The sequence below is a fragment of the Pteronotus mesoamericanus genome, unplaced genomic scaffold (genome assembly GCF_021234165.1).
Source record: "Pteronotus mesoamericanus isolate MK-2021 breed Mesoamerican mustached bat unplaced genomic scaffold, CSHL_Meso_final contig_26, whole genome shotgun sequence".
Taxonomy (NCBI): Eukaryota; Metazoa; Chordata; class Mammalia; order Chiroptera; family Mormoopidae; genus Pteronotus; species Pteronotus mesoamericanus.
In genome coordinates, this window is record NW_026555109.1 from 1,534,291 (window position 1) to 1,815,563 (window position 281,273).

The following is a 281,273-nucleotide window of genomic DNA, read 5'->3' on the forward strand; positions in this document are numbered from 1 at the left end:
CAAGGAAAGCTCTCGCGCCTGCATTCCAGAAGAATTTGTGGCTCGCGTGGATTCACCGGGTCGCAGGCGGAGCTGAGCACTAGTTTGCGGCCCGTAGGAGTTACACCTTTGCTCCTCCCACGCCGTCTCATTCCCTTTCCAGACGGCCCAGGGCCGTTGGTGAAACCCGGAGAGGCGGACATTTCCGCTTTCGACGCACTTCCCTTCCCAGGCAGGAAGGAAGGGAGGGGGAGGAGATTGAGGCGCGCCCATAGGATGCGCATGCGCTTTTCACATAAGTCCCCTGAAATGGGATCCAGTGCTGGAGTCACCGCCCGGCCGGTAGTGCGCCTGCGCGGTCGCTAGTTTCTCCACTTCTGCTTCCCCTCCCCCTTGTCGCCCCGCGGGGGCTCCGGGTCAGGCGGAACCATGTTCTGCAGCACCGGCTCCAGTGGGCTTTGTGAGTACCGGCCGCCGCCATCCTGGCTGTCCCCCGCACGGCACCTTGCACACCTCCTTGAGAAGGCTGGAGGCAGCAGGGGCCCTCGCGGTTGCTGGAGGTTTGGGGGCCGATCCTTCATCCTGGCGCCTGCACCTTGGTGGTGCCTGCCCTTTGCGGGCAGCGATTTAGTTTCGCCGCCAGCCCCGGCCCCCCACCAATGAGCCCCAGGTGTCCAAGGGCTGCTGCAAGTCGGTCGGGCAGTTAGGGTCAGCCTGGGTGCCTTGGTGGTCTTCGGCCCGGCTCCTTGCCCTCAGCAGTGCGCCGGTCAGGCTAAAAGAAGAGGCTGCCCGGTGGAGGCGATGCTGGAAGCCTGCCCCCTTGTCACCGTGCTTCATTCATGTAGGCGAAAGAGGGACCAACTGGCACTTCCCCAGATGTAAATTCCAACCTCTGGTTCAGGAGCTGACCTTTCGGTTTTTCGTAGTTTCTTTCTTAGTCTCACAGAAGAGATTTTAGATAAAAACTGATTAAAGAACTTTTAAAGGCAGTCATGTGGCAGGAGAGCGTGGACCTTATGACTGGATGTTGCTATAATATTTTTTTTTTTAACTTGAGTGTTAGAGGTGTTCAGCAGACGGGGCAGAGAAGTAGCTATAGCTTTTTAAACTTTTTCTCACTATAATTGACTTTTTGGTAAGGCGGACTGTATGTTAACTAAACAGCGCAGAGATTAGGCATTGATATAGCAACACTAAACTGTTTGAACAGGAATAATTTTTCAATTGCGTGTCACTGTTTGTACTTCCTGTCTTTATACATGTGAAGTTAATCTTACCAGAGTACCGAAGCAGTGGACATTTCCAAATATTAAGAGTCTGTTGTCAATGTTAAGAATATTTTTTTTGAGAATATATGTCTTAGTATTAGAGTTAGTATCAGAGCTACAGGCATAATTTTAAATCTTCCTCACATCTTCTCAGACTTTGAAGTGGGCTTAATATTTATGATTTTCCTTGTTTCATAATTTGATTTATGGCATCTTGCAAGCATTGGCCTCAGAGTTACATTACAACTAAGTATTAAATACAACCTAATTAATTTTCCCCAAACTACCCTTTGAATAAAGAACATTATGATTGTTGAAAGTGAGAGTCAAGAAAGGTAATACGATTTTCCTGGGATCAAACGAGGTAGATTCAAAATTAACAGTAGAATTCTTCAATTTTAGTTGTTCTTTCAGTATTTTGAGTTATCATTCCTTACTGACCAAAATGTATGTAGAAATTTAAAAAGGCAAGTAAAATCTGTCCTTGGTTACTATACTTTATTAGCTTTATATTGGCAAAGTATATGCATATTTGATCCATGGTGACTGTGGGAAACATAATACTTGATAACCTGTGGCACAAGGTGGATGAGTATTGAATTTTAGGAATCACACTGCTGCCCAGAGAGAAAGACCTAGGGTAAGGGCTCTGTAACTGTTTTTGCCCTGTTTCTAAAATAAGTGTTTTAACAGCAAAGGAGTTGATGGGATGGACATTCCTCAGAAGACCATGTCTTATGTGCTTATTTAACAAACATTCTGGGCATCTATTACTGGCCAAAAACTGGTAGGTCCTGGGAATCCTTGGTCTCGGTGTTTACAGTACTCAGAGTAGAGTTTAGGCACAATTTTTCCAGGTGGCAAATCTGGAGGTGAGCAATTACCCTGCTTTAACATTTTTCTTTGCAAGGTTACCCGCTAGGAGGAAAGTGATTTCCTTTAGGTTAGAAGTGTGACTCTTAAGTAAGTCAGAATTCTAATCCTGATTAAGTATCCTGAGAAAGAATAATCTGCCTACTTCTGCCCCCATGGGCGGTGAACAACATTCTGTTTTTGAGGGAAAAATCTCTGCCATTTTCTACCACCGGCATATTTCCCGCATTTTGTGGAGAGTAGATAGTTGTATTTTAGTGTTACATTTGCTCCCCTACTTCATTTATTTATTCATCAAGTGTCTGTTGAGTACCTATATGAGCCACACACTGTGTACAGAGGGTAGAACAGTTAGCAGGATAATGGAGACCAACATTAAATAGGTTAATAAATAATGTAATTTCACATAGTGTTAAGTGTCATGAAGAAAATAAGAGGGTAATGGCAGAGAGGGACAGGTTATGGTGGATGACTGCTTTAGCATTTGTGGCCAGGGAAGATAACTGGGAAGGTAACCCCAATGGTGGGAAGAAGCCAGCTATGTCAGTTTGTTGGAGACCATGCATATTGCAGAAAGGAACTGCAAGCACAAAGACTCTGAAATAGGCATAGAAGTCATTTTCAAGGTACTAAAGCAAGCAGGGACCACCATGACAATAAATTGAGGTAAGGACATTTTGATTTGCTTTCTCTTTTTTTTTTTAAATCCTCATCTGAGGACATACTGATTTTTAAAAAGAAAGGAAGGAAGGGAGAAACATTGACATGTGAGAGAAATATTGATCAGTTGTCTCTTGTACATGCCCTGACCAGGGACGGAACGTGCAAGTCAGGCATGTGCCCCGACTGGGAATCAAACCCGTGACCTTTCAGTTTACAGGGCAGTGCTCCAACCAACAGCCACAGCAGCCAGGGCTGATTTGCTGTCTTGTTACAAATAAACATCCCCAACTTCTTCACTGTCTTTCACAATGACTTTGGGTGCCAAACTCTTGATCCCCTCATTGTCTCCAATTTACAGTCCACTTCTGGTATCTTCCATATCCAGTCTGGAACCTATAGTTAATTCCATGAGTTGTGTTCTCATCAAGACACTCAGAGATGTGGTGCTCCTGTCCTGCACTTACCTACCAAAACTCCAACCTTGTTTTAATGGATAGTGTCTAATCGGAGCTGAGTCATTGGCATGACTGGTTAATTAATTTCTTGGATTTGATCATCTCCCTATGCTCTACCCCTTTCATCCCTGTCACGAAGACTATTCCCAGTCTCTACCCATCTCACTCTTAACCCATCCAAAAAATAAGGACTATCACCTGGGCACAGCCTCTCACTAACTTGTTTATTTCCATATTTTAACAGTTAAAAATGACTTCCTAATGTAGATGATACTTGTGTTGAGTTTTGAGGGAAAAGAGTTTGTTAGGCATATAAAGTTTGTTCCTTTCCCCCAACCTAAAAAAATGAAGCACGCTTCTCCTAACTGAGGCTCACCCCAACCTATTCTTATTCTTTGTTGTCTTTTCTAGTGTCACTCCTTTCTTCTTATTGAGCCTGACATCTGGTTAAAGCGGATGCTTTCTATTTAATTTGTTTTAGTGGGATCTTCAGAAACTTCCAGAGTACTTCAGATTCTTTATCTATGGAAAGGAGATAATATCTATTTTATTGGATTGTTATCTATTTTATTTGGTTGTTACAAAGATTAAAGGAGTTAATATTTGTAAAGCTCCTAATTAGAGTTAAAATTTTTTAATTGGATTTTTCTTCTGCATCTTAAAAATGCAGAAGCATAAAGCATTCATTGACCTGAACCTTCCTACTGTTGACCACTTTATTTCTTCTTCCAACCAAGCTTCTTTTTTTTTTTTTTTTTTAAGATTTTATATATTCATTTTTTAGAGAGGGGAAAGGAGGGAGAGAATCATCAATGTGTGGTTGCGTCCTGCACACTCCCCACTGGGGACCTGGACTGCAATCCAGGCATGTGCCCCGACTAGTAATCAAACCAGTGACTTTGGTTCGCAGGCTGGCACTCAATCCACTGAGCCACACCAGCCAGGACATGCTTCTTGAAAAATGATTCTCACTTTTCCCCCTTTTTCACTTTCTTTCTCTCTTTAGCCCTCTGCAGTCAACAAACTATTCTTTGGTGGTCACCCACTGTGGCATGGCCCTGTTCTTGGCTCATTTTTCAAGTTATTGGTTTAAAAGGTGTTTGATGAGCTCTCTTGTGAGCCAACCACTCTTCTATGTGCTTGGAATTCAGTAATAAATAAAAGACAAAAGGTACATTCAAGTAGCTGTTATCTTAGGTAATAGAAGTTAACAAAACATAGACTCATTTTAAAAATTAAAAGTATTCAGTTCAGTATTTTAATCAACATGTAAGTTTTCACTCAGAGGTAAGACTTTCTCCCACTTAAGACTGCCAGTTGGCAGCCACCTACTGTGAGAGAAGGGGGTGTGATTGGCTTCTGCTCTTTTTATATTCCCCTCTGTCTGTTAGGATTTCCTACTTCTGACTTAGTTGGCTTTCAGATTGGGTGGAGTGGGAAGAGAAAGAAATAGTGAAGAATTGAGATAGTTCTTGTGTGGTTCCCTGAGCCTGGCACATGATTTTTTAAAAATATTTTTATTATTTTTTGAGTAAAGAGAAGGAAGGGAAAAAGGGAGAGAAACTGATAGGTTGCCTCTTGCACCTGCCCCAACTGGGAACCGAACCCGCAATCCAGCCGTGTGCCCTGACCAGGAATTGAACTGGTGACCTTTTGCCTTGCGGGACAACACCCAACCAATAGCCACACTGGTCAGGGCCTGCCACATGATTAAAGCTGCCTCTGTCTTGTGGGCTTTTCAGAAACTTTTGAGAGACGTATCCTGACTGCTTCCCTGACCTGGAGGGGTGCATCTTTATGCTGTGGGCTTTTTTTGGTGACTCTTCCTTAGCCCCTGGGAATGTAGGTCCATCTACGTTTTCCTCCTCCAGGAATCCTTTGGTTTGCTAAAGGACACTGTTGGACTGAACCAAAAGTGATCCTTCCGTTGGCTCTTTCATGTGGTCCACCTCTTTTCTGATGAAATTGGTGATTTTTGCCTTGGTTGTGCATTTTGATCTCAGTGATCGACATGCCTTCTTCTGCTCTTTAGAGTTCCCAGGTTGGAAATCCACTATACCCCACCTCAAGGGTCACATATTTAGCTTACTGAATAGGTTCATTGAGCACCCCACTCAGCTTGCTGTGAGGGTGTGGTTATACTCACAACACTTGGATAGTTCACTCCACAATGTCCTCTTCATAATGTCTTCTCTTTACAGAAGAGAACTCTCACTGTTCCGTTCACTCGTTTTGTGTTTATAATCTGCCTCAGAGGAGTCTGAATCATGTGACTACTTTTGATTCATTTTCTTATAAATTCTGAATTTTGGTGTGGAACCCCCATTTGGTATACAATAATCCTTGGTACCTTAGTAGAAACTACCATTTTACTATCTTGTTTTACTGGGTTTCTGTTTTGGGGGCCAAGAATCATTTGGCTGGCCTCTTTAAAGGTGATTTTAGAATTTATCTATTTCTGCTCTCTAATTTCTTTGTAATAGTACGCCTGGATTGCCCAAGCACTGCACAGTTGCCTTTAATGCTTGCTTCTTAGAGATTAGCTATTTCTATCATTTCTGAAATTTTTGAGGAGTATATTTTTGAAAGTCTTAAGGAAATACTATTTATTCAAGAAATAAACCCACACATATATGGTCCATTAATTTATGACAAAGGAGCCAAGAATATACAATGAGGTAAGGATAGTCTCTTTGATAGTGGCATTGAGAAAACCAGACTGTCACATGCAAAGAATGAAACTGATCCACTATCTTACACTGTACACAAACATTAACTTAAACTGGATTAAAGACTTGAGCATAAAACTTGAAACCATAAAACTCTTAGAAGAAAACATAGATGGTAAACTCCTTTTCATAGGTCTTGGTAATGATTGTTTGAATCTGACACCAAATGCAAAGTGAACAAAAGCAAAAACATGTTAAACCAAAAACTTCTGCATAGCAAAGGAAACCGTTAGCAAAATAAAAAGACAACCTACTGAATGCAGAAAATATTTGCAAATCATATACTTGATAAGGGGTTAATATCCAAAATATATTAAGAACTCATACAACTTAATAGCAGAAGACACAATCTGATTAAAAATCGGTAGAAGATCTGAATAGACATTTAAAAAATTGTTTTATTATATTTTTTCTATTACCATTAACCCCCTTTATAGTCCCTTCTCCACTGCTGTCAGCACATTGTTGTCCATGTTCATGAGTCCTTTTTCCTTGATCCCTTCACCTCCTAACGTCACCCCTCCAGTAGTTGTCATCATGCTGTCTATGAGTCTGTCTCTATTTTGCTTGTTAGTTCAGTTTGTTCATTAGATTCCACATACGAGTGAGATCATATGGTATTTGTCTTTCTCTGACTGGCTTATTTCACTTAGCATAATGTTCTCCAGGTCATGCTGTTGCAAAGGGTGAAATATTCTACCAAAGAGGACATGCAGATGGCCAACAGGTACATGAAAAGATGCTCAACATCACTAATCATTAGGGAAATATAAATCAAATCCACAATGAGATATCACAGTATGCCTGTTAGAATGGCTGTTATCAAAAAGATAAGAAATAACAGTGTTGGCAAGGATGTGAAGAAAAGAGAACCCTTGCAGTTTTGGTTGGAATGTTCCCATTGGTGCATCCGCTATTGGAAACAGTATAGGTATTCCTCAGGAAAATTACAAATAGAATTACCATATGATTCAGCAGTTCCTCTCCTGGAAATTTATCTGAAGAAAACAAAAGCACTAACTCAAAAAGATATATGCACCTCTGTGTTCATTACAGCATTATTTACAATAGCCAAGGTATGGAAACAACTCAAGTGTTCATTGACAACAGGATGGACCTTGAGGGCATTATGCTAAGTGAAATAAGTCAAAGAGCCAAAGACAAATATTGTATGATTTCACGGGTATGTAGAATCATAAAAAAACAAAACAAAAAACAAGCCAGAGCAGAGATTGGAGGATGTCGGGAGTGGAAGAAATAGGTGAAGGGGATCAAAAGGTATACATTTCAAGTTATAGAATAAGTTATGAGAATATAATGTATAGTATGGTGACTATAGTTAATAATACTGTATTGTGAATTTGAAAGTTGCATAGAGAAATCTTAAAAGTTCCCATCACAAGAAAAAATTTTTTAACTATATAAGATGACAGATGTTAATTAGACTCATAGTGGTGATCATTTCACAATGTGTACAAATACAGCATTGCTTATATCTGAAACTAATATAATGCTATATGTCTATTATACCTTAAAAAAATTAAAAAGGATTTTAGGGGAGAAGTAAAGACAGTTAATAACTAGGGAAGGACAACCTTAAAGGAGGATACTTTTAAAAATGTTTCTTTTTAGTCTAAAGTTTGGAACAGAGAAAAACCAGTTACCATTTAGTTAATTTCATCCTCTTTTCCCTATACATTTAGGTTTTTGTTTTAAATGAACTGATTTTGTTTTTATAAAATAAACATGTTCATCAAAGAAAATTCTGAAATATGTAATAGTTGGAAGAAATAAAAATAGCATTTACTGACATCTTGATCTTTATCTTCCTACTTTTTCCAGTGCAAGATGAATATCCAAATAAAAAAAAAAAGTAAATCTGTCACACTTCAATACTGTTTTGTAACTTTTAGGTCACACAGCAGACTTTTAAAATGAGGAAGCTGAGGCATTTAAGATCATAGCTGTTAAGGAGCAATATAGAACTTGAACACAGACAGTTTAGCTCCCTATTCTGTGTTCTGAACTAATCTATGCTACTGCTTAGACTAACAGTTTTAAGTTTATTTACATTTATATCTCTTGTCCACTGGGATATTCAAAAGCTAATGATGAACGTAATAGCTCAGGTTTGCAGTGGAGCTTATTTCCCAATCATTGAAAACCGCTTTACTGTGTCTTGGCAGGTTGCTTTTCATTCCTCCTCTTGTGACTGCTGCAGCTATTTACTCATGTGTTCCACCACTTTCCCTCTTTTCTTCCTAAATCAGAGGCAAGTTTTGCTTTCAGTAGAGGGGGTGGGTGTTCCATTGAGGATCTTTTTGTAGTAATTAATGTGCTATAGTTGTTTTTGTTTGCATATTCTTTTCCTCTTCTCTTCCCTTCAACTTTTCCCAACTTGTCTCCATATCAGTTTTAATAATGAAGATGGAACCTACCTTAAACCAGGCTACTTTAAAAATGCATTCTATGTAATTTTAATAGATACAACCTGATAAAGAATGTCTTGTAAATAAGTTACTCTAACCTTTTTAAGGTGTGTTTTGGTGGAACACATACTGTGAGGGTCTCCTTAAGTTTTTTTTCCCTTTAAATTAAAAATTGTCTTAAGTTTATTTTTAAACCAACTGTACAGTTTATTTTACTTTATTAAGGTATAATTGAGAAATAAAAATTGAATATGAGGTCAGTCCAGAAAGTATCCAGCCACATAGAGCCATTTACTGAACATGTATTGAAATCTCTTTTTTTTGAAAGGTGATTTTAGTTTTGGGAAAAGCCCAGAAGTTGCAGAGCGCCAAATCTGGGCTGTAGAGGGGCTGAGTCATTTGGGTGATTTGATGTTTTACCAAAAATCTCTGCACAATGCATTAGTGGGCATATTGTCATGATGAAGCTGCCAATCACCAGTTGCCCATAGCTGCAGCCTTCTGAATCATCCAAATAGTTCCTGCAGAGGAATGTTCAAGTTTAACGTGAAATTTGATGCTGATTCATTACTCATTCAAGTCATTTTGAATGCAACAGCCACATACACACATGTTTACTCAACGGTGTCTACCATCCCCCATCCCCTCTGACTAGTACAGTGAAGTCGTCATTGTTCATGCATGCACATTCCAGTCCAGTCTTCTTGGCTGCCAGGTTACATCAATGTCATGCAAACCGTCTTGTATTAACAATGACCAGACTTTTTCCGGACAGATTTAATATGCTGTTATAGATGTTGCATTTTTTCTCCTTTGCCTCACTCCACCCAGCCCACCCCACCCCCACCCCCCACTTCCAAAGTCAGTCCCTGCAGCATTGGCCATGTTCATGGGTCCTTCATGTATGTTTTTTTGACTAATCATTTCACCTTCTTTCAGTAAGGATCCACCTCCCACCTCCCCTTTTATAGCTGTCAGTCTAGTTGCTGATTCCCTATTTTCTGGTTCTATTTTGCTCAATGATTTATTTTGTTCATTAGATTCCTCTTATAAGTGAGATCATATGATATTTGTCTTTCACCAACTGACGTATTTCACTTAGTGTAATAGTCTCCAGTTCCCTCCATACTGTCACAAAAGACAGTAATTCCTTCATTTTTTTCTGCTACATAGTATTTCATTGTGTAAATGTACCAGTTTTTTGATCCACTCATTTATTAATGGACACTTAGGCTGCTATGAACATAAGGATGCATCAGTTCTTTTGAATTGATGTTTCAGGATTCTTAGGTTAATTCCCAGTAGTGGAATCACTGGGTCAAAAGACAGTTCTATTTTTAATTTTTTGAGGAAACCCTGTATTGGAGTTTTCCACAGTTTCTGCACCAGTATCCATTTCCACCAACAGTACACTAGGGTTCCCTTTTCTCCACATCCTTGCCAGCACTTGTTTGTTGATTTATTAATGATATTTTGGCAGATGTGAGGTGATACCTCATTGTGGTCTTAATTTGCATCTCTGATGCCTAGTGTTGTTGAACATCTTTTCATATGTCTGTGGGCCATCTGTATGTCCTCCTTGGAGAAGTCTATTCAGGTCCTTTGCCCATTTTTTAATTGGATTGTTTGTCTTCCTGGTGTTGAATTGTATGAGTTCTTTATATATTTTGGAAATTAAACCCTTGTCTGATGTATCATTGGCAAATATGTTCTCCCATGCAGTCATTTCTCTTTTCATTTTGATGGTTTCTTCAGCCATGAAGAAGATGTTTAATTTGACGTAGTCCCATTTGTTTATTTTTTTCTTTGATTTCCCTTGCCTGAGGAGATATATCTGCAAAAATACTGCTATGTGAGATATCTCAAATTTTAGTGCTTATATTTTCCACTAGGATTTTATGGTGTCCCAACATATTTAAGTTTTTTAAATCCATTTTGAATTTATTCTGGTGTATAGTGTAAGTTTCATTTTTGCATGTACCAGTCTGGTTCCCCCAACTCTACTTATTGAAGAGGCTGTCTTTACTCCATTGAATGTTTGTGCCCTTTTGTCAAATATTAATTGACCATAAAAACATGGGTTTATTTCTGGGCTCTCTATTCTGTTTCATTGGTCTGTGTGTCTGTTCTTATGCCAGTACCAGACTGTTTTGATTACAGTGGCCTTGTATCACTTTAGTCCTTTGAATGTAGAATGACACAGTGGAAAGAGCATATAGTACAGTAGTTCCCTCTTATCCGCAGAGCTGATGTGTGAAGACCCCCCCAGTGGATGCCTTAAACCACAGGTAGCACTGAACCCTATATATACTGTTTCTTTTCCTATACATATATACCTATGATACAGTTTAATTTATAAATTACATGATTTCACAGATAGATTTTATTCTTACTGTAGATGACCTCAGCAAATAAATTTTTTTCTTTATTAAGTCTAGAACTTTCACCTTTTCACTTAAATGGAAGCGCTTTATGGCTTCTCTTTGGCATTTTTGAATTGCCAGCAGCACTACTGTGGTTTGGGATCATTATGAAGTAAAATACGGCCTACTTGAATACAAGCGCTGTGATACTGCCACAGTCGATGTGATAACCAAGATAGCAACTAAGTGTCTAATGTTTAGGTGAGTGTATACAGCGTGGAGCTGCTGGACAAAGGGAGGAGTCATGACTCTGACAGGAAGTAGCAGGACATGTGAGATGTCATCATGCTACTCAGAGTGGTGTACAAGTTAACACTTATTTACTTCTGAAATTTTCTATTTCATATTTTTGGATCATGATTGACCATGGGTAGCTGAAACCAAGGAAAGAGAAATTGCAGATAACATACTGTATTCATATTTGGGACGAGTTCTATAGCCAACAAAGTATGTCCTAATGTCAGCCATTTTAATTTTTAAAGATTGGCAGTATAAATTAGCAGTTCCAAGGCCCTTAGCGACCCTGCAACACAGTAATTTTAACTTTTTAAATTCTGTTTCTAAGACTTATTGGGGATGGTTTTCACTGTAGAAAATTTGAGAAATAAAAATAGAAAAAAATATAAAATTTTATTTCATTTTACTGCCCAGACTTCATCCCTGTTTACATATTTGTGTTGTGAAATTTTCCCCATGTGGATGTATGTAAACATTTTTAAAAGCAAAATTGGGCCTGTATACAATTTCATAGTAACCTTTTTTTCATTTAATCTTCTTAAATGAATTTCCCTTGTGTCATTAGTAATGTTCAAACTTGACTCTTAACATTGTTTTGTTTTTTCCTATTACAAAACTGAAATATGCTTGCTTCCAAAAAAGTCATAAATTATACAAATACATAACATAGAAAGGAGCATAATTCCATAAATAACTATCACTGACAGTGTTTTTTCTTTTTGACTTTTCCATGTAAGTGCTTATCTATGCATTCTTTCTCTTAGATACAAACATATGTACACATATGTACATATATGTGTAAGTGGTTTTACACAGATTGGCATTCAGATATACATTTTGTTGTGGTTCCCAACATTATCTTAGATACAATATCATGAGTTTGAAGGGTTTTAACATGTTTGTACTAAAAAATGTTTTTCCAGTATTTTCACATTTAAACAGTGTCATGGTGAGCATATTTCTATTGATCACATCTTTGACTAAATCCTAAGGAAATAATCACACATGTAGAATTATAAGGTCCAAGAAGGGGAACATTTTAAAGCCCTTCATCAGTATTGCCAAATCCTTTCCGGAAGGATGTATGTACATTTCTTGGCAGCTTGGAAGCATATCTTCCTCATCAAACTTATAACAGTTGAGCGTGATATTTAAAATACTTTTGGCCACTTGAGAAGTTTTAAAATGACATTACATGTTGTCTTCATCAGTATTTGTTTGAATACCTGGGGAAGTGAACTTCTTTCTGCTTTCATATTTATTGGCCATTTTAATATGTCTTTTAGGGGGGCAAGGGAAAGAGGTTGGGGGGGAGGCAGAGACAAATGTATTTAAAAAGTAAATAAATTTAAAAAAAAAAGAAAAATGTGAAAACAAAAGAAAGGAGAAATTCAGAGACTTATTTTGTGATTGCCATGTTTTAAAAGCCACGTATATTGTATTTCAAAGATTTTAAACTGTGTTTTACAGTGTATATTGTATTTCAAAGATTTTAAACTGTGTATTTTGTATTTTACTAAGACAGAGGTTCAAAGTTTGCCAAGCACGGCCTTTAAATTTCAGTTACTCCTAATATTAAAGAATATGTTTCAACTTTTCCAAAAAAAAAAAAATATGTCTTTTAAACTGATATGACCATTTACATCCTTTGCCATTATTTCTCTATTGGATTATTAGTGGTTTTTAAAAAAAATTTATTTGTAAAGGCCTGTTAAAGGTATCAGCTTTAGTCTTGGTGTATATTATGAATATTTTTGCCACATGTCTATTGTTTTTAATTTTACTTATGAAATTTTTTATATAAAGTTTTTCATAATTAAGTCATTAAAATAAAGGAATTTAGCTCATAAATTTTGTTTGGCCAATTTCATTCTTTATCAAGTCCTAGGCCTTCTGAGGTCTATTAAATATTTAACATTTTTGTATCACTTTTTGTAATTATGAAGATAATATATACTGCTGGTACAAACTAAAGTAACACAGAAGAGAAAGTGAAATGTGAAATTCTCTTTTCCTCAATCCCAGCAACAGTTTGGAGAATATTCTCAATGGATTTCCCTCCCAATGAGTGTGTGTGTGTGTGTGTGTGTGTGTGTGTGTGTAAAATATATGGGTAATACTTATACATACGATAAAAAACTTAACATGAAGATATAATGTGAATTCTCATTTGGATGAACCACTTTTCAGTTACTTTTTTCTTTGCTGCTTCTGCTATTAGAGCTTTTTTCTCAAGTTGCTGAAGAATCTTTATTCCTGTAGTCGAATCTCTAGGTCAATTCTTGCCAGCACCAACATTGGCCTTTGCAGTCCCCTGACTTTCTTCATTCTGTTTTTGTTTTCCCTTCGCTGTTTTCTTGAGGTCTTCTCATATAGGTTATGTCTTATAAGGCTATGTTTGGGTTTATTTTTCTTTGTGTAATCCAAGGAATCATAAATCACCACCACCAAAATAGGTTCTGAATCCAAACACAGGGATGAGGTCTGGTGCGGTTTTACATATTTTGGTTAGTTTTCCCCAAATTTCTGTCTCAGGTGCTGTTGCCTTCCCAAGGGGAAAGATGTCAATGATTATTTACTTGTTTATGCTGAAGTGGTCTGCTGGTCATAAACTTCCTGGTCCAGATAGTTACTGTGCTGTTCATGATGGTGGCCAATCTATAAGCAGCCAGGGAGGAAAAATACTATTATAAGTTTAAATGATGTATTTATGCCTCTGTTGATGTGTCGACTACAAGTTTTGTTTATAGATTAGATGAGGAATTTGCATATATGCAGTGGGTATTTATAGTCTTTTCTATAATAGTAATTATGCCTTCCATGCTTTGTCCATAGGTTGATTTTATATAGAAAATCAAAACAGTAGCTATATTTACATTATTATGATGGCATATTTATTGTAGAACCAAGATGTGTGATTGGAGCCCTAGAAGGAAATAGATCTCTATGTCATGAAACCTGTGCCGTTTCAGGTAGTCTCTCACTATCTTTTGATACTGCTTCTTCACTACTTGAAGTCACATTCAACTACTGCTCTTTCTTGAATCTTGCATCATTTTCTTTTTGGATTCTTTGTTTTTTTTCCACACATCTCTCTGGAGTAAACTTTTTCATGTAGAGGACATTGGTGGTGAACTTTCTGGACGCTTGCTTGGCCATTCTTGTGCGGAGTGAAAGAACGGATTTGCAAATAGTGGGTGTGGGTTTCCTTTTTATTTGTGGGTAGGTCTTTGTCCAAGAGGCCCATACCTTAAAAGGCAGGGCTGATTGTAGGTTCTTTTCAAGTTTGCAGAGCATATGAATAGCTTGTTTCCATATAGGATGCTGAGGCAGGAGAAAGGTGGTGGGTAAGGGACAGTGAAAATCCCCTGCAGTGGCAAAGTTACACAGGTTTGGCTCTTTTTGTGAATCTCACTCCAGATTAAAGCTGCCCTGTATATCCTCCTCCCTGTCCTTTCCAATTCCCTGTCATCCAGCCTGTCATCTTTGGAAGTTTACAAGTTGCCCCAAACTTTTTTATTTTTTCTTAGACCTCCAACACTCTTCATGTCCTCCGTAAGTAGATTATCCCCTTTAATTGAAGAGTATTTCTTGGATATTATTTTAGGGACCAAATCTTTTTTTTCTGCTGGGGTGGTTGAATGAATGGCTTTGTGAGAAAGAGTGAGATTTTGTCCTGAGTGGGTTTTTGTGGAAGGGCTGACTGGCCTGGCTGCTGGACCTGAGACACGCATACTACTGGGAGTGATTTAAACAGGACGTGGGCCAAACATTAAGTGCCAATGAAACAAAAGTAAGATAATGACTCCCTTTTCAGTTTTTTTTTTTCATTCTGAGTATATTAGAGAGAAAGTCTCAATTGGGTGCTAGTCTGAAGTACCTCCCTAATAGCAGCTATTTCCCTATTTAAGAAAGAACAGGAGGCAAGCCCAGATTTTTCTGTCAGCAACATTAGTTAGAATTCAATAAAGAGTGTTTATTTTTATAGTAACCACCTACTGATGACAAAGTGACACTCAAATTCCACTTATTGTATTGATATAAAGTTTCCTTTAAAATGTGTGTATTTAACTAAATCATAGTAAGGCGATTCAAGGAAAACTTCTAAATAATAGGATAGGTAATACTGGAACATAGAAAAACTTGTGGTGCTATAATGGGAATGACTGTAGTTTGAGTAGTGCTCTAAATTATTCTGATGAATAATTAAGATTATTCTGATGAGTAATTCTGATTGCTTATGTTCCTCCCTAGGCCTTGGTATTTATTGATTAGTTCACTGGACTCATTTGGCAGGAGACCTTCCCCTGGTGTTTTCAGAGTTCTTTTATTTCAGTATGACTTTGGAAGGGAGGAGAAGGGATATGAGTCTGTTGTCTTGAACTGGAATTTTATCTAGCTTTCTTTTTTATTTCATTGCTTTTACTTGATTCTTTAATCCTTTCAGAATTATTTTTAGCACTGGCTGGTGTGCTTTAGTGGATTGAGTGCTGTTCTGTGAAGCAAGGGGTCACTGGTTCAATTCCCATTCAGGGCACATGCCTGGGTTACAGGCCAGGTCCCCAGTAGGGAGTGTGTGAGAGGCAGCCACACACTGTTTCTCTCCCTCTCTTTCTCCTTTCCTGCCCCTCTAAAAATAAATAAATGAAATCTTTTTTTTTTTTTTTTTAAGAATTTTAGTGTTTAGAGTTTGAGACTTTTTTCTTCCTGTTGGCTAGGCAATCTCAGCACCAGTGGCTGGAGATGTTTAGTAGCATCTCTACTCAAAAACAGGTTATGTGCTGAAAGGCCCTGTGCAAGTTCAGAGGATTTTAAGTTCAGTTTTCTCCTGCTTTTCCACCAGACAGAAGTGCAAGATGTTCCTTAGTTAATCAGAGCTTTAAAATCTGACTAGGATTTCTACATTACATCTGCTGAACTGATAACTCCCTTTTCTGTCTGTTTTCTCAGATGTTCTAGTGGATGTCTTTGTAGCTATAGTATCCTTACTTGTCAAACTACTTGGGTTGACTCAAGATTCATTGGGCCTTTGATCATATAGAACCATTCCTGGCTTCTCATGAAGCTGTTACCAACCACACTTCATTACACTTGACCTTATAACTCTTAGCCTTGTCTTAAATAAGCATTGCTCTAATGGATAGTCACCTCCGTGATGATTCCCTAGACTTTGAAAACTGACAGGTCATACACAGATGTGTTTTGATTGATTTTTGTGTTGGTGGTGAGTGTTGCGGGGCAGGAAGAAAGTTACCTTACAACATTTTAAACTTGGAGTATTTCAGACAGAAATTCAGATTTCTCTTTATCTGTTGAGGTGACTATCTGGCAACACCAGGGCTGAATTTTTATGTGACAAAAAAAAAAAATCTACTGGTCATGCACTTTTTGCCATCTATTCTCCCTGTTTCACTGATATCTGCCTGGCCCATTTAGGCCCTTGAATTTACAGCAGATTTTCTTGTTAATAACCACACATTTTCCCTTTTTAAAATTTTTTTTCTCTTTTATAGTTTATCACATGTGTCCAGACTTACCCAGAAGTTTCCTGATTCATCTTTTCAGACTTGTTTCTACTGTTGAATAGTTAACCCTGTATTTATGTGTATCATTCATAATTTTCTTCGTTTGGCTTTTAAAATTATTATTTCATTATAATTATATTCCTTGTAATTAGCACGTTTAACACTTTGGTTTTTACACTAAATGAAAGGCTTAATATTTATATAAAATCTTTCTAAGAAGGATAACTGAAGTCCAGCATAGTGGCAGGACCAAAATAAAAGTATAGGTACCTAAGCAATATTGATAATTTGCAAATTTGACACACTTTTCTCTGGCACTCAAGCCTTTGTGTTAGGCTCTGTTTTAGAACTTATTTTACAGTTTTAAATTGCTCCTTCATTACCCCCCCAACAGCCTAAATTCACATTGTCTAAATATTATGTGTACAGTACATTTTTTGTATCTAGAGGGCAAGTCTTTCTCCGTCATGCCTTTTTGTTCTTTTCTAGAAACGTCTTAGCCTTTTCTTTTGTTCATTTCCCTGATAAATTTTACAAGCATTGATCTAGTAACTATTGTTTATTGGCTGGCCTCACAAGGCAGGCACTCTGCTCAGTTTTGTGACTTGTGTGAGGAGCCGTCAGTGTTGTAGTTGCCTAGTGTCATTGAACTCTCCCCAGTGCATTAGGAACAGGAGTGGATTCATGGATGGCTTAGAGCATTTTCCTTCTAAATATCGTAGGGAAATGAGTATAACAAAAACAAACTTGGGACCTTTTAATTCCTGGGCAGTTTTATGAAAGTCTTTGTTGAGATGACCCTCTCCCTTACTTGGTCAACGAGGATAAGTTTTATTAACTTTTCTTCTAGGAGTTTAATAGGCCTGAAGAATAAATCATGGTGGAAACAGAAGGTATCTTTTGCAAATGCATGGGTCATTGCACTTTTGTGGACTTCCACTCTTATTTTTGGTTTAGCCCCTTTCTGATGAAAAACTTTAGGAAAGTTACTTCATGAGACACCAAATCATCCTATTTTTGTGGGAACTCTGAGAAGTTTACCAAATAATTTAGTAGCCATAAATAGGAAAACCAATATGGTAGGATATGATGGCTCATCTTCTCAGTGGTGTGAACCACACTGGGGTTTTTGACGAGTGTATGTTTACATGGTTGACTTGTGAGGACAGGAAGAGTTGCAGGGTTTGCTGCCTTTTTCTTCCCCCATGCCCACCTCCTACTTCTATCTTCAGCTGTCATGCTTCTGTAACAGCCCACAGGCCAAAGCTTTGCAAGGCCTGTGGTTAGTGTCTTCATTACATAAAAGATGCATATTTTTATTCAAGTGTAAAATTCATGTAACATAAAATTTACCACTTTATCCATTTTTAAATTGTACAGTTACTGACTTCCAGTACATTCACATTGTTGGGCAATCACCACTAACCACTATGTACTTCTGGAACATTTTTATTGCTCAGAAACAAACCTAGAACTCATTAAGCTGTAACTGGCCTTTCACTCCTCCTGACAACCACTAATTTGGATGTTTCATGTAAATAGAATCATGCAATATGTGGCTTTTTGTGTCTAGTTTCTTTCACTTTGCATAATGTTTTTAAAGTTCATCTATATTGCAGCATGTATTGCTACTTCATTCTTTTTATGGCTTAATATATTTTATTGTGTGGATATATCATGTTTTGTTTATTCATCTTTTGGATATTTGTGTTGTTTCTACCTTTTGGCTATTATGATAATGCTGCTGTGAATATTCAGGTTTTTGTTTGAACATCTGTTTTACAGTTCTTTTGGGTATATAACTAGGAATGGATTTGCTGGGTCATGTGGTAATTCTGTCTTTGGTTTTGAGGAACCAAAAAAGATATATGTGAAGTACTAAAAAATAATAGTGAAAATCTCTTTAGATGGACCATGATATAAAGATATCATATTTCCTTGTTATATATTATAAAAACTTTTTGCTTTAGAGTGGGGCAGAATTGGGTTCAGATATCAGCCCTCCTACTAACTGGCTGTGACCTTGGGTAAGTTATTTAACCTTTCTTAGCCTTTCTTTCTTTTTCTACATAGAACACGCAGATAATTGCTGCTTCACAGGTCCTGTAAGTATTCACTGAAATGATATTACACAGAAAGTGCTTTTTTAGCACAGGGCCTGGCATAAAGTAATAAACAAATACTGTAATACTTATTTTATGATAATACCCAGTCACCAAAGCCTTTCTGCTGTTCATTGCCACAGAGATGGTTGTATGCTTCTGTCATACCCAAGAGGAGAATGACCCAAAAGGAAATATCTTAAATTTTGATGTTATCTTTGCCATGATGTTTTGCATTTTTACTTTTAGATTAATGTATGGTCTGTCATTGTCAAAAATTGTAATATTCCTATTTTCTAAGGTAGAAAGACCTGTTTAAAACAAATGACTTTTTCTTAACCTTTCATTTGATCTCTGCTTGGGCACTACCTGTATGAACCACTTCCTGGTTTCGCTCACAGAGAGGCCAGAAGATTGCTAGTAACTTGCCTTATTTCAGTACATAAGGATTTAGTGAAACTTTTTACTGAGTTAGTAACTAGTTAATCAAAAATTATTTTTTAAAAAAAGATTTTTAGAAAAAATTAAAATCTTCCACAAACAGATCATTCAGAAATTATCAGTTAATATTTTGATATATGCTTAAAGAAAACCCCAAGAATTTATGTACTATTTTGTAAAAAGTATTATATAACACTCTATTTATTTACTACAGCAGTTTTCAACTGGTTTGCTGCAACAATTTTTAAAACATGCTATATCTGACTATTTAGTCAGGGCACCTTAGATTGTCAAATAAAAAAATGACAACAGCCAACGTAACAGTAGCCATCAAAATTATACCTACATTTTGTCAGACCAGCAAAAACTAGATTTTTTGGTGTGCTACAAAATTTTAGTAATTAGCCCTGGCTGGTGTGGCTCAGTGGATTGAGCCCTGGCCTGCAAACCAAAAGGTCACTGGTTCATTTTGCAGTGAGGGTTGCAGGCCAGATCACCATCGGGGAGGATGCAAGAGGGAACTGATAGATATATCTCTTGCACATTGATTTCGCTCCCTCTCTTTCTCCTTCCCTTCCCCTCTCTCTAAAAGTAAATAAATTAAATCTTTAGAAGAAATCAGTTATTAGTTTATGTGTGCCATGAGATGGATAAGGTTGAAAATCACTGATTTACTAGAATACTTATATACTAGAAATATTTTGCACTTAATTTTTAGGAACATCTTTCAAAGGCATGAAATATATTTCTACAACCTGCTTCTTAAAATTGCATATTATTTTATTTTACGGTTTGAACATAATTTGCCCATTTTCCTATTGGACATTCATGTTTTTTCTAATCTTTTCATGATCATAAGCGATGCTGTGATGAGTGTCTTTGTGACAAAAATTTTATGCGTATCCATGATAATTACTTTGGGCTAAATTCCTAGATGTAGATATTTTTTGAGCAGAGAGTTTATGTGTTTTAAAAAAATTTTTGATTAGTTCAGCACTTAACAAATACCCACTACTCTGTGTTGTACCCTCCCAAGACCACACTCACAATTGCATTTATTCTTATATCCCCACTCACAATGGCTTTTTTAAAAAAAATTTTTTTTAAGATTTTATTTATTATTTTTAGAAAGGGGAAGGGAGGGAGAAAGACAGGGAGAGAAACATCAACATGTGGCTGCCTCCCACAAGCCCGCCACTGGGGACCTGGTCCGCAACTGGGAATTGAACCAGCGACCTCTTGGTTCACAGGCCGGTGCTCAATCCACTGAGCCATGCCAGCCAGGGCACCACTCACAATTGCTTTTATTTTTGTTGCACAGAGCACCACTTTGATTTCTATATTGCTGTTTGTGATTATATATGTCTTTCACTCAAAACCCACCGTTCAGATGAAAACCCCTTTGTACCATGGAGTTCTATGAAAATGCAGCATAAGAAGCAGTTAGGGAACCCTAGTACACTGTTGGTGGGAATGCAGACTGTGCAGCCACTATGGAAAGCAGTGTGGAATTTCCTCAGAAAGCTGAAAATGGAACTGCCTTTTGATCCAGCGATTCCCCTGCTGGGACTATACCCTGAGAACACCAAAACGCCAATACAAAAGAACCTATGCACCCCAATGTTCATAGCAGCACAATTTACAATAGCCAAGTCTTGGAAGCAACCTAAATGCCCATTAGTAGATGATTGGATCAAAAAATTATGGTACATATACACAATGGAGTACTACGCAGCAGAAAGAAAAAAGAAGTACTAAACTTTGCAACAGCATGGATGGAACTGGAGAGCATCATGCTAAGCGAAATAAGCCAGGGGGCGAAAGACAAATACCATATGATCTCACCTATAAGCGGAACCTAACCAACAATGCAAAGATGCAAGGAAAATATGACCAGCAACACTGAAAGGAAAAGAAATCAACAGAGACAAGAGAGAAGGGGGGGCAGGGAAAGGGAAGGGAAGGGGAAAGTCAGGGAACATATAGCAAGGACTCATGGACAAAACCAAAGGGGAAGAGCTGAGGGAGGGAAGGGGGGAGGGGGCAAGGGAAAGAGGTGGGGGGGAGGCAGAGACAAATGTATTTAAAAAGTAAATAAATAAATAAAAAAATAAAATAAAATAAAATAAAATAAAATAAAAAAAAGAAGCAGTTTAATTGGTAGTGAGAGTTTCAGGGTTTGAACTTGGTCCCGCCATTTCCTTACCATTATTTCAGATAGCATTTTGGTGTGCTCAGCCTCACCTCTTATTCCATCTATTTCTCCAGTCTTGTTTGGTGTAAACTGGTCTGTTTGGTAAAACTTATATCTCTGTTCCTCCCATGGGGCTTCTTTTCTGTGGCCACTCTAGATTATTGAAGGATGATGGATAAAATTGCTTTCCTGTTTCTTACCTGGGTGGTAGTTCTGAGAATACATTCACAAGCCTCAGAAAATCCTGTGAAATCAAGCACTTGTCAGAAACCTCTACCATTCATAGCAGTGGCCAACTGATAATGAATCCTTGTATTTACTCTCCCTCCCTGTTTCACTCCCTGTGTCCTTCACTTCTGCTCCCTGGGATCACATTCAAAAATAAACTACCTATCTCCAAGGCTATGTTTTACCTTTTCATTTCAGTGGAACCCATGACTGACCATAATTCAGTGGAATTTTACAAAAAATTAAAATCTTCCACAGATCATTCAGAAATTATCAGTTGATGTTTTGATATATGCTTCAGTGGAATCATGGACAGTCAACTTGCTCTTTGATTTGCAGTTTTTTCCTATGTATAACTTTGGAGAGGGTAGTGTCTACCTCATGTACTTTATTTGTTCACCAAACACTTATTAAAACACTACCATGTGCTAGGTGCTGTTCTGGATATGGGAACATAGCAGTGAGCAAGACAAAGAAGGACCTTATCTTCAGAGGGTTTACATTATGATGAGGGAGATAGATAAAAAAGTAAACAGCATAATTTGAAGTAGTGAAAAATGCTTTGAAATAAACAGAATAATATACTCTAGAGCAACAGGAGTAAAGCCACTCTCAGATGCTATTAGAAATGCAGGCTGATTCAATCAGGATAAGCTGGATGCAGGAAGAACATGTTGGGTAGAGGGAATAGCAGGTGTAAAGGCCCTGAGGTATGTCAGGAGCAAGGTAGTACATTTAAAGTGCTGTGTATGATATTTTGCATTTGGAAAGTAAATGTTGGTTGCTATTAATAAAAGTAAATCAAAGGAGTAGCCTATCATTGAGTAAACAGTAAGTGGCCAGTTTTGCCTCATGAATTAACAAAAACCGGCTTCATAGAATAAGCAGATAATTATGCAGGGTTTGAATAGGGTTATACAGTACACTTTTCTTTTTAAAAATTTTTTTATTTTTAAATCATGTTTATTCTATTATAGCTGTCTCAGTTTTTCACCCTTTGCCCTCTTCCACCTGTTCCATCCCACCCCCTGCTCCCACAGTCAATTCCCACTCTGTTGTCCATGTCTATGGATCATTCATACATGTTCTTTGTCTAGTCCCTTCTCCCTCTTTCCACCATTGCCCTCCTTCCCCATGCCCTCTGGCCAGCTACTCTCTCAGTTCTCTCCCAAAAGCCTCCATCTCCAGTCTCTCAGGTGTCTCTAGACCACTCTGCGCCCCCCTTAGCCAGGGAACCACTAACTGTGGCTGCCACTCTGTACTCAGCAGTCAGGATTTAGCACTACCTGTCCAGTGCCGAGTCCTTCCTTGGGGTTGGGCTATTGTTTCCTCTCATGCTGCTGCTGCTCTGGGGAGTGGTCTGCCTGAGCAAGATGGCTGCTGCCGTACGAGGATTAGTCAGCTCCGGGATCTTGCCAGCTACTTTCTTCTCTACCCAAAGCCTCCTTCCCCACTGTCTCCTTAGGCATCTCTAGCCCGCTCTGCCCCCGCCTTTGCCAAATATCAGGGTAAGTGGACACAAATAAAAATTTATGTGTTGGCCCTTTAAAAGGCTCTTTGGGTCTCCAGCTGCCTGTCTCTGGCAAAGAGCAACCTTGCAGCTTTTTGCAGCTGGCTGTTATCTGTGTACTTTTTGGGCTCTGGTGCTGTATGCTGGAGATCCCTGCTTATGGTTTAGACCCCTCTCTTCTCAGCAGGATCCAACTGGCTGTTTTAGTATCTTTCTGGTGCTGCCGCCCATGGGTGCCCCACCCACCTTCTCAAGTTTCTACCACACTCCTTACCAGTTAGGTTGCGCTAAAGCTGATTCTTCTGTCCATCCGAGGTCATAAGGCTCCTCCCTCTTTGACTGTTGTTCAGTTGTTTGTTCTAGGTGGTTTTTCCACAATGTAGTTGTAATTCCAGATTGGTCCTGGGAGGAGGTCAGTGTGACTTCCACTCACTCCTCCGCCATCTTGATCAGTACATTTTTCATTATTGATATGGTGAATTACATTGATTGATTTGCTTTGCATTCCCAGTGTAAACTTTCCTTGGCCATGATGTATTATACTTTTTTTGTATAGCTCAATTCAACTTGCTAATTTGTGGAATTTGCAGAATTCATTTTGCTAATATTTTGAGGAATTTGTGTCTGTGTTCCGAAGAGATATTGGTGTGTTATTTTCATATAATGTCTTTGTCTGATTTTGGTATCAGTGTAATGTTGGCTTCATAAAATAAATTGGAAAGTGTTCTCTCCTTTTCTATGTGGTGAAAGAGTTTATATAGAATTGATATTCTTTTTCTGGTAAATCTTGTTAGAATTCTCCAGTGAAGCCATCAAGCCTGTAGTTTTCTTGTTGGAAAGAATTTTAACTGTGGGTTCAGTTTCTTTAGGACTATTCAAGTTAACTGTTTCTTTTTGGATGAGTTTTGGTAGGTTGTAGCTTTCAAGGAATTTGTCTATTTCATCTAAGTTGTCAAATTTATGGGCAAAATATTGTTTCCAGTATCTCCTTATTATCCTTTTAAAAGTTATTGGTGATAAAAACTACATACATAAATTTACCATCGTAACTATTTTTAAGTGTATAGTCCGGTTATATTCAGTACATTTCACATTACTGTGCAAACTCTAATAAACCCTTAATCCTATTAATAGATCTGTAGTGATGTCCCCTCCTTCATTCCTGTTACTGATAATTGTATCTTCTCTGTTTTTCCTGACCATCTACTAGAGGTGTATTAATATTGATCCCCTCAGAGAATCAGCTTTTAGTTTCATTGATATTTATTATTATACTTTACTTTTCTATTTCATTGATTTCTGCTCTGATCTTATTTCTTTTCATCTGCTTCCTTAGGGTTTAATTTGCTCTTCTCTTCCTTGCTTTTAAAAGCTCATAACCTATCTCATTATTTGAGGCCATTTCTTTTCCTATATAAGCATTTAATGCTATAAAGTTCCCTCTAAGCACTGCTTTATCACCCCCCCCCCCCCTCCCCCCCTTCTTTTTCCCTTTTTTCCTTCCCCCCTCCCCTTTCTCTTTCCCCCCCCCTCCCCCCCCCCTTTTTTTTTTTTTTTTTTTTTTTTTTTTTTTTTTTTTTTGCAGCCCACAAATTTTGATTGATTTTACTTTCGCTTGTGACTCCCGCTTTGACCTAGATATTATTTAGAAGTATGTTAAATTTTTAGGTATTTGGGGAATTTTTATTTTTTCTAAGTATATTGTATTGATTATTCTATTACAGTTGTCCCATTTTTTCCTCCCATATTTCTCCCTCTGCCCTGTACACAGCCTCCCACCATATTTCCCCCACTCCCTTAATTCATGTCCATAGGTCATACATATATGTTCTTTGACATCTCCATTTCCTATACTATTCTTAATTTCCCCCTATTTTATGCCTACCAATTATGCTTCTTATCTGTTACCTTTTCCCCCCATTCTCACCCCTCCCCAACCCCGCCGATAACCCTCTATGTGATCTCCATTTCTGTGATTCTGTTCCTGTTCTAGTTGTTTGCTTAGTTGGTTTTTGTTTTTGTTTTAGGTTCAGTTGTTGATAGTTGTGAGTTTGTTGTCATTTTACTGTTCATAGTTTTGATCTTTTTCTTAGGTAAGTCCCTTTAACATTTCATATAATAAGGGCTTGGTGATAATAACTCCTTTAACTTTACCTTATCTGGGAAGCCCTTAATCTGCCCCTCCATTCTAAATGATAACTTTGCTGGATAGAGTAGTCTAGATTGTAGGTCCTTGCCTTTCATGTCTTTGAATACTTCTTTCTAGCCCTTCCTTGCCTCTAAGGTTTCTTTAGAAGTCAGCTGGTAGTCTTACGAGAACTCCTTTGTAGGCCTCTCTCCTTTTGCTTCTTAGATTCTCTCCTTACCTTTAATCCTGAGTAATATAATTATGATGTTTCTTGGTGTGCTCCTTCTTGGGTCCAACCCTTTGGGACTCTCTGAGCCTCCTGGACTTCCTGGGAGTCTGTTTCTTTGACCAGATTAGGGAAGTTTTCCTTCATTATTTGTTAAAATAAGTTTTCAATTTCTTGCTCTTCCTCTTCTCCTTCTGGCACCCCTATGATTCGGATGTTGGAAGGTTTAAAGTTGTCCCAAAGGTTCCTAAGCCTCTCCTCACTTTTTTAGAATTCTTGTTTCTTCATTCTGTTCTGGTTGAATGTTTATTTCTTCCTTCTGTTCCAAATTGTCGGTTTGAGTTCCAGTTTCCTTCCCTTCACTGTTGGTACCCTGTATATTTTTTTCTTCATTTCACTTTGCATAGCCTTCACTTCTTCCTTTACTTTGCAATCATCCTCAGTCATTTCTGTGAGCATCCTGATTACCAGTGTTTTGAACTCCACCTGATAGGTTGGCTATCTCCTTGTCACTGAGTTCTTTTTCTGGAGTTGTTATCTGTTCTTTCGTTTGGGCCATATTTCTTTTTCTTAGCACACCTGTTACATTGTAAGGGGTGGAGCCTTAGGTATTTGCCAGGGTGGGGCAACCCACCTTGTTGCATTGTCGTGCTGTATGTTGGGGAAGGGTGGGGGAGTCGAGTGGGAACAATGTTGCTTGCTTGGCTCTTGCCCAGCTTTCGGTCACTTCCCTTGCTTCCCATGGGCAGATTGTGCCCTTTCAGGTGCTGAATCCTGTGTGGGTGGACTTGTGTGTGCTCTAGGATCCTGTGGGCCTCTCCAGTAGACTCTCCAGTGAGCCTGGGAGTTTCTCCCATCTCCTCAACCCACACGGGGTTTTAAGCCAGAGGTTTTGAGGCTTTAGTTTCCCCTCACTGGAATCCTGGGTTGTGTGGTCTCTCTTGCTCCCAAGTTGTTCCTCCCAGTTTATCCATATATGATTGTGGGATATCTTTGCCCACCAGCCACTACCTTGTCCACCCTGGTCTGCCAGCCACTGCAGTGTCACCTGTCCTTGCTGCCCCAGCTTCCCATCTCTGTCCCTCCTACCAGTGTGGGAGAATATTCCTTTAACTCCCTGGTTGTTTGACTTCCATACTGTTCAATTTTATGGCAGTTCTGCTTGTTTTTTGTTTTTCAATTTTTTTTTTTTAATTGGTTCTTTTGATTGTGCAAGGAAGCAAAGTATATCTACCTGCACCTCCATTTTGGCTGAAACTGTTTGGGGAATTTTTCATCCATCTTTTTGTTGTTGATTTCTAGTCTAATTTTGTTATAGTCAGGGACACTTTTGTATGATCTTAATTTTTTAAAATTTATTGAAGCATGTTTTGTGGCTCAGCATATAGACTACCATGGAGAATGTTCCTTAAGCACTTGGAAAAATGTGTAATTTGCTGTTCTTGGGTAGAGTGTTCTATAATGTCAATTGGGCATTTTCCTGTCTCAGAGCATTTGTATTTGCTATTTCCTCTACCAGGAATACTGTTCCCACAGATACCTGCCAGACATTCTTCCTTAGAGCTATACTCAAATCTCACCTTATTAGAAGGGCCTTCTAACCACCGTATGTAAAATAGCACTCCTCTTTCCTGCTAGCACTAAACCAGGATAAGCTATGTTGTGCTGCAGTAGTAAACAATTCCAAAATAGGAGGGGTTTAAAATGACAAGGTCTGTTTCTCACTGATGGTATCCCTCCAGTGCAAGTCACCTGGGGGGGTCTGCTTCACACTATTTTAACTCCAGGATCTGTCTGATAGCATGGCCACCATCTTGAGCATTGGCAGAAGGAAAGACCATTCACTGGCTCTTCAAGTATCTGCCTGGAAATAGTGTCTTTCACATTGACTTGGCCAAAGCGATATATGTTGCCATACCTAATTTCAGTTGGGATGGGGAATGGGTGTATGGCAGTCCTATCATGTGTCCTGAAAGAGATCAGGAAATCTATGATGAGTGACATACCCACACTCTTTATTCCTCTTAATTTTTCTATATTACTTATGTCCATCTGACATAATGCATATTTATCTTGCATTGTGTATTTTCTTTTCTTTCCTATCTAAACTGTGAGCACTACAAAAGAGGAGGGACTTTGTCCATCACTGCTGTACCCCACGGCCTAGGATAGTGCATGGTCAAAAATAGGTGCTCATTAATTTTAAAGAATGATTGAGAATACCCCAGCAAACCATTCATTTATTCATTTGGTGACATCTAAGCCAAGGTGAGAGTGTCGAGCAGGGAATTTTGAGGGGAGGGAATGAGATGGTATGAAATACGTTGGAGAGCAGACTTAGTAGAGAAAAGCAGTAGAACTGCTGGTTAGTGGAGACTGTTAATTTGAGATTGGAGACTTGTACCTACTGTGAAAGGTTGCAGCTCAGCTATGTGATTTTCTCCAGTAATGTTGAGTTACTCAAGAGCTGGCCTGGAAGAGGCAGCAGAGAATAATGGAGCCCATTTCACAGAGATAGGTGAAAGCCCAAATTGAAGAAGGAAGCATGACCCTAGCTGCTCCTACATCAACCCTGCTCCATTGTTGGTCCTGTTAAAATAGCATAGGAGCTTGCCTTTACAAGAAGCCCATTCTCCTGGAGTGGTGTGACTGTGGTGGTAGAAGCAGTTTTCCCTATAGTCATTCTTTATTTCATTTACCTCATAACATTTTTGAGGTACCTTTTCTTATCTTTATTTTACAGGCGAGAAAAACAGAGGCTTAAATTGTTCAAGGTAGAATTTAGATTGGTTAAGTATATAGCCATGGTGCTCTGCTATACTTTTGAGGTTCACTTATTGTTTCTCCTATAGTTACTGAGGCAGTGTGGAGCTTTGTTAACTTTTAGATTCTCTGGAGCCTTGATTGTGTCTCGGTCATGAAGACAGTTTACAACCACTTGTGGTGATAATTTAGATGTTGGGAGTCCTTACCAGAGAGGAAGCAGTTGAGCTATTTTCATATACTTAAGCTCAGTAACCACATTGCCAACTGCAATATGTAAATTCACTCTCAGGGAATTTCTTGTGACTACTATTAAAGGGGACCTAACATGAGCTGCGAATGTATTCGTCAGTGATACTTTTCTGAGGTCTTGCCTGTTGATGATCTGAATATTTCATAAGTGTGAGGGGTTGTGCTAGGCTTTATTGCCAATTCAGGAATCTTTAATGTAGTTGGGAGGTCAAAACAGGTACAAAACCCTGAATATTAAAGTAGTATCTGGAAACAAGGGTACAGAGTGGGGAAAAAGCCCCTCAGGCTAAAATGCTTCACTGAGACAGATTGAGGGAAGTAGAAATGTAGCTATAATTTGAAGGCTGCATAATATTCAGACAAGGCTCTAAATGGAAAACCGACTTGGACTCCAGTCATATTTATGGTGGAAAATCTCAGTAGGCCACTGCAGTCAGTAATGTTAGCACTTTTAACCACATTTTAATTTTTTTGTAAGTGTGTATGTATGTGAATTCCATGCATGCTCAAAAGCTAACTGGTCAGTTTGATAGAAAGCACACTTTTATTTATTTTATACTTTGATGACCATTTTCTGAAAGGTATTTTAGGAAGTTACTCTCTGTAAACTTGGTTTAGTCTCATATGAGAGTCAGCTGACAGTGAAGCCCCAGCCAGTAAATATCACTTATTTTTTAAGTGTAGATGTCTTGAAATAAATGTTAATGAGAACTAAATTCCAGAGTTTGTAAAGTTTGTCTTCATTTTAATTTTTGAAAAAATGAATTACCTTGCTTTTCACTCATGTAGGTTTTTAAATCTTAGGAGCAATCATTCTCAACGTGGTTTTCTTTTTCCCTCCAGACAAGGCACCTCTGTCTAAGAGTCTTTTACTGGTCCCCAGTGCCCTGTCTCTTTTGCTGGCACTTCTGCCGCACTGTCAGAGGTTCTTCGTGTATGACCTCCAAGCAGTCAAGGACGACTTCCAGGTGAGCTTTGCTTCATTGGCCTATGGGAAAAGAGAAGGCAGATTTCTCCCCTTGATTTGCCTTTTCTTTCTGCTACTCTTAGTCCCTCAAAGCCTATAAATTTGTAAGAAATACTATTTATCATTAATATTCTCTTAACAAGTAAGTTCTTGAGTTTTATTGGTATCTTCAGCAAAGCAGATCATAATGAAGTAATGGCAGTACTAGGCACTATCTCTCTTCAATTTCACTGTTTATGCTTGGAAATGTAATTTATAATTTAAGAGAATTAAAACAGTGTTAAATCTGTTTTTTAATGATTAGTATGCATACTTAACATTCTCAAAAGCCTACATCAATTAGAATGTTGATTGGATAATCTAAGTTCTTTTACTCTAACAGGTTGTGAATCTATGAATTATTTTTATAGTGATGGTTAATCCAAGGAGGAAATTTCTCTTTCCTCCTTGCTGCTGTTTTTTGCTGCTGGGAAGAGCAGAACTATGAGTTGGAGCATTAATGCAAATTTTGGTGTGTAAACCCATCACCTTTTCTTTGCTGAATACTTCATTATCCATTTTAAGCACAATAATCCACCTTTTCTTCATAATGATGTAATTAATAGTGTTCCGGTTGGCTTAACCAAGTTCCTGTGAAGGCCTTTCAGTTATTTATTTATACTACCATTTTCTGTCAGAATATAGTATAGCTCCTGTAGTATTTTAGTTGCTATAATGCAGTGGTTCTCAGTCTGGTGTACAATCTGGCTGAAAACCACTGCTGTAAGGGGCTTTAAGGGCCATCTGGCCCTGAGTTGGAACCTTCCTGATTTGGGTGGTTAATTTGGTTAATCTGGCGAAGCAGACAAGCATCCCCTTCCACTCTACCACTTTAAAGGAAGCTGTGCTCTGAAGATAAAGAGGACAACCATTCTTCTGTCCAGAAATGTGAGTGGCTACACCATTCTTCCAGAATCTCATTAGAAACTCTCACTTAGCTTTTATAAGAGCAGCTACAGATATATAAAGTTTCTGTTCTGCCATGGGAAATCTAAACATACACATACGTAATACACAAGTGTACGTTAATGATAATCAAAGTAGGGATAGGTATAGTGTAGCCCTGGAGAGCCATAACAATATGAATTTTCGATTTGATCTGAAGGAAGGGATGACAGTTTATTAGCAGTAGAGGGAGAAGGGCATTATACTCCCTGAAGCAGTATAAACTTCAACCCTTAAGTGTACTGTATAGGAGGCATGGTTGCAAACTAGTGCAAGGTTAGACTGGATGAGGACAGGAGGGACAGTTGGTGAAGGTCTTTATTTTGCAAGTGTGGAATCTCCCAAATTTTGGCATTTAAGGCAAAGATCCTGCTTCAGCTGTTTCAGGTTGAAATGTAGAAGTACTGCTTTGTTGAGGCAAGTCAGTGATCAGTCTTCATAGGGAACAATCAGCTTTTAGTGATACTCAGTGATTTATTCTTATACCAGGTCTCTAATTTTTGTGTCCTTGAGCGTAGGACAAATTATAAAACACGAATTATTTGAAAGTGTAGCTTCTAGTTTTATTTGTCATTAACTGAAAAAACAACAACAGATGGGGTTCTATAAACCCAATTTGTTATGTTTTAGTAATTGTAAAGTCTTAATTTCCTTTTTCCCTCAGCTTTTCTTAGTGGTTCTCAGGGCTTAGACCTCAGTAGAGTACTTTTTTTTTTTAGAGTTTTAAACATGGGGAAATAGAAGACTTGGTGCAATCTTTCATGGTTTCTGCATCTTTGTTCTGCAAAGGTGACAGTCGTCATCATCTTATATTCGTAAAGCACTAAATAGTTAGTTTACAAAAGGCTCATATGTATACTGTTTCATTTTATCATGTTGATGGTCATATATGCTGGCCTAAAGTTTCAGTATGACTCTGGTGCAGAGTCATGGAATTTCTGAGGGAGAAAAGAAATTTAGTTTAGAGATGTCACCTGTGTTCCATATGTCTGCCCATGATGGTCATTGCTAACTGAATATGGTTCTGTTTCTCCTTGAACCCAGCTATGACCTTCACACAGATTTATAGGCAGCCATCCCCATTTTGGTTAGATTGGCATGTGAAATGAATTCTAGTGGCCATTCCTAAACCAGTCCAATGTCCTCATATTTTGGAGTACAGTGATGACAAAGACTGCCTGGTGTCTTGCTTGGAGTTGAGACAGAAGTATAATGTTTTGACAGTTGGTATAGTCTGTATTTTCACTTGTATTACTGTTTTTATTTATGTTGGCAAGAAGACAGGTCATATGACCTTACACAAGTAAAATACTTTCCCTGTGTCTCTTCTCATTTAAGAGTTAATTTTACCAGTGTTCATAGCAGCATTGTACACAATAGCCAAAAGGTGGAAACAATCCAGATATCCATTAGCAGATGAATGGATTTTTAAAATGTAGTGTGGGTATACAGTTTTAGCCATTAACAATAATGAAGTTCTAATGTATGCTTTAGTGTGAACCTTGAAGACATTATGCTAATTGGAATAAATAAGCCAGACTCAAAAGGACAAACATTATGATTCCAATTACGTGAAGTACCTAGAACAGTCAAATTCTCAGAGACATAAAGTATAATAGTGATTAGCAGGGGATGAGGAGAGGGGGGAGTGGAGAGTTATTGTTCAGTGAGTATAGAGTTTCTGCTTGGGATCATTAAAAGTTCTGGAAATAATGGTGATGGGGGTACAATATTGTGAATGTTCTTTTTTTAAAATATAATCTTCCTTGTATTTTTTCCATTACCATTTAGTCCCCTTATATCCCCCTCCCCTAAGCAGTCACAACCTGTTGTCCATAATTTCTTTTTCCTTTCTGCTCAATCCTCTACCCTCTAACCTCCCTCCCACATTAGCTGTCATCTGTTCTCCATCTATGATTCTGTGTGTCTGCTTTGCATGTTCAGTTTGTTCATTAGATTCCACATATGAGTAAAATTATATGGTATTTGTTTTTCTCTGACTGGCTTATTTCACTTAGCATAATGTTTTCTAGGTCCATCCATACTGTTGCCAAGGGTAAAATTTTCTTCTTTTTTCTTAATACCACTGAATTGTACATTTAAAAATAGTTAAAATGATAATTTTAATATATGTTTTACCAAAATAAAAACTATACAAAAAAGAAAGAGTTAATATTTGTTTCAGCTATTTTACAAGGTAATTGTGAAGGGGAAACAGTATCATAATGTTTTGCAAATGTCATTGGGATTATCTTTAAAAATCTGGAAAATACTAAAGAAGTCTCAAAATAGGTCTTTGAGTGTCTCTTTCTTCTTTTTATATCCCCTTATATGTTTTTCAAACAAGGATAAATGGATTTAAATAAGCTAAAAGTTAAATTAGTAAAAAAAATTAGACCTAGTAATATTTAGCAACAGTTGCCATAAGTTGCCTTGTATGTGGTTGGTATGAAGTAGATTGATTATTAAAATGAAGCTCAGAAATGGATATTATTGAGTTTATCCCTAAATAGCTTCAGTTACACCTTTGTTTTATTTAGTAGAATAAAAATGAACATCAGGACTTCTGGTCAAGATGGAGGTGTAGGTAAATATGCTTCATCTCCTTGCGTAACTATAGCAAAAATTAGAACTAGACTACAAAACAAATACCACACAGATTTGACAGAAAATCGAGCTGTATGGAAGTCTGACAACCAAGGATTTAAAGAAGCCACAGTCATCCAGATGGGTAGGCGGGGCAGAGTCGTGGAGAGGTGGAGTGGTGTGGAGAGGTATGGAGATGTGGAAAGGGCGGTCCCACATTCATGTATGGTGGTTAAAAATCGGGAGGGATACCTAGGGAGCAAGGGATCCCTGCCCCAGACCAGACCACCCAGCCCAGGAACCCACTGCCAGGAAGATAAATCCCCACAACTTCTGGCTGTGAAAACCAGTAGGGGTTGGGACGGTGGAAGAAACTGCAGGATTCTCAGAAGACTCCTCCTAAAGGGCCTTCAGTGGTCTTAGGACTTACATAGGCCCACCCTCTCTGGGTTTCAGCACCAGGGCAAAAGCTGGAGCAAAAGCACCAGTGGCATATGGGGAGAAATTCAAGTGACTGGCAACAAGGTGAATGCTGGGAGACAGCTTCTTCCTGGGCAAAAATCCAGAGGCCAGGCAATGGCATTGTCCCCTCTCCGAGTTCTCCCCCACACAGAGCCCAGAGTGGTGATACAGGTTACCCTGCCCTGGCGATTACCTAAGGTTCTGCACATATAACTTATAGGTGCACTTTTCCACAATAGGCCACACTGCTAAGACAGGGAGTCAAAGCAGCTCTACCCAATACATAGAAACAAACACAGAGAGGCTGCCAAATTGAGGAGGCAAAGAAATATGGCCCAAATGAAAGAAAAAGACTCCAGAAAAAGAACTAGACAGAATGGAGATAAGCAGTCCATCAGATGCAGAGTTCAGGATGCTCAAAGAAATGATTGGGTACTGCAGCAGCATAAAAAAGGCCCAGGCAGAAATGAAGGTTATATTAAGTGAAATAAAGAAGAATCTACAAAGAGCCAACAGTGGAGAGGATGAAGCTGAGATTCAGATCATTGATTTGGAACATAAGGAAGAAATAAACATTCAACCAGAACAGCAAGAAGAAAAAAGAATTCAAAAATGAGGAGAGGATAAGGAGCCTCTGGGACATCTCCAAACTTACCAATATTTGAATTGTACAGATTCTGGAAGGAGAAGAGGAAGAGAAAGAAATTGAGAACTTATTTGAAAAAATAATAAACGAAAACTTCTGTAATTTGTTGAAGGAAATAGACATACAAGTCCAGGAAGCACAGAGAGTCCCAAACAACCTGGACCCAAAGAGGACCACACCAAGACACATCATAATTAAAATACCAGAGGTTAAAGATAGACAAAATCTTAAAAGCAACAAGAGAAAAGCAATAGTTACCTACAAAGAAGTTCCCATAAGACTGTCTGCTGATTTCTCAAAAGAAACTTTGCAGGCTAAATGAACTGGCAAGAAGTATTCAAAGTGATGAAAAGCAACGACCTGCAACCTAGATTACTCTGTCCAGCAAAGCTATCATGTAGAATTGAAGGACAGAGAAAGTGCTTCCCATAAAAGATAAAACTAAAGGAGTTCATCACCACCAAGCCCTTACTATATGAAATGTTAAAAGGAATTAATCTAAGAAAAAGATCAAAACTATGAACATTAAAATGGCGATAAATTCACTACTATCAGCAATTGAATCTAAAAAAACAAACTAAGCAAGCAAGCAGAACAGGAACAGGATCATAGGTATGCAATTCATTTGTAGGGTGGTTATCAGCTGGGAGGAAGGAGAGGGAGAATGGAAGAAAAGGTTCAGGGATTAAGAAGTACAAATTTGTAGGTATAAAACAGACGGGGATGTTAAGAACAATATAGGAAATGGAGTAGTCAAAGAACTTACAGGCATGACCCATGGACATGAACTAAGTGGGAGATTGCTGGAGGGAATGGGAGTCCTGGGTGGGGGGCAGGCAAAGGGGGAAAATTGGGACAACTGTAATAGCATAATCAAAAAACATATTTTAAAAAAATCAAACGTCTGCTAGCCTTTCATCCCAGCTCATGTATATAATATTTAATTGTACTAAACATAGTGTTAAAATTTTTACAGGAAATTTTCTGTTTTCTTAATGAGAATACATTATATGGAAATAATTTTTAGTATGAGAGAATTAAGATCATTTCTTAGGGAAAATACACATGTAGTTTTCCTTTTCATTATGCATCATTATTTTGCTTAAATTAGAGTATAAAAAATAAGCAGTATAAAGTAAATGTAATAACTTTGCTAAGGAAGCAACCTGAACAAATCTTCCTCTTCTTTATTGTTCTTTCTAAAATCCCCATCTAGATTTGGAGGCTGATATGTGGAAGAATAATTTGCCTTGATTTGAAAGATACTTTCTGCAGTAGTCTGCTTATTTATAATTTTAGGATATTTGAAAGAAGATTTGGAAGCAGAAAATTTGCAGTAAGTTTTTATATATTTTTCCCTTTGCTATTATGTTATTAAAAAACCATTTTTGTTTTTTATTATGTTTAAATAGTTTTATTTTGTTATTATTAACAATTATCTTTAAATTTTACGATCTTCTGTCTGAATTGGAACATAGACATTAACCAAAGAAAACTTTTAAATTTAAGCCACTGGCATAATAAAATGATGGTGATAGATAGTGTCAGGTATGAGTTGGTCATAACAATTTTAATTGGGATTTTGACTTTAATAAAACTCTAATCACTTATTTTGCTTTAATGGATTGTGTATTGTTAAAAATAGATTATGCTATAAATATATTTTCTTCAACATACTTAGAAATTATAGAAGTTGATGCATTTGATCAATGTAGTTTTACTCTCATTTTGAAAAGTCTATTCTAATCAAAACAAACATGCATACATATACACAAGAGGTCTGTCCAGAAAATATCCAGCCATGCACTATGAAAAATAGAGACATTTATTGAACAAAATATAAGATACAAGAAACATTTAACACAGGACAATGGCACCTCAGTCCCCTTCAAAGTAGGCACCTTGGGACTTCACACAGTTCTTCTAGTCACCATCAGCTGCCCCATCATATATTCCTGAATCTCCTTTCTGGTCTGAAATTCTTCCCTTTCAAAGATGATTTTAATTTTGGGAACAGCCAGAAGTCACAGAGCACCAAATCAGGGCTGTAGGGGGGGCCTGACTCACCTGTGACTTGATGTTTCGCCAAAAAACTCTGTAGAAGATGTGTTACAAGAGGGAGCGCGTTGTCATGATGAAGCTGCCAATCACCAGATGCCCGTAACTATGGCATTTTAAATCATCTGAGCGGTTTCCATGGAGGAATGTTCAAGCTTAATGCAAAATTTGATGCAGATTCGTTGCTGTACTCACTCAGTCATTTTGAATGCAATGGCCACATAGTTAGTACACATGCTCACTCAATGGCATCTACCGTCTCCACTGACTAGTCCAGTGAAGTCCTCACTGTTCATGCATGTGCATTCCAGTCCGCTCTCCTTGGCTGCCAGGTTACATTGATGTTAAGCAAACTGTTGTTAAAATTAAAAATGACAGGACTTTTTTCAGACAGACCTTGTGTGTGTGTGTGTGTGTGTGTGTGTGTGTGTGGTTTTAATTAAATAAATGTTGGTTTAGTTTTAGACACTCATCTGTATGATGTTTGTTTTATTTTTAGTCCTTTTTGCTGGGTTCCTGGGTTTTGTCAGCCTTGACTGACTTCATCCTTGTTGAAGCTGTGTGGTATTGCTTTGGTATTGCTGCATCCAGGAATTTACCTTCTGGATTGTAAGTAGCTCTCAAAGATGCTTAACGTATAACTAATATTAAATCTGATTTAAAGTGTTATTGTACATGAAAGTCAGTAAAAGGATATTTTAAACTTTTAGATACAGTGAAATTGATTTTATGTATAAAATTTTATTGTACACTTACATTTTCATTATGTTCTTGAAACAGAATGTATTTTATACTCACTCTTTTTTTCAGCTTTGAAGCCCCATATTTTAGAGAATTTTTAATGAATTTCCTGTCCTGGTTCTGGAGATAGAATTATTTTTACATGTTTAGTTTATAATGAAATTTTGTCTTTGTACTTTTGTGACTTACATGAAAAAATACAAAGTTGAATTAGATTATTTTAGGAAAAAATGTATTTGTCTGATGTTAAGTTTCAGAGGAATGATGATTTTAAAAATTGATATTGTTTCTTTACTTGCACCAAAGATAAAATGAAGTCAGTATATAGGTTACCACATTTTAGCCAACCTGCTATGGCCAACCTAACTCAGGGTATATATGCTTTCATATTGTATTGATCTTCTTTAAAACAAACAAACAAAAACACATACCATGTATTAGTTTATGAAATATCTAGTATCTAGGAGCAGAGTTATTAGCATGTATAAGTGACTCTAAAGTATTTCTGAATTGAGTATTGGAGACTGTGTTTGAGAGATACTTTGAAATTAAGATTCCCGATATGTAAAATTCTGTGTGTACTAATTTTATCTTTATTTTAATTTTGAATTTGTGTTTTTGAGAATTCTTAGACAATTGCATGTATCTTGATTCAAATTCACTTTGGTTATCTATATTAAAAATATTGTTAGTGGTCTAATAGTGTTCACACTTACATTGTCAATATTTACATTGTAGTGGTCCTTTATGAGATTTACTTCATTATAGTTGGCAAGAGTGTTGACCTTTAGCTGTTTTAATAATGTATGATTCTGAATAATATTTGAATAGAGACAAAGTTCTGTGTCATAATTATCATGCAGTTTTTGTTGAGTTCCTTGGGTTTTAATTATAGTGAGACTGAGGAGTTTAAGTTGTCTATTCTGCTACTGTGAAAAGTAATGTAGTTATCAGGAGTGATTTAGGAAAGCAGCGGCATTACTAAATCATTGGTTTTTCCCAAACATTTCTCATCCAGGTCAGTTCTTTTTAGTTCTCTATAAGGCCCACTGAGTTACATAGACCAGTATGTATGTTACATGTGAGTTTGAAATTTTGGGCGAAGGTAGTAACATAGCTTTTAATTCTTATTTACATTGCCCCCCTTTTTGATGACCTTTTTTCTATTGCACATAGAGTTGAATGGCAGTTATTTTCTTTTGGAATCCTATTAACTGGTACATATGAGGAGGATTGATTCAGTTTTGAAGCTGGGAATATTTTTACTTATTCTTAAAGCAGGAAGGCATTTACTTATTTGTCTTAATTCACAGCAAGTTGCAAGCTTGAGTAAATTGAAAACTTATAGGATCCCCTTTGAAAGACGATATAAATATTAATTCAGCCATTCCCTCAGTGAGAATATATTTCTCTTTCCTTTTCAAATTCTGAAACATGAGAGTATGGCTTTTTAGAATCTTGATGCTTTCTCAAACATAGATTTCTTGGAACATAAATCTTTACTTCAGTAAAGAAACTTTGCATTTTGTAAGTATATCTTTTATTTGATGATAGCAAAACTTCAAAAACTCAGGAGAGGAAACTACTTCGTCTTTTTTTGGCCAGCATGCTTTAAAATTTTCAGTGTTTTTCACATAACATCTGTTACTTTTTCTGTCCCATCAGTGACAAATTTATCTGCTCTAATTTATAATTCTTTCCTTCCTATTTAATTCTCTTCCTTTTTTTTTTTAAATCTCACCACTTTTAAAACTTCTCCTATAAATCTCACCTATATCCAACTAATTTCTAAAGCCACTGGCTTATTTTCTGTTGTCTTATTTGACCTTTCAGTAGTGCATTAAATACTTTTACCTTACATTATTATTTCATGAAATAACCTGCTCCCTTGAGTCCTAGCACACTACTCTCTCCTGGTCCTTTTTGATCCTATTTACTGTCTGCAGCTCTTCTCTCAAGCTTATTTCAGGTGTTTTCTCTGAATTTTCTTGTCATTTCCATGACTTCAACTACAGTTAACATCTGTTATTTCCCAACTTTCTATTCCCGGTCCATGTTTACTTTGCTGATATTTCTAGAGTTATGTTTCCTAGTGACTTCTAAGACTCAAAGAAAATTCGTCATGTTTAGAAGCTCTCATCCCTTCTGATCTCCATTTTTGCTGTATTCTCATCCTCTCCTCCTGTATTCATTGTAGTTAATGGCATTTCCATCTAATTCATCCCACTTGGAATCTCCCTATTCTCATCATTATAGTAGGGCATCAATCTTAATAATTCTAAGTCCTGTATAAATTATTTGTTTATCCCATCTTCTCTACTTCTGTCATTATTTCCGCCTGAACTCTAATCTTTAATTTACCTAGATTTTTACGTTAATTTTCTAACCAGTTTATCAATTCCAAAGTATTCCATGCAGTGTTATCACAAATTATCTTTCTAAAATACAAGTGTGACCAGGATAGTCTTCCATTTAAAATCCTTTAAATCCTCATTTTCTTTAGAATAAAAGTTAAGTTCCTCCAAGATGATACCCAGGCAGTATAGAATAGTGAAAATGGCATAGGCTTTGCCGTTAGATGGACCAGATTTGAGATTCCAGTTCTGCTGTGTATTATATATATGTGACCTTGAGCAAGTCACTTCTCTCAAGTTCTACTTCCTGAGCTCAATTTATAGATGACCTTCAAATGTTAATTAAGGATCATAGTCTATACTTCACAGGGCAGTGGAGAGAATTAAATAAGCTCACTTACGCAAACAAACATCGTAGCAGTAGTATACGTCCTATGTTTTGGTTTTCTTATTTCCCTTCAAAGCCCTCATAATCTGACCCCAATCCAGTGTTCCGCCACTCCCCTATCAGTCATTGACCTTTCTTTACATGCTATGTATTTGTATCCTTATGCTTACTTGGTTTTCTTTCCATACCCTGTCATCCTTTGGTAATATTGTCCTTTTACATGTATTTCAACAAATTTAAGACCTCTATTAGCTTTTATTAGATTGCATTTTCATTACCATTATCTGGATCTGCTATGCCACCCTACTATCTCTTTGAGAACTAGTTTGACTTAATGTACTCATTGCCTTAGTTTCAGTCAGATGGAAGGGATGGCCTTGATTACATTGTAGTCCCATAATGAATGTATGGTAAGGTCTTTGAACATAGACCTGTTTGTCTCTTTTTCTAGTGCTTTGCATGGAAATTATACCTGGCTTCTGATAGACTCTCATGACTGTCATTTGAAATTCAGAAAAAGTAACCATTATGTGTGTATATATATATGAGGTGCTTCCCGTAACCCATGCCTACCACATTATCTGTCCTTATATACCTATTATTTTTTAATTGTTACATGTGAATGTTACATTGTTTCCCATAATCAAACCCTTCCAGGGAAGTGGAATTTTGAGTTTTTACATATTATGTTTAATTATTTTATGCTGAATAAATTTATTTTTTAGTGAACTGTTTTAGATTATAATTTTATTGTGAGAACTATGACATATATTTTCACTTTGTTTACTTTGCATTCACAAAGCCTTTTATTGTGTTTTGTGCTTTCAAATTAAACTCTTCTTATCAAGAAAAGCCATTGCTGAGAACTTGACATTTAATAAATTGTATAAGAGCATATTAATCCATGTAGTTTGAGTCAGCTATGACTGTATATACATACCATAACCCTACATATATAGTAGTTATTTCCATTGATTTACAAATAATTATTTCTTTAAAGATATGTATGAAAATATCATGCTTACTTGACTATTTAAACTAAAACTTCAAGTTGTTTTCCCTTTGTTGAGAAACTACATCTCAGTATCAACTTAACTCCTTTATCTTACGTAGCCATGGGAATATTTACATTCTGTAAGTCTGATTATTTTTTATTATTAAATATTGGTGACTGACATGAAAAGATAATTGATTTTCATTTTTTTTACATTTATTTATTTATTTTTTCAAATACATTTGTCTCTGCCTTCCCCCCACCACTTTGAACACGCCCGATCTCGTCTGAATTTCATTTTTAATCCTGGTTCTTTAGCTGAGCAAGTGACATAACCTCTTTGGACCTTAGTTTCTTTATATTTAAAACAGCACATCATCTAAGGGATCTTCTAGTACTAAAATGCTGTTTTATGATTAGGCTCCTTTCTGTTTATTTTTTTAAAGATTCTGAATTTACCCATCTTAATTATAGAAATCAATTTATAGCCAATGCATTGATTTGATTCTGAGTCCCATTGGGAGGTGATCATGTTAAGAATAATAAAAGTGATTTAGCAGAGAAGAAGTTATAGTTTACTCATTTGTGTACTTTTGTAATATTTAGAATACAGGCTTTATAGGTTATAGTTCACTTCTTTTTCTTTTTTAAATGAAGTTACTTGGTTAGGGGAAATTAAATGGCAAGATCCCTGACTAGTACTGTGACATATGACCTGAAAAAAAATTGCTTTTGTAATGTGATGTTTAATTACATAAGAAGAGCACAATTTTTATATTAGATAAAGATATTTCACCATATAGCAGAAACATCATGTCACAGGAAGGAACTTGGATTTGGGGGCAGAAATAGGATCTTGGATTAGGTTTCCCCCTTTGGTCTTAAGTAGGGTCTGGTGCTTGTAGGCTCTCAGTAAGTGTTTATTGAGTGACTATAGCTTGTTTCCAAAAGAAAATGAATTCAGACTAGGGAATGGCTGATGGCCATGGTCTCTACTGGCTCCCCCAAGTGCTTACTCCCACTGATTTTGCTCTGCAGTAAATAACAGTGATGAGCTGAACATAGTTGTTTTTGTAAGGATCCTGGAAGTTTGGTTTAGAATACAAAATGTTGGGTTGACCACCAATCCTGAGTATACAGTAAACCAAAGGGAACTGCATCTAGATGGAAAATACTTTCATCAAATTATTTTGAACAGTAGCTTGATTTTTTTGCCACTAACTTGATTGACATCATGATTTACTTGCACATAGAATTAAATCCAAAAAACTAAGTCAACTGTATATTTAGGTAAGACTTGAATATGAAACACAAATTGCATGTTTTCTCCTAATAGCTCATAAAAATTTTCTATATGAGTTTTAAAAGTAAAAATAATGAATTTATTAGAATACTTCAGAATATTTAATTATGTTGCCACAATAAAATCCCACAAAAGAGTTTTTAAAGTTTTGTTGTTTTTTTTTCAGAAGAAAAGGGACTTGATAATATACAACATACCCACTGACTCTAGGGTAATTGGTAAAGTAAATTTAAGGAGATTGAAGACAAAAATTTTTTCATAACATTTCACTATTTATGTTGCTTAGTGACCGTAAACTACCCGATCGGAAGCTTTTTCTGCGCACACTTCGAAGGTAATTGCGGTATAGCATGACACTAATGACTCGAGCCTGAAATTGTTTTGAAACAATGTAGTATAGAATCACATCCAGACAGGTACTGAGGTTCATGAGGAAGGTGGTAAAGGCTCCCCAGGGATTGTAACTGTTCTCATCCCCATCCAACATCAGGACAGCAAAACAAATGTGGAAAGGCACAAAGCAGATGAGCACCTGCACCATGAGTGTGATGATGATCCTTATAGACTTCTCCTTGACTTTTGGTTTCAGTTTAGATGTCCTACCATGAAGGAGACTATGAATAATGACCAGGTAGCACCCAATCATGATGAACAGAGGAATTAAGAAAAAAAAAGTCAGTCGAGTGAAGTTCAGTATGTTAATAGCTTTTAAGTGGATGATGTCAGAAATCTTCAGGCAGGTGGCAGGGGTGGAGGCTTTATCCGGGTCTTCATAAAGCAGTAGGAGTGGGATGGTGGTTGTCAGGGTCATTATCCAGACTCCCACACATGCTAGCACGGCTTTGCATGTTTTTTTAAGTTCTTTGGCATATTTTGGCTGCACAATGGCCATGTATCTGTCAGCACTAATGAAAGCAAGAAGCCATAGAGCAATACTTGGATAAAACATTGTGAGTGCCCCAAGAATCTGGCAGAAGTACTCTCCAAATGGCCATTCACCTTTTACATAATAAAACATTTTAAAGGGTAAGCTCATTATAAATATTAGGTCAAGTAGTGCCACGTTCATCATATAGATGGTTACAGTGGTTCTCTTCTTGGTGGTACAACTGAAAACCCATAAGGCAGTGACATTAACAAATAATCCAATTATGAAGACACAGCTATAGAAGACAAGGGCTGCAATTTTGTATTCGTCCGGATATGAGCTGTTAGAAGAACGAGGTTGAGCTTGATTGTAAGATGTGGTCATCTTATAGTTTGTTGGTGGGCATGACACTTGGGAACTGTAAAATAGTTAAGATTAGGAGAAATAAAACTTTGCTGAAAAATAAATGTTTAGCATTCTCATAGTTGGCATGCAGTGGATTTTAATTTTGAAAGTATTTTATATTGTAAAGTCAATATATGTGTCTTAGGATTTATTAATAAGTTTCCTAGGTAGCATTACTAATCTGTGCTAATCTATTAAAGTGTGTCATAATGCATTGGCAAATTTATTCATTTTCTTTCTCCCTGCTCACCTCTTTTCTCCCCCAAAGAATGACTTTTATGATTTTTTTCCTATAGTATGAAATTGGGTAGCTATTATTCCTACAATAAGCATTCTTTGATTAGGACTAATTAGGGAAAGGCCATTCTGAATTTTGAATCTTGCAATATAGTTTGCCACTTTTTATCATCTTCATTCTGTTTAAATATTTTGTAATTGAGATTAGTAATATCAAATAATGAATTTTTACTCATCAAATACAATTTTAATGTATACTTTATGTATTAGAAAACTAATAAAAGAACCATATAACTGGCTAATTACTGAATAGTCACAGTAATTCTCATTTGAGATCAGGAACTTTCACTTTTCCCTGGTATATCGCCATTGCCTATTAAGTAAATTGTAGGTATTCATAAAGTAAATATTTACTGAATGATAGATGAGTGAAGGAACCTTTGGTGAGGTGACCATTAGAAACTACTCTCTAGTTTGTCCGTGAAGACTTGCTTAGTTGGCCATTAAACTTTTTTTTTAAGTAGTAAACACTTTTTCATAGTGTTCTATTCTCTAAATTATCATAGGTCTAAAAACATCAGTGCCTTGTGCCATGGTCTGCAGGTTAAGACAGTAACCAGAGGGGTTGGGGAAGTGGGATAATGGGGGAACATAGGGGAAGGGTCTTCAAGGAACATGTATAAAGGACACATGGACAAAGCCAAAGGGGGTAGGATTGAGAGTAGGAGGGGGCGGGTAATGGGGGAAAAATGGAGACAACTATATTTGAACAACAATTTAAAAAAACAAGGAACAGCACTCTTAGAACAATAGATGAACTGGATACTAATGCACAGCTGAGAGTGTCTAATGCTGAGTCTCCCAGGTGGTATTTACCAGTGTTTAAGAAGCAGATTTCACTGCTGCAATGGTGCACAGAAAGTAATGCCTTGAAAATATAATTGTTAGTATAGTAATTTTCATGCCCTCACTTTACCTAGATACAGAAGCTTAAGTATTATTTCTCAAATTAAATTTTAAAAAGGAGTATCAAACACAAGTAGTTAATATGATGTTACTCAATAATTTTATGTGTATGCAAACATTAATTCCCACTATCAAAAAAAGTTCATTTCTAATGTAAAGGAGTTTAGTGGTCGTATATATCATTGATCTCCCTCAGTGTGAAACTTCCATTACTCATGATGCAGTGCTAACCCCAGTTATTTTAAAAATAGAGTTACTACAAAGAGATGGAACCTTGTGGCGTCCCCGTGAAATATGGAGGTGTAAGAAGAGTTTCCTTCAAAAATGTCACTTTGCAGAGTGGGCTCTGTCTAATTCAGCCATGTAGGGGTGGTTAACAGTTAACAGTCTGGTCAGTGGCATCATCGGTTGTTGATAAGTTAAAAATAATTTGAGCAATTGCTGTGGACAAACACAAGATAGGAGTTTGTTTTTCCCTTTGTTCTCTCCTTTCCAACTTCCTTCCTTCCTTCCTGATTACAGCTAGTTTGCCAAATATTTAGATTAAATATGAGGTTGGAATAGATTTCTACATATTTGAAATTCTGTATTAATTAAAATTTCCAAATATTGATGTGACTGGAATATTTCTATCAAATGAGAAAAGTCCTACAAAGAAAAAGTAAGTCTTCAGTATTGTATGAAGGAGAATCATGTTAGAGGTTTGACTCTTTATTTTTAACTTTCAGTGAATTTTTAAATCGTAGCAGTCGTAATGTCAGTGAAAATTTGTATCCTTGTTTTTCTTTTAAAATTGCAATAGGACTCCTTTCACCCATCCTCACCCCAAAATTATGTCACATAAATTCTGTCCTTAAAAACCATTTCTGAGTAAATCCTTTTCCTACCTCACTGGGCTCAAACTGCTTGTATGTCACCAACACTTGTGTTCATTTGCTTAAGTTTGAAAAAAAATGCACGATGCATGTTTTCTAAAGACATTGTCAGTATATGTTGTGTTCTGCACAGAGAGATACATTTTCGGATAAATATTGAAAAGTAATTGGCTTTCAAGTCAGGTTTTAAAAGCTTTTGATTCCACGATTACCTATAGTTTTTATTTCCTTAAAAGCCTTAAGTACATTTTGTGAAATAATGTAATTGAAACTAAGTAATGACTCTTAAATATGCATATAACTTATCATATCAGCATTTTCCTGAGTTCAAAAAATTACATTTACCATTAATGTAAAACAATACTGAAAATAAATGAAAAAATCATATTCATAATGCAGAAGGGTGACAGCATAACTCATTTGAATGTTCTTCACCAACATGGTTTCAGTAATGTATTATTAAAATAAAACAATGATTTTGAAATTTAGTAAGTACATTACTTCTGATAATCTATAATGAAGTTAATTAAATGCGACTTACCTCCTGTCCATCAAAAGCCTGTTGTATTAGAGAGGAACATTTTTCCATATATCCAGTTCTGTAAAAGAGGTATCTGTTGAGTTTCTTCTCTTTTCGGAAATGGTATATTTAAGAAAAGGTATATTTGTTTCTTTTAGGCTCTTCTGTTGCTTTAAATAATTGTTTCAAATATAATTCTTGGTATAGCAGTTGGTACTAGCTGCTGCTTTGTCTCTTTCAGGAAGTACTCTCTGAAGGCTTTTTCAGCTTCTGACTGGATGTGGTTTTTCTCTTTCACAAATGATTTGTTTATGAAGTTATGCTCAGCATAAGCTTCGCTTGAAATGATGCCATGTATCTAAGAGAATCAGACAGAAAAGGGAAAATGTCTTCAATTTTTTCCTTTGGTGCTTCAAGTCTGCATTATCTATTGAAAGAGTATGAGATTTGATGTTGACTAGAATAGGACTCATAGTATAGCTTCTTTATTTTTTAGCTGTGTGATTTTTTTTCTAGTTACCTGCCCATTCTGAGCCTTTGTTCCTACTTTGTTTCTATACTGTTAGAATAGAGATAATATCCATGTGACAGGATTGTGAGGACTTGAAACCAAAAACATCCCAAGAGTTTAACATAATACCTGGCATTTAGGTACTCCTAAACAGAGTTAACCCTTTACTACAAAGTTCCTATAATCATAGAATATCTACTTTTTACTACTAAAGCATTTTTAAATGGTTAAAATTGGAATCCTTGGTTATTTGCTTCTGCTTTGCATATATATATATATATATATATATATATATATACACACACACACACTTTAGTTTGCTTTATTTTTTAAGTTCCCAGTGCTTTATATCCCTTTTCTGTCATGTAAAAGCCTGGAAATAATTCCTTTTGCATAAACATCTCTGCAAATTGCTAAGAAAGAACTCTGGCAGTCTTTAGTGAAATCATTTACATATTAGGAGTGTTTTAACTTAAGAAGGGAAGTGAAACCAACCAACAGAAAGGGAAGTGAACAACCCCAATCATTGCCTGCCTAGTTATGGTACATTTTTTACTTTCTCTTTTCTTAAAAAAAAAAAATCATCTGATTTGGTTCTCCTAAAATGTTAATTATCTTTATATTTGGTTATGCATGACTTACCAAGTTTTAAAAGATGCATGAACTGAAATGAACTGTTTTTTGAATCAAAGACAGTTTGAAAGTCCATAGTTTGTTTATTTTTCTCAGGCAAAACCCTAGTCTTTGATTTAAAAGTTATTTAAATCCTTGCCTTTGGTGATTAAGTACTTTTGATTGTGATAGCCTGCCAGAATAATGAGTTTTAGAAGTATTGGCAATAACCAAAGCAACTGTTCTTGTATAGATGAGGATTCGAGGCCCATGGAAGTCCATGGCTGGCCTAAGAACTCAGACCACCAAGCCCAGCTTCTTCAGGTGCTGAATTCCTCCCATTTTTGCCCTAGCTGCTGTAGTAACTTTTCATTAGGAAGTGATTATATTGATTTATTCACTAGACAGGATTTATTCATTGCTAAATTCCGTTAATGAATTTTTTTATATGTGGAGTTATATTTCATATGCAGTATAGGAGAGTTTGATATTTTAGCTGGTGATAGGAACCTCTACCTCTTTAATCTTTTCATTGCTTTAATTTCATACATCCTGTGACAACATTTCTGAAATTAAGTATTGATTAGTAACCCCTCTGCTGCTAATACCAAGAGATAGTGATGGCATAAATCTTGAGTCCTTTATCACACACAGCAAGATTGTTTTTTCTGACTTCCCAGGCTCTCAGAGAAGGGCAACAAGGAGCAAGTTAGGAAATCCCGATGGGCACAGCTTGAGGGTGGATCAGCTGTTACACCTTGCCCACCTTCTGCATTTGCTCTTTGACTTTCACATGCTGTTCCAACCAGTACAATTCCTTACCATTACACTGCCATCTCTTGGCTTGGCCAGCTGCTACTTATCCATAAGGTTTTTGTTTAAACGTTTGTTTAAACGGTTTTTGTTAAAAGTTTTGTTTAAACTTTTCCAGGAAGTTTCCTCTGATCTCAGAAGCTGAGTTGGTTATTCACCCTTGTAAGGTTCCTTAGTAGTTGGTACTTACCCTCATAGTGGCATGTGTTTGTATTATTATTGCATATTTGCTTGTCTTTTATCCTGCAGTAAATTGGAGTCCTTGAGGGTTGGCATGCATTGTATATTTGTGTGTATAACAGATTTTAATAAATATTGCTTGACCATATGACTGGAAAAGTAGGTGAAGAAATGGAGAGTTGAGGGAGTCATGGAGAATTACTACTGAGCCAGGTGTCACCATCAGGGATACTTTGATCAGCTTATGTGAGGGACCTGCCAGTCATCAGTCAGATGTGGAAACTTAGGCAAGGGGCTCAGGGGCAGGGACCTTTCTCTCCTTCTCTCCATAACATCATTCTCTATGTTCCTGGCTCTTCGCAATAATTTTTGGTTGAAAAAGTACAGTGAAAAAGGTCTGCTCCAAGCTGTTTAGCAGCAAATAAACAGTGGGTCAAGATTTAAACGTCTGTGGTATCTAGTTTGCTTCCTTAGTACTTGGACCTAATGAATTTTTATTCAAATAGGAGAACTTAACTCATTTGGAGACCATTCATGCAGTTTTAATTTCCTAATTTATTTTGGAATATGAGTGAAAGAGAAATTTTTCACTTTGCAAAAGATATTTTCCAAATATTTCTCTTAAATATTTCCAGGGGCTACAGAGTTCCCTTCGCTTTATGAAATAATGTTTCGACTCTATTTTGAATTTTGGTTTAGATATTAAAAGCCCTAAGGGACTTTTCATATTAGTACTTGAGCCCAGTTTGAGTGAATATAAAAATATAGTTTAGTTAAGGTAATTTTATAATTTTTAGAAAGAATGGAGTTAATAGGTTTACACAGTAAATCCCCATTATAAAACATGCTCCTATGTTAGATATTTACCTATACCACAGATTAAATTATATTTCCCATTCTTAATATATTTCTCTTTCACAGCAAGTGGAAGCGGGGGCATATCCCAGTTCCTCACTGGAATGTTGTGATGAGGGGACCACTGTAGTTATTGCTTTTGTTTCCCAGCATGGGCGGGTAGCCAGCAGAGCACAAGTTCAGAGTGGTTGGTAGACAGGCAGTCCCCAGGAAGAAGAGGCGAGGAGGGAAGTGAGGAATGCTTCAAACCAGGGTGAGATTCATATCATTCTGCCCTTAAGATTTTCCCATTCTGATGTTATGGAATCTTGCCCTGGGACCCTCTCTTTTTCAAACTTGTCTCTAAATTGACTGGGTTTTTTTTTTCCTTTTAAGGGGGGAAATGTATTGAATAGTGGTTTCTAGATAAAGAAGATTGAGATATACTTTGTCTAAATCTGTTTTCTTAAAAAGAGTCTCAACAATTTATAGCTATAATCTTACAGCCAAGTTAGTATGAACCTCCTGTGCACTTGACTTCCTAAATTGTATTATAAATTTAGCAATTTCCCAATTTTTTCCACTGGCAATTTTGTGCAGTTTTAAATTTTTACAGATGTGTAGATAATCAGACTGTTATTTACCTTACAGCAAACAATTTGAACACAGATAACCAAAGTGATAGATAATTTTAGTTAATCTATCTAAATCAGCAATGAAAATAAAGTTTCCTAAAGATATTAAAGATTCTCTCACTTACAGGATCTTAAGAAAAGCCTTCTACATGGCAGTGAAATCAGTCCTGGACTCACTGAAATCCTATAGGACCCCAGCCAAGGGTTTGCACTATGGCATTTCACAACCTGACTAGAGATCCAGAGTCTCCAGGAGAGCTGACTGAGTAGAACTCTCTGGGTATTGTGATATACATGGTCACCTCCTTAGGATTCTGGTCTCACAGTTAAAGTGTTACTATCCTGCCTCAAAAGGATATACCGTATATATGAATATATATGTGTGTGTGTGTATATGCACACACACACACACACACACACACACACACACACAGAGGAACGATGAGTGAATAGGGAAATACCTAGTACTGTGACAAGGTAGTTTACAAGAAAAAAGTATTCTGGAGAGTTAGGATTGATAAAGAAACAAGAGATGTGTTACTGAATTATTTAAATGCAAACCTGCGTACTAGTGTGATTGAGGATTTTAGAATACAGGCATCTGTAAACTAAAAAGTAACTACATGTCTATGTAGTTGAAGATTGTTGGTTTAAAAAGAGTTACTTAGGATTTTTTTTTACGGTATTGTCACTGCCATTACTCTTATCTGTATTTATCAGAGTTAATTAGAGGTGAATAGTCATCAGGCAGAGGTCTAAATGCTTTAAATGTGTCACTGAATTTAATCTTCATGCCAACAGCAAAGTAAGTTGAGGACACGATAGTAATGGATGGTGTAATCCAGAGCTATTTACTCATGATTCTCAGATTCTGTGTTATGTGTTCTTTCTATATTATGGTATTATACTTTGTTTTAGTAATACTCGTTGAAGTTGGGTGTACTTAATAGAGAGTCATCAGCGGAGTAATTTGATCTTTAGCAAAAAGTCTCCTGAGGGACTAAATCATCCTTTCCTTCCCCTGTTTCTCATTAATGAGTTGATATTCCCAAGGAAAGGTTTTTAGCTGCATTTTGTCAGCCTATAAAATTAATTTTAGTGCTTAGGAAGATCTCTGCCATTCAGTGGACCAAAGACTTTTAAGCATTTAAAAATTACTATATCCAGGTGGTTGGTAAGCATGTAAGTATGCTCATAAGTAATTAGGTTAACAAAAATTAAAACCATGGTAAGATACTGCTACCCACCGAAATGCCTACAATGATAAAGACTGACAGCATGAAGTGTTGGATATAGATCAATGAGGGAGCTCTTGTGCATTGCTAGTGGAATGTTTAAATTTCCAGAACAGTTGGATATTAAATACTAAAGTGAAGATATATGTCTTTTGACTCAGATTTCACTCCTAGAAGGAAATGCATATTCCTGTGTAGCAGGAGACATAGATTAGAATGTACGTAGTAGCATTATTTCCATAACTCCAAATTAGGGACAACTCAAATGTTCAGCAACTAAAGAATGGACAAATTAGTTGTGGTTCAGACACAAAATTAAATGCTTTTCCCAATCAAAATCATATAGAAGGTACGTGCAACATGAGTAAATCTCATGTATATAACGTTAAGTGAAAAAAGTCAGACATGAAGGAATTCATATTGTATTAATTCCATTTATATGAATTTCAGAAGCAGACCAAACAAACGAAATGTTTAAGGATTTATGCTTAGGTGATAAAACCTTTTGGTAGTTTAGGAGCATGTAAGGAGGGAACACCCAGGGAGAGTTTCCAGGATGCTGGCAAGTTCTATTATTCACCTAAGTGCTAATTACTGTAGTTCGTTCTATGATAATTGATTGAGCTATATATTTTTGTTTTGTCTTTGTAACGGTCTCAATAGAAAACAGATGGCATACTTAAATTAGAATAATTCAAGGAGGGCTTATCTATCAGGGTCTAATGACAAAAGGGAACATAATGACAAAAAAGGGATCTTTGGCAGGATTGTTAACTTCTTGCACCCATCACCATTAAGCCCAAAGAGAAGGAAAGGAGAGGTTATTAGAACTTAGAAGGAGGACGCTTGTAAAGTCAGCTGCCTTGAGTACGGTAGTGACTTTGTGTTGAGGGGCAGTAAACCTGAGGTAACCGTGCAGAAGGGGACTTGGGGAATAAATATCAATGTCCTGGCCTCAGACCCCTCCTCGCCTAAACCTCCACTGAGGCTCCCATTAGCAGAACTCAGTGGAAGCCAAGGGGTCCCTGAACCTCTGGACAGTCTGTACCCTCAGACTGTGAGACAGAGGAGGGTGGAAAAAGAAGATTGTCCAGCAAACTGCACTTTTCTGTATGTTTGTTACATTTCATATTCAAAAAGGTTTAAAAAAAACAAACAAAAACCTTTGTCTTGGACTTGGCAAAAACTGGGTTTGAGTACTTCTAAGCTGTTTCCATGAGTAATTTATAAAAATACCTTGAGTCTCATTTCTTATCTATGAATCAACTTGTTACTGGAAGGTGGCCTGGCCCTGAATGGGTGTACCTAGGGCCAGTTGGTAGTGTGTGCATTCTCAATTCATGTAGGAAAGATTTCATAACACAAGTCTAGGAGGATGTGTTTATTAAAGCTAGGGACAGTGAAACAAGAAGGGCCTAGCATAGAAGAAGCAACAGGAAAGCCCAGGCTGGGCTGCCTTAGCTCAACTGAGAAGAGAAAAGGGGACCTTGGAGATAGGTTCAGGGGGTTAGCCCAGGATGAGCTGCTGCTGCCCATCGCTTCCCTGGTTGCAAGTCTGGTCAGGTACGTAAGAGTGTAGGAGATATGTGCTTGTAGGGGAAAAAGAGAAGGAAGCAGAGGGGAAAGGGAATGGCATGGGCTGCTCCCCAGAGGGAGAGTGAGCTTCAGGTCCTCTATCTTGAGGCTTTTATCTCTCTCGAAAGTGGGAATCTTAGGGGAGGCCTCAGGGGAAGGTTTCAGCAGAATATTCATCTGTTCTCCAGGTGTGCTTTTTCAGGGTTGTGGTCTCCACTGATTGATCAAGGTGCCCCTAGTCATTGCAGCTGTTCCTTGACATTGGCCACCTGGTTTTGCTGCTTTTCTGAGCCTGGAGTTGAAATACAACTTAGATGACCTTACATATGTGGCTATAAATTGCTCGACCAGTTTGTTCAACTATCTGTCTCAGTTTCCCTATTCCACTTTTCCTGGCTTATTGACCTTTCTCATTCACAATCCTTATAGCTTGTGTAAAGTAAATGCTTTACACACCATATGTTATTTCTCTTTGTCTCTCCCCTGCCTGATATGTTCCCCCCTTTTTCTTTTGTAAAGTATTTAAATTTTTCCTGGGAATTTTCAGACTTAGAATGAGAATTCTGCCTATGCCACTAATTAATTATCTGAGTTATCTTTTTTGAAAAGTTAGTTCATTTCTTTGATTGTCACTATTCCCAACTGGAAAAAAATGGAAAGTTGAACGAGGCTTTCTCAAAGGGCTTCCCACCTTCAGTTATTGTGCAGATCTAAATAACTGTTCCCATTGCAGTGCATATTTCATCCTTGTCCCTCTTGGGATTTTTGTAGGACTGGAGATGAGAGAGAGATGATAGGAACTGGGGCTCTGTGCCCTCACATCTTTTGCATGGAAACCTAAACATATTCAGGAATCATTTAGTGAATGAAACTTCATCCCAGGGAGCCTAGAATGTACATGTTATATTTGGGGCTTATTCCAAACTCAGAGTATCCAGAGCCCTAAGGGGGTCACGTTAATTCCTGGTGTTTGTCCTCCTTTCATGTCTTTTTATTGTGCTGTTCTTTAGTGTGTATGTGTTTATCTGATTTTTAATTTATCTTTAAATCTGTGCATTCATCTTAACATATTTTAAGACTTTTATCCATTTCTAGTAGTGTTAGATTGTTACAGCTAATTTGCCTATCTACTTTTAACTCTTTTTCCTTTAACCACTACTTTGATATACAGCAAGCAGGAAGTGCAGCTGTGAGAATGGGCTGAGTTCAAGATTTCCCACTCTTAGACACTTGATCTCCCCCAACTCTCCCAAGAGAGCTGTCATTCTTGGTGGCAGAGACCCATCTTGGAGACATTATAATCAGCCTGCAGAAGATAAAAGTTGGGCAGGTTTTTTGTTTCCTTCGTAATAAAACTGCACTGAGTGGAGTTACTTAGAAGAGCTGTTTACCCAAACTCTCCCTCTTATGCTTAAAAATTAATTTTGCACCTGTGACAAATCACTTGAATTTTTGCAATGATCTTCTTGCTAAAACTTTTCTTATGGATATTCTTGATGAGAAGGTTATGACTTTCAGTTCATACTGGCTTTTAGCAGCAGCAAGTCACAAACACAGTCTAAATAGAATCTTAGCAGAAACAGGAAGGAAGTTTGGACAGAGGAATGTGTGCTTGGGCTCCTTAATCCTTCCTCTAGTGTAGGATTTATTCTTCTAACATTAATGTAATTTTTTATTTAGAATCAGTAATCATAGGTTTTTAGAACTGGGAGTTAGAGGTATCTGTAACATCTTCCTTTTACAGTTATACCATTATATGTCCTTTAATTATACCTCTCATATTATTTTTTGCATTTTGTGTGTCTTGTTAAGAAGACCCAGAGCATAGGTCTTCATGTATTTCAGCGCACCTAGTATAGTGCTTCACACACAGTAGGCCTCATTAAATAGGATTTGATTTGACTAGTGTCTGTGTGTTTCTTTTCCTATAAAAAAGGAAGCTATGCCATGTCCCAAAAAATGAATGCCTAATGTTTCTAGGTAGATATGATTGCAAAGACATATCAAGCAGAAGAAAGACAAAAAAGAGACAGGTTACAGCTGTCAAGTAGAGGCCCAGGGTGAAAGTGTTTGGGTCAGATAAACATTTTTGTTTTGTGTCAGAGAAATTAGTACAATTTATTTAATGTATGAGAGCTGCACAATTAATGGAGCATGAAAAAGTTTTAGATTGCTCATGTATGTTACCTAGTTTTCCCTTACAGATTGACATTGCAAGGCAGCTTCAACATGACACTGTGCTTTTACTGCCACCTCCAGGTGATTAGCCCATCTTGGAACTCTTCACCTTTACTAAATTGAAGTCTTGTTGAGATCGAAATAAAATAAAATAAAAAACTATTAAATTGGAAAGAAAATTTTTAATATTATTTTATAAATATTTCTATATTTTTTAGTATTATGTAATAGATATATCCTCATTCCTCTAAAACATTTTGGCAATAGACTATTTTTACCTTCACTGGAAACAGCACCCACCCACCCCATTTTTTAAAAACATTTTCCTCTATAGGACTATATATTCCTGGGATAAAATCTTGAAAAGATTCTACTTGAAACATTACTTGCACCTAATATTCTACTAAGAGTCAAACCTAAAGGTGACCTTGGAACAAATTTGATATGGTTTACATTTTTTAAAAAGTATGATAAAATACACAGCATAAAATTTACCATTTTTTAACCATTTTTAAGTATACAGTTCAGCAGTATATTCAAAAAGTACATTCACATTGTTGTGCATCCAATCTACAGAACTTTCCTCTTACCAAACTGAAACTCCATACTCATTAAACAACAACTCCTTATCACTGCTCTTCCTTCCAGCCCCTGGCAACCACATTCTGCTTTCTGTTTCTGTGAATTTGATTACTGTAGATACCTCATGTAATTGGAATCATAAGGATTTTTCCTTTGTGATTGGCTTCTTTCAGTTAGCATAATATCCTCAAGGTTTATCCTTGTTATAGCATGTCAGAATTTCCTTTTAAGGCTGATAGACACTTGGGTTATTTCTACTTTTTGACTAATGTGACTAATGCTTCTATGAACATCTATATATAAATATCTCTTTGAGACCCTGCTTTCAGTTCTTTTGGGTATATACCCAGAAGTGGAATTGCTGGATTATGTGGTAATTCTATGTTTAATTTATTGAAACACAAACATATGGTTTTCCATAGTGGCTAAATTCCCACCAGCAATGCGCAAGTGTTCCAATCCTTTATATTTTCTGGGAAATAATTCTTTTTTAAAGATTTATTTTTTTAATATTTAAATCATGTTTTTCTATTACAGTTGTCTCAGTTTTTCCCCTTTTGCCCCACCCTCCCCATCCACCCATCCCACCAAACCCCCTGCTCCCACAGTCAGTTTTCACTCTGTAGTCCATGTCCGTGGGTCATTCCTACATGTTCTTTGTCTAGTCCCTTCCCCTTCTTTCCGCCATTGTCCTCTTTCCCCATCCTGTCTGGTCACTTTCAGTTTGCTCCATGTCTCCGTGCCTGTGGTTTATTTTGTTCGTTAGTTTATTTTGTTGAATAGATTCCACTTATAGGTGAGATCATGTGGTTATTTGTCTTTCACCGACTGGCTTATTTAACTTAGCATAATATTCTCCAGTTCCATCCATGTTGTCGCAAACGGTAGGAGTTTCTTTCCTTCCTTCCTTCCTGCCTTTTATTTTTAAATGGAGATTGATTTTATTTATTTTCTTAAAATGTCAAAATCCATTATAAAATATTTAAAAATTTAAATCCATGATAAAGTCTCTGCAATGAAAACAACATGACACCAGCACAGAAATAATGAAGTAGATCAGTGAAATATAATGAGCATTCTAGAAACAAATGTATATATTGAACAATGTAATATATCATTAAATTGATATTTAAAATCAATGGGAAAAATAAGGCTTACTCAACAAATAAGGTGCAAGGACTACTATTACTTGAAATAAAACAAATATAGAGCCCTATATCACACATTATACAAAAAATATTCAGATGAGTTAGAAATCAATATATAAAATCTAAGGAGTTTTAGGAGGAAATATAAACTAATATTTTTCTTTCCCTGAAGTAAAATATTCAAACACAGAAGATATAAAGTAAAATGTTGACAATATGACTATATTAAACATTTAAGACTGCATAGTAATATGCATATTAAAAAAAGTTAAAGGACAAGTAATAGAATAGGAAAGTATTTGCAACACATCTAAAAAACAGTTAATAGTTGTTTTTTTACAGAAAAAAATTCTACAAATCTTTAATCAAAAAATGGATAAAGAATACCAAAAAGCCATTTAAAGCTTTTTAAAAAAATAATAGTAGACAAGAAATATAGACAAGAAATAGTAGACAAAAACAGGTGTAGTTTCAACAAATAATAAAGGAACAATTAACATTGTCATGATCAGATTAATAAGTACTAAAACTTGGTAATATCAAGTATTGGTGACTGTAAAAGGAACTGGTAGGCATAGACTCTTTTTCTTCATCTTTAAAGCAGTCGCTTTAGCATATTTTGCAATGCTGGTTGGTAGAGGTGTATTCTTTTAGCCTTCTTTTGTCTGGGAAACTCCTTATTTTGCCTTCCATTTTAATTGCGAGCCTTGCTGGGTAGAACAGTCTTGGTTGCATGCCTTTGCTTTTCATGACTTGGAATATTTCTTGCCATTCCCTTCTGGCTTGTAGTGTTTCTGTTGAGAACTCAGCTGCTAGCCATACCGGGGAGCCCTTATATGTTACTACTCTTTCTCCGTTGCTGCCATTAGGATTCTGTTTGTCTTTGATATTTGCCAATTTGATGATGATGTGTCTTGGAGTGGGCCACATTGGGTTCTGTCTTAGAGTGAGCCTCATTGGGTTCCTCTTGAATGGGATCCTCTGTGCTTCCTGGACTTCTGTGACTTTTTTTCTCCTCCAGTTAGGGAAGTTTTCCATCATTACTTTTTCAAACAGGTTCCCTTCCTCCTCCTCTTCTCCTTTTGATATCCCTATTATACGGATATTATTATGTTTCAGGTTGTCCTGCATTTCCCTCAATGCCTCTTCATTCTTTTGGAGTCTCTTTTCATGTTCTTACTCTTTCTGGGAGCTTTTTTCTACCTTATCCTCCAGCTCACTGATTCAGTTCTCTGCTTCATCTAGCCTGCTTTGGATTCCTTCCCTGTGTTCAATTCAGAAATTGTATTCTTCATTTTCTCGTCTCTTATTGATAGTTTCTATGTCCTTTTTCATGCTGATAGAGTTAGCAGTAAGTTTCTCATAGTTTCCATGTAGTTTTTTGTGATTCTCTTTGAGCTCACTGAGCTCATTCAGCTTCCTTAGAACCGTTTTTGTTTTTTTTTAACTCAATATCTGACAGTTTACTTTCCTGTATTTCATTTAATTCTCTTTGTGGCGATTCCTCTTTCCCTTCAACTGGGAGGTGTTTCTTTGTCTTCCCATTATTTGTGAAACTCTTTTTTGCTTCTGCTTCTTAAGTGGATCAGTCTTGATTTCCTGACTTTGTGGTGTGAGCTTCTATGGTAGAAGACCGCTGTTTTTTTCTTTCTGGAGCTGCCTCTGATTATGTCAGATGTTGACTGTGTGTGACCTTAGGCAGTCTGTTCGAGGCTTCCAGGAATCCACGGTCTGTGGCCATCTCCTTCAGCTGTTAGTCTATTCACTCTGCACTCAGCAGGCCAGCTTTGACAGTGCAGGGTGGGGTGGAGTCCCTCCTAAGGGTGGGGTTATTGGGTCCTCTCATGCTGCTGCTTCTGCTCAGGGGAGTGGTCTGCCTGAACCAGACGGCGCTGCTATATGGGGGATGAGTCAGCACCTGGATCCTGCCGGCTACTCTGTCAGTTCTCTCCCCAAAGCCTCCTTCCCCAGTCTCTCCTCGGGCGTCTCGAGCCTACTCTGCCCCCGCCTTTGCCAGAGACCAGGGTAAGTGGCCCCAAATAAAAATTTATGCGTTGACCGTTTAAACAGCTCTTTGCGTCTCTAGCTGCCTGTCTCTGGCAGAGAGCAACCCTGCTGCTTTTCACGGCTGGCTGTTATCTGTGTACTTTTTGGGCTCTGGTGCTGTAGGCTGGAGATCCCTGCTCTCCTCAGGGGGATCCAACTGGCCGTTTCAGTATCCTTGTGGTGCTGCCGCCCATGGGCACCCTGTCTGGCTTCTTGAGTTTCTACCACACTCCTTACCAGTTAGGTTGTGCTAAAGCTGATTCATCTGTCTATCCGAGGTAATAAAGCTCCTCTCTCACTGTTGTTCAGTTGTTTGTTCTAGGTGGTTTCTCCACAGTTTAGTTGTAATTCCAGATTGGTCCTGGGAGGAGGTCAGTGTGACTTCCACTCACCCTTCCACCATCTTGATTCCAATTTTCTGGGAAATAATTCTTTTAAGATTATGATTTGCAGATATTTTTTCCTATTCCATAGGTTGCTTTTTGACTCTTGATTATGTCAGACTCTGATAGCTGTAGAGAAGTTTTTTGGCAGGGTTTTAAGTTCATACATTTATCATATTTTCATGATAAGGTGAATTGAAAGCTTTACATTTTTATTTATTTTTATTTCTTTAATAGTTTATTGTATTTTTCCATTGATGTTTATCCCACTTATACCCTCTTCCACCTCCAACCATCCCCCTTCCCCCTGCAATCACCACATAGTTGTCCATGTCATGAGTTCTTTATCTTTTTGCTCAATCCCTTCACTCCCACACCACCCTTCCAGAGCTGTTTGCCTGCGCTCTTTCCATGAGTTTATCTCTATTTTGCTTGTTAGTTCAGTTTGTTCATTAGATTCCACATGTGAGTGAAATCATGTGGTATTTGTCTTTTTCTGACTGGCTTATTTCGCTTAGCATAATGTTTTCCAGGTCCATCCATGCTCTTGCAAAGGGTAAAAATTTGTTTTTTATGGTTGAGTGGTATTCCATTGTGTAAATGTCCCATAGTTGTTTTATCCACTCATCTATTGATGGACACTTGCTCGGCTTCCATATTTTAACGATTGTAAATAGTGCTGCAATGAACATAAAGGTGCTTATATTCTTTTGAATTAGTGTTTTGGGTCACTTTGGATATATACCCAGAAGTGGAATTGCTAAGTCAAAAGACAGATCTATTTTCAATTTTTTGACGTATCTCCAAACTGCTTTCCACAGTGGTAACACCAATCTGCATTCCCACCAACAGTGCAAAAGGATTCCCCTTTCTCCACATCCTCACTTGCACTTGTTGTTTATTGATGTATTTCATGATAGCCATTCTGATAAGTGTGAGGTGATATTTTAATTTGTGGCTTTAATTTTCATTTCTCTGATGATTAGTGATGATTGAGCACCTTTTCATATGTCTTTTGGCCATCTGTATGTTCTCTTTGGAGAAGTGTCTATTCAGGTCCTTTGCCCATTTTTTTATTGGATTGTTTTTTGTTTTTGTTTTGTTTTTTTTTTTGGTGTTGAGTTTACTGCCTATGTTTTGTTCTAGGATTTTTATGGTTTCGGTCTAACACTTAAGTCTTTAATCCATTTTGAATTTACTCGTGTGTTGCATAAGAAGGTGGTCTACTTTAATTTTTCTGCAAGTATCTGTCCAGTATTCCTAACCATTTATTGAATAAACTACTTTAGCCCATTATATGTATTTGCTTACTCTGTCAAATATTAATTGACTATAAAGTTGTGTATTTCTGGGATTGCTATTCTATTCCATTGATATGTGTCTGCTCTCACCCTAGTACCATGCTGTTTTGATTACTGTGGCCTGATAGTATAGGTTGACACTAGGTAGCGTGATTCCTCCAACTTTGGTTTTCTTTCTTAAAATTGCTGTTGTTATTTGGGGCCTTTTGTGTTTCCATTAAAATTTTGGAATATTAATTCTAATTGTATAAAATATGTCATTAGTATCTTGAGAGGAATTGTGTTGAATCTGTAGATTGCTTTGTGCAGTGTGGACAATTTAATGATGTTAATTTTTTTTTTTATCTGTAAGCATGGTATATGCTTCCATTTATTTGTGTCTTGTTCAGTTTTTTTCTTCAGTGTCTTAAAATTATCCACATACAAGTCTTTTATTCTTGGTTAAAATTATTCCTATGTATTTAATTCTTTTTTTTAAAGTGTATTTAATTGATTATGCTATTGCAGTTGCCCTACTTTTTTCTCCCTTTTTCTCCTTCACCCTGCACCCTTCCTCCCTCCAGCATCACCTCCCCCTTTGTTCATGTCCATGGGTTGTACATATAAGTTCTTTGGCTTCTCCATCTCCTATACTATTCTTAACCTCTCCCTGTCTGTTTTGTGCCTACCAATTATGCTTCTTATTCCGAGTACATTTTCCCCCATTACTCCCCTCCCCCTCCCTGCTGATAACCCTCCATGTGATCTCCATTTCTGTAATTCTATTCCTGTTCTAGTAGTTTGCTTAGTTTATTTTTGTTTTTTCGGTTCAGTTGTTGATAGTTGTGAATTTGTTGTCATTTTACCGTTCATAGTTTTGATCTTCATCTTTTTCTTAGATAAGTCCCTTTAACATTTCATTTAATAAGGGCTTGGTGATGCTGAACTTCTTTAACTTTACCTTATCTGGGAAGATTTAATCTGCCCTTCCATTCTAAATGATAGCTTTGCTGGATCAAAATCTTTGCTTGATAGAGTACTCTTGGATGGAGGTCCTTGCCTTTTATTACTTTTTATACTTATTTCAAAGAATAGAAGTATTCTTGGATAGAGTAATCTTGGACATAGGTCCTTGCCTTTCATGACTTTGAATACTTCTTCCCATCCCCTTCTTGCCTGTAGGGTTTCTTTTGAGAAATCAGCTGATAGTCTTATGGGAACTCTTTGGTAGGTAACTCTCTCCTTTTCTCTTGCTGCTTTTAAGCTTCTCTCCTTATCTTTGATCTTGGGTATTTAATTGTGATGTGTCTTGATGTGTTCCTCCTTGGGTCCAGCTTCTTTGGGACTCTCTGAGTTTCCTGGAGTTGTATGTCTAGTTCCTTCGCCATATTGAGGAAGTCCTCCTTTCATTACTTTTTCAAACAAGTTTTCAGTTTCTTACTCTTCTTCTCCTTCTGGCACTCCTATGATTCAAATGTTGGAACGTTTAAAGTTGTCCCAGAAGTTCCTAGGCCTCTCCTCATTTTTTTGAACTCTTTTTCTTCATTCTGTTCCAGTTGAACGTGTGTCTTCCTTCTGTTCTAAATTGTTGATTTGAGTCCCAGTTTCCTTTCCTTCACTGTTGGTTCCCTGTATATATTCATTTATTTCACTTTGTATAGCCTTCACTTCTTCCTCTATTTTGTGATCATACTCAGTCATTTCTGTGAGCATCCTGATTACCAGTGGTTTGAGCACTGCATCTGATAGGTTGGCTATCTCCTTGTCAGTGAGTACTTTTTCTGGAGTTTTGATTTGTTCTTTCATTTGGGCCATATTTCTTTGCTTCAGCACACCCGTTACATTGTAAGGGGCAGAGCCTTAGGTATCGGCCAGGGCAGGGAAACCCACATTGCTGTGTTGTGGTGTTATATGTGGGGGTGGGGTCAGAGAGAGAACAATGCTGCTTGCTCAGCTCTGGTCCCACTTTCAGTCCCTTCCCCATTACCCACAAGCAAGTTGGGCCTTTCTGTTGCTGATTCCTGCATGGGCGGACTTGTGTACATTCTAAGACTCTGTAGGTCTATCTAATGAACGCTCCTGTGAATCTGGGAGTTTCTCCCAGTGCCACAACCCCTGCAGGTTTTTACAGCCAGAGGTTTTAAGGCTATTTCCCTGTGCTGGAACCCTTGATTGCCCAGTCTGTCTCACTCCCTAGTTGTTTCTCCCAGTGTATCTGCATGTGAATATGGGTCTGCCCAGATCTGCCAACCACCACCTTGCCAGCCCAGTCTGCCAGCTGCTGCCTTGCTTCATGTCCTCTCTGTCCCAGCTGCTGGTCCGCCCCTCTTCCCAGTCTGGATGAATGCTTCTTCTTTAACTCCTTGGTTGTCAGACGTCCACACACTTTGATTTTCAGGTTGTTTCTTGTTTTTAAATTAGTTTTTGTCCTTCTTTTGGTTGTGCGAGGAAGCAAAGTATATCTACCTACACCTCTAGCTTTGCCAGAAGTGTTTTCCTGGGTGTTTAGTTCTTTTTGAAGCAATTGTGAATGGGATTTTCTGAATTTCCCTTTCTGATAGTTCATTATTGACATATAAAAATGCAACTGATTCCTGATAATAATTTTGTATCCTGCTACTATACTGAATGTATTGATCAGTTCTAGTAGATTTTTTTTGTGGAGTCTTTAGGGTTCTCTATGTACAGTATCATATCATCTGCAGATAAGGACAGTTTTACATCTTCCTTTCCAATTTGGATGTCTTTTATTTCTTCTTCTTGTCTGATTGTTGTGGCTAGGATTTTCAGTATTGTGTTGAACAAGAGAGGTAAATGCAGACATCACTGTGTTGTTCAAATAGATTCTCGATCTCTCGCTCACTGCATTCTCCTTCTGATATCCCTATGACATGGATGTTGTTATGCTTCATGTTGTCACAAAGTTCCCTTAAACTGTGTTCATTTTATTTCTTTTGTTAAGAGATTTTATTTATTTATTTTTAGAGAGGTGAAAGGAAGGAGAAAGAGAGGGAGAAAAACTATAATGTGTGGGTTGCCTCTCGTGTGCCCCCTACTGGGGACTTGGCTCACAATCCAGGCATGTGCCCTGACTGGGAATTGAACCAGCGACCCTTTGGTTCACAGGTCAGCTCTCAGTCCACTGAACCACACCAGCCAGGGCTTATTTTATTTCTTTTTTCTTTTTACTGCTCTGCGTGGGTGGTTTTTTCTACCTTGTCTTCCAAATCACAGATTTGATCCTCTGCTCATCTCACCTACTGTTTATTCCTTCCAGTGTATTATTTATTTCAGATATTGTATTTATTTCAGACTGGTTAACTTTTTATGGTTTCTGTGTCTTTTTTCATGCTGTTGAGCATCCTTATAATCATTACATCAAACTCTATATTTGATAAATTGCTTGCCTCCATTTCACTTAGTTCCTCTTCTGGAGAATTCTCTTGTTCTTTCATTTGTGGCCTGTTTCTTTATCTTCCCATGTTGCCTGCCTCTTTGTGTTTGTTTCTATGTACCAAGTACATCTGCAAACTCTGCTGCCGACCTATGTCAGGTGTTGACTGTGCCTGGCCCTGGACAACCTGTTTGGAGCTCTCAGTGATCCACAGCTTGTGGCTTCCTCAGCTGGGTCTGAGTGTGTGCAGAAAGAACCAGGCTGTGCACCAAGGCTGGCTTTTACCAGCACCGGGCCTGAGGGAGAGTCAGCTAAAGTCTCAAAGCTCCCAGAGATCTGCCTCCACCTGCAGGCTCTCAAGCTTAAACACTGAAAGAGCTTCCAGTTGTATTACTCTGCAACCTGGCTTAAGCTCAACAGGGTGGCATGAGAGGAATTCATGCACGTGGGCTATTGCTTTCTCCAGGCTGATGCTGCATGGAGCACAGTGCTCTGCCTGAGAAGAATGGCATATGCAGTAGGGGGGAAGGACTTAGCATAAGGATTCTGGTGGCTGACCCTTTAGCTATCTCCCCTAAGCCACCAACCCTCCTCCTCATGTTGCTCTCATCCAGGGTTAGTGGCTGAAAATGAAATTTTGTGAATTGGCTGTTTAAGGTGTTGTCTGAGTCTTTAGCTATCTCTCCCTGGTGGATAAAAACCCCACTGCTTTTCACAGCTGGATGTTAGGTAGGTACCTTCCTGGTTCTGTTGCTCCAGGCTGGGGTGCCTGGCTTGGGATTTAGACACCACACTTCTCAGGGGAAATCCCCACCCTAGCAGCTGAAATATCTTTCCAGAACTTCAGTGGCTTGTGGGAACCCAGCCAGCCCTCTCACACCTTCACACTTCCTCCCAGTCTCCATGTGATGTTTCTTCCATAAATCCTTGGTTTTAAGGCTTCTTCTCCCCAGCTAGTCTTCTGTTGATGTTACTGCCCATTAACACTGGTGCTTGTGGATGCCATAGGTAGTATTATAGGGCAACAAACATGGCTCTGGTGGACCTCACTGGCATCATGAAGGAACAAGGATGCAGACCTGCATGTGAGAAACAGCTGAGAGAGGCAGTGCTTATCCTAGAGAGGAAAAGATGGGACAGGAGAACAGTCTTGAACTATTGAAGCAGCTGCTCCATAAAAGAGGAGTTAAAAATGGGGGGTGGGGTATGGCCAGGGGTAGATTAGACTACAGAGAGGTGCTGCAGGAAGCTATTGGGTTTGGTTTGAATAACTTTGTGACACGCACTGTCTCAAGACAAAATGATTCCCTGGGGAAGTGCTGACTGGCTGGGAAAGCACCAGGCAGGGATGTTGTCTAGGAAGTCCACACATTGGGTAGTAGCAGGAATGAAGTCCTGATAAAAGCCCTGGGCATCTCTGGTTCTTTTTTACTCTGGCATTCACTTTCAGACTTAGAGAACTAGAGAAATTAATGAGTCCAGCAGATTTTCTCAGGAAGTTCTGTGTAGCTCAGTTCTAGTACAGCAGAACTTACTTTCCTGTTCTATAAAATAATAATGTGTCCATTGATGAATGAATGGACAAATGTGATATATATATAATACCCATATTCTATAGAATATGATATACATCGTATCATATTCATATTCAATGGAATGTTATTTTACCCATGAAAAGGAAGGAAGTCTTGCCATTTACAACAACACAGATGGATGGACCTTAAGAGCATTATGCTAAGTAAATTATACAGAGAAAGACAAATGCTTTGTGATCTCACTTGTATATGAAATCTTAAAAAACAACTACAAAATCAGGCTGGCAGATGCAGAGAACAGACTGGTGGCAATCAGAGGTGGAAAGGTGGACAAAAACAGGTGAAGGGGTCAAAAGATACAAACGTCCAGTTATAAAAATAAAAATAACTCCTGGGAATGTAATATACAGCATAGTAACTGTGGTTAATAATACTGTATTGCATATTTGAAAGATGCTGGGAGAATAGATCTTAAAAGTTCTCATCATAAAAAATTGTCTTTTTCTAAATATGTCTGGTGATGGTTGTTAACAAGACTTATTGTGGTGATCATTTTGCAGTATATACAAATACTGACTCATGTTGCACACCTGAAACTAATATAATATTTTATGCCAATTATACATCAATAAAAATAAAATAACTAGGACATAATTCACTGCAATGTAGTTATTATGCTAGCAAATTATTTGTAAAATGAAGGGATTTTATTTTTTCTACATAATATAAATGATTGATTTTGCTTTCTTATGAGCAAAGAATATTATAAAATCTTTGCTGTATGTATCTCCAGAAAATACTTAATAAATACTTAAAGAGGAACAGAATTTTTAAAAACTTATTTTAATGTATATTTTTTAATTTTTAAAAGAATTTTGTTTTATTTTTCAACTACAGTTTACATTCAATATTATTTTTATTAGTTTCAGGTATACAGCATAGTGGTTAAACAATCATATACTTTACAAAGTGCCCCACCCATATTTCCAGTACCCACCTGGCACCATACAGAATTATTACCATATTATTGAATATATACCCTATGCTGTACTTCACATTCCTGGGACTATTTTCTAACTACCAATTCTGCTTCTTAATCCATTCATCTCTTTCACTCAATCACCCAAACCCCCTTCCCTCTAGCAACCACCAGTCTGCTTTCTGTGTCTGTGTCTCTTTCAATTTTGTTTATTTGTTTACTTTCTTCTTTAGATTCCACATATAAGTGAAATATTATGGTGCTTGACTTTTTCTGACTGACTTATTTCATTAATCATAACACCCTCCAGGTACATTCATGCTGTCACAAATTGTAAGGTTTCATTCTTTTTTATGCCTGAATAATAATCCATTTTACACACACACACACACACACACACACTCTCTCTCTCTCTCTCTCTCTCTCTCTCTGTTCCTGTACATTCTTTGAAAGTGTTTAGAGTAGGTTCTTTCATTTTTTTAATGTATAAATCATGTTTATTCTATTACAGTTGTCTCAGTTTTTCCCACTTTACCCTCTTCCACCCATCCCACCCCCAATCTCCACTCCCACAGTCAATTCCCACTCTGTTGCCCATGTCCATGGGTCATTCATATGTGTTATTTGTCTAGTCCCTTCTCCTTTCCCCATCCCCTCTGGTCACTTACAGTCAGCTCCATGTTTCCATGTCTGTGGTTTATATTTTTTCATTAGTTTATTTTGTTGAATAGATTCCACTTATAGGTGAGATCATATGGTATTTGTCTTTCTCTGACTGGCTTATTTCGCTTAGTATAATATTCTCCAGTTCCATCCATCTTGTCACAAAAGGTAGGATCCTTCCCTTCCCTCCCCTTCCTTTCCCTTCCCTCCCTTTCCCTCCCCTCCCCTCCCCTCCTCTCCCCTCCTCTCCCCTCCCCGCTTTAGTTCTAATTGTAGGTTGGTCCTGGGAGGTGGTCCGTGTGACTTCCACTCACTCCTCTGCCATTGATTCTCTCCAAAAACTCTTGACAACTTTAAAATAAGGGTAATATAATAAGACCTAAATAATAAAATATTTATAAAGGAAAACATCCAAAATAATTTATATTTTTTATACATTACTAGCAATTCTTAAAGAACTATTTTAGCTTTTGTGTTAAAGATATTTTCCCCTTTCTGAATGGGCACTTGAGCTGTTCAGTAGGATTTGCCTGCAGTCACACTGTGAACCACGAGATGGCAGCATTAAGCAGAACCTGATGAAAGTGGTAACCTTACTTGGGTTGGCCAAAAGTTTTTTCCCTAAGGTGGCTCTTATAGAGCTTAGTTGTCTAACTTCATTTGAAACAATTTTGTTAGATTGTATTTGACAGCTGTCATAACAGCAGTGCATTTTTTAAAAAACCTTGTCACAATTGGTTAATTTTTTGTAGCCATTTTAATATTAAAGATGGAAGAAAAGAGGCAACATTTTTGGCACATTACGCTTTATTATTTCAAGAAAGGTAAAAATGCAACTGAAATGCAAAAAAAGATCTGTGCAGTGTATGGAGAAGGTGCTGTGACTGATGGAATGTGTCAGAAGTGGTTTGCAAAATTTCATTCTGGAGATTTCTCACTAGATGATGCTCCACATCGGGTAGACCAGTTGAAGTTGATAGCGATCAAATCAAGACATTAATTGAGAGCAATCAACATTATACCATGTGGGAGATAGCCGACATACTCAAAATGTCAAAACCAATGAAGTTATTGGTAAAAATGAAAAATGTTTATTTTATGGAAAAAAAACTGAACAAACTTTTCGGCCAACCCAATCCTACTCAAAGGATTGAGTTATTTATGGGTCTCAAACAGTAGAATAGTTTTGTAATTATGTGAATGAAAGAGAAGTATTATAGCTTATACAAACAGCTTGAACAATTTGGATACCTGGTGACTATTCTTGCAGTTTGTATACTATAGTCAGAATTTTAAACTGTATTGTGTATGTGTTTATTTTTACTAAACCACATGACAAAATATTTCAGGCATCATTAGTATAACAATTATGAAATTCCTATGATAGAAACCTAAGAATAATTTTAGGTTCTGATTATGAGTGGGCTCAATATAGTACAATTCCAAATTTATAATTATGCAAGGTGAGGCAACACCCTACTTCATCCCATCAGTAGCCTTAAGGGAAAAAAATACCATTATCTGAAAATTATTGGGCTAACCAAAGAAATTATAAGCAGAGATTTTTGTCAAAAGGATATAGTAATATTGTTTTAGGTCTTGTCTCTCTGACACCTTGTGTGAGGCACAAGCTGTATTTTTTACCAGAATGCACATGTTTGTTAATGTTAATAAGAAAAGTGGAATTTAGCAGAGGTAGCTATTATAATGCCATATTACAGTCATCAACTTTTGTTCCCAAGTAACATACCTTAGCTACTTCTAGGGTACAGATTGAGTGATAGATTTTAATATGTAGTTTTTGCATTTCTATATCAATAATATAAGGAATATGTATCAACAATAAGTAGAATATTCTCAAACCCCTTAAACTGAGTACATAGGAGACAAAAGTTTGTACTCAGGCACACAGTTACCTAGAAATTGATGGTTGATGGTAAGGGCATGCATACAAGTTCTAAAGAAAGATAAAAATAAGGAACAGGAAGCTGTACTGCGAAAGATGATTTTCATTATACTGTCTGTGTACTTTTAAGAACATAAAACGTACTAATGCTAGGGTCAGTTATTTTTTGAATAGTCAGTTTTAGTTATTTTTTAGGAAAAGAAGGAAGAATTTCCCCACTGAGGAAAAGAATATCTTGGCATTCCCTTATATAAGGTAACCACTTAGTAAATGTTTCAGTGTGTATATATGCATGAATGAATGAGAAAATTCTATCTCCTGTTTTACAAAAATGATCAGGTCCCTCTGAATTTCTTTATTATTGTTCAACAAATATTTATTGAGAACCTGCTTTATGGTAAGCACTGTTCTGTGCTCTAAGGGTCCTGCACTGATTAAAACAGACACAATCTTTCCTAATTGAATTTACATTATAATTGGGGGTAGAAGGCAGTAAACAGGAAATGTAATATATAGTATGGCGTGGCAATATATGGTGTGTAAAAATAAGCCAACCAATCAGCAAGCCAACCAGCCAGCCAGGGAAGGGAATATGAAGGTATGAGTGGGGTTTCAGTTTTAAGAAGTATGGTCAGGAAATGGCCTCAATAAGCAAGTGACATTTAAATAGAGACCTGGAGGAGTCAAGGAATGAGCCACGTGGTTATCTGGGGGAAGTATATTCCAGGCATAAGGAGCTGTTACTGCAAAGGCCCTAGTGCAACTGTATAACTGAAACAGGGTGAGCCAGGGAGGCATAGTAGATGAAGCCAGGAAGGTAAGAGAAGTCACAGAGCCTAAAGGGCAATGGAGAGCCATTGATGATTCTTTGGAAGATGGAGGTACATTGGTTTGCACTATTTTTTCATTATGGTTCCTATCCCTTTAAAAAAGTATATAATCATTTTACACATTTACATTGGTATACTACTACTACTAGTTCTCAGATTATCAAATTCTCCTTCAGAGCAGTCTGTTGCCTCTTGTGGTTTGTGATTTTTTTTTTATTGTGAACTAATTTGAAGTAGATTTTGTTTGCTGTTGAAGCCCTCATGTGTCCTAGCTCATGAAAATACACCTGTAGAGGTACTTTGTGTTTACTACTGCTGGGTCCTGGGGGATTTATGTTGTCTCAGACTAGTTTTTATGTTATCTTCTTAATGTTAGAGTTCCCATACCATTCAGGTGGGGTAAATCTTGACCACAAATTTAAAGATGATATAGGACTTGAATTTTAGTTATCTGGTGGGGCTGTTCTTTTCTTTCACAAAGCCCTTCATGTAAGCTAAATGTCTGAACTGCTTCAGCAGACTAATGGAATACTTTTAGCTTTCTCTGTAAAAGGTACAGGTCTTTGACCACCTGGTCTCAGTCCCAGCTCTTTCTCCTTGAACAGCTTGAGGCCATGCCTTCTATCTCTGAGTATGCCTAAAAATGAACCCTAGGAGATTGTAGCTAGGTCTAGTCATTGGGGAGGTGGGTGGATCACTGAAGGAGCACATGTTTTGATTTCTGTCTTTGTTCTATAAAAATTATTTTATTACTTTATTTTTAATTGCATTTATTGGGGTGACATTAGTTAACAAAATTATACAGGTTTCAGGTCCACAACTCTACAACACATTATGTCTTTATTCTGAAATTTAGGTTTACTATGGAAAATTTAGGTTTACTATATGGATTCATGTTTTTTTTTTTTTAATTGTTCAGTTACAGTTGTCCTGCCTTTTTCCCCATTGCTCTCTCCTGCCCCACCCCATTGTCTGTGACCCTGAGTCCTCTATTTGTGTTCCTTGGCTTGCCCCTTCCCCTTCTTTCCCCCATTATCTCCTTTACCTCCCCCCGACCCCCGCCACCCCCGGTCACTGTCAGTTCTTTATTTTTATGTCTCTGGTTCTACTTTGCTCATTTGTTTGTTTTGTTCATTAGGTTCCACTTATAGGTGAGATCATATATTTGTCTTTTACCATCTGGCTTACTTCACTTAGCATAAAACTCTCTGGTTCCATCCATGCTGTTGCCAAGGGCAGCAGCTCCTTCTTCCTTTCTGCTGCATAGTATTCCATTGTGTAAATGTACCATAGTTTTTTGATCCCCTCATTTACCGATGGGCGCTTAGGCTGTTTCCAGCACTTGACAATTGTAAATTTTGCTGCTGTGAACATTGGGGTGCATAGGTTCTTTTGAATTGGTGATTCAGTATTCTTAAGGTATAATCCCAGCAGTGGGATTGCTGGATCGAAAGGCAGTTCCATCTTTAGTTTTTTCAGGAAATTCCAAACTGTTTTCTATAGTGGCTGCACTAGTCTGCCTTCCCACCAACAGTGAACTGGGGTTCCCTTTTCTCCACAACCTTGTCAGCCCTTGTTGTTTGTTGATTTTTTTATGATGGCCATTCTGACTGGTGTAAAGTGGTATTTCATTGTGATTTTTTTAATATATATATTTTATTGATTATGCTATTACAGTTGTCCCATATTTTTCCTCCCCCTTATTCCCCTCTACCCTGCACTGCCCCTACCCCCGGCATTCCCCCCCTGCCCTTAGTTGATGTCCATGGGTCATACATATAAGTTCTTTGGTTTCTCCATTTCCTATACTATTCTTAACCTCCCCCTGTCTATTTTGTACCTACAATTTATGCTTCCCTGTAACTTTTCCCTCATTCTTCCACATCCCCCTCCCCTCTGATCTCCATTTCTGTGATTCTGTTCTTGTTCTAGTTGTTTGCTTAGTTTGTTTTTTGTTTTTGTTTTTTTAGGTTCAGTTAATAGTTGTAAGTTCTTTTTTATTTTACTGTACATTGTTTTTTATCTTCTTTTTTGTTGGATAAGTCCCTTTAACATTTCATATAATAAGGGCTTTAGTGATGATGAATTCCTTTAGCTTTACCTTATCTGGGAATCACTTTATCTGCCCTTCCATTCTGAATGATAGCTTTGCTGGATAGAGTAATTTTGGATGTAGCTCCTTGCCTTTCATTACTTTGAATACTTCTTTCCAGCCCCTTCTTGCCTGCAAGGTTTCTTTTGAGAAATCAGCTGGTAGCCTAATGGGAACTCCTCTGTAGGTAACTGTCTCCTTTTCTCTTGCTGCTTTTTAAGATTCTCTCCTTATCTTTAATCTTGGGAATGTAATTATGATGTGCCTTGGTGTGTGCTTCCTTGGGTCCAACTTCTTTGGGACTCTCCGAGCTTCCTGGACTTCCTGGAAGTCTATTTCCTTGGCCAAATTGGGGAAGTTCTTCTTCATTATTTTTTCAAATAAGTTTTCAATTACTTCTCTTCCTTTTCTCCTTCTGGCACCCCTATGATTCAGGTGTTGGAACATTTAAAGTTGTCCCAGAGGTTCCTAAACCTCTCCTCATTTTTTTTGGAATTCTTGCTTCTTCATTCTGTTCTGATTGAATGTTTATCTCTTCCTTCTGCTCCAAATCATTGATTTGAGTCCTGGTTTCCTTCTCTTTACTGTTGGTTCCCTGTATACTTTTCTTTATTTCACTTTGCATAGCCTTCACTTTTTCCTCCATTTTGCAAACATACTTACCCAATTCAGTGAGCATCTAGATTACCAGTGTTTTGAACTGTGCATCTGATAGGTTGGCTATCTGTTCATCACTTAGTTCTATTTTTGGAGCTTTGATCTGTTCTTTCATTTGGGTCATATTTCTTTGTCTCAACACTCCTGTTATATTGGGAGGGTCAGAACCTTAGGTATTGGCCAGGGCGTGGCAACCCAGGTCACTGGGTTGTGATGCCGTGTGGGGGGGAGGGGTCAGAGAGGGAACCATGCCACTTGCTTGACTCGGCTGGCTTTCAGTCACTTCCCCCATTGCCCACAAGCAAATTGGGCCCTTCTGATGCTGAGTCCTGGGTTCGTGGGTTTGTGTATGTTCTAGGACACCGTGGGTCTCTCCAGTGGACTCTCCTGCGAGGTCAGGAGTTTCTCCCGCTGCTGCAACACCCACAGGTTTTTACCTCCAGAGGTTTTGAGGCTTTCTTTTCCTGACTGGAACCCTGGATTGCACGGTCTGTCTTGCTCCCCAGCTGTTCCTCCAGTTTATCCACATGCAAATGTGGGACTGCAGGATCCACCAGCTGCCACCTTGCTGGGCATCCTCTCCACCCCTGCTGCCTGTTTCCTCCCTTCCTACCAACCTGCATGAATGTTTCTTCTTTAGCTCCTTGATGTTCATACTTCCATACAGTTTGATTTTTCTGGTAGTTCTGGTTTGTTTGGTTTTTTAAATTTGTTGTTGTGCTTCTTTTGGTTGTGCAAGGGGGCAAAGTGTATCTACCTACACCTCCATCTTGGCAGGAAGCCTCATTGTGGTTTTAATTTGCATCTCTCTAATGGCTGGTAACGTTGAGCATTTTTTCATTTGTCTATGGGCCCTCTGTATTTCCTCCATGGAGAAGTGTCTGGTCAGGTCTTTTGGCCATTTTTTAATTGGATTATTTGTTTTCCTGGCATGGAGTCATGTGAGTTCTTTATCTATTTCAGAAATCAAACCCTTGTCCAAGGTATCATTGACAAATATGTTTTCCCATATGGTTGGTTCCATTTCCATTTTGTGGATGTTTTCTTTAGCCGTACAGAAGCTTTTTAGTTTGATATAGTCCCATTTGTTTATTTTTTTTCTTTTATATCCCTTGCCCTAGGGAATATAGGTGAAACTATTGCTGCATGGGGTATCTAAAATTTTCCTGCCTATGTTTCCTCTAGGACTTTTATGGTGCCATGACTTATATTTAAGTCTTTTATCCATCTTGAGTTTATTTTGGTGTGTGTGTAAGTTGGTGGTCTAGTTTCTTTTTTTTTTTTTTTACATGTACTTGTCCAGATCACTCAGCAACATTTATTGAAGAGGCTATTTTTACTCCATTTTATGTTCCTGTCCCTTTGTCAAATATTAATTGACTATGTTGACATGGGTTTATTTCTGGGCTCTTTATTCTTCAACTCATGTTTCTATATCACCCAACTTCAGCAATGATCAACTCATGGCCGTCTTGTTTCATCTATAGCCTCACTCACACTTACGTGATTCTAATAGACTTGTGATAGAATCTCTTTTGCATATAAAGCCAGGAATAGAACTATAGGGTCATGGGGGGAAGGTATATGTAGGTGTGTATGTTTGTGTGTGTGTCTGCTTCTTTGATCTCTAATCTGTGTCATTAGTCTGCTTATCCCCATACTCTAACCTTTAAATTACTTGCTTTTTATTATAATTAATATCTAGTAGAAAAAGTCACTATTTTGTTCATATATTTGAAAATTAACCTCACTATTCATGTACTTTTACTCTTCCATGTACATGTACTATTACTCTTCCCTGTAAATTTTAATGTAAGTTAATCTGTTATCTTAAAAAATTCAACTGGAATTTGAGATGGTATTGAATTTATAGATTGATTTGAGGAAGAACTGGTCCTTTTGCTAAATTTTTCCATCCAAGTGCATGGACTATCTCTCCATTTACTTACAACATCTATGTTTATTAGATATAAAGTTTTTTTCTTGTACAGATCTTTTGTATTCCTAGATACCATATAGTTTTTGTTATGGTGAATGATACTGTATTTATTTATTATGTTTCTGAAGTGTTTTTATTTTATTGCTGAAGTAAGAAAATGTTATGGATTTTTTGTAAGTTGATCTTGCATTTGGCAACCATATTGAACTGTCCCGTTCACTTTCCTAGACATCATATGTATATGTCTTACTTTTTAAGAAACAGCCAAGCTTTCTTCAAAAGCATTTTTTACACTTGCACTGTGATCAGCCTCAGGTCACATTTTAGTATCAATTTTTCAGAAGAAATTTAGGCATTCTAATTGGTGTTGAGTGGTATCTGTCATTTTAATTTGTCCTCTTAACCATTTTAAGTGTGCAGTTAAGTATTGTTAAGCATATTTACGTTGTTGTCCAGAACGTTTTCATCTTTCAAAACTGAAACTGTACCCATTAAACAGTAGTTTCCCGTTTCCTACTCTCCCCAGCCTGCCATTTTGCTTTCTCATAGAGCTAATATAATAGCTTCCCCCCCTCATCCCTTTGGATTATCTACATAAATATACATGTTGTCTAAGAACAGAGACATTTTTGTTTCTTCCTTTCCAACCTGTTTGCCTTTTAGTCATTTTCTTGACTTACTAAACTGGCAGGGACATCAGTATGTCGAATTGGTGGAGAGAGTTGACATTCTTGTCTTGTTCGAGATTTAAAGGAGAAAACATTCAATCTATCATCATTAACCATATTAGAGATATTTCTTAGATACTCTTTATTGAGGAGGTCTCTTTTAATTTATAGTTTGCCTACTTTTTATCATGAATAGACTATGAATTTTGTCAAATAATTTCTTTTTGCATCTACTTATATGGTCTGCCGTTTTTCTTATTTAGGTTGCTTAGGTAATGAATTATGTTGATTTTTTAAAATGTAATTCAACCATATATCCCTGTAATAAACTCCACATAACATATTATCCCTTTTATATATTTCTATATTTGATTTGTTAATATTTTCAGGAAAAAAAATTTTATTTTATTTTTAAATTCTTTTTAGTATGTTTTATTGATTATGCTATTGTAGTTGTCCCATTCTTTTTTTCCTCCCCTTTCTCCCCCTCCACCCAGCACACCCAACAGCACCCTCCCCCACCAGTATTCCTCCCCTACCCCTTAGTTTATGTCCATGGGTCATACATATAAGTTCTTTGGCTTCTCCATTTCCTGTACTGTTCTTAACCCCTGCCTGTCTATTTTGTGCCTACAATTTATGCTTCTTGTCCCTGCACCTTTTCCCCTGTTCTTCCCCATCCCCCTCCCCTCTGATCTCCATTTCTGTGATTCTGTTCTTGTTCTAGTTGTTTGCTTAGTTTGTTTTTTAGGTTCAGTTTTTGATAGTTGTGAGTTTGTTGTCATTTTACTGTTCATAGTTTTAATCTTTTTCTTGAATAAGTCCCTTTAGCATTGCATATAATAAAGACTTGGTGATGATGAATTCCTTTAGCTTATCTGGAAAACACTTTATCTGCCCTTCCATTCTAAATGATAGCTGTGCTGGATAGAGTAATCTTGGATGTAGGTCCTTGCCTTTCATGAATATTTAGATAAATAATCCTTTCGATTTGCTAAAAATTTTTTGAGAATGTTTGTGTCTATATTCATGTGTGATATTGGCCCATAATTTTCTTTTCTTGTAATAACTTTGGTTTTGGTATGAAGGCAATCTGGCCTGATAGAATTAATTGGGACATGTTGCCTTCTTTAATATTTTCTTGATGTGTTTGTGCAAAATTTATATGATTTCTTGCTTAAATATTTAGTAGATTTTGCCAGTGATGCCATTCAGGCTTGGAGTTCTCTTTCTCAGTAGGGGTTTTTTTTTTTTCCTCTCTCTCTATTAATTCAACTTCTTTCACAAATGAACAACTATAAAGAACTATGTGTGTGTTTATATACATGCGGATGTCTGTATACATATGGGTTTTTATAGTAGCTTTACTTGGTGAATAGATAAAACAGTGATACATACAGGTAATAGAATATTATTCAGTGCTAAAAAGAAATTGGAAGGAAACTTGACTTGGGGGGTAAACACAATACAATATATAAATTATGTATTATAAAATTGTACCCCTAAAACACATGATTTTATCAATAAATGGCACCCCAATAAATTCAATTTTTAAAATTGCTAAAAAAAAAAAAAGAAATTAGCTTTCAAGCTATGAAAAGAAATAAACATTAAATGTGTATTACTGAATGAAAGTAGACGATCTGAAAAGGCTACATACTGTATGATTCCAACAATATAACATTGTGGAAAAAGCAAAACAATGGAAGCAGTAATATTATCAGTGGTTGGGAGGAGTTAAAGGGAAAGGAGAGATGAATAGGCAGAGCATAGAGGATTTTTAGATCAGTGGAAATAGTCTCTGTATGATCCCATAATGCTGGATATACGTCATTGTATATTTGTCCAACCCCATGGAGCATACAGCATCAAAAGGAATCAGTAATATGAACTATAGATTGAATGATGAAGCTATGTCTGTGTAGGTCCATCAGACTGAAACAAGTGTTCCTGTGGGGGATGCTGATGATGAGGGGAGGCTATGTATGTGTGGGGGATATTTTTGTACTTTCTTTCAATTTCATTGTGAACCTGAAACTGCTCTGGAATAAAGGACATCTTTCAAAGAAAAATAACAGTCACTTTCAGTGATTTTTCTCTTATTTTCTGTTTTCAGTGTCATTGATTTTTTGCTCCTATCATTTTTATTTCCTTCCTTCTACTTGCTTTGGAGTTAATTTTATTATCTTTCTTGACTTTCTTAAAGTAGAAGCCTAGACCATTCATTTGAGACCTTCTTTTTCTAATATAAATATCAATGCTATACATTTCTCATAAAGCAATGTTTTTAGCTGCATCCCACAAATTTTATGTTGTGTTTTATTTTCATTCAATTAAAAATATGTCCTGACAGTTCTTTGAATTCCTCTTTGATTCATGAATTATTCAAATGTGTGTTGTTTAACTTCCAATATTTCCTGAATATATTTCTATTACTGATTGCTAATTTAATTCTTGAGCATCAGAGAACCTATTTTGTATGATTCTAATTCTTTTAAATTTGTTAAAGTTTAGTCCATCTTATTGAGTATTCCATATGCACTTAAAAATAGTATGTATTCCCATGTTGTTGGGTAGTGTGTTCTCTGTATATCAAGTTAGGTCAAGTTGGCTGATGTGTTTTTTATCTTTTGTGTCCCTGCTGGTTTTCTATCTACTTGTTCTATTTATTACAGAATGAGGAATGTTGAATGCTTGAATTATGGATTTGTCTATTTTTCTTTCGCAATTATCCTTAAGTTCAACTTTCTGTCAATTTCTCATTTATTTTAATGAGTATTTTTCTCCACAGTCTTTTCAAAGTTAGTCTGTGTATGGCAAAGCTCTTATTCCTTGTATACATGAATATTTTTCTTCATTTTTTATCACTTTAAATAATAATTTGGATGGATAAAAATTCTAGGTTGAAGTATTTTTTCTTCAGTATTAATGGTATTACTGTATTTTCTTATTGAATCTCTGTGATTTTTGAAAATCTGAGGTTGACCCTGTTCCTTTATCATTTGTTTATTCTCTGCTTTCGAAGTTACTAGAATTTCCTCTTGTCTTTTAAAAATATCACAATGTGACTACATATAGGTCATCTTTATCTAGACTGGATGTCTAAGAGACCTTTAATTAAAATATTTTTGTGTTTTTTTAATTAATTAATTTATTTTCTCCAATACATTTGTCTCTGCCTACCCCCACCACTTTCCCCTGCCCCTGCTCCCCCACTCCCTCCCTCAGTCCTTCCCCACTTTGGCTTTGTCCGTGAGTCCTTGCTATATGTTCCTTGACTTGCCCCTTCCCTTTCTTTTCCCCCACCCACCCCTCCCTCCTTCCCTCTTGTCTCTCTTGGTTTCTTTTTTCTTTCAGTGTTGCTGGTCTTATTTTCCTTACATCTTTGTTTTGTTGGTTAGGTTCTGCTTATAGGTGAGATCATATAGTATTTGTCTTCACCCCCTGGCTTATTTTGCTTAGCATAATGCTCTTTAGTTCCATCCATGCTGTTGCGAAGTGTAGTAGTTCTTTTTTTCTTTCTGCTGCATAGTATTCCATTGTGTAAATGTACCCATAGTTTTTTGATCCAATCATCTACTAATGGGCATTTAGGTTGCTTCCAACACTTGGCTATTGTAAATTGTGCTGCTATGAACATTGGGGGGCATAGGTTCTTTTGAATTGGCATTTTGGGATTCTTAGGGTATAGTCCCAGCAGGGGAATCACTGGATCAAAAGGCAGTTCCATTTTCAGCTTTTTGAGGCAATTCCACACTGCTTTCCACAGTGGCTGCACCAGTCTGCATTCCCACCAACAGTGTACTAGTGTTCCCTTTTCTCCACAGCCTCGCCAGCACCTGTTGTTTGTTAATCTGTTTATGATGGCCATTCTAACCAGTGTGATGTGGTATCTCATTGTGGTTTTGATCTGCATTTCTCTGATGGCTAGTGATGCCGAGCAGCCTTTCAAATGCCTCTGGACCCTCTGTATCTCTTCCGTGGAAAAGCGTCTGCCCAGGTCCTTTGCCCATTTTCTGATTGGATCATTTGTCTTCTTGGAGTGGAGTTGTGTGAGTTCTTTTTATACTTTGGAGATCAAACCTCTATCTGCTGTATCGTTAGCAAATATATTTTCCTTTATGGTTGGCTCCATTTTCATTTTGCTGATGTTTTCTTTAGCTGTACAGAAGCTTCTTATTTGGATGAGGTCCCACTTGTTTATTCTTTCCTTTATGTCCCTTGCTTTAGGAGACATATCGGTGAAAAAATTGCTGCGTGGGATATCTGAGAGTTTCCTGCCAATGTTCTCCTCTAGGACTTTTGTGGTGTTGCGACTTATATTTAAGTCTTTTATCCATCTTGAGTTTATTTTTGTGTATGGTGTCAGCTGATGATCCAATTTCAATTTTTTGCATGTAGCCATCCAGCTCTCCCAACAGCATTTGTTGAAGAGGCTATTATTGCTCCATTTTATGCTTCTGCCCCCTTTGTCAAATATTAGTTGCCCATATAGACCTGAGCTTATTTCTGGGCTTTCTATTCTGTTCCACTGGTCTATGGGTCTGTTCTTGTGCCAGTACCAGATAGTTTTGAGTATAGTGGCTTTGTAATATAGTTTGATGTCCGGTATTGTGACCTCTCCTACTTTGTTTTTCTTTCTCAAAATTGCTATGGCTATTTGGGGTCGTTTATGGTTCCATATAAATTTTTGAAATGTCTGTTCTATTTCTGTGAAATACATCATTGGTATATTAATAGGGATCGCGTTGAATCTATAAATTGCTGTGGGTAGTATGTACATTTTGATGATATTAATTCTTCCAATCCATGAGCACGGTATATGCTTCCACTTATTTGTGTCTTCCTTAATTACTTTCTTCAATGTTGTGTAGTTTTCTGCATACAGGTCTTTTACTTCCTTGGTTAAATTTATTCCTACGTACTTTATTTTTCTTGTTGCTATATCAAATGTTTTTTTTTTTCTGATTTTGTTCTACTTCTATTTCATTGCTCGTGTACAAAAATGCCTTTGATTTCTGAATATTGACTTTGTATCTCACTGTTTTGCCAAATTCACTTATTAGGTTGAGTAGTTTTTTGGTGGAGCCTACAGGGTTCTCTATGTACACTATCATGTCATCTGCAAACAAGGATAGCTTTACTTCCTCCTTTCCTATGTGGATGCCTTTTATTTCTTTTTCTTGTCTGACCGCTGTTGCTAGGACTTCTAATACGATGTTGAAGAGAAGTGGTGAAAGCAGACAGCCTTGTCGTGTTCCTGATCTTAGTGGGAAAGCTTTTAGTTTTTCCCATTGAGTATAATGTTGGCTGTAGATTTTTCATATATGGCCTTTATTACATTGAGGAATGCCCCATTTATTCCCATTTTGCTGAGTCTTTTGATCATACATGGGTGCTGTACCTTATTGAATGCTTTTTCTGCATCTATCAAGATGATCATGTGGTTTTTGTCTTTCCTTTTGTTTATATGATGTATTACGTTTATTGACTTGTGTATATTGAACCATCCCTGCATCCCTGGGATGAATCCCACTTAATCATGGTGGATAATCTTTTTAAAGTATTGCTGGATGCGGTTTGCCATTATTTTGTTGAGGATTTTAGAGTGTATGTTCATCAGCGATGTTGGCCTGTAGGTTTCTTTCTTGGTTGTGTCTTTATCTGGTTTTGGGATCAGGGTGATGTTGGCCTCATAGAAAGAGTCTAGGAGTCTTCCCTCCTCTTGGATTTTTTGGAATAGTCTGAGAAGGACAGGGGTTAGCTCTTCCTTAAATGTTTTGTAAAATTCTCCTGTGAAACCATCCAGCCCAGGGCTTTTGTGTGCCGGGAGTTTCTTGATGACTGCTTCAGTTTCCCCAGCTGTTACCGGTCTGTTCAAGCTTTCTGTTTCACCCTCCTTCAGTGTTGGAAGATTATACTTTTCTAGAAATTTGTCCATTTCATCGAGGTTTTCCAATTTCTTGGCATATAATTGTTCATAGTAGTTTCTTACAATCTTTTGTATTTCTGTGGTATCAGTTGTTATTTCTCCCCTTTCATTTCTGATATTATTTGTTTGGTTCCTCTCCCTTTTTGTCTTAATGAGTCTGCTTAAAGGCTTGTCGATTTTACTTATCTTTTCATAAAGCCAGCTCCTGTATTGGTTGATCCTTTGAATTGTTCTTTTCATCTCTGTGTCTTTCAGTTCTGCTCTGATCTTGATTATTTCCTTCCTTCTACTTGCTCTGTGATTTATTTGTTATTGTTTCTCCAGTTTTTGAAGTTGTAGGGTTAAGTCATTTATTTGAAATGTTTCTATCATTTTTAAATACTTAAATCTTTGAATATATTCTCTCCACCTCCTCCCCCTATTCAGACTTTTATGCTGACTTCTGGGAGACTTTCTTAGTTTATTTTTCTAGCTTGGTAATTTATTTTTCAACAGTGTTTTTCCTATCTGTTACATTTTTAATACTTAATGTTTCCAGATAGTCTGATTTTATAGGTTTAATAGTTTCTCTAGTCTCTTATACTGGTATAGATATTAATAAACAGACCAGCAGAACTAAGGTCTGCTTGAGTGTGGTTGGTAGGGTAATAATATGGGTGTAATAATTTAGTTTTAATTTGAACATTTCAACTAAAATGTCATATCATGTGCTTGAGTGTGATATTGTTATGTTACAGAATTACATGCTTATGATTTTGTAATAAAAAGGGGGTGTTATTTGTGCCAGACCCTGTATATTATAACTTGGAGCTCATCTCTTCTAAACATTCCACTTTCATTAATAACATTGTTCAGTTTATTGTTTCTTTTTGGTTATAATTGAAGTCTAAGGATGTTTAGTTATTTTGGCCTCTGAACTCATGTTCCCCTGTGGCATATAAAGCTATTTTGGCAATGTTTGATCAGATAAAGAGGGAGAATGATCTTCCTAGGTTAGAAAACCCACAGACACCACTCCTGTTAGATGATGTTCCATCAGGCTTGTAGGCTAGTTGGGGATTCACCTTCAGGAAGTAGTTTCTTCATGTGGTAATTTGCCTGGGGTGGAGAGAGGAAGGATATAGAGGAAGAGATAATGGAGGAATGCTATCTCTTGTCATCAGTACCAACTTCTCTGTGTTGCTGTTGACAAATTTAGTGGAGATCTGATCACTAATACGTTTGTGACAGTCTGTGATGAGGAGCATTGGAGTGATTCTGTTTTTATGTTGTACACTTGGTGGACCCTGTCAATCAGGAAATTCATGTATTTCTTTTCATTGTATTTTTCCTAAATTATTTTACTCATCTACCCTTTCATTTTCTTGGTTCTCTCTTTTTGAGAAATCCTGTTATCTGAATATTCAGCCTCTTTGACAGGTATAGTTTTAATATTTTTTTGTCCTCCTTTTTTGTATGTTCTCTTTGCTGGGATATTTCTTAAGCTCCTTTAACTCTTCTAATTAGTAACTTTAAATTAACTTTTTTGAAACAAAACATGTACATTGAAAATTGTACATTTTCTAAGATTAGAGCTCATTGAATTTTTACAAAGTGGCACCCTTTTAAATACTATCCTGATGAAAAAATAGAACATCACCTGTACCATAGAAGACCCACTTTTGCTGCCTCCTAGTCACTACTTCCTCCTCAATGTCTGTCCTGACTTTTAATACCCTGGGTTGTTTTTTGTTTTTTTTTTTTTACTTGGAACTTTCTGTAAGTGGAAATGTAGAGTTCTGTGTGTAGTGTCTTTTAGTATCATGTTAAGTTTTATTTATGTTGCTGCATGTTGCAGTAGTTCATGGTTTCTCATTACTGTGATGTAGTTTGTTTTATGAATTACTATAATTTATCCATTGAGCTGTTGATGGACATTGGGATTATTTCTTATTTGGGACCATTACAAATACTATTGTTGTGAACATCCTTCAATACATCCTTTGTTGTATACATGTACATATTTCTGTTGGGTATATCCCTAGGACTTGAGAGCTGAAGCATGTGGTATCCATATATTTAGCTTTAGAAGATATTGCCAGTTTTCCCATGGATCAGGAATTTGGGTGCAGATTAGCTGGGTGATGCTGACCCAGAGTCTTTTGCGTGAGTGAAGTCAGAATGCCAGTAAAGACCACAGTCATTTGAAGGCCTGACTTTATTGAAAGATCCTCTTCCAAAATGTCTCACTCAATATCATTACTGTTGGCAGGAGGCCTGAGTTCCCCACTGTGAAGCTTCTTGATTATGTATGTGACCGCTAACTTGCCCTAGAGGGAATGATCCAAGAGAGTTAGCAGTCCTTTTAATTTTAGTCATTCCGGTGGATTTGCAGTGATCTGTTGTGGTTTTAGTTTTCATTTTCTTGATGACTAATGAGATTAAATACCTTTTCCTTTATTGAGTACCTTTTAAATGTTTTTGCTATTCTAGTTTTCATTTCCAGTATTTCTTTTTTATTTTCTGAATATTCACATTTCTGGAATCATGTTTTTGTTTTATGGATGCAGTATTTTTTTTCTTATCTCTTATGTGATAGAAGGGACAGTGCCCCATTTCCCTCTAATGGTTTTTATTTCTCTGCACAGTTTCTGTTTCTTTTGAGTTTTTTTTTCCTTGTTCTCTGCTTTTGATGTTAGAGTCTTTCCTTAAATATCTCTGAACCTTTGGCTATTATTTAAGAGCCAGCTTTTTAAAAAGCTGACCAAAGGTGTGGGAAGATAGAAGACAGCATAGAGGGGATAAAGGGTGATGGAAGGAGTCTTGACTTGGGATGGTAAACACACAGTACGGTATACAGATGATGCATTGAATTTTACACCTGAAACTTATATAATTTTATTAACCAGTATCACTCCAATAAATTCAGTAAATAAAATAAAAATAAATAAAATGCTGATTGAAGAAATAGATTGTGTGCAAATGGCGATATGACCATGCACTTCATTGTAAGGTCCCTGGGTTGGGATGTTTTACTAGGAACTCCCAATGTCAGGATCTATAAATTTATGTCTTTTTTTCCCTTGTGAATTGTCAGATTCCCCAGAGCATACTCTCCAGTGTACTACCTGTAGACTATAAGTCTGGGAGTCTCAACATTTCACATATGAACTTTCATTTAGTATATAACTTTGATTTTTAGTATTGTGGTTGCACTCTCAACTATGCATGGTTGTTTCCCAGTCCCAAGACACTCCTCGTTTCCACTTCTCAATAGTGAATCCCCAGACTTCTGTGAGGGAATGAAGAGGAGCAGTCAATAGGCAGGCAGAGTAGAGGGAGGGCATCAGTGCTCTGACTGTCCCTTAGTAGTTCCAGCAAAACATGGTACTGCTAACCCTGTAGCTCTTGGGGAGTTTCAGGATTAGTTTGCCTCTCAGATTTCACCATTGCTGGTTTAGTATTTAGTTTTCTCAGGTTTTCCGGGTTAGTTACCACTATACTCCTGTTTTCTATCTTAGAAACAAATTTATAATTGTCAACTCATCTTTATCTGTCTGGGTTTATATCTTTAAAAAGATCTTTTAATGCCATTCTTACAAGATTTTAGGCAAGAACAGAGGAGGTAAGCACACGTGCTTAATCCATCATCTTTGACTGGCAGTATTGCTTTTTAAAACGTGTGCGTTTTAAGAATAGTGACAATTGTGAAGTCAGGTTATTTTCTGTTCATTGATTGTATCATGTTACCTCTTTAAGCATTCAAAATTTATTAAGGTCGTGTATTTGTCATCCTCAAACAGTATTTTTTTAGTTAAAATAAAACAGACTTTGTAGTAACTGTACTACACTGTCTTCTATGAGCCTATTTCCTGGGTCTGAGTATATCAGTTAGTTGTGTCTCATCGCACTTCTCAACTAATCCCATCAACCATGACCATCTCTTCAAAACTTATTCTTTATTTCTGTGTAAATTGTGTTTTAGGCATCTATGTACTGTTCTCTGTAATCTGCCTGGGTAGTGGTGGTCAGGGGAGCAAGGAGGAATGTGGTTGGTCTCAGGATCTGTCTACAGGAATTTAATGTTCTAACTTCTTCACACACCCAATTTCCAGCAGGATAAGTTTCCTATAAGACCCAGCATAGAGGGACCTTTCCTATTGTTCTTAATATTATGGTGCCACCATAATTATTTGGTAAACTAATTTGGTTATTTAGATAAAGAATCAGTCACAGATAGGTAATGTAATTCTTTCTTAATTTTGTAGCCCTATGTTAGACTTTCATTTGGACTACAGTGGTTCTCTGGTGGTAACACAGTTGGTACTAAGAGGTAGTATAACTTTTAATCTTGAAAGTGCTAAGGGATTAGGTTCTCTAGAGCTGAGTGCCAGTTAGAGACTAGCACCTATAATCACTTGTGGTCATCTCAAATATCAACCGTTGGGATATTTTAAGGGAAGTGGGTATTGTGGGCAAAGTTAACATTATGTGTCAGTTAGTTTTCTAAATTATTTGTCCCTTTGGTTTGAACTTGGGCTAAATATTCAACATATATATTATCATCACAGCCAGAATGATGATCAGTGCCTTTAGAAATAAAGCAATTTTTCTCAAAACAAAGATAGAGCCACCAGGGCCCCCAATTTTGAAGTGATCGCATTTATAATGTGTTTAGAAAAATAGATAAATTGAACTACTAAATATTTTAACTATATTTTATCCTTTGATTTCTATTTTAAAAATATACTCTGTAAATTTGTTATGGTTTTTATCTAGTTTATTGGTATGAGAAGTGATTTTCAGAGACTAAGAAATCTGCTCAGGAGCATATAACTCAGTTGACGGAGATGGAATTTTGACCTAGATTACTTCTGTAAACAGAAGGTGCCTCCCAGTCAAGAAAAAGTAGAAATTGACAGGTTGATGGTTCCTGTATTTATCAGTTTGCAGAGGATTATGTTTCTCAGTATGATCGCAATAAATGTGTAGACTTTCTTTCCTTAATGAGTTGCTCTTTATAAAGTCCTCTGTTGTGTATCTAAAGACTTTATTGAGCTCTATTCTTTTCTTCTTCTTTCCCACTCCCTGCCTTATTTTCTACTCCCCCCTCTCCTTTTTTCCCCCTCCTTATCCTTTAACTTCTTCCTACCCTTCTGTGCATACCCCAATCCTATTTTTTTCCTCCCAGCAATACCTACTAGTTTAGTTACACCTATCAGAGATTTAACAAATAGGTAATTAAATGTGATTGCACAAAGTACAGTTGACTAATGAAAAAGGAGTTTCTCAAAATGTTTATTTAGAATCAGAGGTGTAAGTAAGATAATAAATAGAATAAATAGCCCTGGCTCAAGAGCTGCAGGAAAAGCTTAAAGGTCACTTCTTGCAGAAGTTTTCTCTGACCATTCCCACCCCCTGACCAGATCACAGTGATTTCTTAGAACTTTCTCATAGTACTTATTACCATAAAAATTAGATAACTGGCTGTACAATGAATGGTTTCATATCTTTCTCCTCTACTAGAATATAAGCCCTATAAAAGCAACAGTATGTCAGTCTTACTGACTGATCATGCCTCAGTTAGCATAGTGGCTCCCACATAGTGGCCACGTTTTGATGGATCCGTGAATGGAGGGTGGATGAATGGGTAGAGTAAATTAATGAGTGAAAAGTTATTAGTTTCATTTCATTTCCTCTTGTTTGAACTATTTCAGTAACCTCCTGACTATTCTTCGTATCACCATCTCAAAGCTATGGGTCTACATTGTCCCAATCCCTTATTTTATCTCCAAAGATTTCTTTATCTCTTCAGAAACCAGTGATTTCTTAGTGCTAATTTATGAAGTTTGACTTGTTAATGAGGCGTCTCTGCATTGAGTCCCAACCAAATATTTTAGTCTCATTTTCTCTCATTTCCCCCCTTGTATTGTACACATCAGCTAAATTGCATTATTCGCCACTACCTGTCACTCTTGTGTCATTGTACTTTCTCATTTTCTTCAAGCAGATAATTCTGATTACAACATCCTTTCTCCTTTTCTTGGCTAACTTCTGCTTATTCTTCAAGACTCACCACGAATATCTCTGTTATATAAAATGCTACCCCAGCTAGAATTCATCACTTCCTTTGTGCTCACAGATCACTTTATGTTTAAAAGTTACATATAACACTTATTATTTGGTTTGGTAATTTTTATCTAATTGATCTTTCTCTAAACTTGATGCTTTTTAAAGGGAGGATCTCTTTTTTAGCTCCCTCAGCATGGAGCATCTGGGAGACAGCACAGAGTAGTGAAAAGAGTATTTTTTAATACCAAAGAGATCTGGTTATGGTTGATTTTTTTTCTGCCACATGCTAGTTACTTTAATTATTCTTTTGTGCTAATGCTCTTTCTTTTTCTTTCCTTTTTTTCTTTTCTTTTTTTTTTTTTGATAAGTGACCTAAAATCTGTTATTCATGAGAAAAATATAAACATTAAATTTTAAATTTTAGTCCAATGATATTTTTAAAGGATTGAAGTGTTACGGATTTTAGAAATCATTTCCAGGATCATACCTAGAGAGAAATATATGATCCATTCATTTTTATATTCTCAGAGTACCTCTTTTCCCAACTAAAAAGTTCTTAAGCTTCCCGTCAGTTCAGTATTTGTGTGTATAATGCTGTGTGTCTAACATTATCCATTGGGAATTACTGAGCACACTTACTACTCACACCCCAGGCACTCTGGATACATATTTGATGTCGCTTTAATCCTCAGAATAAGCCTGTACAGTGTGAATTGTCACCTCCTTTGAGGAAATAGGCTCAGAAACCTTGAGCAACATTATCTGTAAAGTGGTAAAAGAAGAATTATGGTATGAAAAGATATTTAAGGAGAAGAGACTCCTGTTGCCTCACTTATGCACTTGAGACTGAGGAATGATTTTTTAAAAAAAAACAACAACCAGATTGCTTCTTGTATAATCAAGATATTACTAATGTTTGAAGGCCAGTGTCTTGAGAATCAAATAAAGTATCTTACAGAGTTTCTTGCCCTTATAGATCGTTGATTAATTGTGAAAGGTGACTCAGGCTTTTCACACTGCAGGGATTTCAGTGACAGTTGTAGTGGCCAGAGTGTTTTTCCAGGGGGGTGGGGTGGAGATTTAATATATCCTGTTTGAAAGGGTCTGTAAACTATCACCAAAGGACATGCAAAGCCACACGATTAGTAATTTTATATTTGAATGTGAAGGGCAGTAGCACATTTGACCTGACCCAGTTTTCTCACCCTTGGTGAGCACTTTTGGCTATTTAGTTCTTTGCCATGGGAAGCTATGCTGTGTATTGTAGGATATGTAGCCATATCCCTGGCCCCTGCCCACTAGATGCCAGCAACAATCCCTCCCTGGCTCCACCCAGTCAGGACAACAAAACGTTGCCAGATGACAGCTGAGAGACAAAATTGCCCCTGATGGAGGGCCAGTGATGTAAACAAAGCTTTTGCAGAGTTTATTACCTATGTTTTGAAATCCCTTAATAGACAATGTACACGGACTTGGTGCTGGGTGACCTTGAAATAGAACCTTGAAAAAAGCCCACACCCTTGTGGAGCTGATGACCCATGAGACTTGTTGAGATCTTTTGGCAGAGTAGAATATTTCTAGCAGTTGACTGAAATAGCTTTGGTTGAGGCTGTTAGCAAAAATTTGTTTCAAAGAAGTTTAACATCTGTTTTCATTTCTGCTTTTGTAAGTTGCTTTGCTACTCAATTCCTTTATTTTAAGCTGTCTTCCTCATAGAACTTAAAATATTTGAGTATATGTCAAAATTTCCATTTTAATAGGAAATATGTTTTATTCAAACAGAAATCAAAAATAATAATTTTAAATTAGGGTAGAATAAGTTTAATGTTGTGAAGTCAGGCTCAGATAATAGCAGAATACATAATAGTGAAGGGAACTAGATGTCTGGTTGTAGTTGAGATTCACTTCCTGTTCTTGTTTATCATGGAAAGTTGCACCTTATGAAAGATTTTAGATTCAGATCATTGTATTATTCTAAGAAAAAAATTTCAAAATGCTAACCACGTCTTTGGTAACCATAGCAAAATATACAACACATAAAAATAATCTCTTCCCTATCTTAAGGTTGAATTTTTTTGTATATGATAGATGTTGAGTTCTTAAGTATCTAATGTGCTTTTATTATCTGACGTCAAAGGAAAAAAGTCTTTCTCAGTTGTAAGAGCACAGGCATGCCTCTTAGTTGAAGTAATAAAACCAACTCTGCCTTATTTAGCAGAAAGAGAGTTTATTATTACAGTAATGCACAGAATATTTGGGAGGACACAGAACCTGTCTTGGATACAACAAAACCAGACTAACACTTACATTACCCCCCTCCCCTGAACTGGTATTATTTGTTTACTTAATGTTGAATGTTGGCTTATAGAACCTAAGAGTAATAAGGATAGTTTGGTCTCTAGTATTTTCAGCTCTCACCCTGGTGCCTAGAGCAATGCCTGACTTGTAGTAGTCCCTTAATAAATGTTTGTGTATAGATAAATTGTTTGACCCAAAATATGTTAATGTTATCAACAACATGGAAAAACAATGCAGAGTGGAATTATGAACTGTTAATGTTATACATTCTACTTGGAGATTTTTTTGGTAGCAGATTTTGCACTTTCTTTTAAGGAATCTTGATAAATACATTTTGAATGACTATTTTGTACCATAGAACTTTGCCTTTCATATGTTCATATTTTAAATGAATATCCATGACAGTCTTGCAAAAGTAGATCATGATATTGTTGTGTCTCTTGTGTGAAAGCAGAGATTCTGAGAACTGAGTCACTAGAAACGTGTCTATTTAAGTGGAAGAGCCTAGATTAAGTCACCCCTGTCTGACGCTTAGCTCAGACATTTTCCTTTGTGCCACACAGCCTAGTGTTACTTTCCTCTTTTTTTTTAGGTGAAAAATCTAGTTTTCCTGTTCAGTATACTAGAAAATAATTTGATGCTATAAACTTATCAAACCAAGGCATCCTATACACATTTTCAAGTGCAGTATTGCAAATGTTTATAAAAATAAATGTTAACATATAAAGATAATATATATGACTGTATTCAAATTTTGCTTCTAAAATGAGAAGTACAAAATAAGCACATGCTGAAAACAATTTTTTAGATTGGGATATAATAGCCTATATAATGGTGTTTGAAAAAGTACTATCTATAACACTCTGTAGTTATTTAGTTATTAATTTAATAGACAGAAGAAACTGTGCTGTTTCTTTTCAAGGGTTCCAAATGCTGCCACTATGTTTTATACTTTTTAAAAAGTAAATAAATTAATTAAAAAAAATAAAAATAAAAAAAAAGTTTTGAAATAATGCAGGATCTAGAAAAATTACAAGAACAGAGCAAAGAACTCTTATACCCTAAACCCAGATGCCCTAATTATTAATATTTGTTTACATTTGCTTTATTATTCTCTATCCATATACACATATATTTATATATTTATATATTTTTATATATGTATATTTTCTGAATCATTGAGAGCAAGCTGTAGATGTAACACTGCTTTACCTATAAATACATCAGTATGCCGAGTCTGTCCAGAAAGTACCCAGCCATGTACTATAAAATATAAAGACATTTATTGGAGAAGATATAAGAAACAAGAAACATTGTACATAGGACAATGACTCCTCAGTCCCCTTCGAAATAAGCACCTTGGGACCTCAAAGAGTTCTCTCAATCACCATTAACAGCCCTGTCGTCTTTTCCTGAATCTCATTGACTGTCTGAAATATCCTCCCTTTCAAAGGTGGTTTTAGTTTTGGGAAAAGCCAGAAGTTGCATGGCACCAAATCAGGGCTGTAAGGGAGGCTGAGTCATTGGGTGATTTGATGCTTCACCAAAAAACTCTGCATGAGATGTGATGCACAAGCAGGTGTGTTGTTGTAATGAAGCTGCCGATCACCAGTTAGTTGCCCATAGCTACAGACTTCTGAGTCATCTGTATAGTTTCCATGGAGGAATGTTCAAGCTCAGCACAAAAATTTGATGCATATTTGTGGCTCTACTTGCTCAGTCATTTTGGATGTGATGGCCACGCAGTACACATGCTCACTCAGTGGCGTCTACCACCCCCACTGACTAGTGAAGTAAAGTCGTCGTTGTTCACACATGCACATTCCAGTCCATTCTCCTTGGCTGCCAGGTTACATCAGTGTCACGCAAAGCATTCTCATTATGTTAACAATGAATGGTTGGACTTTTTCTGAACAGACCTTATATATTACTTTATTCATATTTGTCAGTTGTCCAAATGTCCTATTTTATAGCAAAAAGAAAAAACATACATGGTCTATTCCATAATTATGTCCTATGTTCAGTTGTTATGTCCCTTTACTCTTCAATCTGGAACAATCCTCATTTTTTCTTTCTCTTTTATGATCTTGACATTTTAAATGGTAAAAACCAGTTATTTTATAGAAGATGAACCTTATTTTAATAATATGGTAGAATTAAAGTTTTTGAAAATGAAGCATTAGGTAAAAATAATTTGTACTTCCCATGTTTTTGTTGGCATGACTTGTTAAAGCTTTTTATTATGAAAAATGTCAATCACAAAAACAGCCCTATTACCCAGATATAATAATTAACATTATTGCCATCCTTTCTTCTATTCTCCTAAAAACCAAATACTTTCACTTTAAGTATTTTGAAACATTTTCACCATCATATTGTTTTATTTCATATTTAAGTAAGTTGTAAAAAATGACATTTCTTATATAATCATAAAGTTATTTTTCCTAACAAAATTATTTTTAATTCCTTACTGTTATGTACTACCAAAACATTATTCAGAGTTATCCTATTATTTTAAAAAGAGCCCATTTACATTTAGTTGTGCATTTGATTTTGATGCCTGTTAAGTTTCTTCTTTATCTTTTTAAAATTAGATATTTCTTCCTCCCTTTTGGTAGAATATTTTAATGTTTTCTGTGGTATGATGGAAACACATGAGTTTGGCTTGCTCATTATCTGTTCCATGGTCCCCCTTGTGCCTCCACATAAATCAGAGGTTGGAAAACTGAATGCTCTATTTCTTAACTCTTCTTCCATCCAGAATTCTGGATATGATATAGGCCACCAATCAGAAGTACTTGTACGGTGCTTGAGTTCAGTGTGAGCCAAGGCAGTAGCATATGAGATACCATTTCTCTGGTCGACCTGCAGACCCAACAGGGTTCTGAGGGTTACTCTTCAGACAACTTCCTGATCCCTAGGCTCTGCTGAAATGATCTAATGACTTCCTAATTTTCTAGAGTCTTGAATGCAGCAGAGTAGGCAGTCTTCCGGGTAGATCAGTGTGTGTGGGGTTGGGGGGGTGTAAGTAATGTGGTTTTTCAGGAGTCTTTCTGGAGGCACAGCCTGGATCTGCCCTTCTAGCCCTTCCAGCAATTTTATAAAGCAATCAATTCTGTGTAAAATATTTTTCTGCCAAAAAAAACTTGAGAGGGTTCTATAATCTATAAATAAATCTTAGCTGACAGAACTGGTAATCAAAATAATGTAACATTTATATTTAACCTTAAATGTATATATTACAAAGCAGTATACCTAAATCTGAGATTCTTAGATTTGAACTGGGACATAGTTTAAGGAAAAGGAAGTAGCTCTTTGTATTAGGAGATCAAGTTAATCAAGGAACAGTGTGTGTGTGGGGGGGGGGGGGTGTGTGTGTGTGTGTGTGTGTGTGTGTGTGTGTGTGTTAGGAGATCAAGTTAATCAAGGAACAGTGGTGTGTGTGTGTGTACGTGTGTGTGTGTGTGTTTATGAAAAACTCTGACAATCTATTTCTGTGGATTTCTGGTATGTGTTCTTTACTGGTGATTTTGTCACCAAAACCATTTCTTACTAGGACTTCTTGAAGTTTTATTGAGACTACTCTTCCATGTGATCATAGAATATGAATGTGGCCATGCGTTTCCCATTCCTGTCTTCTCATATGGTTTGGGTGGCTGCAGCTAACTGATTAGAGACAGAGACTTCCAGCTATGTGATATCCTCTCCCACCTTTCTCTCAGTCCTTTGTAAATATATCCCTAAATTTCTGCTTCCATCCCTGATGTAACAAGAGTATGGGAATGTGTTAGAGACTACACTCACCTGCTTTTAAAATGTATTGCACAAATTTTGAGACATCCACAAATGCAGAGAGAATAGTATAATGACTACAGGTACCTATCACCTTTTCAGCACCTTGTCAAACACAAACTTCAAATAATTTGACAACTGGATCCCTAACGGGGCACTTTTTTCCTTTGCGTTTTACTACTTGCTTCCTAAGTTCTACATGACCAAGATCTAAAGTAACCCTCAGCCCTATGCCTGACTCTGACTGACCATTCTCTTCCATGGGTCTTCTCTTCAGAGGGTCTCTTCAGAGACCGCATATGTGGGTGGAAGCACTGTCATAGGGCATGTCTCAGGTAGCGCCCATACCAGGTTGTTGGGACAAAAAAGAGAAACTGCTTTGCTTTCTTGTCATGTGGGTGTTGTGGCTCTGGGTCTGTTTTTGATGATGCCTTCCTCTTAACAGCTGTTCTTTAAGTAAAACACATAACACTCAAATTCATGACCTTTTCTTTGTTCTTCTTCCCTTAATGGGGAAAAATAGACAATAGTACATGAGATAGCACTTGGAATATTTTCATTACTCTCTCAAATTATAATATATGATAGACCAATACATGATAATATGCTTTGTATTTATTTTTTAAACCCTAATACAGGCAGTAACCCCCATATATTTTCACTATGTATATTTTTAAAAAGCAGATGTTTTGCTATAGGACTTAAAGGAAAATTAATGGAACTACTGCCCTCAAGCATTAAGAACACATCAAAGCATTACTTTTTTTTAGAGTAGGATTAAAAACTTTTGTTGCCTCTTTGTAGTTTCATTCTGACACACTTTTTTCTCCTCAAACCTGCATGGGAAAAGTCATTCTTACAAGATATAGAAACTAAAAATAAATGTTCTCACACTCTGAGAAAGCTGATAAAGGCCAATCAAAATTTATCTGAGTTCTTGGTTTGGTCAGTTGTGGTAGGTACCATATGGAACATAAGAGTAATGTGGTTCCTGTCTGTGAGTGCTTGCAATTTACTTGAGTAGACAAGACATCTAAAAAGCGTTATTGGGGCAAAAGGCAGATCCATTTTTAATTTTTTGAGGTTATCTCCATACTGTTTTTGACAGTGGCTATGCCAGCCTGCATTCCCACCAACAGTATGAAAGGATTCCCCTCTCTCCACATCCTCACCAGCACTCGTTTGTCAATGTATTGATAGCCATTCTTACAGGTATGAGATCGTATCTCAGTGTGGTTTTAATTTGCATTTTTCCGGAGATTAGGGACATTGAGCATCTTTTTGTGTGTCTATTGGCCATCTGTATGTTGTCTTTGGAGAAGAGTCTGTACAGGTCCTTTGTCCATGTTCTAATTGGGTTGTTTGTTTCCTTTTGGTATTGGCTGAACTAACAAGCAAAACAGAGAGAGACTCACAGATGGAGAGCAGACAGCAGCTAGCGTGGCGGGGAGCAGGTTAGGGGGTGGAGAGATTGAGCAAAAAGAAAAAAAGACTCATGGACATGGACAGCAGTGTGGTGATTGCTGGGGGGGAGGAGGATAGGTATAAGGGGACTAAATGGTAATGGAAAAAATACAATAAAGATTAAATAAAAAAACATTTTTAACAATGAGAAGCTGTATAGTAAGTGTGCAAATAATGCAGAAGAGGTCTTTAAATTTTTTGAGGAGAGTAAGCTGTTGAAAAATAAAGTAAAATCATGAATTGTGTTTATTTTTTATACAGTTTCTTCTTACAATACAGTGATGCAGAGATTTTTCTAAATTTGAACAGTCTGGACATTCATTATCAGGGATAAATGAAATAAATGTATTGTACTTATATGTTGCTTCTTTGTATATGGAAGGAAGAGGAAAAGCTAGTGGCACTCTTATACTTTCAACAGAAAACATCCTCTCTGGAAAATAAGTCTTTACTGATTTAAATGTCATTCCAGTTTCCAATTTAATATATTTTTCATGATTAATATTTTAGTGTTAAACATGTATTACTGCTGCCTAACAAACTATGACATGCAGTAATAAAACCTCTCATCTGTCATACTTTAATAACACAAATCCTATAGTATCTTCAGCTAATATTTGCTGATTTACAGTCAAGAAATATTTTTTGAGTATTATCTATATGTAAAGTGCTGTGCTCGGAACTACCCAGAATAAGAAATAATAGTCAAGGTTTCTGCCCCAGTGCAGCTTCTGTTTCAGTTGAGGGGTAAGAGTAATGCACATGAAATAATGGACCATAGGCTGTATGATAGTTGGCAGAGAGCTTGCATATTATAAAACACTGTTATTTCTTTGATAAAAAACAAATCTAGAAAGGCTAAAAGGCTGGACAAAGGTGATGTAGCTGAGCACTCCCCAACCTTTTTGGCACCAGGGACCAGTTTTGTGGAAGACAGTTTTTCCACGGAGCTGGTGGTTGGGAAGAGAGAGAGGAGACAGGAGGCAGAGTTCATGTGGTAATGCAAGTAAAGCTTTGCTCTTCCTTGCCCGCTGTTCTCACCACCCGCTGTGCGGCCTGGTTCCTAAGAGTCCATGGACCAGTACCAGTACATTGTAGCTGATTAGCCCTCAAACCAAAACCAGACCACAGGTTTTTATGGCAGTATGTCTTTTCTCCTCCTTTGTTGTAAGATAATATAGTTGTAAAGATAAAACTGTATAAAAGCTAAATAAGCTGAGGAAAGAAAGATGAGCGGCTTTGAGTAGTGAAAAAAGAATTAAAGAAGGAGGTGTAATTGGGATGTGAGTGTAAAGAATAAATGGAGGAAGCGGAATAATGCAGCCAGTGAGAACCAAATATTTGTTATATTCATGGGACAGAGACAAAACCAACTAGGCTAACTTAAATGACACATATTGAGCAATGGAGGGAAATTAGGTTTGCAAGGGCTTGAAAGTCTACGAAAGGAACCTGGATTTCATGTGGTAGATCATGGAGAACTATTCTCAGTTCTTGAGCATGAAATGACACACTGAAAGTGGGATTAAGGAAGATATGTTTGTTTGTCACAAGAACTGATTAGTGTCTGCATTTTTTTCTTTTCTTACACTGTGTGTATTGACCTCTTTAATGCTAAGTAGGTTAAACATTTTATTAATCAGAAGGCTAGCTTATGTTGTGTCCACAAATTTAACCCTGGAATCTCAGAGGCTGAATACATAAGTGCAGCGATTTTCAATCTTTTTTTATCTCATGGCACACACAAACTAATTAGTAAAATTCCGTGGCACACTAAGAAATCCTTTTTTTTCCAGTCTGACCAAAAGAAAAAAAAAAGGTAAAATTTTGATTCATTCACATCAGACATCTGTTTTTGGGTTGGCTGTTATTTTTTTATTTGACATTTCTAAGGGAAAAGAGGTCAGTGCCCCTGATTAAATAGTCACATGGTTGAAAATAGCTGCATAAATATATTTCTTCTCTGCACTACTTGGCTAGCACAGGTGGATGGGATACGGGGGTGGGGAATTCTCCATTTACTCATTTAAGGACCCATGCTGACAGAGGTCCCATCATCTACAACATCACTGGTCGCTGCGGTAGGAGAGAAGAGTGGGATGAAATATTCTTCACTGCTCTCTAACACTTCAACCTAAAAGTGACAAATGTCACTTTTGTTCCCACTAATTGGCCAGAAGTAGTCACATGTGCCCCTCTAGTGCACTTAAGGATATTCAGTGAGCAGTAAGTGGCTCTCCCAAGCCTCTCTGAGGATCTGGGGCATACAGTTCTACTGGTTTAAGAGAGATATTTAATGATCAAGAGTGCAGACCCTGGAAATGGACTGCCTAGCCCTCCCTCTTACTAGCTGTGTGACCTTGCCTAGTTGGGGAAGTTACTCAACTTCGCTGGGGCATAATTTCCTTGTCTATAAAACAGGGATAGTAATTAGAAAAGCCTCACAGAATTATTGTGAGTTGTGAGACTTGAATGAGAAAACACACACACATATATATGTGTGTTAGAGCACTGTACCATTTAATTTTTAGTATGTAATTTTATTATTATTATTAACCTGTTGGTTTCTCATAGAGCAGTTGAGGGGACCGGTGGGAAAGAAGTTATAGTAATATGTCTATGATGCTAGCTTCTGGACTAGGATGATGATGTTGAGCAGAGAAAAGATGGGCAAGAGAGATGGGCAAGAGGGTAAAACCCAAGCAAGATTCACTGGCTAAATACCATGGATGAGAGGAGGATGATCAGGTGTGGGTGACTGAGAGAAAGAAGCTTGAGTTTGCAGAGAAATTAAGGGTCCTTTCAGGGAAAGAAAATTAGCTTAAAGTCCCAATGTGGTGATGGGAGATGTCCAAGGCACAGGAGGCCACAGGAAGTAGAAGAATAGAGCCATCTTTTAATGGACATGTTTCTAGAAGTGGGGACATCCTCATGCTCTAAGTCAAGCAACAGTCACTGATGTCAGATGGTTCAGATTTAATTACTGGCTCCACTTCTCCATGTGGCCTGGCACTCTAGTTTCCTCATCAGCAAAATGGAGATAATATTTGTACCCATCACTTAAAGTAGTGAGGATTAAGTGAGATAATGCTTATCAAGCACTCTGAAAAATGGCACGTAGTAAACAGTTAATAAGTGTTCCTTCTCAACGAACAGAGCTGTTGAAATGAAATTTGGGAATTATCTTTAAAGTGATCAGTTTTTCGGAGCTGAATGTAAAACAGACTTGTGTTGGCAGAAGTTCTCATGGTTGTATTTAGTCTTGCCTGGATTCAGAAAAATGGGCTGTATTGTCAACAGACTAGCTTTTCATTCTTACCTGAATAGTCAATGAGCAAATATTTTTAGGTTTGCAAAGAATAGTAAATTAGAGTGGGCTTAAAATGACCAAAATATATCATTTTAAGGACTTATTTGAGATCAATGCTTCCCCTTTTAAAATTGCCTGGCACTCTTTTTTATTCATTGGTAGGTGTCACTGCCCTTTGCCTCTTGAAATACAAAATTATTTCCAAGCAGAACATATTTCTGTATCTACATTTAAATTGGCTTATTGGGCAGTTACCTTTATCTTTTTTTTTTTTTAATCCTCACCCAAGGATATGTTCAGAGAGAAAGGAAGAGAGAGAGAGAGGAAGAAGGAGGGAGGAAAAGAGAGAGAAAGATACATGTATGTGAGAGAGAAACATCGATCACTGTATGCATCCCTGGCTGTATCTTTTTATAGATCTGGTTTATATTACAGGGCCTTACAGGGTAATGATCTTTAGTTACACCTATGGTCTAACATGTAAATAAGCATTTAGGGTGTTCCTTTTCACTTCATTGAGAAATTAAGAACTTCAGATATTTCAGTAGGACTTTAGAATGTTGTTACTAATAGTACAAAACAGGTGCTATTTGATTAGATGGATATTTGAGAACCTTCTGTGTACCAGGCTCTGTACCAGGTGCTGTGTCAATAATGGACAACATCCTCATCCACATACATTGACAGCCTGGCTGAGTTTATAATCTACCTACTGTTGGTTATTTCTACTATTTAAGGATGGATTGTCAGCTGGTATATAATGAAACAATTAAGCCCTCTATTACATTTTTGGTCTGATTGAGTTCTGTATTCTTTATGGAGTTAGAGTTACATTCCTCATGCTGCCTCTGATTTACCAGGTGCTTTTTCTTAACTTAGATTTATTTGTAAAGTGTAGCTGATACTATCTGCTCCATCCTGTTTCACAGAATTGTGTGAAGGAAAACATTACATACTCTATGGACTATTTTGTAAGTTATTGAGCTCTTCATATATTGCTGATGTCATTTCTAACATCTAACATTTACTATTCTATTCTATTCTGTGATATCACTGAAGAATCAATGCATTTATACTGATTTCAACTAAATCCCTTTGAGTGTTTTTTTTTTAATTAACCAAATGATCCTTTTAGAAATACACATAAAATTATGGAGGAAGTAAATATAGTTAACTTCACAGTAGATGAAAGAGTCTTCTCAGTACTGTGAAGCAGGATGTTGATTCATACATAGAATAGTTTATGATCAAATGTGATAGAGCTAGTATACCATAAAGATACTCTGAAATAAAGGAAACTTTGTTTCTGGTTTACCTTTAGTAGCTTTCACAGTGGTTTCTCATTTGGGACCCAACTCAAATGACATGCAGCCCTAGTTGGTGTGGCTCGGTTGGGCATCATCCTGCACAGTGAAAGGTTGCAGTTTCAATTCCTGGACAGGGCACATACCTAGATTGCAGGTTCCATCTCTGGTTGGGGCAAAAGCCAACCAACCTATGTTTCTCTCCCTTCCCCCTTCACTTAAAAAATTGACTACATGCATGAAATTTGATGTTTTGCCCTTTATTCTTCGTCATTTGGGAAGGTTTATAGACGAAAGAAAAGCCGAAAGATTCTGACTTCCATCCATATGGTCTTACCTGTCTCCATAAAGCAGGGGTGTCCAACCTGTGGCCCAGAGGCCACATGCGGAGCAGGATGGCTATGAATATGGCCCTACACAATTATAAATTTACTTTTAAGAAATTTTTTTTTCTGATTACGTGTTGCAGTGTACTTAATGTGTGGCCCAAGACAACTCTTCTTCCGGTGTGACCCAGAGATTCCAAAAGGTTGGACACCCCTGCAAGTGTTTCAAAGGTCACTACCTCTTTTTTGTCAGTGGCTTTAGGTTTAGCAGCTTTTTATGAAGTTAATGCAATCCAAATCGGAAAGTACTCAGTAAATGGCACTGAATCAACCATTAAGATAATTTTCTTACAGGGTAAAAGTTGAAAATGAGTAAGAATTTCAAACAAAATATTTCCAGGATATAGAACCTAATAAAAATTTAAAGGATGACTCATGGTACTGCATTTCATTTCTTTATGTTCCATTGTCAAAATTGCTATCATTGCTAACATAGATTTTTGTATTGGGGTATTTTGGGATTGAGTAAAACATATTTGAGCTGGTAGACAGGGCAACTATACTTGCAAATGTCATACTACTCATATTAAGGTACTCATTTGAGCAAATGTATAATGTTGTAAAGAATCCTGGGAACTCTTAAGTTTATAATTTTGCATTTTACTCTCTTTTTTAGGCAAGCAGCAACTATACCACCTGCTGCTCATCCTTCCTACCCTTTCTGGTAACCCAAACCATTGAAAGATACAGGATACTACTACCTACCAGGGAATTTAATAAAAGAAAGAAAGGGGGAAAAAAGAAATCCCCTAGAGACCCAAGAAAAAACAAATATATTTGTATATTTTTTTATTCACGAGAAGCATTTAGCAAGTGGCCCCTCTTCCTCATGGGCACCTCCACACAGAACCCTTGTTATTCCTAAGCAGTGGCCCTTACTGTGCTGGTGGCCTGGAGGAAGAGCTCAATGCTTTCATTGCCTCTGTCACCATCATCATGTACTGTAATGTTGCCTTCCAAATCTATGTACCACTCAATTATAATCTCCTTATAACTTTTGCTGATAGTTGACAGTGAGTATTGAAGGACATACTCAATTTTGTAGAATCCTGTTCTTTATTCCAAGAGAGGTCTTTGAAACAAAATTTTATGACTCAGATCAAAACAAAACAAAAACTTGAGTTATTGAATAAATGAAGTCTAAGAGTAAAAAAAAATGGATTGAAGAAATATGTTATCAAAAAATACGTTAGGATATTAACATTTTTACACTGGCTATATACAATCTTAACAGTCTTTTTTCTTTTGACAGATTGTTGGCAGGAAATGTTAATGATGAAGTTTTTCATTGACACAAAACTATTCTTTTTACACTGAGAGCTATTAATATAGTCTCCCTTTTGGTATAATATTTCATTTACAAATTAGAACTTTGCTTTATATTTTTACCTAGAGTGTAAAAAATAATGTATTTATCAGTTTACTTCCAACTTGGAGGTGGGAGATAGTGCCCAATGAAAGAAATGTAAAAGCGCTCTAATTGGAAGTTGAAGAATCATTTTGCTTTATAAGGAAAGTCCTGCAAAGTTTGTCATATAGTTTACTTTCCTATGAATCCAAGATTTTTCTTCTTATTTTCCATTTAAAGACTTGGAATGTAACATTATTTGAGTTTCTGTCATTTCACGTGAATTTTCTTCAGGGGCCGACTTCACAGCACTGGAAATTGATACACTGACTTGACGTTTCAGCATCTTCATAACCTTTCTCTTGTACCCTTTACATGCAAAGAAATATATAAAAGGGTCCATGCAGCAATTAAAGTTCATCAAGCATACTGTGAAGTGCAGAGAAATCTGGAATGAATGTCTTTGGCTACATTCCAGGAGATTAGGAAAACGAAGCTTCTTAATCATGTGCTGAATAATTGCTACATGGTAAGGTGTGAAACAGAGAATAAACACAACAATTATGAAAATAATTGTATTGAGAGCCTTTTTGTTTACACCAGATTTCTCAGCTAGTGGATTTTGTTTTGCAGTTTTAAAGAGTTTGCAACAGATTTGAGAATAGCAGATGAGAATAATCATGAGTGGAAGCACATATCCTATGAAACATGCACCGAGCAGAATCCAGGGAAGAGACTTTGTTTCTTCAAAGTTTGGATATTCCATGCATGTAATCCTTTCATTCTCCTGCTTTGACATAGATTTTATGAGTAATGGGAGTGTTTGAGCAAATACTAGAATCCAGACAAATATGCAAATGCCTTTTGCATGTTCAATTCTTTTCATCTTGTTGTATCGCAGAGGGTGCACCACAGCAAAGAACCGATCTATGCTCAGGCAGGTCATGAAATTCACGCCTGCATATGTATTGATGTAAAACACGAGAGCAGTTACCCTGCACAAGGCCTCACCGATCCTCCAGTCAAAGCCTAGTGCATAGTAGGCTATCCGTGTAGGCAGAGCGGTGGTAAAAAGTATATCAGAAATTACCAGATTTGTTGAATATAGTGTAGTAGAGTTGATTTTCTTCCTGTTTTGAACAATGACAACCAAGGCTAACAAGTTTCCCACAAGCCCAATTAGGAAGACAATGCTGTAATGCAGAGGCATTAATATCCTGGCTGTGTTGCGGTGTGCATAGAGATCACAGTCACTTTCCTGAGGAGCTGTAGAGGGTGTGGTAAAATTGTTGTCCATTTTTATATCCATCAGTGGTGTTCACGTGTCTCTAAAAAAAGCAAGAAAGGTTAAGCCTAGTTAAAAGCAGATTTAAATCAGTATAAACTACCTTTTATAGATCTAATTTCAAAAATTTTAAGATTTATATACTTATATATATTTTTTTTATTGATTATGCTATTACAGTTGTCCCATTTTTTTTCTCCCCTTTATTCTTCTCTGCCCTGCACCCTTCCTCCCACCAGCATTCCCCACGCCCCCACCCCCAGTTCATGTCCATGGGTCGTACATATAACTTCTTTGGCTTCTCCATTTTCTGTACTATTCTTAACCTCCCCCTGTCTATTTTGTACCTACTATTTATGCTTCTTATTCCCTGTACCTTTTCCCCCATTATCCCCCCTCCCCTCCAATCTCCATTTCTGTGACTTATATAATTTTAAAAATCCATGGTATGTAATGTGTAATACATATATAGCAACAGGAAGAACAGAAAAAAAAATTATGTTTTTACTCTCACAATTTGGCAGTTTTGGCAAAGCCCTGACAAAAGAGCTACAACCAAAGGAGCTAGAGCAAATATTTTTGTGTGTGACAAGAGGGAATGCACTAACTTTTTAGGCAGAACTTTGGCCTTCATATTTTGAATCATTGTCTAGTTAAGAATAAAATCATGTGAAGTATCCCACATTTCAGATGAACATAAAACTTTGCTTTTAAATTGAATTTCAGTTGGACTTTATTTTTTCCAAATGCGTATCACTGCCCGGAAATGTAATAAGTCACACATGTATGTAATGAAATGTGAACTTATTAGCACAGTGAACTGATTTGTGTTAACCTAAAAAGTATAAGATACAAGCCAAGGCCTTGTTAGGAACTGAAAGTTAGGTTTTCTTAAAAGAAAAATAAAAGATGATGATGAGGGATGACCACTATAACCTTGAGAAAAATGACAAAAAAGAAAAGAGGAAAAAAACTTACTCCAAGGAAAAATTTTCAAATTAATTTTAAACTGTCATTTCTCTGATACCACACCGATGCATACAGTATATACATTATTTCATTCACACATAATAGTAAGCATTACACGTGGTATTTTGTGTTCTGCTTTACTCAGTGAACATGTTCATGGATCAGTGCATTATATACATATATCCGTCAAACATGTAAATCTTACATAGATATTTGATAGGTATTCTGTAGTGCAATTGGCTTAGCTATTCCCTTGATGAACGTTTGGATTATTTCCAACTCTTTCCTTGTTATAAATAATGGTACAGTGAAATTTCAAGTCCTAAGTGGAAAAGTAGAAAACTCCTACAATAAACTTTCATATATAAAACTGAACTTTGATAAAACTACACAAGAGAAAAGCAATAAATCCTCTGAAGTTATTTTTGATTAAAAAATAATTTTCTGATGGGACTATAGATGTGCACATATCTCATCTGAATGTCACCAAAGTTAGGGAAATTTTCTATATATCTAGTGTGGATGGTTCTATATGTAAGAGGAAAAAGACTATCCCTAGACATATCAAGGCATCAACTGCAAATCTGTTTCTCTGACAGCTGTATTAAATGAATTAGATCTCTGTTAACTCTGTGTTAACGATCTTAAAACAGTGATGCTAAGAGACAACAAGGGTTATCAGAGGATTGCACTAATGTTATAGGTATGCATACATACAGTATTGATAAGTTAAGCATTAAAATATGGAAATACAACCTAAACTAAAAGGGAACAAAAATGGAAGTAGAACGCCTTATTAATCAAGAGAAGACAGGAAAGGAGATTATAGGGGGGGAAAGGATAGAATGAGGATGGTAAATAGAAAACACAAAGTAAGAGGATAGAAATGTGTCACAGCAAATTTAAATGGCCTTACCTATTGAAAGACAGAGACTATCAGTTTGGGTTTTTTAAAAATACAGTTCTGTGCTACTTAAAAGAAATATAACTCAAAGTGATTCTGAAAGGTTGAAAATAAAGACTTGGGAGAATAGATACCATATAAATCCCAAGCTGAGGAAAGCTAGAGTGGCAATATTAACATCAGAAAAAAATAGAATTTAAGGCACATTCAATATGAGTAGGGATAAAGAATGTCATTATAAAAGTTAAAAGAATAGTTTACAAGGAACATAAAAATCACAATTGTGCATATAGGAACAAAATTTGACAGAATTTAAAGGAGCAATTGGCAAATCCACAACCATAATGGGAGATTTTAACACATTTTTATTGGAATATGCCAGTTAATAAAGAGATTAAGGACTTAGATTTACCCACATGACTTAAAAGCTAATAGAATTTGTGTTGAAGGCACATGACCTTATTTGCAAATTTGACTGTTACAAGGTCATCAGAGATATTTCAGAACTTTCAGAAAATCATCTAGTAGTTCACACTTACTTTTGACTATAGTACAACTAAATTATAAATCAACCCTAAAAAGATAAAAGATAAATTTGGAATATAAAAAATGTATTTTAAGGAATGCATGGATTAAGAAATCACAATGTTGTTTTTTCAAGATGGCAGCAGAGTAGATGGATCAGAACCAAACTGGAAATTCAACTAAATTGGAGTAAAATTAGCCTGAATGACCAACTCACAACTGGCCAAAGAGTAGATTTAGAACCAAGGAGCTGTAAAAGAAGCCAAGTCAAGACTGGTAGGAAGGGCAGAGTACAGAAAGGGACTGGCCCACTCCCTCAGGAGCTGTGGGAGGTTCCCCCTGAGGGAGACAAAGCCTAAACCACAGCATAGGCTCCCCAGCCCAGAGCACCAGAGCCAGAAAGAGATGCCCACACAGCATTGCAGTAAAAAGAGGGATGGGAGGTTGTTCTGTCCACCAAGGAGAGGCAGAGTCTGCTGGAAGCACAGGCAACCCTCTTAAAGGGACAACGTACAAAACTGCATTTGCAGCTACTCACCCTGGTGGCTATCAGAGGGGATGTGGTCTACACTGGAGTTTCCTTAGGAGAGTCTGGGATTTTTGATTCTGAGGAGAGATGTGGGAGTATAATCACCATTATCCTGGTGCTGAATCATTCTCAGACACCTGCAGCCGACATCTTTTCTGGGTGGAGCAACCCCCTTCCCATTGGAACAGCCTGGAGGAAGGCAGTTACCCCACCCTTAGGAATTTCTCACACCCTACCCTTAAGAATTTATCTTGCCTCACTGGAGAAGCTAGTGGCAGAGGCATAGGCTAGAGCAGGCATAGTAGTCTTGGGCAGATGGGAGTCGCAGGGGATGGGGAGGGCAGGGCCAGGGGGTGGTTAGGGTGGGATTAGTGACTGGCTGTAGGGATGCGTTCTCCCCATTCTCCATAAACCTGACTTTTGCTACACCCCTCATGGGAGATCCCATAGAAACACCCTTCCGGCTTCTGGCAGATCTAACCTGTGGGCTCCAGAGGCTCCACCCACCTGAATACTAGGGACTCTGCCTGCCAAAGTCAGGGCAAAACCTAGGACAGACTCAGTGACCCCCATCACCTTCCGTGAAGCTTGAACATCTCTCCCTCATCAGAGACCTCTCCTTTCTGCAAGAGCCTCTCTCAGTGACTAAGCCTAAAAGCCTGGCAGACAGGACAGAACCCACGGTGCCTTAGAAGGTTTGCTGTCCCACCCTTGGGCCCAGTGTTGATGAAATCCAGCCTTAGAGATTAGCCTGGTCTTTCCCAGGGGCAGCCAAGTCCAACAGAGGCAGCCACAAACTGTGGATCAGTGGTAGCTTCAAGCAGGTTGCAGACAGCAAGGCATGGACAGGACAGCACATCTGACATTGGCCTAAACCAGAGTCCCTCCCTAGGAGCCCAGAACAAACACACCAAGAGGCCAGCACCAGAAAATAATGGAGCAGAATCCAACAAACTTCAAAAATAATATATCCAAAAGGATATCACAGAAGGTACCAAACTATGCAGAGAAGAATTCCATTTTTCTCTTTATTTTATTTTTTGCTTCTCTTTCTATATATTTATTTTCTTCTTTTCCATTTTCTATTTTATTCTTTTCTTCTTTCCTTATTTTTTATTTGCTTTTGCTTTTTCTTGTTTTTTGTCTTTCCTTTCTGCTTTTTCTTTTTTCAGTTTTTAATTTTCTTTTATTATTTCTTTTTTAGATTTTTTAATGTTATTTTTATTTTTTACTTATATATGTTTTTATATATACTATTATTTATTATATGTATTTTTCCTATCTTTTTCTCTTTTTCCTTTTCTTCTTTTTCTTTTTTGGATCAGCACACACACAGCAGCTGCATGTGGTAATCTCACCATCATCCAACCTGAGGGGTGATCACAAGTACAAGTGGGCCAACAGCAATGAAGACTCGATTACAATAGGAGGGCCCACAAAACCCATACAAGGGATGTTCTTAGAGCACTGAGCTCAGGAGGTCAAAGAGACTGCACCACTGGATCCCACAGGACACCTACTGCATAAAGCCACTCCATGAAGACTGGGAGTCCTAGAAGATCTATCTAATACATAGAAACAAGCACAAAGAGACAACAGAAGTGGGGAGACAAAGAAATAAGCCCCAAATGAAAGAACAGGAGGAATCTCCAGGAAAAAAAGCTAAATGAAATGGAGGCTAACAATTTAGCAGACATAGAGTTCAGAGTAATGGTTATCAGGATGCTCAAAGAACTTAATAAGAACTGTAACAACATGAAAGAGGACATAGAAACCATGAAAAAGGACCAGTTGGAAATGAAGAATAGCATATCTGACAAGAATACAATGGAAGGAATAAAAAGAAGGCTGGATAAAGCAGAAGATCATATCAACAATTTGGAAGACAAAACAAAAAAAACCCACCCAATCAGAGCAGAAAAGGAAAAAAAGACTTAAAATGAATGAAAATAGTTTAAGGGAACTTTGGGACAACATGAAATGTAACAACATCTACATCATGGGGGTACCAGAAGGAGAAGAAAGTGAACAAGGGATAGAGAATCTGTTTGAAGAAATAATGGCAGAAAACTTCCCTAACCTGGTGAAGGAAAAAGTCACAAATGTTTAGAAAGAGCAGAGAGTCCCAATCAAGATGAACCCAAAGCAACCCACACCAAGACACATCATAATTAAATGTCAATGTTTAAAGAAAAAGAGAGACTCATAAAGGCAGCAAGAGAGAGACAGTTACCTACAAAGTAGTTCTTATAAGTCTGTCACCTGATTTCTCAACAGAAGCACTTCAGGCCAAAAAAGAATGGCATGATGTATCCAAAGTAATGAAAAGCAAGAACATGCAACCAAGACTACTCTACCCAGCAAGGTTATTTAATATTGAGAGCTAAATAAAAGAGCTTCCTAGACAAGAAATCACAATGCAAATTTTGAAGTGCTTAGAATTAATGACAAAAATGGTACCTGCCAAAACTAAGGAATGTGGCTAAAGAGTTAATTAATTGAAGATAGGTGCAAAGCCTTGAGTGCGCTTATTTTTAAAAAGATTGAAATGGATAAGTTAAGTATATAACCTAAAAAGCTAGAAAAGAACTGAGTTTAGCACCTACAGCCAGCAGTGACTCTGAAAGACATTTGCCATGGCTAGTGTGGCTCAATGGACTGAGGGCTGGCCTGCTAACCAAAGGTTAACTGGTTCAATTCCCAGTCTAGGGCACATGCCTGGGTTGCAGGCGAAGTCCCCAGTAGGGGGCACACAAGAGGCAACCTCACACTGATGTTTCTCTCCCTCTCTTTCTCCCTTCCCCTCTCTAAAAATAAATAAATAAAATATTTTTTAAAGGAAAAGAAAACTCAGTTTGGCCAAAGAAGATAATACAAAAATAATTGTAGATTAATGAAATAGAAAAATAAAACAAAAAATAAACAATAAATATGGACTTTGTACAGAAAAAACGAAGTGATTTTGAAAGGAGATCATGGGAATTGCAATTATGGAATAAATGTAGGAAAAAAACTTTATCCAGTTCATATGAAAAGTAACTTTTTAATAACTGAGACTAGACATGAGAGAGAGATAAATTCCAGGCAAAGGCTGCATTTTAGGAATAACGTCAAGGCCTTCTTTTATTTTTTTACTTTCTATGATAAATTTTTCTGAAAATCTCAACAGATATAATTTATTTTGAGAAGTATTTCCAAGCAGTTTCATGGAAAATGCCTTTAAAATACATAATGTGGAAAAATACACTTTGGTATCTAATAATCCTCCATGTGAATAATTATTATTGTAGAGATTAAGAAAGCTACCACTAATGCAAGAATCAGAGAAGAGTGTGCCATTGCTTGCCAGGTTGTAAATGTGTGTCCATCCTCTTTCCTGAATGAAATTAGCATCCAGTAGAGCCAGAAATGGCAGTAGTTTCAGAACTTTTTAAGTTAAAGTATGTTTGATACCATGTTAATTATTAAGGTGAAAATCTGCAATCATATTAAATGCCTATCATTATGCACCAGTGAAAATGGTAATGTATTGCAGTTGCCTATTTCTTGACACAGAATAATGATAAGTAAAGAAACATCATATAACATTACCACTTTTGGGATAGGAAGAGCAACTCTACACACACACATACACATTTACATGGACATATATGACAAAACATGATTTTGTACAAGTAGTTCTTGTTTTATTTATATAGTCTAAATTTTTATCTTTGAATATGAATTGACTGTGAAACAAGTAAATATGTAAATATATTTTTTAACCTGAGGAAAATGTTTAACTCTTTATGCATTAGTTTTTACTAGATGCCTACCTTTAAGTCATGTCTCAAAGAACCCTCATAACAACCCTGCAAGCTAAGTATTGCTGTCACCTACCTACATGTCACGTGAGGAAACTGAGTGTCAGAAAGGTTTAAGGTCATGTTGAATCCTTCTCACTGATGACCTGGCTTCTAATCTCCTGCTCTTTCCAGTCCTTGGCAGGAGCAGCTAATTCATACTGCCCTTGAAATGCTGAGAGTTTGTGCTTTCAGAGTGGCCTAGGCTTTCATGCTATCTTTACCTGTAAATAAATAGCCTGGGCGCAGTTTTGCCCACCTTCTTCAGAGCTGAGGGATGATTCTTCCTAAGGACAACAGGGTTCCCACTTATACCTGAGGTGCTTTCTCAAATGGGAAACCAGACCTGTGGATACCCTGTTATAGAACCCGGAAGAAAAGACCATTGAGGGGCCTTTTAGGGCTTAGCTACACTAGTCCTGTGTCAGTCAAAGAAAGGCACTTGCACAAATTGGTCACATAAATATCATGGCTCAGAAATGATTTTAGGTAAAGAAGACACTAGGCTGTTTTGAAATATGTTCATTTGGATATTTAGTAAACTGTCAAAGATTCATTCCATTTGTTAACAACTCCAGTGTATTCCTTTAGTTCTTAATAATATCTATCTCTATTATTAATGCTACAGTTTTAGTCAATTTCATATTTTCCAAATTGACAGAAAAATCCTTTCATGTACTTGACTGTTGTCATTCCACTCTTACATCAGTCCCAACTTATTATTACCTTTTCTCAGAGATATTATTTTATAACATCTTTTAATCATCTTAGAATTCAGGATTACTTTCCTGAACCTTGGCTTACTCCATTCTCTTATTCACCAATAATTTTTTTCAGTGCCTCCATATGCTAGGTCCTAGAAACACAGAAATGATATCTTTTAATACCTGAAGGCCTGAAACATAAGGCTGAATGTATGATATTCGGAATGTGCTATTATCTGTGTGAGGTGTATCTCAATATTCTCTGCTGTGGTTTCTTCTCATATGTACCAGGGTTCTGCCTGCTCTTTTCATCACAATGCTCCTTTATCAACCTTTGGATTGTAAGTTCCTCTTTCAGTCATTCCCCTTTTAATTGTATCTAATTTGCTTCTGTTTCTCTAACTTACTTACTTTTGAATATATATGTTTAAATATTTACTTATTTATGAATTTATTTATTTGAGAGAGGGAAAGGAGAAGAGCAAGAGAGAAAGAGAAACATCGATGTGAGAGGGAAAATTGATTGGTTGCCTTTCATACAAGCCCCAACCAGGAACCAAACCCAAAACTCTGACATGTGCTGCAACCCAAAATTGAACTAGCTACCTTTTGCTTTTTAGGACTACACTCAACCAGCTGAGCCACACTAGTCAGGGCTGAATATATGCATATTTTAAGTATTTCATATTTTCATAATTATTAGACAACAGCTTCTGACATGTTACAGGATTGATATGCTGAGTTGTACTTGAAAGTACTATGGCTTATTTTATTGCATAGAGAAAATCACAAATTGTTCTAAATATTTTTTCCTTAGAATACTTGTATGTATTAAAATTACGATTTCCTCATAATGCTTTCTAATAAAAATATGCATGATCCCTAAGGTATCCTTAATCCCCCACAATTGAGGGAGGTAACAAGGACTGCAGCCTTTGCCCTGAAGGCACAGATAGTAACGGGGCTGCATGAAGTGTGGGGTCCTTCCTTATTCAGGTTCCACCAGAGGACCACCTTTTCCTCCTGAAATTAACTACCTGGAAGCTACTCTTGCAACCATCTATGCCAGTTATCTTACCATTTTTATTAATAAGCACAGGAGACTATCTCAGTGTTGTCTCGGTAATGCAATATTAATCCTTTCAAATTTATTATTATCTTAACATGCGTAAAACAGCAAGTTATTCCACAGTGAAGTATCCACTAGAGTATTTTTACTTACGTTTTTATAAGTAGGCCTGTGTATTTTTTCTCTCTAAAATTGAGTTCATGACTAACAGAGTAGCTAATGTTTCTTAAGGCACTATCATCTCTCATTTTTGCACAACTGGACATGTTGACATGAACTGAAGTTTTTTTCTAGCCACAGAAAGGAAAAATAAAAGGCACCCCCAAACTTATTTATTAGTAGTTAAGAAAATTGTTTAAGCTCTCATGTAATTGGTACTCTGGGACTATTTATCCTGATACCAGGTTGGAGCCATTTTGTAATTTTGAACAGGGTGCACATACGAACCTTCTGCAACCCCAATTTACTTCCTTGTAAATTATTTTCTTAGCTTTTACTTGTGGCAGACATAAAGTAAATCTTAATTACATTCAAAGATTTAGTAAGTGCTAGAACACCAGCTTTTAGTTTTTGCTTTAAGATTCCTGAAAAGTCACCTCTACCCCAATACTATTTTCTTAGTAATCATCAACCTTAAATGAAAAATGGTTAAACTTCTAGTGATTTTTGTTTAAATTCAGTTCTTAGTAATGAATTGAATGTTTCAAGTCAATGCTGAAATGATAATTAATAGGAAGTGACTTCTCTAAAAGATGAAGTCTGCTCAAGACCATGTTTGCACATCATGATGATCTGACTCAGGGTCCACAGTAGCATGTACCAAAGAGGAAGTTCAGGAGCACATTTTGAAAAACAACCATAAGAGCCACAGAAATTTGGACTTATATGAATTATATTTGAATGTTGTTAAATGATGAGTGTTTGATCCATTTCTTTTTTTGATTTGTGTTGATAAACTGTCCTTTGGCTATTTTAGAGATAAGATTGAGGGAAATTTTCTGGAGTGAGGAAAGACTAGATCACTAGGGAAGAGGGAGGAGGTGCAGACAAAGGCTGGGGGTTAATTGGAATAACAAGGATTTTGTTTACTGAGGAAATAGACCAGCACAGATGTATCAGGATAGCAGGCTGAGGCTGTTTAGTGCTCTTGAGGACAAACATACTTCCTGGAAGAAAGAAATCATCCCCCCCCCCCCCACCTAGTTTTTATAAATATCTGTCAATTATTTGAAAGAGCCTCCTTGTTCTTGAAGCTGAGCAACCAGAGACATTGGAGTTTGGTCCAGTGTCACACTTGCTGAGGTCTAGCACTCAACCAATGATTTTTTTTTTATCATCCTCTTTGTAATTGACTAACTATCACACGAGTGGTTGGTTATGCCATTTGCCTGTAAAATAGGCAGGTGGGAAACATTAATTCCCGATTGTGGGAAAGAATCCCAAAGCACAGACACGCTGTGACCAGCACAGGCATGGCTTATCACTCACTTCATTGGCAAAGTCAGATCATCAATTTCAACTTGATTTAATAGTAAACATCCCAGTTAACTCAGAAAAATAAATCCTTCTGCACTATTAGATGATTTTTTTTTTCTAACCGGTTTTGAGTCCTAAATAAATACTATGAGTGCCCAAGATTTATTTTTTGGAAGGATGTAGAGGATATTGTCCAGAAAGGTGACACATTGACAGCTGCCTATACTTTCTCAGAATGGAACCTCACACATGCCAGAGTGTTTATATTCAGAGTACGGTTGTCCCTGGTCAGTTTGTCTGAGGGGATCTTGCTTCCCTGCTTCACTGGGGAGCTCACTTTCTCTGGCTTGTGGAAGTGTGACTCTGCTGCCACTCCATGACATAGTCTGGCTCTCACTACCTCTCAGTAGGTCTGCAGAGAGTCATTTATAGGACAATGCATGGGAAACTTTTTCAAGACAGAAAACCAGTGTTTGCCAGTCTGCAGTTTCTTCGTGCCTCTACTCATAGGACACTCAGTGAAGACCAACTTCAGCTTCTGTAAAGATGTACATTGAAATTGATGGGAAAGTGAAAGGCACCGGCTGTTTAAATTATTTGGTGAAGCATCCACCTGTACATTGAGGGTTCTACATAGTCCATCTATTTTTCTTTCACCTTTCACTGATTACTTATTCCTTGTGGCTTTTGGTAACTTTAGTACTGACTAGAATGCTATGAAAGTTGTCAAAGATGAATACAAAGGAGGTTGTAACACTAAGGAATTTGGAAGTCTATAACATAATGAACTGTAAGAAACTGTAAGAAAAAAGGAATCCCACTATAATACTCATTTCAGTGTAAGGAAAACAAATATTGTGTTTCCTTGTGTCATGATTTGACCTATATGCAAGATAACTAACTGCACGATATAAAAATGTTCTTTGTAATGAAGGCCTGAGTCTATGTCTTTACCTTCTGAATCCAAAATATTTCTAGAAATAATACGTACCTTTTCTCCTTAAAGTTGTAGGGAATTTGAAGTTTTGGGTTTTGTCTCTGTTATCTCAGAAATTGGAAGCATTAAATATCCTTGTTTTATGGATAAACAGAATTAGGTCATTTGTTCATAGTCCTCCCTCAGTACAGGTGCTAGGACACTGCAACCTCCCTCACCTACTACCTCCCGTCAGTCGGCATTTCCTGTGCCTTCAATCTCCTGACCCTCCTCTGCACCCATCCTCTCCCTCTGCACCACGCATTTGTGTCTGTCATCTGCCTCATTGTGTGCTACTCCCATCGCCTCTGCCTGCCTTCAGGCCACCTTCATTTCTCTCTGGAGCCACTACAGCAGTTCTTGCATGTACTTCAAATGGTACCCCTTGAACCCCAGGCAAACTGAAAACTCTCTATTGTGACATACACTTCCCTTCATGATTTGGCTCTGCTTCCCTCTTTAGTGGGATCTCTGGCCATCTTACCTCTTAAAATGTCCTGGCTCCAGTCATACTAAATTACTTGCAGTCTTTTGCTGCCCTGTATTCTCTCACAGCTCTGTGCATTTCTGATGCTCTTCCTTCTGTTTTGATGCCTGCCTCCTCTCCTGTCATGTATTCTTATCTTCTACTTCCAGACTTAGATCAAAATCAGGTGCTCCTGGAAGCTTCTTTGATTTTTTTTCTCTTGCTCACTCACCAGCACCCACAGAAATGCAGTATAGGGTGCCCTTGTTAGTGCACTATGCTTTGTAATACCATCAGTATTGTTGATTTTTGTTGTTGGGTTTTTTCCCTGTTTCCCACTCTTCAGTGAAGTCTTTTGAGTGGTAACTGTATTGTTAATATTGTGTATCTCCAGCTGACCTGTGAATGATGCTCAATAAATACCCATTAAAGAATAGCAAAGTCCTTGTTTTCTTGATCCTCAAGCAAAAGTTCTTCATTAGACTGTGAGCTCTTGATTAATAGTAGTAAACAGTAGTAAACAGTAAGCACAGACTGTCCCAGGCACTCCCCTGGGCACTCTGTATATATTCACCCTCACAAAATGTTTACAAATCAATTTAAATGATGAAACTTTTGTGACTGTTAAGTCTCAGAATTCATTCCAGGCACTCTGGCTCCAGTAATCACATTCAGTGCAATACTTTTTCTTCCTTGCTCCTATTTCTAGCATGATCTGATGTTATTAGTAGAAAACAAGTAAAATACAAAGACATCTGAAAACGTTAACACATACCAACTCATACCTCTCTGCATGAGAGAGAAAGGGAGGGCTAGGGAGACCAGAAGGGAAATGTGTTGATTAAATAAAGGAATTCATTGATTTGTAGCATATTTTAAAGTAAGTAAAGGGTTTTTTAAAAAGATTTTATTTATTTACTTTTAGAGAGGAAGGGAGGGAGAAAGTGAGGGGGAGAGACATTGATGTGTGAGAATACATTGATTGGTTGTCTCTCGCATGCCCCCAACTGGGGACCTGGCCTGCAACCCAGGCAAGTGCCCTGACTGGGAATAGAACTGGTGACCTTTTGGTTTGTAGGCAGGCACTCAGTCCACTGAGCCACACCAGCCATGGCTAAAGTAAGTAAAGGTTTTATAAGTGATTTTAGATCTTATTTTAGCAATATTTCTATAAAGTTATTTGAACTGAAATTTCCATTGGAAGGAAATGGTGAATACCCAAGATAGCTTTTATGCTATTAATTCATTTTTTATAGTACTATTTTTTAGTATTTGTAGATACTTAACAAAATATTTTTATTCTTCATTTTGGGCTTTTAAGACACCACAAGGATCTTTGTTAGCTCTACAGTTTTAACAATTCCAGCAGGCCCTTAACCATAGCAGGGAAAAAAGTGTCATTTATAAACTCCTTTACTGGGTGGTGAACTTTTTTTTTTAAATGCAAACTTCTTAAGGATGATGGCTTTATTTTATAATTTTTATTCCATAGAGTGTTTTAGAACTGTCTTATAATAAGTACCTAGTAAATGCTTACGGAAATAGATAAATGAATGAAAGTCGTATAATGACCTGAGTTAATATTTATTCCATTAAGTGACTGATCATGTTACAACATCACTAATAAATTTTTGGAAGCCGGCTGAAAGTAATTTGTAAAAGGAACTACCACCACTTGATAAGTGAGTGTGTGAGTGAGGATGCTTTCTAGGGTTGTGTGCTCTCTGAATTGTTGTGTCCAAAAAGTGCAATTAAACCGCAGAGAGAAAACATGCCCTTAAACAATACTAGAAAATGCAGTCCAGATGGTAAATACAGTCAGGTTTATAACCATGTGTAGATTCAGTCTATATGTAAAATATTCCACAAAGATCTGAAAATAAGTTCAAAAAATAATTCTTACAGAAATGATAGGGCAAGGAAACTTTGCCTGTTGGATTGATCCTTTGGCAGTTTAATGTGTAGAGGGTAGGGGAGAATAGTGATAGCAGGCAATTTCCTAGCAGTTAGTATGAGAGCCATTGTTATAGGGACTTGGCAGTACTATTACTCCCCATCTTACAAATGAAACAACCGATGGCAAAGATGTTAGATAACTTGCCCCAAGGCCACACAGCCCAGGTTTGAGCCTGACTCCAGAACTCAGGCTCTTAACCACTATACTATATAGCACTTAGAGTGACACCCCCTAGAAGACTCAAAAACCACACCCTCCTTTAGAGGAAGTTTCCTCACAGCTTACATTTTGCCTAAAGTTTCTGTTACCGTCATTCCCAGTGTGGACATAAATATTGGCAACACACCACAAATAATTCATTGTTTTGTAAATTATTTTTAGGCACATTGAAGTTCAAAAAAAATATGGAGACATATTTAGCCTGACTGATCACCAAATGGATATAAAACAGAGATACTTTTTTTTTGTACTTATCAAATTGATAGTTTATATTTAGAGTTGAAATATTCAGGTTGACTGAGAAACAGTGAAGCCCAAATTGTCACTGATCAGTAGGTAAGTTGGTAAAAAACATCAGTTTACATCAAAAGCTTTATTTAAAAAGTATAGAAATAATAGAGGTATAGAAAAGATTTTTGTACATAGATGTGTGGTCAAATAGTAAAATGTTACAACTCTTCTCTTTTAACGTGTTATATATAAAATACATCTAAATACAGGAAAAGCCTATCTTAAAATGACTGTTCCTTTCCCTTCATATTAAAGTATCCTGAAGTATTGGAATTATTTGCTAATATATACTTGATACTGTTTTTTGTAACTGTGAGTTCACACAGGAATGCAAAGTAAGCCTACTTTTTGACAAAGATGTTTCTGGCATGTTCCATTGCTTTCACCTAGCTTAATACTAGCTGATTAGAACTGTCAGGTGCTAGAGAGCCTAAACTATATTAATAATATAATTTTTGTTAGGAATATTTAGCTTGTTATTGAATATCTTCTTTCATTTTACCTTATATCTTAAGTAGACTTTCAAAGTTTTTCTTAACTCAAAAGACTGTTGAAAAAGCAAAATATCTAGGACTTACCTCTCAGTGACTTGTTCAGGCCTCTGTGTAGTAGCAGTCAGGATTTGACCAAATTGAAGTAGGTTAACCTTAGCATGTTGTTCTAAGAAAGATTATACAGACATCCTTTTATGGTGGTGACTTTTTTCCTGTCACCCTGTGACTGGGCATAATAATGATCAGTTAGTCTTCCTTGTTAAAAAAAAAAGGAAGTGAAATTTTTGTTAGTAGATTTTTTGAATAGTTATCTGAAAACCCCTTGGAACTTATGAATTGCTGAAATCTATGAAACTTTATAAATTTATCTATAAAAATTTAATTATTAAAAAAATTATGTGAAAGAGACTGAAATAGTAGACTTTAACTGGAAAAAAGTGAATCATAGTTACTGATAATTTTGTATCTAAAGGATGAGTTTTTAAGTGTTTTAAGGGGGAAAAATGGCAAATTTGATAGTTTTGTCTACCTGGAAACTTGATACAGTGGGTAGTTTGCACAACAGCTTATGAGAAAGAAATCAAAGTTTCTGTGGTGAGTGGGAGAAAGATGCCCTTTTGCATATATATAGGGATTAGTTGATGTTTTTAGGTGGGAGGCTAACTTGACTGCATCAGTGACTGCACGGACACTTGAATGACAGGGGAAAAGTTGAAGGAGGCATGTTGTAGCTTAAATTGAGCCTCTTTACATAGGATGAAGGAGACCTGTGCCGTTCACCTTAGTTTTAGTTGACCTTTTAAATCAAGAATGTAACATGACTATCAAAATACAATTTACTTGTAGGCTGAATTAATAGAAATATAATGCTCAAAACAAATAAGATGATATTTACACTTATCCAGGACTAATCTAGGCATTCCCAGTCAGTTCTGGGTGCTGCATTTTACAAAAGGCAGAGATGACTTAGAGCATGCCTGGGATGGTGAGGGATCTGGTTCCTAGGTCTTAGGTGAAATGATTGAATAAATTGAGAATGTTTAGGCTTGGCAGGGATATGATCACTGTTTTCATGCATTTAGAGGATGTCTTGTAAAAAGGGTTTAGGCTGGGTATGTCAATCTTCCTAACTCCAGAGAATAGAAAGAAAGCCAATAAAAGGAAGCTACTGAAGTCAGCTTTCAAATCAAAATACGAGTTTAGTTCCCAAAAGTTAGGACCATAAAAATGTGCAGTAGGCTGTCTCTTATTTATATGCTTGCATAGACTGAATGACTATTTCGAAATGTAGTGTAGAGACTGTTGAATCATCTGGTAGGAATCTGTAGCTGTGTGACCTCAGAGGCTCTTTAATTTTAAGGGTCTTTCAGAAACGATTAAGTGAGCCCTGGTCAGTGTGGGTGTAGCTCAGTTAGTTCGACCCTAGTCCCATAACTGAAATGTTGCAGGTTCGATTCCTGGTTGGGGCACATGCCTGGGTTGCAGGGTCAATCCCCGGGCTGGCTTTGGTCTCGGCATGTATGGGAGACAACCAGTCGATATTTCTCTTTCACATTGATGTTTCTCCCACCCTTCCTCTTTCTCTAAAAGCAATGAAAAAAATGTCCTCTGGCAATGATTAAAACAACTACAACAACAAATAAAAACAATGGCCAAGTGATTTTAGCCTCTCAGTGGCATTATTCCATTTAGAAGCTTATTAGGTTCTTCCTAACTCTAAAATGCTGAAGAATGTGGAGAAACTTTGTCAAATAGAAGAGTAATTCTTTGGCCTTCCACCCCACAGTCTATAAAATAAAGTCATTGAACTAAATAATTCCCGGTGCCAAAAGTTTTATCAGGGGGAAATAGAGATTTTATGATCCAATGGATAAATATGGTAACATATTCTAGATCTAGTTTCTTTAAAATTTAGATTGAAGAATACTTAAAGAAGACACTGTTGAAATTGTTCAATTTGTTGGAAGGCCATCTTGGTGGGATGTTTTGGTTTTTAATATTTGAAATAGTTCTTATTAAGTAAAACATTGTTATACAATGAAAAAACTCAACTAGGTAAATATGCTAGCAAACTGGCTCTACTGCTTTTTGGTACTATAGTAGTCAAGTATATAAAGAAGAGGTGATGAAGCAATTGTCCTGCAAGGTGTCGTTGAAGTTTAAAGTAAAGTAATTTCATGAGTTCACAAAACTTATTTTAATTGTTGCTGACAGTTACCAGGATTTTTTTTTTTTTAAGTTGTACGATAAAAGTGGAGTCAACGTCATTTTCTGTATAAGAGGTAAGATACATTCTGGCCGCTGTGGCTCAGTGGATTGAGCACTGGCCTGTGAACCAAAGGGTTGCCAGTTCAATTCCCAGAGCAGGGCACATGCCTAGGTTGCAGGCCAGGTCCCCGGTGGGGGGTGTGTGAGAGGCAGCCACACATTGATGCTTCTCTCCCTCTCTTTCTCCCTCCCTTTCCCTCTCTAAACATAAATTAATGAAAAATTTTTTATAAAAAAAAAAGAGGTAAGAGAGACGTTTGTGACCTGAACTGAGCGTTTCTGTCATTTTGTTTGTTCTATTGAGTACCGTCATGAGTGTATAGTAGATAATAAATATTAGTGGAAGAATGAATGGATTCTTTATAACGGTTTTCCTCTATTCTATACTTCAATCTCATATACTTATGCCAGAGAGGGCTTCCAGAAGTTAGTTATTCACAATATAAAAAAGGTCAAATTAAATTCATTGTTGACAGAATAAAGAACAGATGTTATAAGGAAAAGAGAAGAACTGGTCAGTGACTAATAACATGATGTTTTGTGAAATCTCTGTCTATAGAAATAGCAATGGAAAATTTCTACAACACAAACTATATAACCGTGGTCTGAAATGTGTGCTTTTGTATTATGGGTATATGTGGTCTAGTATTTAGTCATCATTTAAAACTACACAGTGATTAATAACTTCTAAGGAATTTTAAAACTTCTATTGGTATATAAGACATGAACTGTGGTCATTAAAGTTCCTATCAATATTTTTTTTAATTGAAATATAATTTCAAACAAAAATTCTGCTTCAGATTTTTTATCTTAATATCATTACTTACACTTTATTGCTAAATGTAAACAGAAGAATTTCTATAATTTAACTACCTTAAAGAACATGTTCTGCGGTAAGCGATCTCAAGTGCAACCAAAATAGAGTTATTTTATTATTACCAAGAGACCAACAGGCCATTTTCTGAATGTATATATATATATATATGAAACCGTGTATTCTAATCCTACTAAAAATAGTGAGAGACTCAAGATGGCGGAGGAGTGAGTGGAAGTCACACTGACCTCCTCCCAGGACCAACCTGGAATTACAACTAAATTGTGGAGAAATCACCTGCAAAAAACAATTGAATAGCGAGAGAGGAGCCTTGTAACCTCGGAAACAAAAGAATTTGCTTTAGCGCAATCTAACTGGTAAGGAGTGCGGTACAGACTTGAGGTGGGCGGGGCGCCCACTGGCGGCAGCACCAGAAGGATACTGAAATGGCCAGTTGGATCCCCCGGAGAAGAGCGGGGTCGAATCCAAAAGCGGGGATCTCTAGCCCACAGTACCAGAGCCCAAAAAATACACAGAAAACAGCCAGCTGCGAAAAGTGGCAGGGTTGCTCTCTGCCAGAGACAGGCAGCTGGGGATGCAAAGAACTGTTTAAAGGGCCAATGTATAAATTTTTATTTGCAGCCACTTACCCTAGTCTCTGGCAAAGGCGGGGACAGAGTGGGTTAGAGACGCCCAAGGAGAGACTGGGGAAGGAGGCTTTGGGGAGAGAACTGAGAGAGTAGCCAGTGGGATCCAGGTGCTGACTCATCCCCCATATGGCAGCAGCCATCTGGTTCAGGCAGACCACTCCCCTGAGCAGAAGCAGCATGAGAGGACCCAATAACCCCACCCTTAGGAGGGACTCCACCCCGCCCTGCACTGTCAAAGCTGGCCTGCTGAGTGCAGAGTGAATAGACTAACAGCTGAAGGAGACGGCCACAGACCGTGGATTCCTGGAAGCCTCGAAGAGACTGCCTAAGGTCACACATGGTCAGCATCTGACATCATCAGAGGCAGATCCGGAAAGTAAAAGCAGTGGTCTCCAACTATAGAGGTGCACACCACAAAGTTAGGAAATCAAGACAGATCAACTTAAGAATCAGAAGCAAAAGAGAAGAGTCTCACAAATAATGGGAAGACAAAGAAATACGCCCCACTCGAAGGGAAAGAAAGAATCCCCAGAAAGAGAGCTAAATGAAAGAGAGGCAAGTAAACTATCAGATACTGAGTTCCAAACAACAGTTCTCAGGAAGCTCAATGAGCTCAGTGAGCTCAGAAAGAATTACAAAAAATCTATAGGGAAACTATTAGGAATGTACTGCAAACTATGTTAGCATGAAAAAGGACATAGAAACTATCAATAAGTCACAAGAGGAAATAAAGAATACAATTTCTGGGTTGAAGAAAACAGTAGAAGGAATCAAAAGCAGGCTTGATGAAGCTGAGGACCAAATCAGCAAGCTGGAGGACAAGGTAGAAAAAAACTCCCAGAAAGAGCAAGGAAATGAAAAAAGACTTCAAAAGAATGAAGAGGCATTGAGGGAAATGCAAGACAACCTGAAATGTAGTAATATCCATATAATAGGGATACCAGAAGAAGAGGAGGAGCAAGGGATAGAACCTGTTTGAAAAAGTAATGATGGAAAACTTCCCTCATTGGAGGAGAGAAAAAGTCACACAAGTCCAGGAAGCACAGAGGGTCCCATTCAGGAGGAGCCCAATGAGGCCCACTCCAAGACACATCATCATTAAAATGGCAGATATCAAAGATAAACAGAGAATCCTAAAGCAAGCAAGAGAGAAAGAGGTAGTAACATATAAGGGAGCCCCAATATGGCTAGCATCTGACTTCTCAGCAGAAACACTGCAAGCCAGAAGGGACTGGCAAGAAATATTCCAAGTCATGAAAAGCAAAGGCTTGCAACCAAGACTGCTCTATCCAGCAAGACTCTCAATGAAAACGGAAGGCAAAATAAGGAGTTTCCCATACAAAAGAAGGCTAAAAGAATACCCCTCCACCAAAGCAGCACTGTGAAATATGCTAAAGGGACTGCTTTAAGATGAAGAAAAAGTTTCTATGAATACCCTGTGTCTTTCAGAGTTGCCAATACTTGATATTACCAATGTTTGTATTGTACTCATTAATCTGATTGTGACAATGATGTTATTTTAATTGTTCCTTTACTATTTGTTGAAACTAAACCTGTTTTAGTATATTTCTTGCCTATCTTTTTTTTTTTAAAGCTTTAAATGACTTTTTGGTATTCTTTATCCATTTATTGATTAAAAGTTTATAGAACTTTTTTCCCTTGAAAAACCCCCAAAAAACCTATTAACCGTGGTTTAGATGTGTTGCCAATACTTTTCTATTCTGTTCCTTGTCCTTTAACTTTTTTTATATTTATATTACTGTATAGTTAAATGTTTAATATATTCATGTTGTCCATATTTACTTTGTAGCTTCTGGGTTTGAATATTTTATTTCAGGTCATGAAAAATATTAGTTCTATTTTCTTCAAAAACTCCTTAGATTCTACATATTGATTTTTAACTCACCTGAATATTTCTTGTTTAATGTGTGAAATAGGGCTCTCTATTTGTTTTATTTCAAGTAATAGTGGTCCATGCACCTTATTTGTTGTCTTCTTTTACCCATTGATTTGAATTATCAACTTAATCTTCTATTGTTTTGTTAGATATATACAGTTGTCTCTAGAATGCTCATTATATTTCATTGATCTACTTGATTATTTCTGTGCTGGTGTCATGTTGGTTTAATTGCTGAGACTTTATAATGGTTTTAAATTTTTTTAATATTTTATAATTAACTTTGACATTTAAAAAAATTAATAAAATCAATCCTCATTTAAGAAAGAAAGAGAGAGGAGGAACTCCTACATTTTCCGACAACATGGATGGAAGTGGAGAATATTAAGCTAAGTGAAATAAGCCAGTTGATGAAAGACAAATACCATATGATCTCACCTATAAGTGGAATCTATTCAACGAAATAAACTAACGAACGAAATAAACCACAGGCACGGAAACTTGGAGCAGGCTGAAAGTGACCAGAGGGGATGAGGAAAGAGTACAATAGTGGACAGAAGGGGAAGAGACTAGACAAATAACATGTATGAATGACCGATGGACATGGACAACGGAGTGGGAATTGACTGTGGGAGTGGGGGTTGGGGGTGGGGTGGGTGGAGGGGGTTAAAGGGGTAAAATTTGAGACAACTAATAGAATAAACATGGTTTATAAGTTAAAAATATAAATAAAAATAAAATTAAAAAAATAAAAATAATAAAACAAGGAAAGGGATAAAAATAATAAAACAAGGAAAGGGACTTTTTAAAGCAAAAGAGAAATTTATTCAGCTATGTTTATTGAGCAACCACTCTGTGCCAGCCACAGTTCTAAATAGTGGGGATAAAGCAGCAAACAAAAACTGACAGAAATCCCTTCCATTCTAGTCAGTGAGACAGATGACAAACAAGTTATGTAGCAGAGTAGCCCGTTGTAGGTACTATGGAGAAAGGGAAATACAGCATGCCTAGTGGAGATGGGGCTATGAGGTGTGATAGGGGCTGCAGTATGGAAGAGTTTCTCTGAGAAGGTGCTATTTGAGAAAAGACCTAAATGGTTGAAGGGAATAAGTGACGCACATGTCTGTGTGAAGACGGTCAGAAGTGGGGAAGGAACAGATACACACGCCCTGGGCACCATATACAAGAGGGAACCCAAAAACTGAAATCATCTTCTAGAAAGTGGGCCTGTTGTAGTACAGGCTTCCCCTACTAGGTGAGTGTTCTAGGAACCTATCTGTATCAGTGTACCAGCTGGTGGTAGTGTGAGAGGTTGTGTTTGGCTTCAGTGAGTTTTTGAGGACTCTTCCAACACATTTGCCAGTTTCTTGATGGGTGATTGATGAGCACACTTGCTCACACTGCACTGAATGTTCAGCAGTTTTTTTACCAAAAATGGCATGACCCCCTTGCCCCACCCTCCCTATTCACCTAGTCTCACACTGAGTGACTTTTTGTTCGTTTCTCTGGATGAAAAAAAAAAATCATTAAAGGGACATGTTTTGCTTATGTGGAAGAGGTGAAACAAAAAACAGCAGAAGCACTAAAAGGCACCAAAATCAACCAGTTCAAAAACTGTTCTGAGCAGCATAAAACATGTCTCGATAGGTGTATCATAGTTTGAGAGTGGCTGAAGTTTAAACATGTAAGAATATATACACAATTTTTTATAAATAAATTCTGTTTTTTGGGGGTCCCCCCTTGTACCTAGTCCTGCTTGAGTAAGACACTCATTGGTCCAGTGTGGCTGGATCAACCAGAGCCAGGGGTAGAGAGACTGAATAGTAGAAGAAGAGGTTTGAGGTGAAAATGCAGGCCTTGTACTTCTTTGTAATGACTTTGGCTCATACTGGAGGGTGGGAAATTACTGGAGGATTTTAAGCCCAGGAGTAGCCAACTTGTACTTTTGAATGAAAAGAATGCATAACTGCTTAATCAGCTGTGTTGAGATTTAGATGATTTGAATTAGGGGGGAAACGGTTCTCTCGTGTAGTATTAAGAATGACAGTTTAAATAAGCCTCTGTTCATTAAAATTGCTTTCCTAAATTTTTTTAATCCAACAAATAATGAGGGTCTGTTATGTGTTAGGATCTGTATTAGGTACTGGGGGATTCAGCCCTAAGTAGAACATGGCTCTTTCTCACAGAATTAATAATCTAATGGTAGATTTTTAAAATCCCTATACAGTTAAAGTGTTCGAGAATAAGGTTTATTTCATTGCCCCTAATTTAATGAGCTCTTATGCCATGTCAAGCACTGTGCCAGATGCTGGGAGTACCGAAAAGATGCATTTCTTTCCCTGCCACAGACTATGCTCAGACTAAAGAGGAGGACCGTATGAGTGAGGCATCCATGCCTGATTGGCTATGCTGTCTACATACCTCTGCTGCCGTGTCCCTGTCATCCTTCTTACAAGACTGTGAGAGGCCGCATCTTAATGCATCTTTAGACCTGACCCAGTGTCTGTCATTTGGGTGTTTACTGGTTGGGATTTCCCCTATTCTAGCATTTGCTATTTGTTGTAGATGGCCTGGTGATCCTGCTGCCATTAGTCACATTTGTAGTGTACATTTGCTTTTGTTTTATTTTTAATATTAGAATTAAAAGCACAGTGAATTTTTTTAATTTATTTACTTTTTAAATACATCTGTCTCCGCCTCCCCCCCCCACCTCTTTCCCTTGCCCCCTCCCACCTTCCCTCCCTCAGCTCTTCCCCTTTGGTTTTGTCCATGAGTCCTTGCTATTAATAACATGATCTCTGTCAACTATGGAAAATACACAAGAGGCCAAGAGAGTCCTGTGTTTCTACAGAAAAAAGGGTAGTGAGGACATTTCTTTGTGGAAGTGAAGAATTTTTCTTGTATTTTCTTATGATAAAGAAATAGTTCTTTGTACTGATGCCACTCACCCCAAAAAATGGGAAAAATAAAAATAGACTGAGTTATTAAGCCAAGTGTGTTTAATGGAGAATGGGACAAGTCTGTGTCCAAACTGTTCTACTCATTCATGTTGTCTGCCTAGCCCTTGTGAGTTTTTGATCCTGGAGCTAATTCTTTGAGGTTAGCAACTATTTTTACTCATAAATATAAATGGAGCTCCTGTACCTGGCCTATTGACTCTCACAGAGTGCCCAGGTGATTCACTGAAACAGTGAAACTGATATAGCTTTGAGGGCAAAAAAGAGAGCTACCAACCACCAAGAGAGTTGGAGAAATCACTGAAAAGAGTTGAGCTCTGTCATACACCATAAGTTTCCTCAACAGGAAAGTGGAAATAACATTTAGGTTGAAAGAATAACCTGTGTCAGTGAATAGTCAAAAGGACCTAATGTGGCCAGGGAGCATCTTTGGGTGTTGGGGGTGAGAGGGAAGGGAACGTAGAGGACCGCAGTTGTGTTAACTACACTAATAAGAACAATTTGAGGGCTTTGCTATTTCTTGCTGATATTTAAGTTTCTTCTTTGGATACTGGGAGCTATGAAAGGAAAGGTTTTAATCAGGGTTGTGACATGATCAAGGTTTTGTTCTGGGGAGAGAATACTGTTAACAATGTTAAGAGATGGATTAGAGAGAAGACTTTGTCTTATGGCTTGTAACTTTTGAATATGTCCAGTTGAGGGTATCAAATTGAGTTTCATAACCCAGGTAAGGGGACAGGCAGACAGTTTGGGACTGACTTCATTTTCTTAATTGAAGCCAAAGATGGCTTGCGATGATACAGGGAGAGACTGAAGCAAGAAGAAAAGACTATAATGAAACCCTGGAGAGAGTAGAAGAGTGGTAAGAGAAAACAGAGAGAGTCCAGCAAGAAGCAGGGTTTAAGGCAAACTGAGGAAGGAATTTGTGGAATGGAGGGCTGGAGTGGCATATGGTATCATGTGCTATGGTGATATGTGGACAAAGTCTGAGATGACACTTTTGGACTTGATCATGATGTATTATAATATTTGTTGCTTTTGGTTTGTCTAGTCTCCTTCATTAGATTTTAAGTCATTCATTGGGAGAATTATAGCACCAAATTTAAATTTTCTCACAGTGTCTGAAAATTAACTAGTAGATGCTAGCCTACTTCTTTGCAATAGGTTTGGAATAGTTGACAAGAATTAAATAAGTACAAATTATTTCAGACATGATGCACATATAGAAAGCAAATTGTATATTTAAGACCATGCTTTCAGACTGAAGTAAAATTATAAGCAGTGTTACATCAAATACACCTTTGCCATATTTTTTTAATTGAGTATTAAACTGTAGTGATTTTTCTTTATTTGTTTGCATAGCCTGGCACCTGTGTTTGCTCTGTTTGTACCATTTTACTGCTCCATACCAAGAGTCCAAGTGGCACATATTCTGGGCCCGTTGTCCATCACAAACAAGACATTGATTTATATATTGGGACTACAGGTATAGTATGCATTTTTATGTTCACATTTCTTTAACTAGATCTTTCTTCTTTTGGTTTTTTTCTTATTTGATCTCCTTGAAAACAATGTTTTTTACCCATAAGTTTGGCTTCATGATCTATATCAAATGTTCAAAGGAAGTGTTACAGAATGAGAACATCAAAGTATAAAGGTACCAGAATACTTTCATAGACTTTAGAATCTGATAAGAGTTTTCACTGTAATTTGTATCGGTGGAAAATATTTTAATTTCATTGTACAATTGCGTATAAGTACCTTTTAAAAAAAATGATAGGATGAAGTGGAAACATGAGAAGAGTCAAAAGATAGAAAGTGGAAAATCACTGTCAAAATTAATTTATTGAATAAGATGTCACAAATAAAGCTCTGAACACTAAATTAAATATGCTTTACCAGCCTGAGCTTTGGATTTTGCTAGAAGCATTATCAACTTTGTAACTTCCGTGTTACATAGGCATGATAGCACTGTCACCATGTGCTAAATAGTTTAATGTGAAGACCATTGATGTGCTTATTATTTGACTTAAACTGAAAAAGGTTATTTTCACCAGTGTTGAATAAATATTGATCACTCTTCTGGGTTCCAGGCCCACTGGTAGATGATACATATGGTTTTTAGTTTTTTACCTATAATACTTGTCACTTACCTTTCATTCTCACAGCTTTTAATGTAAAACTTTTATTCTGCTATTTTCTGTGGTACAGTGTGTAGCTTGGCCTTTGATCCACTGTTAATACTCATAACATTCCTTATCCCGCATACATCAAACCGGATACTAGTGTCTCTGTAAAATGCCCTCCTCCCTCCCCTTTTAACCTTTAGCATTTCCGCTAACTTCTCTAGTCTCCTGTCATGTGTTATCAATGGCTCATCTGGGGTAGATTTTTTTTCTTTTTACTTTTACAACCATTTCTCATGAACTATGTGTATTCTTCATCTCTCAATCTACACAGTATTACAGCCTCCCTGTCCTTCCTAATATTCACATAACCTAATAGCCCATTTCTACAGTTTACTCTTATTACTAGGATTTGTTATCACATGTTTTGTTTTTTTTTTCTTTCTTTTTTTAAGATGTTATAACAGAAGACAGAAAGCAGTGGTAGAAGAGAACCCTGGACCTGGGGTGGGAAACCCAAAGTCTAATTCTAACATGGCACTCACTAGCTTGTGACTTGGGTCAAATTATAGAAGTCTTGTGAGCCTCCTGTTGACTCTATAGTTCCATCCAACTCTAATGTTATATACCATCTTTGAGAGTGAAAAATGTTGTTTTATTAATCACAGAGTAGGAATTCAATGGAGCATTGGATGAAGTCTTTGGAACCAAGTGGACTTGGTTTAATTACTTGCTCTGATAATTATTTACCTTTTATGAGCCCCCGTTTTTCCAGGTCATTTGAAACATTAGAGATTAGGCATTTAGGGTAATCTGAACAGATAATAAGAACTAAGTCCATTGGTTCTTATAATTAATTAATAATTTATATCTCTAGAGCTACCACCATAGGCGTTCTGAGAGTGTGAATGTTTTTTGTTTGTTGGTGAGGTAGAAGTTGGTATCAGAAAGTGCAAGTGGAGATGCCTTAATTGGTCTTTTGATAAACTCTAAAGTCCTTAGCATGAATGGTATCCAAAGTTCTTCTTGCCTATCCAGTATCAACTCCCAACCCTCCCCACCTCAAAGTGAGTATCAACCCCTTATTCTCAAAGTTTTTATTTCCTCTCTTCCTTCCTCCCCCACCCCCGTCTAAACCTTTGCACATGTTTCTGTTCCTTACTGTCTTTCCACACAGCAGCTTCTTAAAGCCACAGACATTTGATAAATGAATGAATTAATGATTTTAAACATTATCAGAAGAACAAAAATACTTGAGAGCCAGTCATGAAATGCCATATGCTAGGGACAGTAGAAGATAAAATGGAGTTGTGATACCTGTTGTCAAGGAGCCCAGCAGTGAGAAAAAACATACACACTGTCAAAACATAAGCAGACACAATTGGAACCAAACTTACAATTAGATAAGGGGCTTAAGAATCCAAAGGAAATAATTTTTTACAGATAAAATTGATATGCTTATCTTTGTCATGTATGAGACATAGTTGCATGGAGCGGTCATGACACAAGGCTATAGAGCCAGACCACTTGGGTGTACACACAGAGCTCCACCGCCCACCAGCTCTTTGACGTCGAGCAAATTACTTAATAGCTCCATTTTCTCATGGGTAAAGTAGTGACAATAATAAAACTTACAACATAGAGAGATTAGGAGGATCTGATCCAGTAAGTTTAATATATGAAAAGCATTAAAATCACAGCTTGGCACATAATAAGTGCTGTGAAAGTGTTAGCTATTTTATTATTATTTATATTTTTAGAAAAAAGCTACAGAAAACTATATTCTTTTAAATATAATAATTCTCATCCTTGTTATTGTCAGTTATTTACACTGAAGAGGGATCCATACATACCAGATCAAAGAATTGAATTTAGATCAAGGGATTAAATTTAAAGTTGCAACAAACATTCATTTTTACTTAAGCTAGCACTAGAGCAAAGCTTGTCAGCCACGTTTTACCTGTGCTTTGTCATCTCTTACCTTTGTATCTGTCTTCTTTCTATGTATCTTTTTTTCTATGTATCCTATATAAATGTACAGAACTTCGAGGTTTTCATCTAGCATATCAGCAACGAACTTGGGTATCTTGCTTCTTTCTGTATGGACAGAAGTCCTTAAATTCCTGATCTAAAGATCTGATAAATGTCAGCAAATGTTAGGCTGCAAATCTTTACTTTCTTGCAGGAACATGACATACATGTCTTACGACTTTTTAAAAACCCTGAGCAAAATACTTGAATACAAATTATTTGGAAAATAAATGGAGAGATCTCATAAGACTTAATTCTAATTACTTTTGCCATTTAACTTTGATACCATTTAGTTCACTCTACCATGGAGGAATTGGAATGAGAATATCAACAGTTAAACAGAGTAGCATTGAACATGGACCTATATGCTAGCACAGAGGTCTTCCCATCTAACCTTAGAGTAGCAGTGATGAGAAATTAAAATGAAAGAATTATGTAACATGTTATTACCTAACAAGAAGCTTTGGATGGTGAATACATATTTATGTTGTTAATTCTAGTAATTCCTTTATATGTGGTATTTTACTTTGTTTAACTCAACTAATGTACATTTGTAAATATGAGTATATATGAAACTTCTTTATTTTTCTTTGCATGGTAGTGGGCCAAGTTCAACCTATCTGTTTTAGGCTATGAAAGGTGAAAGTCTTGGTTTAATAAAATAATAATAATAATAATAATATATTACTTTCTATTAAATAACATAATTGATATTTATTAATTTCTCTTTGTTTATATTATATACAAGCAGTCCTTAATATAAATGGTTATGATTATAGTTTTGTAAAAATAAGTAAGCTGTAACTGGTAGTTGAATTTAATTTTTAGTTGCCTTTCTTTTCTTTTTTAGCTTTTCACCTCTGGTTCCTACATCTGGATTGTAGCCATAAGTGGACTTGTAAGTGCGATTCCCTTTTCTCCCTATTTCTTTTCTGAAGGAACTTTAGGAAAAATGTCATATTTATATTATGGGTCACATTCAGTTGTCTCCAACATTTTTTAAAGCCATGTTAGGTCCTGCCTCAGTGCTACTTCCTTAGTGATAAAAAAGGGCTAGTTACATGAATAATTAAGAGGCCCATTTTTCTTTGTTTTCAAGGTAATTTTAATAAACATTTTAGCTGAGTTTCTTGTCAGTATTATTTTTAAATTAGATTGTAGTATAACTCATAGTAGGGAAAAATGACAGAAAAAGAAAATGAAGAAGTTGGGTTTACTAAGAATAATGAGAGATGTTCTGCTTGTTTTGTAAACAGACATCATGCAATGGAAAAACATAAGGCCAAGTAGAAAGTCACATGGATTGGAACTGACAAAAGACTCATCAGGGTGTGTGGTCAGAGAAGGGAGAAGTGAATGAGCTGAGGATTTGGGTGGTGTCCTCATCCTTTGTGCTAGAATGTCTTTATCTCACCCATCCCCATGCTGCTCTATATAATTTTTTAAATTTTAATAAGTGTTTGTCTTAAACTCTACTTACGAGGTATTTAAAAAGACATCTAGAACACGAAATTGAACTTTATTTTTCATCCATGACTTAAATTTGAACTCTCAAATTTATATGAACATAAGTTTACAAATAAGGTATATGGAATATTTTACTTTCCTGGAAAAGACTAAGAAAATTACAGAATGGATTTATAGTAATATGTAAACATCAAAAAAACCTTTGGAAATAACTGTGCATTCTACTGTAGACAGTTTAATTTTAAGTAAGTTATCACTGTAACTTATTTCTGGGCTACTGTGTCATTACTATAAGTCTGCTCACTTTTCTCCTTTCTTTAAGATCTCTGTATTATTTCTTTTGTGTGTTTGTTTGTTTTTTTCATATACAGCTTAATCTTTCATTCTCCACAGCTTCCAGCCAAAATTCTAGAGATTGAAGTTACTTCATTTCCCCCTCCCTAAGTATTTTCCCAGATACCCAGATATCTGATTTACTTCAGGACCACGATGCTGAGCTCTGCTGTGAGGTCTTCAAACCATCTGAGCCACCTGATATTCTTAAGACTTGTGGTGACTTAGGCACAGCATGGTGTCAGACTGAGTCTATGCAGCACAGCTGCCAGGTTCTCTCCAGTCTAATCTCATTCCCCCTACCCCCCGCCCCCCGCTTGAACTATTAGCTTTTTTTCCCCTTGCAGTAGAATGTTTGTTTGTTTGTTTGTTTGTTTGTTTGTTTGTTTCATGAAACATTCAAAGTTTAGGTTAGTGGGAAATAATTTTAATCAAAGAATTGTATTTTTTTTTCCCTACACACCTTGTTTTCTATTAGAAAACAACATTGTGATCCATTTCACTACAGTATTACAAAATATTTATAAGAAAATATTAAACACAGAAGGCAAGATGGGGTGAAATAAACTATTCCCTCCGACCCCAAAATATATACTCCAGTGCCCACAACACACAAGAGAATCAGAACAAATAAGTAACAAAGATTTTCCTGATCAGGTTTCCAAAGAATTGGAGAAGAAAAGAAATGGGATGAAAATGGTGGCATGAAAGGGAATGGATGTCAGCAGAACTGTTTCAGTAACCGACCTATTCTGAGTGAAATACTCTCTCTTATAGGCAGTGAATTCCAAACAGGGTTAAACTTTAAGATATCCCTCCAACCGAAATTAGAAAATACTCTGACAGTGAAAGTGGCTCTTTTGCCTAGGTTTCCTAAGAGCTTCTTCCTCCATGAAGCAGTGATAGGAACAGAAGTGTGTCTGGGCATCAAAGTTGTCACAGCAGCCTTCCCATCTCCTTCATAAAGGCTTCATACATGTCATCCTTAGTTTGTGCTGAGATGGGAACAGATTTGGGGGCTGCTTTGGCAAAAGGCACAGCAGATTATCCTCTGACTTTCTTTGGGAAGCAGCATTAACCCTTTTATTCTCCCAATGGACCCTCAGTGTGGTGAACACAAATCAAATAATCTCTGCCTTGGAATTAATGATTTGTGGCTTGCCATTGATGGTTGCTGTGGCTTTCTTCTCAGTAGTGGCTCTGCTCGTATCATCTGCCTTGGGTCACTGAATCAAATTGGGTTGAACACCCAAAACTCCTGGGTTTGGCAAGGGAGCCAGTGGGAAAAGTCCAGGTGGGGCAGGTCCAGGTGGGGCAGGTATGAGTGGAGGCACCAAAGGTGGGTGCATCATGCCAGGACTAGGTGGAGGGGTACCTGAAGGTACAGGAGGAGGCAATCTGGAATCTGGAATCTGGAGGCAATCAAGGCAATCTGGAATGCCTTGGAGTCCTGGCATTCCAGATTGTCTCAGAAACAGAGAAGCTCTTGGAGGTGGTCCAAGAGGAAGGCCTGTAGGTGATTCAGGTGGTGGTAAAAGTGGAGCAGGACGTGGTCCAAGAGGAGGTGATCCTGGTATGGGAGGTGCTTGTATCTGAGAAGGGGGAACAGATTGTGTGGGAGCTTGTTGCTGTGAAGAAGCAGATGTGCCATCAGAGACTCATCTTTATGCTCTTTTTGTGATTGCTTTTCTGCTTCAGAATCATCAGGCTCACCTTCATTGTTGTCCTCTGAAAATTTCTCTACTTGCCCACCCTCCTCAGGGATTTCATGACCTTCCATTCAAAGCATCATGGCTTGAAGAAGAGTCAACTCCTTAATGTTCTTCTTTTTCTTCCTTGATTTCCCAGGCATATCTGCAAATCGTACTCTCAGACCTGAATTTTTTCCTTCATTGTTGTTTCTTTCATTATCATCACGGTGCACAAATACATCCCCTTTACTTTCTCCATCTGATCTGTTAACGTCACTGCCATCAGTACTGTCATCATGCGTATCTTGATCCATGTCCTCAGATAGCCATCATCTTCACTGGTACTGGAAACATCATCATCGTGACCCCATTGAGCCAGTTCAGGACTATATAACATGTCTTCATCTCACTGACGAGAGGGAAAATCTAAGGCAAAGCCCACTTTACAGCCATACATTTGCAAGACTTGAGGAGGAGGTGGACCAGGGGGTGGACCTGGAGGTGTTTTCTGCCAGGGGGCGAACGTGGAAAACCATTTCCAAGAAGAGGAAGAATAGAAACTGCCCAAGTTGGAGGTTCATAGGCTGATGTCTTCTTAAGGATGGAGGGAGGCTGGGCACCAGGAAGTGGAATGTTGGAAGGAACATGCAGCATATCTGGCAAAGGAATACTGTCCACTTCCACATGCTGAGCATTCTTGACAGTATCAAAATATTGGCTAAGTTGAGCCCTCTTCTTTTCATATTCTACTTCTGGCTTTCTCAGTTCTTTGTAAATATCTGGATTTTCTTTTTCATAGAGTCATAGAACATGTTCATGGACTTCACACAGCTTTTTATGTTTGTATTTCAACACTTTCTCATTTAACCATGGCTGTTTCACTGGGTTAACCCCCATTTCATGCAGTTTTTCCATGTCCCAGATAATCTGTTTGGGATCCTTCATCTTCAAAACTGCAGCTCTTACAATCATGTGCTGTTTTTTTATTCTTTTTTTAATTCTCTCTTCCAGGCTTCGGTTGGTGGGGTTCATCAAATTTCCATTCTTGGTGGATGATGTAGTTCTTAATCTCATGTTGATTTGTATGGTTCACTTGTTGATTTAAAAAAAAAAAAAAACCAGTATCACCATAAGAATGTTCAAACACTTTCACTGGACTATGGACAATGAGGAGCCAGGAAGGGATGATTCTCAGCCTCTTTTACTTTACAGAAGCCTTCACCTCTGCTCCCAAGTTGTCAGTTATCTGGCAACTGCCATCTTGAAACCTTGTGCCCCTCCACCATCCCTACAACACTTCCTTTGCCTGTGGGCCCAAGATCTCTAAACTTCTAGCTAGATTGATGGCTACTTAACCAAACGGCAAAAAAATAGATTGTTCATTGCTTTCATCATTTCAACAGCTTGAGAACTTGCTATTTTGTTAATGATACATTTTGTTTCTCTTAGTAATGGCCTGAAGTCCTTTTTCAGATATTTTCCTAAAACATTCAAGAATTTGCGAAGTACCTTATAGTAAGCTATTTCATTGTGTTAATTTACTACTGATTGATTTTTTTCTTATTATCCAAACACTGCTTTAATAACTCATTATGTGACTCACTGTTTTAGGACATCTCATTTTCTTTATTCTGCTTCCAGGCTCCTGGTTTTTAATTAAGAGCTTGCTATTACCTCAAATACTTTCATTTTGTGACATTCAATACTCTAGAATTGGCGGTTGCATTTTTCATCTCTTTGTAATCTTTTTGATCTTAAATATGCTTTTGTGGTCACAGTCTTTTTCAGTACACATGCTTAACGAGTAGTAAGGGGTTTTAATTTTTTTTTAAAGAATCAAAAGTTTAACAAATTTTTAACATAAAGTTGTCCTGTTTCAAAAGAGTAAATAGAATTACACAGTATTTGCAATCTAATTCCCACGTAAATTTAAAGTTTAAATAATTCCACTATTAGTAAACACTTCTGAGTGAATTGAATTTTCACATTTTTACAGTGATTAATTCAGCCAGTTATAAATCTTCACATCAGCCTTTTTTATTATTGTTCCACCATAATTAGATGATACTATGTTTACTTAAAATGCTTTATATCAGTGGAAATTATACCTAGCTTTACTTCATGATATACCATAAATATTGGTGCTTGTTTTGAACTTAATGAATATTTTATTTTTTACTTTTTCTAGGAAACCACATTTTTATAATGAAATATTTAATATAATATGCTATACTTTAGATAAAGATAATTATAAAAGAGAACATTAAAATGATTTGTGAATATTTGGTTTACACACCACTGATTATAGGTTCAGAGTCTGAGGTTCACATAGCCACAGCTTGTCCCAGATGTTTCTTGCTCAATGTGTCTTCTCCTCCCATCACATGTATCAAATGACTTCCCTTTTCTTTTGTTCTTATGCTAAATAAAATATTAAAAAGAAAATAAAATTCTTACCACTGAGAAGAAATGCACAGATGGTATTCAGAGTTTTGGGGGAATGTTAGAAAACATGTTGATGAAATTTCACTTTTTAATATTAAAACCAGTAGTTCTCCTAACATACTGTATGTGTTAAGGGAGTAATTTTATTTCATTCTGGCATTATGTGTTTTTTAAGAGAAAGAGCTTTTTATTAAAAAGGGTGGGGCATTTGTAAAACATAAGTCATAAGTTTTCTGCTGTCATAGAAACCAAAAACTTTACTTATGTTTCCTGGAAAGCTGCCAACTTTTAACTTAGCTTATTTGGTTTAGTTATTGGTGGATTAATCGGGTTAAGCTAGTTTTTCCTCTCTCCTTATGCCACTCATTCTTGCATGATTATACATGTTTCTGATTGCACATGTAATTTTAAAATAGCCCACTGATTAAAAGAAGAAGAGGTTGATAAATCACATCAGTAAAGTATTTTATTAGGTAGAATCCCACGCTGTCTTCAGTGGTATCATAGAAAGAAATGAGGACTAAATTGTTTTTCCTGGATTGAGGGGGAAATACCTGGAGCAATAACAAGTTAGTTTGCCTAGAACAGATGTTACTCTTCAATTTCGTTTTGTGATCCATCAGAGATTCATCATTTCAGCTGCTGTCTTTCTTTTCAGGAAAGGGTAAGGGGCATTCAGTTTTGCTCAAAGATTACTTTGAGGTTATTCACATATATCACTGATAACATGTTTTTATGTTGCATCCCTCCCTGGGCAATTCTGGTTTTTAAAGCCAACATTTAATATTTAAAATGTTACTGTGTTGCCCTAGTCATGGGTAGCTAATTTGGTTAGAGCATTGTCTCCGTGCACCAAGGTTGCAGGTTAGATTCCTGGTCCAGGCACATACAAGAATAAGCCAATGAACATGTAAATAAGTGGGACAACAAATCAATGTTTCTCTCTCTGTCTTCCTTCCTCTCTCTCTCTCTAAAATCAATAAATAAAATAAAATATAAATAAAATTAAAAGAAAAGAAGAAATATAAAATAAAAGTAAATTAAAATAAGTACTACTGTTTTCATGAAAGTTTGCCAAATTGTCATTGGAAAGCTTGGCTGTAGTAGCCAAGTGAAATATTTCAGTTTACCCAACAAATTAAAAAAAGTTACTTTACACCTATTTCCATCTTGTTCACACCATGGTGTTTAAGTGTTCCTCCTAATGTTAGTCTTTGGTGAGAGAACTTAAAAAATTGAGATATTCTTCATGTATTTCAATGTCACTAATCTTGTTACACATTAGTACTTTTTTTCCTTTCAGAAAATATTTCATACTTACTGAACTTTATATAAGTTCTTTTTGTGGTTCTGCAGTGAGACTTTGGGATATCTTTGCACTTCTTTATTTTCTACAGTTTTATGAATCATAGTAGTGAGTCATTACCACCAGGATGTACCCTAATTCTCAAAAGCTGAAGCCTGAGGTGATTCTAGCGTGATTAAAACAGACACTGCTTTTGCTAATTTTTCTGTTTTTACAGTTCACATATTTCTCATCATTTGGTCCTCTTTCAAGCCATTTGGGAGCAAATTAACAGACAGGCCTTTATTTCTCAGACTCCAGGCTTCTCCCCTTCAACATATCCCTTTATATTCTGCCCATTTCCTGTGTTAATACCTGTTTTAAACAGTATTTTAGACTTATTTTCTTGTCATCAAGCAACCTTAGTTTAAAAAAAAAATCTGACCTACCAAATAAGATTAGAAAAAGCAGATTATTTAGAACTTTGAACATGGTCTGAGTTTGTTTTTTGGTTGTTTTTTTGTTTTTGTTTTTTTTTCCTGTAGGCAGTCAGAATCTTTAAAGCTTTACAAAAAAAAAAAAATCTTAATGATGGTGCAAGATTATGGAAGTCTTACTCGAGTTCGTAAGTCATAGAAAAGGGGAAGGGAAAAATGAACAGTCTTGAAGCAGTCAGGATGGCTTGTTTGTGGGCTGTGATTTGCCTTTCTCTCTTCTCTCCACAAGAGTTTTAGAGACAAAAGTTGAAGCATTCTCTTGTGGTATCTGTTAAACAAAAAGCATAGTACAGAACCTTATGTTAATTGGCTTTACAAGGCATGGTACAGTATCAAAGGAAAAGTTTATACACTGGTATAATAAGCTACTGTGGAAAACTAAACTACTTTCGAGTAAGTTTTGGAGCTCTGACCTGATTCCTGGGTGAATGAGAATGGGATGTCAGGCCCTCTGTGCCTTCCCCGGCTTTTCCGTTCTTTCTCTTCTCTTCATGCTCTTTTCCTCTTACTTATTCTTTCTTACCTTAAATTTCTTTTCAGGATTGACCAGAGAAGGGTACTGTATAGTAGTTCAGATAATGCACCTGCTGCCCAAGGTTTTCAGTTGAATTTTAGAGACTGAGATTATTTTCTAGCAGTCCTTGAAAATGATGACAGAAGCTGCAGAAGAAAGTCAAGGCTGTTTAGAGTTGTGAGGTTGGTTGGGCTTGTGAAAGGACCAAGCATAACATTCAAGACGACACTGGAAGACGTTCGTATTTAGAGATTGCTTTCATCTTCGTATAATTAAAATGGTATTTATAATGCCAACACTGAATCAAGTACTTATCAACCCATTGTACCCTCTTCCTCATATTGATTTATTTATACCCGCTGTCTGCCCCCCTTTTCCATCCCTTCTTCTCTATGCCTTTCTCCCCGTTCTGACTTCAGATAGCCTGGACCTACCGAGAGAAACTTTGTCCTCTGCCTTGTTGAGGCAATTGCAACTCAGTCCAGGGCTGACAAGGAATGTCATATCAGACAGGGATTACAAAGGGTGGGAGTGACTAGTAGACTTCGATTTTTATTTCCTTATTTATTTTATCCTCATCAGAGGACATTTTTTCATTGCTTTTTGAGAGAGAGGAAGGGAGAAAGAAAGGGAGTGAAACACCAATGTGAGAAAAACATTGATTGGTTGCCTCTCATGTGTGCCTGAACCAAGGATCGTTTGTGCCCTGACTGAGGGGTTGAACTCATAATTTAGGTATGTGCCCTGACCAGGAATCAAACCCATGATTTTTCAGTTATGGGACAATGCTCCAACCAACTGAGCCACACTGGCCAGGGCTAGATTTTGGTTTTTAAATGTTAAATGCAGAATAAATGCAGTTATGCCACTGTCTTGATAAAACTGGCACAAAAGCCCTAGCAAGGTGGCTCAGTTGGTTGGAGCATTGTCCTGTAGACCAAAAAGTAGCAGATTCTGTTCCCAGTCAGGGCTCATACATGGCTTGCATGTTTACTCCCTCCAGTTGATGTTTCTCTCACTCTCTCTCCCTTTGTTTCTTTAAAAAAGAACAAAACAAAACAAACACAAAAGTGCCTTATAAAATAGAGCTATAAACACTTTTATCACTGCAACTTATCTTTTGCTTATAGGCAAAAACCTAGCCTCCTTTCAAAGTTCTTCAAAATTTGGCCGCCTCATGTACTTCTCTCACCCCTGTGTACCATATAATTCAGTGACGCTGAATGTTTTACTGTTCCTGAACATCTGTCTTACCCTATAACAGGATTCTGTGTCATTGTGCAATCACTTTCTTTAACAAACACATGGCACTTACTACATACCAGACACTTGTGGTAGATTATTTGTTCAAATATTTTTGTTTGTTCAAAATATTTGATGACCATCTCTACTGGGTCCCTCCCTACAGGTCTTCTGTTGTACATGCCCCACTAACATCAGGCTTTACTCTGTGACTTAAATTAGCCACTAAAATGTAAGCAGAAATGAATGCTTTACAAGCAGAAGTTTTAAGAGCCATTGCTTGGTTCCTCCATTGTTCTTTTCCCTTTGCCATGAAAAAAGCACACGCCAGATAGAAGCCCAGATCCCAGAGTGAAGAGGCCACATGGAGTAAGGCTGTGGTCAACATGTAAGATAAACAACAAATAAGTCTTTGTTATAAGCTACTGAAATTTGAGATCATTTGTTAGCAATATAACAAATACTATAACCTGGAGAAAGGAGACTAATATAGTTATTTTCTAAGCACTTTACAAATATTATCTTAATTAGTCCTCATAAAAGTCTGATTGTGTAAGGACTGTTATCCCCATTTTCTAGATGAAGGAACTGGGCACAGAGAACCTAAGTAATTTGCCAAGAATATAAGTTGAGACAGGATTCAAATGCAGATTCTCTAGCTTTGGTGTCTATGCTCTTAAGAGACAACTTTGCCTAACTACATACAGTTTCTTCCAAATATATTCCCTTTTTCACTAGTAGACCCCTTCTTTTCCTAGAAAAGTCAAACTCATTTAAGTCCTAACTCTGAAGTCCAGACTCTGATAGTCAGTCCTATCTTCCACTTTAGGTATTATACATTATTCTTTATAATCCCTACCGCCTGGCACAATGTCTGGCATTTTATCTATGTTCTATAAATAATTGTTGAATTTCAAAATTCAGTATTATCAAAATAATTTTTGTTCTATAAAACACTCTGATATTTTGTCAGGATGCTTTCAACGTATATTGCCTTACTAGGTTATTCACACAATCTCTACAGTGGTGGAAAACCTAGGCTCTCCTTTCCAAAGATGAGGAGGCTGGCTGGTGTGGCTCAATTGGTTGGATTTTGTCCTATGAGTCTGAAGGGTCATGGATTCGATTCCTTATTGGGGACATGCCTGGGTCACATGTGAGAGACAATCAATCAATGTTTCTCTCACATCAATATTTCTCTCCTCTCTCTTTTCCTCCCTTCCCTTTTCTTTAAAATCAATAAGCATGTCCTCAGATGAGGCTAAAATATATACATATTTAAAAAAAAAATGACACTGAAGTTCTGGTTCCACAACTGATGGGTGATAGGGATGGGACCAAAAGCCAAGTGTTCTCATCATGGTCCAGTGCCCTGCACTGCACTTTTCAATGCTCTCATCCTTGTCTTTTTCAACCACAAGACACTTATGTACAAAGTTATTCTTAGATCTTCCCTTGACTATACCATTGAGATGAGGCCCTGTTGCCATCAATGGAGACACAGTTCTGGAGGGAGATCCTGGACAGGAAGAAGTTTTAAAAGCATGCAGAGGTGCTGAAAAGACACATATGAACAACAGCTTTCTGCAGCCTTCACTATTAATTTTGTGGGCCAACCAGTATCCAAGAAAACTTTGTCCCATTGGCAGCCTCTACTTTCTTTCTGTTATGAAAAATCCAGCCGATAGCAATAGTTTCTCTTCTAAGATCATCAAGCTATTTAACTGGTCCTCCATCTGATGGGTTAAAGATGCAGCTCAAACCTCACCTTCAAAACAGTTATTTGTGTTTCTGGCATTGTCATGTATAAGAAAATGAAGTACAGAATGGCTTTGAGAAAGTTTAAAGGATAATTTAAAGTATATTTATCTGGTTCAATAGTACTGCTGGTCAAAGGAAAAAGAAATGGAGGTAAGGAAGTGGTTGTCAAGAAAACAGCCAGACTTTTAAGTTATAGATGATTACTGGTAGATTATCATATCAACTTCAGCACAGAGCATTTTCCCGCAGGGTCTTCACATTCTTTTCCTATCACGAGATGGAAAGTCTTGAATCAATTTTGATTATCTCTTTAAACTGATTTTTTAAAATGAAAGTGTCCAATGTTTTTTCTTCTTTGGGACTGATTGTGTTGATATTTCTCTTACATCTTAATAAAAACTTCTAGGAAAGGACTGTGGTAAAATCAATGCGTGTTATTTTAAATATATTCATTATTTATATTATAAACAACAGCACAGTTTATCAAAAAGTCTTCTCATAGCCCTGGCTGGGTAGCTAAGTAATTAGAGTGTAATCCCTATATGCCAAGGTTGCACGTTCGATCTCCAATCAAGGCACATGCAACAATCAACCAGTGAATGCATAACTAAGATGAACAACAAATCGTTGTTTCTCTCTCTCCCTCTTCCTTTCTCTCAAATAAATTTAAAAAGATTTTTTTGAAGTCTTTTCATGTTAGTTTATGTTAGCTGGGAATGTTTTCAAGCTATCAGATTTTTGTTGCTAAAGATTGTGGTTTACTAAACTCTTGTCTCTTTTATAAAATTTAAAAGATTTATGTATCTGGAAATTTCCAGATCTTTGTAGATCTTCACATTTACTTGTTATGAAAAAATTCTTTTTCTGTTTATGAAAGTGTTATTTACATGTAATAAAGTTCACCGATTTTAAGTGTACAGTTTGATTAATTTTGGTAATTGTAAAAAGTTGTGTAACTACCACCACAGTCAAGATAGAAAACTATTCCCTCACCCTGAACACTTTTTTCATTCCTTCTGCTCTCTGTCCTCTCACCCAACATGCCATCCCCGATCTTCATGTCATTATAATTTTGCCTTTTCCAGAATTTCATATGAAGTCTTCTGTGTTTCACTTCTTTTCACTTCTTTCACTTAACGTGATGTTTTTGAGATCAGTCTGCATGTTATTAATACTTTATTCCTTGTCATTATAAGCTGAATCTCTAGTTGGTTACACCACAGTTTGTTTATCCATTCACCAGTTAATGAACATTTGGGTTACTTCCAGGTTTGAGGTATTATAAGTCTGTTATGACATCTATACACAAATGTTTTTGTAGACACATGCTTTAACTTCTCTTGGGTAAATTCCTAGGAGTAGAATTGGTGGGTCATATGATAAATATATGTTTAGCATTATAAAGTACTACCATATTATTTTACAAAGTAGTTGTACCATTTTGCATTTCTACCATCAATGCATGAGAGTTCCAATGGCCCTGCATCCTTGCCAACACTTGGCATTATCAGTTGTTTTAACTTTAGTTGGTCTGTAATGGTATCTTGTGATTTTAATTTGCATTTCTCAAGTGATTAGTGAATTGAGTGTGTTTTCATGTGCCTACAGACCATTTGTATATCTCCTTTCGTGCAATGTTCAAATCTTCTGCCCATTTTTTCATTGGGTCTCATTTGTCTTCTAATAGAATTAAAAGAACCCTTTATATTCTGGATATAAGCCCTTTGTTGGATATATTTTATAAAAAATTTTATCTAGCATGCAGCTTGCCTATTTGTTTCCTTAGATATGTCTTTCAGTGAGCAAAGTTTTTAATTTTGATTAATTCGGCGTTCCAGTTTTTAAAATAGTTTGTGTTTTTCATATCTTATTTAAGAAATCTTTCTGAATCCCATGTCACAGAGATTTTATCTTTTATTTTCTTCTAGAATTTAATAGTTTTTGCTATTACACTTAGGTCTAAGATCCAGTTTGAGTGTACTTCTTGTGAGGTAAGGGTTGAGATTTAGTTTTTTCCATACTGATAGCCAATTGTTTTATCACCATTTGTTGAAAAGACCCTCTCTCCTTTGTATTACCTTGGCACCTTTGATGAAAATCAGTTTACCACCATGGATCTTTATATGTTTACACCTCCTTGTCTTATTCTTTGTCTTAGCCCTGAGTTTTTCACCACTGAATCTGTATCAATGAATGCATAAGTTCTTTTAGATCTTCACATTCATTTTTAGTTTATTATTTTTAGTCTAATGTAAGAAGCAAGTTTCAGCATAAGCCTGTTTGCCCCTTAAGTTTTAGTTTGCTGAATCAGCTTATGAAAGGGGCTACAATTTTAAAGGGGAAGGGTCTCCTTGTTAAAAGATATATTAAAAAATATTTACATTTAAGCACCAATTAAGGCTTTATCTATGTGCTAGAGATTCTGGTTGTCTCCCAGTGTATTTTTTCTTAGAAACAGAAACTTCATCTTATTTCCCAGTTTGGTTTTTTATGTTTTGTTTTTGGGGTTTTTTTTTTTTTGTTTGTTTGTTTGCATCTAGTTATAGCCATAACATTAAATCCTGGCATCTTGGCCAGTAAGCTATAAACTTACATTTTGGTGGGACTTTTGTCCTTCTTTATTTTCTTCTCCCTACTGCTTGGAATGCAGTTAAGATGGTTGGAGCTTTTTTAACATGAGGGAAAAATAAACTTCTGTTTTATTGAAGCCACTGTTATTTGCAGTTTTCTGCTTTACACAGTTAACCTAATTCTCATGATGAATGATTTTCTAAAAAGGAAAGTTTAGAGCAGCTTTCTAAGACAATTTGTTAGAAACAGATAGTCTGCGCTTAGTCTAATTAATTCTCTCCCTATTCCAACTCAGCTTCCCAAGAATCAGAAGGATATCCAGTGTTTTATTTGGATACTTCAAAATGATATTAAAAGAGATAACAGAGCTATAGGGAATTCATCTGAGTCATTTTTGAAATTGATGAAGAACTAGATAGCAAGACTCTTTCCATCAGTGCTAATGTGATGATTCTCTCTGCCATTATAGGAATTATTTCATGATTAATTGCAAATGGCAGAAATATGTTCAGGCATTACTGATTTTCATACATATTCTTTGGGTAATAAGTAATTTCCAAAGTTCCCTACTTCTTTAAGTTTTCCAATGAAGAGTGACTAAGAAAATATAAGATCCATAAGAGCAGAGATTTTCTTTGTTTTGCTTGTGCTGCATCCCAGTGTTTAAAATACAACCTGGCACATGGCAGATGTTCAGTAAATATGTGTTGAATAAACAAGTGAGGCTTCAGTGGGTCTGGGTTCCTCAGGACTTGAGTGCAAATGAAGTCTGTATAAAAGGGTCCAGGTGTATCCTGGCTGGGTGGCTCAGTTGGTTAGGGTGCTATCTCATATACCAAAAGGTTACGGGTTGGGATCCCATTCAGGGCACATACCTAGGTTACAAGGTTGACCCCTGGCCAGGGTGCCTACGGAAGGCATATATTTCTTCTCTCACATCATGTTTTCTTCTCTCTCTCTCTCTCTCTCTCTAATCAGTAAACATATTCTCAGGTGAGGATTTTTTTTTAAAAAAGGGCCCAGGAGTAAGGGGATGTTTATTCCCTTGGCCTGTCCCTGTCTTGCGAAGGCAGTACTTTGCCTCTTGGGAAAGCAGCCCCTTGTGTTTGTCCTAATGCCATTAGATGATAGGTTTCTTGAATGTTGGAACCATGGTTCACAAGGACCCTGGCAGTTCAATGTGCTGTGTGGGCTTTTGTTCAGCCACAACTGGCTGGAGAAAGAGATCAACAAACATCTGGTGTCATTGCCGGGTCATGGTTTCTCACCTTTGCTTGCTGTGGTTTCATGCTAATACTAAACAAGACAAGAGGACAGTGAAGTTTACTGTCTATAATCAAAAGTGTGGGATTGCCAGGCAAGATGGAGGTGTAGGTAGATATACTTTGCCTCCTCGCACAACCAAAAGAAGGACAACAACAAACTTAAAAATAAAAAGTAATCAGAACTGCCAGAAAATCAAACTGTATGGAAAACCAACAACCAAGGAGCTAAAGAAGAAACATTCATCCAGGCTGGTAGGAGGGGCGGAGATGGGCAACTGGTGTGGAGAGGATGCGCAGCCAGGTGGCAGCTGGCAGACCAGGCGGTCCCACATTTGCATGCGGATAACCAGGGAGGAACAGCTGGGCAGTGAGACAGACTGCGCAATCCAGGGTTCCAGTGCAGGAAAAGAAAGCCTTAAAACCTCAGGCCATAAAAAACTGCGGGTTGCAGCGGCCAGAGAAACTCCCAGCCTCACCGGAGAATTCATCAGAGAGACCTGCAGAGTCCTAGAACGTACAGAAACCCACCCACCAGAGAATTAGCCCTAGAAGGACCCAGTTTGCTTGTGGGTAGAGGAAGAAGTGACTGAAGCCAGCCAAGAGCCAAGCAAGAAACATTGTTCGCTCTCAAACCCCTCCCCCACCTGCAGCATCACAACTCAGTGACCTGGGTTGCCCCACCCTGGCCAATACCTAGGGCTCTGCCCCTCCCAACATAACAGGCATGCTGAGACAGAGAAATATGGCCCAAAAGAAAGAACAGATCAAAGCTCCAAAAATAGAACTAAGTGATGAACAGATAGCCAGCCTATCAGATGCACAGTTCAAAACACTGGTAATCAGGATGCTCACAGAAATGGTGGAGTATCATCGTAAAATGGAGGGAAAAGTGAAGGCTATGCAAAATGAAATAAAGAAAAATATACAGGGAACCAACAGTAAAGGGAAGGAAACTGGGACTCAAATCAACGATTTGGAACAGAAGGAAGAGAAAAAACATTCAACCAGAACAGAATGAAGAAACAAGAATTCAAAAAAATGAGGAGAGGCTTAGGAACCTCTCGGACAACTTAAACATTCCAACATCTGAATTATAGGGGTGCCAGAAGGAGAAAAGAAAGAGCAAGAAATTGAAAACTTATTTGAAAAAATAATGGAGAACTTCCCCAATCTGGCAAAGGAAACAGATTTCTAGGAAGCTCAGAGTGTCCCAAGGAAGTTGGACCCAAGGAAACACACACCAAGGCACATCATAATTAAATTACCCAAGATTAAAGATAAAGAGAGAATCTTACAAGCAGCAAGAGAAAAGGAGACAGTTACCTACAAAGGAGTTCCCATAAGACTATCAGCTGTTTCTCAAACCTTGCAGGCAAGAAGGGGCTGGAAAGCATAAGTCAGGAAAGGCAAGAACCTACATCCAAAATTACTCTATCCAGCAAAGTTATCATTTAGAATGGAAGGGCAGATAAAGTGCTTCCCAGATAAGGTCAAGTTAAAGGAGTTCATCAACACCAAGCCCTTACTTTTTGAAATGTTAAAGGGACTTAGCTAAGAAAAAGAAGAAGACCATAAACTATGAATAGTAAAATGACAACAAACAAAACTATCAACAACTGAACCTTTAAAAACAAAAAAACTAAGCAAAGAATCAAAACAGGAACAGAATCACAGAAGCTGGGATCAGAGGGGCGGGAGAGGGGAGAGAATGGGGGGAAAGGTACAGAGAATAAGAAGCAAAAGTAGTAGGTACAAAGTATACAGGGGGAGATTTAGAGTAGCATAGGAAATGGAGAAGCCAGAGAACTTATATGTACAAACCATGGACATGAACTAAGTGGGGGTGGGGGGGAGCTGCTGGTATGGGGGTACAGGGTGAAGGTGAATAAAGGGGAAGAAAAAAATGGGACAACTGTAATAGCATAATCAATAAAATAGATATAATTTTTTTAAGTGTTTCACATGATTTTTACCCAGCAAATTCTTTATTTGCCCAATGAGCATTATTTCATGGTTTCCTTTCTAAAAGGGCTAATAATCTGAAAAATTAGAACAGGTGTGTAATTGATACCCACATTTATTAGTGGCCCAAAAGAAAAAAATTCCTTTCGTTTTATTGTCTCAGTGAGATTTACAAAGTAATAACTTCTACTGTTGGCGTATGAGGAGCCCCTAGCACTAACCCAGAGTGTTGCCTGGCTCTTTGGCCCAGGCTTTTAACTCTATATGGCCCAGAACACTCTCTGGTTCTGGTTCTGGTTCTGGTTGCCTGATTCCAGGGTTAGCTGGCCTTCCCAGACACATGCTGCTTGTTCCTTTTCACTGTAACTCATCATCTGAACTTGACTCCTGGCCTGTCCAAGTCCACTGCTGCTGCTGCTTCCCTTGTCATTGGGCCTCTCAGCTGATCTTGGGCTTCTCGGCACTGAAGTCCTGCTAGAACCTTCTTTGTTAGAATTTCTCCTGGCGTGACATGCAAATCTGAGCAGATGGTCTATATTTAAAGCCTTTTTTTCACAAACTCTTTGGGTTTCAAGAAAACTCTCATTCAGAATGTCCACTGTGAAAAGAGTTTATGAGATAATGGAAGTTAAAGTTAAAAGTAATCTGTAAATGTAAGGTAGTATAATGGTAAGTGATACTCTCTCAAAGCTTTTGCTAGTATTGAGGTAAAATTTAATACATTTATTCTTATCCCATCTTCCCATAGACTAGGTTGGCGTGATTATTAAATATTTATAGAAAGCTAAACTCTTAAAGCTCTTCATAGTTTAATTCTTTATGGATACCTAAAACATTTTACAATAGCAGATTGTTTATTTGAAAACTTGAGGTCATGCTGGAGTACCAGAGGCATGGACAGATGAACTCTACCTTTTGGTCATATGGGAAAGTATAGACTTAGTATCAAAAAAAGTATATCTACTGGCAACTTTCCAATTTTGTTTAAAAAGTATGTAAGATAACATATTTAACTTGTGGAACATTTACTCATTTGCCATTCTCCCAGCAAATACAGGGGAGTTAATATGTGCCAGGTGTTGTTCTAGGCACTGAAGCTAAACAATGATCAAAACCAACCAAAAATATTCCCTTCCAGAGTATACATTCAAATAGGAAGCGGCATTTAGGATTGAAATTTAAGCAAATGAACATACAAGTGCTGTTTAATCCCTGCCAGATTTTGCAGTAGTATATTTGTTTATTACTGGGTAGGATATTCTAATTCTTCATAGGATAGTCTGACTAAAACTGAATATACATTTTGTGAGTATATACAGGATGGTAGGAAGGTGACAATCTTTAACCTTCATCAGTTTCTTAAGGGAATCTATAACCTATCTGCGCCCCCACAAAAAAATTAACCCCTACTGAATTGTGAACTCTTTGAATACAAGCAACAACTATGCCTTTTCATTAGTTTGTTCCTAATTGCATATAACACACAGACACAAATAACAGTGTAATGATGACAAGAGTGGGGCCAGGGGCTGAGTGGAGGTGAACAACAGGGGAGGAAAGAGGTACATCTGTAATAGTACCAACAATAAAAATAAAGTTAAAAAAGACATGATTGCCAAAAGCAAAAATAACACTGTATTAATGGATTTATTAGGTATATAGGTATAGTATATAAGGCAAAAAAGTAGCACAGTGGATGAAGGTGTTCCCAAATGGAACTAAGACTTTTTAAAGTAGAAGAGGAGGAGCAAAGAACAAAAAACAGATGAAACACATAGGAACCAGATAGCAAAAAAAACTATATCATGGTAAGTACTTTAAGTGTAAATAATCACTTCATTCAAAAGGCAGAGATTGTCAGACTGGATTTAAAAACAAGAAACTGTTATGTGCTATCTAGAAGACACACTTAAACACAGAGAGAAAAAGCATTGAAGGTAAAAAGATGAAGAAAGCCCAGTTCGGTGTGGCTCAGGTGGTTGGGTGTCATCCTGCAAAGTGAAAAATTGCCAGTTCAGTTCCTGGTCAGGGCGCATGCCTGGATTGCAGGTTCAGTGCCCAGTCGGGGCATGGAGGTAACCGATCCATGTTTTTCTCTCACATTATTCTTTCTCCCTCCCTTCCCCCTTCCTCTAACAAGTAATTTTTTTTTTTAAAGGATGAAGAAAGATATATCATGGAAGCAGTTTAAATGATGATATTAATATCAAACAATAGATTCCTATATGAGTATTACTAAAAACATATTTTGTTACGATAAAGGGTCACTATAAATGTATATGTGCTAATAGCTTCTAAATACATGAACAGTTTCCAAATATGTGAAGTTAAAGCCATTATAAGAAAAGGAAAAATGGGCAAACTCACAATCATGGTTAGATACATTCTTGAGACTAAAATAAAATTTTATTTTTTACTTAATTCAAATCTCAAAGTCCTGATTTGGTCTACTCTTTTGATATTTCATTATGTGTATAACAACATTTTGCTACCTACAGTTAAGTTGTGTAACTCTGCTGTTTTACAGCCCCATTTTCTGTTTTCCTTCCTATCCAGATCTTCAGAAAAGGAATTTCTACTTCCTTGCCTCCAGTTCATTTTATAATTTTTACCATCTTTACTTCCTCTCTCTTTTTTATTTTTTGCATTTTCTTAAATTACACTTTATTGGTTATGCTATTTCTGTTGTCCTGATTTTCCCCCTTTGCCCGCCTCCACCCAGCACCCTCTCCCTCAGGCAGTACCCCCCCCCCTCTTGTTCATGTCCACAGATCATGCATGTAAGTTCTCTGGCTACTCCGTTTCCTATACTGTGCTTCCCCATGACTATTCTGTAACTGCCTATTTGTACCTAATACCCTCACCTCTCACCCATCTTCAACACTCACCCTCCTGTCTCTTTATCTTTAACCTTTGGCACTTTGATTATGTTGTGTCTTGGTGTGGTTCTCTATGTGTCCATCTTGTTTGGGACTCTGTGCTTCCTGGACTTGCATGTCTGTTTCCTTCACCAAATTTGGGAAGTTTTCTTTCATTATTTTTTCAAATAGATTTCCAGTTTCTTGCTCTTTCTCTCCTTCTGGCACCCCTATGAAGCAAATGTTGGATTGCTTAAAGTTGTCCCGCAGGCTGCTTACACTACCCTCTTTTCTTGGATTCTTTTTTCTCCTTGTTCTGATTGGTTGTTTTTTGCTTCCTTATTTTCCAAAACATTGATTTGTTTCTCAGCTTCATCCACTCTACTGTTGTTTCCCTGTAAATTGTTCTTTATTTTAATTAGTGTATCCTTCATTTCTGACTGGATCTTGTTTATGCTATTAAGGTCCTCACTAAGTTCCTTGAGCATCCTTATACCCAGTATTTTGAACCCCGCATCTGATAGATTGTGTATCTCCATTTAGTTCAGCTCTTTTTCTGGAGTTTTGATCTGTTCTTTCATCTGAGCCATGTTTCTTTGTCTCCTTGTTTTGGCAGCCTCCCTGTGTTTGCTTCTATGTATTACATAGAGCTGTTTTGACTCCATGTCTTGGTAGTGTGGCCTAATAAGGTAGGTGCCCTGTAGGGTCCAGTGGCACAGCCTGCCCTATCACCCAAGCTGGGTACTTGAGGCGCACCCTTTGTGTCAGCAGAGTGCACCGTCCACTTGTAGCTGAGACTTGGTTGCTGTTGGCAGATCAATGGGAGAGATTTATCTAGGCCAGTCAGCTACACAGACTAGCCCTCCATGGAGAACCACCTGTGCAGGGGCAAGGTGGTGGTGCTCCAGTGTGGTCTGTAACTGTCCACTGAGTGCACTGGCCCCTAGGGCTTCTCAGGAGCTGCAGGCCAGGATCAATCCTTTCTCTTTTTTAAAAAAAGCGTATTTGTTACAGATAGTCCTTCCCTCCACACACCTCCTCTTCCCTCTCCACCATCATCCTGCTGTAGAAGAACCAGTTTCCGTGGTTCTGTAATTACTACTAAGTATGTATCAATAAACAGTAAATACTAGATTTTGTGTTTTGAAATTTTGCAAAAAATATGAATACAATATATGATACCTTTTAAAAAACTTATTAATGCATGTACACTGAGTTTATTTTAACTACTGTTTAGTCTTTCATTAGATGAATAAACCACCCTTTAGCAATTTCTCTACTGGGGACACGTTTTCATTTCTTAGCTGTTACATATAGCATTGTGGCTGAGTATTCCCTAAAGCATACTTCCAGCTCTGCTTAGGTAGAGTCAGCCCTCTGTATCTGTGGGTCTTGCATCCATATATTTAACCAACCACAGATCAAAAATAGTTTTTTTAAAAAGGAAGGAAAAGAAATCCCAGAATGTCTCAAAACTCAAATCTTGAATTTGCTGCATGTCAAGCCCTGCACTGAATCTGCAAGAATGAAATTATGTGTAGGCATACCCTGCTGGGACCTATATGCAAAAAAAAAAGAAAAAAAAAAGGTTATGTGTAAATCCTACCATTTTTTATGAGCATTCTCAGATGCTGGTATCCACAGGGGTCCTGGAACCAGTTCCCCTTCAGATACAGAGGGTCAACTGTATTGTCAAATTTCTCTCCAGAGTGGTTGTGCCAGTGTACCTCCCTCAAGACTATGTAAGAGTTCTCAGCTCTCCTCATCCTCACCAAAACTTGATACCAGATTTTCCAATTTTTGCCAATTGTTTTTATATTCAACATAGTTCATTTTATATTGCACTTCCCTAAAAACAGGTGAGGATAAACATCTTTTTATATTTTTGTTAGCCATTTGAATTTCCTCTACTGGAATTGCCATTTTATCTGCTTTTTAAATTGGGTTAATTGTCTTTCTCTTACAGAATTTCTTTATTTTTGAATACTACCTTTGTTGACTACAATTCTAAGTACCTTTTTCCAGACTCTAACTTACCGTTTCACTTCATTTATGGTAATTTTTGTCACACTAGAGCTTTTAAATTGTAATGTAAATTAATGTACATTTTCTTTTATAGTTTGTGTTTTATTTAAAAATCCTTCCCCATCCCATTGCCAAAAAAATGTTCCTTCTGTACTTTGTGTAGAAACATTTATGGTTTTGTGAATTATATTTGTGTCCCTAATCCATTGGGAATTTATGTGCATGGTATCAGGAAGGGGAACCTGGTTTTTTCTTTATCGTTAGGGAGAACTCCTGTATCCTTTTCCCTCTAATTTACCCATTTCTGCCATATACCAAATGCTCTTGTACTCAAGAGTCTGCTTCTGTGTTCTTGTTTTTTTAGGTCTCTTTGAGTAGCTCTGCAGAAAGCCCATGCACTCAAATTTTATAACATATCTTGAAATCTGAATAGACATTATTATGCTTCTTGAAAATTACCTTGGCTTTTCTGGATCCTTCATTCTTTATTTTTAAATCTTTTTATTGTAGTATGTAACACACACAAAAATATGCATAAATATGCATACAGATGTCATGAAGCCAAACAAGTTGCTATAAAGTGAACACACTAGATGACCCCACGCAGGTCAGAGCACTGCCAGCCCCCAGAACCCATTCCTCCTGTGACTGCTTTCCTGGGACATGTAGTTTTTGCCTTCATGCTTTGCTTTGTGGTTTTACCACACAATATGTAGTTCAGATTGATCATTTACAAAAGTAGAATCATAATGTATGCAATCTTTATGTCTAGCTTATTTTTCCCAGCATATCATTTTACAAATTTAAACCTTAAATATTCCATATGAATTTTAGGATTGTCGTTTAAGTTCCAACAACAATAAAACCCTGTTAAAATTTTATTTTTTAATTATTTTGAATTTACATATTAATTTGGTGAAAATTGGTGTCTTAATTTTGCACTTTCCCATTCATGGATGTGATAACTATATTTATTACTAGGATTGGGGTTTTCTCTTACATAGTTTTTTTAGTTTTCTCTATGAAGGCATTGTATAACTTATTAGATTTATTCCTAAGTATTTTATAGTTGTTACTATCATCTGCTGATAGCTAATTTTTTTTTACCTTTCTAGTTGGTCGGAATTTTATCTTTGGTAACTTTTAAGGATTTCTCTTTTTGTTGCATTACAATGGATGTAGATATAAATTTTATTTTATTATCCTTCTTTGGACTCTTCCATTTTCAATCTGAGGATTTATCTTTTCTATGAATTCTGGAAAAACCCTCAGCTATTATCTCTTGAAATATAGTCCCCCTCTGCCTATATTTCCTCTGTAGCCTCCTGACAGCTCTGAGACATACACTAGGGCCTCTCTATGGAATCCTCCTGTGCAGACTCTTGGACCTACTCTAAGTCACTTTATTTTATTTTCTTCATAGAACTTGTCTGGAGTTGTTTTGTGTGCTTGCTTGTTTACTGTCTGCTCTCCACATTGACCTCAGTTACTGCCATAGGACCTTGTTGATCATGTCTTCTGCTATATTCTAAGTATCTAAAACAGTGCCTGGTATACGGCAGAAGCTCAAAAAAATTCTTGCCTAATTAATTCATTTTATTAGTAAAACATTAAAGTGTGCTTTTTTCCTATTAGGCAACAAGTTGTCAAACATGCTCTGATTTGGTATGAATAACTTCGTATCTAAGAATCAAATTCACAAAATTGAAGTGTTTTTTTTTGTTTTGTTTTGTTTTGTTTACAAAGGAATAGCCATAGTCAGTTTTACCTGGAAATCCATAGACCATCTTTGGTCTTCTCTTGTCACAGTAACTACCTTATGGATGAAACATAGGTTTGTTTGTAGACAGAATTGTTAATTGCTAACTAATTGAAAAGGACTTTTAAAATCTAGAAATATTAATAGAAAAATTTATTAAAACACTATGGAAATTTTAGATTACCTTTATTTGCTGATAAATTTATTTTGCAGCTGGGTCACATCATTGAACATCAAAGTTGTTTTCTACCAATATCTTTCTCTGATGGCCTCATGCCAATAAAAATAACCACAGTGTGTGTGTGTGAAAGTATTTTGATAATCAGATCTTCTGTGGCTTTTTAAAAAAATGAAAACATTGTGTTAAAAATATTTTACCAGTACTTTGCGTGTTAGATGGTTGGGATTTTGCTCTCTCTCTTAATTTAATAAAAGCAAGTTTGTTTACTGAATAAATTAAGTTTTTTGTTGATATGTTCAGCTTAGTATTCTGTAACTTGCTAGGAGTGTTGGTTATCACCTAACACAGCTAAAATGAAGAAAAATACCATCTGAAGTATTTTGTGGTTATTGTTATCTATATTAAATATATTCTTTGAAATTTTACTGCATTTAAACAATCCAGTTGGACTTTTTTCTTTTAGATTTCCGGTATCTGCTACAACAGCAAAATGTTACAAGTTCACCAGGTGCTGTACATCCCTAGCTGGATAGCAAAGTTCTTTTCTTGGACACTTGAGCCCATCTTCTCATCTTCAGAACCCACCACTGAAGCCAGAATTGGGATGGGGGCCACAGTGGACATCCAGAGACAGCAGAGAATGGAGGTGCTCGATCGGCAGCTGATGCTTTCTCAGTTTGCACAGGTCAGGCGACAAAGGCAGCAACAGGTAAACAATAATAATTAAAAATTCAAAATTACTCAGAGGTCTTCGTAAACTTTTCCTCTGTGACTGTGTATGTGGTAGAGACTATATTTTGTTCCTTTGCATTGCAATGTGGATATTTTACAAGTTTCTGTTAGTAGTGCCTATTCTTAATTGGGTTTTTTTTTAAGGTAAAAAAATTAATTGAAGCTGAAAAACTAGTCAAACTGGACATTCTTGTTTTGCTTCTATTAGATAAGCATTATTTCTTAGAGAAACACCAACCTAGTTAACAAGATGTGATATTTATCTGTTTTCATAATCTTGTAAAAGCCACAGTGTCTTCCTGTTAAAATGCTTATTATCATGTGCTCTGGAGTGAAGAGCAAATACAAGACTTCTTGATTTTCTTTGGTTAAAATGGAGGGAATGTGAAGGTAAGAAAATTTTCAAAGGAGCAACCCATGACTAAATCATATTTGATTTATTAATGCTGTGTTTTCTTAATCTTGTCTTCAATCATCAGGAAATACTGGGCATTTGTCTACAAGGAACTGCTGTATCCAAATAATCCGATTCCACACTTGTCTTTCAAGGGTTACTATGCAGAGTAGAGCAAAAGTAGGTTTACAGTTATTTGTATGGAAAATAATACAATAATTAATACATAATAATATAAGAATAAATGCTGTGTTTCATGCTCTCACTGCTATAAACCTACTTTTGCCCTACCCTATATGTCTGCAACTTGTATTGACTTGTATTGGCTAAAACCTCATACCTGATCTTTCTTTGACACTTCTATGATGCAGTATGCTGGGCTTTTTATTTCTTGTTTTCTTGTTCTTTACCCTCTGGGGTATGAGAAAACATACTTCTTACTTACCATCTCCCTATCTCCTGCCTTCACTGGATGTGAGACATAGGTTTGCAGGTCTCACAGTGGTCTGAAGAAGTAGAATCAGTTGTGACGTTCCTGCTGTCTCATTGGAGATGTGTTTCTCAGTTCATATCTGGGTTGGGAAGAAGGAGGGCCCTTATCAATGGGCTGAGTCTACAGGAGAAGGAGAGAAGTGAAGGTTATTCCCTACAGATGTATTAGAATTTGAGGTGAACCTGGAACATACACTAAAGATACCTATGATGTAGTTAAACATGGAAGATGGTCATCTAAGAGAAGTCAAAGCTGGGGGTGTAGATCATGGAGTCAGTTTTGTGGGATTGAGAGATGAAAGCAAGGTTATAGAGGAGTTCTGTAAGAGAATTACATCCAAGATGAACATAGGCTATAGACTGAGTCTTGTATTTTGCAGGAAGAGAAGGTAGGTCCTTCATGGAAACAGAAGAATGAAAAATATGAGAACTTGGAATAATTGGTGTCTGAAAAACTGAGTAATGGTAGGTTTAAATATTTTCCAGGTAGAAGGAACCTAGAGCTGTGGAGGAAAGAAAGCAGTAGTGTATGATTCTGAGGTTTCTTGCTTAGATAACAGGATATATTGATGACAGCACCATTTCACCAACATCAGGAGAGCAGACTTGGGGGAAATATACCGACTGAGCTACCTTTGGAATACCTGGGAGGAGATTCCCCTTTAGATAGCTATAGATCTTGTGCTCAGGAGAAAAGTGGTATTTCTAAGATTGGAGTCCCCAAGCAGATGGTAAAAGACAGAGGTGGACTTTGAACAACAGTTAAAAAAAAAAAGGTGGAGGAGCCCTGAGCTAATTTTATGGAGGGCTCTGGAGTTGGAAGAGCCCTTGCAAGTTGTCCCAAATTCAGACAAGTAGCTGAAACTAAGCCTCCACCAGTCATTGCTTGCAGATTGCAAATCTGGGACCAACTGGCTCTCAGACGCACGCCATCCACAGTGGCTGTGGTATGTCCCTTAAGAACTATCTGGTGTTAGTACTGCCAGCAGCACAAGGATTAAGCACTTCATTTCTGGGAGATGTGGAGGATCTGGGCAGCAGACCATAGCATCCACCCCTCGCACTGGTTGGATCTTCTCAGTTTACCTAAGTTCTTGGAGCAGCTCCTCCAAAATTCCAGTGGCACTCTTTTCCTAGGAGAAACTTTCAAAAGGAAGGTTAGTAGGATCAATTATATCCCACTCTGCTGGAGGAGGTGTCAAGGTCATACAGATTGTCATCTCCTTCCTCTACTGTTCATTCAAGAGACCCCTCACTCTTGGCTTGAAGGTTTAGTTGCTGAAAGTGACACGTGCCCTCACCCCTGTCACTGTGCCCTTTCCAGGCTGTGTCCACTGCCTTTGTCCATTTACTGTAGAAAACTGAGCAAGGGGAATGGAATAGAAGAAGAAGAAATCAGGAAAAATATACCATTCGATATAGCACGAAAAAAGATAAAGTACCTAGGGATAAATTTAACCAAAGACACAAAAGACCTGTATGCAGAAAACTATGCAACATTGAAAAAAGAAATTAAGGAAGACACAAATAAATGGAAGCATATACCGTGCACATGGATTGGAAGAATTAATATCCTTAAAATGTCCATACTACCAAAAGCAATTTATAGATTCAACGCAATCCCTATTAAGATACCAATGACGTATTTCACAGAAATAGAACAGACATTTCAAAAATTTATATGGAACCATAAACGACCTTGAATAGCCGCAGCAATTTTGAGAAAGAAACACAAAGTAGGAGGGATCACAATACCGGACATCAAACTCTACTACAAAGCCACTATAGTCAAAACAATCTGGTACTGGCACAAGAACAGACCCATAGACCAGTGGAACAGAATAGAAAGCCCAGAAATAAGCCCAGGTCTCTATGGACATCTAATATTCGACAAAGGGGGCAGAAGCATAAAATGGGGCAATAACAGCCTCTTCAACAAATGGTGTTGGGAGAGCTGGATGGCTACATGCAAAAAATTGAAATTGGATCATCAGCTGACACCATACACAAAAATAAACTCAAGATGGATAAAAGACTTAAATACAAGTCGCAACACCATCAAAGTCCTAGAGGAGAACATTGGCAGGAAACTCTCAGATATCCCACGCAGCAATTTTTTCACTGATATGTCTCCTAAAGCAAGGGACATAAAGGAAAGAATAAACAAGTGGGACCTCATCAAAATAAGAAGCTTCTGCATGGCTAAAGAAAACATCAGCAAAATGAAAAGGGAGCCAACCATTTGGGAAAATATATTTGCTAATGATACATCAGATAGAGGTTTGATCTCCAAGATATACAAAGAACTCACTCGACTTTACTCCAAGAAGACAAACGATCCAATCAAAAAATGGGCAAAGGACCTGGGTAGATGCTTTTCTAAGGAGGAGATACAGAGGGCCCAGAGGCATTTGAAAGGATGCTCAGCATCACTAGCCATCAGAGAAATGCAGATCAAAACCACCATGAGGTATCACCTCACACCGGTCAGAATGGCCATCATAAACAGATCCACAAACAACAGGTGCTGGCGAGGCTGTGGAGAAAAGGGAACTCTAGTCCACTGTTGGTGGGAATGCAGACTGGTGCAGCCACTATGGAAAGCAGTGTGGAATTTCCTCAGAAAGCTGAAAATGGAACTGCCTTTTGATCCAGCGATTCCCCTGCTGGGACTATACCCTGAGAACACCAAAACGCCAATACAAAAGAACCTATGCACCCCAATGTTCATAGCAGCACAATTTACAATAGCCAAGTGTTGGAAGCAACCTAAATGCCCATCAGTAGATGACTGGATCAAAAAATTATGGTACATATACACAATGGAATACTACGCAGCAGAAAGAAAAAAGAAGTACTAAACTTTGCGACAGCATGGATGGAACTGGAGAGCATCATGCTAAGCGAAATAAGCCAGGGGGCGAAAGACAAATACCATATGATCTCACCTATAAGCAGAACCTAACCAACAATGCAAAGAAGCAAGGAAAATATGACCAGCAACACTGAAAGGAAAAGAAATCAACAGAGACAAGAGGGAAGGGGGGGGGCAGGGAAAGGGAAGGGAAGGGGAAAGTCAAGGAACATATAGCAAGGACTCATGGACAAAACCAAAGGGGAAGAGCTGAGGGAGGGAAGGTGGGAGGGGGCAAGGGAAAGAGGTGGGGGGAAGGCAGAGACAAATGTATTTAAAAAGTAAATAAATTAATTAAAAAAAAAAAAAAAAGAAAACTGAGCAAGGGAGTACCAAGAGATGCCCTAGTGCATCACTGGGTGCTACAAATAATCTTCCCTCTGTAACCGGGCAGCCTGGGGTCCAGCCACTTGCCACCTTGTACTAGCATAACACGAAGATTTGTGGGGATGGAAATAGGTCTTTATTCACAGCATTCCCACTTTGAGGTGGCTGGAAGCATTCCTACTCAAAGCCAGCCTCTTCCACAAGGCTCAGAAATTACCTTGTTCCTAAAATGATTAAAGTTCAAATCCATGCCCAGAAGTTACCCATTATTGCTTGTCTGTAGCCCAAGGTTGTTACTCAAATGGGTCTCCATCTCTCCATCTTCAGGCTCTTGTGCGCGCTTTCTCTCTCTCTCTCTCTCTCTCTCTCTCTCTCTCTCTCTCTCTCTCTCTCTCTCTCCCCTCTCTCTCTCTCGTGCCAGAGTCACCATCACCTTACACAGCTTTCTTTGTTGGTGTCTGGGGTGCACTGCCAGATCACTCCAGACAGCCGTGCAGGGGAAACTCCATCCTTTGAGCCCTGGTGCCCAAGTCTGCCTGTGTCCTGGGGGCCGAGGAACATTCCCAGTTCATGCCTTCCTATGCTGCTCTCGGAGCAAGAGAGTGGAAGCAGTCCAGAGCCAGTGTGGTGTGTTGCAAACATCCCAAGGGCTGGCACCCAGCAAGGCACGCATCACAACATGGGACCTTGCCTCCAGGAGCTGGCTTCCAACTGTGAGAGGCATAAACCCCAAGTGCTTCCCACCTGGGGGCATGAGGCAAGGAAGAGAAGCAGAGGCTTCTGCTCATGCTTTGTTTAAAAGTTGTCTCCCAAAATCCGATGCACTGTGGGAGTGTCCAGCTTTTCAACCAGTGTGGGCCATGTCAGCCACATTTGTCTTTGACCCTCTTCTAGCCAGCATTTTGCACAACAGCGCAAAGTCTCCAGTCACATACAGGTGTTTTGACCTTTTTGGCCCTGCACAGCCTCAATACAGAGCTTCCACCTCCCTCCAGCTGGGTCACGAGCTAGCTACATGGATTATTATATATTGCAGTCTCAGAGTTCTTCCTATGGTATCTCTCCTGCCTCAACTAGGCTGCCTCCCGGTTACAAGAGCTCTTGGTGATTTCTTTTCTTTCCTTTTTTGCTTGGCTGGCAGAAAACTCAGTGCCAAGTTTAATATTCAATCAAATTAATTTAACCCAAAGTTAGAACTTCTGCTTCCATCTTGTATGTTTTTAAAATATCTTTGTTTTAATGTCCTTGTATCTTTTATTGTAGGTAACCTTAAATTCTGTTATTGCATTTAAAGTAAATCTATTATTTGTTTTAAAACTGTTGATTTTCAGATGTATTTCATAGAACCCTAAGTTTATTTGGTCAGAAAGTCTTTCAGTTACTGTTTACTTACTGTACATTAGATTGATATGTCTGCAGTTTGTAATTTCAAAGTAATGCTAAAGTCTTATTTCAATGTATTTCTTTATTTTGTGTGTGTTTGTGTGTGTCTCCTTTCTCTTGTATTTCATCTCACCATCTGGAAGCTGTTTAGTGCTTTCTGTCACCCACCTCCTGTATTTCTCACTTGGGTCACAGCCACTCTATCTGTGACACTTGAGACTGTCTGACCAAGACTGGTGGGTACTCGGTGGGCACAAAACAACCAAAAAGCCTGTCTTCTCCTTTAATGAGTTTAGAGTTAACTTCAGGAAGCTTGGATAGATATACTTGAATTATATAAACATCCAAGAACACTGAAATATTGACCGAATTGCCCAGAGCAGGAAGACATCTGAGAAGAGAATCATCAGTGTGGACTGATACCTTAAAAGGGTTTTCGAGGACTATAAGGGTGGGCAGAATTTGGATGGGCAGAGAGAATGGAGCAGATTATCCCAGAGGAGAGGGCCGGCAAGACTGAGGGAGGCATGGAGATGAGAAAAAGGCCCTGGAAAGAGAAGAACTCAGGGAGACCTGTTTGACTGAAGTGTGGTAGGAGAGCAAGTAAGAAATGGGAAATAACATAGCAGTATAGTAGAGGTAGGTATATTTAAACCTGAAAGCCGATTTGGGTTTTGAGACTGCAAGCAATGAAAAGTGGTCAGTTACTAATAAAGGCAGGACAATTATCTCACACAAATTCATTTTATTGCAAGTGTGTAAGATGGGTGGGAGAAAGGAGAGAGCACAGAGAAAGAGACAAATAGAAGGCGATTTTTTTTAAATCCAGCTCTCAGTATATGCATACCTTGGCTGGGATAATGGCAGTCTCTTCACTGAGCTCCTGTGTTCACCTCTGAACCCTGTCGTTTCGCAGGGTCTACTCCTTCCTCAGCCTGCTGAGCTTTTCACCTAGACACTCCCAGCCAGTGACCCACCCATTCCGTTGTTCTTACCACTGTTGTAGTAAGCACGCAGCTCCCAGATTTAGATCTATGAACTGCACCTCCCTCCCTCCGGGACTCCAGGCCTAAGTATACTACTTTCTGCTGGACATCTCCAATTGATTGTTCCACAGGCACTTGAAATTTACCATTTCTTTACTAAATTTGCTTCTTCTCACTTCCTAGCTTGATGGTAAGCACCATTATCTACCCAAAGGCCCAAACCAGTAAATCTTGGCTTCACCTTAGTCTTTTCCATTATGCATCCATATCCCTCTTTTTCTCCTCCCCTGATTAAGTACTGTAGAGTCTTCCTACTTGATATCAATTCGTCGTTCCCACTCTCTTCATCTCACTGCCTTAGATCAGGCCACCGTCACTACTTACTGGATTTCTACAGTAGCATCTTACCTAACCTAATTTCACAACTGTCTTCCTTTCACCACTTTGCCGTATAGTTCATCCCCAGAGTGATCTCATTGAAAACACAAATCTGATTGTTTCTCTTCTACTAAAATCTTTCAGAAGCCCTGTAGCTTTCAAGATAGTCAAAATTCATTACACAAGGCCACTTCCTGCTTTTAGCCATATCTCCTGCAGCCCCATGTGCAGCTCTTCAAGCTAACCGTGGAACAATTTACAATTTTTCATAGCCCCTTGTTCCTCACTTCTTGCCTTCACACCTGCCATTTTCTCTGCCTAAAACAAACTTCCCCCATACCAACACCCTATTTCACACAGACACACAGGCACACACACATACAGTTTTTCCTTGCCCAACTCCTGTTCCCTTTTCAGTGTTCACATTAAATATCACCTCCTCTGGGAACCCTTCTTCAGCCTCCAAACTGGATCTGATCCTCTCTCTGTTCTTATAGCCCCTGGGTATCTCTTTCATGGCACTCACCACCCCTGCCTCTCACCCAACAGTGTGTCTTGGGGTGGGTGGAGACTAGTTTTTGAATCGCCATTATGTGGACAATGCCTGACACATAGTAGAAACTCACATATTTGGAGAATTAATGACTAAATAGGTATATAACAAATATTTACAGCATCGCTTAATTCAGTGAGGCCAGCTGAATACAGGTAAATAGTCAGGGCTAGAAAGTATATAAATTTCCTCTGAGAGGACAAGTATAAAGCAAACCATTAAAGACAGCCTTAGACCCATGTTTAGAGAGTGCAAAGAGGAGGAAAAGGAATTGGGGGATTAGTGGTGGATGAAGAGAAAACCAGGGAAGTTCAGGGAGCCTGGAGAGTAAAATGTTTCAGGAAGAATACATGTTCAACAGATTCAGCTGCCACCTTCCCCACCCCTGAAAAAAAGCCAAAATAATAACTAGAAAAAGACCAGTAGACTCAGCAAGAACTTGTTCACCTTTGAAAGGAGTTTCAGAGGGAATGTGACACATTAAGAAATAATGCATGGAGCCCTGGCTGGTGTGGCTCAGTAGACTGAGCGCCAGCCTGCAAAGCAAAGCTTTGCCAGTTCGACACCCAGTCAGGGCACATGCCTGAGTTGCAGGCCAGGTCCCCCCCATAGGGGACGTGTGAGAGGCAGCCACACATGCATGTTTCTTCTCTTTCTCCCTCTCTTTCCCTGTTTCTAAAAATAAATTAATAAAATTAAAAAAAATAAAGCATGGAATGGAAGTGGAGCAGGAACAAGCACCACTTCTGATCAGCTGTATGGTAGTCACATCTGTGTTCTTTTAAGTCAACTATGATGTTATGCTACTGAAAACATTTTTAATATGCTTTGTAACATATACAAATTACATAGCTCTAAAGGACAATGAACAGTAGGATGACTCCATAGACCTTGCTTCATCTGGAGCTTGAGATCAGAATACTGACAGGGTCAGTGTACGGAGTCCTTAAGTTCATCATCAAGCACAGTGATGTGATCTTTCTGAATACTTTCATAGTAGTTAACTACTCAGAAGCTCTTGGATGATTGTGTCATGGACTCATGGTGATGAAGTCTGTGTTTACTCCGTAATAATGCTGTAGTTTCTTCTATTTCTCATCTCCCTTCACACCCTCATTTTTCCCGCTCTTCTGCAAACTTATGTAGGGGCAGTGTGTTGGATAAACTTCAGTTCTACTCTTAACAGCTCCTGCTCTCAGAGTCAGTCCTCTTCCCCTAGCTGAGTTGCTGGCTCCATGGTTGGTGACATCTCAGAGTCATTTTGGTACTTGCAGCTGTGGGTTATTTTTCCACTGCCAGGGCCATTACATAATTTTGCATGGACTTGGGTTTTATTCATTCATCAAGTAGTGTGTGACCCACTGAAGGACAGGAGCTATGTATTTTACTCATTTACGTCTCTTTTGGTTCTGCTGCACTGCACAATTCTGAAAAAGTGACACTGCCCCGACCTTCAAGAAGTTTGCAGCCCGCCAGGGGAAGATACTAAGTGCTAAGTATCTGTTGGAGTTTGTATGCAGCAAAAACAGTGTTCTAGTTCTCCCCAAGGGACTCAGCAAAACCCTGTGTGGTTGAGGGGAATCTTGAAGAGGCCAACATGTGGTCAGCATCTCAGGCCTAGGGAACTTTGTGGGAAAAGCACAGGCACTCCCAAACAGCTGTGGGAACAACATTTGCCTAAGCTCAGGGTTTTAAGAAGCAGTGAAAGATGAGACTTATGAGAAAACTAAGGCCAAAATATAGGGGGTCCTATGCAACACTCTTCTTTTTTCCTTTGTCCTGCAAAAAGTTGCGAGTCACTGAAACCTTTTATACAGGAGAGTAAGTTAGATTTGTTTTTAAGAAAGATTACTTTGTCCATAATTTGAAGCTCAGTTGAAAAGATGATACTGGAGAAAGAAGACCAATTGGGAGATGACAAAGATTCTCAGTTTTTTCAGGATACTTGTGATGGTGAGGTGGTGCTTGCTCACAGAATGATAGTAAATGGCCACAGTCAAGCTTTGCAGAACCTCTGCATAGTCAAACCTCCAGAACAGTCATTGAACTCTCCTCTAATAATGAACATCTGAACAGTGGGGTTATTGCATGAGTCTCTGCACCTTCCCACCACACATTTGCCTCTTTTTGCCAGTCATAATGGAAGAAACCCATATGCTCACAGTAGAAAAACAGCAGGATATGAAAATGAAAAGAGCAAGGAATTTGCAGTTAAGGGATCAACCCTGGGTTGACAAGCAGATTTTTACACTAATAGGATTGTGTCATGAGGATAAAGTAATTTATAGGAAATTACTTTATATACCAGAAAGATCTGTCAAATATTAGTTATTATGATCTCATTGGGCATCTATTTTCTGGTTCTCAGCAAGTTTGCGAGAGAGAGTCCTGATTTAGAAGCTGATAGTTATTACTCTTTAAACTTGTAACCTTTGGCGCAAGGGTTAGTTGGCTATGGCCTGTGGGCCAAACCCAAAGCTAAGAATGGTTTTTACATTTTCAGTGGTTCTTTAAGTACCTACATAATATCATTGATTTTGCCACTTGGTTTTCAAAACTTAAAACTTTTACCATCTGACCTTTTACGGGAAAACTTTGCCAGCCCCCTGCCCTGGAAGATTATTTAGCCAGCAGCTTTCAAAGTCTGAATTTTCTCCCATTATTTGTGTGCTGACCAGTTCTCTGTTGGTTGATGACAATGGTGACATTGGAGACGTTACAGGCAGACCTTGTTTTATTGAGCTTGCTTTATTGCACTTCACAGATGTTGCATTTTTTACAAATTGAAGGCAGGATCCTCCACCAGCAAAAAAAAATAGCAACACTCTTAATTGTGATACTTGCTCTATTACACGGTGCTTTGGAACAGAGCCTGCAATATCCCTGAGGTATGCCTATATATATCACAACATAAACTTGGTGATAAAATGTCCCGTAAGGTATTTCCATAAAATCTACATTTACTTTAGAAGTAGAATTAAAGTGAAGCCCACTATGGATGCATTGCGCTTGGTATAAGCCACCTGGGAATGTTGTCAACAAAGCAATGAATTCAGTTGGTGCTAATTTTTTCATTACCTCTTCAATTCCTTGGGCTGTCCAGTGTTTCCAGATGATCATCACTGAGCAGTTTGTTTGACCTGATCACCATTATTCATACATGTATATCAGTTATTTTCTCAGTATTTGGTTGAATTGAATTAGCTATGTTCTCTCATCCTCTCTTAGTAACATTTTGTGGCTGTGAAAATTGTTTCTCTCTTTATCCACCCCAGCAACAGTTTTAGGTAACATCTAACATATGCATTATTATGAGTCATATATGCCTTGCAAATCCTGAGAGTTCCTATCATTAGTCAAGTGTTTTTTATTAATTTTTTTAATTTAATAAAGTATATTTAGCATATTAAAAGTCCTCTGAGGTATTCAGAGTTTTTTTGTTTTTAGATTTTTAAATGGCTTTCTTGAGATAGAATTCGCATACAATATAATTCAGCTACTTGAAATATACATTTCACTAGTTCTTAGTATAGGCACAGAGTTGTACAACCATCACTACATTCGTTTTTAGAACATTTCTATTACCAAAAAAGAAACTACCCATTAGCTCCCCAAACCTTCCGCCCTTCTAGCCCTAGGTACCACTAATCTATTTTTTGTCATATAGATTTGCCTGTTCTGGGCCTTTCATATAAATGGAACCATAAGCTATCTGGTTCTTTCACTTAGCATCATGTTTTTGAGGTGCACCCATGTTGCAGCATGCATGATTATCCCTCAGTATATTGAAATAGCAAAGCCCACCAAATAGACCTTTATGCTGGCAGGTGCCAACCCATACCAAACCATCAAAACAGTTTCTATCATTGCCCCTTCAGCTAGCTAGGTTTCTGAATAAGCTTCTTACCTCTTGGCATAACCAACATGTAGTTTTCTAACATCCTTTCCACAAAATATATTTAATGTCTGGCCAGGCTCTGGAGAGTACCACAATAAGCAAGACAACATGATCCTTCCTCTGAAGGAGACAATGACAGTAAGATTTCATAAGTACTCTTCTGGTAGAAGCACCTAGCCCAGCCATTGTCAAGAAATAGTATCTGGGGAAGTGCATTCCGAATGGAGCCTGAAAACTATATACATATGCGTGTGCGTGTGTGTGCATGTGTGTGTGTCAAACAAAAGGAGTACACCTTGAATCCAAAAGAAACAAGTTTTCAGCCTCCATTAACCCACACAGCTTTAAGGATAGCATGAAAGTGTGTGGCACACTTCTCAGTGCTTTTCCTTTTTAGCTTTATTCGCTCTTTCACTTTTCGGTGCAATTTGCTTTAAAAACAGTTCTTATCAAGTTGCTGTTCTGCCTTGTCAACAAAGCAATCTAATCAGTTAGAGCTAGCTCTTTTATAACTTTTTTTTTATGAGTATGAAGTGTATAGTATCAGGTGTAGAACAAGTTACTAGTGCTTAGTTGATAAGAATCTGCAAACTAAATGAAAATTAGGTGCTAGAACTCTATTTTCAAGTGAAATTAAAAGTAAGCTGTTTATCTCAATCTGTACCTCCTTGCAGAAACTACAGTTATGTTTTTGTTGCTCTTGTAGTTCATACTGACCTTTTTGACAAAGTTGGGAACAGAAAGATAGGATCAATCAAAATTCTAATCCCTTTCCAATACTGACTCATTAAGTGATCTTGAGAAAATTAGTTCTATTTTCCATTCTACCTTTGTATCTTTATGAGAAAGAAGAGTATGGCAAAATCTCATGGTTTTTGAAAAAACAAGTAAATGATGGTGATGTGCTCAGTTTTTGGAGAGAAGTTATAAGCAATTCTAATTCTCTTTATAATTTTTCCTTTTATCACTTTAAAACCATGCATGAATTTAGAAATGTACCCTGAAGCAGACATAATGTTAAACTGGCTTATGTTAGAAAATTCATCTTCATGATTATTTTACAAATTTTCCTTCCCCCCAAAAAAATCCCTGTGGGTTTTCAAAACCAGAAAATAATTCTAGTGCAGGACAGAGCACTGGGGTTCCACTGAGTTTCTCAGGAAAAGTCCTTCAGAGCACCTTGAGAAGGCATTAATTTCATGGAACCAACCCCAGGCTCAGACCCTGCATCCTGGTACTGTAGGTTACAGACATGGTTTTGTGAATAAAGCAGCAGGAGCCCAGGAATTTCCGAAGTAGTGAGTCATGATCTCCTGTCCTAGATAAGAGCTCAGATTAGAGATACTGAGTTGGTTTTTTTTTTTTAATTACACTTTCTAAGTGATAGTGATGTATGTGCACGCATGTTGAAACTGGATTCCCGGGGTTGCAGGTGGTGGGTGCAGGCACAGTCTGCAGCTTCAGGCTGCGAGGCCACAGCACAACACCTCACTTCTCTGCTCCTGCCTTCCTAGTTTATAAACTGTCCATTGCTGCAATTCTAATAGTGGTGATTGCTCAAGGAGTTCCTGTCTCATTAGAGACTCTTGATCAATGCAGACGACACCATAAGTAATGCAGGAGAGTATAAAATGGAAGTGATCTAGACCAGTGTCCGCCTGCAGATCTCTCCTACAGCAGTTCTGGCAGGTGACCCCAAGGTTTTGGCTGGAACTGTGAAGATCTCTTTGAGAGAGATCTGTTTGGCCTCAAGATATTCTTTAACATATTGATTAGGAAGAGGCAACTCATAATTAGTTTAAGAATCATCTAGTCCATCTTCCCATTTAATAGATGAGGAAACCTAGACTCAGTGTTATATTTTCCTAAGATTGTCAGCTTCACTGAGTTCTGTAGAAGTTCAGCAGAGGGGAGAAGCGGTAAGGATTTGGATTGTCCAGAAATAAGCCAGTTAGCAGATATAAAACAGTTGAGCCCTGTACAAACTGGCAGGGGGACAGGTAGGTAGCCAGAAGAACAGGGGAGGGTAACTTAGGTGACAGGCACAATTTTTTATTAATCCTTACCTGAGCACATGCTTACTGATTGTAGAGAGAGGGAAAGGGAGGCTGGGGAAACAGGACCAAACCTAAGTATATGCCCTGAGCGGGAATTGAACTGGTGACCTTTCAGTTTATGTGATGATGCTTCAACCAACTGAGTCACACTGGCCAGGGTGGCAGGCACAATTTGAGCACACTGAGTCTGCAATATGTGAGGGACACAATGAGTGGAAGGAACATACAGGGGAGAGGTAAAAAATTATTTATTGTGGGGCTGGTTTGGGAGGACCTTCAAAACGGGACAAAATAAATATGATGCAGTATGATTTTCAGTTGAAGCAGTGGCTTTGTGAGAGGGCTTACAGTGAAGACTCCCCTGTAGTGGTGATGGATTGGAAAGGGACAATATTAGTGGCAGTGATTGTCATCCAAGAGGCCACTGGCTTAATCTCAGATTGGGACAAGGATTTACACCGTGACCGACACCTTGCAAACGAAAAATCAATGGCACTTCAGAATTGGCTGGATTTGAGGTATAAAGGAGAGAGTTGAGTTGTGTCCGGGTCCCCAGGCTTTCAGGCAGTGCTAACGTATTACTGACAGGAAAGTTGCAGTCCGCCCCGGCACAATGCTTGGTGAAGGACAAGCAAGGGAATGAGAGATGATCACCGAAGACATGAAAATGATTACCTCTGTGGGGAAGGAGATATAAAGAAAAAGTGGAAATCCTGAGTAATCCCCAATCTCATTTTTAATAATGGGTTTTGGCTCTTCTTCAGTCAGAACATATACTGGTAACAAGTACCAGAACTAATTTTAATTTTGACTTTATTTAATAATTTTTGTGTAGAGCTAAAGTTGAGAAGGAAAAATAAATGACCAAAAAGTTGGCAAATAAAGAAGGGGGAAACAAAAGATATAATACAGAAATCAATAATCCCTGTTCTGAAAGATACCTTTTTATTCATATTTTCCAGGAAACTGCATCAAAGTTCTTGTGCAGTCCTTACTGTAACTTGTGTTCAATGTTTTTGAACATGTAAGTAAAATTAAGATAGTAAAAAGGCCTTAAAACAAGGGATAGGTGTCATCTTCCTATGCCAGATGTCCCCAACTTAAAGCTAGGTCTGTGGGACACCCACTGTCTTCTTCACGTACTTCACCTCCACCTCCTCCTCACCGAAAAGGTTGAGTGTTTCTATTCTCTACCAGAATAAAAAGCAGACCCCCAAAAAAGGTGAGGACATCTTTGATCCTGACTTTCTCTGGATGAAAGAGTGACTGTTTGAAGAGAGTGGTTCATCAGCCAGCCTTTTCTAAACAGCAGACGTGGGCGTTCAGTGTATGGTTCAGTGCAGCATTCCCAGTACCACACTACATCCTCATGTCCCAAAGGACAGGGAGCTGAAATGAAACAGTTTACCCAGAGCCAATCACCAGAGTGAATAGTGAAGCCAAAATGAAATCCTATTTTTCTTTTTACAGAGTCTTCCCCCTGCCCCATTGTGGCTCCCCCAAGAGGGATTTACTAGGTGCTTTGTTGAAACAAAGGGAAGATACATGTGTCTCTTGAGTTTGCAGCTAAAGCCGAAACTAATTTAGCCTGTTAAAATTGTAGCTGTGTCTCAGGAAAAGGAAGATTGGCTGTAATAGGAGTCTCAGGCCTATCGAAAGAAAAGTCATCACTCGAACACACAAGACTCAGAACACAAGTTTGTGGGCTCACACACCAGTTATGTGTTCCTTGCAGGGAGTAACAGTGGCCAAGCTGTGGAGTCGCATCATGTGCTGTTGCATAGTTTCCTGATAGTAGACTCTCTTAGTGCTTCTTCACCCACCTCCTTGTGGCCGTCTCAGACCTGGACCTCCCAACTCAAGAATGGAACGGACAAGTAAGGCTGTGGCCTTCAGAGCTCTAGCTGACCAGAGCAAGAAAGAGGAAGTGACATGGCAGAGAGAGAGCAGTAGTGCCATCGGAAACTTTTACCTCCCAAGACAAAGGCTCTAAAAACTGAGCAAAATGATGTGTTTCATCTCCTGATCTTACTGCTGTGGAAACTGCTTTCTGTTTTGCTGAGAAAATGGTATGATATGTAGTATCTGAGCCCCCAAAACTGGTCAATAGGGTAAAACCATAAAGAAAAAAGCTATAAGCTTTGTTTAAGTCCTGCTAAGACTGCTTGTTGCTAAGCAGCCCAGAAAGATGTAATAGACTGTCTTTATAACACTCTGTGTAAGTATAAGGGTATGGCCCTTCACATAACATGGTTAGATTCAAGCTCTTTGGCGCGTCTGCCCTTCATATTTTCAAGGCATTACCAATGAATCATTTCCCAAATATGGAGTGGAATTTATTCTGAATCTCATGATTGTCCATCCCTTCTTTTACCCAAATGATGAATTTATGTATTGCTATTTTATGTGTGTGGCAGTGGTAATGGGGTTTGTTTTGTTTTGTTTTGTTTTGTTTTGTTTTTTCCAGTTTCGTCATAAAGTTATTGCTGATGACATCTACCTCCAGGAATATTTCTTTCCCCTATATTAGTAGTGCTTATTATTAGTTCTAAGTCTAATAAGATACCTCTCACTTAGTTCTTAATCACCTGTGGCATCCTCAGTGCTTTTGTTTAGGTTTTGTTAATCTTTTCTGCATTGTTCCAGTCTTTTAGTGTATGTGTTGCCAAAGCAAGCACGTGTAGTTTTTAAGGTACCTTTGTTTTGTCAACTCAGCTAAGCTCTTTCAGGGCCATAGGAAGTTAGTTACTGCTCTGTGTATCACAGCCCTCTTCACAGCCCTCTTCACCTGGTCCCATGCAGCACATTGCACGTAGAAGGTAAATGAATGAAACTAAGCATATTTACATTCTCACTGCAATCCACAGCTTCCCAAGAGCACTTGGAAGCAGTGCAGTGAATTACAAATATCCTCTTTATGATGAGTTACCATTTGCCTTTCACTAGCACCACCCCCTTTCCCAACAATGATTCTTTGTAACTACTGGTTCCTATGTTAGAGGGAGATGGTGCTTTGTTCTCTGAGCTTGCTTGCTTCTCTGCCCCTCCTAGCCCTTCCATCCCAACGCTCATTATTAACCTACCACTTAGGTCCCCATCTTACAACTATGAGGTCCTTGCTGAAGAAAATTCCATAGAATTTAACTCAGCATTATGCTTTACTGTGTATTTGTCCTTTCACTTATTCAGCAATTATTTCTTAAGTACAATACTACATATGTCAGATGGCACATGAAGCTGAGTCTACAAAGAGCAAGATAATCTTGGCCATCGTGAAGCTTATAACCTGCTGTGACATTTCAGCCAGCCAACATGTAATTGAAGTGTATGTACTAAGTGCTGTCCTTAGAGAGGTACAGTGAGATAACAGCACAGAAGAGGAGCATCAAACCCCAGACTTGGAGGATTAGAGAGGGCTCCACGAAGGAGTCTAAGATGTGAGGGGGAAGTGATGAGAATGGTAAACAGGAGGCAGAGAGGCTGGCAGGCAACGGTATGTAATTCAAATTATATCCTAAAAGCAATGGAGACTTGAGTAGTATCAAACAGTATCTGCAATTATCTGAAAACGCTTTTAATGTACTCTGCTTTTTTCTTCCCTATGTATCTGTGTGGCCAGATTTTTTTCTCTACTTCAGAAGCCAAAGTAACAGCTAATAGAATTGAATGCAGGAACTATGAGAATGTAACTATCTTCTATTAAGTCAGACATTAAAGAGATTGGCAAAAATAGAAAACCAGTGACATTCTTCTCATGAATTCTTTTCTGTTTTGGAAGGCATTATTAGCAAGTAATGAGACTGTGACTGCATTAATGAATTAATAAACATTTTAAGATTAATAAAAAGGTATTGGGGGGCCATTGAAGGGTTTTTAAGTGGAGAAGTGACATGATCAGTTTTGTATCTTAGGAAAATCACTCCGAAGCCACCCCTACCCTTGATGGTGGTGAGAGCGAGAGTAGAGAGAAATGGATGGGTTCCAAAGGTATTTGGGAGTTATAATTAAGAGCCTGGTGATCCAGCTTATGCAGTGGATGGATGTTGATGTCATTCCCCAAGATGGGGGATACAAGAAGAGATATGGGACTGAAGATGACTTTGAGCCATGTTCTATTGTAGGTGTCTCTAGAATATCTAAGAAGGGTCCAGGAGACAGCTGTGGCTCTGAGGTGCAGCATGTAGATTAGAGAGCGTCGTTTAGACGTCCACACCACATGCATGGTAACTAAAGGCCTAAGAATGTACAAGCACCTAGGGATAGAACATGGAAGAAGAGGAATAATCCTAAACAACCTTAAGAAACACGGGTATTTAAAGGACAATTAGGAAAAGGTGGCTCTAAGGGGCACTGGTAAGGCATGATCAGAGGACTTAAGAGACCAAGAAAGTATGTGACCACAAAAATCCAGACAAAGGTGTCAAGGAGGAAGTGGTCAGTAGGGGCCAGCGCCACTGGAGGCAGAGAGCTGAGAGAGCTCCACTGGATCAAGCAGAGGGTATTATTGGTAGCCTGGAAGAAAAAAGAAAAACTATTTGTAAGAATATCAGGCCATGAGCTTCCAGAAGACAGGGACATTGTCTTAATTCTCTTTCCAGCTTTATTGCTTAAAGAACCACTAGGTAAATGAGTAGACACTCAATAATTACGTGGACTTTACCTTAACTGATGCACCTGAAACAATCTGGGTTTCTTTCTGCCCCTGAACTCTGTGGAGGGTCATCCCCATTGTAAACTGCTCACATTACATAGGTGTCTCCTTAGGGCCTGGGTAGAATTTCCCAACTACTATATCATGATCACAGCTGGGCTGAGATATTGATTCCCTCAGCACCTTAGGGTAGCTGGGAAGAGCCTAAAGCTGCCAGGCTAATTACAAGTGGTTTTTCGCTGTCCTGTGTGTCACACAAATGTTTCTTTTTCTGTATGTGCCATGATGTGAAGAATATTGAAAAGCCATGGTCAATAGCAGGGTTAGTAATTCCTTGTAGAGGTGCCACCTCGCTTCCTCTGTGCCTAGGTAGGTATCACCAAACAGTAATATCACTCATTTATAATGAACCCGCACCCTCCCCCAGAATCCCCCTAGCATGGCCCAAAGGCAACCACAGACACAACAGTAGAGTGAAGGTGGCCCTGCCTGCCTGCCTTATACTTCCACACCTGGCACACTGATAAAGGCTTTCAGATAGCTGAAGAATGAAGATAAATGATGAATTCTTTCCCATTGACTAGCTTTGTGAAAATAAGGTGAGGATGCTTTTAGAAAAGAAATGTTAGCTGTTCTAAACCATCCCATCCATAATATTCACTCTGTAATTGTTCTCCATTTCAGTCTTTAACAGAACACCTCCTTGGCTGGGGAATGAGTCCCAGCTGCACTGAGCTCTCAGCTGTGCTGGCCACCTGGCAAATATGTACAAATTTTACCCCCACTGCAGCCCTCCAGGATTTTGTAGTCAAGTTGGGAAGACAAGAAATAATACTGTAGGGCTTAATGCAGATATTAGATAATAATAATAGCTAATATATAATCTTTTAGAAGTTTTCAAGCTGTTTTAAATGCTTTACATACACTAACTCATTTATTTCTCATAATATCCTTATGAGGTGAGTATAGTTATTATCACCATCTTACAGATGAGGAAACCAATGCTCAGAGAAGTTTTTTAAAAACTAAGATCACACAGTAAGTATTAGAGCTGGGATTTGAACCCAGGTATTCTGGCTGTAGAAACTGCTCCCAATTTTTCTGTTTCCTCTACCATTTTGTTTCCCTGTCATAACTCCTTAGCATTGCTTTGATTCTTGAAGTAGGTGTTGACCCATTCTCAGTCTTCTAACATTTTTGTCTTAACAGTTAGGCAAAAATGCCTGGTCTCCTTTCCATTGTTGAAATCATCCTCATCTTCTAAAACTCAGTTCAGTGCCCATCCTCTGTGCAATTTTACCACTGTACTTTGGAATGCCCAATCTGAATGTTTCTGGCCCTTGATGATGCTCCACAGCTTCCTTCTTCATTATATATCATCTTACCATTTTCTCACTCTTCTATTTCTGCATGTCTTGCCTCCAGGGGATCATGAGCCCCATGTGAGCAAGAGTAGATCATGCACCCTGCTCCTACCCTCCTGGGGGAGGTGCAAGCCCCCGGAGAGCCACTAGGGAGCTCTTCAGCCCCAGCCTCTCAGTGTAAACACTGTCTGATCATCCCATTCCCAAACCTGCCAAAGCCTTTACAGGTGGAGTTCTATTCTGTGTTAACTTCTGCTTGATAAAGTGTCATTAAACATCCAACTTCTCTCCGTTGGAAAATTAGACGTTTATTTTCACAACAAATTGTATTTCATTTGAAAATCTTTACCAACTAAAAACAGCTATTTCATAAAACAGCTATTCAAAATGCAAGCTGTTTCCTTTTTCCTCTTTTAAATACGTGGTTATTGCTTTTGAAGAAGACAAACTAAAGGAAACATTTCCTGTTTGTAGAAGCTCACATTTAACCCTAAAGAGCAGATTAGTGTCAAAACATCCTATAATCTAGAGCTCCTTTACCTTTCTGCTTTTTAAGCACTTTTTCACTATCACAGGAGTCGAGACATTAGAGTTTTGTTTTACCTACTCTTCACTCTCACTCCCTTTGAAGAAATAAAATGTTACAAATTCAAATGTTCATTCCTCTTCCCACTGTCCTGTAGCTGGTGTGTTGTATCTGATACCTATGCATGTTTGCATCTTAATACATGTGTATGTATCAGGGTTTCTCAGCCTGGACACTGGACATTTTGGTCTTGGCCATTCTTTGTTGTGAGGTCTCTCCTGTGCATTGTAGGATGCATAGCAGCAGCATCCCTGACCTCTACTCACTAAATGCCAGCAGCATCACCATCCTGTCCCCCACCTTCCCTCTTCCCACAAGATAACCAAACATGCCAAGTATCCCCTGGGGTGCAAATCATTACTAGGATGAGTATATCCATTAAATAGTTTAAATAGTACACTTGTCCTGAGTATTTTTTAAGTTTATGTAAATGGCATTGTATATACATTCTTGTACAACTTTCTCTGTTCAACATATTTTTGAGATTTATCCATGTACATCTAGATTCTGGCTGTTCATATAATAATCTTTTATATAATAGAACCATTTGTTTATTTCCCTATGAAGGGATGGTTGAATTTCTAACATTTTTAAAAAAATATTATAATCAGTGCTTCACAGGATGCCCCATTAGGCATTCATAGCTACCTGTAGATGAATTTGCTGGGTTATAGAACATCCTGTTTCACTAGATCTTAACACATTGTTATCCAAAATTTTGTGCCAATTTATGTAGTCTCATCAACAATATGTAGAGTTCCAATTTCCTTCATCCCCATACCTGGTATTGCTAGATTTTTTATTTTTGCCAGTCTTGTGGGTATGAAATAACTTACTCTGTTTTAATGTGCATCTCCTACTACTAACAATGTTGAATATCTTATGTTTATTGACTCAGGTTTCCTCTTCTAATGTATTTAATATACAAAATTACCTATTCATATTCATTTTGCATTTTTCTCTTGAATCATTTTTTTCTCATTGATTTATAGATGTCCTTTACATATTTAAGGTACTATTCTTTGTCAGTTATATGTTGCAAACATTTTTTTCTTAATTGGTACTTTGTCTTCCAACTTTTTTTTTTAAATCCTCACCCAAGGATGTGTGTATTGACTTTAGAGAGAGAGGAATGGAGAGAAAGAAACACTGATGTGAGAGAGAAACATCAGTCAGTTGCCTCCCATATGTGCCCCCGCTGGGGATCGAATCCGCAACCTAGGTATGTACCCTGAGTTGGGATTGAACCCGCAGCCTTTTGGTATATGGGAAGACACTTCAACCCACTGTGTTGCTTGGCCATGACCAACTTTATATTTTTAGTAATATAAAAGTCCTTACTTGTAAAAAATGTTAGCTATCTTTATTATTTTAATATATTTCTCTTTATTAAATTTATTGGGCTGACATTGGTTGATAGGATCACATAGGTTTCAGGTGTACATTTCTGTGATACTCAAAGTGAAACCATCCTCCATTACCATGTATTTGGCCCCCTTTACCCTTTGCTACCTCCTTACCCTCTTCCCTCTGGTAACCATCATACTGTTGTCTGGGTCTATGAGTTTCAGACTTATATCCCACATTTGAGTGAAATCATATGGGTCTTAGCTTTTTCTGACTGACTTCGCTTAGCACATTTTTATTATATTTAGGTATTCTTTCCTATCCTAGTAACATAAAGAATACTATCTTATTTCTTCTAAAATTTTCTAACACTTTAGCCTTCCATATTTAAATCTTTAATTTGTGGAGTTTATTTTTACATAAACTCATTTTTTTTATATGGCATGAAGTAAAGGTCTAATTTTATCTTCTTCCATATTACTAGCCAGTTTTCCCAGTACTGTTCATTAAATAGTTATTTTCTCTTCCATTAAATAGTCTCTCTTCCTGCTGACTTGTAATACCATGTTTCCTTTTGGTTTCTTGACTCTCCTGGGTTGTTGTTTTTTGTTTTTTGGGTTTTTTTGCACTGTTTGCCTATCATGTGTTAATACCATTCTACTTTAATTACTACAGTTTAACAGTGAGTCTTAATAAGTGGTAGAGAAAAATTCTCCCTTATTCTACTTCTTCAAAATACTCATGTCTAGTTTTGACCTTTACCTTCTAGTTGTCTAGTCCACCAGAACACACACTTTTGAATTTTGAGTATATAGCACTTAGAAATAGGTTTAGCTCTGTGTAACAGAAAACATAAAACAACAAATCTTAAACAAGGTAGAAGTGTGTCTCTCAGGTAAAGAAGTGCAAACATTGGCAGCCCAGGCTGGTAGTGCAGTAGCATGAAGTTGCTGAGGCCCAGGCTCCTTTTCTCTAGCTGCTTTGTCCTCAGCCTGAAGCTTCACCCCACTGCCAAGGCTCATTGCCTGAGTTCCAGGAAGGTGAGGAAGGGATGAGGAACGGTGCATCCCTGCCATTAAGGTCTCTTTTGGAGTCCCACTTGTCCTTGCTGCTTACATACCACTGGCAGAACTGAGTCCACATAGCAGGAAGCTGAGAAGTGTAATAGATGTGTGTCACCCCAAAAAGCCCTATTTTTAAAGAAAAGGGAACTATGGATATTGAGAGTCAACCAGCAGTCTCTGCTATAGACTAGAATTGGCAGTGTGTGGATCGATTACAGTATTGGGTCCTCCCAGGCAGGAATGTGCTGAGTCTTTGCACTCATTTAGGTCTTCTGATATCCTTCAGTCGAATTTGCTATTTTCTCCGTAGAGATCTTTTTTTAGATTCAATTCCTAAGTACCTAAAAGATTTTATTTGTTTGTAAATAGTAATTTTTTGTACTTATATTTTCTAAATTATCACAGTAGAGGAATGTTATTGATACTTTTTTACTTTGTACACTCTTATTAGCTCTCAATTTCTAGGTGAACAGTTACCATGAGTGAACAATGAGAGTTTTATTTCTCCCTTTCTCTCCTGCATTTTCTTCCTTGTTTGGTTGATTTGGGCCTTATTATGCTATTTCTTATGTTGAAAACAAGAGGTGGTAGTAGACGTTTTTGTCTGTTCATGAATGGGTACTAAGTTTTATCAAATTGTGTTCATATCTATTGAACATTTGGTTTTTCTTCTTTAATCTGTTAATGTGTGAATTACAGTACTATATTTTCTAAGTTTCCTGAGATAAAGCCTAATACAGTACATCATACCAGATAAGTTGATTATTTTTGAACATTGTTAGATAGAGTTTACTAATATCTTAATAGGGTTATTGAGTAGATGAAAAATAAATTGTTCTATAATTTTCTTTCTCATAATGGCTTTTTCTGGTTTTGGAGGGAAAAAATCACGCTAGCCACAAAAAAATTAGGTGAACTTCTTTCTTTATTTTTCTGTTCTCTCAAACAATTTGTATAAGATGGTAACTCATTAAAGTTTTCATAGGCTTCACCTGTAGATTTTTGGTGGGTAGATTTTTAAATACTATTTCAATTACATTAATAGCTAGAAGTCTACTCAGATTTTCTATTTCTTTTGTAACTTCTTATTGAAGTATAATGTACATGCAGAAGAGTAAACATTATATAAAAGTAATCATACATGTGTACTTTTTGTGTTTTATTTATTTTAGTCAACATTATATTTAAGAGATATACAACTATATTTTACTATATTTAAGAGATATACAACTATAAATATAGTTGTAAATATACTATATATATAACTACATATATAGTTGTATATTATTGTAGTTTGTTCATTTTAACTGCTGCTATTAAATGACTATACCTTAATTTATTCATTCTACTTGGTGAACATTTGAGTAGTTTTCAGTCTTTGATTATTATATTGATGCTGCTGGGAACACGCTAGTCCATGCCTTTGGTGAGCATATGTTTGCATTTCTGTTGTTCAGAAATGGAACTGCTGAGACACACATATGTGTTCAAGCTTTCCTAGATGTTCCTGAACAGTTTTCCAAAATGATTACCACTTTCTATTCCTTCTTGAGTAAGTTTTCATAAGCTATAGTATTCTAGAAAATTTGGTTTTACCAAAGTTATTGTTAATTTTTTAAAATCTGCATTACAACCCTTGTATTATTCCTAATACTATTTGTGCTTCTTTGCCTTTTTGTCAAGATTGCCAGATTTATCCATTTCATTTTACTTGTTTTTATAACCACCACTTTTTAGTTTTCAATTACAGTTGACATAAGGTACTATATTAGTTTCAGGTGTGCACCCCAGTAACCAAACACCACATAACGCACCAAGCGATCATCCCAATAAATCCCGCATCCAACTGACACGACACATAGCTACTTGAATACCATTGACTATATTCCCTGTGCTGCACTCTACATCCCACGACCATTTTTAACAGCCAATTTGTACGTCTTAATCCCTTCACTTTTTTCACCTGTTCCCCCACTGCCCCTCACACCTGGCAACCATCAAAGTGTTCTCTGTATCTCTGAGTCTGTTTCTGTTCTGCTTGTTAGTTTATTTTGGTTTTCTCAGATTCAGTTGTTGATAAATATGTATATATTGCCATTTTATTGTTCATATTTTTAATTTTTTTCTTCTTTTTCTTAAAGAATACCGTTTAACATTTCATATAAAACTGGTTTGATGATAATGAACTCCTTTAGTTTTTTTCTTGTCTGGGAAAGTCTTTATTTGTCCTTTGATTCAATATAATAACTTTGCTAGGTAGGGTAATTTTGGTTGTAGGTCCTTGCTTTTCATCATTGAATAGTCCTTTGCCACTCCCTTCTGGCCTGCAAAGTTTCTGTTGAGAAATCAGCTGATAGTCTTATGGGAGTCCTATGTAGGTAACTACTGCTTTTCTCTTTCTGCTTTTAAGATTGCCTCTTTGTCTTTAACCTTTTGCATTTTAATTATGATGTGTCTTGGTGTGGGCCTCTTTGGGTTCATCTTGTTTGGGATTCTCTGTACTTCCTGGACTTGTATGTTCATTTCCTTTAACAGGTTAGGGAAGTTTTTTGTCATTTTTTTCAAGTAGGTTTTCAATTTCTTTCTCTCTCATCTTTTTGACACCCCCATGATGCGAATGTTGGTGTGCTTAAAGTTGTCCCAGAGGTTCTTTACACTGTCTTCATTTTTTTGGTATTCCTTTTTCTTTTTCCTCTTTCTGATCGGTGTTTTTTGCTTCCTTATTTTCCAAATCGCTGATTTGATTCTGGACTTCATCTACTCTGCTATTGATTCCCTGTAAATTATTCTTTATTTCAGTTAATGACTCTTCACTTTTGACTGGTCCTTTATATGGTTTCTGTGTCCTTTTTCATGCTATTGAAATTCTCACTAAGTTCCTTCAGCATCCTTATAACTATTGTTTGAACACTGTATCTGGTAGTTTGTTGGCCTCCGTTTCATTTAGTTCTTTTCCTGAAGATTTCCTATGTTCTTTCATTTGTGACCTGTTTGTCTGTCTCTGCATTTTGGCTGCTTCCCCAAGTATATATTAAGTAGAGCTGCTATGTCTCCTGGACTTGTGTAGTAGGTGTTCTGTTGGGCCCCATTGCACAGCCTCCCCTGTCACCTGAGCTAGGTTCTCCAGATACACCTCTGTGTGAGCTGTGTGCACTGTCCTGTTGCAGTTGAACCTTGATTGCTTTTGGCACCGCTATGAGGGATTGACCCTCAGGTCAATCAGCTGAGAGGACTGGCTGAAACTACAGCAGAAGAGCTGCTGTGTAGGAGCTAACCCTACAGAGCAGGACTTGCCCCTTGAGTGTGTTGCTTGTGGAGGTGGTAAGGTTGTTATCCAGCATGTGAAGCTGTCCGCTGGGAGCACTGGCAAGGTCAGTCACTGCCTGTACCCTGCCTGAGGCCACACGCACAAGCTACAGAGAAATCTAAAGATGGTTTCTACTTGTGCTGAGTTTGAAGTAGCCAGCAGGGGTCAAGCTGTGAACCAAAGCCAGCTGTCACTAGTGCCAGGCCTGGGGTTATTTAGAAAGAGGTATGAGACACACCATAACCAGATGCTGCTTGTTTGCAGTTCGTGAACCTTTGAGGGATTTTAGGAAAGTCCACAGCAGGAGCTGTTGGAAAAGCCACTAGAAACAGCTTGGGTAGGCCCACTAGTTGGGTGGGTCAGGGTCTCAGGGAATCACCAAGGTGAGGTGAATTTTATAAGCCAGGTGAGTGGAGACTCAGATATGGTGCCTGCCTCCAGGCTCTGTAGGGGTAGCTTCTCAGGAAAGAAACAATGGTCTCTGCCAGCACTTTTGTCTGGGAGGAAGCTGCCCCTCCAGGCCTCACCCTGATGCTAGATGATTAATTTCCTCTCCATATGTCCCTGCCTTTCAAGCTGCTGTCCCAGCACAGGAGCTCAGAAGGAGCAATTCCAGGTAAGTCATCAGGGCCTTTAAGAGGAACAACCTGGGACTCCAGGAACCTTTGTCTCACTCAGCCATAATCCCCACTGGTTTTTACAGCCAGAAATTATGGTGACCTATCTTCCTGGCATTGGAACCCTGGATTGGGGGGCCTGGTGTGGTACTGGAACCTCTCACTCCTCTGTGTATACCTCCACAGCTGAGATATCAATACTTCTGACTTTTAACAACCGCATGTGGATGTGGGACTAGCCTGTTCCTTGTCTCCTCCCTTCCTACGAGTCTCAGTGTGGTTTCTTCTTTAAATTCCTAGTTGTAGGACTTCCATTCAGCTAGATTTCAGGAGGTTCTCAATGATGGTTGTTCCGTAGTTTAGTTGTAGTTTTGGTGTGGTTGTGAGTGGATTTGAGTACTGCGTTTACCTACACTGCCATCTTCACTGGAAGTCTCAATTGACTTTTTAAACAAGCATTGGGTTTTATTGATGCCCTCTATTGTGTCTTTGTTTTCAACTTCATTAATATTTGCTCTCAACATTCTACTTCACTCTTTCTAATTTCTTTGGATTTTTACTTTCCCTAATTTCTTCCATTGAATATACTTAATTCCTTAATATTCAATCTTCATTTTCTCTCTTTAAGATTGATACTTTCAAATTATATCCCACAAGCTTTGATAGTTTGTCTCAATGTTATTAACTTTTAGATACTTCCTAGTCTCCCTTATGTTTTTCTCCATTTTTTATTTCCAATTGTGTGAATTTTTATTTTGTGTGTTAAAATTTTGATAGTGATTTCTAATTTAATTGCATCGTGGTCAGACAGTATAGTCTGATATTTAAGTTTTGGTATTTGTGGGCACTTCATAGGACTTAGTGCACAGTCATTTTTTATAAATATTTTATGTATAAAGGAAAAGAATGTATATTCTCTAAATATTGAGTGCAGGCTATAGGCATCTATTTAGACACACTTTTTTTTTGTATTTTTTAACCTTTATTATTTTTGTATTTACAGAAAATAATGCCTGCTTCTTATACAATGGCCAAACATTACATTAAAAACATGACAGTGCAAGTTTAAATTCTTGGTAATCCTACACCTTAGAGAAAACCACTGCAAATGCCTAATTTTTCTATACATACACAAATATGTATTTTTTATAAAACGAAAGTATACTATAAACGCTATTTTGGGCTTTTTTTCTATGTAATAATATATTGCAGAAATTTTTCTTTTTATTATATAGAGATTGAACTGTCTTTTTTAACAGCAGCATATTCATTTTGCATATGTCGTATAATTCATTTATCCAGCTTTATTCTGAATTTTTTAATTTATATTTTTTTATTTCTATTCTTTTTTATTGTTCAAATACATTTGTCTCCACCTTCCTGCCACCACTTTCCCCTGTCCCCCTCCCCCACCTCCCTCCCTCAGTCCTTCCCCACTTTGGCTTTGTCCATGGGTCCTTTATACATGTTCCTTGACTTGCCCTTCCCTTTCCCCACGACCCGCTCCTTCCCTCTTGACTCTTGGTTTCTTTTTTCTTTCGATGTTGCTGGTTATATTATCCTTGCTTTGTTTTGTTGGTTAGGTTCCACTTATAGGTGAGATCATATGGTATCTGTCTTTCACCCCCTGGCTTATTTCACTTAGCATAATGCTCTCTAGTTCCATCCATGCTGTCGCGAAGAGTAGTAGCTCTTTCTTTCTTTTTCTTTCTTTCTTTCTTTCTTTTCTTTCTTTCTTTATTCCTTTTCTTTCTTTCTTTCTTCCTTTCTTCCTTCCTTTCTTTCTTTCTTTCTTTCTTTTCTTTTCTTTTCTTTTCTTTTCTTTTCTTTTCTTTTCTTTTCTTTTCTTTCTTTCTTCTGCGTAGTATTCCACCGTGTAAATGTACCATGGTTTTTTGATCCACTCATTTACTGATGGGCATTTAGGTTGCTTCCAATAGCTATTCACTTGGCTATTGAAAATTGTGCTGCTATGAACATTGGGGTGCACGGGTTCTTTTGAATTGGCATTTTAGGATTCTTAGGGTATAATCCCAGCAGTGGAATTGCTGGGTCAAAAGGCAGTTCCATTTTTAGCTTTTTGAGGAAATCCCAAACTGTTTTCCACAGTGGCTGCACCAGTCTGCATTCCCACCAACAGTGTACTAGGGTTCCCTTTGCTCCACAGCCTCGCCAGCACCTGTTGTTTGTTGATCTGTTGATGATGGCCATTCTGACCTGTGTGGAGTGGTATCTCATTGTGGTTTTAACTTGCATTTCTCTGATGGCTAGTGATGCTGAGCATCCTTTCATCTGTCTCTGGGCCCTCTGTATCTCTTCCTTGGAAAAGCGTCTGCCCAGGTCCTTTGCCCATTTTTTAATTGGATTGTGTGTCTTCTTGGAGTGGAGTCTTGTGAGTTCTTTATATATTTTGGAGATCAAACCGCTCTCTGATCTATCGTTGGCAAATATATTTTCCCATACGGTTGGCTCCCTTTTCATTTTGCTGATGTTTTCTTTAGCCATGCAGAAGCTTCTTATTTTGATTAGATACACTTATTTATAATCTATCTTATTATTAATTTGTCTGTTTGATCTATCAAGATATCCTAAAAATTAAATATATGCCTGGATAATTCCAATTCTCTTCTCATTCTACTAATTTTTGTTTTCTATATTTTGATGCTGTTGATTTTAGAGAAATAATTTCAATGTATTTTATCTCTAAAATGCCATTTTTGCCTTTGATGTCTATTTATTTGACATGAATATAGTGACATCAGCTTCCTTTGTTTAGCACTTCTCTGATAATTCTTTTTCCCTCTCTACATCAACCTGTCTTTGCCTTTATATTTTAGGTTTGTTATGCAGGGTGGGGGGAGGATAGGAGAGAGTTCAAAATTGAAAATTTCAGCCTTTGAATTGGTGAAAGTGTCCATGTATATTTGTTGTGATCACTAATATATTCGAATTTATTTGTGCAAGTATTTCTCCAGAAAATTTTTGCATACTATCTTTCTTTATAATTTCCCTAAATTTTAAAAATAATGTTTATAATGTATTTTTGTCTTTCTTTTGTATCTTAATCACTTTTGAACCTCTGATTTAATAGTTTTCAGATTGTTTTAAATTTAAGTTCTTGTGATCCTCTCGTTTATTGTGCACATTGACTCTTGCTTGTGATGGGTTTTTTCTTCATGGGTTTTGGATTCTGCTTTCCCCAGTGGAGTTTTACCTATAAATCACATTTAATTCCATGGTAAGAGAGTGTTTCTCCAGAGTAATTTTATATTTGATTCTGTTTGACTCCTACTTACATTCATCTTCATCCCAGAACTAATTTTTATGGGTTCTTAGAACACATGTCTAGTGTAACTTGAACCCCAAATTCCTCATCTCTCAAGAGTCAGGCAGACCATGAATTCCTGCTTTCTCCCTGAAGGTCAGCCTTTTGGTTTGTTTTTTTCATCCTCTCTTTCACAGGTTCCATCTGAGGGTTGTGCCTGTAAGTAGATGGTGAGTTCTGAGTCACTACCCTCTTTCAGACCCAAATAGGTAACCAAGAAATTCTGGGTTAGCAGGATATGCTCATTCTTGCACCGCTGTCCTTGGTAGCCTGCTAGCTGTAGTCTTCCTTGTTTCTGGCACCTTCAGGCCTCCATTTCTTCATTTTATATTCATCTCTACATATGAAATAATTTTTTATTTTACCTAGCCTTGTTACATAGTAGAAAAAATTTCAGGTTGTCTTAGTCTGTAATTTTTCTTAATCTAGAAATAGAGATTTAAATTGAGAAATTGAAATATTGTCATTTAACTAAAAATGCGAATTTTTTAAAAAGCATCATGTAGCGCATATTTTTCTTCACATGGTTTTCTTTTCATTGATAATAAACTAAACAAGAAATGACACTGCCGTCTTCTTAAATTATCCGTAGAGCCACTCAGGAGGACAGCTCTGATCCTTACTTCTGAACCTCTTTTCCCTGTGTGTAAGGTTTACCTTCACATTATTCTGCCCCTCAACCTGTATTTTGTCTCCCTCCACTGAGCATGCTTAGAATTCACTTAAATAAAAGGAAAAGGAGTGGGAGGAGAAAGAGGGGGAGGAGGAGCATTTTAAAGAACTGCTGAAGGAAGCTCCAGGTTTCTGGCTGCTGCCTCCTTGCCACACCCAGAAAGTCCCTGAACTCCTCAGAGTCAGTGGAGCTGCGGCAGATGGGACAGAGTCAGAGGGGACACAGTGGGCCAAATTGCACAAATAACTTTGGCAAGACTCATTACCCGTTTTTCTCCCTGTACCCCTACTGCATTCTGCTGATTTTATCCCATTGATTGAAGGAGGGTGCAATACTTTAGGATTTGGATTGCTTGCAAACAACAGACCAGTATGACACTTTATTTCTCAGTCTATAGATGTGACAGCATTGCAAGAGGATACTCTCCCAAGCATTATGATGATTCTCTCCCTTCTGTTTCTGATTATTGTATACTGATCTTTTTTTAGGGAGGAATGATCAATTGGAATCGTCTTTTCCCTCCTTTACGGCAGCGACAAAATATAAACTATCGGGATGGTCGGCAGTCTGAGCAACAAGCATCCCCTCCTCTAGAGGTTTCTGAGGAACAGGTAATGAGTAACACCTAATGTTTACCCTAAACCAGTGTTTCAAACATCAAGCAGTTTTGGTGAACAAGACTTGAAAGAACTCAAGCATACAAATATAAAGACTTTTTTTTTAAGGACTGTATTTATTTCTTTTTAGAGAGGGGGCAAGGGAGGGAGAAAAAGAGGGAGAGAAACATTGATGTGCAAGAGACACATTGATCGGTTGCCTCTCACATGCCCCCAACTGGGGACCTGGCCCACAACCGAGGCATGTGCCCTGACTGGGGATCAAACTGGTGACCTTTCAGTTCGCAGGCCGGCACTCAAGCCACTAAGCCACACCAGCTAGGGCTAAATACAGAGATTTTTGATAGCAGTTAAACAGCCACCTATAGCAGTAATGATATTTGATTGGCTACTGTGGGTCTTACAAGTTTGAGGAAGACATGATTCGAAAACTAATACATTGTGAGCATTTTTTTTCATCTGTAATACTTCATATATACAAGAAACTATTAAAATTTGTTTCTAATAAACTTCTGGTCAAGATGGCAGCATAGGCAGACATGGCTTGCCTCTTTGCACAACCTCATCAAAATTACAACTAAAATATAGAACAGCCATCACTCAGAACTATCAGAAATCAAGTTGAATTAGAAATCTGACAACTATGGAATTAAAGAAGTCAGACTGGTAGGAGGGGCGCAGACGCAGAATGGGCTGGTATCACAGTCACATGTGGTAGATAAAAATTTGGGAGGGATATCTTGGGAGCAAGGAGTTCCGGCCCCATACCAGGTCCCTGGCCCAGGATTCCAGTGCCAGGAAGATAAGTCACCACAGCTTCTACTCCAAAATCCAGTGGGGATTGAGTCAGTGGAAGAAGTTTCTCTTAAAGAACCTACACATGGACTCACCTACTCAGACTCACTCCTGATGGGGCTTGTAGCAGCTTGAAAGGCACAAGCGGTATACGGAGAGAAACTGAAGTGTTTGGTATCAGGGTGAGCAGAGGCCATTGTCCCTTTTCTAAACCCTCCCCGACAGGGCCTGCAGTCTGGTACCTTATCTGTGACTCCATCAACGTGGCTAACACTGTTTGACCCTCCTTGGAGATTCCCAAGACTTTGGCCCCACCCAACTTACAGGCCCACCCAAGCTGCTTTTACACAGGAGGGGCTGGTCTTGGCTCCTGCTTCACAATTTCCTAAATCCTCTCAGACAAGCAACAGCTGGCCTCAGTGATCCCCAGGCCTGACACTAGCAGCAGCCAGCCTAGATTCACAGTTTGGCTTCACCTGGGAATATCCAAGTCCAGCACAAGTGACAGCTATCTCATACTGCTTTATAGCTTAGGCAGGGTGCCGCAGGCAAAACACAGGTTGGGGCTGACATTGGCCTGCACCACCCAGGAAACCCCAAGGCCAGCACACCCAGTGGGCAGCTACAGACTGTGTCAGAGCACCACCACCCTGTTCCTGCACAGCTAATCCTCCATGGAGGGCAGAGGTTGGTGGTCAGTGGTCACAGCCAACCCTTGCATGTGACTGGCTTGAGTAGATCCCTCCCAATGATCTGCCACAGCAACAAGGCTCTACCACAAGAGGAGAGTATACCCAGCCCCCACAAGGGACGTACCTCGAGTACTAGGCTTCGGTGATAAGGAAGGCAGTGCCACTGGGCCCTACAGGATACCTACCACATTAGGCCATACTACCAAGACAGAGTCAAAGCATCTCTACCTAATACATAGAAACAAACACAGGAACACTGTCAAAATGTGGAGTCAAAGAAACATGGCCCAAATGAAAGAATAGATCAAAACTCCAGAAAAAGAACTAAACAAAATGGAGATAAGCAATCTATCAGATGCAGAGTTCAAAACACTGCTTATAAGGATGCTCAAGGAACTTAGTGAGGACCTCAACAGCAATAAAAAGATCCAGTCAGAAATGAAGGATGCACTAGTTGAAATAAAGAGCAATTTACAGGGAAACAACAGTAGACTAGATGAAGCTGAGAAGCAAATCAATGATTTGGAATATAACCAAGCAAAACACAATAAATAAGAGCAACAAGATTTTAAAATAATCCCAAAAAATGAGGATAGTATAAGCAGTTTCTGGGACAACTTCAAGAGGTCCAACATTCACATTCACAGGGGTACCAGAAGGAGAAAAGGAAGAGCAAGGAATTGGAAATCTATTTGAAAAAATAATGAAAGAAAACTTCCCAGGATTGGTGAAGGAAATAGACATACAAGTCTAGGAATCACTGAGTCCCAAAGAAAATGGATGCAAAGAGGCCCACTCTAAGACACATCATAATTAAAATGACGAAGGTTAAAGATAGACTCTTAAAGGCAGCAAGAGAAGTTAGTTACCTACAGAGGCGTTCCCATAAGACTGTCAGCTGATTTCCCAAAAGAGACATTGCAGCCTAGCAGGGACTGGCAAGAAATATTCAGTCATGAAAATCAGGGACCTACAGCCAAGATTGCTCTACCCAGCAAAGCTATCATTTAGAATAGAAGGGCAGATAAAGAGCTTCCCAGACAAGAAAAAACTAAAGTAGTTCATCATCACCAAACCGTTATTACAAGAAATGTTAAAGGGCCTTATTTAAGAAAAAGAGGAAGATCAAAACTAGGAACAATAAAATGGCAAAAATTACATATCTATCAACAATTGAATCTCAAAAAACAAACTAAGCAAACAAGAAGAACAGAGACAGAATCATGGTTTTGGTGTTTGCCAAATAGGAAGGGGGTGTCGGGGAATGGATGAAGAGGGGAGGGGATTAAGAAGTACAAAGAGGTAGTTATAGCATAGCAACGGGGATGTAAAGTACAGCACAGAAAACGGAGTAGCCAAAGAGCTTAAACGCACGACCCATGGACATGAACAGTAGTGGTGGGATTGCCTGAGGGAGTGGAGGGTGCTGGGTGGAGGGGGGCAAAGGGGGAAAATCAGGACAACTGGAATAGCATAATCAATAAAGTATAATTTAAAAAAAGAAAATGGTTCTCTACAAAAGGAGGGAGAGAAGAAGATGGGTGTAAGGGGAGGGAGTGGTACTTTTCTGAATATCCCTTTTGTATGGTTTTGATTTTTGGAATCAAGTTAATGTTTACATATTCAAAAAGCAAGTTCATAAATACATTGGTATAACTAAAAAGAAACAGAAATGAATGATCCAACTGTATTTTATATGAATAACATAAGCATAAGGGAAGGGAGGATAAATTAATTTCAGTAACTTTTGAACATAATATGCCCTCTGTCTGAAGAAAAAGGAGAACTGCAAAGAAATCTTAAACTCTTCATAGGTTTATTTTTCATAGTGGCATACAGACAGTAATTCTGAAATTATGTTGTTATGTAATGTAGGTTTGAGCAAATGAGGAAAGAAGTTGATTTTATTGTTGAAGAAGGAAAATAAAACCACACAGCAGAAGAAGGCAAGAACCTTGTGGAATTGGATTAGAATTAGAGATAGCAATATAAATTTATGATTTAATACATATGTGTGTATGTACATTACCTTAGCTCTCTCTACTGACAGGAATCAGAAGCAGTGACATCCCAGGAGCACTGAGCACACTCAGAGCCCAGATCTAGTTTCTAAATACTTTTGCCCACTAATGGGACCAACCTTTTTAGACAAATGTGTGTCCCAGGCCCGAGTGTAAGGGAGGTACAAGATGACCTGGAGCGCCTTTGCATAGAATTAAAGAAGTGCTCCATAACTGAGGAGTGGTACTGGAGTCAGCTTGAAGGGATCCCAGTGGCCAAATCTGAGACATCAGATTTGACCATCAAAATAAATAACGGCAGTACTATAATATAATCCACTTGAGGGTGGGGAGGGGAAAATTCATGAGTTTATAGTGATATTGATAGGTAGATAAATACTAATATAAATATATCCACAAGGATTAGAGAAATGCTTTTCCTTTCAGTGGAATGTAGAGTAATAGATAAAGAATGATAGTATTGGAAAAATCACAGTTTTGCAGCTATCAGAATTAAAATCTATTCAGGGAAGAATCAGCAATATATGAAGAACAAGCCATTTATATATTCCCATAGTCTTTCCCCACAAGTTACTTGTTAATTACAAAATAAAATAGTAACTATACAGTAGAGAAGTTGGACACCAGCTTGCCCAACTCATAAGAATTAACATTACCAGTAATGGAACAAAGAGCATTGTGGGCACACACCCAAAAAGGACACATCAGTTGTGAGTTACAATAAAGAATGCATAACTTTGTTCATAAAGGAAAAATAGACAATACCAATCTAAGAGACATTCCATAAATACCTGATCTGTATCTTCAACAATACTGATGTCACAAACTGTTCCAGATTGAAGGAGACTAGGGAGGCATGCTCACTAGATGTCATACATGATCCTAGAATGGATATTGTGCTGGAAAATGGGGGAGAGGGGGTAAAAGGACATTGTAGAGTCAGTTAATGAAATTGGACTGTAGATTAGTTAATAGTTTTCTATTAATATTAAGTTTCTAGAATTTGGTATCTATACCGACTGTGGTTAAGAAAAAAAATATCCATGTTCTTAGAAAATAAAAGACATTGAAAAACCAAGGGGTCAAGAGACATGATATATGCACCTTAATCTCAAATGGCTCAGGAAGCACAAGTGTGACAATGTGTTTATAGACACATTGAGGTAAAAAGCAACTATAGCAAAATAACATTTGCTAAGTCTGGATGAAGACTAACCAGGGGGTTTTGGTCCCATTATTGAAAATTTTCTGTAAGTTTGAAATTATTTCAAATTAAACTTTTAAAAAGTCTATAAAAATGTAAGTCTAGAACATTACAATAATAACACCTTTATTTTTTAATATGATTCATTTATTTTTTCATATTTTTGATGCAATATTTATTTTATTTATTTTTATTTTTATTTTTTATTCAAATACATTTGTCTCCACCTTCCCACCACCACTTTCCCCTGTCCCCCTCCCCCACCTCCCTCCCTCAGTCCTTCCCCACTTTGGCTTTGTCCATGGGTCCTTTATACATGTTCCTTGACTTGCCCTTCCCTTTCCCCACGACCCGCTCCTTCCCTCTTGACTCTTGGTTTCTTTTTTCTTTCGATGTTGCTGGTTATATTATCCTTGCTTGTTTGTTTTGTTGGTTAGGTTCCACTTATAGGTGAGATCATATGGTATCTGTCTTTCACCCCCTGGCTTATTTCACTTAGCATAATGCTCTCTAGTTCCATCCATGCTGTCGCGAAGAGTAGTAGCTCTTTCTTTCTTTCTTTTTCTTTCTTTCTTTCTTTCTTTTCTTTCTTTCTTTATTCCTTTTCTTTCTTTCTTTCTTCCTTTCTTCCTTCCTTTCTTTCTTTCTTTCTTTCTTTTCTTTTCTTTTCTTTTCTTTTCTTTTCTTTTCTTTTCTTTTCTTTCTTTCTTCTGCGTAGTATTCCACCGTGTAAATGTACCATGGTTTTTTGATCCACTCATTTACTGATGGGCATTTAGGTTGCTTCCAGCACTTGGCTATTGAAAATTGTGCTGCTATGAACATTGGGGTGCACGGGTTCTTTTGAATTGGCATTTTAGGATTCTTAGGGTATAATCCCAGCAGTGGAATTGCTGGGTCAAAAGGCAGTTCCATTTTTAGCTTTTTGAGGAAATTCCAAACTGTTTTCCACAGTGGCTGCACCAGTCTGCATTCCCACCAACAGTGTACTAGGGTTCCCTTTGCTCCACAGCCTCGCCAGCACCTGTTGTTTGTTGATCTGTTGATGATGGCCATTCTGACCTGTGTGGAGTGGTATCTCATTGTGGTTTTAACTTGCATTTCTCTGATGGCTAGTGATGCTGAGCATCCTTTCATCTGTCTCTGGGCCCTCTGTATCTCTTCCTTGGAAAAGCGTCTGCCCAGGTCCTTTGCCCATTTTTTAATTGGATTGTGTGTCTTCTTGGAGTGGAGTCTTGTGAGTTCTTTATATATTTTGGAGATCAAACCGCTCTCTGATCTATCGTTGGCAAATATATTTTCCCATACGGTTGGCTCCCTTTTCATTTTGCTGATGTTTTCTTTAGCCATGCAGAAGCTTCTTATTTGGATGAGGTCCCACTTGTTTATTCTTTCCTTTATGTCCCTTGCTATAATAACACTTTTACATTTCCTTCCACATACAATGTGTTCTTGTGAAGAAAGCAAATCAAGGTCAGCATTTCATAGTGGTCACACCATCCAGGCCGTCACCTCCTCCATTCCTGTCCCCTGAGTAAAATGCCATTTGGACCCAAGCCACCTGGATTAGACCATGATAAACGCTTTTGAAAGAAACCAATTTATTGTGTCTGATGAATTGATACATCCCCTTGCCCTTGCAACTTCTCAGTTCAGACTGATCATCTCATCAACTCTTTAGGATTGAGAGGTAGATTAAGGAACGGTAGTTCATAGTTCTCTTCCACCTCCATTAGAGAATTTCTATAAAAATATTATCCCCACAATAAGAAAATAAAGCCCAATAACTCCACATTCGTAAGATATTTATGGTAACAGATTAAAAAAGTAAGCTAATGCTCTCAAATTCAGGTAAGAAGAAAAGAGTTCTGTTCTATTACTCTTTACTTCATAGACCCTCAAGTCCCATTCTTTACAGAGCAGCCGTTAACGGTATGAGGTATTTGAAGATGAAATAGTTCTTAGTTTTAGCACTTTGTAAAAAAAAAAAAAAAAAGTGTCAAAAAGTGATAACAGGAGAATGTGTGGAATTGAAGTCTTTAAATTTCTTTAATGAATCATTTTCCTTGATCCTCCCAGAATGACAACAGTGAGGTTAACATGTTGTCAATATCAGTTTCAAACAGCATTTATTTCTTCCTTGCTCTGTTATGAAAAGATGTAACTACATGAAACCATGAAGTGTTGTTTTTAACATATGCTTCCTTGTTCACTGAATTTCTAAATCTGTCTTTTATGTTTCTTGATTATCCTGAAAATGGCTCTTACAGACCATCATTGCATGAAGACAGAGTCCTCCCTGGCATTATTTATTATATAGAGGCTTGGTAGTTCTTGTGATAGGTGCTAGAGAGACTGTGAAAGATTTGTAAAATATATTATTTTTGCTCTTAACACATTTATGATAACATTTATAGCTAATGTATAATCTCTTGCTTAGGTTGTTGAAGCTACACATTAACTGAAATTGAATTTGTTGGCGCCATTAAAATAGCTCAAAGTAACAAAACATTTTTATGCTTAATTTTTAATTAAGTGTGCTATATTTTCCTTATTTAATATCAAAGTTATATAATTTTTATACATTAAGAAACTTGTAATTTTCTAAACCAAAAAAAATAGAAATAATTATTTGATTTTTTTCTGATATAAATAAACACATCTGGAATTTTAGTTCAGTATGTTTAACATAGGAAATGTAGTCTACCTATTTTGAAAACAAAAAATATTCTAAGAAAGAATGTGCATCCCTTATTAAATTCAATAATAGCCTAACATACAACAACAAAAATTGTTTGCTACCTTTTGTACTTTTGCTATTGCTACGTCTCTGGATTTTTAGTTCTTCACAGTCCACTTCTACTATTTTTCAGTTAGCAGACCCAGCCCCTTTGCCTGCTCATCACCTCTTGCAGATGCTATTCTAGGCACTTTTAAGAATATGCAAAAGTCAAGTGCTACCCAATAAACATTTTTTAATAATTAAATGTGCTCAAATGTCTACTGCCTTAAAAATAAGTATATTTTTAAACTTATTTATGCACACACATATACAGGGTAGGACAAAAGTAGGTTTACAGTTGTGAGGACATAAAACAGAGTTTATTCTTTGTATTATTATTTATTAATTATTGTGTTATTTTCCACATGAACAACTGTAAACCTACTTTTGCCCCACTCTCTATATATTATTCTATTTCTATTTCTTTTTTCTTTTTAATGAGGGATTTTTATACTATACCCATACTCCAAATTAACAGATAACACAATTTTGTCACACTGGCTCCATGGGGTTGTTTTTAAATCAAAGGGGAAAAAATCCTTCCTTGACTGGCATGGCTCAGCTGATTGAGCATCATCCTGCAAACCAAAAGATCACTGGTTCAGTTCCCAGTCAGGGCACATGCCTGGGTTGTGGGCAGGTCTCTGGTTGGGGGCATGTACGAGGCAACTGATCAGTGTTTCTCTCACACATCAATATTTCTCTCCCTCTCTTTCTTCTCCCCTCCCTCTCTCTAAAAATAAATAAAATCTTTTTTTAAAAAGGCGGGGGGGGGGCGCTTACTAAGTCTCTCTCAACTCCTCCCCAAGCTTAGAAAATGACTTTTTAAAACTTAATTTTAAAGATTTTATTAATTTATTTTCAGATAGAAAGGGATGGAAAAAGAGAGGGAGAGAAACATCAGCTGGTTATCTCTCACACACTGCCAACCTGGGACCTGGCCCATAACCCAGGCATGAGCACTGAACAAGAATCAAACGGAGATACTTAGATCTGCAGGATGACGCCCAACCCACTCAGCCACACCAGACAGGGCCGAAAAATGACCTTTTAGTTTATGTTTAATGGGACACAGGTGAATATCGGACAAGGAAGATAAACAAGACTAAACCAAAGCTGAGATTCAGCAAAAGGAAGATGAACAGGGACTGTTAGAAATTTTTACTTCCTCTCTGCTCCAGTCACATCTGCCCTGCGTTTTAGTCAGCCAACAGTTATCAACTGTCTACTCTTCAAAGGCTAATCACTGGGCTAGGTTCCTGAAATACAGAGATAAATGAGGCAAGTTTTCTGCCCTCAGGTAGTATAGAGTCCAGTGCAGGAGTCCAGGCAAGGAGACAGCTCCAGTCAACTCTATGGAAGTGTTCCAATGCTATTGAAACTGCTAAAGGATTACCAGTGCTGGGAAGGCTGGGGGCAGTGGCATTTGTAAAGATGTGATATGCTGAAGAGCACAGTTTGGGGCAGCACAGGTGGGTGAGGTTATAATGGAGAGTGCCTAGGGGGACAGAGGCAACCCCTGGGAAAGGGGCAGGACAGATTCTCTAAAGGCCTTCGGTGGGACGTGGACTTCTGCTTTATGTGGTAGACATTAAAGAACCACGGCAGAGTTTTAAACAGAATTAACATCGAGTTTCCCTGGAGGATGAACTAGACATAGAGGAAGGAACATATTATAAGCATAACTACATATGTAATTTCTTCCACCCCTGCCTAGGAAAAGGGTGACAGTGCGGGTGCTTATGAGACTCTTCCCCAGACAGACTTGTTACCACTTAGTATGTTTATATTACATAAGACCTGTCGTGTGGATTCCATTCATGTCCTCTAAAATATCCATTGTCCCAAGTGAGAGAGCAGGGCTTTAAAGCACGTAAGACATTTTTGATCTTAGCTGATAAACGGTAAAATGTAGTTCGTATGACGGAATCTCAATCTTAGTGAGGTTCTCTTCCCACTCACTGTCTCTGAAAAACCCACTGAACTACAAAACACATTGTAAAAACAACCTCCTCACTAGTATGTTTTTGTTGTTGTTGTTGTTGTTTTTGAGGTATGCTTTGTGCTTCTGCTCTGAATACTTAAAATTGCAGTGAGTTGGGAATTGGTCTGGTGACCTGCACGTTGTCTGTTTTTCCTGCTAAACGGTGAGCTCCATGAGGGCTGATATCCTCTCTAATTTCCCACCCGGCACAGAGCCTGACTCCGAGAAGGTGCCCAGCTGCAGTTAGAGCAGGGCTAAATGTGAAGGTGTGATCTCTTTCAAAAGAATACTTATTTTCCCTTAAAAATGTGTCTGGAGAGTGATATTTTGTCAGACCTCTTCATCTCTAAGGCTAGTGGACTGAAAATGTTGTTTTCCAAGAAAAAGCAAAATTTTAAATATCTTAGAATGGGATATTGGGTGGCACTAAAATAATTAACTAACTTTTGAGGATGCCTAATTCTGCTGGGCACTCTGAAGGATGTAAGCAACAGGGCTCATCTAGCGTGCAGCAAGTGCCCTCTCAGTACCACACCCTGAGCCAGGCAGGAGAGTGCAAAGATAAGGGGCCACTGAGCAGCCTGTAGCCAGGCAGGAACATAAAATAACCAGAAGCAGTTTGCTCAGCTGACAGGCATGGTCACAGGAGTCCAGTAGTCCTAAGGAGGAGAGGACGGTCAGGTGATCAGGAAGAGCTGCACTGACCCACAGACATCTGACAATGAGCTTGCATCACTGGTGGGGTAGGAGAGGAGACATGCCCTGAAAGGTAACAAATAATAGTTTCAGGGAAGGGGACGGAAGAGCGAGTCAAACCTCCCATAGCTCCTCTTGGCAGGGTACGCATGTGTCCTGAGAAGGTGCCTGCCACAAATGGGCAACACAACATGGGATTGAGTTGGGGCTACCTTCTAGGTGGCATCACTTTCTGCAACATCAAAATATGGGAAGTAATAACCAAAAAAATTGTTTTTGACGCCCTAAGCTAAAGGGAAGTTAAAAAAAACCACAGTCTTGTTTGAACAAAACAAGCAGAGGAGTATTTCGCTGAGGGGAATTGCTATAAATCTCACTGGAATGAATGTCCTATTCCACTTGTCTCAAAGAGTAGTTGCTTTGCAAGTAGAATGCCAAAGTGAGAATTATGTTGAGATCATAGGGAACATGTGTCTCAGTCATAGAGGATATATTTTCTTTTTTTAAGAGAGGAAAGGAAAACTAATACAGATCTATCTCCACCTCCATAGGTTTCTTTTCTCTTTCAGTGTGGTCCTATTTTGAAAAGCACATTATAAGAAAAACATATTCCGCCATTTTCTTTGGAACACTGTCAGATGACGGTGACAGTGCTGTACGATGGTGCGCACTCCTGCTTTCAAGTACCCATACCTTGGGCTGGCCAGCTGAGGGACCCTTAATGAAGAGCAGCTGACAGAGTTCAAGGTCACAAGAGGGACTTCCACAGATGTGTTTCCATTCCAGTGACAAGGCTAAGCTGGAATTTCAGTACCAGCCTCTCCTACCACCCCTTAAGTCTAACTAGCTCTGATCCTTGTCTCTGGGAAGTCTAAGTTTTCAGTTAGAGAAAACAGGCATTAGAGATGTTACATTTGGACAACTTTAGTTGTTACGAATAAGTTGACGTGGAAGACAGGAAAAGCATTAAAACTCTTTTTGGCTATTAACCCAACTACATCTGGTTTCTAAAAGCTGCTGGTGAAAGGGATCGTGTAGGTTTTTAGACTAGAAATCAAGATGAACTATATTCTGATGTTTTGTGGTAAGAATTTTTAGACGAAAACTTTCCTGTGAGGCACAAGCAAAGGAGGAAGGTACTTACTGTGCTCTGAAACAGATAAGGAGGGTTGACAGAAATGCTTTTTAGAAAATTCCTGTGGGGTATTTTTAAAGTTTTCCAAACAGACTTGTTTTGTGCTGGTCTCAGCCTAGCAGTAATCAACAGAAAACTTTGAAAAAATAAAAGTTTATTACTTACAAGACCTGGAAATTACACAGCATCCCTGGGATCTCCCAGCAAGGTCCACAGTGAGAGAGAGACAGGGAGGGGGTGGGAATAAAGAAGAGAAGGGCTTGTGCACAGGCCTGGGGTTCTGTTTTTATTGGGGTAAAGGGTGGAAGCCTAGAGTTTCACAGGCTCACTTTTTATTGGTAAATTTAAAACATGAGAGTGGGAATTTAAAATGCATAAGAGAGAAAAAAAGGGGGCCTAGTGGTCAATTATTCTAATCAACCAAGATCTCTCAAACGAAAGAACTTCAGGTGGGAGAAGGCAGCCTGAAAGTCATGTGTCTGGTACCAGTTATTCCAGACCGCCATCACTGATGGGGAGGCCTGGGCCCTCAAAGCTTAAGCCAGGCACTTGCATTACAATAAAGAAAACACCAGCTGCCACAGCTTATGGTACAAGACTCGCTGATTGAGATGTGTGTTTGTCTTGCTCTTGACTCACTTAAATCAGAAAGCGTCTCTATGTTCTTTACCAGAAAGTGTCTGTATCTTCTTCACCAGAATTCTGAGTGTTTTACTAGCTTTCTCATTTTGTCCCCAAGATGTTGATTTGTCATCTTCCCCCAATGACTGTCAGGTCCTTAAAGAACTTACATTGCTAAATTTAACATTCCTTCTCTGACTTGCCCAAGCACTTTCTGTTTGCCATGCTCTGTGTTATATGGGAAACCATGCAAGCGTGGTACTGCCCTTGTGGAGCTCATGGTCAGCCAGGGAAAGCACAACCAGCAAGTCATTAAACCCAACCCAGCTGACTGCAGTTACTTAGGACAGGTCTTAAAGTAGCAGAGGTAGTCAGTAAATATTTGTTGAATTAATGACATTCCTGTACTTTTACAACTTTATTTAAACTGATCAGGATTTACTTTTATGTTCTGGCCAAATAATATCAAGAGATTTTATGTTGAAATTTTCTCTTCCCTTGGATGTTAGATATGATCAGGTAAGGTAGCAAATGGTTCTCATTACAATAGCTGAACTAAAATGACAGAAAACAGCCTCTAGAGAAAACAAATTGGGTTTTGAGTTTGATTTAACATATTTAATAATATATATGCTTTGGATGGAGCAGGAGGTAAACCAAATAACTGTAAATGCCATTATTTATATAATTATCAGAATTGAATACTTCCTAGAATTTTTACCCATATAAAGTAAGGTGTTTCCAAGAGTCGCTAAAGTAATGTGGGCTTTTTGTTAGTATGTTGTGCTCACCTTTTAAAGAGATTATTCCTATCTTTCTGACTTTGTTGGTTCTCATCACATTAGTTTTCTTAAACCAATTCTTGTTTATGCCATTTGAGCCCTAGAAACAGGTATCAAAATTCACTTTCATTTTGTTCTTAAGGCATGACTATATTTAGCCATTGCAGTCGGTGTACACGTGGGTGTACTTTGCTGCGGAGCCAATGTTTAAGCAGGTCTTCATCACCTGGGGGAGTCTGGGCCTCTCCCTTGATGGCAATGACCAAGGCTCCCAGAAAGGGTGGATGTTCTGCTCCAAGACTCCCTCCTAGCCGCTCCATGCTAGCCATACCCTCTCTGAAGAAGAGCCTGGTTTAAATCGTTTGTAAAAGACACACCAGTTCTTTGACCAACAAAGGATATAGTATTGGTGAAGTGGAAGCAGTTAAAGTGAATGCCAAAAACAAAACCCAAGGATGAATTTGCCATGCTGTAGGTTTTGTCCAGTAGGACGATAACTATTAGAAAAAAGTAGTGCTTACTGAGGACCTGTTATGTGCCTGTCCTTGTTGTAGGCCTTTCGTGCATTTTCTCTTATCCTCAAAACTGTAAGAAAACTGAGAGCTGAGGCACTAGTGCCCTTCATGGGGTCACACAGTGAAGATGAGTTTACCTGGAGCCTGACTCCAGAGCTCATACTCACTCTGCCACTGACTGGGTCCCCACCTGCCAACAGCGGTGGCTGGGATGATTATCTTGTACTTGGGTCAGATCTAAAACAGCTGCCAGTGTACCCTGTGTTTTTATTTTAAGGAACTGTACTTAAACTTCTTAACTCTTGTCTGTATTTCCCTTACCTAACCACAGGTCTGCAAGGACCTTGATTTTCTCTTTCTGAAATTGTGCTAAACATTTCACATAGAAACAGTAATGAATTGCACTAGGATTGCGCGAGATGGGCCTCTCAGCACAGATCAACGATAAGGTTTGCAACAGTAACTGTTAGTATCCACCCAAGAGAGCCACAGATGGCTGCTTTCTGTGTTGCTGGGTTATGCCCCAGTCCTTACCGTGTGTCCTGTGAACCATTGGACTACCCAAAGAAGAGATGGCAATAGAATACATAGCCAACTTTCAGGGCTCTGGGAGCCCCATCCAGACACTGTCCACTGCAGGCTAAGAGCAGTAAAAAACACTGTTATAACTGCTTTCTTTACTTCTCTTCTTTTCCGGCTAATTATTGTCCACTTACCCATGCCCCAACGTGCAGTTTCATTTTTCTGTGGATATGTACAGCTTAGGACACTAGGGGAAACTTACAGATATCCTTTTCTAATGTAATTGTTCATTGTTTGAAAAGAAAATCTACGTTAACACTATTTCTACTTCATAAATTTCTTCATCTGGTTGAAGTACCAGCAGTAAAATTTTCTAATCACACTTGTCTTCTTGCTCCTAAGAAACTCAGAAAGATCTGAAGCCTGCTCTGGCTTATACAAGGCATGACTTCAGACCTTCAGAACAAAACAGCCTGCTTCTGCAACCTTGTAACAGCAAACACTCTCCATGAGAGTATTTGAAAAGGCAAAGGAAACCCTGGCTCAGTTGTAAAAACCAGTGACATTGCACATATGGTTGGGTTTTTTTCTTTTTTAAAGTATATTTTATTGATTATGCTATTACAGTTGTCCCTTTTTCTTTTCTCGCCTTTATCTCCCTCCAGTCCTCACCCCCCTCCCACCAGCATTCTCCCCCATCTTAGTTCATGTCCATGGGTCATACATGTAAGTTCTTTGGCTTCTCCATTTTCTTTGCTGTTCTTAACATACCCCCGTCTATTTTGTACCTACCAATTATGCTTCTTATTCCCTGTACCTTTTCCCCCATTCTCCCCTCACCTTTTCCCTGCTGATAACCCTCCATGGGATCTCCATTTGTGTGATTCTGTTCCTGTTCTAGTTGTTTGCTTAATTTGTTTGTTTTTTTAGGTTCAGTTGCTGATAGTTGTGAGTTTGTTGTCATTTTGCTGTTCATAGTTTTGATCTTTTTCTTAGATAAGTCCCTTTAACATTTCATATAATAAGGGCCTCTCTGCCCCAGCGCACGTCTCCACCCTTCCTACCAATCTGGATGAATGTTTATTCTTTAACTGCTTGTAACTGCCTGGTTGTCAGATTTCCATACAGTTTGATTTTCTGGCAGTTCTGGTTGTTTTTTGTTTTCAAATTTGTTATTCCTCTTTTTGGTTGTGTGAGGAAGCGAAGCATATCTATATACGCCTCTATTTTGGCCAGAAGCCGCTGCACAAAACGTTGTCTGGTGTGACAGAGAGAATGAACTCAGGAGAAGCCTCACATGCAGAGAAACTTTTCTCCTTTTAGGACTTGCCATATAGGACAAAGCACAGCCATCCCATACCTGAGGCAGGTGCTGAGGTCCTGCTCTCGGTGCTGCAGCTCTGCCTTGCGGGCCTGCATGCAGCCAACCTGTCAACCAGCATCTTCTGGATTAGCTGCAGATTTTAAATCACAATTTACCAAAATATAGATTTGTTCCTGATGGCTAGGTACAAAAAAGTAGCCCATCAGTCCTTAGCTATGTTGAAAGTACTACAGGTGACAAAGAGGTGATAATGTAGTGTTTGCCACTGTTCAAAGTTATTAAGAATGGCCCGTTATTGTGCCTGGTATGGTGTTTGTGGGTGGCAGAGAGGGCAGGTAGAGCTGTCATCTCCCCACTGGGTTACATTGACTCCACTAAAGATAGTGGTCCTTAACTGAAGTAATGAGAATAAACATTATATAAGGCTATTTCAATCCAGGAGTAGAAATAACCTAGTAAAAGTACCTGGATCAGTGAGTGAGTTTCTTCCCCATTGACATGCATTCAACTCAAGTCCTGACCAGGGTAGAGTAAGCAAGATGAGGAACACTCAGTTTGAAATGCCCCCAAAGAAAGAGGAGTGTGTGGGTTCTGAGTGATGAACGGCAAAATGATGTTGCCTGCCTGGCGGGAGCCTAAAATAGATTATCATACAGATAACTTGTGAGCATTAAAGAGTGTTGTGGTCTGGAGGCACCAAACTGATCCTGTTGACACTGATGTTACCAAGACATTTGGCATTATCTTCTCACCTTAAGAAATATGTTGTTGACATGGGCAATAGATAATAATATGAAGTGGGTTTGAAACTGCTTAAAAATCTCTAACAAAATGTTGATTAGCTGCTTGAATAGAAAGGAGCTCTCTAGAGAGTTTTGGCCTCTGTCTTTGATCTTACCTGCTTGACATTTTCATCAGTAATAACTTGAATGGCATTGTAGAGGTTTGCTAATCAAATTATTGATGATGCAAGCTTGAGGGGGCTGATTAACATATTAGACAACAGAATTTAAACTGAAAATAGTTTTAAATGGCTACTAAATGATTAAAGGCAATTTAACAGATACATACAGTCCTAAACCTGGATGATCAAGTATAAACTTACAGGATAGGATTTGAGCGTCAAGAGTATTTTATGTGAAAATACCTGAGGGTTTTTATTTTAGCAGGGCCCAATTTAACTGGCCACCACAGTATGATGTAGTTACATACACAAGGACACGTGTACTTATGTGTACACATATATACACTCTACTAAAGCATTCCTGTACTGTAATAAGGATTGTGATCACAGGAAGACAATAGTCTAGCTGCCTGTTGCCCCAGTCAGATCAGGCCAACACTACTTTACTCGGTTTGGGGTACCATATTCTGAGATGGCATAAATGGACAAGCATTGAAACGGGAGGGGCTAGGCTGGAAAGTGCTGGATTCTGAAACACAGGAATGAACAAAAGTTGCCAGGGCTCTTCTTCTCAGAAGGCTTACTATACAGTGGTAGGGAGAAGCAGTCAGCCCTATAAATAAAGGTAAAGTCACAGCCATGAGGTGGACAAAACAGAGGTCAGTGGGGCCACGAGACTTCTACTCTGGGGTTCTTCCTAGTCTGGGAGACATGGAAAAAGGGCCAAGCACCCCGAGATCCTCCAGGTGAAGAGGAGATAACCAGGCCAGAGGCCAAGGGAAGCAAGAGCCTTCCAGCAGAGGAACCACCACCAGTGAAGGTGGGAGACAGTGTCACATGGCCTGGGACTGACCAGGAGTGACGTGCTGGCAAAGGAGTTGAAGAGAGGAGGGCTGCCTTCAGACGCTCAAAGTGCTTCCCACAGAGAAGGGAATACGGTTGTTTTCTTTTTCTTGAAAGGGCAAAATTAGAATTTTTGCCATCCCACAGATGGCAGCTAGTGAGAGGCAGATTCTGCTCTGTTTGAGGAAGAACTCCGCATCTTGGCCAATGAGTCAAGAATGTTCATGAGCCTCTGGAAAAGGTGGGTCTTTCCTTGAGTGGGAAATGAAACAAGAAGATTCCTGTCATTCTGATCTGTCCTACCCATCAGTTGGAGGAGCTGAGCTGCAAATCGCCTGCAAGCACTGACTGTTCCCTTAGAAAACAGCTGTCAAAGGTTTCTGACCATGGCCCACAGCAGGAAATGCAGCCTGCTGCATACGTGTGCGAGTAAGAACTGAAATGAAGTTTTATGGAAGCAAGACCCTTACTACATGCAACTTTTAACCCTACCTTAACCCACTAACTATTCATGACCCAGTAATGAGTGATCACAGCCTCAATTTGAAAAACACTGGCTAGAACCCCAGCTTCTGAGAAATGTCCCCTGCATGCCCTCTTGATTGGGTGATCCTTTCCTTGAGGCTCCTTGAGGAACAAGGAATCTGGGGACCTGGGCCTGGGAGGTCCCCAAGAAGTTACCTGTTCTAGCCCTGTGCGTTGTCACCTGCCCTCTTCGCCGGTACCTTCTTCTCCCGCGCCCTGCAGCACTTAGAGCCCTCCCACACCCTGCTCTCCCCTCCAGCCACCGCAGGCCCCGCCCCACACTAACACATACCTTGACTCCTCTAAGCAGCGGAAGGAAGGCAATATTGGGCATTCTCTTTCCACTGGGTAGCCCCCAGCATGTTGTTTTCTACAGGAAAGAAGATTGGAAATGGTGACTAAGTCCTCATTTAGCCCACAGAAGCCTCTTAACCCACAGGTTGTTGAAAATCTCAACATTTTTAACAGTACCAGTTTTCCTTATAGCAAATACAGTATATTTTAATATAAGTACAAAAAAATAGATGCTCAAGGCTCATCCAGGGTCATAAATATTTTTATTATATATATTTTAAATGGGAAAATAGGTTACCAAAAAACTAGTATCTCTGCCAATTTTGACATTGGAGACTGCCTAGATGTGAAAGTACAGGAAACCTCTATATTCACAGATTCAGGATTTGTGGTCAAAGAAACACAAGCCTTGTCCTCCCTACCCTGTGGCTTTATTTCCTCCTCCCTGTGGTTCTGCCCCTGTGTCACCCCCGTTTGCACATGGCTGCTGCTGCCTACAGAGCCCAGCTGGGACCTACCAAATGTGTGACCGGTGTGAAATGCTGGGGAGGCGCGCATATCCACAAGGCATTCTCTGGCTGTGTGGTGCCAAGAACAAGGCATTTTATAGTCAGTTACTGCCAGTGTCAGGAATAAATCTTCAGTTAAACAGTTGCTCAAATGTGTAAGGAAATGCAGCTGGGTAAGTTATTCCGCAGGAATGCAGTCTGACACTGAAGGAGTGTGGTGAAGCAGATGAGCATGGGGCTGCTTCCACAGACCTGCTTTTCAGTCCGAAGAGCTCAACCACCCTCTGCTCGTTCTGGCAGATCAGTTGACCATGGGCATCCCATTCCTCATCTCTAAAAGGAGGACTAAGTGAGATAATGCATATCTATTGGCTATATATAGTAGATACTTTAAAATGTTGTACCTGTTAAAATTTTTTTGAACATCAGGTTTCACCCTGAAATGAAAATTAATTTGAGTTTTTTTGCGGGGGAAAGGGGTTCAGCCTATCCTTCACATGAAGAACATTTTTGGGCTAGTGAATTAGCGGCAGTGTCGTCAACTTCATCAGGCTTCTGGCTTTGTTTCTGTTCAGGTTGCCCGGCTCATGGAGATGGGATTTTCCAGAGGTGATGCTTTGGAAGCCCTTAGAGCTTCAAATAATGACCTTAATGTGGCTACCAACTTCCTGCTGCAGCACTGATGGTCCCTGCGTACAGCCCTGGAATTGGCCATGCCGCTGACCTAGCCGGTGTTGTCCCTTGCCACTGCATCAGGCCTAGAACCCTGCACCCTCTGGCTGATGTTCTCAATGTTCTTTTAGGCAAAAGGTGGATCCCACTGCTCCCTCCTTGAATTCCAAGATTGTTACTGTTAGAGCATCGAAAATAAGCTTCGATACTCTAAAATGTTTGCCATTAAATTAGCGTGTATTTTCTATCTTTTTTTAATTGGGTGTTTTTCTTAGTTTGGAAAATCATCACTCATTCCTAATGTGTTTAAAATGCATTAAAATTGCAGCTATCTGCAATCAGTGGAATAGCACTCCAGATAGGAAATTACTGTTACTATATTATTCTTTTTCTTATAATATATCATTCTACATTATAGCTGACCAAAAGGAGAAAGGGGAATGTTATTCAGGAAGGACATGTCAGATTATCCCTTATTGATTGTTTCATTGCTTTTTTTTTTTCCTCAAATTTGCTTTCAAACCCCAGTGGCTGTTCACTGGCCACACTTCCTGGGTGTGAGCAGTGCACATCCGCTGCCCGCATGTTGGCCAGGCCTAGGTGATGAGGGAGAAATGAAAACTAAATCCTACTCCACGCTGCTCCAGGCTATCTCTGTCCAGGGAATTTTCCCCGACTCCTCCCACTGCCGTTAAAAAATGACGATAATCATTTACCTACTCTAGGTTCTGGAATACTCCATAAAATGTACCTGGAGTTAACTTTGCTTAGAGTATCCACAGTTATCTACTCAGGTTAGAAGTGAAAATGGGACAAAGAGAAAACAGAGAGTGGGTAGGCTGGTGCAATCCCAAGCAGGTTCTCCCGGCCTCAGGGCTTTGACCAGGCTCTGGGCATAAGGCAAAGTCCGCTGCAGAGGATGCCGTAAGAGACAGAGCGGGGCCTGAAAAGATTTAAAGCAGATGACTCTTAAGATTCAAGGAAATTGTAGGATTGTGTTCTGCAAAATAAGCAGAAATGTATCAAGTTGTAAATTTGAACATGTATGATACTTACAATAAAGTTTTAGTGCATTACTTTTTGGGGTTTTTTTATTAGACTTACCTACATAAAACTTTGTTCTAGGCTGTACTATTTACCATCTCACTCCCCTAAAAAACTCCCAGACTGCTCACCTTTCTTCAGAAGAATTGGGTGCTTTTTATGAAGTGAGGCCCCATTCCTAGGCTTGTCGGGTCCAGCGGCTGCTCAGAATGGGAGTTGAGATGAGTTTCTGGGAGCCTAGCTGGTCCCCAAGCAAGGTTGCAAGGACAGTTGACAGTAGTAGGGATGTCCTGGACCGCACTCACTGACCAAGGGCTCATACAAGAAAGCCAGAGAGTGTGCTGATGGTGGGCCCATGTGTGACCTCTGGGGCAAATCTAAATCCACCTTCTGTACTTCCCGTGCACAAAGTCTCAGAAAAGAATAGCCGTACCCAAAATTACACCATCTCCTCGGCTCCTTCTCACTTTCAAACAGCACCTAGCAAAGTAAAGCCAACCCAGTGGCCAAATTCTCACTATTCCGAGGTTTTCCATTGCTTTTCTCCCCATTGTATGGATCACAGTGTGAGGCCTAAATTACCAAGAATTGTTTTCTGGTCCGGATTCCCTTCTAGCTAATTACTCTTCAGAGATCCCTATCCTGCCAAAAAGAGCCTTAGTGATCCTCCACTTCAGTCCTTTAATTTAGAAAACAGAAACCAAGATGCAGGTGGTGTGACCATAGTACATACACCTAATAGCAGCAGAGCTGGTAGACACCCCCAAGTTTTTCTTGACTTTCAGCCTCTTTTTCGGTTCCCTACTGATGCCAAGATCTCACCTTCCCAGGGATGAGCCATCGTATTCCTTCATGCAGCCACCAGGCCATTCTCCCCCTTCATCAGTCACTACCCTCTAGAACATTCCCACTGTGCCCCACATACACACACCCCGTCCCACATGTCAGACTTCCCCCTCTCAGGCACATTTCTTTGTCTTCCTGGAGTTCCAAGCCCTGACCCACTATTGCTTCCTGCAGATTTTGACGCAAACTGCAGCCACCTACTACAGGAGTTTGAATGACCAAGAACACCCACACCTCTTCAGACACCCAGAAGTCTTTCAGGCTGATGGAACCCCTAAAGGGAAACTTTTTGGTCCCATGCATTGTGACCTATGCCAAAAGGAGGCATCAGGAAGCCATTTAGTTTGCTTTCCTGAGGTCTAAAAAAGATATTTAGGCTTTTGATTTTATGCAAATGGTTACAGATTGGGCCTAATTTTCAACCAAGCAGATTCCAAATTGTGAACTAGGAAGAGGAAGAAGGAAAAAATGGTCTATAGCGACAGCAACCCCCCGCCCCAAATAAAGGAAACCCTGACTCAAGGCCTGAGTCATAGACCTAGACCGAGTTTGGGGTTAGGCAAAAAACGTAGGTAAATGAGCACAAAATTGTGAACATAGTCCAGTGACACTTAAAATGTTTTCTGAGTCACTGAGTTTATGTTCCTGCAACAATTCTTAAATGGAATTCAAAGTGTCTATACCATAAACTTAAGAGCTCTATTTTAATGAAGCAGCTTAAGTGATATTTGTGAGAATCAAAAGGTTATTTTCTTCACAGTTCCCTAATCCATCTAGTGTGTTTATAAAGGGTTAGACCCAAAATGTCAAAATTGGTTTTCTGGCTCAGACTAAAATTTGAGATCTGAAACTGTAGTCTGTGTAAGAAAATTCACCAGGATCATATGAATTTACTAGCCCGCTAGATATATTAGCATCTAATGGAGAACCCCCAAGAGCGAAATGCTGATGGTGCCTGTAGTAGAGCTGGAATTTCAGGCAAAGAGACTGGGCAGGGGATGGAGGGTAGACATGGTTTAGGCCTAAAGAGGCTGGGGGGAAGTGGTCAGTTGATGCTGGAAATCAATCTGAAAAGAAGTAGGGATTAGAGAACTAGATTGGGTGTCCTGCTATAGTGACAACAAAGTATATTCAGTGACTGAGAATATGGAGAGGAGAAAAGAGGGTTAATGAAGGAGTCTTAGGAATTCCTGCATTTCTAGTGGAGGAAGAGAAATAGGGTAATCAGGAGAGAACAGCCCTGTCAGGAGGTGAGGATAACTAGTAGGGGTGATCAGGATAGCAGGTGCTACAGGGCAAGGTCACGGGCAATGTAGTGTCAGCCCAGTGCTGGCAGGTTCCAGAGGACAAAAGCTGGAACATGAGAACAGGTGAGACAGCAGGGGTGGTTTGCATGCACTCGTCTGGGACATCTGGTGGAGAAAGAAGAGGAGAGAGAGGCTGTTCCTGGGTCAGCTTGTAGGTCAAGGTAAACGAGCGGGTGATGAGAGACCCCGAGATCTAGGCCCAGGTGAACAGTAACAGAGAGGAAGGGTCAACCTTGGAAATAAGGGAGAACACTTCAGTTCTCTGGAACTAGAGGACAGATGATTAAGGAAGCTAAGGTGAGTCATAAACTAAAGAGCAAAGTTGAAGAAGCTCAAGTGGTACTTTCAAGTTTCTTAATAAAGAAGAAAGTGAGGTTGAGGGACCCTTGGTGGGGCTGGGAGCTTGAGGAGAGTGGATACCATAGGGTGCAACTTATAAGTATGTAGATAAAAAGTTGTGGAGAGAAAACAAAGGATCTATATGAACTAGAAAAAGGGGCTCTGACCACTTTTGTTTACTGACTGCAGTATTTTGGTCTGTTGAACCCCTAGGCCACAGGAATCTCAGAGCCCTAAGAGAGTCAGACAAGAATTCAGATTCTTAGACACTAGGCCCAGCGGGCTGCGTAGTATCCTCTGTTTGGCCCACATCTTCCCAGGGAAGCGGATAGGTTCTGTGATGTCTCTCTCTGTCCTGAGGTGCCCTGTGAGTTTGAGACTTGGAGTGGGAGGAAAGAGGGTGACCAGATCCTGAGGAAGGAGGGCAGGGGAACCCTGCACTTCCAGTCACTCTGAGACACACCCTGGTCCCAGCCCCAATACAAAAGTGCCTTAGGGATTCTGGGGTTCCTCCAAAGCCAGGATGGGGATTGTGTCCAAGTGGCCAGACCCAGATAGCCCAGGACCTCTGAGCTCACCTCAGCAAAGTGAGAGAAATAGCAAAAACACTATAGTGTGACCAAGAACCCACAGTCACCAAAACTAGAGAAAACCTCCAGAACCCCCACCTCGGCCCAGACATGTTGAGAACTCTCTGTTCAATCTAACTTTGCCAGTTTGCCCACTTTGCCCAGACTTTTTAGTTCCCCCAATGACTTCCACAAGTGAAACGGATACTCTTTTCCCTGAGTATGGTATCACAAACTTAGACCATTCATAGGCTCATAGAATGTTCATACCAGAAGGGACCATTCATCTGGTTTAAGCCCTCATTTTACAGAAAAGGCAGCGGGGTGCATGGGCCACCCTGCTGTCTGCACAGAGAAGGGAACCTCTGAGGAGTGCTGCCCGGAAACACATTCTTATTGCAGGGGTCCAGGATTCCTCCTGTGGGGACAGAGTTTTCTTTCCAAACCACTAAATGTGCCTGTCTACTGCCCCTCAGCACTGCTCCCAACTCCTGCCTGCTCCCAAGAAACCACAGGTGCTCTCCTAACACTGCAAACATTAAAGTTTAAGATGGTGTTGCTGCAACTTTGCAAGAGCTTTGGTGAAGATACACTGTCTCCCCCTGATATTACATTGGCATTAAGGACAAGTTCCCTTTTCCAAAGTGGCCAGGTGGAGCCTAAAGGGCAGACTCTCTTTGAGGTCTTTGAGAGCTTTAACCAGAAGCTGTGAATTCCTGTGGTGTCAGCTCCTAGAGCCTTTGTAAACCCCTTATTCTGAATGTAGCGCTCACTTAAACAGAAAAGTGTAGATGTCAGTCAATCCCTGTGACAGCTTCCCTCTCACTTCCAGGCTGGGCTGTGAAGGGGTGGAGTTATCGGAGGCTATGGGAATGCCAAGGATGATGGTCCATACTGCGTGGGGAAAGAGGGTCCTGACTCCTTACCACTGGGTCAGGGGCATCACTTGGCCTCTTCTGGTTCCTCAACCCCTTCAGAGATGCGCTGTGCCCCTAAGTACAGAAAGCCCAGACCAGGAGCCCAAGTGGCTGACTTTTCTGTCTTACAAGAGCTTCATTTCACTTCTTTTCTATACTGGGGGGGACCATGGTCAGTTTTTCTCTTTTCCTAACTTGACAATTCTGTGTATGGAGTTTTTATTGTAAGATTATGTAATTATGTACAACAGAATTACTGTATTGTAGCTAAAAATTGTTCAGCATAGAAACCCTTATTTCTGTGGCATATGACTGACCCCTGTCTCTCATATGCATCAAGCTGCCCGAGTCACAGAGGTCTTTGCAAAGCAGGTGGAGTCTGCACCTTGGAGTAAACAGGTGTCGCAGGTAAGTGTTACCTCCTCAGCTGGCCAGGGCCATGTTGTATTGAAATTTGTATGAAGCCCTGGCTGGGTAACTCGGTTGGTTGGAGCATCCTCTCATACACCAAAAGGTTGTGGGTTTGATTCCTGGTCAGGGCACATACCTAGGCTGCAGGTCAGATACCCAGTCATACAGGAAGCAACTGATCCATCTCTCTCTCTCTCCCCCCCGATGCCCCCTCTGAAATCAATAAACATATCCTTGATGAGGATTTTTTAAAATGTTTAAATCTGCACCAAGAGGAGTGTGATGTTCATAACTACTGTTGTCTGAAGGACCTGTTCAAATGGGGGAAAGTGCACTTATTTTAAGTAAAAAAAAGTCATGCAGATCTTTGGAAGAGCCAGTCCCCTCAGCAGAGTAGGCATAGTCTTCTGCCTGAGATGTGAACAGAACGACAAAGTGAAACACACATTCCCACCCAGCCTGTCTTATTTCTGATTGTATAAGGGCCCATTTCAAATTACTTATGAAATTTCTAAATTCAGAGCTGAAAACCACTCCAAAATGATGAAAGCAAATCTGAAGATAAGATTCCTTTGGAGCAGATGAAGGAAGTGAATAGGATGTGGGGAAAGCATGGGGTGTAAAGGGTGTCTGTTTCACTGTTGTTTCTAGTCTTACATAGATGCCATATGTACCCTTTTGTATTATGAAATATTCAGTAAAAGTTGAAACCTTCCAAAGAAATCTCACATCCCCTATTTAAGTTTTTGCAGACTTCTTCCAGAAGTTCCTGCTGAAATGCCCTGTGTGCCCTGTATGTTGGGAGCACCCCGGAGCCCCAGGCCAGCTGAATGTGACTGCTTCTCTGTGGGGTGTTAGAGCCTGGGGCAGACACGTCCCTTAGGGAACTTCTGTACCACTCCCCTCATTTCACAGTGAAGACATTTCTGCCTGGCCAAGCCCCTGCTGAGGCCTGAGGGAGAGTAGAGCAATGCTTCAGGGCATATCCACTGTTGCAGCAGCTTTCCAGGAGGTTCCTGCACGGTCCCAAACCTCATCCCTCCATCCAAAGCTGGAGGACATCCTCAAAGAGCACAAGACCTAGGCCACCCTGACTGTGCTGTCTGGCCTGGGCTTGTGGTTTGGGTGGGAATTAATCTACTTCAGTCCCAATGTATGCTCCCCAGCCTTGCCATGAAGGTGTCAAGAACCACCTCAGGTAGGTAGGTGCAGGGTGCAGATCTGCTGGGGCTGAAGGAAGGGCTGGATCCTGTACCAGCACCTGACAGTGCAGGAGGTAGCATTTCAGAACAAGCCCCAGCCTTCTAGGGGACCTCCCAGAACCCAAGCTAAGTGACGCTCATGGTGAACCTGACAGGTAACCAGCAGTTCTACGAATGCCAGTGATTCTCTGCTGGCTGCCTCTGTGTACCCAGGGTAGAAGTAACCATATTGCCCCTGTGGGCAAGTGTTCCGCCACCAGCTCTGCCCTGGCTTCCCTCATGTGCCTGTCTGGGTGGCTGACCAGTGCGTGAGTGAGTGAGTTCACAATAGTAACCAAATCTGATGTTTGCCCTTTGGGGGAATGGCCACTATTTTTGATACAAATAACTCATGCCAGAAGCTCCCTTGTCCTAGACTGGGAAGTGGTAATTAATATTAAAAACTGGATAAGGACAAAATATATATGTTAAATATATTAAGTTAAATATGTTACCTTTATTAAATACCAATATATTAATATATTTTGATATATTTAATATTAACATTAATATTTTAAAATATATTAAATATTTTCAGTTAAAACATGTAAATTTAATTAATTCACCAATCTTCTGGTGTCAGTGTGGCCAAAAAAAATATTGTCACTGATTAGAAATTCATGTCTTTCCTAATTGATACCCACATTGCATGGTTTATGAGTTCCAGTCTGGATGTCTTTATTAAGTTAGTGTGAGAACTGACTAATCAAGAATGCATATCATGCTCTGGCCAGGTTGCTTGGTTGGTTGGAACGTCATCCCATCCACCAAAATGTGGGTTCTATCCCATGTCAGAGCACATACCTAGGTTGTGGGTTTAATCATCCGTCAGGGTGCAAACAGGCGGCTACAGATCAATGTTTCGTTCTCACATTGATGCTTCTCTCCCTCTCTCTTTTCTTACCTCTCTCTCTAAACTCAATAAAAACATATCCTCATGTGAGGATTTTAAAAATGTTAGAGTGCATTTCACCTTAGATTTTTACATTTTTCCATAATTACTGTATGCACACCTATTTTAACAACAGGTTTGCATTTGCTCTTATAAAACAACTCTTTCTTTTCACCTTTATGCTTTGTTGGTTTACATAATACTTGATTAAATTATTTAATCTTGATAACTGACAGGAGAAGCCTCGGGAACAAACACAGCTGTGTGATGGTGAGCACGGCACCTCCCTGTGGAGACAGAAGAATGCCGCGGGGGCGGGGAACACTGCCAGCCAGGAGCCGGCAGGCTGAGTGCTGTGGTGACCTGAGACCCGCACAGCTCCTGAGCTGGCTAGCTGGGGTCCGCTGACTGGATTTCTGTCGTAGCTACAGTCATCAATAGTGGAAGTCATTCAGTTTGGGAGACCGGCCAAGGAGATCTCCCAAAGGGCAGCATTAAGAAAGTTTCAGGGCTCCTGCCTCTGACTTCTTATTCCATATCCTAGTTGGCCCTCCAAACTTCACTGAACTTAAACAAATGAGTAACAATGCGTCACTAGCTCTGATGCCAAGATCTCAGGGACAGTGTTTCTTGCTGGGCTCCCCAGCAATGCAAGCCTTGTCTCCAGCTCCCCTGCCTCACACAGGGAGTGCCAAGAAAGGACATACATCCACATGGACAGGACAGGTAACTTTTAGCCCCTCAGCTGGTATTCCTCATCTTGTTCTCCCCCGCTCTGACCTCCTTCCTTTCCTCCTTCTCTTCTTCGGGTTTTTATCTCCAACGCTCTGTGGCTACCTGGCCTCACACCTGCCACTGTTTTCCTGGATGAGAGAGTGGGTGCCAGCCAGAGGATGAAAGGGTGATAAAGTCAGGTCATCAGCACCAAACACGAGAAGAAAGCCAGTAAAGATACTAAGACATACTAGTGGTGAAGACCATGAACTCATGGGAAACCAGGCTGCACTTACTGTTTTACTGGTGTCATACGAAGAAATCACACCTTTCTCAGAGCTGTAGGGACATGAGCAATCATCTTGACTAATGCTCTCCTTTCCCACATGCAGCCAGGTTCTGGAACCACCAGCAACTCGCCTTTGTAAAGTTGGGTAAGATGTCAGAGCTCTTGAGCTTCCCAAGGAAGGTGCTTCCAAGTACGGGCCTTCTCACCTCCTTCACATTCTCCAGTTAGCTTGTGTCACAAGCTCTGCCTCAGTAGGTGACATCAGAAAGGCTATAGAAAGGATTGCATTTATTGTGTTCTTCTCAGTCACAACGCTACACACAGCAGAATTCTCTGTGAATATAAAAGATGAACACAGGGATAAAACAAGAGATAAGATTAACAGATTTCTGCAGAAGTAAATACTTAGCAGAGTAGAGCAGTTGAGCAAGCAGGAAAAAGCCATCTTAAGGCTACAAGGTGGGCAGAGCTCTACATGAAAGCTGTTCACTAAATTTGAGTCATTAGCTTGACCTAGGAAGAAAAGGCAGAGCGAAGATGTACTGCATACATTATAATGTGGGCATGGAACATTTAGGGTCCCTGTGCTCCTTCTACAGACCCAGCCACTGGTTAGCCTCATAGTCAGCGTTACCTGACCTTATAGTAGGCATGAATGCAGGCTTACTCTCCAGCATAAACACCACACTCACTTCAGAAGGTCCCTAAGAAAATAATGGGGAAGGATAACATTCATTATATTTTGGCTTCTGTTATTTTTTCAAAGGATGGTATGAAGTGAGATGTTTGAAAGAAGAGAGCAGGATTCATTTATTTTGCTTAAATCAGGTGGAAAATTAAGAAAGCTGTATTAGTTTTCTGGAGCTGCTATAACAACATCCCATAGATGGGGTGACTTAAACAACAGAAGTTTATTCCTCACAGTTCTGGAGGATACAAGTCTGAGATCAAGATGTCAGCAGGGCTAGTTCCTTCTGAGATATCTCCTGGGCTTGCAGATGGCTGCCCTCTCTCTGTCTGTCTTCACATGATCTTGCCTATATGTTCTTGTTTCCTAATGTCCTCTTATTATAAGCATGCTGAATCAAGATGGCAGGGGAGTGAGTGAATGTCACACTGACCTCCCAGGACCAGCCTGGAATTACAACTAAATTGTGGAGAAATCATCTGGAACAAATAACTGAACAATAGTGAAAGAGGAGGCTTATAACCTCAGAGACAGGTAAATCAGCTTTAGCACAACCTCACTGGTAGGGAATGTGGTAGAGACTCGAGAAGGCGGGCGGGGGCACCCAAGGGCGGCAGCACCAGAAGGATGTTGAAACGGCTAATTGGATCCCCCTGAGAAAAATGGGGTCTAAACCAAAAGAGGGGATCTCTAGCCCACAGCACCAGAGCGCAAAAAGTACACAGAAAACAGCCAGCTGTGTAAAGCAGCAGGGTTGCTCTCGGCCAGAGACAGGCAGCTGGAGACAAAGAGCCTTTTAAAGAGCCAGCGCATAAATTTTTATTTTTAGCCACTTACCCTGGTCTCCAGCAAAGGCAGGGGCAGAGTGGGCTAGATACACCTGAGGTGAGACTGGGAAAGGAGACTTTGGGGAGAGAACTGAGAGAGTAGCCGGTGGGATCTCAGTGCTGACTCATCCCCCATGAGCCAGCAGCCATCCTGCTTAGGCAGAGACCACTCCCCCTGAGCAGCAGCAGCGTCAAAAGTCCCAATAGCCCCACCCCCAGGTGAGATTCCACTCCACCGTGTGCTGTCTAAGCTGCCTGCTGAGTGCAGAGTGACTAGATTAACAGCTGAAGGACACAGCCACAAAGAGTAGATTACTGGAAGTCTCAAACAGACTGCCTAAAGTCAGACAGGGATGACATCTGACATCATCAGAGGCAGATCCAGAAAGTAAAAACAGAGGTCTCCTACCATAGAAGTCACACCACAAAGTCAGGAAATCAAGACAGACCAACTTAAGAAGCAGGAGCGAAAAAGAAGAGTCTCACAAATAATGGGAAGACAAAGAAATACCCCCCACTCAAAGGGAAAGGAGGAATCCCCAGAAAGAGAACTAAATGAAATAAAGGCAAGTAAAATATCAGATATTGAGTTCCAAACAATGGTTCTAAGGAAGCTCAATGAGCTCAGTGAGTTAAGAGAGAATTACCAAAAACTACAGGGAAACTATGAGGAACTTACTACAAACTATATCAACATGAAAAAAGACATAGAAACTATCAATAAGAGACAAGAGGAAATAAAGAATACAATTTCTGGGTTGAAGAAAACAGTAGAAGGAATCAAAAGCAGGCTCAATGAAGCTGAGGACCGAATCAGTGAGCTGGAGGACAAGGTAGAAAAAAGCCCCCAGAAAGAACAAGAAAATAAAAAAAGACTCCAAAAGAAGGAAGAGGCATTTAGGGAAATGCAGGACAACCTGAAATGTAATAATATCCATATAATAGGAATACCAGAAGGAGAAGAGGATGGCGAAGAGACAGAGTACCTGTTTGAAAAAGTAATGATGGAAAACTTCCCTCATTGGAGGAGAGAAAAAGTCACACAAGTCCAGGAAGCACAGAGGGTCCCATTCAGTAGGAGCCCAATGAGGCCCACTCCAAGACACATCATCATTTAAGTGACAAATATCAAAGATAAACAGAGAATCCTAAAGCAAGCAAGAGAGAAAGAGGTAGTAACATATAAGGGAGCCCCAATATGGCTAGCATCTGACTTCTCAACAGAAACACTGCAAGCCAGAAGGAACTGGCAAGAAATATTCCAAGTCATGAAAAGCAAAGACTTGCAACCAAGACTGCTCTACCCAGCAAGGCTCTCAATTAAAACGGAAGGCGAAATAAGGAGTTTCCCATACAAAAGAAGGCTAAAAGAATACACCTCCACCAAAGCAACACTGCGAAATATGCTAAAGGGACTGCTTTAAGATGAAGAAAAAGTTTCTATGAATACCCAGTGCCTTTCAGAGTTGCCAATACTTGATATTACCAATATTTGTAATACTCATTAATCTGATTGTGACAATGATGTTATTTTAATTGTTCCTTTACTATTTGTTGAAACTAAACCTGTTTTAGTACATTTCTTGCCTATCTTTTTTTTTTAAAGCTTTAAATGACTTTTTGGTATTCTTTATCCATTTTTTGATTAAATGTTTGTAGAATATTATCCCTAAAAATAAAAAAACAAACCATTAACCCTTTTCTAGATGTGCTGCAAATACTTTCCTATTCTGTTACTTGTCCTTTAACTTTTTTTATGTATGTTACTGTACAGTTTTAATGTTTAATATAGTCATATTGTCAATATTTTACTTTATAGCTTCTGGGTTTGAATATTTTACTTCAGGTCATGAAAAATATTAGTTTGTACTTTCTTCTGAAATGCCTTAGATTCTACATATTGATTTTTAACTCACCAGAATATTTCTTGTATAATGTGTGAAATAGGGCTCTATATTTGTTTTATTTCAAGTCATAGTGGTCCATGCACCTTATTTGTAGAATAAGCCTTATTTTACCCATTGATTTGAATTATCAACTTAATCATACATTACATTGTTAGACAGATATATATGTTTGTCTCTAGAATGCTCATTATATTTCATTGACCTACTTGATTATTTCTGTGCTGGTGTCATGTTGGTTTAATTGCTGAGACTTTATAATGGTGTTAATATTTTATAATTAACTTTTACATTTAAAAAAATAGATAAAATCTATCTGCATTTAAGAAAGAAAGAAAAAGAAAGAGAGAAATGGATCTCCTACCTTTTGCGACAGCATGGATGGAACTGAAGAATATTAAGCTAAGTGAAATAAGCCAGTTGATGAAAGACAAATACCATATGATCTCACCTATAAGTGGACTCTACTCAACAAAATAAAGTAATGAACAGACTAAACCACAGGCATGGAAGCATGAAGCAGACTGAAAATGATCAGAGGGGATGGGGAAGGAGGACAATGGTGGAAAGAAGGGGAAGGAACTAGATAAAGAACATGTATGAATGACCCATGGACATGGACAACAGAGTGGGAATTGACTAGGGGAGTGGGGGGTGGGGTGGGATGGGTGGAGGGGGGTAAAGGGGGAAAAATTGAGACAACTGTAATAGAATAAACATGATTTATACATTTTTAAAAAAACTAAATAAAATAGTTTCAAAATTTAAAAAAAAAAAAAAAGCATGTTGTACCCCACCCCCACAGTGACTGTTTCAGAAGGTCTGGAGTGTAGTCTAAAAATGTGCATTTCTAACAAGTCTCCAGGTGGTGCTCATGCTGCTGGCCTGAGAACCACACTGTGAGAACCACTGCTCTAGAGGGTGATTTGGCCTGGGCACTGGAACCTTCTAGCTCCAGTAATAAAGATGTATGCTCCCACTGACATGAGCTGTGCTAGCCATTGAAGTTTTCTTCAATGGTTTTCACTCTAAATGGTTTCTTCAGTTTTAAATGATTTACACATGTGTTGATTCATGGACTCTCATGGACTCCGTGTGGTACATATTATAGTCCCTGTTTTTACAGAAAAGGAAGACAAGGAGGGGGTGCGATTCCTCAATGGCCACTCTTCCTCTTGACTCTGAGCTAAGGGTTCTGTGCTCAGAGCCTGGCCTTGTAGCATTCATGGTTAGTTCAGCCCTCAGAACTCAGATTTCTTTTATGTCTGTAAATCATTCCCCTCATAACTTTATCAGGAGAGAAAGCCATTCCCATCCAACTATGGCCAGCACTGCAAACCAAAGGGGCATCTCGGCTCCACCCTCTCACCCAACCCATTGTGGCCACTTCCTGCTGGATCTCACTATCTGGGTCCTCTTTACTAATCCTGTTTTGTTCCCTAATGCCCTCCAGATATGACTTCCTCCTTCTTGCTTCCACATACTGTTAACAAACTGGCTCCGAACCACTTTGGAACTGAGAAGCCTGAAATGCAGGGTAAACAGAGAGTGAGAAATGCTTGAGAGGGTGTGAGGAAGGATTTGTAAAGTCTGGAGTCAAACAGACCTGTTTGCCTGGCCCTCTCCAAGGAGGGGCCTCTTGGTTATCAAGGCAGCTCTGGTCATCACAGCTGGTCACTGGGCAGGCTGACCAGGCCCCTGCTTGCCCCTTCCATGCCCTTAGACTAGTGCTGGGTTGGTGCAAACCGAATAGGAGTATTAGCTTTGAACCCCAGCCAGGTGCAGGCACAACTGTTGGGCACCTATGAGATTCACTCAGAGAGTCCGAGGTAGGATGCAGAGGTGGACCTTTCAGCTGAGATTCCACGTCTTGAATCCATAGGGCCACAGGAACAGAGTTTCAAATTCTCTGAGTCTTTAATGCCCTACCTCCTGCTGGCCAGAACTGGTGTTCAATGCTGAGACCTGTCTGGCCACAGACACTCACAGACACATGTCTGTAGGTAATCCTGAACCAAGTGTCCTCCCAGCCTGGAACCCAATGTAGCCAGAGTTATGGGTAGAATGGAGGAAAGTGTGGCCGGAGCTTTGACATGAGCGCCTGAGAACTTTTGATGGCATGCAACATAGCAGACTGCGTGAGAGGGGTTATCCTTATCTACTCAAACCAGTGAGAATGGGCTGAGCACTAACCCTCATTACAGGGGCAGAGCGCACACATTTCTCAGGAACTTACAGAATGCCACCTGAGACAATCCCCTCCCGAGAGAGTGTAAAGCTCTATGAGGAAGAGTTGAATGCCCAAAATGCAGACAGGAATCTCGAGATGCAAGAATCAGATCATCAGGAACAGAAGATGGTCACATTGGGACAGGCACTGAGGATGACCTCACAGAAGACCCCGTCTTAAGTTTGAGGATCAAGGGATGGAGAATGAGTGAGGGGCTGTCCAGGGGCAGGAGAGGCCACTGTGAGAATAAGGAGGGAGGGCTGGGGCCCATGCAGCAAGACAGACATCGCTCTGACCCTGGTGCTCCCTGCACTTTGGCAGAGAGGTGCACATTTTATTTCACAAAATACAAAATTGCCCAAGTCAAACTGCTCTCTGTACATTACTATAAACTCAAGAAGGTAGAGCCCTGGCTGGTGTGGCTCAGTGGACTGAGCGCAGGCCTGCAAACCAGGGGGTTGCTGGTTCGATTCCCAGTCAGAGCACATGCCTGGGTTGTGGGCGGGGTCCCCCACAGTGAGGGGAGCTGGGGGACACATGAGACACAACCATACACTGATGTTTCTCTCCCTCTTTCTCCCTCCCTTCCCCTCTGTCTAAAAATAAATAAATTCTTTTTTAGAAAAATTTCTTAAGAAGGTACAACAAAAGCTTTGTTTTGATATAATGTAAATGATATAATGTAAGCAATGCCTAAGTGGATAAGTACTTTATGATGTGCACAAATGAAAAATTTGTGCTTGTTCTTTCTTCCTTTCCCCAACATTATTCCTAATTCCACAAGTAATGCTTTTTCATTGGACACGTGAGTCAAACTTTTCCAACAAAACTTAACACAAGCTCCTTCATCCCCACCTGACCCCAAAGACATCCAGGTCAATAGCTTACTGTGCATTCTCCTGTGTTTTTTGACCTTTTTCAGAAAAACTTTGTTATTTTTTATAAATGTTAACTCTAAGCTCTCACCAGTTTGGTTTGGAAGGAGGAGTGTTTTTGCTCTGCACAATATTTTGCTTCCCCAAGTTTGAAACATAGTCTAAATAATCAATCTCATACTCAGCCAATGGTTCTTTTGGTGGTGTCTGTATTTACTGTGAAAATACTCTTTTCCCAGAAAACATATGCCCCTTCAGAGGCTGAGGAGCTTCACTGTTATTTACTACAATGTTTTGGAGGTTGATTCATTATGCAGCTAATGAAGTTCAAGCCTTAGGGTTCCTCACTCACCATCCAAGACTTTATATCTAGTTTTGTATTTATTGTTTTTTTTGCTTAACATACCCTTCCCCCCAAATTGTATAAGCCGATGACCCATTAGACTTTATTATCCTCCAAAGGCATGGAGCCTCCGGTCTGGTTGGTACTTTGTATTTCTGAGGAAGTTCTCCCCAGGGATGGAGAGGAAGATGCAGCTGCTCTGCTTTTTAAAATGTTGAGAAGCCATTTTCTGTAATGTGTAGATGCAAAGAAGTAAATGATAGGGTCAATGCCACAGTTCATGTTCATGAGGGACACGGTGAGCTGAAGGGACACTTTAAAAACCATCTGCTCGGAGCACGATGGCAGGTAGAGCATCTGTCTCACCATGAACTGGATGATGTTGAGATGATAAGGGCTGAAGCACACAACCACAGCCACCAGCACCACCAGAGTGAGCAGGCATGCCCTCCGGTGGTGCCCTTTCTCACTCGTCACAGGGTTTTCCCGGGCTGTCCTGCACAGCTTCACTGTGATCTTCACATAACAAAATAACATGATCCCCACTGGCCCACAGAAGCTTATCACACAGGCCATTAGGATGATGAGAGACAACCTAAAGACCTTCTCAACACTGACGTACTCCATGCAGGTGACCCTGCCTGCCACAGGCTTAGTCATGCTTATCAAGAGCAGAGGCACCGTCTGCAGAACTGCCAGGGCCCACATGGCCACACAGACGAGCTTTGCTCGGCTGGCACTGCGGAGGCGGGGGCACTGGTGGCTGCAGACCACAGCCAGGTAGCGATCCACGCTCACACACGTCATGAGGTAGACCCCACCATAGGTATTCAAGTAGAATATGAACGCTGTCAGCCTGCAGAGCCCTTCACCAAAAGGCCAGCTGAAGTCCAGTGCATAATAGGTTATCTTCCCGGGCAGGGCCAGTGTGAACAGAAGGTCAGACACTGCCAAGTGGACCAAGTAGACACCTGTTGAGTTGATCTTCTTGCCCTTTTGACAAGCAAGGCAAAGGGCAAGGATATTTCCCAGGCTGCTGAAGACCAAGAGGACTATGTAGAACAGGCAGAGCATCACGCTGGCTGCCCGGGGTGGGTGGTGAGGAAGGCAGAAACTGGCATTGTGGGAGATGCTGCTTGGGTCAGCTGTGCTGAAAGCCATGTCATAGAGGTCCTTGGGGAGACAAAAAGATAAATAAAATGCAATACTGAATCTGCGCGGTTACACCTCTATATAGCAATAGTTAATAATTTGCTAAGGCAACGTGCACATGAAAAACATCTCTTTTTAAGTAAAATTTTTGTTGAAGTGTTAACATATTGTTCCAGTTACTGTTGTCATGTAACAAATTACCCTCAAAATTTAGCATCTTAAAACATACTGTATCATGCTCACTGTCAGGTTCAGAGCAGGACACTGGGAGAATGATTTTTCTCTGCTGCTCAACATTGGGAGCCTCAGCTGGGAAGAGTCAGCAGCCGGAAGGTGATGCAAGGGCCGAGGCTGGGGACATCTAGAGGTGACTTCACTCAAACATGTGGCAGCTAATGCTGGCTTTTGACTGGAGCCTCCACTGGGGCTGCCAACTAAAGCACCCGGCCATGGGCTCATCATGACATGAGGTTTCCTCACAACATGGCAGCCTGAAGGTTATTAGATTCCTCACACAGTAGCTTGAGACTCCAAAAAAAAGTGTCCCAGTAACCGGGTAGAAGCTCCATGTATTAACCATGTCTTTTCTGTCTTCTGATGCATTGACATCTTAGGGCCTTGTTGACCTTGGAGGAACTGCCCCTTCCTGGGCTAGCCAATTCCATGAGTGTGTTTCCAAATGCAAACCAGCAATCCAGAGCCACATCTCAACCACCTCTTTGTTGGGCTCTCACACTCTGGGCCACTATCCCCCTGCTGTAATCACCCCAGGGCCCAAGTATTAGACAACCAGGGGCAGCTCCTATATTCCAGAGCCCACTGAAATTATTCAAACTAGACAATCCTAAACTTGCTTGCCCTGCCTTGTATGTTCCTTTCCACAGAAACCACAATAAAGGCTCTTGCCCTCATTTCCGCCCCTCTTTCTCTATCTCCTGACTGACCCAGAACTTCCTGTGTGGCCCCCTGTGATGTGGCGTGCCCCTTCTTGGGATCTGTGAGTAACAATCCAACCTTTTTAACGGCAGTTGTCTCCTAATCTGTCTGCCTTCTTGTACCTCAAAATTTCCATTTACACACAACACCACCTTTCTAACCTGGCCGTGGAAGTGCTGCGTCATCACTCCTCCCGCCCTCTACCTGTCCCAAGAGGTCCACAAGTGCAGCCAGAATCAAGAGAAGGGGACATAGCCTCCACCTCTCCATAGGAGGAACGTCAAAAATTTGCAGCCATTTTTAAATCACAACACAGACACACAAAAATGTGTGCCAATCATACAAGTACAGCTTGATGATTTTTACAAAATGAGCAGTTCCATGTGATTAGCACCCAGATTATGAAACTTACCTCATCAGCTCCCCAGAAGCACTTCTTTTCCCCTCCACTCAAGGATAACCACTAACCTACCTTCTAAAATCACAACTCAGAGTCTGACCGCAGTCCTTCACAAAGCCCTTGGCTCTGATTCTCTGAGCCCAGACAATTACATCTGCTCAGAGACTTAGGAGACACAGCTTTAGGATGGCTTCCCACCTGCCTCCTCAAGGCCTATTCCTTCCTGCCTCAGGAAGGGGCTGCTCTCCCTCCCAGCCAACCCTACAGCTCCGCATGTGTGTCCTCCTTTATTTTCTGTCACAAATTCATACATATGTACTCACACTCTCACACACTCTCTCACACACACATCCCTGTGGAGGTGTGATCTGGCACCCCAGGAGTGGGCAGGCTGATGCTGTGGCCCTGGGAACCGAACCTCCCATTGAAATTGCTGCCCTGTGGAGTGAGCCCTTCCAGTGCACTCAAGAAGTCTTGCAAGCTCCAATGCAAGAGGGAAGGCTCTTCTTCCTTGTCCCTTCCTTCCCTGAACAATTTGGTCCTTAGTCCACGCTGAGCATCAGTGGCCACCGAGTGAGCTGGGGACTGTGGGCAGGGGGGTTCAGTGAAGGGGTCAGAGTGGGAGCAGGGTGACGGGGGCCATCTCAAGGGGCAAGTTCAGCTCAGGAGGGTCCTGGCCACAAATGATTCACTTGCTAGAATCAGTTTTTCCAATCACAGAGCGGCTATTTGATTCCTGTTTGAAAGGTGTGTGTCCCTTTCCCTTTGTTCAGGACTCACAGGGGACAAGAATGGGACTGGCTCCTGAGGAGACCCCACCCTTGGCAATTGTCCCCACTTCCTAACTTTCCAGGCATCTTTCCTGGATGCACCACCTGGCAGCCTGTCTATGTCAGACCCTCAGGACTGCGGACCCTAAGGCTCACCCCTCAGCTCACTCGTTTCTTTAGCCAAGGATGCCTGTGCCCCTCTCTTCACTGCCTGGCACAACACACAACACTTCAGCCCTGCTAAGTACCACCTCCTTTCAAACCTCTGAACAATTCACGAGCCTCTCCACCCTCGGTGCTTGTGGCAACCCCCAGGTATGTGTCTCACAGCGACACTCCTCAATGAACCTCTGCAGCTCAGTACCCTTGGTGCTGTGGCCTGCGCTAGTCCTCCTGTTTGGTCTTTGATGCAAAACAAGTGCTCTGAACCTTAGTCCTGTTGTAAGCCTCATGATCCGCCCTTCCCAGAGATACCCACAGAGATGTCACATCCACACTCTGAGGAGGGTAGGCAGATGCTGTCACAACTGTGAGTCTGGTTGTGACAGTTTCCTTTCTGCTCTATTTATGTACCACTCGCAGGCTGGGATTTAGACCATAGATGTGACTATCGAGCCACCAAAATCAGTCCAAAGAGATCAGACCCAAATTAGGAGACCAAGAGAAAGGGGCATACTCTCAGGCCCTAATGTCTCTTATCTTCTCTGCTTCCAGAAAGTTCTAAAGGTTAGCCCTAGGGTCTGACCATGTGGAGCCAGCCTGGGCCTTTCAGCAGGTTTCCCTCAGTGACTTGAGGCTGACACTGGCCTTTGAGCCCTCTGGCTTGTCCTTCTTCCCAGACAAGACTGGTAGGGGTATCTCCTTGCTGGAGAGCTGGGGTCTGGTAGGGTTGTTTTACCCACTGACAACAGAAGAGGAAAGAAAGGGCTGTAAACAGCAGCTACAATCTGAGCCTTTCTCTCTGAAACCCAGCACCTGTCTCATGCCCTGAGAAAACTCACCCATGGCTCACTTACCTCGCTCCCCAAGGGCAATATACAGGTTGCCCAGCAGAGCTGAATCCAGGGGCCAGATGCCTTCCCAAGAGACCCCAGAGCATCAAAGGTGCCCCGCGCCCTCTCCCTTCTGCAGGAATTGAATCACTTCACCACGCTAGACTCCACACTCTTCCTCCCTTCACTCACTCATGCTGAAAGAAAAAAAAAAAAAAAGGCAGGGTATCAGCCACAGTAATCTTCTTGCCACAGGATGCGCATGCTCAGCCACAAGGCTTCCAACCAGACCTGCCCCCCGTGGGTCTCAGGAAGGAGTAAGAGGAAAGTCACTCTAGGAAGCCACTTTCCCATCTGTTCCATTTCTGTGCCCCCTGCAGGCTGAGATTTAGACCATAGGGATGACTATCAAGTCACCACAGTCAGGAAATTCAAAAGCAGCCACCATTCTCCTCTGTCACTTCCCCCGCTCCCATACTGGGAATCATGAGTTAGGAAAGCAAGAGGTGCTATCTGGGGACCCTGATAAGCTCAGCCTCCATGTAGGAAAGTGGAGAGACACACAGCCTGGCCTGGATTTCCTGGATTTTATGTCTTAATGGAAGTTAAAAGCCATATTTGCAGTCCTGCTAGACAGTACTCCCAAGGGCTGCACTTAGCAGGGGCTGGACAGGCTGGATCACAATTAAACCAGGATGTTCCCCAGCTGAGCAAGGCGGGGACTGAGGCCAAACTTTGCCACAGCTCTTTTCTTCCTCTCATTTCCTAGAGAATGGTTTCCCCTACCACACAGATGGCTCATAAATGAGACATCAAATCCATCCTTTGATTAGGACTACACCTCTCTCTTAAGGGTCATCACTGGAATATAAGTATGTGCATTCTTTCTGAGGCTTTCTCTGAACCCCTCATGAAGTCTCCCTCAATCAGCAACCAGCAATTCTGCCTGGCCTGAAACACTCGCTCCCAGACCCCTGTGTCCCAGCATGGCATCCCATGTGCCTCAGTTTCCCTCATCTAAAATGTGGGTCAGTGTGCTCCTCTACTTGGCTTCCCACTGACAAAAGTCATAGAACCCAATTTTTTCCAAGATATAAATTGGGCCCTAAAAGATGTCCTCCAAAGCTACTGATCTATTGGAGAGAAGTCTTGTAAAAGCCCTTTCTTACCAGAAACTTCCTATTAACTTCCCTCCACGCACCCCCAGAAGGAAGAGCTCTCAGAGGTGCCTGACTTATATGCAATGCACAAACCCTAGAGGAACCTTCCTCCGTGTCCTCAAAACATTTAGGATTCTCCTATTAAAAGATGAGGCCTGGAACACCCAAGAAGGACAAGACATTGTACCATGCCCCATCCGCTGTGTTTATTCATGATTCATTCAGTCCGTGTTTACTAAGTGCCAACTTTGAGCCAGACACAGGGCTATAGCGCTACAGGACCGGTGTGTGCAGGGAGGAAAATACCTTCCTCTACCCTCCTGAGTTTAGTACCTGGGACCCTGCCAATCAAACTGACAGAAGACAGATTAACAAGAAAAAAAGGCATACACACTTTATTTGTTGTTAATAGTTTTACATGGCACAGGAGCCTTCACAGAAAAGAAATGAGGACCCACAGAAGTGGTTTGGTTTAGACCTCAGAGTTTACATTGCATTTTAACAAAGAGCAATAAATTGTTGAGACTGACAAGACAAAGGAAAGTAAATATATGCGGAAACTAATGGAAGATAAGGGCTGTTTAGTAAAGTTTGTCATGCAGATCCCTCTCTGTTGGCTCTGGGATGAGTCTAGAGTCCCCTCATGTGACTGAAAGCTATTCTCTCCCTGGCCTGGAGAGTGAAACACCATTACAAATGAAAATTTATGTCCTGCTTATAAAGAAATTTTTTCTTCTATTTCTTCAATTTCTTAATTACCTTCAGCTCAAAATAACCTTTAGGCCAGAGTGCATGTCTAGGTGGCATATTCTGGTCCCCTTCATGTGGACACGTGACTGAAAGTGCATGGTGGGCCGCTATTGGGTTCGAACACAGCGGAGAATCCCTTCACACGGGCATGGCCTGGAATCTGGCTGACCCCTTACCAAGCTATATCATCTCTTCTGTGCATTTATAACCTTGTCTAGGTGTAAGCAGCATCCCCTTATTGTCCATTATTTTCTGTCCCTCATCCTGTGTTAGTTGCCTATACAGAGCACTGGATTTCACATTGTCTGAGGCTGTTGTTCTCCAATTGTTTCTTGTGCAGGGGTGTTTCATTTCAACCAGTTGTTGAGTTCTTTATGGGTAGAAACTGCAGCAGGCTCTTTTATCTCAAGGGCTGCTAGAGTGGGGGGTATGGGAACCATCGTCTAGTCCAGAGGAAGCCAGAGTTCAGGAGGTCTGTGAGCTTGGATGAGAAAACAACTATGTCTTTATTTTCACTAGTCTCTAACTGAAGTGTGGTGTTGCAGTTATGGACATATGCAGCCAGCCACAGTGATAAGAAATGTAACTGTGACTTTGTCACTGAGAAAAATCATGAATCTTTTCATAGCCCATTATAGGCAATTCAGGTACATTGAAATACAATGCACATACATCACTATTTTGAAATTACACTTATTAGTTAATTAGGAGTGATATGTAACATGATATCAAAAAATTTTTAACCTCTGATAACTGTATTTTAACATGAGAGGGTTTTTGTAATCTTATGTGTTTTACTTTCTGTATTTAAAACCGTAACTCTGTCAAGGTGTCCTTACACTTCACCTGAGGGGTCCATGGCACATGCAAAGATGGAGAACCCTTGATCTAGCCTAACATTTTTGCCATCCAAGTGGGGAAACTGAGGCACAGTATTTTTCCCACAGCCTCCTGGCTTATCCACTGAGACAGGACTGGAGCCCTTAACTCCTGTTTCTTCTGGGGGGCTCCCTTGATAACGCAGCACTTTTAAATCCATGTACTCCACCTCAACAAATATTGTTTTCCAAAGGCTGGGATTTGGACCTAAGGTGTGACTCCCTGACCTATTAACTATCCTGATTCCTTCTCAAGGTGGCTTGACAGGCCTCCTTCCTCTTAACCCTCTTGTCATTTTCCACCTGGTTCTCCCTGAAGAGAGCACAGTGGCTTCCCTGCTCACTCAGGCCCAGGAGACCAATAGCAGTAACAGCAACAATAATGGCACCTACTCTGAGGACCTACTCTGTGTTAGACATTCTTAGCTTTATTCATACTTCACTTCGTCCACAAAGAGGCATTATTATCCCCATTTCATAGATGAGGAAAATGAGGTTCAGAAAAGTTAAGCGGTTTGTTCAAGGCCACATAGCCAATTGCATCAAAGACCCAGGTTCTTCTGATGGGTTCTATAAAAAGGAGGTTGCAGCTGGGACTGGGATTAGGGAGGTGGCCAAAGAGTAGTGTCTCCCAAATGTGAAGGACACAGTGACTTGGTGCTGCTCTTCCTGGGGTGGGTGGAGCCCCTGCAGCTGTGGCTGGTGATGTCTGAGCTTGGTAACCACCCTGGGTGTTACCCTGGAAGCAACTTCACAGGGCACTGATTTCTGATACCATCTGTGCCTGCCCAAGGAAAGTAGCGATGGCACCCCTATTTCTTCTCTGTGGCTTGAACCTCTGTGTTTCACGGGCATCTTTAGCCCCAAGGGTAAGCAGTGTGGCACGCTGGGGTTTAGTTCAAGATCCAGTCATTGTTCTGGGGCTCTGTAAAGCCAATACTTTTTTTCCCTTTGTTTTTGCTATGATGAGGAAAAAGAGTATTGAGAGTGGGTACATATGTATTTGTTTCTTTTCTTCCTATTCTGTGGAATCATTGATAGGACTTTTAGACACTTAAATAACATTTATTCTTTCACCCGTAGTGAATGCCTACATTATAGTAAGCTCCCAGAACTAACTAGAGATACAATAGGGACAAAACCCTTTCCTGTGAAGTTGACAGATAAGCAGACAAGTGAGACCGCTATGGAGAGACAGACACTGCAGAGAGAGTTTGGGGCCCTAAGGGAACACCTGTGAGGAGGCTCATCCAAGTCCTGAGGAGTTAGAGTCCTGAGTAGTCATGGGGTTTTCCGAAAGATGAATAACTAAGATGAGAAACAATCCAAACATATCCCACTACTGAAACAGAGGGAAAGAGGGCAGGGAGTTGTGCACTGGACCTCTGGGTCATCTTCATTCCTATATCTTTTACCCGTACAAACCACATGGCCACATCTGACTTCAAGAAGACATGGAAGTGAAATCCTGCTGTGTGCCAGGGAGAAACACCAGGAAGCCAAAGACACCACTAAATGCCCCACTCAAACCCAACCCTGATCAGTGCCCATCTGGGACCCTATTGTGTAGTGTGACTTCACCGATGAGCCTATAGCTAAAAAGCATAGGACCTACAAAATGAGATGACCTTGTAATCAAGTGTGCCAGACTTTCGCCTAGACCCAAGCCCCTCCCCAGAGCTCTTCACAGCGCCTGACTCGGTCACCGTGAATCAATATGTGTACTAGATGGATGCGTGCATTCTTCTTTCTAAAGATGTCCTGCTGCGGAGGTTGAACCCGAAAGTATTCAATCTTTACTCTTAGTTGTTCTTATATCTCCTTTAATGTCAGTCATTCTGTTAGTAAGCTTTTTTATTGAAATACAACATATTTATAGAAATAAATTCAATGAACTTTCATAGGGGAAACACATCCACAGAGCTAGCACTCCAATAAAAAACAGAACATTCTGTGCGTCCCTGAAGCCCTTCCAGGCACCACCTCCCGAGGTTGCACTACCACCTAGATAATTTTTGCTTGGTTTTGAACTTTATATAAATAAAATCACATGGTCTTTCATCTCTGATTTTTTTCACATTTTATTTCTATTTTTGGAGATTTACAGTTTCATAAGAAACACTGATTTTCTCAAACAATAGAAAAAGGGTTTTTTGAAAAAAAGAATATTGTCTTAGGAGAATAAAACAAGTCTCTTCAGCAAGCACTGGGCCGACTATTTTGGTGAGATTCACCTGTATTGTTAATAGTTATAGGTCTTTCACTCTCATTGCTGTATACATTCCTTTGTTTGGATGGATCAGTCCTTATTTATTCATTTTCCTGTTAAGCATAGGAGTTGTATCCAGTCTGAGGCTACAATGTTGCTATGAACATTCCTGAGCACATTGTTTGGTGAATATTTGCCCTGAGATATGCCCAGGGCAAAATTGTTGGTCTACAGGGTGCGAACATGTCCAGCTTTAGTTAATACCATAATTAGTTGATATTTAAAGAAAAAAGAACAAAGGAGAAAAAAATTTAATTATCTGAGAAAAATTTAACATTTTATCCGTGGCACTTTTCCTCAGAGAATGCAACAATTAAATTTTTTAAATAATAATGGAGAACTTAAGTACTGTGTAGTCCAGCACTTTTCAACCATTGGGTTGAAATCCACACTAGTTTATTAAATTTTTTTATTATGGTGAAATATACATAAAATTTACTATTCCAACTATTTGTAGGGGGGATTGAAATTTAGTGGGTCATGATCAGGATTTTTTAAAAGCAAAATAGAATAGAAAATGAAACATTGAAAAAGAAAATGCATCATAGTAAGTATAAATAATATTTTGTGGAACTTGTGTTACAGTGTATGTATGCACTTTGAGTCAAAGTTTGTAAAACATGGGTCTAGTCCAGCTCTTTCCAATTTCAGAGTGGGAAATATACTCAGAAACATAAGTGAGTTTCCAAAGAGCTTGAAATGGACCATGACATCCTGGCTTCCCATTCAGCCATCTCACCATCTTTGCCACCAGTCTTGTCAAACTTACGGGCTAGGTGGGGCCATATCTTCACGGCCCCACATTTTATGGGGAGAAAGGATCTCATGGCCCCTGCCCATTGAGTTAGCCCTTACGAGGCTGCAGAAGGAGTCAGAATTCAACAACCGGCACTTTCTGAAACTATTGAAACCCGGGCACCCCGTTTGACCCTATTTATTTTAGGGTCAACCAGGAATAGTACAAACCTAGAAATTTAAAAGGAGAGTGGGGAAAGAACTTGTGGTTTGACATTTTTCAGATTTTTTTTCTGTTTTGTGTGTGTTTCAAGGGCACATTTCAAGCACAGAGATCTGGAAAGGAAGCACTATAAATAGAAGGGACCACAGTGAGGAGGGAGGTCTGGGGGAGGAGGAAGTGTGTTCTGAACACCTGCTTGTCTCCAAATCTAGGGCCCTGATGGGGCTTTTCAGATGGCTCTTCCCTACCCCAACCGTGTCTCACTGCTGGCTTTTTCTTTAGCCCATCAAAACAAGAATCAAAGCCAAGTGCTCTAGCCCAGAACACCATGATCCAGCCCTCTCCTGTCACCATCCCAAGTCCACCAAGGCAGACCCTCGGAGGAAGGGTGTCTGTCCTTCCTTGAACCGAAGTTTAACTCAGGTCAACTCAATGGACTTCCCTTGGCATTAGCCCCTCTCCTGCCAGTGGTGTCTTACATCAATTAGGTTGTGTCTCACCCTAGTGCAAAACTCAGAAATGCCTGCCCAACACCTTAGAATAAAACCCACACACAGATTACGGGCTATCACTTTTGACCAGGTAGACCCAGCAGGAGGAAAGGGAAGTGAAAATATGCATCTTGAAGCTGAATCTGCATAGCATCCAATGTTTTCACTGAGTGTATGTTTCCTTGGGGGTTGGCTTTCTTTGGAAGAGGCAGAAAGGCCAGGCCAAGGAGAGTGTTGGGGAGGCAGACTTCCCCTTCTATGCTCCCCCCGACTCATTCACTGACCACCTCCTCTTCTGCCCAGCTGCAACTCCGTCATCCAGAGCTGGCTTTCTATTCCTCACCTGAAGCTCCTCTCACCCTTCAAGCTGCCACCTCAATATCACCTGGGTTGGCCAAATGCACTTCAGAGACCCCTCTAAATTAGAATTCCCTGTTGCATGATGGGCCCTTCTTTCAAACACTTTATGTGTTGTGAGTCAGCTTTTGATCTATGTGATTAGGTTAATATCATGCTCCCCTAATAAACTGTGAACCCTGAAGACAGGTCTGAGTTGGTTTTGCTCACTCTTGTATGTCCACCTTCTGGCACAGTGTCTGCACCAGACATGGTGCCCAATACATTATGTGGGAAAGGAGAGAGGAGGGAAGGGAGAGAAGGATGTAGAAGAGGTGGGAGGGGAGAGAGAAGGGAGGAAGAGGAAGGAGAAGAGAGAAGAGAGGATGAAAAGAAGAAAGGACAGGGAGGAAGGGAGGGGAGCAGAGAGGGGAGACTGAGAAAGAAAGGAGGGAGGGCAGAGGTGATGCTGGGGATAAAACAGAGAATCTAAGGAAGGGGTGAGGGAGTCAGTTATCAGCAAGAACTAAAGAGTTATCTTCCTCTGTCATTTGCAGAGTCCCACAGCCCTTAGGAGAGGGTCCTGTCCCAGGTTAGGAAGGGGCCTCCACCAAGGGCACAGAGGGAGAGCCTGAATGCAGGGTAACAATGGGGTGAGTACAACTGACCTAGGGCTTTTGTTTGGCTGACTGGGATCTGTGATTTGGGAATTAAAGCTGAGCTGTTTGAGACCATAAACTACACACTTCATTCAAGGAGCATTCAATCCCACTAGCCCAATGTTCTCAAAGAACATCCATTTCAAGGAGGGCTCAAGTCTAGTCTTGTGCACTTTATGGAGGTTTGATTTACATACTCTAGAATTCACACCTTCTAAGTGTGGCTCAGTGATTTTTAGAGCTGTGCAGCTATCAGCACAATCCAGCTCTAGACTATCCCCATCATCCCAAAAAGACCCCTTGTGTCCATTGCAGTCACTCATCATTCTACCCCAGTCAACCTCTAATTTTCTCTTTTTATATATAGATTTGCCTTTTCTGGACATTTTGTATAAATTGAATCATACTATATGTGGCCTCTGGTATCAGTCTTCTTTCACTGAACATCATGTTTTTGAGGTTTATGTGGTAGCATGGAGATTTGTTTCTTTCTATTGCTGAATAGTATTCCAGGGTCTTGGTTTCTTAGCAAGGGAGGGGAAAATAGTTTCAGCCATGTAAAAACCATTGCTGTCTTCAAGAACTCAGCTAAAATGGATGTTGGCCCAGAAGAGGCTTCGTGCCTGGAAGATGGAGAGAACATCCCTTCATGGTGATAGCGACAGGGAAAGCAAACACTGGATGGAAAAGGTTCAAAAAGATCTCAGTGGGAAAAAGTCATGAGCAGAAACCAGCTTGGTTAAATGTCACAAAATTGTTTCCCTTGCTTTCAAATATTAATTGCATAAGTTGGTGGCACCAGACTGAATAACAGCTCAGGAGAGCTGTAATAGAACAGAAGAATCTTGAATTTAGAGAGACGGCCTTATGGCTACACATCGATAAGACTACCCCTGGACCAAATGTGAGAATCCCCAAGTGCAAAAGCGTCAGAAGATTTTCAGTCCTCCAGATGATTCCAATGTACAGCCAAGGTCAAAGTCAAGGGTGACTGCACTATAAGGTTACTGAGCTCCCAAAGTAATGACCTGACTATACTAAGAGAGAGGGTCATGTGTCTTCCTTTCCAGGGAGTGGAATCCTGCTCCTCCCCCAGGAGCACCACACAGACCTCCTCTCTCGAAAGGCCACCCAGGAGGGTACAGCTGTCATCCTTGTGTCCTCCACCAATGCCCTAATGCTGATCCCAGAGAGGGAGCCTGGTGGAGACATAGACAGGCCAGCTTGTCACAGGACTGAGAAGGCCAACTCCTCCTGTTTTATTAAAGAAAATATATTCACAAGTAAATTTAGAGTTATGCAACAAGAGTTTGATATGTCTATTTTTAGACATTTTTCTATGCATTTACTTCTAAAGGTAAAGATACAAATATATGGTCTTTGTTTTGTTCATAAACAAATGATATGATGCTTGAAGAATTTTATGAAAACTCGCTTGTGCTTGTAGTGGTGTAGTGGCTATAATACATGGTTTCATTCTTGGTTATATTATGGATTCTGTTGCTTCTATGACTAGGTTCTCTTTTCCTTTACATTTCTAATGGGTTATAGTTATTGTTTAAGAAAACCATTGATTTTTTTTAATTGTGACAAAATACACATAACAAAATTTACCCTTTTAACCATTTTTAAACGAGCAATTCTGAGGCATTAAGTACATTCACATTGTTCTGCAACCATCACCACCATCCACTCCCAGAGCTTTTTTCATTTTCCCAAACAGAAAATTTGTACCCAGTTAGCAATAACTCCCCTTCCCCCCACCACCTGCCTCAGCCCCTGGCAGCCAGCATTCTCCTTGTGTCTTTATTTTGACTACTTTAGGAACCTCATATAGTACTTGTCCTTTTTGTAACTGGCTTCTTTCACTTCGTATAATGTCTCCAAAGTTCACCCATGTTATGGTATGTATCAGTACTTTATTCTTTTTGTGGCTGAGTAATACTCCAATGTATACAAAACAAACCTGAGCCGCTGGGTGGACAGCACTGTGGCTGTGCTCCGCCGGGGAACTGTCCGTTCAAATCTTCCTGGGAGCCTTTTCGAAACTTTTTCCTGGAAAAATTTACATCTTTATTTTCACTAACCTCTAACTAATATTGAGCATTTCCTTCTACAAGGAACATAGACAACAGCCATTTAGGTTTAACCATACCAAGAAAAACACCGGAGATTTTCACACGTTAGTTATTGCTAATAATAAAATATTGTTTAAACTCATGGCTACATTGAAGTTATGTTGTCACAGACCTGTGGGTATCAGAAAGAGTGTGATAGTATCAGAAGAATGTGCTTAGCTAAACCCTAAGCACCAGACTGAACGCAGGGTAGCGGTGTTTCACCTGGGCCTTTAGTTTTGTCATTCAATCCAGCACATTCTCTGTGCTGGACGCTGGTGGCCCCTGCGGCAGAGACATAAGGCAGTTCCTGCCTGGAGGAACTCAGGCACTGGAGAAGCAGACAGCTGAACCAGACACACAACTGTAGTGTGGTGTGATTCATGCTATGAGAGCACAAAATGCGGGCTGTTGTGGTCAAACTGGGTTTCTCACGGGAAGTGACATTTGAACTGACTTTTTCAGGATGTATTAAGAAGTGCGCACAAGGACATAAAACTTTTCTTTTACCAGAAAAGTCCCTCATCAACCATGTGTGTAGCTTAGAGTTCAGAGGAGCAAAAACAAATTTCCCCTGGCCATGGGGCTGAAACAGGAAAGCCCCCAGAAACCCTTGGCAGAAGGAGGCCGGGAGTTCCCAGGTCCCCAGGAAGACTGGACATTTTCACAAGAAGCACCTCTAGGTGCAGCTGCATCTGTCCTCCCTCCTCCATATTGAAATGGAGGTTCCTCGAGCTCATGGGTTGTTTTCTGTTCCATTTGCTAATGAATCCCAACCACCTGTGCCTGGCACAGATCTGTCCGCTGCATGTATCTGCTGAATGGGTGAATAAATCCAGCCACTTCCTTCCGCGGCTGGTGCGGGTAGCTGGATAAGCAGGCCATGACTCTGACTCTCTGCGTGGCATTTGTGTTTCCAAATCATCATGGTGCCCTGCACTCTTGATGGCCTTAGAAAAGCCCCACTGCAACCCCAGTGGGTACAGAACTGCTTTATGGTATCAAGCCAATGAAGTGCCCAACACCTGGGCTGCTCAGGTGTGAATCATCTCTGACCTTTCCCAGGTTTGCAGTGCTGTTGCAGGGACCTGCTGGGTCCTAGGGGGTGTCTCAGCTGCCCGCATTAGGCATCCCTTTCCTGCAAGCAAGTTCCGAGCTAGAAGGATGAGTCCCAGGTTAGTGGGGGCAGAGGGCTGGGAGCATCCTCACTGGAACCTGCATCTGGCTCACAGTGAGTCGGGAAGGTTGCCTCCTCATGGGGCCCAATATAGGCTGGTCCCTGGTTGGAAAAGTAAAAAGCGGAGTGTTTCCATATCAGCTCTGTTCCCTCTAAGGGTCTTATGGGCTGAATTGTGTCCCCATCCCCTGCCCCATTCACCTGTTTCAACTCTAACCTCCAGCACCTCAGAATGTGTCTGTATTTGGAGATACAGTCTTTGAAGAGGTGATTAAATTGAGATCATTAGGGTGGGCTCTAATCTAATTTGACTGGTGTCCTTATAAGGAGAGGGTATTAGGGCACAGACACTCACAGAGGCAAGGCCATGTGAAGACACAGGGAGAAGGCAGCCGTCCACCAGCTGAGAGAGGCCTCAGAGGAAACCAACCCTGCGGACACCTTGATTTCAGACTTCTAACCTCCAGGACTGTCAGAAAATACATTTAAGTTCCCCCCTACCCCAATCTATGGTACTTTGTTACAATAGCCCGAGAAAACTAATACAAATTAGCGCACTTTGTGCAGTTATTTTAGTGGACTATCAGAGATAATACCCTCACTTTCTGTCAACATCTCTGAGAAATAAACAGAAATGCCCTTCTAAGACTTATAGGTCAGAAAGGCCTCGTGACACAAGAATGGGTTATTTGGTTATTCAGTGACCTTATTGCTTACTCAATAAGGAAAACAAGGTTTTAGAGCTTGAATTTCCCAGAAGCACAGGCTGCTCCTTGCTGATGTCAGAGGACCCACACGTGACAGTCAGCCAATTTTGCTAACCTAGACGTTACAACAGAGAAGGAGGGTCGTAGGCTAAGTCAGGTTAAATGGTTAATGTCTACAAGGAGATTAGTGGGTTTTGATGTTAAAAAAAAAAAAATCTAATGCCATGCCTCAGTCTTTTACCAGATTTATTAGAAATGTACCTGACTTTGTAGCACAAAGAGAATAATAAAAATAAGTCCAGCTTTGAAGTTCCATACAGCACTTGGCAGCCAGAGTTTACATTTTAAATACCTTCCCCTGATTACCTAGAGATTCTGCAGAAGACTCTGGAAATGCTATCCATCCCACATCTCATGGCCCCATCTCTCCTGCTCACTGTGCCTGAAGTCGTCATGCAAATAACGACCTCTAGCTGGGCCCCACTTTAACAAGACTGAACCCCCCACCCCGAGAAAGCCAGGTCATTTTGTACAGAATCCTTGCTGTGTTATGTCATGTCTGCCATCCACACTGTCCCATGTCATGAACGCACAGGCAGCTAGCTTGCAGAATGGGAGGTACAGGTTTTGCGGTTACCTGGACCAGTTACTTCACTTTCTGGACTTTGGTTTCTCCTTGTAAACTGAGAATAACTGAGAATAAGAATTACTCAGAGGGTCTTTGTGAAGATTAAGGGAGTAATACATATATGGACTCATTTGGGATCTGGTAGATCTGAAGTGCCTGTCCCCTTTATTCCTTGCCCTCCCTCGATGGCAGCACCATGGCTTTTCCTCAGGGTCCCCTGTCGCCCAGCATAATGCTGGACACACACTGAGATCGGAGTTAAGTGTAGATGAATTGATTTCCTGGCCTCATTTGTATTCCACATGTCACTCACCTCTATCTAGCTCAGCTGGTCCTGCCTTTGTGAACTTTAAAACTATTTTTCTGATAAAAGTAATTCATGCTCCTTGTATTCAGTTTGGACTATGCATTTAAGTATAAAGAAGAAAATACATATTATGGCCAACTCCAACATACAAAAATAATCATTGGTTGATATTTGAAGCAGTATTTCATTCCATTCTTTTTTCTATGCACATGTGTACACAGGTATGTTTTACTTAACTGCCTAAGAGTTCTGTGGTATTTGCTCAGAGCATCTTAGACTCACTGCTCAGCTTCTAGGGTCTCAAAGAAACTCTACTTACTTACAGCACAGCTACATTTGATAGTCCTTTCTCTCTCAATATATCTGTGCTGTGTATGATGATATATCTCTACATATTGTCTCACATTTCTGCCTTGCAGAAAGTAAACTCTGCTTCCGTATCAAAAACACAGCTGAGAAAGTTTCCAGGATATCTCCAGCCTCTCAGCTATTAATGAGTACCCACTTAAGCTAGGCAAATAATTTAGAAGGAAAAATTTCTCTGGATGTCTTAATATCCTGTTCTGTACTCTGCTACTTAGATGAAGAAATATAATAATGGCTTAATTCTGGTTAAAGGGAAACTAGCCGCAGAGCCCTCAAGCTGATCCTTTCCCCAGATCAAGGTTTCACAAAAGCAGTCTAAGGGCGGACACCCCTGCACCTCTCGGCTGGCTAATGGCTGGTAATTTCTTATTTTACCAAAGTCAACCTGTGTGCCTAGTAAGGGGTTAAGTGGGTCTGCAAGGCTGCGCATATTAATTTGATCCAAAGCATTTTTAAGCAGTGACAATGCAAAGATTCTTTGGCTCTCGTCCAGGACATTTATGGAGTCCAGCAGGGCTATCACAAGTCTCTTTTGATTTGGTGCAGTGTCTACAATTTCACACCAGAAATAACAGCAGAACCAAAGCTTTGGTGGGGGATTCTCATCATCGCAGTTTGGCCTCACACAGCAGGCGCTCCTGAGTCTTGAAATCTTCCCTTGATAACTGTGCCCCTCCACAGCTGTGCGGATGAGCCCAAGTACCTTTCAGATGCATTTAGAAGTGTATAGGTGTACATTTGGATATGCACGTAATGTGTGTGGGTTTGTGTGTTGTATGTGTGCATGTGTGTGCGTGCGCATGTGTGTGTGCACACATGTGTGCATGTGTATGTATAAAGGTATGGAAAGGGGGAGGCACTCCAAGTTCGACCTTACACAATTTCTTCTTGGCTAAGTTTAACTTTTTAAACTATTTTGATTATGGGAATACCTGCTCCTCTATACAATTTTTTTCCACCCCGAAATATATTAAATTTCTAGATTATATTTATATGTGTGTCTATGCATGTATGTACACACACACACACACACACATACACACGACCTCACTCACTGTCCTGTGGGTATGCAACCTGAGGGAAAGCTCTGAGTGGCCTTTCTGGTAAAATACAATTGTTTGAGCTGATGCCTCTGCCCCCTTGTGGTTGAAAGGCAGGGTGACTGGTCCATGATATTGAAAATGATTCTTCTGGGTGAATGGCAGTTATTTCTATATTTTTTATTAGTATAGTACCATTATTGTTGTTGTTGTTGTTGTCACCACCACACTTTCTACTGGCTGACTTATCATTCATGAGGACACTGTTAGCCACGTAGCCTGGCACTATGCTAAGTAAGCATTTTGCACACTTTATTTCACGAAAGATTTGTAACAACCCTCTGGCATAGGGGTGTCCAACCCATAGCCCACAGGCAGCATGCAGCCCAGAATGGCTAAGAATATGGCCCAACACAAAATCATAAATTTACTCAAACATTACTTAGTTTTATTACTAAGTTTTATTACTTAGATATGTACATTTTCTGTATTAGTGATCACAAACTTGGGACCTGCTGGATAATTTTTAAAAATTATTGAAAGGGTCACTGCATAAGTAGGATTATTATGTGAGGGCTTTTTTGCTTCTCTGTGGTTGGCAGATATCACAAAAATTATGCACAGACCTTTTTCTTTCTCGTCAATTTTTGTTAGTGTTTGTGTATTTAATGTGTGGCCCAAAACAGCTCTTCTCCTTCCAGTGTGGCCCAGAGACACCAAAAGGTTGGACACCTCTGCTCTAGTGTAACTATTGTTAGCACTGCCACTTAGAGAGCAGGAAGTTACAGCTCAGAGAGGTTGAATAACTTGCTCAGGTCACTCAACTCACAGGAAACGGGTCTGGGACTTAACCCCAGGCATAACCCCAGACCTAAGCCCTGCCAATTAGAGCAGTGTTCCTCAGTGTGGGCTACATGCAGATCCCTTTAAAAGAAAATACTTTCTTATGACCAAAAGAAAATTGAAACTCCTTTGAGAAACTGCACTCAAAGTAATACATTGTAACTGCAGGTGATCCCCGGGTACCTCACAGCCACCCATATGAGGAAAGACCCACCTGCAAAGGAGAGTCCTGAGAGGGCATCCACTGAAGTGAAAACATAACTAAATTTAATTCTCAAGGGACATGTGAAATGAAAACATAACTACATTTAATTCCCAAGAGACATGTGGGCAAGGCACTGCTCTCCTCCATCAATTCTGTCAACCAGTTTCAATAGCATCCAGTCCTTAACATGGTACTGCAGAATGGCAGGGTGAGAGCAATTTGCATCAAAAACCCTGCATTTCTTAGTACCCCCCCTCCGCAGCTTATGGGGAAGGGACCTTTGAAGACATTAGAGACAGAGACAATGAAATACAAAGAGACACAGAGGAGACGTTGATAACATTGTAACTCACTAAAGTGGTGCTGTTGCGAGTTGATCAATTCTAGCAAGAGAAAGGTTTGCTGGTGAACGATTCTCTACACTAAAACATCTAAAGACCTGAAGAAGACCTTTTGAATCAGGGGTGTCTGACTTTCTGGTGTCTCTGAGCCACACTGGAAGCAAAAGAGTTGTCTTGGGCCACACATTAAACACATTGCGACATTCAATCACAAAAACATCTCATAATGTTTTAAGGGAATTTATGATTATGTGTTGGGCCACATTCATGGCCGTCCTGAGCCACATGTGGCTTGCAGGCCACGGCCTGGACACCCCTGAAAGGACTTCAGGTCTTCTGCTGTCTCTGCTTTTAAAGTTTAGATAGAAACAGCCCTTCCAAGAGAGCACTGGCCCTTCCCAATGTTCTTATGTGCAGGCCACATGACTACTGGCTGAATGTATAAATGAATAAAAAATAAGTTGATATCAACATTTGTCATTTGAAAATATTACCAAAATTGTGCCTGGCTGGTGTGGCTCAGTGGACTGAATCCTGGCCTGCAAACCAGAGGGTCACCATTTTGATTCCCAGTCAGGGCACATGCCTGGGTTGTGGGCTGGATCCCTGGTGGGGGCACTCACGAGAGGCAATCACACATTGATGTTTCTCTCCCTCTCTTTCTCCCTCCCTTCCCCTATGTCTAAAAATAAAGTCTTTTCTTAAAAAAGAAAATATTACCAAAATTCTATGGTTTGTGTACCCATGGATTTTGAAATTCAAAAGGTGCAGAGGATGCACACACATGAACCCACCAAGTTGCTATAAGGTGCCCACTGCTATCTGTGTATCCTGTGTATCCTTGCAGAATATTTTGTGCAAGTATGAGGCAAAATGCACATGCGTAAGTGCTTTCTTTCCTTTCACAATATCTCAAAAATAATTTCATTGCTTTCAAGAAATTCTTTCATTCTTTTTGCTTTTGCAATTGTCTAGTGTCTCATTGCACAGATACGCCATAGGTTTTTTAAACCTGCTCTATTCACGACTGTTTCTAATCTTTTGAAACCAATGGAGCAGTTACTTACCTTTTACAAAAATAATTTCCAGGTGTGCAATTACCTTCACAAGGTAGAGAAATGGATTTTCTGGCATGGCCAGGTGGGTCAGTTGGTTAGAGAGTCATCCCATACACCATGAAGGTTGTGGGTTCAATCCCTGATCAGGGCACGTATGGCAGTGGGAGGCAGTTGAATGATGTTTCTCTCTCTCCCCCCCCTTTCTTCTCTCTCTAAAATCAATAAACATATCTTTGGGTGATGATTTTTTTAAGTGGATTTTCTTGATCAAAAGATATGTGTGTTTGCAATTTTGAAAAATATTGCCAAACTGACCTCCAAAAAGAAGTTATATCAATTTGTACTTCCCTCCAAAATATATGAGAATGTCTATTCCCCTACATTGTTATTACACAGTGTAGTACCAAATGTTTTGATCTGTGTCAATCTCAGAGATGAAAATGGCATCTGAGTATAATTTTAATTTGTATTTTTCTTATAAGAGTGAAATTAAACATCTCTTTTTTACGGGTGAATAGCTGGGTCTTCTTTCTTTGACTGCTTTTCTTGTCCTTTCTTATTGATTTGTAAAACTCTTTACATATTAGGAAAATTAAGACTTTGGATGGGATGTCTGTGATGAAACAGAAATTTCATATTATTGAAGCAACTTTTTTCTTTAATTTTGTGACTTGCAACAGTATAACTGATAGCACAAGGCAATTTACTTCTGAGAATCATATTAATATGTTTAATTATAATGGCGAGCTTTTATAATTGGTAAGTTTTCCAAACTTAATTTTAGGTTTGTTAAACGTTGTCTTTTTTGTGATGCCTACCTTTCTTTCTTAAGGTTTTGTCTTAACTCATACTGTTTCATTGTCCTTCACATGTTCTGATGGTTCACATCCTGCCATTATCCTAAATCCACATTAGTTCCCACACCCTCAGAAAACTTGCCCAGTTGTCGCCATCCACAAGACCTCTCCCTTTTCTCAGTCTCTATAGCACATGAAGTATGAAATTCATCCCACTATGTTTCTCACTGCCCAATATGGTTTCCTACTTTTTCCACATATGTAACACTTATCTTCCTAAAAAGCAAGGACATCTTTCATGCTCTTCACACCACTTAAAACTCTCGTGGGAGCTAAATATGAACCCAGTAAATACTTAATAACTAGAAATAATCTTTAGAGGTTCTTAACCTATGTTCCATAAATAGAATTCAAGGTTTCCTGAATTATTATTATGTTAATTATATTATTACAGGGTCTGGCACAAATAATGCCCCTTTTTATGACAAAATCTTTTATTACAAAATAATAAGCATGTAATTCTGTAACATAACAGTATCACACTCAAGCACAACATGACATTTTAGGTGAAATGTTCAAATTGCTGTCCATCTTGCGCAAGACATTCACATATCCTACCTACTCACCATACTCAACCATCTACCAACCACACTCAAACAGTCATTACTTCTGCTGGACCCTGTATTTATTATGTTATGTTATGTTATGTTATGTTATGTTATGTTATGTTATGTTACGTTATGTTAATTACTGGTATCCTTATAAGAAGAGAGAGACAAACACAGCCACAGACAGAAGCTTTCAGTGTGAAGACAGATGTTGCCATCAGCCAAGGAAAGACTGGGCTACCACAAGCTGGAAGAGATAAGGAAGTTCCCCCCTCAGAGGCTTCAGAGGGAGCATGGCCTTGATTTTGCACTTGTTTCCAAAACTGTGAGACAATAAATTCCTGTTGTTTAAACCATGCAGTTTGTGGTACTTCTTTATTGCAGCCCTAGGAAACTAATACACACCAATAGAAATCACAAATATTTTCATGCAAAATTATTGTTGTTACAGATATCTCAAAATATTGTTTAAGCTCATTTCTACTTTGAAATTACAATAATTAGACCCAAAACTAGATCTTTTTATTTAATGAGGTAATAAATAACATCAATGTATTTTAAACTAGTTTGGTATTCTCATAACTGCAATTCAATATAATTATTACCTTGATTATTCTTTTATTTTATGCATTTAAAAACATTATTCTGAGGAGTCCATGGGCTTCACCAGAGACTCCATGGCCAAGTTCTGCCTTAGCTGCAAGATTCAAATGTATCCGGGAGAGGGCACTAGAGCACCTATGCAAAACTTTGTATAAATTAATATTGCTTATTTTACTATTTTTTCTCCCATTTCAGAAACAGAAATGTCTTTTAAATTCATATATTATTTTTAGAGTATTAATAACATATGTGGTGTAATCAGAATATGGAAATACTTTCAGGCCTGCTATCCTATTTATTTGTTAATGCTTAAAATTTCCATACCATTTTTTAAATGTTTAATTGAACAGTTGGTACTGGTTATTTTTAAACTGCATTCTGTATCTAGAAATACTTTGTAATTTATATATCCTATGTAAAAGTATAAAATAAGCATAAAATGGAAATTTATATTAAGAATAGCCTGACAACATTACAAATATACACAAAATACCAAATAAGATGATCCATATTGATAATGACAAGGAAGGCCCATCTAGGTCCTTGCCCAGCCCAACTAGAACATTACCTAAAGACTTTCTAGTGTATACAATATAGTCCTTTATTTCTTGGCAAAAACACCCCTTTCCAAATGTTTTTCTCAGAGAGTCTAATAACTTTGATATTTGTTCAGTTGTCAAAATGAACTGGGTACTGGACTATTCAATTGCTTATTCTTCCCAAAAATTAATTATTTATTTATTTCGCATCGCCTGAGAACATGTTTATTGATTCTAGAAAGAGGAGAAGGGAAGAATGGAGAGAAACATCTATATGAGATAGAAACATTGATCGGTTGCCTTTCATTCGTGCTCTGACCAGGGACGGAGCCTGCAAAATAGGCATGCGCCCTGACCAGTAATCAAATCCATGACCTTTCAGTTTACCACTTGAGCCACACTGGCCAGAGTTCTTCACAACAGTTTTGACCAGAAGGCCAGTTTGAAGGCAGCCCTTTTTTTTTGTCCTTCTCTTTCTTTCATTGTCTAACCCCAAATCCATGGCCCTTCACAGACAGCTTTCCCCCTGGTTTTTCTGGTGGAACAGAATCAGAGAATGAGAAAAATGTATTAAAAGGAGGAACCCCACCTACTTCTTTTGAAATTGGTAAGGCCTCTGATTAGCTACTTCACTGATTTCTAAGCATTCCAGGCCACTATCCCGCGTATCCCTGCAGGCCAGGACATAGGGAGAAATGTTCCTGCAAACCAAAAACTCTACAAAGGTCAGTGCCACAGCCTCCCACTATATAGCCACAGCATAGTGTAACTTTTGGGTTTAGGTGGATATGACTTTGAGGAATAGAGTGAAGAAATAAAATGGAGTGAATAGAGTCACTATTGTCAAGCTACTAAATTATTAAAATCGAGTAAGTTGAGGCATGAAGAAATGATTCTATCCTTGTTTTAACTGTCCTGGGAACTTAAACTTTTGACTAACTACCAAGTGCTAAGCACATATACAGGAGTGGATTAACTGGACAAAGAGGTGATTCCTGTCCTGGGCTGGACAGAACTAAAGAGGAAGAGATCTCATCACACTGCTCAGAATGACACACAATTTAAAACTTATGAACTGTTTATTTCTGGAATTCTCCATTTAATATTTTTGGACCCAGTTTGGCAGAAGGTAATTTAAACTCTAAAAAACAAAACCTCTGAGAAGGGGGCACTACTACACATATTTTGTCAATGTGAGCCCCCTTTCCTTTCTGCTCTCCCAAAACACATGCTTTCTCCTTGGAAGAGCCATGTTTGAGTGTTACTGCTTGTTCCTAAAAACAGGAACTGTTTTAGAGCTGCTAAAAGACACGTTCCAGGGAAAGACAGAAAGCTGCTTTACAGACAATAGGTAGTTTTCCCCTGGGATACTTTTTTTTTTTTTTTTTTTTTAACCGCTGAAAGTGTTTACGGCAGTAATGGGCTCCTTTTTTATTTCTTACTTCCTAGAATTAGATCATGCAGAAACTACCCTGCTGTGGCACAGGTTGTGAAGTCACTAAAAATCAAGGTACCAGGTCCTGGAGCAAAGATACAGGCTCCAGGAGCAAAGCTGTTTGCTAAGAATCAATACATTGCAGCAAACGAAGCGCCAGCTGTATAGCAGCAGGGCAGTGCCCCTCCTGCCCCCTGAACTCTATCCCCTGAGCTCTTCTCCCGGGTCTAGACTGCAGCAGAGGCAGGTGGGCTCCTGGCCACATTACCCTACCAGAAGCGGCCGCCCTCTGCCCACTGGGAGGGAAATTGACCAGCGTATCAGGCTCTCACTCAGTTTCGCACCCGGAGGCAGGTTGCTCAGGCAAACCTCTCCGTCCAGCAGAGTTGCACCGCCAGCTCCCAGTTTCAAGTCCTGGTGGTTGAATACAAAACAAATTCTTTCCCCAACATCTTCTCTAATTCTTGAGACTCACCAGAAAGCCATGCACCCTAATTTGGGACCCACTCACATCCATTCCTGAACCCATGAAAACGTTAGTCTTCGTGTGGCTCCTTCACCTTGCTGTGAATGGGTATTTTGGTCTGTGACTGTCATCGCCAGATAGTGTTTTTCTTATCACGCAAAGTTAGTGATTAAGTACACAAGAAAAGTGATCCAGAATCGTGATTTAAAAAAAAAAAGAAGTTTATTGATTTGAGTGGGGGAGAGAAAAGGAGAGAATCATTGATTGGTTGGCTCCCATATGTCCACTACTGGGTATCAACCTGCAACCTAGGTATGTGCCATGAAATGGCAATGTACTAGCGGTTGCTATGTTGAATAGCAAGTGGATTTAGCTCCGTTCCAGCTTTTCTCCACTTCCCTCGAACTTCCTCTTTAGCAGAGACAGGACTAGAGTGAGTAAAGTGAGGCATTCGCTCTTCCTGCAAAGTTTAAGGGGTGCCAGGGTGCAAAAATAATTCCTAATTAATTAATCATTACTTTCCCTGTCTTTCAATGAGTAAGAAATGTCAAGGATTTGACTCTAAGTCAGCCAAGTTTACTATACTCAATCGTATGTATTATATGACACCCTAGTGCTGTCTGGCAGAAGTCTCCAATGTTGATGCAAGGACAACTATATGCTTTTATTCTTTTCTGAAGCCCTGACATCACCCAATGTGTGATAATCCAACACAGAGTAAGTTTCTGCTATTATAGACACCTAATGTACATCATACTCATAGCACAGCAGAGAACTTTATCAATATTTAATGATTGTTAGTTATTGAAGCGTAGCAGAATTTGCCACCTCCAAATATGTCACTTTGGCATAAGAATTAATTTTAACTGAAAGCAACTGAGAAGAAGCAAATACAAGAAAAGCTCTCTGCCCTCCCCCATTTGCCTAAAAAGCAGGATATAAATTTATAAAAATGTTCCTCCTCCCTTCTCTATCAGGAAGGACAGAGGTTAATCCCTTGAGACAACATTATTAAAATCCTTATCAATGGAGAATACAACAATTTAAATCCTCATACCAAACCTTACTCATATTTACCTTGCTTTTCCTGGTCACCACCCCATAACTGGCCTTCCTCACCCCTCTCTCTCTTTGTCTCTAGCTGAAGATGGTATTTAAATCTGAGTTTTAAACTATCTCTGAGATTTAATCATTGTTTACTGTGTACCTTCCATGTATACATGAGGTATATAGGTTAATAAACTTCTGTTTGTTTTTCCCTTGTATGTATTTGCCATTCATATGCCTTGAAGTTTGGGGTTTGATGCCAGAAACCTGTAAGCCAAGATGCAAAGGCATATTTGTAAACGCCTGGCAATTTCCTAAATAACCACCTGAGAAGCTGCTTTAAAAAAATAATAAATTGAGATCTAATTCTTATCCTATAAGACTTCAGCTATTTAAAGTGTATAATTCAATGTGAATTTAGTATATTCACATAGTTGTACAACGATTGTCACAATTTTAAAACACTCCATCACCCCACAAAGAAACACCATACCCTTTAGTCAGCATCTCCCAATCCCTTTATTTGCACTCCCTCAACTAGAGGCAACCATTAATCTAGTCTGTCTCTATAGATTTGCTTGCTCTGGACATTTCATGTAAATGGAAGCATGCAATATGCTGCTTTGCGTGAGCAGCTTCTTTCACTTAGGATACTGTTTTCAAGGTTCACCCATGGTATAGCATGTATCAGTACTTCATTCCTTTTTATAGCTGAGTAATTTTCCACTGTATGGATATAATACATTTCATTTATCCATTTATCAGTTGACAGATATTTGGTTACTTCCATTACTTGACTATTATGAATAATACTGCTATGAATATGCATGTAAAAGTTTGGTGTGGATATATGTTCTCATTTTTCTTCGGTATATGCCTAGGTATGGAATTGTTGGGTCATGTGGTAATCCCATGTTGAACCTTTTCAGGAACTGCAGACTATTTTCCACAGCTGCTGCATGCACCATTTTACATTCGCACCAATATATGAAGGATTTAATTTCTCTTCACCCTCTCAACGCTTGTTATTATCTATCTTTTTTATTGTACCTATGCTGTAGCACCTGGCTTTTGTCTGTCACGGATGAATTGATGAAAGTGCTAAATTAAGAATGTCAGGGGGGGAACAGGCATTTACGTTAGGTTCAGTATTTATTTAACACATGGTGGGAGTGTCTGAATTTGGTACGCTCAGAATCAGATGCTGAGACAAGGATTCCAATGCAAGTAGTTTATTTTGAAGGATATGAGAACACCAGAAAGAAAGTGAGAAGTGAGACCAAGAAGGCAAGGCAGCCAATGCAGGATCAGCAATCAAACCAGGAACTACTGTAGACATGGGCAGCAGGGTCCCTCTATGGAAACTCTGAAAGTCAGCACAGAGCACACACCTCTGAGGTCTCAGGGAGGTGATGGAGTTGGAGTATTTATTCACCATCTCTTGTCAGCTGTTGACTGGGGCTGTTCCCAGGGGGGCATTAATTCCCTGTTCCTGGCATGAAGATAGCCAGAGAAAATCCTCCAAGAAAGGAAAAAAAGGAGGTCCTGGCAGTTTGGAGTTGGTCTGGTCCGCTGAGGTGGTTTGAACAAGCAGATATAGACAGGACACTGAGATAATACTCTACAGGTGGTATGAAATGGTGCCTACCCATTCACAAGGAACTCAAGTTTCATCAAGGCAAGATGTGAACATGTGGAAGAAATAGAGAGCAATCAACAGAATGGGGTGACATGACAAATGACGATCTGAACAATGTACAGTCAGGAAGACAAAACAGAGACCACACATTATAACAGTCCACTCATATAACATGTCCAGAAAAGGCAACTCTACAGATGTTGGAATAAGAAACATCCAAATGTATCAATATATTGGTTCATCAACTGTAACAAATATATCAATATCACATTAATGCAACATGTTAATAATAGGGGGTACCGTGAGAGGGTATGGTAAATTTATTTTCTGTGCAGTTTTCCTAAAAACTGCTCTAAAAATAAAGTCTGTCAAATTTGTTAAAATGCTTATGCATCTGATACCTAACAATGTAAATTAAAGGTAGAGAAATAGCTTTTTTAAAAAAAAAATCCAGTCCTAGTGAGAATTTTTGTAAGTTTATTTGAGCCAAACTGATGACATTCCGGGGAAGCAAGATGTCAAATGCTCCAGAGAATAAATTTTTCAGTTTCCTTTATACATTTGGAATTGAGAAGGGAAGGTAAGAAAGATTACATGAATGAGAGACAAAACAAGGCAGGGAAATCTCTATGATTGAATTACAGACACCATTTTCAACAGATGTGTCACAAGAAATTTTGAAACATGCAATACCTGACTATTTAGTCAGGGGCACTTACTTCTTTTCCCTTAGACTGACAAATAAAAAAATGACTACAGCCAACAGAGCAATAGCTGACCAGTGTGAATGAATCAAAATGATACTTATTTTTTGTCACATTGGCAAAATGTATAATACATTTTTTGGTGTGCCACAGAAGTTTAGTAATTAGTTTAAGTGTCTGGTATGAGAAGAAAAAGGTTGAAAATTGCTGGATTACAGAATAGGTAACAAGACTATGTGTTCTCTTGAGGGTGGTTAAGCTTCTGAGGGGTCTAAAAAAGAAGCATTGCAAAGGTATGTTAACCTAGACGCACAAAAGTCATGGACAGGGCTTGCTTAACCTGAAGTGTGGCCACCTACCATGGCATATGCAGTTAGGAATTTATGATCAGATCACTCTGTGAGATTACTATTGGTTAGATTTATTACAGAACCTCTTTTTGATCCACAGACCAAAGGCAAATTCACGATTGCGTGGAGCTGGGTGTTGGGACAGGGTGCAAGTGACTGGCTATAAATGGGCAGGGGGGTTCTTTTGTAGGTGATGAAAATCTTTTCAAATTGGATTGCTGGTTATGTCTGCACAATTCTGTAAACGTGGTAAAAATCATTCAATCCTATACTTAAAAAGAGTGAATTTTAAGATATGCAAATTATACTTCAATAAAGCTGTTTTTAGAAAATGATACAGAGACTTGAAACTGCCTGCAGGCATTGGGATTCGGGACCAGGCTTACTCCTTTGTCTCTCCGCACATGATGTACTGTGCTGCCCCCAACGATGCTGGAGCCCAACAACTTTGCTGTTGCAAATCCACCAGACATTGCCTGCAGTGAGCTGGATAAATTACCTAATCTCCCTGGGTTCCACTTTCTTCATGTGGACAGCCATGGGCGTTTTCTAAAGATCACAGGAGTACGTACCACCTCAAATCTGATACTACTATATTGTCACAAGGTGCTGTTAGAGATGATTTCTTGGCACTATGATGCCTAAATGCAGTAATGGGATAGTCATGCTAAACAAGTGTGGATTGGAAAAGCATTCTATTGTAGCTCCAGGGAATTTTATAAAATGAGCAGGACTCTAAAAATGAATAATGTAACAGTGCTAATAAGAGTACAGCATAGGACATAAGGAAATAAGCATCAGGGAAGAAAAAGGCAGTGAGTAGCTTGCTGGATGTGAGGCTTTTAATGATTTATACAGTTGGTAGAAAATCTGGCTTTAGGAAACCTCTAACTCAGCTTGATGAAGAATGAAAGGAATTTCCATTAGTTACTCCAGCTCTTAATCAGTTCTTCTGATAACAAAAGAAAATTGAAACCACTGAAGCATGTTTTATGTAACCAAGATTATTGATTTGATTTGAGCAGGTTATGCATTTGTGCACGGGGCAGGAGAATGCCGCATGTGATTAGTTGAATTAGGCCACAGAGTCGTCAGGTTTAGCCAACTCTTTTTTAAACACCAGTCCAAAAATTTCTTTTGCATTAGACACCAGTACCTCAGTTTTGTATAACTGTTTTCCCCCTTAATGTATTTTTTTAATTGTTCCAGTACACTTGTCTCCATTTACCCGCCACCACTTACCCCTGTCCCACCCACCCCCGCTTCCCACCCTCAATCCTTCCCCGCTTTGTCTTTCTCCATGGGTCCTTTGTACATATTCCTTGACTTGACCTTTCCCTTTCTTTTCCCTGTTACTCACCTCGCTCCTCCCCTCCAGTAACTGTCAGTTTGTTTTTTCTTTCAATGTTGCTGGTTATATTTTCCTTGCTTGTTTGCTTTGTTGATTAGGTTCCACTTATAGGTGAGATTATATGGTATTTGTCTTTCATCACCTGGCCTATTTCACTTAGCATAATGCTCTCCAGTTCCATCCATGCTGTCATGAAGGGTAGCAGCTCTTTCTTTCTTTCTGCTGCATAGTATTCCATTGTGTAAATGTACCATAGTTTTTTGATCCACTCATTTATTGATGGGCACTTAGGTTGCTTCCAACACTTGGCTATTGTAAACTGACCTATGAATAGTGCGGTGCATAGGTTCTTTTGAATTGGTGTTTGGGGATTCTTAGGGTATAATCCCAGCAGTGGAACTGCTGGGTCAACAGGCAGTTCCATTTTTCCCTTTTTGAGGAAATTCCAAACTGTTCTCCACAGTGGCTGCACCAGTCTGCATTCCCACCAACAGTGTACTAGGGTTCCCTTTTCTCCGCAGCCTCGCCAGCACTTGCTGTTTGTTGATTTGTTTATGACGGGCATTCTGACCTGTGTGGAGTGGTATCTCATTGTGGTTTTAATTTGCATGCCTCTGATGGCTAGTGATGCTGAGCATCCTTTCATATGGCTCTGGGCCCTGTGTATGTCCTCCTTAGAGAAGTGTCTGCTCAGGTCCTTTGCCCATTTTTTAAATTCGATTGCTTGTCTTCCTCGAATGGAGTCATCTGCATTCTTTATATATTTTGGAGGTCAAGCCCTTGTCCAAGGTATCATTGGCAAATATATTTTCCCATATGGTTGGTTCCCTTTTCATTTTGCTGATGTTTCCTTTAGCCATGCAGAAGCTTCTTATTTTGATGAAGTCCCATTTGTTTATTTTTTCCTTTATGTCCCTTGCTCAAGATAACATATCAGTGAAAATATTGCTGCATGGAATATCTGAGTTTCTTGCCTATGTTCTCTTCTAGGACTTTTACGGTGCCATGACTTATATTTAAGTTTTTTATCCATCTTGAGTTTATTTTTGTGTATGGTGTAAATTGTTGGTCAAATTTCAATTTTTTGCATGTAGCGGTCCAGCTCTCCCAACACCGTTTGTTGAAGAGGCTATTTTTACCCCATTTCATGCTTCTTCCCCCTTTGTTGAATATTAATTGACCATAGAGACATGGGTTTATTTCTGGGCTCTCTCTTCTGTTCCATTGATTTATGTCTCAGTTCTTAAGCTAGTATCAGACTGTTTTGATTACAGTGGCCTTGTAATATAGTTTGATGTCAGATATTGTGATCCCTCCTACTTTGTTCTTCTTTCTCAAAATTGCTGCAGCTATTCGGGGTCATTTGTGTTTCCATATCAATGTTTGAAATGTCTGTTCTATATCTGTGAAATACGTCATTGATATTTTAATAGGCATTGTGTTAAATCTATAAATTGCTTTTGGTAGGATGGACATTTTGATGATGTTAATTCTTCCACTCAATGAACACAGTACATGCTTCCATTTATTTGTGTTTTTTTGAATTTCTTCAGGTCTTTTATTCCTTGGTTAAGTTTATTCCTAGGTACTTTATTTTCGTTGCTGCTATAGCAAATGGGTTTTTCCCCCGTGATTTCTGATTTTGATATTTCATTGTTTGTGTACAAAAATGCATTCAATTTCTGAATATTGACTCTGTATCTCAGTGTTAGATCCAATTCACTTATTAGGTCAAGTAGTCTTTTTTTGGTGGGGTCTATAGGGTTTTCTATGTACACTATCATGTCATCTGCAAACAATGACAGCTTTACTTCCTCCATTCCAGTTGGGATGCTTTTTGTTTCTTTTTCTTGTCTGATCTCTGTGGCTAGGACTTCCAATATTATGTTGACTAGAAGTGGTGAAAGCGGACATCCTATCTTGTTCCCGATCTTAGTGGGAAAGCTTTCATTTTTTGCCCATTGAGTCTGATGTTGGCTGTAGGTTTTTTTCAAATATGGCCTTTGTTATGTTGAGGGATGCCCCCTTTACACCCACTTTGCTGAGTGTTTTTTCATAAATGGCTGCTGTACCTTATCAAATGCTTTTTCCACATCTATTGATATGATCATATGATTTTTGTCTTTCCTTTTGTTTATGTGATGTATTACATTAATTGATTTGTGAATATTGAACCATTCTTGCATCCCTGGGATGAATCCAACTTGATCATGGTGGATGATCTTTTTAATGTATTGCTGAGGTGTTTTGCCAATATTTTGTTGAGGATTTCAGTGTCTATGTTCATCAGCGATATTGGCCTGTAGTTTTCTTTCTTGGTTCTGTCTTTATCTGGTTTTGGGATTAGGATGATGCTGGCCTCATAAAAAGAGTTTGGGAGTCCTCCCTCTTCTTGGATTTTTTGGAAAAGTCTGAGAAGGACAGGAGCTAGCTCTTTCTTAAATGTTTTGTAAAATTCTCCTGTGAAAGAGTACATGGCTTGTGTGCTAGTATTTTTTTTTTTTATTATTGCTTCAATTTTACCAGCTGTTATTGGTCTGTTCAGGCTTTCTGCTTCTTCTTCATTCAGTGTTGGAAGATTATATTTTTCTAGAAATTTGTCCACTTCACCCAGGTTTTCAAATTTCTTGGCATGTGGTATCAGTTGTTATTTTTCTTCTTTTATTTCTAATATTATTTATTTGGGTCCTTTCCCTTTTTTTCTTGATAAGTCTGCTTACAGCTTGGTGATTTTGTTTATCTTTTCAAAGAAACAAGTCCTGGATTTATTGACCCTTTGTATTGTTCTTTTAGTCTCTATGCCATTCAATTCTGAGCTGATCTTGATTATCTCCTTCCTTCTCCTTGCTCTAGGCTTTGTTTGTTGTTATTCCTCCAGTTCTTGAAGATGTAGTATTAGGTTGTTTATTTGAAATGTTTCTGTCTTTTGTAGGTCGGCCTGTATTGCTATGAACTTCTGTCTCAGGGCTGGCTTTGCTGTGTCCCATAGGTTTTGGACTGCTGTGTGTTCATTTTCATTTGTTTCCAGAAACTTTTTGATTTCTTCTCTGATCTCATTATTGACCCATTCATTGTTTAATGATATGCTATTCAATCTCCATGAGTTTAAATGTTTTTGAGTTTTTTCCTTGAGATTGGTTTCTCGTTTCAAGCCCTTGTGGTCTGAGAAAATGCTTGGTATGATTTCAATTTTCTTGAATTTGTTTAGGTTTGTTTTATGTCCTATCATGTGATCTATCTTTGAAAATATTCCATGTGCATTTGAAAAGAATGTGTGTTTTTCTTCTTTGGGATGAAAAGTTCTATATATATCAGTTAAGCCCATTTAATCTAGGGCATAGTTCAGTGTCACAATATCCTCACTGATGTTTCGTTTGGAAGATCTATCCATTGTTAACAGCGGGATGTTAAAATCCCCTACTATCAGTGTATTGCTGTCTATATCTTTCTTCAAGTCCTCCAAGAATTTCCTTATATATTTGGGTGCTCCTCTGTTGGGTGCATATAGGTTTACAATGTTTATGTCTTCTTGATAGATTCTTCCTTTGAGTTTTATGAAGTGTCCTTCTGGGTCTCTTTTTATGGCCTTTGTTTTGGAATCTACTTTGTCTGATATAAGTATTGCTATCCCAGCTTTATTTTCCTGTCCGTTTGCTTGGAATATTTTTTTCCATCTCTTTACACTCAGTCTGTGTAGGTCCATTGTTCTAAGGTGGATCTCTTGTAGGCATATGTGCGGGTCATGTTTTCCTGTCCATTCAGCTACCCTATGTCTTTTAATTGGAGCATTTAATCCATTTACATTTAATATTATTATTTACATGCTTATTCATTTTTCTGTCTGTACCTGTGTTCTTCTCTTTCTCATTCTTTTTCTTCATCTTCTTAAAGCAATCCCTTTAGCATATCTTGCAGTGCTGGTTTGGTGGAGGTGTATTCTTTTAGACTTCTTTTTTTCTGGGAAATTCCTTAATCCACCTTCCATTTTCATTGAGAGTCTTGCTGGGTAGTGTAGTCTGGTATGCAGGCGTTTGCTTTTCATGACTTGGAGTATTTCTTGCCATTCCCTTCTGGCTTGCAGTGTTTCTGTTGAGAAGTCAGATGCTTGCTGTATCGGGGCTCCCTTCTATGTTACTACCTCTTTCTCCCTTGTTGCCTTTAGGATTCTGTTTGCCTTTGATATTTGCCATTTTAATTATGATGTGTTTTGGAATGGGCCTTTTTGGGTTCCTCCTGAATGGGATCCTCTGTGCTTCCTGGACTTGTATGACATTTTCTCTCCTCCAATGAGGAAAATTTTCCATCATTACTTTTTCAAACAGATTCTCTGTCCCTTGCTCCTCTTCTTCTTCTTCTGGTACCCCTGTTATATAGATACTATTATGTTTCAGGTTGTCCTGCATTTCTCTAATCTCCTCTTCTTTTTTTTGAGCCTTTTTTCATTTTCTTGCTTTTTATGGGAGCTCTTTTCTACCTTGTCCCCCAGCTTGCTGAGTAGATCCTCAGCTTCATCTAGCCTGCTTTTGATTCATTCTACTGTGTTCTTCAATTCAGAAATTGTATTCTTTATTTCTTCTTGCCTCTTGTTGATAATTTTTATGTCCTTTTTCATGCTGATATAGTTTGCAGTAAGTTCCTCGAAGTTTTTCCCTGTAGTGTTTGGTAATTCTCTCTGAGCTCATTAAGCTTTCTTTTAACCATTGTTTTGAACTCAATATCTGATAATTTACTTACCTTTATTTCATTTAGTTCTCTTTCTGTGGATTCCTCCTTTCCTTTCTATTGGATGTTCTTTGGGTGTTTCTTTGTCTTCCCATTATTTGTGAGAGTCTTTTTTCTTTTTCTTCTGCTTCTTAAATTGATCTGTCCTGACTTCCTGACTTTGTGGTGTAAACTTCTATGGCAGGAAACCTGTGAGATTAAGTGGTGCAGTCCCCTTGATCTCCTGACCTTGCTGCTCTTTAGATGCCTTTTATGCCATTTATGGTGGCTCTCTGGACATAATTGTGTTTTGATTGTTGTTTGGTCTTTCCTTGGTAGGTCCTACCCTCCAACTTGTTGACTCTGCCCACCATGTCTTGTGTGTTTTTTTGCAGGTGCTTCCAGAAGAAAGCCACAAAGCCCAGGAAACAAGCTCATATCCACAAAAATAACTCCCCCCGTAATCCCACTATCAACAGCAAATGAAAATATTTAGTAAGGCTGTAAATAAATTAAGACTATTATAAGAAAAGAGAGAAATAAACTATTAGTATAAAGCCTAATGACTTAATATGAACAAAATTGTTGGATCGAAATAAATGTCAAAAAGCTATATAGTAAAGAATGTATCGCAAATAAGACAGGGGGCGAAAGACAAATACCATATGATCTCACCTAGAAGTGGAACCTAACCAACAATACAAAGATGCAAGGAAAATAAGACCAGCAACACTGAAAGGAAAAGAAACCAACAAGAGACAAGAAGGAAGGAGGGAGTAGGGGCGGGGGAAAAGGAAGGGAAGGGGAAAGTCAAGGAACATACAGCAAGGACTCATGGACAAAACCAAAGGGGAAGAGTTGAGGGAGGGAAGGAAGGAGGGAGGGGGCAAGGGAAAGTAGTGGGGGGAAGGCAGAGACAAATGTATTTGAAAAATTAATTAATTAATTAAAAAATAAATAAATAAACAATCAAACAAACAAAAAAGAATGTATCGCAAATCATGGAGAAGATCAAGTGGATTTTGTCTTGGTTGCCTCTTGGGTTTACTACTGTTTTTTCCTTCTGGATCTGCCTCTGCTGATATCAGATGTTGACCCTGTCTGGCCTTAGGCAGTCTGTTGGAGAATTCCAGGAATCTACTGTCTGTAGCTATCTCCTTCAGTTGTTAATCTAGTCACTCTGCACTCAGCAGTCAGGCTTAGCCACCACAGGGAAGGGCAGAGTTTCTCCTGGGGGCGAGGATATTATTTCCTCTCTTTCTACTTCCACTCAGGAGCATGGTCTGCCTGAGCAGGATTGCTGCTGCCATGTGGAAGATGCCTCAGCACCAGGATCCTGCTGGCTACTCTCTTAGTTCTCTCCCCAAAGCCTCTATCTCATCTTTCCCCAAATGTCTCTAGTTCACTCTGCCCCTCCCTTAGCCAGGGATCTACTATCTGTGGCTGCCACTTTGTTCTCAGCAGTAAGGCTTAGGCACCAAAGGGGCAGGGCAGACTCCCTCCTGGGGGCGGGGCTGGTTTCCTCTCAGGCTACTGCCACTCAGGGGTATGATCTACCTGAGCAAGATGGCTGCTGCCGTATGGGGATGAGTCAGCACTAGGATCCCACTAGCTATTCCTTCACTTCTATCCCCAAACCTTCCATCCCCAGTCTCAGGCGCCGCTAGCCCACCCTGCCCCTACCTTCGCTGGAGCCCAGGGTAAGTGGCTGCAAAGGAAAATTTATGCATTGGCCTTTAAATAGCTCTTTGTGTCTCCAGTCACCTGTCTCTGGCAGAGAGCAACCCTGCTGTTTTTTGCAGCTGGCTGTTATCTGTGTACTGTTTGGGCACTGGTGCCATAGGCTGGGAATCCCTGCTTATGGTTTAGACACCACTCTTCTCAGGCGAATCCAACTGGCCACTTATATATCCCTCTGGCAGTGCTGCCTGTGGGTGCCCAGCCAGCCTTCTCGAGTCTCCAACACACTCTTTTCCAGTGGGGTTGTGCCGATGCTGATTATTCTGTCAGTCCGAGGATATAGGGCTCCTCTCTCGCTATTGTTCAGTTGTTTGTTCCGGGTGATTGCTCCACAATTTAGTTGCACTTACAGATTGGTCCTAGGAAGAGGTCAGTGTGACTTCCATTCACTCCTCTGCCATCTTGTCACCCAGATCCCTCAATGTATTTTGAGTTTGAAGTTTATTAGCTGCTTGCAAAGTTAATTCAACTGATTATAGTTATTTGGAGGGGGGTTTTGTGAACTATTACCTTATGGATATCTAATGGTCAGAATGAAGTTTATCAAAACAAGATAATCCTGTATCTGACCAATGTTTCAAATGATTTTGCTTATCAACAGTAATGGCCATACTAAGGATTTTTATCATCTTCTTCATTTTTTCTGAATTTTACAAATATTTTAAAACAAATTGCTGTTGTTTTACTTTAATTTTGGGCATTTTAATTTATTTAATTATACCAAATAATACATGAATAGTTTCTATTTGTAAAAGATTCAAACAACACAAAAATATCTAGGATAAAAAGTGAAATCCAACCCCAGCTATCACTTTGCTGCAGCTGTAACTACTATAATAGTTTAATGTACATCCAGCTAATACTTTATTTATTTTGCTCATATGTAGTTTCCATGGTATTGTATTAATTGTTTTGATTATATAATATGTTGTGACTTTGTGCTTAAAAAAAGTCTGGATGATCTTTAAAAATATGTATATAATATATAGTTATATCCAAAATTACATGTGTACTATATAATTTATTTTTGATAGCTACATAGTATTCCAGTGATGTAGCATGTTTTATAGTTCTCACATTGATAGACATTAAATTCACTTGGTTTTCCAGTTCATCGTGCATCCTTTATATGTACATGTTTGAGCACATGAACAAATGTTTTTATAGGAGAGATTCATAGAAGTGGAATTTGTGGATCAAAGAGTATTTGCATTTTTAGTTTCGACAAATACTGATATAATGTTGTACACACAACCTAAACCATATACACTCCTACCAGCAGCTTATGAGTGACTGGTTCTTTTACACATCCTGATTACCAATTTTTAAAATTTTGCCAGTCTGATTGGCAAAAAAATATTCTATTTCCTGAGTGATAGTAATGTTGAAGTTAGGCATATTTTCATATATTTATTGACCATAAGTGTTTATCCTTCTGTCTTTTGTCCATTTTAAATGTTTCAAATATATTCTTTCAGTCTTTCTCTTGACTTTTATTTTAGTTATATCATTTGTCATGCAGAGATTTTTCATCTTCAAGCTGTCAAACCTGTCAACTTTTTCTTATGGCATTTGAGTTTTGATTCATTTAGAAAGGTCTATCCCATAACAAAATTATATAACTATTCTCCTGCATGTTCTTCTAAATCCTGAACACTTTCATAACATTAAAACTTTATTCCATTTGAGGATTTTTGTTTTATTTTGTTTTGGGTATAGTGTAAGGAAGGGCTCTAACTTTATTTTTTTTCCACATAGGTAGTCAACTGCCTCAACACCACTTTGGAATAATAAATTCTTCCCCCACTTATTTTAAATACCATTTTTTTTAGTCAGATAAGCATCCTTTTTCATTGCACTTTCTATTTTATGATTAGTCATGTATAGGAAATGTATTTGTTTAATTTAAATTTTAATACATTTTATCAAGAAGGTCACTTCATTTTTCCTGTGTGAAAAAAAAAAAATCTCACTTCATTGTGATGTCTTGGAATGATTGGAATTGTTTTCAGCCAAGTTCACACCATCTGAATGTACCAAGAAAATGAATGAGAATGAGATAGTTGTTAAGAGACATTTTTCTTTAAAAAAAAAATGATGTGCTTTGCTATTCAGAGTGTGGTTCTCAGACCAGCCATAATGACATAATGTGGGAAGTTATTAAATTGCAATATCTTGCCCTGACCAGTGTGGCTTAGTTGGTTGGGCATCCTCCTGCAAAGTGAAAGGTTGCCAGTTCAATTCCAGGTCAGGGCACATTCCTAGGTTGCCAGTCTGGTCCCCAGTCTAGGTGCCTATGAGAGGCAACTGATTGATGTTTCCCTCTCATATCGATGTTTCTCTCTCTCTCTTTCTTTCTCCCTTCCCCTCTCTCTAAAAATTAATGATAAAATTAATTAATTAATTAATTAATTAATTGTCATATCTCAGGCCTTACTCCCAGGTCCACTGAGTCTAAATCTGCATTTTAACAAGCTCTCAGACCATGTGTGTGTACATTCAAGTTTGAAAGTACTGCTGTACTAAATATCACTTTTATTGCTTCTCTAGCAAACACAGCCCCTCTTTTATTAGGAGCACCTGATTTTGCTTTGCCGAACTGCACTCCCCACCCCCACCATACACACACACACACACACACACACACACACACACACACACTCACAGAGACTAGGTGGGACTGTCAACTGAAGTCTTTTTCTACCCTTGCCAAGGGGAGTGAGCATTTGACAAGAGTTCAGCAAATAAAAATCTGTCTCCTTGGAACTCTTGACATAAACACTAAAAATGATTAAATCTGTTTATTCCAAAGACTGTACAAAAACAAATTCCTACCCATTAGATTTTGCTCTGCAGAACTGTCTTAGTTTCTTCCTTTCCTGGGACCTGACTTCTCCTTTGACTCTGAAAGCTACATCATGTTCTTTGAATAATTTCATTTTTGCTTTACTTAACCAAGATTAGGTTCCGCGGCTTCTATTTAGCAAACCCTGATAAATTTCTCCAAGTGGGATATTACAAGGGACAAACTCCATCATGTGGATTGGCTGAGTCAAGACAAGGCAAAAGAAGCATACATCCTTCACTGGGAAGTTAGGGATTCCTCCAAAGCAATTAGAAAACTCCTGGCTGTGGAGACACTACTGTGTCCTGGAATTCTGTCCTTGTGCCTACTGAGGCTAGAGTTTTAGGAGACTTGAAGGAAGGATGTCATGTCTTGGTTACTTCTTGCGACTCTTAGTAAAGTATTACAAAAAAGAAGCAAGCCTTGAAGTAAAGGACAGCCCTACAAGGCTAGAAAAATGGGGACCTATTGCTCAAAGATAAATTCATCAGGTCTATGCCAAGATTTTAGGACCAAGACTATGACTGACCACTAGAGCATATTAAGGACTCAAAAATCACTAAAATTACTATGTTGTCAGCCTCTAGAACAGTGGCAGGCACATGGTAAGTGCTTAGTAAGTATTTTTTGAGTGAATAATTAAACATTCATTTTGAGCATTACTAGTCTAAGCATTTGATTAAATGCAAATCAGATGAAAGGATACCAGAATTTTATGGGAGTTGTATAGCCAGAGAAACCGAAAGCCTTTCAAACAATGTAATTTTGGTGGGGTTGACCCCATCATCCTCAACTCCAGGGTTTAGCACAGGACCCAGTTATGGCCAGTTGAGGCTTTCTCCAGACACAGCGATTGGTAGAAATAGAGACATGACCCATGCCAAGCCCATTTCATTTGTGGATCAGCTGTAACTGCTTCAGGACTATTTCAGATACTTGAGATGATAAAGGCCCTTTCTCTGCTTTAAACAGCTGGACTTGATTTCTGTCACTCATACCTAAAAGGAAAGTGATATATACACTTAGTCTACAGGATTATTTATTGAAGAATTCAAAACAGTATGTAAAATCAAGATACACTTTTCAAAACTTTCCTCACTGATTTAGTCAATGCTGTGGAAGCTAATAAATTGCAGGCAAGCATGATCTTTCTGTCTTTTGTTCACTTCCATTTTAGGTTCTCTGAAGTAGGTTGAGCTGCAGTGTGAATCAGTTATGGCACCAACAGTATGCGGGAAAATTGAACTGTCAAGCTGCTCATGAGAATAGAGAGCAGAATGTCTCCATGACCCTGCAGGCTCCTGCTCTTGTGACCTCTAGTATTATTCTTTGCCCCCCACCCCACCCCCCGCTCTTTTTTTTTTTTTTGCTGGAGAATTTCCTAAGATTCTGTCTTTGACCTTCAGCTCACTAAGTTCATTCTCTCTCTTTCTCTTATCCACTTTCATCTTTCTATCCTTACCTTTCTTTAGATAACACTCATATTTCTTTATCGCTAAATTCTCTTTTCTCTAAAGAAAGGTATATGCAAAGGACAGTGGTCATTCCCCTGGATGAGAGTATTATCCGCTGAGATCAGGGAAGCTTTCACTGAGGAGGTAAATGGGCTTTAAAAGATGAGTAAGACCCTGGCCGGTGTGACTCAGTTTGTTGCAGCATTGTCCCACACATTGAAAGGTTGAAGGTTCAACTCCCAGTCAGGACACATATACCTAAGCTGTGGGTTTAATCTCTTGTAGAGGCACATATGGGAGGTAACAAATTGATATCTCTCACTCACATTGATGTTTCTCTCTCTCTCTCCCTTCCCCTTCTAAAATCAATAAACATATTTTAAAAATTTTTTTAAAAAGGAGGAGCAGGGATTGTTTTGGTGGACAAGGGGTAGAGAGGGGGGGCACCATGCCAACACATTCCAGACAGAAATAACAAGTGTGAATGTAGAAAGACATGGATATATAGAAATATAATTGTAATAGTAAATTTTAATTCCCCATTATTAATGTATAACAAATCAACAAAAACAAGTAACTGAAGAAGCAAAAGATCTAAACAATATTGTTAATAAGGTAAATTAATCAATCATATGGGAAATGTGTGTCACAAGGAGAAGTTGTATCTTTTCCTTCTCCCAGACTTTTATTTAGGTAATGTTTAAACTTAAAGGAAAGTGAGAGAAGTGGTATTTCTCCACTGGGACACTTGGTCTGGTGCCAGAGAGCATATAAAATCAGAACACAGACACAACTGAACATGGTATTGCTTCCTGCGGTGTCAATTCTCTTTGAAAATATTTGGGGAAGTAAAACAGTATTTTTATTTTTTTACAAAAGCTGATTTTAATATTTCTGGAGCAGAATGCAAACATCTCATTATTTTTTAAGATGATGCTCAAGTCCTCAAAGATGATTTTTAAAATCTCAGAAAAATGTATTCATTCTCTTCAGCCACTGGGAAGACTTGGGTAGAAATGTTCGAAAAGTACAAAGTCCAAAATTTCTAATTTGGCCCAATTTTGTAATTTGCCTCCCTTCTCCTGCACATTTCCAGCCTCATCATCACACTTCTTTCCACTCCACATGACCTGGGCTCCAGGCTCTAGGCGTGTCTTATCATTTCCCAACTATTCCTGTCAGCAACTGCTTTATACCTGCCTTGAATCATCCTTGAGAATCCAACTTAAGTTTTACTTCCTCTTTGAAACTTTTCTAAACAGAATGGAGAGGAAGGAGTATATGGAGGCTCTTGATAAGCTATATTAAGAATATCACTTTCACCCCCAGCCAGCTAGCTCAGTTGGTTGGAGCATCAGTCCATATACCAAAATGTTGCAGATTCAATTACTAGTCGGGCATATTCTCTCTCTCTCTCCCTTCCTATCTCTCTAAAATCAATAAACATCCTCAGGTGAAGATTTAAAAAAAGAGTACTGTTTCCAGTTTTTCACTCCCTTTACCAGTAAGAGTCTCTTACTAGTTGTCCTGTGACTTGCAGTGACCTTCGGGTAGGAGGGGTAAATTTTCCCTGCCCAGCAGATCAGATATGACAAATACCATAATGAAATGGGATTTCTTAGAAACATTGCAAGGTTCAGCCACTTCTGTTTTCCTTCTGCTGCAACAAAACAGGGGCTGCTCTTTCAGACTGGACCCTGGAATGAAGAAGACACGTGGAGGAGAGCTGTCACCAGTTTTCAGATGATGTGTAACAGGACTGAGAAATAAATCTTTGTTGTTGCAAGTTACTGAGATTTCAGGGTGTGGAAACCAGTTTGGAACCACAGATTAGTTGAAGCTGAAGACATTTAATATTAAACAGATGCAACCAAAAAAAAAAAATGCCTTTTCAGAACTTCTCTTAACTGATGTTTTTCTCTCTTGTGAAGAACAAATAAGATAAACAAATTTGCCCATTGTATATTGGCATTAAGTCATAGTAATGCATCTTCTTTTTCAGAAGATAAATTATACATAGTGCAGTGATAAAAGAGATTGGATAATATTTGCTAAATTCCTGTAAGAAATCTGTGTAAAAATTATTCTTTAGTGTTTTATTTTATTTTTACAATTTTTTATTGTTGTTCAATTACAGTTGTCCCCATTTTCCCCCCATTACTCTCTCTTCCTTAGTGTTTTAATGTTTCCACTAAAGAAATGGGGATTGTCCATTAAATGTGCTTGAAATCCTCATTCTGATTGGATGTCACATGGCCAATCATTGCTGCCCTAGGAGAGGTCATCAAAGGGAACTAAGCCTCTCCCCTTCTGGAGGCTGCTACAATACCTTACCCTCCCCACAGAGCTTGGCTGTGGGTCACAAGCTACACTTATGTGTCTGCCACTGAGATCCAGTACAGAGTCTGTAAAATGCTCAGACATTTGGAAAATTCATCTCAGAGCAAGGAGCTATAAAATTATATAGATATTCCTAGATTTGTTGAGCAAATTGTTGAAGATAGAAAATAAAAGGCATAAAACAATAGCCATTTGACTGGTTATTACTTATTATTGTGCAGAAACTTCCTTCTCATTGAGCGTTAAAAAGAATCACAGTTGAAACAAGAGATACTGTGAATTGGTGAATGCTGTAGCTGGGTCATGGGCACATCAAAATTTCTTGCACTTTCTTCTAATTTACACGTAATTTGAATTTTTCCATAATGAAAGGTGAAAAGAGAGAGAGAGAGAAAGACAGACAGACAGAATATAGGCCTATTCCAGCTGAGGGAGGAGCCACCTGACTTTAGTGTTTAAGTCAGCTGAATAAATTACTTAACTTTCTAAGCCTCAGTTTCTTCACCTGTGATATGGAATTAATAATATCTCTCCCAGAGAACAGTGTTTTTTATCCTCACCTGAGGATATTTTCATTGATTTTAGAAAGAGAAGGAGAGAGAGAAGGGGCAGGGGAGGGAGAATGAGAGAGAGAGAGAGAAAGGGAGAATGGTCGGGCATTCCATTCCCAGTCAGGCATGTGAGGGTTTGAACCCATGCTCAAACCCACACATGCCTGACTGGGAATGGAACCTGCAACCTTCGGTGCATGGGGTAACGCTTCAACCTACTGAGCCACCAGTAGGTTGCTTTTTTTTTTTCCAAATACAATAAAAAGGTTATTTAGAAAGTTACTGAGGTAGAAGTAAGCCATGGAAGAAGTAAGCCAGCTGAACTGCGTGGGCTCAGCGAACAAGTTAGAGAGGCAAAATGGGGGCCCATGGAACTGAGGAGAAAGAGAGAGAGAGAGAGAGAACACATCTGGGGGAAGGGGGTTGGAAAAGGGGACAGGGAAAGGCAGGGTGGAGGTGCTCCTTCGAGAGACTACTGTGTCCTCCAGCTTGGGGTTATTTATCTGGAGGTCTCAGAGGTGAATCCAATAGAATATGCATTAGCTTTCCATGTGTGTCCTTTCAGGGTTGTGGTCTCTAGGGATTAGTTGGTACCAAGGCAGGGGGGTCATTAGTCAATGCAGCTGGTCCTGATGTCAACCATGGTGTTACTTGACTGGTTTTGCTGCTTTTCTGGGCCTGGAGGCCGCAGTCACCACAGACGAGCAGCAGTGCTGCGTCACCGTCACCGCATTCCTCCCTTGACGTTAGTGCAGGAGGCCAGGAACTAGCCCACGGGGAAGGGAGAAGTGTTTCAAGGACAAATACCTTTTGTTGGCAAAACAAACACCTTTTGTAATGAGACTTTTTCCTTCTGGTTACTAAAGGAACCCTCAAAATATTTGAAGTCTCTATGTAGGAAATTTGCAACTTGATTATAATGCATTTGTATTTGGTAGCAATGCTGTTTTAAATATAAGTATGTGATTGACTTTTAGGTAAATAATTTGTAGGACTGGGAGGATAAATTTGTTTGAGCAGCCCCTAATCGCCTGCCTGTTCTCTGTGGACTTGTAACTCCAGCCCAGCTGCGTTGTGGACCACTCCTTAAAAGACTCCAGCTTCCTCAGCTGACCCATAAGAGGAAAGGCCCAAAAGTCCATCACAGCTGGATAGTCTGAACCACTTATCTCCTTTGCTACGTTGAACCTGTTAAAGTTCACTGTTAACTGAAATGTTCCTTCACTAACAGAAGGTTCCTTGAGGGCCTCTCCCTTTCCCTCCAGCAGCAGTATGCAGTGACACTTCTGCTCCTGATGGTGGCAAGTTGTAATATTTAACTGCCTTCTTTGGCTAGAAATGAATTCTTCCCATTCTTTCCCATTGAATTTTGGAAGGATGGCAGACAATTAAAAGGAGAAAAAACCTGCTTCTAATTTCACTTTGGAACTAGACATTTATCCCTTAACTCAGACTAATGCAGATAAAATGGTAAAAACAAAACCAAAAATTTTCTTTCTCACTGAATTCCCACAGGCCTCTGTTTAAGCATTTGGAATGTTCTGTTATAGCATTTAGAATATGTAGCGTATCATTTACTTCCCCTATTAGACAGTGAGTTCTAATATGTGATAGATGCTCAATGAATGTTTATTAATGGATAGATGGATACACAGACTTATGCATGGACGATGAAAGGAAGGGTATGTGGGTGAATAAATGACTATATAGTTCAATGGATAGAAGGCACTCTGCAAGCCAGAACACAGCGCTAAACATTGTTAGTGCTTGCCCTACATGTTGTACCTATTGTTTAGTTTTTTAAATTCATGTTCTAAATCTTAAAAGAGTGTTCCTAAAACAGAAATTTGGATGGGTCTCCCATAACTACTTTAAAAGGGCTTAATTTAGGCCTGCTTCAGGATGTTACCCTAATTCAGAGCAAGGGAATTCAGAACAATAGGGAGTGCCTTGTCCCATTTCAAATGTGTTTTCTGGCATATTTTCACCAGCATCTTCTTTATTGTGTGGTTCATTTTCTCAGTCTCCAAGATGCATGTAGTTTCCATTGAATCTGTAGTGCCTGTCTTGTCTTCTGGGAGATTTCTGAAGTGAACAATGGTACACTGTTGCTTTGAATGCTGTAAGGAAGTCCAAACCTAGGGATCATTTCTTTAAGTAGAAGTTTTGCTACTTAGATTGCCTTCTCAGTTCTGGTGGGGTATGCCTCTACTCATCCAGAAAAAGTGTCCACAAGAACTAATAAAAACTTAAAGTTTCCTCTGGTTTTAGGCATCTGTGTAAAGTTAACTTGCCAGTCTTGAAATGGGAATATCCCTTTATGTTGTACTCCCTTTTCCTTTGGGGCATGTTCTATCTTAGAATTGTTTTTGGAGCATATCTGGATGGTCTCTTCCAATGTGGTCTAATGGGGTCCATTAAAGCATCCCTTCCATTAGTGTCCCTTAGTGTAGGTGTTTGACAATACGAGAGGTTCAAAGAATAAGATCATACCATCAGTGTTGATTTTTCATATAGAATTAGGGTCAGTGTTAGAGAATCCCCATTCATGGGGTCATTCCTCAACTCACTCTATGTAATAGCATTTAAATTCTGACAAGACCAGGTGGGGAATCAAAGCTCCAAGAAGCAGCAGCCCTTGAGGGACTTTTCTTGCTGCTTTATCAGTGGTTTGGGTTCCCTGGCTTGTTTAGGAACCATTCCTCTGATTTTCTGGGCAGTACATTATGGCAATCTGGTTAAGTAGATTGACTGCTTCTAGTAATTGTAAAATCTCTTTTGCATGTTTGATGTCCTTATTCCCCAAGGTTAAGAGTCCTCTTTCTTTCCATATTGCCCCATGGGCATGGACTACCATGAAGGCCTATTTAGAGTCAGTGTGAATGTTAACATTCTTTCCCTGGGACAATTCTAAGGCTCTGGTGAGGGCAATCAGTCCAGCCTTTTGCACCAAGGTTCCCATGGCAAGGGTTTGGTTTTCCATTACCTTGTCTATGGTGACTTCTGTGTACCTGGCTCGTTGCTGACCATTCTCTATGAAGCTGCTCCAATCCATACATAATTTCCAGTCAGGTTCTATCAGTGGCTGGTCCAATAGATCCTGTCTGCTAGAATAAACTTGGTCAATGATTTCCAAACAATCATGCTGGAGGTCTGAGCCTCCCTCTGAGTAGGGGAGCAGGGTGGCTGGGTTTAAGACAGTGGTAGTCTGTAAGGTAATATTTGGGCTGTCTAATAAAACCACCTGATATTTTCCAATGTACCTGGCCATCAGCCAATACCCTCCTTTCTGTTCCAATAGAGTTAGGGCCTGGTGTGGTACAAATACCATAACAGGCTGCCCCAGAGTGAATTTCTCTGCTTCCTATAAGATGTCACAGGTAGCTGCTGCTGCTGCCCGGAGGCATAGCAGCCATTCCTTCGTTATGTGATCCGCTTTCTTTGAGAGATAGGCTAATTTCCCAGAGTCTAGGTTAATGTCCCCAGTCCTATTACTTGTCTTTCATGAATGAATAATTTGAAAGGTTTCTGTGAATTGGGTGATCCTAGTGTGGAAGCCAAAATTAGTTTTTCCTTCAAGTTGTCAAATGCCACCTGACTGTCTCTTGTCCATTCAAAAGGTTCAGAGTCTAGTCCTTTCAGACAATTATACAATGGTTTTGCTATAAGTCCAAAGTTTGGGATCCAAATTTGGCAGAACTCTGTAATCCCTAAGAATTCGCAAAGCTGCCTCCGGTTCTCTGTGATTTTTATTGTAGCAATGGCTTGTTTTTAATTAGCCATCAAGCTCCTAGTGTCCTGTTTCAGTTGGAACCCCAGGTATGCCACCTCCTGTTTGCAATTTGGGCTTTGTGAGGTGATACTTTATAGCCTCTTTTTGCCTAATGATTCAGAACTGTGATGGTGTTGAGCAAACAGTCCTCATCAGTATTGCTAGTTAGTAGTAAGCTGTCTATATACTATATTGGGTTGGCCAAAAGTTTAATTTTTTCCATAAAATAAAAGACAAATTTTTCATTTTTATCAATAACTTTATTGATTTGGATTATTTGTGTGTGTTAGCTATCTCCCACTATTATCTTCTAATGGGTAGAGGCCAGGGGTCTTGCTAAACATCTTCCAGTGCATAAGACAGCCCCACAAAAAGAAGTATTTGGCCAAAATGTCAATAGTACCAAGAAACTTCTCAAACCACTTTTGATATAGTTGATCAGCCACAGCACCTTCTCCATAGACTGCACAAACCCTTTTTCTTCCGCATTTCCATTGCACTTTTACCCTTCTTGAAATAATAAAGCATAATATACCAAAAATGCAGTGTATTTTCTTCCATATTCAATATTAAAACAGCTGCGCAAAATTCATCAATTTTGATAAGTTTTTTTTTTTAATGTACACTGATATGACAGCTGTCACAATGCAATCTAACAAAAATTTTTTCAAATGAAATTAAAGACAAGTCAGCACTATTAGAGCCACTGTATGGAAAAAATTAAATGAACTTTTTGGCCTGCCCAATAGAACTCCCAATTTCAATGTAATATCCCTTAAGTCTTTTGCTAACATCTCCCCAAATATAGTCAGGGAATTCTTAAACCCTTGTGGCAACACAGTCCAACAGTATTAGTGCATGGCTTTAGTATCTGGGTCCTGCCACACAAAGGCAAGTTATAGTTGAGGCTGTTCATCTATTCAGTTGCAGAAAAAGGCATCCTTCAAGTCTAGGGCTAAAAACCATTTGTTATTCCCAGGCACCATGGTCAACAACGTATAAGGGTTGGGCACCATGGGATGAGTATCCTGGACAATGTCATTTATGGCCTTAAGATCCCATACAAATTGATATTAGAGTGATGCTTTTGACTGGAAAAATGGTAGTGTTATAGGAAGAATGGTGTGGCCAAATTAATCCTGATTTTAAGAACTTCTGTAATACTGGTTGAATTCCGGCTAAAGCTTCCTTTTTAAGGAGGCATTGTTTATTACATGAGATCTGCACTCCTTCTATTAGGTTAATTTTTACAGCCTTGATGTTAACTGCTCTACCTGCGTTCCATCAGCCCAAACAGTCTGATAAACCTGCTTATAGATCTCATGTGGGAAGAGTCCACCACTGGGTCTTTCCAGGCAAGTCAGGAGTGCCTGGGCTGGAGAGCATGTTCCAATGGGATTTCTACACATAATTTTTCAAGAGAAAAAGTTATTTGTGCACGCAATTTACAAAGTAAATCTTGGCCTAGCAATGGAATGGGTCAATCTAGCATGTAGAGAAAACTATGCCTAAGTTTTTGATCCCCAACTGGCATTCTAGGGGTTGAAGGAACATCTGTTGTTGTAATTGTCTGGTCACTCCAGTAACCATTACTGCAGATAAAGTTTTCTTGGCTAGTTTTGTTTTTAGCACTGACTATGTAGCTCTCATATCTACAAGGACTCAATTAACTTGTTCCCAATGCGAATTGTACCTGGGGCTCCTGTGAGGAAAGAGTAATAGGTCAGAAGATGTCTTGGGGAATCCCTGGGCCTCATCATTTGTCAACAGACTCATCTTTCCTTTCTAGCATTTCTCAGCAATGGTTTTCATCCTTTCTATTTTTCTTTTTGAGTTCTGGGCAGCCCTTTCTCCAATGGCTTTCTTCTTTGCAATAGGCACATTGATTGACAACTGGTGGGTCTTTTCCTTTTCCTTTTGGGTCCCACCTCTTTTTCTGGTTTCCCTGCATTGTGTCTAAGGGAACCATGGCCTGTTTTAACTTCCTTGTTTCCCGGGCATGGTAAATTTTAAAGGCTATGTCCTGCATCTGGGAGGGATCCATTCTCAATGCCCTGTACAAACATTGGTGCTTCCCTCTGATATCTGGGGCACTTTGTCCAATAAAGGTCATGTTTACCATCCAGACAGTTTCTGGTGCCTGTGAGTCAGCATCATTGTGCTTCCAATAGGACTGATAGGTCCTTTCTAAAAATTCAGGAGAATCTTTGTTTGTTTTTTGTTGAATGGCCTATATCACATTCAGGCTCTTTTGTTTAAGCATCCCTTTCTTAAGCCCTTTCAGTATTTACCTTTGGTAATGTTCTAGGAAGGATAGGTTTCCACTATTCAGGTCCACTATTCAGGTCCTTATTCAGGCTCTGTAAAGAGAAGTGCCCCAGCCGGGTTGGGAGTCCCGTTGGGATTCTCTTGATAGAAGCAATGAGCCTCTTTATTAGCCTTAATTATAACTAGCCACCTTTCATCTGCTATTAGCAGGATGTTGAGGAGAGCCTGTACATCTGCCCAGTTCGGATGGTAAGTGGCAAAAACAGAGGTGATAAGATCTGCCATTTTCTGGGGATCCTCCCTATATGAGGGGTTGGAATTCTTCCAATTCAGTAAATCTGAAGTGGAAAACGGAATATGGGCCCAATAGTAGCCAGCAGGCTGGACTTCCTGTTTTTTTCTATAGGGTATTGCTTCAAAGAGAATTGTTCTGCTCTGAATAGGGACACTCCCTGGCCAAATTGGATGCCCTGCTGGGTCATTGAGGGGGTGATCATTCCTTCATCATACAGGGGTGGGCCTGTTGCCCCTGTGGGCCCTATTTCAGGGGTATCTAGCAGCAGAAGTGGTGATGGGGGAAGTCTTCCTGCTGCTAATCCTGTGGCCCCTAGGTTCAGTGCATTAAAGAGACTCATTTCCTATTTTCATTTTCTTCCTGTGTCTTACTATCAAGGAGTGGTTTTTGAAGCAACTTCTCTTCTCTGTATCATTAAGTGGTTCCCTTTGCTTGCCAAATCCTTATTATATAAAGACATAAATGTCTGGACATAAGGGATTTCATCCCATTTCCCTGATCGTTGGCAAAATAATTCCAATTGCATGATGGTGTAATTTAAGGAACCATTTAAGGGCCACTTTTCCCCATAGTCTAAAGTATACATAACCCAAACAATGTTATAATAGAAAACCAATTCCTTCTTAGCCATTAGATAATAGCTGTACATAGACCAGTCTGCTAAAATTCAACCCAGTGGGCTCTCTCCAGGCATCAAAACAGAGGCAAAACTCCCCTGGCATGCTGACTGACTGTTTTATGGTAACAACACTATGTTTTTCTGGCATTTACCAGGACCTTTCATTTGTGTTTCCAAATTCTTGGACCCTGACACAGTTGTGTATGGAAACATATGGAAAATACTGATATTAATTGGCAATTTGGGGCCAACTCCCAGGTTCAAGTACCCTGCTATTCCTTCTCTATCTCCATTTACACACCAAGGTCAGATTGGGCAGATGAGAGGAGAGGGACAGGGAAATTAAGTAATAATAAAACTCTATCTGTACCAAATCTTTCCACTGCTGGGATTATTGGCCATACCCTACTTCCATCGTATCTTCAAGGACATCTAGGCCAGGGATGTCCAACCTTTTGGCATCTGTGGGCCACACTGGAAGAAGAAGCATTGTCTTGGGCCACACATTAAGTACATAAACAGTAATGAAAACATGAGCAAAAAAAAGGTCTGTGCATAATTTTCATGATATGCACCACCACAGATAAGCAAAAAAAGTCCTGATTATGCAGCAGCCCTTTTGATAATCTTATAGAATCGTCGAGCAGGTCTGAAGTTTGTGACCACTAATACAGGAAATGTACATATCTAAGTAATAAAACTTAGTAATAAAACGAAGTAATATTTTAAGTAAATTTATGATTTTGTGTTGGGCTGCATCCATAGCCATCCTGGGCTGCATGTGACCTGTGGGCCATGGGTTGGACACCCTTATGCTGTGTGCTTTTTGCTTATTAATAAGAATAAGCTCCACTGGCTGCTCTGAAAAGCCATCTTTGCATTGTTCTGGTGTCTGCCTCTCCACTTGCTGCTGCCACCTCTGCCCCATGCCTCCTCAGTCACTGTGTACTCCAGCAGCATTTTCACCAGAGTCCTTGAACTGTCCCCTTTTTTTTTTAATCCGCTGTGTAAGATCACCGGTGTGCACACCATGTCGGAGGTGACCCTTGATAGCAGCTCCAAGGTCACCACCAAGGACTTAAAGGAGAAGAAGGCAGTTGTGGAGGAGACAGAGAGTGGAAGAGATGCACCTGCTAATGGCAACACTAATGAGGACAATGCAGAGAAGGAGGCTAACAATGAGGTAGATGAAGAAGAGAAAGAAGGAGGAGAGGAGAAGGAAGAAGAGGAGGAAAGTGATGGTGAGGAAGAGGATGATGAAGATGAGGAGGTTGAGGCAGCTACAGGCAAACAGGCAGCTGAAGATGATGAGGATGACAATGTTGACACCAAGAAGCAGAAGACAGATGAGGATGACTAGACAGCAAAAAAGGAAAGGTTAAACTAAAAACAAAAGGCCGCTGTAATCTATTTACCTTCCCCTTCCCGTCTTAGAATCTAAACATGATCACCTTCAAGTAGAAAGTCCCACCAGCCACCCACAGATGACATGCGCTCTCCATCACCCAACCAAAAACCACATGAATTTGCAACAGGGGACGAAAAAACCCAAAACTTCCAAGGCCCTGGGTTTTTTTTGTTTTTGTTTTTTTTTGTTTGTTTGTTTTAGAAGTACTCTAGAAAGAAAAACTTGTTTTTATTTCATTTTATATTTTTGTGCCTATTGTTAGGGGTCCGCCACTTTTAATGATCTCAGGATGACCATACCAGCATTTGGAGCGTTGTCTGTCCTACTTCCCAACTTTACTTGTGGTGTGACCATGCTCATCATAATCTCCAAGGAGAAAAAAAAACCTTATAAGAAAAGCAAAAACAATGACAACAAAAAATCTTATTCTGAGCATTCCAGTAACCTTTTGTGTATGTACTTAGCTATACTATAGGTAGTTGGTTTGTATGAGATCGTTAAAAAGGCCAAAGATAAAAGATTGCTATTTTTTTTTTGTCTATGAAGCTGCTGTTTATTGATTTATTTTGGCCTGTGTGGTGTATGTGTGAAACAATGTTGTCCAACAATAAAGTGGAATTTTATTTTGCTGAGTTGTTCTAACAACAACAGAAAAAGAATATAAGTGCCCTGGCTGGGTCGTTCATTTGGTTGGAACATCATCCCGCACACCAAAGGCTGCGGGTTCAATTCCCAGTTAGGGCACATACTAGGCTGCAAGTTCAATCCATGATCAGGCACATATGAGAAACGATTAATCCATGTTTCTCTCCCACATCGATTCGCCTTCTCTCTTGCTCTCTCTCTCTCTTTCCCCCTTATTCTTCCCTCTCTGAAATCAATAAACATATCCTTGGGTGATGATTTAAAAAATAAAAGAAGTATAAGCAGGAATGCAATGCTATTACAGCAGCCAGCATTTACTATGGGCTAGGCATTATCAGTAAGACCTTTACAAGCATTATCTCATTCTCTCTCTTTTAGGATTATTTTAATCCTCACCTGAGGACATGGTTATTGATTTTACAGAGAGGAACAGGAAGAAGAGAGAGGGAGGGAAACATTGATTTGAGAGAGAAATATCAATTTTATGCATCAAACCCACAACCTAGTCATGTGCCCTGACCGGAAATCAAACCTGCGAACTTCTGGTTCACTGGATGACACTCCAGCTAACTGAGCCACGAAAACCAGAGCTCAGGACTGTTCTTAATCAGGACTCTTATCATCTCTGGCACTATTAGACCTTTACCAGTTGATAAAATATGGAAATACTACAGTACTGGTTGGTAACTAGGCCCACCAAGTGCCCCTACCTGCACACCTCCCTGACCTCATGAAAGGCACCTGAGGGGCCGCCTTGACTTCTACCCATTAACAACCTGCTGGGACTGCGACAGCTCTCACCCGTTTTTTACTCCCAGACCCGTAAAAAAATGCCCAGTGCCAGCCTGCCTTTGCAATGTATGTTTACTTGCTGACATCTGGCTCTCTCTGTAATTATCGTGGCTGCTTGTTGGAGTAGTCTCCAAGTACAGGTTATTCAATATTTTGAATGCCAGCCCTGCTTCTTTTTTTTAGTACCAACCACAGCAGATTAAAGCAAATCCAACTAAAAGATCTTTTTAAATCTCTCCAGAAGTCAGAAGGTTTTCATTTGTACCTGCCATCTAGGAGAACTTGTTTGTATATATCCATAATTATTACACAGTTGTAATCATAGCAAAGTTCACTTTTGTGTCTTGCTTCTTTTACTTAACATTGTCATAAGCATTTTCCCAAAGTAATACATAGTTTTCAAAATTATTATTTTAATAATTTATCAGGGGTTGCTTTGATTTATGCCAGTTATCTGTGCTCAAAAATTATGCGTGGTGGGTGTGGGAGAAAAAGAGAGAAAAGAAAGAAAATAAAATGATATTTACTGGGACCTCCCACATCCCTGTAGATTTTCCCAACAGGTGTCAGTTAGCTAGACAAAATATAAAGTTCAAAGTTCTCTTACTGGGATGAATTCGTTGCCCTGGAGAAGAAAGTCCAACAGAACTTCACAAACAGCTGTAGTACAACTTCACCAAGATAACTACTTCTTTGGTTCTGCATTATTTGTTTTAATGCCATTTTCTTGGGGAAGGTCAGTCCCCATGATACTATATATAATGTCTTTTGTAGAGGTACTAAGACTACAATTAAAATAGGGCAACTAGGACAAATGATTAGTTTTGAAAACATAGCTTGCCCATTAGGTTCTAGAGAAAGATCACTAACTCCTCAGAAACATCACTTGATGTCAAAGTGACTAATTTGTTTATTTTGAGAACATTTTTAAAAACAGGGTCATCAGTTTCTATGCCTTAAATCAATTGTCTCTCTACTTCCCTGTGTCTTCTTTCAAGTTGGGAAAGTAATAAAGAAAAATGAGAGGACTTGACAACTCTAGATATTCAACACACTTTCCAGTTACTAAGGCTTTACATTTTCTTTTTTCTTCATAGAACACAATATTATCCCCTGCTTAGCAAACTGTAGGAAATTTACCAACAGGGTTTACTTAACAGAGCAGTTTTTGCTTGGTCTAATTTTAGGTAATTACCCGTCTTTTCCATGCTTGTTCCTCTAGTACTTATACTGGTCCTGGTTTGTCACACAGCAGCATATACCCCAGAATCCCTGCTCATGGGGCAATAAAAAGAATGGCTCAATTTCCTTCATTGAATATCAAGCATGCAATATAAGCAAATGGATAAAATAAATTCCATGCCAGTCATAAAAATCTACGTATAAACAGGTGGATTATGAAAAAACAAAACCTGAACTAAAAATGACTAAGTAAGTGAACGATTTCATGAAACCAAGCCAACACTAATATTATGGACAGCTGGATATCTAATCTGAGTCATTACCCAAATAGGGCACCCTACTCTACGTTCATCGAATACTGAGGATTTTCATTCAAAAGGCTGTGCTTTCCTGGAACTGAGCTTGCTAATGCCTTAATAAAGTTAGTCCTTGGAAGTAAAGAAGTTAACCTCTGGAAATAAATTAAGAAGGAAATAAAGAAGGAAAAAAAATCTTTTTACTTACAGAGCTTCAGTCTTTTTGTTGGAACATATTAAAAATGCTTTACTTCAAGTAAAGGAGCACATTTCTATTCACTACACCAGAGAGAGGGAAAATACGATTTCTTCAAGACCTCCTCTGTGCCAGGTGCTGAATAGGCAGCTTTTGGGTATTTTCTTATGGAAACTCAGGCAAACCACATGCCAAAAACTGTCCCCAGAGGCTCCATGTCACTGGCTTGCTGAGCAGACATAGTAATAGCTTCCCTGCATATACCACAAAGTTTCTGTAAGACCAAATAAATGAGGGCAAATTATTGAAGTACTTCAACTGAAGTACTTTTATTATAGTGGATAAACCAACATTCATACATTATTAACTCAAATACAAACTTTACATTAGGGTTTACTCTTGGTGTTGCAGATTCTGTGGGTTTTGACAATGTATAATGACATGCATCCACTATGACAGGGTCATACAGAATAGTTTCACTGCCCTAAAAATGCCCTGTGTTCCACCTCTTCATACTTCCCTCCCCTGGAATTCCTGTCAACCATTGATAATAATTCCCTTCAAACTCTAGCAAGGCTCCTTTGAGTTCTCTTCTCAACCAGGCCTCAATCTGGGCCTAAAACTTGAACAAACAGTAGCAAAGTTTCTAATATCTCAAGGCAGCATCCCTAGGATGACCCTAGCCTCACTTAAAGTGCCTACCTTAGGAAGCTCAAGTCAGCCAAAAGAATTTACTGTTGGTTCCAGCTGATACCTGAAGACAGAGGCGCATCTCCCAGCCTCTGTGGGAGGGGAGGAGCCTCACTTTGACAAGGGTTGGTTAACAAATCCAGATGGTTTCACATGGACCAATCCCTTCTTCCCTGTTTTTGTAATTTTTCACTTCTCTGACTCTTCTCAAGGCCTTGCCATTTCCCCTCCCTACTCTTTTCTTCTCCCTTTAAAACATCCAGTTTTCTTTGCATAGATCAAAGTTGAGTTTAGTTTACACTGAATTCTTTTCCCTATCGCAGCTGCTTAAAATTTGTCTTCATTACTTTAACAAAAGCTTTATCTTTGACACCATTTATCTCTTTACTATCTCGAGTTTTGCCTCTTCTGGAATGTCACATAGTTGTTATCACACAGAATTCAGCCTTTTCGGGTTGTCTTCTTCCACTTAGCAATGTACATTTGAGTTTTCTCCATAGCTTTTCATGGCTTGACGATGTTTCTTTTTATCTCTATGTAATATCCCATTGTCTCGATTTACCACAGTTTATTTGTCCATTTACCCACTGTATGGCATTTTGACTGCTTCCAAGTTTTGACAAATATGGATAAAGCTGCTATAAAGATTTGTGTGCAAGTTTTTGTGTGGACATAAGTTTTTTTGAAATGTAATGTTCATTTTGTTTTTCTTCCTGACACACTGTCTTAAGTCACCTGAACACTTCCACGATAAGTAAGATAAAAAAAGGTGAAACCTTAGTGAGTCAGAGAATTTAACTTGTGCAATTAACCAGGATATTTTCCACTGCATTTGATTTTTAAGTAGAGAACAAATATATAAGGAAACAAGCTATTAGAAACTTATTTTTTAAAAATAACACCTTATAGGTTGAGTCCCAGGATTTTTGCAGTTTACATTAGCCGTTGTTCCTATATCTATGTCTATGTCTTGTAGGAGAGGAAAAAAATTCCCCTTCTTCCCTTCCAGGTTCTTTGGCTGGCCTAAAATTAAACTGACTTAAGGCAGACTAACAGAAGAAACACAAATTTAATTTATACATATATATATAAGATATATGTTTATATATTATATAAATATATAATTTATATTTATAATTTATATAAATTTATATATCTTATACATATATAAATTTGAGACTCAAAGAAATGACCAAAGCAGGCAGGTTTTCTACTTTTCAGACAAAGAAACAACACTTTTGTGAAGAAACGACAAGACAAAGGGGTTTGGACTTGGGAAAGTGAAAAAGTAGTTTTGTCCATACAGCCTTCTTCATTCTGAATTCCCTATCTCTGGTGATAGGGCTGTGTCTCTACCTCCCAGTACAGGGAAGATTCCTTTCACGTGGGAGATTTATCTCCTGAATTTAGAGGGACAAAGGCAGGTAAGTGTGTCCTTCTTACACTGGCTGTTTCTTAAGTAACTTTAATTGAAAATAATCAATATGCCAAAATGGCATATTTTGGAGAGGCATATTTTGCTTCCCCTCAATCTATAAAATGGCCTTCTCACTACATTGTCTAATATTGAGCAATCTTAAAGTGCTTGTCTTGGCCGCAGATCTCAACTAAAGAGCTCCCTGTAAATAGGATGCCATTCTTGATACTATGAGATTTCACATTACACCATGACTGTGGCATATTTATCAGATGATTATCAGGGGTCTGGTCCAACAGCAGAAAGCAACTTGGGAGATGGCCTTTTGTGAGAACTCTACTAGGGTCAAGGTAATAACTGTTTAGTCTACCAAGAAAAATATCCCTCTTCTGAGAAACATTCTCCTGACCACGTGGCACATATTGCATTCCATCAAGTTGTGAATGATGCTCTTGCCACTGTGTAAGTCATGAACCCTATCATGCCAGTCTGTTCTATCCCCAATATATACCTTCTTCCTTAAAAACCTTTAATGGTTCTCCATTACAATAAACAAAATCTAAACTGACTTTAAGGCACTTACTAATCTGTCTCCCACTAGTTTTCTTACCATTAACATTCACTACATGCCCCTCCCTTTTATGTCATATTGCACCCAAGACTCAGTCTGTTAGATAAGCCATATTTCAATACATTCTGCACTCTTCAGGTTCCATGCCTGGTCCAACAGGGGAATCTCTTTCTCTTTTTCCCCTAGCACCTCACCAGACAACGTTGTAACCACCATTGAAGGCCCTGCTGATATTTTACTGTAATTAACTTCCTAAATTCATCCAGTTAAAACATATCACTTCATCTTCCATTGATCAGTTATACTTTGTTTGAACCCTTGATTATTGTACATCCCACTGCTTATCTCTAATAATGATGGTCTTAATCAAAAGTCTCTTTCCTCCATTTTATCATGAACCCCCAGAAGACAATGACTATACCATCTGCTTGGTGTCCTCCATAGCTTTCCAACAGAGCATCTCACTCAGTATTTTCCATTCAATAGAATGGAAGCCTTTAAAATTAAACAGAAAGCAGCTCAGGGAGCTGAAGTGAGCCAGTTTGGGGAATCCTAGGAAAGCAATTTTTCCAAGTTGGCTTTGTCCTCTTATGCTGCCCACCATACAAGGCTCTCTCTTAAGCTCTGTACCCACAGCTCCACTGGAGGAGGCTCTGGGTCCTGTTGACCTTTATTAAGCAGTGCAACTAGAATGAAAATCTTTGGGTAAATTTCTTTTGGTTTATTACTAATGAGAACCATGTGGCAACATTGTGACTTGTAAGTAATATATATTTGGTTTTTAAAAGTGTTGGGAGTGAAATCGGTGTTTTTTTGTTATGTTGATGAGGGTCATATGTTGATAAGGTTAGTTGCAAGTCACGAGAGTTGAGGGCTGGTTGCCAGTGGAGCCAATCTTACGATTAAAGAAAGAGTTGAAGCTTTCAGTTCCACCCTACCACCCTCACCCCTGACCTCGAGGGTGAGGAGATGGACTGGAGATTAAATCAATTGCCATGATTAATCAACCATTCCCATGCAATGAAGCGTCCATAAAAACCCAAGAAGATGAGTTCCAGAGGGATTCCTGGTTGGTGAACACATGGATGCTAGCAGCATGGCCTGCCCAGAGAGGGCATGGAAGCTTCATTCCTCTTCCGACATACTTTGCCCTGTCCATCTCTTCCATCTGTCTTTTCCTGAGTTACATCCTTTTACAATAAACCAGTGATCTGGTAAGTTTCTCTGAGTTCCGTGAACAATTCTAGCAAATAAATGAAACCTGAACAGAAGGTTGTTGGAACCTCCAATCTGTAGCCAGTCATTTAGAAGCATAGGTAACTTGTGTGCCTGAGGTGTGTGTGGGGAGGAGGAGCAGTCTTCTGGGATTTAACCTGTAGAATCTGATGTTATTTCCAGGTAGATAGTGTTGGGGCTAGAGAAACTTTTGCCTTGCCCATTTAGTTCTTCTAGCTGGATGAATAATTCAAACAACATACAGTAGATTAACAAGAGAAAATAAAAATTTATTAAAATTTTTAATACATGTGTATTAGTCAAAATACGTGTGTACAAGGAATTCACATAAACACAAAAAAATCCACAAATAGGCAACATGGGGTATATATGACATTTTGGACATTTGGACAAAGGGAAGGGGGGAAGGACTCTGGATTTCAGAAGTGAGAATGAGAGATTTGTAGGTAATTGAGAAAGAGCTGAACATACAGGGCAGGTAAATTTTTGCTAGGCAACTCAGAAACAGTGAGACACAGAAGGTAATCTAGTAAACCTGCTTAGAGTCTACCTGATATGCTATGGTGGATATGCTTAGGTATTTATGACACAGTACCTTCCTAAAGAAGTTTCTTCTATCTAAATCTTTTTAAGAAAAAGGGGAAGTAAAAAACTCTTCCTGAGTTTTCTTGGGCTTCCATTGGTTTCAATTTAAAATGAGATGCACACCAGGATGGCACATTTGAGGGACACTCACTCTCAACCACCGCAATAGTGTTAGAATTGAGTTAAATTCTCAGGATACCCTAGTGTCCTAAAAATTGTTTGTTGGTGTTGAGGACACCCCATCTACTTTGGAACTGGATCCAGGAACCCAGTTTAGATGCAAAGAACCTGAAATAATGACTGAATTAAATTAATAAATGCATTAGAGAAGAAAGAAATTTTTCTCTAAAAAATGGGTGTTTTCTTCAAGTATAGAATGACCCATCACCACTCTTGGAATTCTGTTTTCTAAGAGAGACTGAGTACATATGTAATTTTAGTAATAGACAATAATATCTTACATTTTAATAAAGAAAAATTAATTATATGTTTAAAAGGGGGGTCCTATTAATTATTCTATTATATTTTCTTATTAAAACATGTTGGATTGTACTCAGAATAAAAATAATAAAATTTAAGGGCATCATGAGCCTAATTTACTTACTTGGAATTTCTGAATACTTAAAAGTGTGGTATATTTAAAAACTATGGTATTTTATTTTATTTTAATGACTTTTTCCTTCCCTGGTAAAACATTCATCCTTGTTCTTTCTGTAAACTTTTATTGCTTTTAGTCTGATACAGTAGCTCATTTTCCTGCACTGAGTCACTGATTGCAATTTCTTAGTAAAATATCATCATATTATCTATGCTATGGTCCCTTTGAAATGGTCTCATTTTTTTTATTCTCCTGAAAAACATATTCCTTAATGATAGAAAGAAGAAGGAAAAGAAAGAAGGAGGCAAGGAAGCTGGGAGGAAGGAAGTTAGGGGGAGGAGAGGGTGAAAGGAGAGAGGGAAGAAGGAAGGAGAAGGCTTTCTACTGTTAGCAAGCACTGAACTAGGTTCAGATATGAGTTTCTTTAAAAAAAAAACAAACAACTAAACAGTGACTCAACTCTTCAGTTTTTTTCCTTAAAATTCTTTGTCTCCTTTTTTTTTGCAGGAGTTATTAATATCATATGTAATACTTCTTATGATTTTAATCTAAGCAAACTACAGGCTATTCTTCACTATGCTGAACTTTAAAACCTTCGCTGCTGCCAGATTTAATTTCTAGTTCTAGTGGTCTTGGTTCTCCTACTCACACTGTATCCTCTGTGTCCCACAGTCACATGTATCCTTCACATACTAGACCTATTATCAAGTCCTCTAAAAAACTTAACTAGATAATTTTGTCACAACCTCCTCTCTACTCCCTTCTCACTTCTGCATGGAATTTGTTGGTCTGAATTATCACTCTTTTGTTTGGCTTCCTCATCGAACAGTGAATGAGATTTCAAGAAAAAGAACCTTTTAAATCCCTTAGTTGGGGAGTCTGTGAAAGCTTAATGATGTCCTTTCTTTTTGACTTTCTACCCAGTAAAACACTGCCACCTTTCTATGGAGCCGACACACAGATTCAGTGAAGTTATTTCTCAAAAAGCCTCACCTGACCTCCATGGTCCTTTACAATCTAGATACTCATATACTTGTGGATGGTTCTAAACCTGTTTCTCTTACCCCTCATTCACAGCTTGCTTTTCTGTCTTCATAAACTGTCCAGCATATGTTCTTTTCACACCTCATTTTCTTTTGTCATGTGGTCACTCTTCCTGGACATTCTTCCACTTCACATTCACTCAACAGTTAGAACAGAAATAATTCAATCTGAGAACTGTTTGTGTATTCTAGACCATCAAATCTTATTATATCATTTCTCCAACTATAAAACTACATTCTCTATCCAGTGCTATTCAGATCCTAATTTATTCTTAAGGTGCTGTGTACCATTCCAGATTACCATAGTTAGGAAAGAATGGAAGACCCTCATTCCTCTCAAATTTAACTCCTTCAGAGTACCTGCTCTTATAAAAATAACAAAATGGTGAATTTATTCATATTTCTTCTTTCCCCCTAAAGAGATCCTAAGATTTAAATTATTTTAAATTAACTAACTTACACAGGTAATATAAAACATAAAAATTTCAATAGTAATGAATAAATGTGAAGTCCCCCCATTTCCAATCTTTTCTATTATCACCAGGCTGGTGCATGCCCTTCTAGAACATTTTCTGTGCAGGTACATATATGTTTAAATTGCCATAGAAATATATAGAATTTTTGGTTTTGCTCTGAGTTGCAGAACTATTAATGGGAATCAAAACTGAAACACTAAGAAATTATAACATGCCAGTCCTAGCCTTTTGTAATATACTTGTTCTGGGTGGTATAGCTCCCAAGGCAGCCAATTGCTCTCTGTCCAACCGCCAAGCTGAAGCATAATGTCTGGTAATAGCTATGGATTTTTGAGAAACAACTTGGTCTATAGGATGCCTGTGGCATCACTTCCCACTGTTAGCCATGACAGAAATAGATGAGGGAGGCTGGGATCCCCCAGGCAGTGGTGAGAAGTATTGATTGCCATGGTCCAGTAGTGGTCTGCTTCTCAGTGCCAGTTCTGCAGTCAGAATCTCAGGCTTTTGTCATGGATGTGGCAAATAATGACCAAGGAGGCCAAATGCACTTGACTTAAGTTTTACTCTCTAGATTTTTTTATAAAGCCATTAAGAAAATTTCATCTAGCATAACTTTGGTTGCTTATATAAAGCAAAATCAAATCAAATGCTATTGAACTCCTGGAAGCTTTCTAATGCTTAATACTTGGTAAGAATTCTGATCCATTTATAAGACAAGCCAGAACTGATGAGGAATAATAACAAACACTTAGTCTATGATTGCATCATCACTTCTACATTCTTCCATTTCAGAAGGAATTCTGGCTGCATACTCCAAAGTGGAAGTTGTTGGTTAATGAATGCTAATGGGAAACCTAATAGTACAGCAAAAGAACAGGGCACTTTGTGTTAGGGCCCATGGCAAAGCAC

General features: G+C 38.8%; 5 protein-coding genes and 1 pseudogene across 5 annotated transcripts; 2 read left to right on the forward strand and 4 right to left on the reverse strand.

Moving 5' to 3' along the window:
• Nucleotides 1–371: 371 nt before the first annotated feature.
• Nucleotides 372–204,191, forward strand: UBAC2 (UBA domain containing 2). Its single transcript, XM_054574332.1, has 9 exons — nt 372–439; nt 29,269–29,393; nt 35,287–35,406; nt 36,628–36,737; nt 125,994–126,117; nt 129,639–129,686; nt 153,108–153,353; nt 184,181–184,303; nt 203,033–204,191. Exons 1-9 carry the CDS (start codon nt 409–411, stop codon nt 203,138–203,140), a joined length of 1,035 nt encoding a protein of 344 aa, XP_054430307.1. The 5' UTR covers nt 372–408; the 3' UTR covers nt 203,141–204,191.
• On the reverse strand, nt 42,155–46,008 carry GPR18 (G protein-coupled receptor 18). The gene is made up of 2 exons (XM_054574331.1): nt 45,801–46,008; nt 42,155–43,194 (listed from the first exon to the last, which is right to left on the reverse strand). The coding sequence occupies exons 1-2, from the start codon at nt 45,809–45,811 to the stop codon at nt 42,165–42,167; spliced, it is 1,041 nt and encodes a 346-aa protein (XP_054430306.1). The 5' UTR covers nt 45,812–46,008; the 3' UTR covers nt 42,155–42,164.
• Nucleotides 100,563–116,256, reverse strand: GPR183 (G protein-coupled receptor 183). Its single transcript, XM_054574330.1, has 2 exons — nt 116,130–116,256; nt 100,563–101,667 (listed from the first exon to the last, which is right to left on the reverse strand). Exon 2 carries the CDS (start codon nt 101,646–101,648, stop codon nt 100,563–100,565), a length of 1,086 nt encoding a protein of 361 aa, XP_054430305.1. The 5' UTR covers nt 101,649–101,667; nt 116,130–116,256.
• Nucleotides 131,525–133,353, reverse strand: LOC129071184 (WW domain-binding protein 11-like; annotated as a pseudogene).
• A 14,470-nt stretch (nt 204,192–218,661) lies between the features above and the next one.
• LOC129071153 (G-protein coupled receptor 183-like) lies at nt 218,662–219,741 on the reverse strand. Its single transcript, XM_054574307.1, has one exon. It carries the CDS (start codon nt 219,724–219,726, stop codon nt 218,662–218,664), a length of 1,065 nt encoding a protein of 354 aa, XP_054430282.1. The 5' UTR covers nt 219,727–219,741.
• A 50,353-nt stretch (nt 219,742–270,094) lies between these two features.
• Nucleotides 270,095–270,599, forward strand: LOC129071154 (prothymosin alpha-like). Its single transcript, XM_054574308.1, has one exon. It carries the CDS (start codon nt 270,260–270,262, stop codon nt 270,587–270,589), a length of 330 nt encoding a protein of 109 aa, XP_054430283.1. The 5' UTR covers nt 270,095–270,259; the 3' UTR covers nt 270,590–270,599.
• Nucleotides 270,600–281,273: the final 10,674 nt, after the last annotated feature.

Excerpts from the sequence above, each read along its gene's own strand:
- UBAC2 (XM_054574332.1), top strand. The coding sequence starts at position 409 with ATGTTCTGCAGCACCGGCTCCAGTGGGCTTT. Across the intron at positions 29,394-35,286 it reads CAGTCAAGGACGACTTCCAG|ATTTGGAGGCTGATATGTGG; the intron begins GTGAGCTTTGCT and ends ATCCCCATCTAG. Across the intron at positions 129,687-153,107 it reads TTGTAGCCATAAGTGGACTT|ATTTCCGGTATCTGCTACAA; the intron begins GTAAGTGCGATT and ends TTTTTCTTTTAG.
- GPR183 (XM_054574330.1), bottom strand. The coding sequence starts at position 101,648 with ATGGATATAAAAATGGACAACAATTTTACCACACCCTCTACAGCTCCT.
- LOC129071153 (XM_054574307.1), bottom strand. The coding sequence starts at position 219,726 with ATGGCTTTCAGCACAGCTGACCCAAGCAGCATCTCCCACAATGCCAGT.
- LOC129071154 (XM_054574308.1), top strand. The coding sequence starts at position 270,260 with ATGTCGGAGGTGACCCTTGATAGCAGCTCCAAGGTCACCACCAAGGAC.